Below are 219,983 nucleotides of genomic sequence, written 5' to 3'. Positions count from 1 at the left end.
TGTGTGCCTCCAACCTTGTGGTAATTTAATGTATTTGAAAAAGTTTATGAAAAAGAATAGCTTATTTATTTTAAGCTCAGTCTGTAGACATTGACAGTTGTGCCTATTTACACAGTGTCAATTGGCCACTAGGTTTTCATGTGCTTTAAATGTAGAAAGAGCCTTTTGGATTGCACATCTATAACAAGTCATCATCATGGTGTGTGTAATAAACATGTATGAAGTGATGGCCAGTTTTTGTACGGTCTGACACTCAGCACAGCTTTCCTGTTAATTGAGCATGATATTTGGAAGAGGCAGGACATTATTACACACATTATTACACACTTGAAACAACAATAGAAATGCAAGGTGCTGCCTGAGTCTGTCTTTTCCAGTGTGTAACTGTTTACAGTGTTTTAGCATCATTTAAAAGATACTACATTAGTAAATAGAAGTTTTTTTCCCCCACAGCAATATGCTTTGTAAAAGAAAATTTTTCAGAGAGAAATATTAATCCAATAAATCTAACATGTGCATAGTAGCCAAGTTTTCATCTACGTGTTTCCTTCCAATTCCTTTGCATGCAGCAAATATTCTTGTACTGTATCCGCAGTCCTTTTATTGAATTATTTCATATTCTTTTTTTTTTTTTTTTTTTTTTTTTTGCTGTGGCTGAAGGCTCTATAGCATGTCTCTATTGTTGCGCTTGCGTGTTATATTTAAATAATATTATTAAAACCTTGGGGTCACCGATGTGCAGTCTGCGGAAGGAGAAAGCCGAATTGGATTCAGCTGCTCCGCAAATGAAATTAGATTTCATTTAATAATTTATTCATGTCTGCTATGTAGGAGAGCAACCTTCAGGGAGCCCAGGTGATGATTACCAATGCGCCACTCTCATTAGCATTCAGAAATATGCATAATCCCTCTAAAGGAAAATGATGCACAAACAGCAGCAGGGATCTGCGGGAAGTGATGGCGAGAGAGAGAGAGAGAGAGAGAGAGAGAGTAGAACGAATTATCAGAGGCCACTGTGTTAGCCTTGGGAGGAGGAAGTGTGGAGGCTACATGGTAAACTTGTGTTGTTTTTGTGAAAAAGGGACATGCGTCCAGATGGAGGGGTGTCGTATAGCACCCTCTCATGCGGAATGTTATTTTACTCCCTCCTTATCTCCACATGAATAGATATGAATATGAAGAAAGATATCTCAGCTTGGGCTTTTATAAAACTAAAACAAATACAAATTCAAACATGTTTCCATTACGCTGTATACTAACAGCTTTTGATTTTTTTTTCATTGGACCAGCCACTAAACTAAGGACTCAAAGAGTAACCAAATAATTATTATTCCCTACAAATGGAGACGAGCCTCTGTAGCATCCTAATAGCATTATGCACCAGTAGGATACTGTTATTGACACTGGGTTGTGCTTTTCAGTTGTCACGAGCCTTAAGGCTTTTTTTTTGTTGTATGGAAGAGAATATAATCCAAACACTTGCATACAAATATTATTGTCGGCCTTTGATGTTTCTTTGCCCAGCACACACAGCAGCTTAGTGACAAACAGCACAGAGACGAGGGAAGGCCTGCAATATAAGAGGCTTATTCTGCATCATTCCTTCCAAGATTTAGTGCATTTGCTCTTTCAAAAGAGCTGGAATATATCAATGTTTTTTTATTTACTTTTGGGATAAAATGTTTATTTATTTTTTTTTATTTAGTACACTAAATATTTCTATCGGTTTTTTTTTTGTTTTGTTTCATTTATATTTAGCTTGTTTTTTTTTTTTACAGTAAATGATATTAATGTTTTTGTATATTTGTTTAGATAGTTTTTGTTTGGTTACATATTTATTCATGTATTTATTGCGTCTATAATTGTTTAGGTACTTTTATTGGTTTTATTGTCATAAAATAAAATATATATATATGAGCATTTTAAAAGATACAAAATAAAGTGTGTATATATATATATATATATATATATATATATATATATATATATATATATATATATATATATATATATATATATATATACATACAGTGGAACCTCGGAGCTCGCGACCTCAGCGCTCGCGACCTCGCATGCTCGCGACTTTCATTCCGACCGGCGACTCTCATTCAGATCGGCTCGTGAGCAACCGCGAGCTGCTCAAAACGCTAGTTTTAACAATTCTAATCAAGGTTTATCTCATTAAAATTGTCTAATAATTAAGTGTTATGGAGTGGAATAGTGTTATTTTACTCATTTAAATTGATTTCGTATAGTGTTCTTTGGGTTTTTACTGGGTTGGAAGGGGCGAATCAAAAGGTCGCGAAAATTCGGAACTCGCGACCGGTCATGGTCCCTAACCCTCGCGAGCTCCAAAGTTCCACTGTATATATATATATATATATATATATATATATATATATATATATATATATATATATATATATATATATATAATGTCTTGTTTTTTTTTTAAAGGTTTCCTAAGATTTGTTCCTTTGCTTCATTTCTATTCAAATAGTTTTTTTTACAGTGAGTAATATTAAAGTTTAGGTGTGTGTATTTGTTTTTTGTTTGTTTTGTTAGATATTCATACATGCATGCATAGTGTCTATATTTCTTTAAGTGGCATTAATTTGATGTTGTGCTCAAATGAAAGTAGAAAAGATACACAATGGAGTGTGCTGATAAGATTAATATTTACTGATAGGAGAAAATGTAAGTTGTTTTTTAAGCTACGACTTATATGAAAGGGAAAATAGTGATCAGGTAAATAATGGTCATACGATTTTGGAACTGGAAATACTGCTGCAAGTAAATGAGAGACTGAGATCTTTTTTTTCTGTTCGTGATCACCAATTTCAGTAAATTCAGCTCAGCTGTGCTTCTTGAACATTAATAAGGTTTGGATCAGGAGGTGTTTAATAATATTCTTAATAGCATTGGTTGCTAGGTGCACGAATGCTTCGAGGTATTGTCTAATTCAAACTGTTTTACTGTAAGTCTTCAATAGATAAATATCTGTATTGGCGTCACGTTCTGGATGTGAGCAAGAAATAACTTCTCAGAATGTTCTTTAGAATCAGTGTCCATTTTTGTACAGAACAGGCTGTAGGGTGTTCAGGATACCTGAGCCAAATTTTCTGACAATTTTGACCACACATCATTCAGGCCCAGAGAGATAAGTGTGAAATGCAGCATGAAACATGGATAGAAAAATGGGGAAGCCTGTGGTCAGTTTTTACTATTCATGCTGTTTGCTTATGTACTAGACTAAAGGCAAATCTTAATATTCTTCAATATGAAGCATTTACACTGATACGCATGAACATGAATAATTAAAAAGTTGACTCTTTTCCACACTCTGCTTATCTCCTCTGTTTCTATTTAGCTCAGTTTTGTTTGATAGTAATATCAATCTGTGTGTAGTCAGAAAGTTTGAACCAGTATGCAGTAAAAAAATTTGTCTGTGATTAAAAGTGCATTATGCCACATATGAACATGTTATTTATGTAAAACAGAGCTACATTTAATCTATAAATCTTGACTATCATTGGTAAACTTGTCATACTGTCTTAGTACAGATTTTAGGGAAATGAAATATTGACAATGTGGCTAGTGGACAAGTTTGAGTATGGGGAAAGATATTCATGGCTTTAGCAGATTCTGTTCTCACACCATCACTTGTTAGAAGAATGTCAATAATTTATTTCCTGTTTTCCAGAAGAGTGGAAAATAATGAATAGAAAACTGTTGTAAATAAAATTTTTGTTTTACTAAATAAAAAACTAAAGCCACATCTTTTTAGATCTGTAGATCAGTACAAGTTATATTTCTTTATCATTATAATAATAATAATAATAATAATTATTATTATTATTATTATTATTATTATTAGTAGTAGTAGTAGTAGTTGTTCTAGTGGTAGTGGAAGTAATGGTAGTAGTGGTAGTGGAAGTGGTGGTAGTAGTAGTAGTAGTAGTGGTAGTAGTAGTAGTAGTAGTAGTAGTAGTACTAGTGGTGGTAGTAGTAGTAGTAGTAGTAGTAGTGGTGGTAGTAGTAGTAATGGTAGTAGTAGTAGTAGTGTTAGTAGTAGTGGTAGTAGTAGTGGTAGTAGTGGTGGTAGTAGTAGTAGTAGTAGTAGTAGTAGTAGTAGTAGTGGTGGTAGTAGTAGTGGTAGTAGTAGTAGTTGTAGAAGTAGTAGTGGTGGTAGTAGTAGTAGTAGTAGTGTTAGTAGTAGTTGTAGTAGTAGTGGTAGTGGTAGTGGTGGTAGTAGTAGTAGTAGTAGTAGTAGTACTAGTGGTGGTAGTAGTAGTAGTAGTAGTAGTAGTACTAGTGGTGGTAGTAGTAGTAGTAGTAGTAGTAGTAGTAGTGGTGGTAGTAGTAGTAATGGTAGTAGTAGTGGTAGTAGTAGTAGTAGTGGTAGTAGTAGTAGTAGTGTTAGTAGTAGTTGTAGTAGTAGTGGTAGTAGTAGTAGTAGTGGTGGTAGTAGTAGTAGTGGTAGTGGTAGTAGTAGTAGTTGTAGAAGTAGTAGTGGTAGTAGTAGTAGTAGTAGTGTTAGTAGTAGTTGTAGTAGTAGTGGTAGTAGTAGTAGTAATAGTAGTTGTAGTAGTAGTAGTGGTAGTAGTAGTGGTAGTGTTAGTAGTAGTTGTAGTAGTAGTGGTAGTGGTAGTAGTTGTAGTAGTAGTAGTAGTGGTAGTAGTAGTAGTTGTAGAAGTAGTAGTCGTAGTAATAGTAGTAGTAGTAGTAGTGTTAGTAGTAGTTGTAGTAGTAGTGGTAGTGGTAGTGGTGGTAGTAGTAGTGGTAGTAGTAGTAGTGGTGGTAGTAGTAGTAATGGTAGTAGTAGTGGTAGTAGTAGTAGTTGTAGTAGTAGTAGTGGTAGTAGTAGTAGTAGTGTTAGTAGTAGTTGTAGTAGTAGTGGTAGTAGTAGTGGTGGTAGTAGTAGTAGTAGTAGTAGTAGTTGTAGAAGTAGTAGTGGTAGTAGTAGTAGTAGTAGTAGTGTTAGTAGTAGTTGTAGTAGTAGTGGTAGTAGTAGTAGTTGTAGTAGTAGTAGTGGTAGTAGTAGTAGTTGTAGTAGTAGTAGTGGTAGTAGTAGTGGTAGTGTTAGTAGTAGTTGTAGTAGTAGTGGTAGTGGTAGTAGTAGTGGTGGTAGTTGTAGTAGTAGTAGTAGTAGTAGTAGTAGTAGTGGTAGTAGTAGTAGTTGTAAAAGTAGTAGTCGTAGTAGTAGTAGTAGTAGTTGTAGTGTTAGTAGTAGTTGTAGTAGTAGTGGTAGTGGTAGTGGTGGTAGTAGTAGTGGTAGTAGTAGTTGTAGTAGTAGTGGTAGTAGTAGTAGTAGTGTTAGTAGTAGTTGTAGTAGTAGTGGTAGTGGTAGTAGTGGTAGTCCAAACTTTAATTCATTTGTGGCATACTAATGTGGTATACTATGTGGTAACCAAATTAGTGTTGAAACGATTCCTCAACTAATTCGAGTAATTTGATTACAAAAATTCATTGAAGCCAATCAATTTGACGCTGGTATTAGTGGTAGTTGTGGTGGTAGTAGTAGTGGTAGTGGTAGTGGTAGTAGTAGTAGTAGGGTTAGGGTTAGGGTTACAATGCGGTTAACATTTTTGAAGTAATTCAACATTGATTTTTATATTTTTATTTATATACAGCGCGTTCAAAAAGTTCCTTCACAGTGGCCGTATAGAGCAGGTGGTGGAGCACGTTTTTAAACCTGGCAATAAATACACAGATTTAGTGTGTGGAAAATTTCAAGCAACTTTTCCGGAGACAAGTAAAGCACATAAAATACTGTGCGAGATTTAATAAATAAATATTTATAATAAAGAATATAGAATGAATATATTTAATATTTTAATTACATAATTATAATAAATGAATAGTTTCCCATAACTTACTCTATGCGACTTACTCTATTTTGATGTAATGTGGATATTAAATACAATGAATGGGTTTAGTTTTCACTTCACTGCAGAATATCAGTATGCAGTTTTAGCAATAAAAATTTAACTTTTTCTAAAAAAGAAAAGCAAATGACTTGTTTATTTCAAGAGACTGGTCTTATTTTCTCTCTCTTATTTAGTATTGCTCTTTAATAAAGAAAAAGTCCTTCTTATTCGATTACTCGATTAATCGATGGAATAATTGTTAAAATACTTGATTACTAAAATAATCAATAGCAGCAGCCTTTTAACAAGATTTTGAAAGGTGAGAGGATGCCTGAGGAATGAAGAAGGAGTGTGCTGGTACAAGTTTTTAAGAATAAGGGAGATGTGCAGACCAGCAGTAACTACAGGAGAATTAAGTTGATCAGTCAAACCATGAAGTTATGGGAAAGAGTAGTGGAAGCCAGGCTGAGAGAAGAGGTGACCATCTGTGAGCCAACAGTATGGTTTCATGCCAAGGAAGAGCACCACAGATGAAATATATTTTGCTTTGAGAATGTTGATAAAGAAGTATAGAGAAGGTCAGAAGGAGTTGCATTGTGTGTTTGTGGATTTAGAGAAAGCGTACGACAGGGTGCCAAGAGAGGAGTTGTGGTATTGTATGAGGAAGTCAGGTGTGTCGAAGAGGTATGTGATTGTGGTGCAGGACGTGTATAAGGACAGTGTGACTGCAGTGAAGTGTGCAGTAGGAACAACAGACTGAATCAAGATGGAGGTGGGACTGCATCAAGGATCGGTTTTGGAGACAAGGTGAGGGAGGTGAGATTGAGATGGTTTGGACATGTGCATAGAAGGGACATGGGGTATATCGGTAGGAGAATGCTGAGTAGGGAGCTGCTAGGAAGGAGGAAAAGAGAAAGGGCAAGTAGGAGGTTTATGGATTTGGTGAGGAAAGACATGAAGGTTGTTGATTTGAAATAGGCAGATGTAGAGGTGTAGCTATCAATTCTCAGATGTAAGCAAAACAAATTTGATTGTATCACTAAAATGACAATAAAGTGTATTCTCTAAGGTTCTAAGTCTAAAGGACAGGGTAGTATCATGACAGATAATCCACTTTGGTGACCCCTAAAGGGAGCAGCCAAAAGGAGAAGAAGAAGCAGAAGAAGAAGCCCTAAACCAAATATAAGTACATTATTTTAAAATGAACAGAAATGTGCTCTAAACAAACAGAAATACAGATATGTTTAGGTAGATCTTTTTTCTGATTAGGAATAGGGTTGTGCATGAAGACTAGGATGCTGTGGGATCCTAAAAAAAATGTGTGAGCGGTCAGATATAAAACCAGAGAATACTGGCCCAAAGAAAGTTCACATTTATTAATTAGAATGTATTTACAGTTTGGGTTTTTTACATGCATTTTTTATATGTGTGGGTAGGCAGTTGGAGAGGTGACAGGGCTGGGAATGGAGGGAAGGGTAGAAAAAATTTAATAAACAATAGTTAAGACCCTGTCTCTTTGGTGCCATTGTGTTTTCTTCTATTATATTGTATACTACAGAATAAATCCTTGGCGATATTTCTCTAACACAATTACATTATCTACTTTTTAGTGGCCATCAGACTCCAACTCTGCCCACAGCACCAAGAAGCAAATAAATAATCCATTAACAATAGTAAGTAACCATGAATACAGCACATAATATTTACCATTAATCCCAGTTCACGGAACCAGGATGGTTTATTTGCTGTGGTTTATGTTTATAGTGTATGTGTTGATGTTGTAAAAATAATTATAAACCCAACTGAACTACTCCTGGCTTGATCATACTCCAGTATCACCAATGAAGTTGTTGTCTCAGTGCATCAGGAGGAGGAGCGATGAATAATCTAGTGTCTCTTTTGCACAACCGCACTTGCTTCAATAAAATGAGTGGAGTTAATAAGACTTAATGACAGTAAAGTACTCAGGGAATCAAAGGCTGTGATAGGCAGGAAATGATCCTCTGGGGGCTTCTGTTAAGGTTTCCAGAGGTATTTACTGAGACTTTGAACAGCAGATTAAAGGCAGATTTAACATCAAAGCTCATTTTTTCTGTGGCAGAAATTATGCATTATATAACGATTTTCCTACTTTATATTTGAGACTGGGGTCAGTCATGTGATAGCTGAAGCATTTCATGAGAGTAGTACTGAAAACCTTAAAGCCTGTATTAGCATATTTTTGCATGCAGCAGAAAGCTCTGTGTTAAGGAAAGATTATTCTTTTTGTAAAAAAGAAAAAAAATGCATGTATTATATACAGGAAGTTGAAACTGGCTAAGATGAGTGAAAGCTAAACAGTCAACAGATGTAGTGTTGGAATGCTGGCACATGTGGCAGCAGAGAGGCATCTGGTCCAAAAGGTGAGCCTTCTCGTTAAGCTTTCATGGGCTTTACAATTTGTTTTTTCTATTTAATTTTTTTTTTTTTTTTTTTTTTTTTTTTACAGAGCAGCAGCACTGAGGAAAAAAAAAAAGAAAAGAAAACAGAAATATTTTTTTCAATCAAAGCTAGGTGGTGGGGAAATCCAGTCTATCAAATTGTAAAATGATAACTTAAACTGGGAAGCATTTGTTTCTCTGAATGCAATGTAGGACTCCATGGCACCATGAAAAAAAACCATTTCCACTAAGAGGTGAATTTTGAGTAGCTAATTCATGAATATACATGCTTTTGGGAAGTGGGAAGAAACCAGAGACTGACACAGACACTGGGAGAACATGAGCAACTTGACACAGACAGGAACCCGAACTCAGGATCGAGGAAGCCAGAGACCCTGAAGCTGTGAAGTGGAACGGTGTCACAGAGAGTAGCATTAATCCTGATGAAGGTTTGCTCACTCTTGACATATTTTCAACCAGCTTCATAAGGGAGCCAGCTAGGAGTTTTTCCAAATAGGCAGCAAACTTGATAACTGTTTCTCCTTAGTTCTAAATAGAAATGAATTGTTATCTGATATAATTTAAACCCAATTAAAAAAAGAAAACTGTGTAAAATGTAAATAGAAACAGAATACAATGATTTGTAGTATCTCATACATTCACAATGGAACACTGAAGACATATAAATTGTTAAAACTGAGGAAATCTACCATTATAAGGAAAAAATAAGGTAATTTTCAATTTGATGGCTACAACAGACTTAGGACAACAAAAGTCTGGAAAAGTTATTTGGAGAAACATTTTGCAATAAAAGGTCATTAAAATTATTTATCTTAGAGAGTCTCTCAGTAGTAAAGTTAGGCATGCTTAACTAATCTGTGAAAGACAACATAAAATTGCAAAACAGTAGAATAACTTATCATTTACAGTACATATGATCAAAAGTTCAAAATAGTTTGGATAAATCTCGGTGCACAAGGGACAAGAAAAAAAATCTATATCGGATGCCTGTTGTGAACACAGTTTGCCATATCATCCACAAATGCTGGTTAAATCTTTATCATGCAAAGAATAAGGCTGCCATAAATTTGATCCAGAAATGCTGCCATCCTCTCTCATTTTATATGTTCTGTGGTCAGATTTACATTTCTTTTTGAAAACCATGGACACCACGTCCTCTGGACCTAAAAGGGGAGAGACCATCTGGCTTGGTTAAAAAAAATCCTCATCTCTGGTGGTATGGGAGTACATTAATGCCTGTGGAATAGGTAGCTTGCACATTTGCAAAGGCATAATCAAAGCTGAACTTTATATACAGGTTTAAGAGCAGCAAACGCTTCCACCCAGAAAACAAGAAAGCATGATTTAGTAATAGAAGAGTCTGGGTGCAAAACTGGAACCGGCAGCCTAGACCTTTCATGATTTAAAAACATTTGGTGCATTATGAAGCAAAAAATACAACAAAGAACACCCAGTACTGTTGAGCAGCTAGAATCCTGTAGGAGACACTAATGGGACAACCTTTTTGTACCAAAACTTCAGCAACTGGTCTCCTTAATTCCCAGATGTATACGGACAGAAGACATGATTCTACACAGTTGTAAACATGGCCCTGTACCAACTTTTTTTAGATTTGTTGCAGCTATCAATCTTAAAATTACCATGTTTTTCCTTAAAATGGTATATATTCTCTTTTTTCTTTTTGTTTGTTTGTTTGTTTGTATGTTTCACTCTGAATAGAATATGGATTTATGAGATTTGCAAATCATTGAATTCTGTTTTTATTGACATTTTGCACAGTGTCCAAGCTTTTTTTTAAAATTGGGGTTATATACGGAAATTAATTGTTACTGAAAACATACATCTGATATAACAGATTTCTGTATAAAATAACCAAACTAAGTTGGACTCTTTTCTCTGTTGCATTCAGGGAAGCGCTTCCGCTCCTTGAAAGCAAACACAGAGAGAATGAGGAAAAGCTTCTTTCCACAGGCCATTCGAAGTTCAAAATAGGAAACACCCAGGATCTAGTACTGGACCTCCCTCTCCATCATTACTCATTTCTGCACAACTTTTACTACAAAACTTTAACTCTGGACGGTCACTTCTACTCTGGACTTGCACAGCACAGTGCCACTTTATACCACACCATACTGCACATGGACACTTTAAGGACAATCACTAGATCACTTTCATTTGTTTTCGATATCTACCATATGCATCTATGTATATACATATATTTTATATACTTTATACTTTTTATTTATCTATTCCCCTTTTTTTTTTGTTTTATTTTTATACTTAATTCTATTCCTTTTTATGCTTAAATGCCGGACAGTCGTAAAAAGCATTCACTGCATGTCGTACTCTGTATGCATGTGTATGTGACAAGTAAAATTTGACTCGATTTGATTTGTATAACTTTGTACTAATTTGCAGTGACACTTTCCACTAAGGGGATAAACAATGGTACTGAAATACTTTCCAAACAGAACCACATTTTTTCCCCTGTATTTTAGAAATTGACAGTAATTATTCAACTATTCAAATATACTTTATATACAATATGTGCTTATAACATCTACTTTTCATTTGGTGTCCTGGTGATTTACCTAATTTGAAACACCATAATTACTTTTTAAACATTTACAATATGTTGTCTTCTTTCTCTATGTTAAGTACGGTTTCACTAACAATAAACATACATTTGTATAAAGTCCATGCCCATGTTGATTAGAGTATTAAAATCTTGAAGAAAAGTATTAATTTAAGGTGCATTTAGAACAGATAAAATGTGTTTTATTGTTGCAATTAATCACAAGTTAACTCATGACAATCATGCGATATCGATTGACAGCCCTATAATATATTTAAAAAGAGTTGTTGTTGGTCAACTTGGCATTGGACAGAGTATAATGTGGTTGGACCCCAGTGAGTTGCTAAATTATTCTAAATTGCAACCACAAAACCAATTTTCCACTTTCTGTATTCCAACTGGCACTACACAATATATCCTGTTTGGAAAGTCACTCTTGATCTCATTTCCTGGCTCAACACATGGTTTAATTTGCCATACACACATGTTCAGCATTTAGCAGGACTTACTGTACTACATTTTATAATGAGTCCTTGCCAACAAAAATGGGCTTGCACTTAAATTAATTCAATCAGGTTGATGTAGATGTGGATTTTAATAGCCAGTACAAAATTAATGCATACTAATATTCAATAGCATATATACTGTGTGTGACCTGTCATAACCTGTCAAAGTGAAGCTTTTGTTGAAGTGGAAGATTGTGCTATATTTTAGTTAATACATTTATTTATTTTTATTTTATTTTAATCTAACCAGAAGCTGTTATGAGGCATCTTAATGGAATGACTATTCATTAATTTGACATTTAGGCCCACTGCTTTGTGTTAAAACATTGTTCTCATGCTATATGTGTTTATGTTAATTAAGAAGCTTGGTTGAAAAGTGCTCATTTTAAGTTTAAAATGCTATGGCTGCTTTAATGAAAGTTTGGAATTTGTTTAAAAAACTTGTGCCTAGCTAAGCTGTTTAAACAGTCTTTGACTAAACACAGAATAAATGTTGTATGAACATCCAAGCTTTCCATGTTCTGAACATGTACAGTGCCAAATGTGCAAAACAATTACTGTATGAATAGGCTTACACATACATATTGGTTTTAAAATCATATTCAAAAGTGTTTTTATGTGTGGGATACCTGTGAACTAGTTTTGAAGAGGCCTTTATTGAGATATACAGCAGCATTAATTCAAGAGCCGTGAATGTGCGTTTATAAGAAATGGAGCCATTATTTATCTTTTTTCTTTTTACCTTTTCTGATAGCTTGCCACCTCACCAAAAGACAAATAATTTTTTTTCTCTAAATATTCTCTTTCTATTAAGAAAAATAAAGGAGCCTAGAGGGAATTGTCATCATCATGATCATTATTCCTAAGAGCTATTCACATATTCTACTTTATCTGCTCAGTGTATATACTCAGTATCCATTCTGAATACACTCCTTCCTCATAGATTTCCCAGGCTACATTTGCACCCGTGCTCTGTGCATGCATGGCTGTCTTAATAGCTAATGGGCCATGGCTCTAATGGGCAGATCAGTGCATCCTCTCTGCAGGAGAGAGAGACATAATGGACTGTTGATGCTGGCAATTGTGTTGCTCTAATTGGACTAGGGTGGGATGTTCCTGGCCCTAATGGGGCACCTCAGTATCGACCTCCTTCCATCACGCATTGTGAGATCCCACACTAATGCAGCGTCTCTACCTCTGTATCAAAGCAAACCTCTGGGTACTGGAAACATATACAGCATGAGGTTAGGAAAGAGTGACCTGATTGTCCTAGGTTGAACTTTTCTAATTATACTAATGTGGATTTTTATAAGTATATAGCACTATACAGTATATTTACAAAAATATGAATTATGTAAGTATTACTATTACTATCAATTGAAAGATTTGTGGTGTTCATTTACCAGTGGATTAAAAAAATATATAATTTCCATCTCTAGCACTGTTACAATGGTGTTTAACAAAATAAAAAAAAGTGATTTCAAACTTAACTCTTATAATTTAATATAATTATATAATGCATTTGTGCTCAGTTATGCTAGCGATTTAGGTCAGCTAGTTACCTACATAACTTACATACGAAAGTTATACGTACATAACACCATATACCAGTGGCATTAAAGGTGGTGTTAGCATGAAAGTTAAAACTTCAAAGCTGTTTTATTTTAGCAAAGTGTACATATGAGGAGGTGAGATAACAGGACAAAACAGACCAATATATCGAAGAAATATTTTCAACTCTGAATTTTATTAAGAACTAAACTACAGACAAGGTCCCTCGTGTCCCTTGTATGATTTTCAGAGGCTGTTCACAGTCTCTGTTCATACTGAGTCCACTAGAACCTTTGATGCAATTGATACCCATGGCAGAGCTGGTATTGCAGTTAATCTCCAATAAAGTTGTAATAGAGGTCAATAGTTCAATCCTTCTCAGCATCCTCAAGGTTCTGGATGATAGCGTTTTGCTCATGTTGTAAGTTACAGAGATTATAACATGGGTTGGGGGGGGGGGGGGTGGTATTGGAGAGTATGATCAAATGTGCTCGCCCTCATTCTAACCGTTTCCTGCTCTCTTTCTCGGTTTATGAGCAGCAGCACGTGCAATGTAGTCTTCATAAAACCCTTATAATTGTTTAATCTGAATTACAGTAGTGAGAAATGGACTCAACTTTGTGCCTGGAGCTCAGGCGACATGGCAGAAAGTAAATTAGAGCAGGAGGAATGTCCCTGAGGTACACATATGGGCGAGAGATAACAGTGTGAGGAGAGCTGCTGAGCATTCAACATTTAGCTTTCAACTCTACCATGCTAGTTAGGTCAGATTTTTTCCTTCAACTATAGCAGCAATAAAGAGATTAAAAGCATGCATAAAAGCATAGCAGCTACACTAGAAAAGACCTAAGGCAAAGCATGCATGTAGTATGTTCATATATTATTTGGCTCATTTCATTTAATCATTTTACCAGTGTGTAGTCAAGAATATGCAGATGAGCTCTGAGAAACAGGTCCCATGTGCTGACTGATGCCGTATGCTAGTAACGATCTAATGATGGCATTAGCATGATCCTAATCAGTGTTACACAACACTTCCCCATTGCCAATGCAGGCTCATCCCCCTTGGCAGTGGATATATCAATTACAGCCCCATTAAAGGGGTCGGGAGCAAGTGGTGGTGGCTGGGGTGAAGGGAATGATGGTCATTGCACTGGTCTTCTCGTATACATGCTGCAAATAAACTTAGGGAACAATTTAAGGATCAATGAAATCACTTAAACAATTAAGATATTGGGAGACAGATTGCTATTACCACAAGGGCAGATCGATAGCAAGGAGCCAGTGTAAACAAAATGCTCATGCTGGTGAACAGTGACTCAGCATGACATTAGTGTTCTAAAGAGGAAGTCCTGAATAAACCCTAGAGTGTGATGTTGCATAAAGATAACAAAAGCTTAGGGATTTGTCTTGTCAATTATTGAAAGAAATTAGCATGTTTAGCACCAACATGTTTTGCTTACTAATAAGCAGGGAAATGCTGGCAGACAAAGCGGATTTGTCTCAGCATCGTGATTAAAATTGTTGACATTTAAAAAACATCAGCATTTGATGCAGCAATATAAACTGAAAAACTTTTTTTATTGCCCTTTAATGGAAAACTCCACAACTCCTTCATGACTCTTGTCATATTATTTATTCTCATTGAAATGTGATCTACAAAATGGACTTGGGCAGAAAATGTGATTAAATATTTTCATCAATTTTTAAAAAATCTGCAAATTGTGAAACAATTTAATTGTTCTGAATTTTACTCAACTTGCAAGAATATAGAGAAATCTCTGTGAGCAAGAGACAAGGCCAAAAATGGTTAAATATTGGATGCTCATAGCCCTCAGGCAGCACTGTATTAAAAACAGGCATGATTTTGTAATGGAAATCACAGCATGGGCTCAGGATCTCCTCCAGAAATCAATGCCTATAAACACAGTTTGTCGTTCATCCATAAATACAGGTTAAATTTGTTACATTTCTAGCAAGCAAAGATGAAGCCATATGTGAACCTGATACAGAAAAGTTAGGCCTAAGCTTATTAAAATGAAATGAGGCAAAGTGGAAAACTGTTCTCAAATCAAAAATTTAAATTCTTTTTAGAAACAACGGACATAGTGTCTTCCATACTAAAGAGGAGAGGGACTACCCAACCTGTTATCAGCACTCAGTTCAAAAGACTGCATATCTAATAGGTGCATTCATACATAAAAAAAGCGAAACCACATACGACCTTCTACATTCAATCACAACAGATAAACCACATACTACATACTACATTCTTTTACAACAGAATGGCTTCATAGTAGAAGATTCCAGGTGCTAAGCTGAGCTGCAGTCCAGACCTTCCACCAATTAAAAACATTTGGTCAATCATGAAATTAAAAATGAAAAAAGACCAAGAACAGATGATCAGATAGAATCCTGTATTTAACACAAATGGAAACCATTCCTTTTCCAAAGCTCCAGCACCTGGATGCAACAGTTCCTGAAATTTACAGACTATTGTTTAAACAAGAGGAAATACTACACAGTGACATGGCCCTGTCACAACTTTGTTGAGACGTGTGTGGCCATCAAATTAAATTCATTATTTCTTTTGAATGGTGCATTTTCTAAATATTTTCCTCAACGTTTGTGGAGCAAAATATGTTTCCTTGTTCTATTGTGAATAAAACATGGTTTAAATCAAAAACTTGACTTGGGTTTGTAATACAACACTATTTGATACCAACATGTTCATCATCTTGTAGACCAGCTAAACTGGGTTTCATAAAACAATTCATAACAACTATATTGTTTCACTGCATTGCATTTTGGAACTTTGAGTCCAGAGTTTGCTGTCTTCACAACTGCTAGGGTGGATTTCTTATTAATATGGTATCGACAATGACTGGAAAATGTCGAGGGAAAAAATAAATTCTTGCTTTTTTATTTTTTCATCTGTGAGACTACTGAAATATTACTAGTGCAACATGACCCCATAGCACAATACATAACCACTAACATCTCACATTTAACACTCCAGTGGAGGTAGATAAGATGTAATCCTGAGGATACAACCCTACTGACAAAGAAACACATTTTGGGGCTATGTTTTCTGAAAAATGAAATGCTCATTTCAAGCAAAAATTTTGCACTATTCTTTAAAACCAATTTTAACATTATAAGGCACCACTAAATACTCTATTTTGCAAAGATCTTAAATCTTGTAAGATAGCATTAATTTACTTCCATGTATAGCTGTATTTCTGGATTAAATTGTACCTAACAATTGTTAATCTTAATCAGTAGGAAGCTAAATAAGCTTGCTTTTTTAAATTCAAGAGTATATATTTTTTTCTTTTAAATAGGAACATGGGTGCTTCAGCTCTTCTCTGTGCTTTGGCTCAGACTAATTAGTGGGGGGAAAAATAAAAACCCATTCAAGAGAAAAGCTGTTTTATTCTGTGGTACATTCCTGATATTATGCTGTAGAAGTCAGCATAGCATTCACAATAACACAAGCTTTGGCCATTGCTAAGACTTTTTTGTCCTCAACCTGCATGTGCACTATTTTAAATATTTTCAGTAACTGGCATTCAGGAAATTGGCTTTATTCTCGTAAAGGGCAGCTCAGGTGATTAAGGATACCTTTTTTTTTTTATTCAGATAATGTTGAGCACATACTAGAGGTGTAGACAAAGACAAGATCCAGTGTAGTGTCAGATTGAAAAGCGGTGAGGACCAGGACGAACCCTGACAAGTTATTATGTGTGTCTAAAAGCCCATTTTGTCTTCATCAGTTCTTAAACTTATAAGACTCCCTACCTTTCTCCCTTTGAAAATTGTACCATCTGTCAGGCTGCTTGCACTCATTTTTCCTGCTTTCTCTCAGCTTTTTTCTTCGTCTTCTCTTCTTTCAGCAGAGGGTGACGGAATGGCGTTGTATTGCCAAATTATCAAGGGACTCAGGAAGCGAATGTCCTTTTTTTTTTTCAGGTAGTAATAAACCAACCCCTCTCTCTCTCTCTCTCTCTCTCTCTCTCTCTCTCTCTCTCTCTCTCTCTCTCTCTCTCTCTCTCTCTCTCTCTCTCTCTCTCTCTCTGTGTGTCTCATTCTCTCTATCCTCCTCCATCTTCCTCTCGCTCATTTCTCCTCCTGTCTCCCCTTTCATCATGCTGGTGGCTCCTCATTTAAGTGGACTGGTGCCGTGCTCTCATCACGGCTGGTGCTAATTACGTGAGAGACAAAAGAACCTGATTCACACTCCCACTCAGGGCTGTCAGGCCGATGCAGGAGAGAGTTAATTTCACACTTACTGCATGGTTTAATTAAAGCAAAAAAGGAAAGTGTACACCCCTCTCATTGCGGCATGTGTTTGTGTCCCTGGGTGGATGTGGATATGTGTGTGCGTGTGCATGAGGGTCTCAGTCTCCCTGGAGAGACAGTACAGACATAGTCTGGTAGGTTTCCTACATCTAACATAAGCACAGCTTATGCTTTGAGCAACAAAAAAAAAGGTGTGATCTACACTCAAGCCCATGCTTTATTATAAACCATGCCAGATCGATTGCAAAGTAATGGCTCATTTGTTGGGTAGCGTAGTAATCTGTCTTTTACACTGACAACCATGGTGGAGAAAACAGCAGTGCATGTCGATGTGTGTACAACATAGATGGATTGCCAGTTTCCATGTTAAAATAGCCCAAAACCTGTTATGAGTCTGCCTCCTTTCATAAAGCTCAAATGGAATAGCTCCTTCTATTTTATAACTCTAACGCAGGCCATTATTAACAATAAACCGCCCACTAAAGCGGTTTATAAAACGCTGCACTATTTCACGTGCTATCGGGACGATAAACTCATTTAGCTAGCTGTAGCTTTTCACTGTATTTCACAGATCTTTTGCGTCGTATTAAGACAAACACAAGTATAAAATTTCAAATTTCAATTCAAACCGATAGCAAGCCTGTAAATGTAAGTGTGAATGCATTTAGCACTTAATAAACAGTCAATAAACAGTGCAGCTCATTAACAAACCCAAATTTAGGATTATCAATATCCTGTTCGACTTAGAATGTTGGATACGCGTCACATAACACTAACTGTAAAAGTATTAGGAGCTTCTCAGTAGATCGGTGACTCAGATGGGGACTAGGGATATGCATTAGTAAAAAAAAGGACTAAAATCAGAGCAAATTTGTTTAAAAGACAATGCACGACTAAGAAGTAATGATTTTTATTTTTAGTAAAAATATAGATACGTCAACTATCTGATAGTAGTTGCATGTGCACCAAAACACAGTGAAGTGTGGCAATACTTGAAAGTGGTGAAAATATCATTGAACTATATTAAAATATAATATCTCGCTTATTATTATGGCATTCACCACACTACTAAAAAAGTAAATGGGGGTAAAGAGGATTTTTCTTGTCACACATGCATTACACAACAGTGAAATTCTTACTTTGCATATCCCATGCATAGCTGGGGTCAGACATGATACAGCAGCCTGGGAGCAGAAAGTGTTAAGGGCCTTGCTCGGGAGCACAATAGTTTCCAAAACTGGGGGCTTGAAATCACAACCTCCTGATCAGTAAACCAGCACCTTAAGCACTTTTTGAAGACAACTTACATAGTAGAAATGTAACTCCATTCAGAGGCATTAATGCTCTTGTGAGGCTCAATAGTCTAACCTCAACCACTTGCACCGACCTAGTGCAAGTTCATGGGCAAGAAGGGGAATTTGGCTACAACAGGGCTAGCTAAACAGGGTTCAATTTGGACCATAGTTTGCTCTTTTGTGTGGAGTTTTGCATGTTCTCCTCATGTCTGTATGCCGGCTTTTGATTCTCTGACAAATATATATAATATATCCACATATATATTCAGTATGTGGATTGTCTACACTAAATAGCCGCTAGGTGCAAAAGTGTCCGATGCTCGGCAACAGGCTGCCATTGTACCCAGGTGTCTTCCTGCCTTGTTCCCGGTGTTCCCAAGATAGAAGACGAATTAATTAATATTTTCAGTACAGCACGACCCACTTAGAAACAGCAACAAAATACAAGATCATGGTTAATTAAGCCAAACCACTTTACACCTCTGTTGGAAAAGTGCTATTTTAGTTTAAGTAAGCTTGGCTTTAAACATAAATGCATTCATCAAAGACAACTCATATAATCATCATAATCGTGAATGAAGCACGGGAACGAGAACCTCGGGTGTGTTGAACCATGCAGTATCACTAGCAAGATGTAACAGAACTATGAGACTAAAAGGTCAAAATTACCACAAACTAAACCAGATCAGATTTGAGGTAATATTTTATATCCTTCATTTTATCCCAAGCATTCATACACCAAAAACTTCATGTGGCATATTTTTGAAACAGCCCTCCCTCATCTCACCAAACCAGCTGTGCTGAACAGAACCGATGCCTTCAGCACTCTCATCACCTTTTTTCCTGTTGCAATCAAAATCGTCAAGATGCCATTGTTCCCTGACGCAATTCATGATTATATTCCATGATTAGAGGAGAAAGTAAATAGCGAGAAATCAATTACAGAGTAGTGAGGCACACATTCTGTAGCTGAAACATTTTTTCCCCTTTCAGACAAAACACAGTTGTCTAGTTTGAAATAATTAAGTGCTCTCCTAATCACTCTTTAATTACATTGTCCATTTGTTCTTATTTCTTCAGTTATGGCAAATCCTAGGCACCACTACACATACATCAGACATTTTTTAATCTGCCAAGAGGTTTATTAGGTTTCCAAATGAACCCAAATGCATTAGTCCTAATTCAGAGATATGTCTTTCAGAGCACATGTTATAGATCAAGAGCAAGTAAGGGATAGGATTCAGAACAGAATTGTTTTGTCCAGGAACCAATGAAAATCCACAGAATGAGAAAAATAAACTCATCAGTTCCTTTCTTTGGATTCATAATAACACTGACCAATGGATTCTACAACAGAGGTGCTCTTAATTACTGGGTACAGGTCTTTGGCTGCAGCAAAAGTATCCAGTAAAAAACAAAGGCTTGGGAGCTTTGTTTTCTTGTCCGTTTTTTGAACCCCCCCCCATACACATACTAAAACTACTCATGCTAAAACTTGGCACCTAATTGAGTTAGGGTTAATCAGTCAAAATATCAGGACAATAATTCAGATATATTGCACTGACATGACAATGTTTGAGTTCTTCAAAACCAACCATACCAGGTACATAAAATATACAGTATATATTTAAATTATATATATATAAATATGGTACATCTATTTAAAAAAGGGTTTCAAAGTAGTACACCTTGATATGGTTTTTTCACCTGTTGCACCACAAACAGCATATCAGCTTTTGGTAGTCAGATGAATTACTGTAGCTTAAGAGGATGGTAGACAGCCTTTTTTAGAGTAAGGAGCACACAGATATGTGTCCGCATGTAATTTACCTGTTTTTATACACTGTTGTTTATTAACTGAAACCAATAGCCAGGCACGGGTATTGACTTTTACATGCTATGTGAGTTGAGAATACCATAGCTCGAAACCAAGCACTGGCCAGCAACTTGCTAATGTTTTTGTTAGCATTATATCATAGATTAAGATACATTCTTAGTAATATATGATTATGTCCAGGTTGTCCAGAATGTAGTAATTACCTTACTTGCTATCTATCTATCTATCTATCTATCTATCTATCTATCTATCTATCTATCTATCTATCTATCTATCTATCTATCTATCTATCTATCTATCTATCTATCTATCTATCTATCTATCTATCTATACTTCAATTCAATTCATTTCATTTCTTTTTATTAGGTTTTTCCTATCTTTTAACAATAGCCATTGTTTTAAAGCAGCTTTACAGAGATAAAGAGGTTATAACGTTGTTCAAAGCACAATTATGTAAATAAATAAACATTCTAAATAAAGGAATAAATTAATGTATGGCATACTTAAATACATTATGTTAGCTACCTTTATTTGTTTTTTTTAAGGCAAGTCAGGTGCGTTTCCAAAATATGTCATCCGCTACGGACTTCACTTTGGTTGCCCCGATAATATATAACATACTGACAGTTAAGTAACTAAAGGCTTATTCATCCAGAGTCATTTTATAAGATTTGGAAGTAATTCTAAATTAATTTCTTGACTCTAACTTATAAATAACTTTGGCCACAATGTCAAAGTAGTTTGGAATTTTACAGCCATGATCCCCCAGTTTATATTGGATTTGCTGGTTTAAATATATTTATTTGCATTAGATCACCTTTTTGGTAGGTGTCCAATAATTTCTAATACATTTGCCACTTGAGTAGATGGGACTCATGAGTAATCCACTAAAAGCAAAACCATCCAAACACATTGGCTTTGGGTGGATGCATGCTAGCTATAAATATGCATATAGTTACATTATCTGCCTTGGCTTGGTCTACTCCTGTCTGATAGCATCATTAATTTGTTGAATCAGTGAGGTATATACAGTGTGTGTGTGTATATATATATATATATAGCATTGAACATTACCCAAAGTACAAAGTATATATCATCACTTTTAGAGGAACACTTCATTTCAAGGAGAAAGATGATAATTTGTTTATTCACCTTCATGCCTGTTGAGCATCAGGTGAGATTTCTTTTTAATGTCCTTATCTCCTTCACACAGAATGCGCTGTAGGTAGAAGATCGCTTTTCCTAATAAACAATGTAAGTAATCAGGAGGGATAGGGATGCAGAAAGGACTCAAAACTTTATTTTGAAACAAACAGCAACTCAAAATACATAAAAAAATACAAAATGCTTAAGGTTAGATTTAACAGATAAATTTATGATACACACATAAACAGTCATGCAAATTATGTCCTTGTTAAAAATGCCGTTCTGCTGCAAAAACAACTTGCTAAATGAGCATTTTCACTGACAATGTTCTACAGTAAAGGTCTCGTCCCTAGCGTGGGCAACCAAGGTTTACTCTCTTGCTGACAGGTGCTGCTAGTGAGTGAGCATATAATTATACTAATCATCTTATCATCTACTCTGCATGTTTCCAAGAATTAACCGGACTATTGTGTGTTTTTACCTCTGTCTCCAATAGAGTAAATTTTGTATATTGCCTTCAGGAGATCTAACAATTTGTACACATTTTGTGTAGAAGGTCCTTGTTTTAATATTGGAGCATTTTGGTTTGTGTTCAAAAAATATATTAGAGCTCATATATATGCCAAAAGAAAACTTAAAATTGCAGAATCAAAGAATGAATTAAATAATTTCAGCAGATCTTTAGAATATTTAATATAGTAATCTTAGATTTTTTTTAACTTGATTTTTTTCCCCCATATAATATTGCCGCACCATCTCTTTCTGTCAAGGTTAATAGACAATGTTTTGAGATTGTTCATGTGAATAAAATCCTTCAGTATATTCAACTTGAAAAGCATAAGACAAGTATATATTTAAAATTAATCTATATTTATTAGAGATGCAGCACTTTTTATTTGGGCCAAAAGAAAATATTTAGCAAATCTTGATATTTTACATTTAATGTTAATGGTAATGATTTGGACAATTGAAAAATTCATTGATCATTTTACTCTCGAGCATTTGTCAGCGCAGTTTTGTTTAAACTGAGCAGTGGCAGATTAGTGTCTACATTTCCTTGGGTCTACAAGCAAAATTACCATGGGAGGAATGATTTGTAAAAGGATTAGATGTAACAGGTCTGCTGCTCTTTTGTCCATGATATAAAAATATTTTTTGTAGCCTGGCTGTAAATGGGACTCTTACAGAGAAAACATAAAATGGTTAAATAGCACATGCAGCACATTTAACTTTGGTAGAAGGACACTGATGTTAACAGCTAGAGAGAGGGACTGTCACATGTGGAGGATAAAAACGCAGGCTGGCGTTAGCTGATGGCTAAAGCAGAGGATGCTGGGGGCTTCAGCTGAGTGTGTTGATGCAAGCGTGGGAGGAGGAAGAGGAGCTGCAGCCCTGCCAGATATATAAAAAGCTATGGGGTCACTGTTGAGTGAATTAATTTTTAAAAGTAAGAGATGTTAGAGAGTGGGGTAGAGCTGTGCTGTGGCAGGGGCTGAAATGAAAGGAGGTGTGTGTTGATGGTAGGAGGATTGCGTACTTAAAGCAGAGCAATAGGTTCATTGTGACTTGCTGCTCCTAATGAATTGTTTCCGATTCATGCAGGTGCTGTTGGGTTTAGTAAATGCACTATGTTCATTATCATCCATCGATAGGTCACTGTTAATTTTTTTCACGCCGATCGTCTGAAGAATTTTCAGGAAATAAATAACAAAGTGATCTATTGTAATGCAGTTACTGCGGTTGCAATGATATGAGTTTGTATTCATGAATAATATCATTTTGCAAACTATAAAATCAATAGAAGCATGTGTTTTCCCCCTTTCCCCCCCTGCACCTCCATTGCCTCTTTTCTTCATGCCCATATGCGTGCAACACATAACATGCTCAAGGCCACTGGAGGGCACAGTCATTTACCAGAATGGAATCATGATTAACTTCATCAACCTACAACCCTGAGTGCTAGAGTCATGTGGAGCCAACACCATTTTGTGTGGAATTAAATTTCTCTCGCCTTTCCATGAATGTCGAGAGGTGCGTATCGATTTCAGAATCGTACCTCTCTGAATCAATAATAAAGCACGGATACCGAGACAGAGAGAAGGAGAACAAGAGAAATGAGAATCTAGTGCTGTCTTTGTGGCTGAAACTGACTTTCTGGGCTTAGATGAAGATTAGCAGACCCTGAAGGATGAATGGAGGAAAAGGGCAACAGAGGGGGTAGGTGACTGACAGAGAAACAAACGAGTGGAGGACGGTGTTGAACTGCACAACAATTTTGAGGATGGTCCTCTTCGTGACCCCTGTTGAAATGCAGAATCCGCCAATGCTAATGACAACATGCAGACAGGAAAAGGGTGAAAATGAAATAAAAAGACAGAAACAAAGAAAGAAGGAAAGATCAGAGAGGCTATATTTTAGACCTTTTCACACCCTCACAAGCCTCTAAATGCAGCAAGTCTAATTAGTGCAAGAGACCTTCTCTCCTGGAGGCAGCTTATGTGCCACCACCAAGCATCTTGCCTGCACGCGCTAGCTGATGGTGTGTGTGAGGGGATTAAAAGACTGCCAGACCTTCTGCTGCTGCTGCAAGGGAGAATATATGTGCTAAAGCTCCTAGTGAGAAAAAAAATCTCACGCCATGGTTCTGAATTAGCAATTAGCACTTCCCCCTCCCTCCCTGCCTCCCTCTGACTGTCTCTGCTAAGGCATCCACAATGAAAAAAAATCTGTTCAAGCAGGCTTTAAGCAATTAATATTCTCTTTCTTTCTTATCCTCAGCTTTAGATATGGTTAATAAACACATATCAAAAAGTTACAACAGTTGTTTTATGTAATTTTAGCCTTTATTTCATTTTTTAATTTTTTATTTTGAATACAAACAAAAGACAGTTACAGTCAATTAGGGGTGTAACAGTACACAAAATTCATTGTTCGATATGTACCTCGGTCTTTAAGTCATGATTCAGTTAAATTTTTTTTTACAGTTAGGGGGAAGAAATTCAAAACATTTTGAATTAATGCAGTTTATTATTATTAATATTTGTGATCGTCAACAATTGAACAGTTTACACATTTAAAACAATTTTTAATAGAATGCCCACTGGTTATACTGTATATTATATTAAATAATATTTTATAATATTTTGTAAAAATAGAGTAGAATAGAATGAATGATTAAATGAAATTAATAATAAAAAAAATAAATGAAATAGTTTACATTTGGTAGATCCTATTTGGGTAATACAGATGTGTATGTAAGTGTGTGTGTGTTTTACATATAATATTTAATTTATTAAACTGTTCTGCTTATTTCAGCATACTTCAACAAATGTCTTCATTCTTTCCATCCTTCATTTATTCATTCACTCCCTTGATATGTGAAATTGTCCGGAGAAATTCTTGAAGCTGGACATTAAACGCTAAAGAATCAATAGTGCTAGCATTAGCCGCTAACCAGGCTTATTCAGTTTAAACGTACAATTCTCAATGGAATATTACTTTCATAAAACAGTTTTATAACTGAGAAATACTTAGCATTAGTTACTGAGTAACTGAGTTTATTTCTTTATATCGAAATACAACTTGAGGAACCCGCACTCACTTATCAGTTCTACAGTAGCTAGCTACTGTATAGTTTTAAATTATTTGTACAGTCTTGGTAATGGTGCAGTCTTGGTAATGGTGCCTTTTCCCCTCTTCATCATCTAAAATACTTTTATATTTACATTCACACAGAACAGTCATTGATTGCCAAGCCTGCTGACGATGTTGCTAAATCTACTGTAGTAGTAGTTTAATTGGGACCAATGCTTGATATTTAGCAGTTTATGGTTTATGAACATTTGGAATGACATTTGCAGAATTAGAGTAATGGATTAAATTGCATAAGGTTGTGTAATTGTTTACAACGGTTTATGTCAGTCATAAGTGAATTAAAAATATGCAACAAATACACACAAATGAGTAAATACATTTCCTTTTTTCTTTTTTTTACATGAATCCTAGTGAATGATTGTCAGTATGTCACTACTAACAGGACAAAACATTCTTTCACTATATAATAAAGAATATTGGTACAGTATCAGATTCTAGTGTAGCTCATTACAAATGTCATACAGCATGAATGAAACATGAATGAGATATTCCCCCTTTTACTAGTAGCTACACTCAGATTATTTTGTCATCCAAACAAATGTCTGATGTGGCATTGCTGACTCATGAGTATTACTATTTTTATTTTTATAAATAGCAGCAGTAGGACTGAAAATACCCTCCTGATTCTTTCCTATTTTTTTCCCAGATTGATGCCGCTGGTGAGCTTAAATCCACTAAGATAACTCTATGATGTGCAGAGAAGCCTAAAGGAGGATAAGAAGCATTTGTGGCTCTGGACTTTTTCCCCAGTGGCTGGGCTTAACAGTGAAATGGAGCTTGAGAAATCCTCATTTCTGAAGCCACCTTTTGACCAGCAAGTCCCTTGTTGGCAATGATTATATACACCAAGTATAGCGTATAGAATGTTATGCTATTCAAACGAGTCAGGCAGCAGTAATGGTAGATTTAACACAATGCATTCCTTTGATGGCCTTTTCTAAGGCGGACCTGCTTGTTGAAAATATTTGATGTATATATCATTCTCAGACTGCTTAATAGACCTTGTTGACATGGCAGAAAAAATGGGAACAAACAATAGATTTAAAGTGCAGTCATCTAAGATTCTGTTGGGAGTTCCCAGGGGTATAATTGAGATATAAAACAGGAATGAGATTACCAAGTGCAAACCAAGTTATGTAAGATGTTATGAGCTGTGTACAAACATATAACCAGGAAAATAGTGGAGGAAACCACTATTTGGAATGATTTTTTTATTTTTGCTGAGACATCTAACAAAGACAATATTTTATTACAATGAGTGTTCCATATATAGATTGCATCTTGTTAATACAATATATCTGCTATGTGTATCCCATGTAATCTGCAAAAAGTTATCAAAATCATATCTACATGTGGATACAAGCCATAAAATATGCCTTTTTTTTTTTTTTTCGATCAGCCCTGAAGCCTGATTATTTAAGGTTCCAAACTTATGTATAAGTTTCATGAATAATATAATGTTTGTATTAAAACACAATGAGGTTCACAGTTATAAGATTCGGTTGTAAGGTTATATAATATAAGCGTTTTATAATTTTATTCCATATTAACACATTTTATGGAATGACTGAAATTTCAGAATTCTTATTTTTCACTGACAATAAAAGATACTCTTACTAGACTTTTTTTTTTTTGTCTTTTCCTGAAATGCTTTAAAAAATGCTTTTGAAATTAACTTGTGATATTACACTTGACCAGGAAATCCTCTGTTGTAAAACATATTCTTATTTTGGAAACTTAAAGTTACAAATTTTATTTTGGGCTATCTGTATATAATTGTAAATTCATAGCATATCCTAGTTTATCTCATATACTCTTATACCATCTGTATATACACTGTAAAATACTTTATTACTGTACTTAAGTAGATTTTTCTGGTATCAGTACTTTACATGACTATTTATTTTTTCAGACAACTTTTTACTTTTACTCATTAAATATTTTAGTTTGGTGACATGATCGATATTTTTTGGTTTTCAACCAATCAACCTACTTCCTGTCATTGTGCAGCTTTTTTAATCTACCACTGGTGTATCTTTTCCTGACTATCACACACCACAGACATAGACTAGTATATAAACCTGAATGAAACAGAGGGAGTCATTGATATAAACATTACTGAGAACAGAGACATTCCTGATCACCTGATCATCTTCATCTTTTTTCTGCTTCTGTTCTAAATGGTGGATGTTCAGCCTGAACACATTCATTTTGTATTAATTTATTATTTAGTTCTTTCAAAATGAACGCAAATTCATTTTAACGTCACTCGTTTTATTAACACGCAATTTATTCAGCGCGCATTTCTGTTTGACCATTTTGATTAAAAATATAAATAAATATATATATAAAAAAAGGGCGAAATTAAAAACTTCAGCGAACACACGTTTATTCACAATGTCCCTTTTTTAAATAAAATTAAAATCTTCACCAAAAAAATATTTGTAATCATTTTATTAATTAAATATTTGTTTTATTGATGCACCAAGTCTCAGCACCAAAATCCGCCATGATGCCACAATTAACCCTCTGGGGACGACAAACGCACCGGCGCGTTTTGTGGCATTTCTTCCTAATAATTGCAAAATGAACTAAGATTACTTTTCTTTTTTATTATACAGATAAGAGCAATGCATCACTCAACTCTGTAAAGGGTCTACTTTAATTTGTGTACATTTCTAATAACAACAAAACGCTGTGTTTTTGTAAAATAATGAAAACAGATGGGGGCGCTCTCTGCCGTCTCTCTCTCTCTTTGTCATCTCTCTTTACAGACACATAAATTATACAACCTGACTCTCAGTAAATACCTGCCTCACAGACATAATAAATATATGAATATAAAGCTCGAAATGTCTAGTTTCAATAAACAAATTCACATCGAAATCAATATTCTTTGATAATGTAATCTGTATGAAAGTTAGAAAAGTTTTTTCCAGTATCACCTCATTAACCCTCCGTGTGGAAACAAAGCAAAGGTTTCATTTGGTGTCCAGGTGATTTACGCAATTAAAAAAAACATTTACAAGAATATTTTGTGTTAATGCTCAATGTTGAGGATGGTTTCATTAATAGTAAACAAACATTTGCATAAAGCATCTATATTTGTCCATGCCAATGTTGATTAGAATATTAAAAACTTAAAAAGACTTAATTTAAGGTACATTTACAACAGATAAAAATGTGATTAAGTTGTGATTATTACGCTTAAATTTTTATATCAACTGACAATTCTAATATTAATATGATGTGAGGTCCAGTTACCAGTGTGACAATAAAACAGGTAGAAGTTGGGGCTAATTTTTACTTAGGTACTTCACAGAGCCCAAACTTTTTTACCTTGAGTAAAATAGTATATTTAGAACTTTAACCTTTACCAAAGTATTTGAAAACATAAGTATCTGTATTTCTACTAAAATGCAGTGAAATGATATTAATTTCTTTATATTCTATTTAGATAAAAATCTATTCTGTTTTGTTAAACTGCTATATATGTTATAAAGTTTTGTTAAAACTTCTATTCTATTCTATTCTATTCTATTCTATTCTATTCTATTCTATTCTATTCTATTCTACTGTTGGCGTCTACAAATGATCTCTTCCATGTAACACATTTAGCTATTCGCTATTTTCCCCTGAAGACATTTTACCCCATGTCATCCTCCTGATCCCTGAATTCATATTTCATTGCTGTTAAAGCATGTCTGTAGATTTTTTCAACAAAGGATACTATATTGTCTAAAAATAGATATTACATAATAATGTTTAGTTACTCACTGTTACTCCCAATGCTATTAACATGTCTCCGTTTTACCTTTAGACATGTATATGCATCACTTAATGCCCTTGTGCATTACAATTACTGTTAATGCCTTACATAACACCAAACCTCCAGGGAATTTCACTACATTACACATATACACAATGAATAGTATGTACACAATTAAATGTATGAATAATACATTTAACTGTAGCTTTTAAAACACTGTAGAAGATGAACCTTCCAAAACACATAGTCTAGGCACCTCTGGAGTCCAACAAAAAATTGTTCTTAGATATATGTACAGTATTTTCTAGGCAGTTGAGGATATTTAAGAACCAATTAAGCCTAATTTTAGTTTTAACATAATTCCAGCGATGTGACAATTTATCTGCAAAGACTCTTTAATGTTACTTACCAATGCTGTATTTTAGTTAATTTTATTTATATTCAAAGCTATAAATTGTTAATCATGTGCTGACCAAGTATACAGTAAAGAAGATTTCCTATAAAATGTGTACTATATGTTACCACTTTACATTTTCAACCTAATTATAGGATTTAATTATTATATATATTTTTTAATAATAATGTAGATTATAAAAGTGAATAGAAATATAATGCAGATGTGATTATACATTGACAAAAATAAGAAAACAAAACAGTTTTGCTGACAGTTTAAATTCACAGAATCAGTCTTCTGACAGCAAAAGACTGTTTTTTTTTATATTGCTGACATTTAAAATCAAAACTTATTTTCACTACATGAACCCAGAGTAAATAAATGAATATGGTAAGAGCATCCACGCAGTCATTATTCGGACCTTAGAATTGTTATTATTATTATTATTTCACATATTTCATATCAGGCCCAGATTATGCTGTGTGTGTATGATCTGTACTGCAGTGACTGTGTCAAAACTATAAAGCTGGGGAATGGGATAAAGCCTGATTTTGTGTGTCCTTGTGCATGGCCGTGTCCAGCTGTGGGTTCATTATAGGGCTCGTTCAGCAGACACTGCAGTCCACCGGGAGGTGAGGGCACTGAGAGACACAAGGCAGCCCTACGACAAGGCTCGCTCTAAACACAGAGACAGTGTCAGTGTTTGAATCCTGACCAAGAGGCACAGGCTGGTGTGTGTGTGTGTGTGTGTGTGTGTGTGTGTGTGTGTGTGTGTGTGTGTGTGTGTGTGTGTGTATGTATGTATGTGTGCATGCGAGATATAGCCAGAACAAATATAAATGATTCTTTCTGTAGTCATATTCATGCAAGCTGGTCATGTCATATGCGATATTAGACAAAATAAAATTAACTTTGAATATTCTTATAGCACAATAAATTATGTTTTGTCTAACAGAGATACAGATGGACACAGAATGCTTATTCATTACAATATTTTAATTGTTTTAATGACTCCAAAGCTTTATCTATAGGATTTGGCAGTGTTCCTCTACATTACTCTTCAATCTGACCCCATTTTATTTCACATTTGCAATTTCTCAGGGTTATCAGTGTTAAAGGTTAATAAGAAAAGGGTTAGGGCTAGGCTACATTTACACTCATCCTAAGAAGTTTAAGAGTGTTTTCCACCTGTACATGTCGTATTTGCACTGTGTGTCTGTTATTTTATTTATGTTTATACCAAAGCACAGTTGAATTATTGAACTTTAATGCAGCTCTGACAAAAATTGTGGCTGTAATTCCAATAATAGGTTTATATTGTTTTAACATTATCATTTCTATAGTAAAGGCTTTCTCTTAGTGACTTCTGTGGTGGACACTAACATGAGTTAAATTTAATAGATTGACTAGTAATCATCTAATCTTCGACAATGTAAAGTTTTTGGAAGAGAGACATAGATTTCAGATCAATTGTAGGAGTTGCCACTGTAAGTGTTTTGTAACAGTTTGTGCTTTATAAATTCATAGTAATGGTAAGCTGGCATGTTTGTGTCTGATTACCCTCAAGAAGAACTAAGTGTATAAATATTTAGAGCTGTGTCCATGCCAGAATCCACAGAACTCCACTCCCAGACCGCACCATGGCATACAAACATGGCAGCTATGGACTACAATCCCCAACACCTTTCCCAACTGACACATTCAACAGGCACCTTGAACAGACAAAGGACTTGTGAAGTAATGCACATTTTGCATTTCTTGATTGTTTTTTGCTGTTTGCTGGTCACCTGACTTTCTGTCTGTGGTTTTTAGTATTTATATCCCAGTTTGAATATAATCTTTAACAACAACTACTATCTGCCTTAGATTCTCACTCATGACAGCTGCTATCCCATAATATAGCAATGATATTGCTATATTATATTACATATTGCTATGTCTGGTTCCTCTCAAGAATTCTTCCTTATGCCATCTCGGGGAGTTTTCCCTTGCCACAGTCGCCACCGGTTTGCTTATCAGGGACAAACTTACTTATAAAGAACATGTTTACTTTTAATCACCACATTATCTGTGTAAAGCTGCTTTGAGACAGTGTTTATTGTTAAAAGCGATATACAAATTAAAAATAATTCGAATTAAATTGAATTGAATTGATAATATCAATGTGTTTTTTTAGTCGATTGTTCGTTAACACATTGCTCTGGTATAAAAGAAATAAAACACACAAACCCAATGTTGCTTATTTTCATATAACAGCTCACTCTGTGATTTTTATACACCATACACTGTATACTGTTTAGTCTGTGCAAGTTGTCTTTAATCATTGAACACAGAATTTATTTAGAGTCATTATGCTTAAAAGTAGTATATTAGTTATGAAATTAGCAGCCCTCATGCTGTTTGTCGTCTTTTCCCATGCTACAGTCCAACAGTAAGCCACAGCACAGAAGTTTCTCACAGCATTGTTTAGACGAGCAACCCAGGAAGTTCCACTCCTCCAGCACAACCATCCATTTCCCTGTTCTGGCTGATGAGACTCTTTAATTGGACTATACTGGGAGCTTGTAAAATGCTGTTTGTTTACTCCTCACAGCAGCAAACAAACACAAGCCGACCACCAAGTGTGGCAGTCGAAAAAAACGGCCTGATTATAGTTGTTTGGAGAAGAAGTGACTTACCCATTCACACACTGCTCTACCCATTACCTCTGTACCTCTGTCTATTCATGCATGGAAATACGTTGTTATTCAGTTTAATGCTTCTGATCTGTACAGAGAATTATACAATGAATGAGACTTTACCGTTATAACATCTAACTTATTTTGAAGCTACATGATAGATATTGACAGTGACCTTTGACAGTGTAACTTTTTGACATTGTCCTGTATGCAATGCTAAATGTTTATAGGTTGTGTTTCGCTGAAATTTTACTGTTATTCAATCATATAACTTTAAAGAATTAGGCTGTTAATTACAGATTTTGAGAGTGAAAAAATTACAAACATGTATTTTTTAATTATTTATGTAATTATTTATGTATTTTGTAATTATTTTTGTATTTTACCTCAAATATCTGCATCAGTACCTGGATTAGTAGAATGTTAGTATAGGTATATATGTAGATAGATAGATAGATAGATAGATAGATAGATAGATAGATAGATAGATAGATAGATAGATAGATAGATAGATAGATAGATAGATAGATAGATAGATAGATAGATAGATAGATAGATAGATACTCAATTCATACTTAATCAGGGTGCCAATAATGCTATTTGACTGTATAATGTTGAATAAAATATTCAGTTGGAATAATATATTCCATTAACAATATATCCAATTATATTTAAAGTTTATTTTCTCCAACACTTTCCCTAATTTCCCTAATGGTGTAACAAAGACAAATAACACGAAGCCAGTGGTGTAAAAAGGTGATGCAGGAAAAACACTTGCGATGAGTGTGTATGATGACACTGGTCTGTTATGCTCTTGTACATTTTTCACTCTTCGCTTCTGACATTTAGTTTCACATATAGCACTTGTAGGCCAAGTGGGTCTTGTAAGCTGCTGCAATTTTGCCCTCATATCCTAAAGTGACCTTCTGCAAAATAAAAAAAAATACCCAGAGAGTACATCCATCTTGTTTCCCCTAGGGCTAGTCAACTCAAGGTGAGGAGTGCTGAAGCTTTTCCACCAGCTGGGACTCACCTGGCTGAGTGTAGCGCAGAGCCTCGTTAAAATGCACCGAATCACCACTGAGCACGTCTCGTTAACCGTATCCCCACCTGGACCAGGACATGGCACAGGGCTCTGACCTCTACTTCATGGGGCTTAATGGCACCAATAAAACAGGTTTTTAAAAATTATAATTAAGAATACTTTATGTTGAGAAATTTATGATTTTAGTTTCTTCTCATAAACTCATAGGTATGAGTCGGAAAAGTTTGCATTAAAAACTGCTCTTGAATGGCTTATCTATCTATCTATCTATCTATCTATCTATCTATCTATCTATCTATCTATCTATCTATCTATCTATCTATCTATCTATCTATCTATCTATCTATCTATCTATCTATCTATCTAAAATATACTAATTAGTGCATTTTTAAATGTCTATCAATAATTATGATTTAAGTGGAGATTTCTGGAAAAAAAACCTGAAAAATAAATTCTTCATTGAGATTTTAGAGATAAGACATTCTATTACTAAGTACTGGGATAATATATGATTCAATATATGTAACACTAGATAGATAGATAGATAGATAGATAGATAGATAGATAGATAGATAGATAGATAGATAGATAGATAGATAGATAGATAGATAGATAGATAGATAGATAGATAGATAGATAGATAGATAGATAGATAGATAGATAGATTTTTAAATTTATGTTTATTGCATTGCATTTCTTTATTTGCTGTAGTATGTTGTAATCTTAACACATTTCTTAGTTATATACATAGCTGGCATGCATCATTCAGTATTGTGAAACAAATGTGTGAACATATGTAAAAACGTTTTACAATGCTTTAGGAAATCTGTGACATTAATGATGTTGATATTTTCATACAGAAAAAAACATGGATGCCTCAGAGTTCAACTTTTGTTAGCAAAAGAGCTAGTCATTCAAAACTGTAAGGTGTATATTGAGTGTTAGAGATTTAATATGCATCTTTGTTTATATTGATTGATAGAAAGCCAATATTAGATTATACAGTATAACCTATTTAAAAGCCAAGAAACACTTTATTTGCTGTTCAAACTGTGAACAGCCTTGCTGAATTAAAATGATTTGACAAATATACACTCATCGGCCACTTTATTAGGTACACCTTACTAGTACTGAGTTGGACCCCCTTTTGCCTTCAGAACTGCCTTAATCCTTCGTGGCATAGATTCAACAAGGTACTGGAAACATTCCTCAGAGATTTTGGTCCATATTGACATAATAGAATCACGGAGTTGCTGCAGATTTGCTTTATTGGATTGAGATCTGGTGACTGTGGAGGCCATTTGAGTACAGTGAACTCATTGTCATGTTGAAGAAACCAGTCTGAGCTGATTCGCGCTTTATGTCATGGCGCGTTATCCTGCTGGAATTAGCCATCAGAAGATGGGTACACTGTGGTCATAAAGGGATGGACATGGTCAGCAACAATATCCAGGTAGGCTGTGGCATTGACACGATGCTCAATTGGTACTAATGGGCCCAAAGTGTGCTAAGAAAATATCCCCCACACCATTACACCACCACCACCAGCCTGAATCGTTGATACAAGGCAGGATGGATCCATGCTTTCAAATTCTGACCGTACCATCCAAATGTCGCAGCAGAAATCAAGACTCATCAGACCAGGCAACGTTTTTTCAATCTTTCATTGTCTAATTTTGGTGAGCCTGTGCGAATTGTAGCCTCAGTTTCCTGTTCTTAGCTGTCAGGAGTGACACCCAGTGTGGTCTTCTGCTGCTGTAGCCCATCCGCCTCAAGGTTCGACGTGTTGTGTGTTCAGAGATGCTCTTCTGCATACCTCGGTTGTATCGAGTGGTTTTTTTGAGTTACTGTTGCCGTTCTATCAGCTTGAACCAGTCTGGCCATTCTCCTCTGACCTCTGACATCAACAAGGCATTTGCGCCCACTGGATATTTTCTCTTTTCGGACCATTCTCTGTAAGCCCTAGAGATGGTTGTGTGTGAAAATCCCAGTAGATCAGCACTTTCTGAAATACTCAGACCAGCCCGTCTGGCACCAACAACCATGCCACGTTTAAAGTCATTTAAATCACCTTTCTTTCCCATTTTGACACTCAGTTTGAACTGCAGCAGATCGTCTTGACCATGTCTACATGCCTAAATGCATTGAGTTGCTGCCATGTGATTGACTGATTAGAAATTTGGGTTAACCTGCAGGTACCTAATAAAGTGGCCGGTGAGTGTATATATATATATATATATATATATATATATATATATATATATATATATATATATATATATATATATATATATATATATATATATATATATATATATATAGTGTATATGTTTTTGAACAGCTGATCATAAGATTTGTATTTGTCCTTTTTTGGAATTTTGGATTTTGGAATGTCCTTGAATAGATTTGTGTTCATTCAGGCGCAAAGGCATTCGTGAAGTCAGGTACTGATGTAGAGTGAGGAGGCCTGGGGTGCACTCTGTGTTCCAATTTATCTCATAGGTGTTCATTAGGATTGAGGACAGAGCTCTATAGCTGGCCCCTTAAGATCTTTGACTCCAATCCATATAAACCCCATATCTTCATGGAGCTGGCTTTATACACAAGGGTATTGTCAGGTTGGAACAGATTTGGGTCTCCTAGTTCAAGTCAATGGAAAATTTTATGCAACTGCATTCAAAGATATTCTGTACAATTGTGTTTTTTTTAACTTTGTGGTAATAATTTGGAAAAAAGAACCAAATATGGCTGGAAAAGTCAGGTGCCCAAATATTTCTTTATATAGTGCACGGGTATGTGTTGTGTTCTTTTTTCTTCTTTCATTTTAATTACATTTTAATGCATTATAGCACTATTGCACCTTTGGCAGCCTTTTCCTCTTGCTTGTGATGTCTCAAGCTATAAGTGACGACAAGAAGAAATAGGGGCAGAAGTGTCTGTTTTATGAGGTGAAGTTAGTTACAGATGTTGGTGTGTGTACGCTATGGAATGTGGCTGCTCTGTTTAAAATTAAATGCATTGCTCTGACACCTGCAGATTGTTAGATCCATACAAAGATCCATTGATTTTGATGTATGAATTTACTTACCTGACACTCCGGATAACCTTTTGTCCACGAACGTATGACTTTTGAACAGGGATTTTATGAAATTTTCTTAGCCTTTGATTTCTTTGGAGAAACAGTAATATGTTCCACAATGTTCCTGCTTGCTGTGTTCAGAAGAAGCGGAATGTACCATTTCAGTCCCCGGGCCCATTTCTGATTTCCTGAAGGCCACCAGTCTGTAGATTTTGTCTGTCTTTCTGTTCTCACGGTGTGCTTTTTGACAGTAGGTGTGGCTGCGGTGGTTACCTTGCCTATTGTCTATGGCCTCTTCTAGCTGAATGGAGGACTCTTATGGGTTATGTGGTTGTGTGTGAATAGGCATTGATGTGGTTTAACCTGATTGACACAGTTCCATTTAAAGCCCTGAATCAGACGCTTGCCAATTGGCATGTGTCGAAAGTGTGCTTGCATCCTATTTGTCAGAGCTGTAATGTGCAGAGAGTGAAAGCTTTGTGGAGGCTCATTGCAAATGGAAACCCATTTACACACTTTCCTCAGCTTGTTCCAACAGCACCACTCGTATAATACAGACAAATCATCTTATTACAGGTTTTATGATATAAAGTGTGTACTGGACATTGTTAAAGCCACAATGTTATGATCTTTATTGTTAAAAAAAAAAAAAAAAAAAGATGGCAACAAGCCATATATTGAGTATGTTTTCTGTGATGATATTTAATTAGTTAAAAAATGTCATCCAAAAAATCCATTTTAGTTACATTTAATGTTGTGTAACCTGTTATTATTTATTAGAGCTATAAACAGCTTTTTCATCATACTCTTTTTTCCAACTTGCAAAGTGCAATGTACTTTGTGCTGGAGATGTATAGAGTTACAAAGCACTGACACTGGAGACTCCTTTCATAAATGCCAGGTTGAATAGTGCAATACTATTAAGACAGGCTGGTTTAGAAAAAATATAAATATAATATAAATTATAATATAATAATTCTTCCTTATGAGTTAAATGTTTTAGTGTACATTTAAATATCACTTCTAACGAGTTCAGGTTTTCTGTTTCCAATAACAAAATACAAGCACAGTATACCTTTTAACCTGTATGATGGGTTTTTAGGTTAGTAATCAGCTACAGTACCAACAAGAAAAAGAAACTTTTTTTTAATATATGATATACAGTGGAACCCGGTTATCTCGCCCTCGGTTAACTTGACAACCCTATTAAGTCGACGTTTTTGAAGTGGAACCGCCAAATTCTCGCTTTTTCTAAGCATTTTTTTATCGGTTATGTCAACTTTTTTATGTCGCCGAACCCTGATATCTCGAGCACAAGGGGGGAAATTTGCCATTTAACGTTGGTTATCTCGATCTGCACTGTGCAGCCGCAGAAGAACTCGCGAAAGTGGCGGAAAAATCAAGCCTTACAGATGCTACAGGTGTTGTATTGTATACTGGTGAATCTCTGCTGTTGTTGTTAAATGTTATGCGATGAACGGGAGGCGAAAGTAGAAGCGCGGCGCTGAACAGCACACGGGAGAACGCGGGATGAGCAGCAAAAGCATAGAATGAACAACGGCAGGATCGGGGGGGGGGATCCGCGATGCGCTTTGGGAAGAAAAGAGCAGCCGTTGAGAGAAGTGGGAAGACACGTACCGGGATACGCATGAGCGATAACAACGACCGCCGTGAACCAACATATACCAACAATAACGGACGGTGAGAGTGTGGAAGTTTAAATAGAAGCTGGTGATGATGATAAACGAGCACCAGATGTGCACGATTGAAGCCGGGAGCTTCAGAGAAAGCGGCCGAGAAAACACCTGACACGCTGAAGGGGCTGAAGGGGGCGTGGCAGGTGGATACATGACAGATAAACATGTACTGTATGTATTTTTATAGCATGCCTTCATCAAACAAATCGCGGCAACGCTGTTGTGTAAAAAAACCCTTCAAAAACACGTGCATGTACATTTTCATTTATTAACGCACATCATGTACATAAAGAAATTTCAAGCACGTTAATATACTGCCGCCATATTGATTTTCGTTTATCTCGATCATCGGTTACCTCAATGCTTTTTGGCAACCCCCCTAGGACATCGACATAACCGGGTTCCACTGTATTAACAAATATAATATAATATATTACAGATATGTATAACTTTGTTAATATATTAATATTTCATTATCTTCTATCTCAGTGATTAAAGAATTGTAATGTTTCTTTTACACAAATAATCCATTCATACACCAACGTTTATCAAATGTAATTCTCAAATTATCTTTCTATTAGCAACATAATCATTTCTTTCAAACATCTAGATAAATTACATGTCTGAACAGTCACCTTTTAATTTTCAACCATTAATGTTTAAATTATTGTTTTAAATAAATCAAATCATATCTTTTTTTTTTTTGCTTTATAGTTGCACTACATATCACCACTTCTAACTAGTACCATGTACCTCTTATGATTTAGACACAACAAAATCTTGTTCTTTTTGTTTGTTTTTGTGATAATTTTTTTAAGCGTGCCTTGTTATTATGTCTCATCAAACTGCATAGAGTAAATATAAAAAAACTTTGAATTTAATGACCTTAGATACTGATCTATAGCTAATGTCAGGTCCAATAAGTTGACTTCTAGTAAATAGTTTTACATTCATTTATAAATGAATGTGATTGGTTACACCATAACGCAGGATCTGCTACAGAAGCTAATCTGATTCAGTCCAGTAATACACTTTGTTGTATTTGCATTTGGACCATGCTTTGCAAGCTGATGATTCTTTAGTGTTCATAACACTACATCCATCCTAGAGTTGTTTTCAGAAATAAAACAAAGGGTTTTGGAATATTAAACCAAAACAATATAAACAATTACAGTTTTCCAGTAAATCACTGCAGTTAATCATTATTATTGGTGTTGATTTAACACCTCGATACCTTCTTGTTTGTGTGTTTACATGAATGTGTGTGTGCAAATGCCATGTTATGACCTTATGATATAAAATGCCATCAGAGTGGCTGCATTCTCCTTAGCAACTTTCATGCAGTCAAATGGAATCTTGGCAGTTATTAATTGCTCATAGAATGTTCTGGATCTTTATTTAATAAAAAATAGCATGCACTTGCTGACTCTAATTTGAACCCCAACCTTTATAACTTATTATTACTGATTCTTAATACCTTATAAATGTAGTTCAAACAAGCTTTGAGTACTTGATGATTGATGAACCGCTTTCCCCCCAAATCTAGCTGTAAGTCTCCCAAAGTGTGAGGGCTAATCTGATTGACGTTCTGCAGCCGCTATCTCAGATCCATGCAGAGGCAGGCAGGTGCTAGCAGCAGCACTTCGATCACGTGCAAGCGTGCCCACTGCGGTATGGTCGCAATGCCCCCAAAGCCAACATGCTGACACCAGCACCTTCTTCGCCCCCTGCTGAGAGAGGGCATGGCCATGCCCCCTCCTCGTCTCGGCTCAACTTGCCTCGGAAACAAGCCTGCTCTCTCCTGCATGGAGGGTGCCTTAGTCTTTCCCTCTGTGTAATTAGCTTCCATTTTTAGCTGGGTTTGTTTTGACGGAGGGCAGAGTGAATTCCCATCAGGGGAGTAGAGGTGTCTGGAGCGCAGAAGCTACAGCCAGGCGATATCGCCCCCTTCTCCTTCTGCCTTGCACATATCTGATGCTGGAATCTCCTCTTAGAATTCTTCTCTTGTCTGACATTTAGGACAGAGAAATAATGGGTGGAAATGGCTATAATATGAATTGTTGAAAGGACCTTATATAACTATAAGTAAGTAGTTCTGTAGTAATGTTCCATGGTTTATTTTCTATTGTAAAATCACGTGTGTTGTACAAATAAATGTAATTCTCATCTTATTTTATGGTCATTATTACATGTTTATATGAGTGAATACTTGGATGTGGATTTAATTTCTTTGACAGATTCCTTTGCTAGAAAATATACAAATGCCAATACCACCCTCAGCTCTATACTCTTAAGAATTTGGTACATTGAATATGTTTTACTAACATTACTAACATTTACTAACAATTACCTTTTTTTGTAAGCAAGTTTTACTTACAAAATACATTATACTACACTATACTATAATAAAGTGCATCATAATGTATTACTATGAACTAAACTACACTATACAATAATGCAATATACTCTACTGTAATATACCACACTACACTAAATCCAAATCATACTCTATACTATACTATACTATACTATACTATACTATACTATACTATACTATACTATACTATACTGAATCCAAATCATACTCTATACTATACTATACTATACTATACTATACTATACTATACTATACTATACTATACTATACTGAATCCAAATCATACTCTATACTATACTATACTATACTATACTATACTATACTATACTATACTATACTATACTATACTGAATCCAAATCATACTCTATACTATACTATACTATACTACACTATACTATACTATACTATACTATACTGAATCCAAATCATACTCTATACTATACTATACTATACTATACTATACTATACTATACTATACTATACTATACTATACTGAATCCAAATCATACTCTACACTATACTATACTATACTATACTATACTATACTATACTATACTATACTATACTATACTGAATCTAAATCATACTATATACTATACTATACTATTCTGTACTACACTATACTATACTATACTATACTATACTATACTATACTATACTTAATCCAAATCATACTCAATACTATACTATACTACTGTATACTATACTGAATCCAAATCATACTCTACACTAAACTATACTATACAATAATGCATTATACTATACTATACTATACTATACTATACTATACTATACTATACTATACTATACTATACTTAATCCAAATCATACTCTACACTAAACTTTACTATACATTAATGCATTATACTATACTATACTATACTATACTATACTATACTATACTATACTATACTATACTATACTATACTTAATCCAAATCATACTCTACACTAAACTTTACTATACATTAATGCATTATACTATACTATACTATACTATACTATACTATACTATACTATACTATACTATACTTAATCCAAATCATACTCTACACTAAACTTTACTATACATTAATGCATTATACTATACTATACTATACTATACTATACTATACTATACTATACTATACTATACTATATTATACTATACTATACTTAATCCAAATCATACTCTATACTATACTATACTATACTATACTATACTATACTATACTATACTATACTATACTTAATCCAAATCATACTCTACACTAAACTATACTACACAATAATGCATTATACTATACTATACTATACTATACTATACTATACTATACTATACTATACTTAATCCAAATCATACGCTACACTAAACTATACTATACAATAATGCATTATACTATACTATACTATACTATACTATACTATACTATACTATACTATACTATACTATACTATACTATACTTTAACTAGTTCAATTTAATAACATTTTATTTGTTTAGTGCTTTTTTACAGGTACATTGTCTCAGATAAAGTGGTAACTAGGTTATATTTGGGTTTATTGCAAATAAGGTAGTTACTTATAATTGTTTGTAGTAGTGCACTTGTAGTGTTTGTGCATTATTATATCATTACATACACATTTATTTAAATACTAATATTTAACATTTTATTACAATGCTATAATCTCATTATGAACAAATATTTTATATATTATGTTATAATTAATCTAAAATTGTTAATAAACCTAAAACAAATTATAAAGTGCAATGCATATTTTTTAAACTGTCTAGTTCATGATTTCCTTGTGTCACCACAGATGCCTCCTAGTTTGGGACATGTGGTATGTGCAGCAGAATTCGCATGATTAGCGATTATCTCATTTCTTCTTATACTGTATACTTATACAATAATTATTTGCACACACGTGTCATCATGCACATGCTCTTTCGCCAGACAAGCTCAAACACACCGCAATGTACAGTGTCTTAGAGGTGCTGTTATTCAGTGGAAAATAGCAAGCCATCTTTCTGTGTGTGTGTGTGTGTGTGTGTGTGTGTGTGTGTGTGTGTGTGTGTATGTGTGCCTCCTTGTCACTCTGCACACTGGTGTCTTCAGCGACATACATTTTCTCAGCCCTCACACTGATCCCATTCTCTGGCCAATGGGCTGGGAGGCAATGCAGACGTCATTAGCAGCTTCGCTTTGGCTCAGCACACACCACTGGAGCTGCCTGGCTAACATAACGCCACTATTAAAAAAAATAAATAAAAGAAATAAATAAAGAAAGAAAGAAAGAAAGAAAGAAAGAAAGAACGAAAGAACGAAAGAACGAAAGAAAGAAAGACCGTACATCATTTGCATAGGAGACTAAGGTTAATTATTGGGCAATAAAAACAAGCTAAATAAGCACTCACACACACACACACACACACACACACACACACACACACACACACACACACACACACACACACACACACACACACACACACATTTTCTCTCTCTCACACACACACACACACACACACACACACACACACACACACACACACACACACACACACACACACACACACACACACACACACACACACACACACACAGAGGCTGGTACCTTGCCAGTTACTGGAGCACATAACAACCATCATCATCAACATATTTAGATCTAAAATGTGTCAGTGACAACATAAGCTCCTTCTCCACCTATAGACTTGACATTTGATGCAGAATTTCAGCATATTCTCCCCACCGAACAGGCTTATAGGGAAAGATGGGGCTGTGATGCACTGTGGGTATCTCTCCATCTCTTTATTCCTCCTCCAGCCGGAGAGGGAATGTATTATTTACAGCGGTTAAAGTAGGACACAGCAGCCTTCATAGCCAGCCCATCTGGGAGCTTGTGAGTTCTCACATGTAGAGTTCTGCTTCTCTTTCATATATTAGCAGCATTTCTTATTCACTCATTACCAATGTATGGAAATGCAGTTATGAGAATGAGGAGAGATGGTAAAAAAAAAAAGGAGGCCAGAAAGACGACCATTACTCTTCTTTTCTTTTTCTTTTTGTGCTTATGTAAGGATTCCTTGTCTTCTTGTGTGTTTTATACTTCTCTCTTTTCCCTGAAAGCTTGCTTTGCTCCCTTTCTTATTCCCTTTACTACAGCTACTTTTTTGTTTATTATCTAATGTTAATTGCTCTCTCTTTCTATAAACTTCTGCCTTTTCCACTGTTCTGTCTATTTCCAGTTCTGTTCTTCCAGCCGCTCCTTTCCATGTACAGCTTCTTCCCATCTTGGCACAGTCCATTAAACTGCCACAGCCTTCCACCCTTCATCAATTCATCCTTTTTTGCCTCCACCTCCCAGCCTATGTTTCTCTCAACTCCCAGAGCCAGGCTTTATTAGTCCAGCGATACTGAGCCAAGCCTGATGGCAGACGGATGGAACACTGCTGGTCTGCTCTCTAGACTCCTAGACGGGCACATGTGTAGCTTCCTCAGCTTAATCAGGCTGATCAGCAGAGGCTTGATTCATCTTGCAGGAAGTTGGTCGATGGGTCGCACATGCAAAGTGCGCAAGGGGGTATTCTCAAATCAAATCTATTGTTAATTCTCTTAAACTAAGATCTGTCAGATAGTGGTTTCCTTATACCGTTACATCAAATTAAACTTTGTTTATGTCTATAAACGGTCCAATATCCAACTACAAATCCATTTTTCAAATAAACAAAATAATATATTGTGTCCTAAATAAACACAATTACAGCTATGATTGGAACACACGCTATTCTTTTCTTATTCCTTATTCATCTGACACCAACGTTTGCTCCGGTAGTTCGACCTAATTATTGTCTAGCAGTGCACCAATATAAAACTAATTTTTTTAACTTACTCAAAATGTATAAAATAAATATTTACATTCAGAGAGCAACTGATGCAAATGCACTAGACAGAACTCATGCTATGAACAGGGAAACATATCTGGGTTTTTTTTTTTTGTTGTTATTTTTCACAATTTTTTTATTTTTTTTAAATGAACTGTGAAACTAATTTTTAAAATTAAAATCAGAAAAATATTTAAAATCATACGGTCTTTACAATCAAGAAAACATTTAAACTAGCAGGTAGCACTGTGTTCCAGCAGTGTGTCCAGTGAATTTTTATGATCTTTCTAGGAAACAATAATCTCCAAAAGAAAATATATATATATATATATATATATATACACACACACACACACACACACACACACACACACACACACACACACACACACACACACACACATACATACTATACTAAATACTATATTATATATATATATAGTACATTATTTAATATAATATAAGTATAGTAAAGTATAATTAAATATTTTAATAATTTACATATCAATAAAAACAAAAACAAAAATGCACAAGCAAGCACAATCACATTAGATAGAAAGCATGCTTACATCCACAAGACCCATGATGAACTTGAGTGATGTAGATAAGGTCAAGAAAAAATCCTGGATTGAATAAAACAATTGGTAAATCCGAGTACAAATATTCATGCCACAGCATGATTGAATTCTTGAATCTAATTTGTCAGAAAATATGCATTTTTTTTCTATAGCAGCATGGCTCAGACTGTAGCTCTGACTTTTTTTTTTTATATGCTCAGTATAATTACATTAGTGTTTCTATAGTAACAGTTCATACCTGGGGATAGCATTACAGACAGTCTATATAACCTAAATCTAATAATAAACAAATTAAAAAAATTAAAATGTTTAAGAAGGAAAAATGTACAGTTCTTATTGCTGCTCTTATTTGAGACCCATATTTATGAATCCTGGGTGTCTGTTTTAATGTCAAACAATAGCACACTTCCCTTGCATGTATTATTTTTGTATAATAACACAGTTTGTTAATGTCTGTTTATTCTTACTAAAAGCACTAGCCGATATAGATATAGATTGCATTACATCACAAAAAAAATTACATGTAAAGGACATCACGCTGACAATATTCTATAGATGGTTTGTAGTTTGTTTACAGCAGACAATCAAATGTTCTGTATTATAAGTATATTCCTCAGAAACTACTTAAAAAATTATGTCGCAGCTTCTCATCTCTGCTTAAAAACACAATGTGTAGGAAGTAGTTATGATATGACCATGTAATGAGGTCTCACAATAGATTGCACATTTGTATGAATATATATTATAATACACCATAATCTGCATAATAATAGGCTTCCCACTTATTGAATATGGTATATAGATTATTTTTACTACTATAAACTACTAGTCCATTATTCGCCAATTATTGTCTTTACCATATGATCAGTTAAAAGAAATAATTTCCATAATAATTAGCTGTGGTGTAATTAGCCGGTGTTCGTGTGTGCGCTGGGGGAAGTGAAAAGAGAAATGAAGGAGTGTATCATTGCCAGTGTAAGATGGGTAAACTTCTGAGGCCTCTCTGAATCTGTTTTAGCTTAAGACATTGATTCACAGGACTGACAACCTTATTATGCACCGCGCCTATTATTGATATTACTCTGAGCTCGGTTGCCATGACCACCATGCAAGAGACATTTAATTTTCTCTCCTCCATCATCATTATCTATGAGACCATCTGTTGTGCAAAATGAATTCAGCCTCATTTGCATGACTGATAAGCGCATTCTTTATCTATTTAACAGAAGGTCATATGCCAGGGAGAGGTACACGAGCAGCATTAACGTGAATTTTTTTGGGTGGGATCCTGTCTCACATTCTTGTGGTTCTTGATGTACATGTTTATGTGTATATATATATATATATATATATATATATATATATATATATATATATATATATATATATATATATATATATATATATATATATATATATATACAGTCAACATTATAAATTGGAAAATGTAATCAAATTTAAATGTTTTTTTTTTTTGAATGAACAGGAGACATGCTTTAAATAGATGCAGATACAAACAAGAAATGCACTATTGTTTTGCTTGGCATCTGGTTGAGACTAGAGTACTGCGTTGTACACAGGGACTGCAATCCTGCGAAATGCTACATGAACAGTTACCCAAAGTAGAGGTTGTTACTTTCATGCAGGTGTTGCATATGAATTTTAAAATTAAAAACACATGCATTTAGAGCAATCATTAATTGACCCTTTGTACCTGTCTTGTCAGGGCCATTGTGTTTGTGTGGCCAAAAGGGCATTAGCAAAGTCAGGTATTATTGTAGGGTGAGGAGGCCTGGGGTGCTGTCAGTGTTCCAATTGATCCCTAAGGTGTTCAATAGGGTTGGGGTCAGAGCTATTTTGCAGGCCACTCAAGATCTTTCACTCCAACCCATGCAAACCATAGCTTCTTGGATCTCACTTTGAGTACAGGGTCATTGTCATACTGGAACAGGTTTTGGTCTCCTAGTTCAAGTGGAAGATAACATTTTATGCCACAACATCCAAAGGCATCCTATACATGCCTTCGACTTTGTAGTAATAGTTAGGGGAAGAACCAAATGCCCTACTACTTTTGTCCAGATAGCCTTCCTTTTCTCTGTTGACAGAAACGGAATCTGATGGTGTCATCCAAATCAACGTTCAGTATGTTTTAGGATTAAAAAAAAGCTTTTCAGATCACCATGGTTGTCTCTCATCAACAAGGCACTTTTTTAGTTTGTTGCACCCTTTAGTTGTTAACAAAAATCCCAGAGGATCAGCAGTTTTTGAAAGACCAACAACCATGTCACGGTCAAAGATCAATTTTTTTTTCCAGTTTTGACATTTGAAATGAATATTAATCAAAGCTCTGTTGGCATGAATACATGCATTGCACTGCTGCCACATGAAGAACTGCTGGGATAATTGCATGAATGAGCAGTGTACTTGTGTTTTTATTAAAGTGACTGGTGTGTGTTTACGTGTGTGAGAGATGATTGGGAAAAAAAGGTCTCTGGGCTGTAACTTCACAACATCTTTGTGTCTACCAGTCTGCTCCACCCTTTGTTGTCCGAGATCTTGAAGTTTTTCCTCTATTCTAAAAACTATTATTTTCTTCCCATTACTGCCCTCTATTACATTTGTGTCACTGTTTACAACATCCCAGGCTTTTAGCTCTCTAAGCTCACACCAAGCACATCGGTATCATCAATGTTTTGGCACAAATGCTGGCATACTGTGCACCAGAACAGTGAAAATTGGGTTAAACAAGTAGAATTGCAACATCGTGTTTTATTTTTTATTTTTTATTAAAATGTTTGGGTTGCCAGTTTCTTATCCCTGATAATTACTTACTGATGAAACTTCCCCTGTGGAAATATCTACTGTCTAAACAGATTTGGTCAACTTGTAAGGGATCTTGGACTTCTTAACATTTCCACACATTTTTGCCCTCTTTTATTTTTTACTTTAGGATTTTGAATTGAGATTAAGCCTGGAGACAAAGTCAAACTAGTTTTGCGGAAAGATAAATCTACTAAGTCTTTTGGAAAATGACTTAGTAACTCAGCAATGATTTAATATCACCCCCACCCATAAAAAAAAAAAAAAAAAAAAAAAAAAAAAAAAAAAACCACATCAAATGGTGTCCATGGCATTAATAAACCTACAAACCTCAAAAATTTTCAGTATATCGATTTATTCGGAATTGTTTGAAATATTTATTGGTGCAGTAAAATGCTATGCATGCTTTTCATTTGTTTTACATGCATTTAAAGAATATAATCTTTCCAGTTATTTGATGAAAAATGTTATTCATTCTCTGCCTACCCTCTGAAAAAATCTTCGTATACATTAGCATACGACATATAAGCTGAATATAAACTGCTTTCTTTATAAAACAATCAAATAAGAAGTGAATCAAGTATTAGCAATACACACATTAGTGACACGATATAACTAATTGTTCAGTTTGATATATTTTTTAAAGCGATAAGACCAAGATGATGGCGCATGCACAACTCGAAGCTCAGCTTCTATCCGGTTTTTGCTAATTGCTTATTATTTGCTAAGTTACTTTCAGCTCAATTCACATTTGCACCGTATTTTTTGTAATATACACGAATCAGACATTATGACCGGTGAATGGAATAACACTGATTATCTCTTCATCATTGCACCTGTTTGTGGGTGGGATTTATTGGACATTTTGTCTTCAAAGTTGATGTGTTAAAAGCAGAAAAAATGGGCAAGCGTGAGGATTTGAGCGACCAAGACAAGAGCCAAATTGTGACGTCTAGACGACTGGGTCAGAGCATCTCCAATAATGGAGCTCTTGTGGGCTGGTACCGTTCTGCAGTGGTCAGTATCTATCAGAAATGTTCCAAGGAAGGAACAGTGGTGACAGGGTCATGGGTGGCCAGGACTGATTGATGCACGTGGGGAGTGAAGGCTGAACCGTGTGGTCCGATCCAACAGACGAGCCCCTGTAACTCAAACTGCTGAAGAAGTTAATGCTGTTAATGCTCGATGGGTCCGGAAAGTTTTGGAAGCAAAAGGGGAACCAACACAGTATTAGTCAGGTGCTCATAATGTTATGCCTGTTCAATGAATATTGCACCTTTGCAGTCACATAATACATTTATTGTATATACATATGTATATTTGTATATTTATATTAGATTTATTTTTATACATTGCTACAGTATTTGCACTTCCGGTTAGACGCTGTTTGCATTTCATTGGCCATGTATTTGGTCTCTGCACAATGACAACAAAAGCAACAAATTTCAACCACCAAACCAAATATAAGAACTTCTTGCACTTTCATAGTTTAAGATTTATTTTCATTGTATTGCTTGATAACAGAAAAAAAAACAATGTGTCTGCACTTTGAAGCATTTGCGTCTATAAACCAACTAATGCAAATAGATCATATTTGAATCCAAGTTAGCATTCTGTGTGGAAAATGTCAAGATGTTCTCTATTGACTGACCTATAATTAATTTTATTAAAAACCACTGATGGGACGTTGCATCGCCCTGAATTATATCATGCCTGGACATTGTTGTCTAATTGGTCTCTCAAGGTAAACCATTTAAACAAGCTATTAGAGAAAGATCGGGACTTCACACTTGGTAAAGTTGAAGCAACCAGCACTGACAGCTCATTGTCTCCATGTCTCTGTATTTGCCCTGGAAAAAGCATAAGGCATAAACCCAAAACTAATGCACATGGACCGTAATGAGCCGTGTTGTGTGCGGAGTGAAGATTTGCTCTAGTCTTTGTTTAGGGACTCATCGGTTTTCTGTAGCATAGGGAAACGGCCTGGCAGTGAGGACTGGCTGCTTCTTAAGCCCGTTATCTCTCGACTTCACAGCAGCGCTACTTTGGCGGAGTTCAAAGCCCAGAGTGAGGGAGGACATTAATTAGCTGTGGCAGGCTGAGCGCAGCGCCGCTGTTCAGCCGAGGGTTACACACAGGTTTGAGCTGAGAAGCCACAGCACCCGAGTCTCGCTCTGTTCGTGTAGGGTGCGTTCGAGATTCCCTGATAGTAGGTTAAATACAGCAGCGCAGAAACATGCATACACACACACACACACACACACACACACACACACACACACACACACACACACACACACACACACACACAGTCACGAATGTGCTCAAATCTCTCCGCTCCAGAGACCACAGGGCCTGTGGGAGGCACTGATGCCGAGGGCAGACAGTCTGCAGCTCTGTCACACACACAAACATGAATTTGTACAGAGAGAGAGAGAAAGAGAGAGAGGGAGAGAGAAGAAGCAAAAGCAGGGAAGACCTATTTCAGTGTAGAACAGAGAGAAGGGAAATTCACTTATATACTACCTTCTTATCTCATGCTTTTCTGTTATCTTTCACGCACACACACACACACACACACACACACACACACACACACACACACACACACACACACACACACACACACACACACACAAGATAGAAGTCTCTGGACTCGGAGCTCTTCCCCAGCCTCTATTTCACCACTCTTCTTTTGTCTCCGTGTGTGTATGGGTGGAGAGCTGCAGGCTGTGGATGTGAGAGGCATGATGCTGAGGGTAAGCTCCACTCCTCCATCACATGCACAAGCTCAACTCTTCAGCAAAGCAACTGCTATGACTCACATCTCTCTCTCTCTCTCTCTCTCTCTCTCTCTCTCTCTCTCTCTCTCTCTCTCTCTCTCCTCTCTCTTTCTCTCTCTCTCTCTCTCTCTCTCTCTCTCTCACACACACACACACACACACACACACACACACACACACACACACACACATTTTCTCTCTCACACACACACACACACACACACACACACACACACACACACACACGCTCTCTCTCTCTCTCTCTCTGACACACACACACACACACACACGTTCTCTCTCTCCATCCCTCCCTCTGTCTGCCGCTCTCTTCCGTGGCATCTTTTCTGCCGTGGCGGCTTCTATCCTTGCTTTCCCTCGCTCCGCCTCATTGGTGCTGCCCCCATTCCATTTCTTCTCTTTTTTCTTCTTTCCTCCCTCCCTTGCTCCATCTCTCCCTCTGTTTCTCTCGCTCTCCTTCACTCTCTCTCCTCTGCTCAGCTCCAGGCCCATTGGTTGCCTGCCTTCAACCATTATCTCTCGCTTCCCTCTCCTGATTCTCTCTCTCTCTCTCTCTCTCTCTCTCTCTCTCTCTCTCTCTCTCTCTCTTTCTCTGTCTCTCTGTCTCTCCCTATCCTTGCTCCCTGCACGCCCATCAGCTTTCAACTCCTAAAAAAATGATTTGCATTCAGGAGGAGAAAGGAACTTTCCAGCGTGCGCTTTGAATGAAAGAGTGCAGGCGAGAACGTGCGTGAGAGAAGACGACTCTGGACGAAAACAGCGAGGAAAGACAATCAGGGGCGATCACAACAAAAAGTTTGAGCGAAGACGCCGTTTCATCACTGGTGGGTCCTTTCAGTTTCTTTTTGAGTTCTCAGTTCATTGGCATCCTTTCTCGAATGTCTTGTGTTGCATTAAAGATCTCATGCATATAATCTACTGTATATAATCCAGCATAGTTGTGGATAGATTCTACTGTTTTTCTCTTTCTTAGACAGACCATTTTGACAGCTGTTCACTGGTTGTGTTCTGCTAGTGTTCCTACACTGCTTACACTTTCCAGCTCGCTTTTCTGCTTGACGTCTGAGTCTTGTTGTACTCCGTCAACTTTCTTGCCTGTAGGGAGCTGTAGAGAGGGGTGAACTTGGCAGGAGATGCTCTCAGGTCACAGCTCTTTGTGCCATTCTCTCCAGAAGCTTCTCTGGGCTTGCTGATGTTTGTGCACTAGGTCACCATAGCAGTGTCATCTGTATGCTTCAGTGTGCCACTTATTGGTCCCTGCAGTGCAAACAGGGGCAGATTTTGATTATTCCGTTATTGCTTTGGGAGTTGGCAACATGTCTGTGCACAATGTGGAGGCTTATGGGAGGGCTGAGGGCAAATAAAACACTTTCGGAAGTAAACACTGCCTTTTCTAAAAGAGGAACGGTTGTCCACATTGACGCTGACTGGCTCGGTTTTTGACGTATAAGATGAAAAAGTTCCCCATGTTTTTAAAGATATTTAATGTGCTTTTTAAATCGTACTTGCAAGTTCTTTGGGTTTGGGTTTGTGTCTCCTTTTTTCTGAAATTGCAAAAAAATTCTAAAATAGAAAAACATAATCAAGTTAATAAAATGCTGCAAAAAAACATAGAAACAAGTGCTGAATAACTCTGTATAAGTGTCTTTATAAGTTTGGCAACTTATCAATATGTGAACTCAGATTAAGCAGAAGTCATGATTCTGTGTAAACTCTGTAAAGTTGTGCTCGAGCTTGATCTCCTAACAGCACTCTCTCATATCTGTAACTTAATCTGCAGGATGTAAAGTGAAGTGTTGTAATCTGGCCATGAGACAAAGTGCACTTTACTGAGTGCTAATGGTCCGTGCAGGGAAAGCGGTAAGCACTTGGTTGCAGTGTGAAAAGGTCCTAGGCTTGGTTCTGTTAGGAGGATGAATTGAAAAGCATAAACTTTGCAGCAGGACCACTTGGAGGCAGCGGGAAAACCGACTGGAATCAGTAATCAGCTGCGTCCTCATATGCACACCGGCCTCTTTTTTCTGGGAACTAGGAAGTTAAAGAGTCAATGTCCAATTTTGTTTGTCCTGTACTTACTGTAGCTTCTTGTTCTTGACTGAGAGGACTGAAATCTGTTGAGGTCTTTCGCTCTTGTCGTCTATTTTTTTCAAGCATGATATGTGTTCTGAAATACTTTTCTGCTAGTATTTGTATTTCTATAGACTTTGTCAGCTACTTGTCTGACTATGATTATCCTCTGAACTCTCTTATTAACAAAAAGTTATTTTCTATAAACTTGTTTTTTGTTTTTCGCACCACTGTGTATAATTATCCTAGGACTATGTGAAATATTTAAACCGGTCATTTCAACAGAGATTAATTTTTTGCATTTTGATGTTTGATTAAACACAGAAGCTCTTGGACTGCATGATAACAGTTACTGGATTGCAGTTGTATTTTTGTATATGGATACATGCTTTATGCAATGTTAAAGCAAATTTTTTAAACAATAGATGTAAAAAACTGTCTTTGCCAGTATAATGCTGTTATACCTTTTATAGGTAATTATATAGTAATTATATAAAATATAATTTTATTGGAACAAACACAAATTTATAAATCCTTTGTGTACAATTGTATGTAACTTTGAAAACACTATATGTTGTACAGAACTATATTGTATGGAACACTAATTTCTTCATTGTTGAACCAGTACCATGTATTATTATATTTTTCATATAACATATCAGGATTTTGTTATTCCTTAGAAGACCCTTATTATAGGAATTTAGATCAATGTGTAAGATTTCTTAAAGGTGGTAAATATAGAAACAGACATATTTGGTTATAAATATGGGTGTGTGTGTGTGTGGGGGGGGGGTAGTCAGATTAATGTATTTTAAAAGTTATTAAGCTTTAATATATCAAAGAAAATTTTTTTCGGGATATATGACTGACAAAGCATGGTTGTAACAAAGTGGGTGGGGCTTAAAGCCTTGATCCAAAACAGTGAAATTAGCACATTGTGTTGAATTCCTTCCCGACTCATGTTGTGAAATTACAGGATTTTACTGTGATACATGCAAAAAAAGAAAAAAAGGAAAAGAAAAGAAATGCAGGGAACTAACAGTCTGATTTCCATTCTTACCATATAAGAATAAGCTGAAGTGAAAATATTACCTCTGTGTAAGTGCTAAAACAGTAGTGTTGCAAATAACATGCATCCAGCTATGTGATATAAATAGACTCCATAACAGCAGTTTTCTGTTTCTCTGTTCATTAGGAACTTACTGTATATTGCACCTCAATCTAAGAACATACTATGAGATATTTAAGACAGATGTTTTAGTTAACAGACATTTAAAGTACATAACGTTCACACTATCGTTAAGTTTGAATTAAAGCGAGTACTGGGTTGTACATTATGCTTTTCTACAAGTTTTTTTTTTTTTTTTGCCGTCATTGTTGCTTACTTACTTAATATGTTGGAATCCTTTGGGGTTGTTTTTTAATGCTACAGTTCTGACCTAAAGTGTTATCAGTTGTGTTTGTGTAAAAATCATAGCAGCAGAAAATTGTGCAATTAGCAATGGCAGAGGATTGTTTACAGCAAATGATTGCAAATCTATTTTATTAGAGTAGTTCATTATTTAGACCTGAATAGTGGCATGGCTCATTTTTCTAAAAGAAGATTGGATTTAACATCCAAAATCTTTAAAAAGATACTATTTATTTATTTATTTTTATATATTTTATTTAATATGTTTATTTATTGGCTTATTTAATGGAGGCCATTTAGACCTTATTGTGGAAACTAAGCCATCTTAATATGGTTAAAATGTTATATGAATTTTGTTAATAATAAATAATAATAAAAAAAGTGATATGTGCTCTGTGACGCAAACAAAATCCAACCATGCTTATAGAAATTCATACAAATTAAACATTAATCACTAACGCATCTTGGTATGGGACATCCCACATGACTGGCAGCACATTTCAAGTTTTCTGTAAGAGTCAGGAGATTCAATTGGAAACTTGACCTTATCTATATGTGTAGCTAAACAGATCTGTCTGAGGCGTAAGAACGGGTTGCTTCTGGCTGAAATGACAGGCTTATCTCACGCTCTTGTTGAGCATGGGAGAGCGACTCGCACCTGCTGAGTGTGTGTCATGCTGGAGACAGTGCAATGTGATTAAATTATGTAGGGATAGCCCTCTGTCGCTGTGACCTGAGTGCTGGAAAAACCCTCCCGTCTCAGGTAGCACTCGGGGACTACAGTCATAACACACACAGACTGAGGGAGGAAACACTGCCTTACACAATAACACATTCCTATAGAGGACCCTGCTATAGTGAAGCTATTTTTTGTTTAATCCGAGTCTCATCAGGGAATGTATGTAGATTGTGGGTTACATTGTGGGTAACTTTTAAGGTGCACAGAACGGATTTGGCTTCTTCAGACAGTTTTTGATTTTGCAAAAATGCTAAATCTTCTTTGAAAAAATTCTCATATTCTTTGCAAAAATGTTTGCCTTTGCTTACCAATTTGCAATAGGTCCTTGGACTAAGGTCTGTAGAACCTAAATTAAAAAAACAGTCCAGTCTTGGATTTTTTGTGTATTGACATATTTGTCTCAGATTCATTGGCATTTGTACTTGGACTTCTGTCCATATTAGACACTGGACACTGGACACGCTAACTGTGGGTTTTGGTCTCGGCCAAGCATAAGTGGCTTTCAAGTGCCCAATTAAAATAGATGTAACCCAGTTTGATCTATTGCCCAGAATGAAGGATTATTGTTTATTCTCAGAAGAATTGCGAAATTAAAAAGGGAAATTAATATTTGTACTTGGACTTGTGTCCTTTTTATGTATTAGTTGTACTAAATGTGGTCTTGTTTTCTTACAAGTGCACAATGTAACCCAAGCCAGGAGAATTGCAATTAGATATTTGGTCTCAAACATCACTTTCATTTGGACTTAAACCTTAATAGTACTGGTCTTGAACATAAGGGTGGTCTTGCTTACAGCCATACTTGTCGCTCTGTGTTCTTTAATGCTTCCTTATCTTCTATCCACTTAAAACCAGTGTGTACTGTACAAAGTTTCGAATGGCCAGTGCGTTTTGGATATGATTACTGTCCATCTGCCCTTTTCTGCAGGCAGAGGGCACAATTAACATCAAATTAAATTTCATTTTATTTGCATGGTCATTTTAAATAGAAATCTTGGTGTAGATTTAGATTTATAATAGGCAAGCCAGTGAAAATGATAGCAAGAAAAACCCTAAGGCTCCATGAATAAGAAACCTCATGAGGAATTAGACTCAGTCTGGAGTTCACGCACTTTGTATGGTGTGACTATAAATCAATAATTTTTCTATAAGTGTATACTATCAAGTCAAACAGTACTAAGTGTGTTGGGATGTTAAGATGTTCACTTTTGGGATTGAGTAGATGCAAAACCGAGACATTTATTGGGAGCATTGCATAAATGATGGACTGCAAACGCAAACCTAACAAAGAAGAAAATGGTAGAATTTGGTAGTGTATTGATTGAGGTCTCTTGAAATCTTAAATAACAGAGTGTTTGGAGTTCCTGAGTCTAAACACAGTAGAGCACTTCAAGTCATTAAATCTGAGAAATAAGGGAGGCTCAATCCTCAAACTCAAATGATGGAGTGTCAATATTTACTGTTCTGGTGGGAGGGAGTGGGTTATCCGAGCTCAGGCGCTGATACTTATCGGTTTCCAAGCGTGAAGGCCAGATGAGTGATTGAGTCCATGCATTCCATGCACACCCTTAAAACTTCTCCTCTATTTGTTCTTCCTCAACAAAAGAGAGCTGTCGACTTGATGCCACTCTATGGAGGGAAAAACATGATGTATATCCACACGGCATGGACAATTAAAAATCAATCTGGACTTGGGCGCGGGGCTATAATAAGAAGTGCAGAGAGCGGAGAGGAGGCTGATTAATACCCGCTCTCACCTTGTGCCATAACAAGCCCCCACAGGCATTCTGCAAACACACTCTCTCTCTCTCTCTCTCTCTCTCTCTCTCTCTCTCTCTCTCTCTCTCTCTCTCACACACACACACACACACACACACACACACACACACACACACACACACACACACACACACACAAGCACACACAGGGCTCACCTGTGTTGGCTTTTACCACATTCCCCATTTCACAGTGCTGGAAAACAGAGGGATTCACATCCGATTTGTTGCCGTTTGAAAGCTAAGTCCTGAAGGGTGAATCAAGTTTTTTACTGGTTTGAGATCCACAAATATTAACATGATATGAGCATTTTAATAAGTATAACCTTCTTCCTAATCAGTGATGATGCTGATCTTCATTTAATTGTATGTTCTTGTACCCATGCAAACAATGCTTTTTGCCATGATATGCTTTTTATGCTCATTATGATTCCTTACATTGGGGTCATGTGATCTGACTTTCGTGATTTCTGCCATGATTCTTATTTTTAAGGTGCTTTTTGGAATTTATAACAGTTCATTTATTTGCACATATTGCCTTTTATATTTTTACGTAAAAAAAATTGGGAATTGTCTTTCCACATTTCTTTTTCCATGTTTATATTTTTTGTTATTTAATTTTCATTTAGAAATTGTATATTACTTATTGTAATATTGTTAACATATGATTTATTTTTATTCACATATGAATTTTACAGTTATTATTTGTATCTCTTTTTCAGTGTTTTACACACTTTTTTTTCTCACAATTGTTTTCAATATTTTTTGTTTAATAATTACATTAGAATTTTTACACTTGAGTTTTTTTACATTATGTTTTTGCACTTTTATTTATATTGTTGAGATATTCCCATTCACTCTTTTTTTTTCATTAAATAAATTTATTTTCATTTAATTTATTTTTTAAACATTTTATATATATATATATATATAAAATCCATTATCCATTAGAGAGAAAGATACATTTTAGTTAGAAAGATTGCTGATCTATTTTAGCCAGTGCTCCTGTGCCTCATTTAAAACTGTGTTTTTGTATCAAGGATTTTTCACATCCAGAGTTGTTATCACAAGCTGGGAGCACAAAACCTCGGTAAAAAGTCATGTGACTTGCAGCCCCTATTATCACCACATCATGAGCATGGCGTGCAGCCATCGGCTTCTCTCCTGCCAGCCTCACACGTACTGACATCTGTCATTAGCACTCAGCTCAGACACTGGCACCGCCATCTTCATCTACAATTGCTGAAACAGACTTGTCTATTATATTAGTACTACACTCCTTTATTTCTTTTTTTCCCCATCCATCCACACCCTCCAGAGGGTAAGAAGGTACTCGTGAAAGCCATAAAGACATCACAGGATTCTTTAGAAATCCTCATTTAAAACTCCCAGCTGGATTTTTTTAACCTCCGTGTTTTGGTGTCGATGACATTTGTGGTGCGTGTCTCGGCATTGAGGAAAAAGCTCGAGTGAAGGAGATACAAAGTGAAGCGGAGGCAAAAATAATCCTCCCCAAGCAGAGCTGAGGAAAGCAGTGCAATATTGGAAAATGATTACAAAACACACATCCATTATTCATCAGGCACATTGGTGAGGGCGCGTGTCTCTTATTTATGCCTGCTCTTTAAATCAGATTTGTCTGTTTAAATCAGTGTAAAATGTTCCGGTCACATTCCTGCAATATTGTCAGAATACTTCACTGCCTAACGGATAATTGATAATGGCAAGTGACACTGGACGGAAGCCTGGACACGAGACCACTTGATGCAGTTTGCAAAAAAATAAAACAATCATAATTCACTTTCTGAAAAAGATGGTGGATATTTTGTGCAAAATGAAATCTATACTCAAATTACATGAAGAAGAAGCGCTGCAAACCATAAACCTGAATACAATAAATGCTTAAAAAATCAAAGCAGTCAGACACGATGTTGGCTGTCTGGATTGATTTGTATGTTCAGTTACGTTGGGTCTTACAGAGATTGAGGCAAATGTTGCAGAAATTGCAGGTGGTCGATATTACAAATAGTTTTATTGTTAAAAAAAGATCTCTGTACTTTGGCGGCATCAAACTGGCTGTTATCGATAATAAATGTTACTTGTGTTCCTTCGTCCAATCAAGGTGAAGCTGTTTCATTTTGGATCTAACGCTGAAAATTTGGATGAATGAAACATTCCAAACGTTGACAACAATAAGTGGAGCACTTTTATTGTTGATTGCACATCTTTTCACTGTCAAAACTTTTTTTGTTGCTGTTGTTGTTGCAGGCGAGAATGACCGGCTAGGAACGAAAAGAATTACTTTTAGATATTGATTCATTTCTGCTCTTTTCATTTGCCTTTCAGGGAGTTTTGACAGCTGCATTTTGACATTTGTTAAAGTGACTCATTTGCCACCTGGGTGACCGCAATCACCGGGCCTCAATTCAGGGACTTTTTCGCTGTGGACTAGGAAAATGCCTACTTTATGCTTTTTTTTTTTTTTTTTTTTTTGCAAATTAGATGCTTAGATATTGTTGAAAGTTGACAACCCAGTGTGTGATGATTAAGCTTTTGAAGCATGAGAACAGTCCAAGTCAAACATTTGCCTAATTAGACAATTAATGTGCTTGCATGGAGACTGCATGGAGAATGTGTATGTGTTTTGTACAGGCATCTCAGGCTGCCCTAGATGACCTGCAGTGTCCAGACAGAAAGGTGTAAGCAGGTGCTTTGTCATAAGGCCAGCTAATGAATCAGTTTATCGCTTCCCTCCAGGGCAGTGAAGGGCTCATGTTCTGCCCTCTCTCACTGAGTCAGCTCTTCTGACTGTTGACCTGAGCACAGAAATACACAACTTAAAAAAACCCCCCCAAAAAACAGAGACGTTTGCACCTTCCGCACCGCGCTTTTACTGTGCACTCTTGACAGGCTTCACTAACACTATCTTCTGTCTGGAGTAGATGGCAGATTGCATAAAGGATATCATACGGTAACACAATTACTTGCACAGAGGAAGTAATCTTATATATACACACAGGGCATTCATACAAAGCAAATATCAAGTACCAAAATAAGCCCAAAGCAGACAGAGCGAGAGGCATGGAGACGAAATAGCGAGCCAAGGGTGCGGCGTCAGCGGTTTTTGCAGGAGGAGGGTGAGCCCGCCAGGTGCAGGCCGGAATTGCCCTACTTACAGGAGCTTCCGCTGTCCTCCATTACACTCCCATTGCACACTCCACCTCTACTCAGTCAGCCCTTTTGTTTGCCCTGTATCTCCAAAAGAAATTTGATGCAACACCCCATTTAAACAACACAGACAAAAAAAAAGTAAGAATTCACATTGCTTCTGTGCATAAAAGTAGCTCTCCACTATTTATTCAACTTTCAGCCATTTTGTGTAATTCTATCTAGTCTTCGATATGCTGCTAAGCAGTTTACATGATCTGTCCATTCTCTGTATCCTCTCTGCCCAAACCGAGCTAAAGGTGCTCTCCCGCTCTGCTCTGACCCAGTTACTTTAGCGCTGCCCAACGTTTTCTGTTCCAAAATAGCTCAGTACAGCAAAGCGTGGCGAGCTTATTTCCGTCTTGTGTAAGACACTAATCATTCCGCCGCCTGAGCCGAGTGTTGAGAAATTGCACCCTGTGTTAGGAGTTTTATGGACAAAAAATGGCAGCCGTACAAACAGGAATAGGTGGTTAATTTTGCAAGGAGAGAATTAAGTACAAAATAATTGTTGACACTAAATTTTCAGGGCAAGGAAGCCAGGCTTGGTGCAAAGAAAAAAACACAGAATCTCCCATTTGTATACTTTTGACATTATAAGTAATGTTGGCGTTTTAGAGCTCATTACTGCTTGGCATATGTTTGCAGAAATGCAAAGCCAGATGTGTTAGGTAGTGGGTGCTGTGAGTTTTGAATAATGTGGAGGTTCCTTCTGAGCAAATGGAAGCCCTAGAAGGTTTACATTTGATTAAAGCCCTTTGTCTTTGATGTTTTCTGCACCACCTATAGATATATAGATGCTTTTAATGAATATTTCATTTTGGTAATGCTTCAGTAATGCTTGAACAATATTTTACAATCCCTTGTTTGTTTGTTTTTTCCTTCACTAATGGCAGTAAAACAATCCCTTAAAGCCCTTTCTGATTTCAGGGTTTAGTTGTTTTGTACTCAGGATTGTGATGAGACATCCCCCGGCACTCTGCTCTCAGGTGTTGGTGTATATAATGGGTTGATGGGGCACTGACTAAATCTTTTTAACCTTGAAATGTGTGCTGTGTAGTCATGATCATTGCCTCCTCATGAATAACATGAAAAAGTGGTGACACAGAAATTGTGCTAACAGATATATCAGGTATAACAAGCTATAGAAAAAATGCATTTTATGTATTTAGAGCTTGAACTAAAGAATCGTCTAACCCAGTTTAATTAGCAATCATGAGGTAAAACAACATAAGACCAAATAATACATAGGGAATAAAACACAACAGGCATGCTGTTAATGAATCTAAAAATTTTTCAAAAACAGCATGACCTGAAGTCACATATGATGCTAGAGTGATTTGGCAATAACTTTCTGAGACCTGTATATTGACTTGTGTTGTCTGTAGTGGACTTTCATGCATGTCTTTATACTTTTCTGAGCTACTCTGCCAAATCCTGCTGAACCTTACAGAGGACATCCTGGGATTTCTAGTGATATGTCATAGGATAGGCCGAAATGCTTGGAACAACTGTTTACACTGCTAGCATAGAAAAAAACACAATTTACTGGAAAAAAAAAGAGTTACATTTATCACCTCTAGGTTTATTTATTTATTTATTTATTTATTTAGTTAGTTAGTTATTCTACAATTATTATAACATATATGATTGCTTAATGGAAAATCAGGATAAAAAAATTTACAGTGCACCTAGAAAGTATTCAAAATGCTTTACTTTTTCCATATTTTATGTTACAACCTTATTAAAAAAATTATTAAATTCATTATTTCCCTTATAGTTTTACAAACAATACCCCATAATGACAATGTGAAAGAAGTTTTTTTTTAAATCTTTGTAAATTTATAATAAAAATAGAAAGAAATCACATGTACATAAGCATTCACAGCCTTTGCTCAATACTTTGTTGAAGTGCCTCAAGTCTTTTTGAGTATGATGCTACAAGCTTAGCACACACATATGTTTGGGCAGTTTCTCCCATTCTTCTTTGCAGAACCTCTCAAGCTCCATCGGGTTGAATGAGGAGCGTCGGTGCACAGCCATTTTCAGATCTCTCCAGAGATGTTCAGTCAGGTTCAAGTCTGGGCTCTGGCTGGGCTACTCAAGGACATACACAGAGTCGTCCCGTAGTCACTCCTTTGTTATCTTGGCTGTGTGCTTAGGGTTGTTGTCTTGTTGAAAGATGAACCGTCGCCACAGTCTGAGGTCTAGAGCATTTTGGAGCAGAACACAAGGATGTCTCTGTAATGCTCTATTCATTTTTCTCTTGATCCAGACTAGTCTCTCAGTTCCTGCAGCTGAAAAACATCCCCACAGCATTATGCTACCACCACCATGCCTCACTGTAGGGATGGTTTTGGCCAGGCAATGAGCGGTGCCTGGTTTCCTCCAGACATGACACATGGCATACAGGCCAAAAAGTCTAATCTTTTTTTCTCGTGGTCTGAGAGTCCTTCATGTGCCTTTTGGCAAACTCCAGTTGGGCTGACATGTGTCTTTTACTTAGGAGTGGTGACAATCTGGCCACTCTACCAATTGTGGAGTGCTGCAGAGATAGTTGTTATTCTGGAAGGTTCTCCTCTCTCCACAGCGAAACGCGAAAGCTTAATGGCTAAGTTTGTGCTCTGACACTATCTGTGAGACCTTATATAGACAGGTTTGTGCTTTTCCAAATCATGTCCAATCAACCGAATTTACCACAGGTGGACTCCACTCCAGTTGGAGAAACATCTAAAAGATGAACAGTGGAATGTAATTTTTTTCATTTTTTATTTTAAATAAATTTGCAAAGATTTCACACAAACTTCTTAAACATTGTCATAATGGGGTATTGTTTGTAGGATTTTGAGGAAAATAATGAATTTAATCCATTTTGGAATAAGGCGGTAACTTAACAAAATGTGGAAAAAGTGAAGCACTGTAAATTCTTTCCCGATGCACCGTAGTTCTGAAAGCAGTGAAATTGTTTTTTATTGTGTTTTAGAATATTAGCCTTTTTATGAATGTCAATTCTAGTGGATACCAGGACCTTCCTAATGTACTTAATGACTTCATGTTATAAAGCAGGAAAGCGACTTTATGCAAGTCATAGTTGAGGTCATATCAGATTTTAAGCTGTCAGATGATGATACAGATAAGGATGAATTTGTACCTGATGTTGATGTTATAGAAGTGAAAGAAAATGCAGAAGACTCAGATGCACAGACAGATACTGACACAGTGACAGAAAGGGGTGAGCAGGAAAGACGCCTCCCTCTATATACCAAGAATAATATGTTTTGACATCCTTCCTGTATCAGAAATCTCTGCCACTGGAGACTCCTTTCGCAAATGTTAAATAACTATGTTAAATAAACGCTTCACTGTTATCAACCTTTTTTATTAACTAAACTGTTTTAACAATCTGTTTTTTATAAAGCGTATGTTTTGTATCTCTGATACATGTGCCTTTAAATGAGATGTTAAAATTAAAATGATTTCTAAAGAGGAACCTGTAATATAAACCTATGATTTGCACTGCAGCCAGAACTACTGTCAGATATTCAGTTATGGAAAAAACACCTTTTGACCAATCAGATTTGAGAAAGCAAAACAGTTAAGAGTTTACTGTTGTCAAATTCACAGCATTGAAGATTCAATCCTGTGATTTAAGAAGATATAATATTCATATGCAAACAAATTATATCACCAAACATTTTCCTGATATATATATTTCTGTATTTTACTGTCCTTTGCCACTCAGTGTAGACAATTCTTGAGACTTTTGTACCAAATGTCACCCATCTTTGGTGCATCATTACATATAGCTTGTTCATTTATCTTCAAGGACCTTTTTTTTGTCCTCAAGTCTAAATGATCAAGTATCTTGAGATACATACACAGTGCATTGTGGCCTAGATTAGAGACCCCAGTCTTGTTGTATTCAGGCATTTTGTAGACTACCCGTCCTGTACAAATGCATTTTATGGCTGACTGCTTCTGCTATGACACTGCGATGGTGGAGGCAGTGGAGGATGTTGTTCCACCCTCTGGTACTGCTGGTGTTGGCTGGCTGTAAGTGTCAATCATGTGCATGGTGCTGTGTTGCTCCGCTTTAGCCTGCATGGCTTGCGTGACTGCAGGGCCACACCTGTCACACAGAGTGTGTCTGTCAAGAGCTAATACTAAATGACACTCTCTTTCTATGTCTCTTTCTCTTTCTCTCTCTCTCTCTCTCTCTCTCTCTCTCTCTCTCTCTCTCTCTCTCTCTCTCTCTCTCTCTCGCTCTCTCTGTCTGTATGATTCAAAGTCTGGCCTCTGCAGTGACCTCTTGATTCCTCCATGGGCTCTGATTGTGAGTTAGGACAGCATGCAATACAATCATACAGCAGAATGCTTTAAAAATATACATTAAGGTTCTATCTTATGTTTCAAGAGTTTGTTATACAGTCCTATCTATATGCACAATCCAGGTAAATGTGTTTATCTTCCCCATTTCCATTCTAAAATTTTCAACAATCTGGAATGAATCATTTTAATTTGTAATAAATTAAATGTAAGGATAGCATGAAACAATGGATTTCTTCTGCTGCAGATCATATTGGCACCCATCTGCTTTGAATTAATACAGAAATAATAAATATTACAATGAGTCAGTACTGAAACAGCAACATTATTTCATTAAAAACCTGACTTGTAAAAAAAAGCAGGTTTTTTTAATGATCAGTATCAATCCTAAAAAAGTGATTTTTATTTTATTTTATTTTTTGTCTAATTTTTTTGTTGCCATTGGCCTAATACAAGTTGTTAAGTATCGGATAAGTGCCATCTTTAATTAAAAGGTTATTATTCTTGCCTTACTGTGGCAGAATATGTGAACATGTCTGTGTGTGACTCTGTGTATGCCTGCATGTGTGATTGTGTGTGAGTGTGCCGAAGCCTCAAGTCCTTACCATCTCATCCAGACTCACATGAATAAGCAGAGCTGCTCTGCATGTATAATGAAGCGTTATGTTCTCTGCTGATAATAGACAGAAACAATGTTTTTAAAGACGAGCAATGAATTCCTGATGAAGTGTGAAAAGACTGATTAAAATGACTGTGATGGCAAGCCACAATCATCTGTCGCTCATTCAGAATGGAGGAAAAGAAGGAAAGGGAGCATCCATGGATGCCGTCCATCCTCGCTGAATGGCAATGATGTGTTCTCTCCACTTGCTGTCTGTGCGATCATTATTGGATTAAACAGAGACTCCACCGCAATGCCTCATACTGTATTGTGGTGGAATACTTGTCACTGGCTTCAATAGTACTTAATTGTTTTTCTGATATAGCAGGTGCTGGGATCTTCCCATGTGTGAGCAGTGGTGTGGGATTTCATTTAGATGCTAAATAAGAGTAACAGTGTATTATAATTTATAGCTTTCTAGACAGGCAGCAATTTGGGGCAGAATTCGTCCCAATCAAAAGGTAGCAGCTTAAAGGGGCGCCTAATTATTTAAATTATTTTAAATAAATTATTTAAATTGCAATAATGTAAATATAAATGACATAAATCACAGTGTTATGTAATAGATACACACCGACTGCACAAAAGGTGCTTGAACGAACCACCACAATAAAAAAAGTAAGTCAACCTTTTTCAGAGATTGGAATGTCATAATTTTAATTTGAAATTAATTTGAAAGATATTTTGTGTTGCTTTGCTATTAGTTTTAAACTTTTAGTCTAATGCCTCAGCAATGGTGTCAGTGTTGGTTCAGGGACTCTTGATCTGTAAGTCATAGTGCACTATGAGAGCAGTTACTGTTTATTTGTACCCAATGAACAGATAAATGCTTTAAATAAGATTACATTCATGCCATGGCAGTGAAGTGAATCCAGGACTAAAGAAGTCCTTGGAATCTTTAACGGCAAAATAGTTGGTGATTTAAGGACGTGGGACAGCTACTCTGAGTCATTGCTAAAATGGTACACCATTTCAGTCTCATCTTAGACTGCACTGGTAGTGGTTTTGGTCTGTATTGATTCATGATATAAACTATTTCATAAAAGAATGTGTGTATTGCTCACATTCCATGACCAGTTTTATTCTCTCCGCAAAATCTTTATAGTTGGCCCTGCTAAGATGATGCTAAACCCATAAACAAAGACTGATGAGGACTCCCTTGTGTTGCCTTTGTCTCTGGTGGAGGGGATTTATGTGGCTGATTGGTGCCAACCTCCTGCCCCCGATGCCCTATTTACCCTAAGGGTGAGCTGGCAGAAACACAGAAACCTTGGCACCAATCTGCTCGACTCATATTCTCCAGTCGTCTGTTGGAGACTCATAATTGCAGCTTGCTATAACCATTACTGAAAGAGAAAACAAAGAGAAAGACAGATGTGCGTATATAACAATTAACTCCTTCCGTGCTAAAGTGTGACTGGCACTCTGTGGCATGATTGAAGGCAGTGCCAGTCCCTGTTTTTTGATTTTTGCTATTCTGCCTCCCAGGCATCTAACAGCTCAAAGGGCATACCCTGGGTACGCATACTAATTTGGGGCACGCAAAGTCGTACGTCTGATGAGAAGCGACGTTTTCAAAGCACGGCAACCAACCTCTACATTTGGACAAAGGCAAAAGAGAGAGAGAAACAGGCAAGCAAACAAAGAGAACACAGATTGCATCTTTAATAGCTGAAGCAGACAGTGGGTTTGACACTGAGTATGAGCGAGCTTCCACATTTTCAAAGGCAGGCTTAATGAGCAAAGAGGATCCTCTGAAGGGATTACTGAGGGATGTGGCTCTGTTTTATCTCCATGCAGGAGTGGGAGAGTAAACACCATAGCCAAGAGATTTTTTTTTTTTTTTTTTTTTTTTTTTACAGGGTCATTGTACCTTTGGAAAATTACCACTGCCAGTGATTACCGGAGGATTTATACCTAATAACTAGTGACCCCAGATGAGCATCTGCTCTTATAGTGTATGTGATCTATGTGGAAATCAAAACACAAAATTCAGAGTATGCTGTTTGCCAGAGAACCCGTTTGTGCCAGCTCAGCCAGTAGGATTCTCCATCATTATTACACGCAAATTATCCCCACACAGGCTGCTTCCTCTTTTCACACATTAAGCACGATTATACGTAATTTGATAAACCCTATGTCTCATTATAGACACGGTGTATGTTAGTTTACCTGCTCCTTTCAGTAGGGACAAAGGAACTGGAAGATCTTTTATGCTATGGCAATTAAAACACTTGATTTCAGTATATGATTTAGAAAGGCTCGTTTGTCTTCGACAACATTTGGATTTTACCATCAAATAGAATCAGAACTAGGTTGGGAAAGGGAGCTGCATTTCCATGTTGAAAATTTACAGGAGGCTTCTCAGGGAAACAAAAATGGGACAGGAAGGGTGCAAGGGAAGATGGGTTGATGGGGGATATCTATAACTGTATGATAACAAAACTGGTAATAGAAACAATAATAGGAGCCTAGGCACAAAGCAGCAGCACAACAGTACTCCATTCAGCCTGCATGAAAGCTCCTAGGGTGTGTGTGTGTGTGTGTGTGTGTGTGTGTGTGTGTGTGTGTGTGTGTGTGTGTGTGTGTGTGTGTGTGAAAGGCGAAAAAGAGGGAGAGAGAAAGAGAGAGAGAGCGAGTGTGACTGAAAGAGGGGATGATTGAGATGAGGCGTAATTGAGGCTGAAGCTGTTTTGATGGGGCATCGTGGCCCTTCCCAGGGCTGTTTACTTGGCTGGAGGCTCTGCTCCAGACACTTGGGCAAGCAAGAGTGGCAAAACTGTGAACTGCAAGTGTGCTGGAGAGGTGAGGAGTACCGACAAAATGAACATACAGAGCTCCCAAGTCAACCAGCATATATTACAGCTGCCCAAACATCACTTACCAGAAGTTGGTGTGGTCTAGAACAGTTTTGTTGTTGTTTAAAAAAAAAATCTGTACATTTTGTCAACTATGTCACAGTGCACCAGGAACACACACACAAATGTAAAATATGAAGCAGGCTCTAGATTTTTTTTTTTTTAATTCAAAGAACATAATTTTATTCAACTCCTGAACAGTTCCTTAACCTCAGCTACATCACTCAAGTCTGTAAGTGGTCTTTAGCAGAGGCAGTGTCAAGTTTTCAGTCTATAAGACCAAATAACATAAATACCTACTGCTAATTGTGAGCATCAAATATCTTTTCTGACTATAGAGAACATATTTTATTATACTGATATTCTATTGGAGCTTTGCTGAAAGACAAATGCAGACTTCATAAGATTTGAGTGATGTGTGGAGATGTAAGAAGATGTGTGGAGATATGTAAAGACATCAGAAGGTGTGGCAGGCATGGCGATGTCACGGGATGTGCAGAAATGTTTGCAGATATAAAGGGATGTGAAGAGATGTTAGGATATATGTGGAGACACATGGAGATGTTTGGAGATGTGGGGAACTCGAGAAGACATGAGACATGTGGGATATGTAATTCGAGCAGGTGGACACAACCAATAGAAAGAAGGAAAGTCTGTGTCTGTGTAGTTTTAAATGAATAGGAGTATGATGTGTGTGTGTGTGTGTGTGTGTGTGTGTGTGTGTGTGTGTGTGTGTGTGTGTGTGTGTGTGTGTGTGTGTGTGTTTGTCAAGGGAATGGTTGTCCTGTCTGCTGTTCCACCTTTAGGAAAAACAGCAGGATGCAGAAAGAGAAAGAGAGAGAGAGAGAGAGAGAGAGAGAGAGAGAGAGAGAGAGAGAGAGAGAGAGAGAGAGAGAGAGAGACAGAGAGAGAGAGAGAGGGGGGGAGGTTTTACATGCACACAGCTGTTTTTTTTATGGTTTTTTGATCAAGAGACATATGGCTATAATTGTGTAACATGATATGATGAGGAGAAATCAAATTTCAAAGCCAGAATATGCAGTCTATCGTGTAGTAGATTTGGTCAGTTTAAGGAGGTGTGTGTGTATATATATATATATATATATTCAGGAGTTTGGAGATAGACGTGTGTTTTAGCGTGTGTGGTCTTGTGTGTAGGAAGCTTTGCTGCGGGGCATGGGACTTCTTCATGCAGCCATCTGCTCACTTTCTCAAGAGTCTGCTTCCCACCTGAGCCCAGTCGCGCACACACTGACACACACACACCTATACACACACACACACACACACACACACACACACACACACACACACACACACACACACACACACACACACACACACACACACACACACACACACACACACACGTACATGCAAATGAGCTATAGACCACATGACCAAAAATCCTATGCACAACAGCAAGCAAGAGATTTAATACCAGCTAATGATGCTTTTCAACAGGCTTGCTCGTGCTCTTACTGTGAGCTACTGATGGTGCCTGGAGTTAAAAATACATGCTTATTATATTATCTTTACACACTTTATGGCTGTGCATTAAAAAAAAAAAAGAAAAAAGAAAATTAGAAATGCATTCATGCTTGCGTTTAGTTTTTATCCAGTCCACATTCTGTAGAATTATCCCCATAGACTGGAGCATTAGCCAAAGATAAGACTATCACATATGTGTCTTTGTGTCTTTGTTTGTCTCCGGTGCTTGCAGGTGGGCTTGATGCCCATCTAATTCACTTACTCGAAAAATAGGCAAGATGCCCATCTGTCTGAGATGCTCAGTCTGTTTATGAGCCCAAACCGATGCTGTTCTACCATCACACCTCTTTAGATGCCAGCCTGTGTTTAACACCTTCACAGATTTCTGCGCTCAGTGAGTTTTTTTATTGACCGCACGAGGTGCACTTAAGTCTTGTAAATGCTTTATTTTGTCTTATTTTTAAGTGGCATCTTAGCAATTGCACCAGGGGTAGATGTGCTACTGCACAAAACTGAAAAAATAAATAATATGCAATGTATGCAGCAAGAGATGGAAATTTTAATGAATGTACAATTGTTTATTTCACATTAACTGATGAATCTGTATTAGTAGTAATCTGTGAAGGCAATCATTTGACTAATTAAATCATTCTTGATACAAAAAGCAAAACAAAACAAAACAAAAATTTTTTTTTTACCAAAGCAAACTGAAACAAATGAAAACATGAAAAAGGAAAACAGAACGAAAAAACAAAATCAAACAATAAGAAAGTATAGTAAAACAAATAAAAAACAAAGTGAAACCAAACACTGCAAACCAAAAAATGCAAAATAAAGCAGACCAAAATAAATAAATAAAAAAAACATCCTCACAAAAGCAAAAATAGAACAAACTAAAACAAACATCTCATTGGACGTATGATATAGAAGACTGTGATAAATAGATGTCAGGATACCAGGTCTCTTTTACATTTTCTTTTTTTTGTGTGTTTAATGCACTAGGAATATCATTTCATATTTTTATCTTCAATTTGTAAATGATCAAACCCAATCCTGTTTGTACAATCAACCTGAAATATGCTTGACTTTCAGTTAAATGAATCATTATCAATATCATCAATAATTATCCAGCACCTGTACTGTAAATTGCAATAGTAGGATAAACAATGACGTATTATTCACAATTAATAACCACAATTAAAAACTAAATCAGGACTATAATTATTGTGTCAGAGTTTGATGTTATTGTGAACCAGGATAAAGAGACTTTTTTGTTTTGTTTTGAAATAACTGTGTAACAGGCATTTGCATGTAAGATGCACAAAGACGTTCTGATCTAAAGTCTTGGACAGGTCCATTATTAAAAGCCTCTTAGTTTGGACACTTTATAATGTACACTTCACATCAGCACTAAAATGTACCCAGTGTGAGTTCACTCATTGTAGTAATATGATTTTTGCAGTATTATTTTCTATTAATTTCTTCTGATGTTTAAAGGGAATATAACAAACAGTTTTGGCCAATCTCATGTTAATCTTGAGTACCTATAGGATAGTACTGCATCCTTCATATCTCTAAATAGTGTTTAGTTTGATCATATTTAAAAAAGAAAGCTTTACGCTTCTATGGAGTTCCTGGAGGCAGAGGTAAAGAGTTGCGAGCACGTGCAGCTTATGAATAACGATCATCTGCAAGATGTGACATCACTATAAATAAAACATAAATAGAAAATAGTCTTAAATAATATATGGCTAACAATCATATCCAGCTGTTTATATCTGATCCAGAATCACATCCCAAATCTAAAACTGTAACACTGCAGCAACAACGACTACAGCAGGACGTGTCTATATGGTAAGTAATAAACAAGGTTCTCCATTCCTCATTAACAAAACACACTTCTTTGGAGATATTCTTCTCGAGCAAGTCCTGTGCAGCCGACGATTCTGTAAGCAAATTAAGGCAAGTTGACGGTGTGCTCGTACTCTCTCTCTCTCTCTCTCTCTCTCTCTCTCTCTCTCTCTCTCTCTCTCTCTCTCTCTCTCTCTCTCTCTCTCTCTCTCTCTCTCTCTCTCTCTCTCTCTCTCTCTCTCTCTCTCTGGTTAGTGTGTTTTGGGAGAACTGCACATGCAAGGAATTCCCATACTTGGGAAAAAAAACCTTCCAAAGCTTATATGAACCTAGGAGGAATGTCATTTGCACAGAAATACTCCAAATTGTTGTTTTGAAACTTTAGCCATGTTTAGCATGAGACACCAACTCTTTAACAGTGTAAACTCAGAATGCATGAAATAAGTATTTGTTCATATGTTTAGTGTTGAAGACTCACATACATGTGTAAATACATTTGTATACATTTAGCATATAAATAGAGTTAGCTGTAAATTATAGTTCTTACTCAAACTCTTACCACAAGGTTGGAGGCAGACAATTGTTCAGGTCTTTGGATGTGGTAGCACTAAATTTTCTCTTCACTTGAACTAGGAGACCCAAACCTGTTCCAGCATGACAATGCTCCTGTGCACAAAGCTAGCTCCATGAAGATATGGTTTGCATTGGTTGGAGAGGAAGATCTTGAGTGGTCTGCAATAAAGATCTGACCTCAAACATAAAGAACACCTTTGTGGTAAATTGAAATACCCTTGAGACTATATGAGCACAAATCTCCACAAGCACACTCCAAAATGCAGTGGAACATTTTCCTAAAGGTGTGGAGGTTATTATAACAGCAAATAGGGACTAAATGTGGAACGGGATGTCGATAAAATGTTCTCCATATAGTATATATTTTCTACACAATAAGAGCCATTACAGGATATACATTGAGCCTGAAATATCATATGACTAAAATCTCCACCAAAGTGTCTCCTTGCGTAGTTCTTCTTAAATTTTTTAATAAAATGCAAACTGCTTGTACAATATATCTACACTATCATTTTCAATTTTTAATACTTGCTTTCTTTCTTAAACCAGTAAACAATTGCTTAATGTTTCTGTTTCGAGCAGATGAAACAGATAAACGTCATCTGTTTTTAAAAACCTTTCCACATGCCATACATTCACAGAGCATTAAAAAAAGCAGTCACCTCATCCAGATAGCCCTTCTTTTTCTCTTAGGTTGGACAAATGTATCTGCTCGCACCCGGTAGTCCCTAATGCTTTTACCTCTGCTATGTGAGAACAAAACAGTTTTACTCATTAATTCACACTGACCTTTCATAATGACTGCTTTTTTCCCTCTCTACTGGGTTGTCAGTGTGTCAGAGTCATTGTGGTAAAATGAGTGCGCTTTTTTTTTACATTTACATGCATAAAAAATTAGTGTCAGTTTTTAAAACATAAGATTGGGGGGGATCATCAGTAATCTATAACTTGTAGGAGATATTGTAATTAATGTCACATAAGCCATACAAAGTTGAATATCTTAACACAGTACAGTATGTTGCTTTCTTGCTTTCTTTTTAAAAACGTTTTCTTTCCAATATGCAATTAGCATAGATCAACACAATCTATTCCATTCTTCTTTGTGTTTTGTGCATGACATTGCTGACACAGTTGACAGGATATAAAATATTTGCACTGACAAGCCAAAAATACCAACATTTAAAACTTAGCGGTCTTAAGAACAATTGGAAAAGATATTAACAAGAATGAACCAAATAGATAAACTTAGAGTGGGACAGGTTTTCCCTTTGGTTCTGTTAAAATGTTTAGCTCTTTGGATAAACTTGCAGACAAACAGCTGTCAAACAGACATCATCAGACATTTTAATAAGTAAGAGTAGTACACTTCTGTTTCTAGCTTGTTTTCAAACAGTTCACTGAATCAGAATGGGGACACAGAAGTTCTTCAGGAGTGCTTTTATTTATTTCTAGTTAATTTTGCCCAGGAGTGCATTGTTCAAATTATTTACAGGGTCTGATTGATTTAATGCATTTCATTTTGGCTGAATATTTGAAGGTTTATTTAATACAGTTATTTTGACACATTTAAATCATCCTTCGACGATACTTGAAACCAGTGTACTGAATGTAAATTCCATGAAAAAAATCAAAAAGTAATGATGCATGTAGCAGAAAGTATGTTCAGTATTGTTTTTTTCCACATTTAAGGACACTTTACAGGTAGTTTTCACTCTGTAAACATAGTACTACAATACTATACATTTTAAATATTCAAGCAAATATTTATATAATCATCTGTTTGCTTACTACAAAATGTTACTATAGACAAATAAAATTTGATTTGATTTGAAATCTACTTTGTGATTAAAGTGCACTCATTTGGTGCATGGTAAATGACACTTTGCAATCAATGCCAAGCCAAGGTTTACAAGCTGTATAAACAATGTTTTGTGTCTGCTTGTTGTGTGCCTTGTGTATCTGTGCCCTGCTCAGTGGGGCCAGACAGCCTGCAGGCTTTGGTGGGCACTAGATGCCATGTCTGCACACAGGGTCATTGATATTCTGTGAGGCATCTTGCTGGAGCTGCAGAAGCAGCAGCAATCTGGCTCCCTACAGCCTGACCCAGCCAAGCACACACAGAACAATAGAGCTCATCACAGGGCCATTACCAGCAGGACGTGGTTATATACCGACAAACACACCGACACACACTGACACACACACACACACACACACACACACACATACACACACACACACACATTGACCACATGCACAGACACCTCACAGTAGCCAGCACACACTGACCCATGCTATAACAAACCATGCATTCATCCTAACACATACATGCAGATCAACATGCTGAGACATGGAGACACTGTTTATTATATTCATAGCATTGTGTATGCGTGTGTGTGTGTGTGTGTGTGTGTGTGTGTGTGTGTGTGTGTGTGTGTGTGTGTGTGTGTGTGTGTGTGTGTATGTGTGTGTGTGTGTGTGTGTGTGTGTGTGTGTGTGTGTGTGTGTGTGTGTGTGTATATATATATATATATATATATATATATATGAAATATATATATGAAATATATATATATATATATATATATATATATATATATATATATATATATATATATATATATGAAAAAGTATTGATTATATATATGAAATTATTTAAAAACATTTTGATGTGTGGTATGCTTCTTTACTGAAGAATCTGAAACTTGGCCATGAAAGTACTTCTCTCAAGCAAAGCTGAACACTTCTATTCATAACACTGACATTTGCGAACAGAGGAGACGCCAGATCTGTGTAAAAATGCAGAGCTCTGTCCTGCTTTGCGAGACTCCCAAGTGAACGTGGCTCCCAGCTGACTGCACTGTTTATAGCTTGCGGCATATGGGTTTCCAAGGATGACACGTTTCGCTTGTTATGTATGTTTATCCAGAGATTATGATTTATGGTTGCCAAGAAACAGACAAAAAATCCCCAACCTGACTACAAATGGTGAATTTTGAACAACAGCAGTGGTCTATCGAGCTAGCTTCATTGAGCGCATACAGTCAGGGAGAAGTTCTTCCATGGTGCAGGGTGTTCATGAGTCAAACAGGACAACTGAGTGATTATTCTACCTAGACACTGGTAGCATTGGAATTACCCTGATAACCTATAAGCAGGGAATATGTAAGGTATTGTAGGAACATAATTTATAAATAGTTGTTTTATTTTATTCTTCTGTATTGTGAACTCTATATATTTATATATACATGATATACATCTTTAGGAGACTAATGAAGTAACAGCATAAATTACATGATGATGTAAAATCAAAGCTCTTGATGGAGGTTTGCAAGCTCTTAATGCTCCTTTGTATTAAACTAAGGGGAAAGGTATCACCTTGTCTCCGTCCCCATGCAGTGTTGGTGACCATTTGATCATGATTTAACCAATGATCTGAGAGAATGACAAAGCTGTGTGAAACTTTCAGTATTTCTGTGATAATGAAAAAGTCTGAAAGAGAGATAGTTATGTGAGCCGGGACAGCAACTTCCCTTGCATGTTTTGTTTTTACTTATCACCTGAGTGCTTTGTTCTTTGTTTGGATTGCCCACCCTCTAAATGTGTATAAAACCACAATGCTTAGTTCTTAAAGTTGGACTTGATGACTGAAGTGCCGAAGCAGTACGCTCTGACGTGTAGGCTCGTCTGCAAGAAAGACTACTGCTGAAAGATATCCAAGTCTCACTATAAGGAAAATAGTTTACAACAGAATGCTAATAGTAGAAATTAGTCACTATAAAAACAGGCCAAGTGTTTTATTTTTCTTTTATCACAGCAACAATTTCCTAATGATTAGATTAATCAGTAATAAAAAAAAATGAAAAAATTATAGTTTAATATTAGGATTTGTATAACATTTAATGTTAGCTTCCTCTCATCACATTTATCAATAAGAGATATGTATAAAATAGATGTTCTCTTCTAAACCTCCTCTTTGTCTTCCTGCCATACTTTAAATAGTCCCTTGGTGTGGTTGGGATTTAAACTCACAACCTTCGATTCCTTAACCACTTATAGTTGTTATAGTTTATTTGGTGATAAATGCAATAAACTGTGGGAAGTGTTTATATATAATGTTTTGTTGTAGATAGTCAGCATTGCAAAGTGTTTACGCTTCAGTTCATTGTAGAGTAATACATGTTAACTGGCTGCCTTAGTCTGCTTCACCTTTGATCCCTTACCACTCTGAGCATTGTAGCTGTGATCTTTTACTGTTTGTTGGGCTGCACAACATGAAGTTAATATTAATATTAATGCTAATATTATTGGTAATAATATTCTAGATAATAATATTAGCTGGGCAGTGAAAACAGGAGCTCTTGTTGATGGGTTCCTCTGCTCTGATCCTTCAGCATTCTATGTTGTTAGCTGTACTACACAGCGGATGCTAATGAGGATAATGTGGATAATTTTAGCTAGCTAGCTAAAAGACAAGCTGGATAATCTAAATCGCATGGCTGTTTTTTTTGTTTTTTTTCATTGTATGTATTTTAGATTGTATGTATTTTTTAAGAAAGCCAGCTTCTTTCTGTTTGTTTCTAAAAGGAATTGGGTGTGAAATATTGAAATGTTTCTTTCACCTTTAGCGTAACATTGTTCCAAAATTCGACTTTTGAGGAAAAAAAACCATGAATCTTTCAGACCATAGTTTTGCACTGGTTTGTTAACTACTACTGTTTGGCACTTTTTTTAGCAAATATAAATTACATATTGTATATTGGGAAACTGATGGTACATTCCAAATTAGTTTTCTACTCGTGTATTTCTGGTGTAAATGCCTTTGTCAGTTGAAGAAGCATTACTCTCCATGGTTATGGTTTTCATATAGAATTTGGTAAGAGAACATGATGGATCTCTAGTGTGTACAGTGCTAGCCATAAATCATTCTCACTGCTCCCTTCTGTCGGACACTGCCTTTCTAGCTCATTCTCCCTTTGTCAAGCCACCTTGCCCCCCCCACTTCCTCTCTCAGCTTTACTTTGCTCTCTGCTTTATTTTTTAGAGACTCAAGCCATCACTTTCCTTGTTCTCTGAGGATCATCGATACAAAACTGATTTGAGCGCAGCTCGGTGGAATAATAAGGCTTTCAGCAGCACGGCCCGTCACTTGGCTCATAATTAAGGGCCTGACGCCTGCATTTGAAGGCAAATCAAAGAAAATGGCCTCGCTCTCCCATTGCAGTGCCTGATTGCTGCCTGGCATTTCTCACCTGAATTTCCCCGCCGTCCTTGCATTGTGCGGGTGATTACTAGAGTGTGAGGTAATTGCGCTGTGGGCAGATGGCGGTTCCACGTAAAGTCTCTCTGGCTCCCAGAAGACACACAACTGTATGTTTATTTGGAGGTTAAAGGGGTTGAAAGGGTTGAAGGGGTCTGCACCAGACTCAGATTTGGAGACCAGGTATACAGGCTTTTATTGTCCAAGTTGTAGGAGGACCTTATTGGTAAATGATAGTAATAATTGTGGCTATTGGCTATTAGATTTTGGAAAGTTTGCCCATCACACAATATAGTCTGTGTTTGTTGATTTTATTCAAGTTTGTTCTATTTTAAATATCTGTAATGTGTCGTCAGAAACAGAATGCAAGAGTGTAAAACTGGTATATGATTTACTTGGCACAAAGACAAGAATCATTAAAGCTGCAAGCAGCATATTAAGAGGGCCAAGCACCCAGACTCAGTGAGCCGCACATGCACAGGCGCACTACAACCGCCTAAGCAATCACAGTAAGACAGAGCCATAACTTTAGGCAAAGGTATTAAAAAGTGATTTGTAGTTCCATGTTTGTTTTGAGCACCGAGAGTGGTGGAATTCTCTAAACAGAGGGCAGGTAAACACAATCAAGTACTAAACAAATGACAGGGCAAGGTTGAGATCGAACCAAATTATGAACCAAATCAAACATTAGCACATGGCATACATCCGCAAGAGGAATGAGAGCAATGTACTCGAAACAGTGGTTTACTAAAATAAGATAACTGTTTTACTGCCAATTGCAGCAAAGTCAGTAGTTAATAGCAAAACATATATAAAACGTGAACAACAGTTGCTTATCTTTGTTCTAAAAGTTGTCTATCTTTGTTGCAATTTAAAACAAGAAAAATAATATAAAACTTGAAAATATCTGAGACACATAAAAATCATGCTTGGATTTAATGACTATAATGCATTGTAAGACTTCACAACCTGACACAAGGTGTGTATAGACAATCTAACCAGAAATAAACACAGAACAGGAGAAAACAATCAGGTAACGGACCAATAACAAGAAGGAGTAGGAGCCAGGATTAAAAATAAACCAAGAAATAAGTACCTGTCATCTACTGAATTGATTATAAATAGCCAGATACACAAACAGTACTGATGACAAAATAAGGGATATTAAAATATTAATATTAATTAATATTAATATTAATATTAAAATGAAGAAACAATGGCAGATTTAGTAGCAACTGAAACTGAAACACAGCCAGTAGCTATTGACTCAGAACAACATTCTCAACTGGTGCTGTAAATAATTGACCCATTGTAAATATGGTTGTTTTTTTCGAGGTTTGTTGGTTCCCTGACATTACATCAGCCTTATCCTCAGAACCCTGGTAGGGGTATCAGTGTTTTCCAGACGATGTGTTCTGCAGAACCATGGTAATGATTTGGGAGAGGTATGACCCTGCTGCAGTCAGATCAATTTCCTATCTCAGACCCCTCGAGCAATCTCGCAGCTCGAGAGGAGAGAGGGTGGATGGGTGGGTGGGTGAGGGTTGAGTTCACTGGAGGTGCTAAGAGAACTCAGCCATAAGGGGTAGGACGTAGATGTGAGTAGACCCTCTGGTCCAGTCAAAGCTTCTTCTCAGATGCTAACACTGGCTCTCAGATTACATAAATAAGTAATGACATCGCGGCCTTGTGGCAAGACAGGCCGATGATCACCTCAGCTGCGGCAGACAGTGGAGCGAAAGGGGGATTTGTGAAAGGAGATGCGGATGAGTAAGAAAGAATGATAGCTGAAGGTAACGGAAAAAGCCCTTCATCATTGTGCATGTTCTAAAAAATAATAAAACAATAAATAGGTCAGGTTTGAACCATGCTGAGACATGCTGGGATGTAGCAAAAAAAAGAGAATTAGGGCAACAAAGTGTATTATACATTGCGTATTTAGGCAAGCGATATGTTTTGGAACGTAGATGATGTCAGTAAATGTGCTGCTCAACCACAATACATCAAAAAAATTTAATTTCAAGGCTAAAATTGGAATATCATGGTTAGTTCAATACAGGCAAGATTCTGTGTGCTGTGGATGTGGCATAGTGTGCTGCATGGGTACCACAGGGAGGCATGCTGATGTTTAATGCATGACCCCATACGTGTGCTAGAGAGAACTCTCTCTCTCTCTCTCTCTCTCTCTCTCTCTCTCTCTCTCTCTCTCTCTCTCTCGCTCTCTCTCTCTCTCTCTCTCTCTCTTGTTTCCGAGTTCTCTGCCTGGCCTTGGCGCTGAAGCGAGCAGCCCACTCACTAAGCAGAATTAATGTCTGCTTCGAGAGCTGCATACTAAAGCACAGACAATCAGGCACACAGCCTATATAGGACGAGACAGCATGGTGCTTTTTCTATTGCACTCTTTCAGCAGCCCCGCAAGCCCCTCCCCGAGCAGACCACAATCAGAGTGCCTGACAGCCGGCTTCACGTTCTCACAGTCCAATTGTTTCGCCTCTGGAAGAAAGGCAAAGTGGCATTCCACGCAAGCGCTGGTGTTGTGTCTAGTTAGGTGGCTGCTGTGTTTTCGGCGAGGCTGTGCTTAGCATTTTCTCATCCCGACAACAAAGAGTGTGACAGAATGCACACGCGTGAAAGAGAGCGAGAGCAAAAGAGAGAGAGAGAGCGAAAAAGAGAGAGGGAGCGAGAGCATCAGAGGAGCGAGCAACAATGGAGCTAAAAGAGGGTGAAATCCTAGTGAGAGAATTCAGCAAGTGGTGAAATGCATCATTTATCTCTCTCATAGCGTACACACACACACACACACACACACACACACACACACACACACACACACACACACACACACACACACACACACAAAAGCAAGCATTCAGTGTAGTCTGGTGGGATTGAGAGAAAACTGATTGCTGACTATTGTTGAAAACATGCTTGCATGTGTGTGCTGTATGTGCACATGTGTGTATTTGTGGTTAAGTTTGTATCAGACTGAGGAAATTGTATTACTCTGATTATAAGCACGGTGTCACGTTTCTGAAAGGGCATTAATTTTTTTTCTCTCTCCACACTCTACTGCAGCATCATTAACACCTCATCTTCATCTCCCCCTCTCTCCACGCACTCGGCTACTTTTAATTAGCATCTGCGAATACGGGAGACTGACGCATGCCTGAACGCACTTTTCTTCTCTTTATTCAACAATTCTTGTTGAATAAAAGGTACACTTTCAACCCCGGTTAAGATTGTGCATCATCCATGCAATTTGCTCGCCTAAAACATGTAATAGATGCTAATATACACACACACATCCAAACACACACACACACACACACACACACACACACACACACACACACACACACATATATATATATATATATATATATATATATATATATATATATATATATATATATATATGATTTTTTTTTTTTTTTTTTGAGGCAAATTAGGCTAATAATGGTCAAATTGTTTTTTAGAGGCTATATACTCTCTGTTAAAAGAACAATCCTGTTTTTTTTCCCAGATGTCAGCTTTCCACTGCATGTGTTTACTACAGACAAGAATTTAAACAAGTTTCTATGAATTGAAACATCTTTACTCCAAACTCATTTCAAACTATATGCCAATTGCTAAATTCCATTGAAAAGAAAAGCTTAAAATACATTAATTTTTTTGAAAATAGATGAAAAGGCATCACAACTGAACAATAAATGTCTTCTGAAAACTAAATAAAGCTGGTTCATGATATAAGGTAGAACCTGACTCAACTGATTACACATTTTTACAAATGACAAAAGTGGTCAAGGGCATTTTGTATGTAATCTGTGATTATCCTTAACAAGTGCATGTGATTGCATGTTTAATAAAAACACACAAAGGGTTTGCTAAAGCCGTCTATACAAACTGCTTTTCGTATGAACACAAATTGGATTCAATTCAACAGTTGTTCTTAGACCTCTATTATACGTAGGCTAATCAGTTTTTCAATTGTTTTTATCAGGAAGGAGAAACATGTTGGAATTCTTGTTTGTGGTAATCACACATACCTAATAGACAACGTAAATACATTAATCTACCAATTGAAATGGAGTATACTTTTAACATGTGGTGCTGACAATAAGGATACCCAATAAGGATGTTCAAAATAAGGATATTTTAAACATTTCAAAATGTCGTACATAATTTCAGAATGTCGCAGTTTCGAAATATAAATATTGGCTCAAATAAAGTGTTTATGTGCATGTAGGCTTTGAACACAACTACAAAGAGTACTGCATCGACTTTTAAAGATTGTACAGTATAGAATATTTTCAGATATACTTTTTACACATTTTTCATTCTTTACTGATTATTTCTCATCAATCACAGCAAAAGTTTAGGCAGCACAGCACTTGCATTACAGCAAGATTATATGCTATAACAGATATTTATAGCACATTATTAGAGAATTATTAAGCATTGTTAGCATTTATCATTTAAAAAAATGATAATGAGAAATCAGGGCCAAATTAAAACACATGATAAGCATCATCATAGGGATTTATTAAAATGGGTATGGGAGGAAGTGTTACCAAAAATCGTGTAGCATTAATGTATGTTGAATGTGAAATACGTAGCATTTCCTCCCTCTCAATCATTGCTTATGAAACTTTGAAACAGAGCTGGCAAAAGGAGCAATTAGCCAAATCTATCATATTCTACAGGAAGGGAGAACAAATTTAGCTAATGATCCGTGGAAGCTTCTGTGATTTTAGCCTGCACTTTTTATGGCTGATGATGAGGGGAGTGTGTTTGTGTATACTTGTGTAAGCGTGTGTGTGTGTGTGTGTGTGTGTGTGTGTGTGTGTGTGTGTGTGTGTGTGTGTCATGGGAGAGAGAGGCAGAAATGGAAGCCCGCCATGGCATGCTTCACAGAGTAAATGCGATTTTCATGCAGATGTGAATATTTAATTGCATGTATATTTTTGTGCATTTCAGAAAATGAAACTGGAGGAGGAGTGGTGAACTCTTGATGGGGGGGGTTCTTATCTGGAGTTTAACACCACAGGCTAAGGATCAACTGAAGGTCTGGACCAAAGAGTAATCAAACCTGCATTCATATCAGGTAAGATTATTTTTTTTAGTATTTATTTATTTATTTATTTATTTGCTCCTACATCATCAGCTGGAGTTGTTTGTAAAACACAGGTATAGCACTATAATGCAAAGGACGACAATGGACAGGAAAGTCACTTACGAAATCCTCTTGTAGTTTTCCTCTGGGAATTTCAAATGGACCTCGTTATTATAATTAGTTCTGAAAAATGCAAGGTTAAGTAGCAGTGACCCCTCCCCCATCATTTGCATAGTTACCATCCCTACTACATTAATTATGAACGTTTTTGTTCATGTAAATGCTATCAAATTCATTATAATCATTATAATTATGCTAACAATTAAGCTATTTCATTCAAATCCATGTTCCAGTCCATATATATATAATATGTACAGTACAAAAGTAGTTCATTTAATCAATGATGTAATGCAATTTAAAAGGCATGAGTGACTTATGTTATGATTGCACAACAATTTTTTCTTTCTGTTTGCAATAGTGTTCTACAATCAATAAAATTAGCTTATATGACATGACAGTTGGTGCTGATTCAGAGATTCCTCTGACATTGTGATTAGATTAAACTCCTGGATTTCTATCATGACACATAATGCCTCGACATCCTTCCATTATTTCTCTATAACAGTAATCATAGTGGACCATTTGACCTAACAAATGTAGCATCTGAGAACTCAGAAAGGACATAGACACTCTTCTGTAATACATACTGTACTTTACCAGACAGTCCTTATTCACGTACTGTATACAAATTTTACCATCCATAGATTAGAAAATAGTCTGGATTTGCCAGATTGAAAACGACAAAAGGATTCAGTAGTTAAGGAAAACTGGCACTTCCTTGTCTACAGAATCCTTTTGTCGTTTTTAATAAGACGAACTCATTTTCATTTCCCAATTTGAAAATGTTCGTGGAAATAACTTCAATTTAAATTAATTGTGACATTCAAAAACGAATTGAGGCACATTTTGGGTGATTGTCTGTCACTAACCGTTTGAGTTTAGCTATGTGTATTAGTTAACCATGTAAATGCTATATTTTTCTTTTTTTCTTTTTTTTATTTAATGACTTTGCACGCATTAAGACGAGTCCACAATTGTCAGGAATAAGTAATAAAAAAGAGCCCCCAATAACCATTAGTACTACTTTTCCTGTCCAGTCCTTAATACCCTGTATTTACTCAGCCATGTGTGTTGATTAAATATCTACTAGAAGGATGTAGCTATATCTGGCACTAACATGGTGATCACATCTCACCAGATGGAGGTGGATGTAGCAGACAAGCGCCATCGCACACGCTCGAAAGGTATGTGCAGCACCTCCTTCTCTAAACAGCATCTCACCGCTGTGAAAATACATTTTGCACCATTTATGTTGGGGGAGAAACCATCTCTAATCTTTCTTATCCTTGTTTCTTTTCCTGTTCTATCTTCTAGTGCCCTTGGAACCAGCAATACAAGAGCTGTTCAGGTCAGAAATCTATGAAGGCCAAGCATATACAGTACGCAAACCTACAATCCTACATTTAGTGATAATTAAGCCTATTTTCATGGACTAATGCTGCACAGGGATAGTGAGAAGGCTGCTGCTTCGGGCTGCCGCTTTTAGCCTGGATTCAACTTTCTTTTATCAGCTAAGAGAATCTAGAAAAAAAAAACATATTCGGGGAAGATACAATTATCAATTCATGTGAGTAACCATCACGAGTGACCGCTGAAATGGTCTTGTGGCTCTAGGAAAGGCAACAGTAGTTTAAGTGTTATATCATTGCTTGTTGCAATAGCATTTCAATAATTTTATTTGTGAATGCAAGATTAATGAAGTCTTTGACGAAGGTTTACTTGGTAATTTAAGTAAAATACACTTTTACAAGACTTGGCACCCACTGAGTTTGAAACATGAAACAGCACTGGCAGAACAAGCAGGCATAAAGCAAATAAGTTTGACCTGCCCTAAATGCAAGGGAAGATCGCAAGGGTGAAGGAATAGAATATATCAGCTCCTGGAAATCTCCAGTCGTTATTTTGACCAAAATGCCTCTGTACTGCCCACTAACATACATATATACACACACACACAGTAAAACTTTCTTTCGGCTTCTCCCATTAGGGGTCGCCACAGCGGATCATCCGCATGTTTGATTTGGCACAAGTTTTTAAGCTGGATGCCCTTCCTAACGCAACCCTCCCCATTTATCCGGGGTTGGGACCGGCACTGAGAGTGGCTGGGGTTGGTTCCCTGACCGGGGATCGAACCCGGGCCGCAGCGGTGAGAGCGCCGCATCCTTACCACTAGACCACCAGGGGCCCCACACTGTACATACAGTACATACTTTATTTTTGCAATGCATTATATGCACGATTTTATGAGTTCCTATTTATGGTTGCACTGGATGCTAGTGAACAGTACAGTATCTGCAGAATGGTAATGGACTCTAGAGATCCTGTGCTTGGACTATTGTTTGTATAAATGCACATGTTTCCCTAATTTCTGTATGGGTTTGTGCAGAGTTTTCTGGTTTTCTGGCACGTGTAGAGTGTGTGCACTCCCTCTAATGGACTGGCATCCCAGTAAGCCTATCGTCATACATCAGATAAGCACCAGATCTACCAAGACTTTGACCAAAAACCAAGTGGTTACTAAAGATAAATAAATTCTCCCTTGTCACATGTCATATACCAATCCAGATGTTTGGGGGTAGTATGTGGTTCCTCTGTGATACCTAATGTGAACCTCACCATTTTTTTAACTGCTTTACATGCAAAATAACTGGGCGTCCCATCACATTTGGAGGAAAGCATTATTTACCCTATTCTGCATCCAGGAACTCACAGATGCGTATTATTGTCTAGTGCTTATGTGAGTGATTAAGAGAGATTGAGAAAGAGAGAGAGAGAGAGAGAGAGAGAGAGAGAGAGAGATAGAGAGAGAGAGAGAGAGAGAGAGAGAGAATGAAAGGGTGGACAGCCAATTTTTCTCTCCTGGCTTTAACCCATGTATGTTTATAGCATCATCAGAATTCACACTCTTGGTCTTTGGGTGACACTTTTCTGTTGCATTACCTGTGGGTAGTAACACTTTATATAAAAGACCACATATTAGTGTTTTCTTTAGAGCTTGTTCTTCTTTTAACAAACCCAAATGGTTAGTTTTACTATGAATTTCAGGCAACAGATCACCAATTATGAACTCATACACTTGTACTTGAATAAAATCTAATACAAAGTAAATAAATTACCTGCAAGTGTCTAATTTGTGCAAGGCTGTAATGAACCCTGATACATTTATGCACTAATATATTACTAATTGATTTCTATTTCTTTTCCAAAACAACAGCAGAATTTCCCCGAAATTTTTTGCTGTGCATATTGTTAAACTTCTATTTGCTGTAATGTTATCTAGAATCAGGATGCTTTAGGAGTATTGCTGTATGTCTGCTTTTGTCATTCTGCTACTTTTGATGCCTACAATTTACTATCTTGCAGAAGAAAACATAACAGCATTCCCTCTAAGACAAATCATTTCCTGGCATTGAACCAGCAAGCTTTTTTGATCAGTACAGTATCGGCAGAGACGGCATAGTGCTGTGAGGCTACGGTGCTGCTGCTTGTCCTTCACCAGTCTATTTTATCTGCAAATAAATGATGCCGTGTATTTTCCATTAAGCCATGAATTGCTAGTGTTTACCGTGATGCATCCTTCACAAACTTTCTGCAACTGGAAACTGTGATAAAACATATATGTGTAGTATGGAAACAAATTCACTGGTACCTGACTTTACTAACACCCTTGAATGAGCAAATATCTCCACAAGCACACTCCAAAATCTAGTGGAACATCTTCCCAGAAGAGAGGATGTAATTATATTGGGACTAAATATGGGATGGGATGCTAAAAAAGCACATCCCATGTGTCCGCAAACTTTTGGCAATATAGTGTATTTAAGTCCAAATTAACACCTTGTCACATTGCTGCTCTTCAGGTTGAGAGATTCTGCTGCCCAAAGATAGCAATTCATCAGCTGATCGATATGAAGGCCGACTACAGGATGAGGCATCTATAATGCCAATAATATGTGATCAGTGGTGGTGCTCTCTAGAGATGTGATAGCTAGCAGAATAAATACAGATTGACTTTGCACTGGTATCTGGACTGAGCAGATATGGAGCAGCAATTATACAAGATAGTGTGTAACTTTGTGGACTAAAGTGAATCGATTACCTTGTGTACGTAGGAAAATATATGCATATGTGTACCTGCAAAGGGATCAGAGATATTCATATTCTATACAGTTAAGTACCCATCATGCATTTCTTTTTATTCTAGCTGTGCACATCAGTGGAAAATATGCAATGCATCAATGGCAACGAGTGCAAACTTTTTTATTTTTCTCATTACATCACTGATTGATAAACTGTCTCCACACACAGAAGTTTATAGTCCTCTATCCTGCATGGCATTTTAAGCTCCATTGTTCAAAATGCACACAGCATATCTCCCTATTTCCTATAAGCCATTGGTCTGAAATGAGGCTCTCTTCTTGCCAGTGTGCTCTAATCACATCTCAAGAAGAAATTACCAGCAGTTCCTTTCTGGCATTTTTACAGGCTCAGAACCCTTTTGACTGCGAAAATATACATTTCTCCACATAAACCCTGCAGTTGGCTTTTATGATGCAAAATATTTTCCCCGGGAAGTTTCAAGGCAGTTCACTGCATAAATATTCCTGCACATTTCAGTACAATTTGCATATTAATGGTCAGGCATGCCTTTTTTAGGCGTAGGGGTGGGGGGACATCAGGTAGATTTTGCGGAACAGCCCTATATGTTCTGGATTATCTTTCCGTTAGAGCGAGAGTGTTAATTTAACAATGTTCAGTTCAACATTTAAATTCCAGATATGACCTAGAGGCAGATGGTAGCATTTTCTTTGTACACAAAATAATGGCATGTGACTAATGTGCAAGTGAGGAAAAAAAAAAAACTAGAAATGACTTCAATTAGTATGTAGAAAATAATCCAGATGAAAGACACTGCTGAGCATGCTAAGTGACCTTCTACTGACTGACAAGCATCATTGCACAAAGATTATAGTTATATGATGGAACAAATGCCACTTCCTTTAAATGCCTCATGTGTTCAGAGCACTAAAAAGCACTTAGTTAGTACTCAGAATATACACAACTGCTCAAAAATAATAATATATAATCCATTTTGCTGAACGTGCATAATATTGCAGTAAACCTAATAATCTATTGACCTTAGTAAGAAATAAAACACTTTGGAATGCGCTATTATAGGTAAATAACCGAAAATGACATTGTGTTACGGAGACACAAAACAGAGTTAGTGTTTCCTACACCAACAGTTTATTATTTTCTTATAACAGCATGCCTTGGAGTATTTTAATTCTTTTAATATGACAGCGATTTTGGTAATGATTATGATTTGTATTTGTTACAAAATAAATGCTGTGAACATTCACACATTTGTTTCTACTTTCTCTTCTTATCTTTCTTCATAAATAAATAAATATAAAAAAGTGCTGTTTCCAGGTTGCAGAGAAACTCTCCCATAGAGGAACACTTATTCCCTTCTTACATACCACTGACATTGGAGACTCCTTTAATAAATGTTAAACAAGTGTCTCCTTGGAGAACACTGTATCCAAGATGATACATTTTTCTAGATAAAATAATCAGTAGTTTTGTTCTGGCATTTGTTCCAACCCCCAATGACTGAGGAAATTCATTTCTTCACATACACCCTGACTTTACGATAGAAAATATTCTCCCAAGTAAGTTTCAAGGCATTTCACTGCACCAATATTCCTGTACATTTCAGTGAAATGTGCATACTGATGGTGTAGCGTGATTTTGGAGTAGGATTCTGCAGAGAGCTCTGTATGTTCTGCATTAGCCTCAGTTGTTTATGTTGAAAGCTCTGACAAATCGGTAACACTGGAGACTCCTTTTATAAATTGTCAATAAATGTCGCTGTGACAAAAGCTTCATTGTGTCAATGATCATACTTTTAAAAAAAGCTGCTTTTTTTAACCAGTTATTATTATGCATCCACCATATATGCCAGTGTTACTATAATCAATGTGAGAACATAGAACTGGTACATTTATATAAACAATTTGAAGTACAGCTGGAACTGCTTTCAGAGCCGCTGTTAAATAAATAAATAAACGGGCCAATCACATTTGAAAAATCCTAGAGCACCGCGGTGTAATACTACAGATACAGATTTAGACTGACAGGGCATAATTTTTGCCATCGATCAGGCATAACATTATGACCACCTGCCTATTATTGTGTTGGCCCCCCTTATGCAGCCAAAACAGTCCTGACCCTTCAAGTATTAACAGCATGAATTTCTTCAGCAATTTGCGCTACAAGAGCTCATCTGTTGGATCCAACCACATAAGCCAGACTTTGCTTCCCACGTGTATCAATGAGCCTTAACTGCCCATGACACTGTTGAAGGTTCACCATTGTTCCTTCCTTGGACCACTTTAAATAGGTACTGACCTTTGCAGACCGGGAACATCCAACAGAGCTGCAGTTTTACAATTTTCACAATTCACATCACAATTTTGACCTTGTCAAACTCAAATCCTCACGCTTGTCCATTTTTCCTGATTCCAACACATCAACTTTGAGGACAAAATGTTCACTTGCACCCTTATATATTCCACACACCAACAGGTGCCATGATGAAGAGATAATCAGTGTTATTCACTTCACCAGTTATAATGTTATAATATCAGAATGTTATGGTGGTCTAGCGGTTCGATCCCCGGTCAGGAAACCAACCCCAGCCATTAGGGTTGCACAAGCCTTAGTGCCGGTCCCAAGCCCGGATAAATGGGGAGGGTTGCGTTAGGAAGGGCATCCAGCGTTAAAACGTGCCAAATCAAACATGCGGATGGTCCCTAATGGGAGAAGCTGAAAGAAAGTTTATGCCTGATCGGTGTAAAGTTTTATGATAAATCTATCGATTTCAACAAAGAGCAACAAGCATTGCAGTTCAGTTCCAAAGTGACTTTGCACCCTGCATAACACTAAGAGTAATTGTGTAATTAACAGACAATAGTTTTCTGTTTATATTTACAAAAATAAAGTGTGAAGGTGTAAAAAATTGCATTTTTGGATTCATTCGCTCAATATTTATAACCTTATTTTGTTGCCAAACTGGTATAGTATATGCTATATAAAAATATAAGCATACACCTGATGTATTTAGATGTACCTTTACATTATTAGTAAACTAAATAATAATTGCTGACTAAAGCTTGACTTGTAGCAGTACTGCTTGCATAAGGAGAGAATTACAAATCACTGTACATTAGCCTTTTTTATTTTTTGTTAACTCAACTCAAGCCCTATAGATATCGGGTGAGAAGTTGAATTTAGTTGGCAGGGATCTCACGTAGCCCTCTGTCCTTGCTAGGCAGCGAATGAAATCGTATTGTGTTGTATTATCACCTGTCCTTGTCTCAACTGTGCCATCATTGAATTGATCTGAATCTGCCGATTGCAAATCCCACAGCCTAGCTGTTATTTTGAGTGTCAACTGTACCGTTGATGGACGGCCCGGCTCACGGGCGTATCGATTTCCATCTCAGGATAGGAACAGAGAGAAAAGTGAGAGAGAATGAGGCAGAAAAAAAAAAGAAGGGACGGGAGAAAAAGATAACGTGTGCTTCACTCTGAACCTTACCAATACTCAGGTTCCACCACCCACCGTTTGCCAGATAATTAAAGATAAATAAAGCAAACATTCAATCCATCAGCCCCCTCCCCTCCTCATCTCTCTCTCATTCATGGGCGAGCTAATTTCTTCTGTGGTCCTCATTTGCATGCTTATCAAAGTGTTTTGACTATCCGACAGAAGCTGCTGTAGGAAGGTGGCATCATTAATATGTTAATTAGTCCTTTTGACACTTTTCACTTGGCTATGTGTGTGTGATATGCTCCTCATCCATGACTTTATTCACATTCTTACTGAATGTATGTCATTAGTTTCTTTATTTTTGGCCATACAAATAGTCAAGGGATATTTACAATGACTGCAGCAAGCATAGAGCCAAGTGGCATCTTTATTCATATCAAGAGGTTTGTAGTGGGCTTATTCCCTCAGAGCACTTAAGATACATCTTACAGCAGTTTCCCTTCTCCATGGAGAGTCTCTGGCTTTTCTTGGCCTTAAGTTTTTTGGATTACTCTGCTGTCTATATTTAACCATTAATGCTTTGATAAACAACAAATAAAACCCTTGCAAGCATACATGTACTGAACATTTTTAAACCTAAATATGTGTTTTGTAAGGAATAAAACACTTTGTTTCAAGAACCTATATTTGTCAGATATATGTTACATTATAGTGAAATTCTTATTATAAAATTAGTCTATAATGGATCTGGGGTCAGAGATGATTCAGCACCCTTGGAGTGCATAGGGTAAATGGTGTTCTTGCTTAGCCTGGCAATACCAGGGCTTGAACCCCCAACCTTTCTATCACTAAACAAGAGCCTTAACGACTGAGCTCCCACCTCACATGGCAGTAATGTGGTGCTGGTGTGATCATACCTTTTGTTACTGTCTAGTCATACATATTAAATCCTAATTTTAAACAGCCGTTCAGTTCAATATTCTTTTTTTCTTTGGGTCATTTCATGGTATTTTGGAGTAATTACCTCTTTGTATTGGCATGAAATACCAGTGTAGATTTATTCATTACTAGAGAGTTAAAGCACTTTTGTATGTCGCTCTGGATAAGGGCGTCTGCTAAATGCCGCAAATGTAAAATGTAAATGTAAATACCACCAGTCACTTTTTTTACTTGTTTTAATCATGACAACCATCTTTGGCACACACAATTTGGTTATACAAATCTTTAACCAAATCTCAAATCAAGTTGACCCTGATCTCTAGAGTATATTACATGATGCATGGCTATATATAAACATTTTGCACCTTCTTGTTCGGTGGACTTAGATCTCAAGTGATAATGTAATTCTTAGGATCCTATAAGCTCTATATTTATACTGTAGTAAAAAGGTTCAAGTCTCAGTCTTAATTTCCCAAACAATAATCCCCAAATGTCAGATTGAATATATCTGGTATGGGAAAAGATACAAGCCTATAATTTTCATAGAAATAAGTCTCATTTTACAGTAAAAAAAAAAACAAAAAACAAAGAAGTAATAATTAGTTTTAACTGGTTACAGAACTAGGGTGAGTAGAAATCTTTTTTTTTTTTTTTTTTCTTTCTTTTTTTTTTTTTTTTTTTTTTTTTTTAGAAATGAACAGATGTAATATAGGCCTAACAAATAATAAAAATAAACAGCATTTTCCATTGAATATAAATAAAACCTGAACACATGGTACACATTTTTGACACTGGAGACTCCTTTCAAAAGTTCTACATAAATTTACCAATTCAGCAGTTACTATACTGTATGTTTACATAAAACGTCTGTCCAAGTCCCTCTGTATGGTTACAATTAAATAAGTTATAACATATTAAAAGAAAAGAAATTAATATAAACCTGTGATATGCCTTGCAGCCACGAATACTGTCAACAACTTCAGACCAATTAGACTCGAGCACTCAACAGCAGTGTGGAATAAAGTGGTTTAAACAAGTGTTGAGATTTTTCAACTGATGATCTTTCATGGTTAAACTGGATCCGGTAAATACATCAGACACCTCTACCCCAAAATTGTTATTTCTTTGCTAACAAATGAAAAAGTGGTGAACTTTGTGATAGTGTTCTCGTTAAGAATTATTCGCATATCTGAAGCCCTAAAACAAACCTTACGAAACATCCTCAGTAAGCATCGACATAGCTAGCTCTTTTGCTCAGCTGCAGTCCACCCACTCAGAGCTGTGCTTAATAATTACTTTCAGCCAGAGCCCAATTTACTCTAGGCTACATGACTGACAAATTTTCTCTCCTGTACCTGATGGTCAACACGCCCCTCTGAGCTGGCAGTGGAATTGCAGCAGCCTCTGGAGACAAATTACCACTCCAACAGGCCTTTGGCTCAGTACGAGAAGAACAAGTAGATGATGAATGACAAACATATCTAAAATGAGAGGAGAGGAGGAAGAGGGGGAGGTGAGGAGAGGAACAGGTAGGCCCAGGCGACATGCTGATGATCAGAAGGATTAGTTACGCCCTGCACTATCCTCAATCTCACCTCTACACCCTGATATAATCGCACTACATCGCATAGACCATGATAACATGGTACTATAACCAGAAGAGGTTTAGTAAAATATGATTTCCAGTGTAAATAGATTAGCACATGCATGGAGAAGTACAGGAAATAGGAAACACTCCTAATTTTTTAAAAAGATGTGGTTTTCTATCTTAAATTACACATGAAGCTATAAAGATGGGCTTTAAACAGAAATGACAGACATGAGATTTGTTTTTGTTTTTTTAAATGACTATTCATATATAAAGCTAATGTGCACACTATAAAAATAGTGAGACATTATACATATTTGGTTGAACCGGCAACAGGGTATCATTTGTTTATTACGTGGTTACGTTCCAAAACCGCCCATGTTAAGCGAAAAACCATGATAAATGGATGGCACCCCAAAAAGCACTGTATTAACACTACTTTGTTTTATAATTAATAATTATATTTTTATTAATAAATGTCATTGTTTCAACATAAAACTCCATAGAAACAATTCCCTATAAGTTATTTGGTCTATCGTGCGATCCAAACAAATTAGTTATGTGGTGCGATAAACCAGAGGCGTATATCAAATCTCGGTAAAGCAGAGGATTACTGTGTGTATGTATATATATATATATATATATATATATATATATATATATATATATATATACACGTATATTTCAGAATTGTTTAATTGTTTATGAATTGTCATGTTATGAATTATGAATCTAATTTTGATCGCCAGTGTATGTATAGATATATGTATATATATATATATATATATATATATATATATATATATATATATATATATATATATATATATATATATATATATATATACATATATATATATATACATATATCTATACATACACTGGCGATCAAAATTAGATTCATAATTCATAACATGACAATTCATAAACAATTAAACAATTCTGAAATATACGTGAATATATATATATACATATGCATACCCTGTTGCCGGTTCACTACTGTTTCTTCCTTCGACCACTTTTGATAGATACTAACCACTGCAGACCGGGAACATCCCACGAGAGCTGCAGTTTTGGGGAAGCTCTGACCCAGTCGTCTAGCCATCACAATTTGTTTTTTGTCAAACTCGCTTAAATCCTTACACTTGCCCAAATTTCCTGCTTCTAACACATCATCTTGTACAAAATGTTTACTTGCTGCCTAATGTATCCCACCCACTAACAGGTGCCATGATGAGGAGGTAATCAGTTTTATTGACTTCACCTTTCAGTGGTCATAATGGTCATAGTGGTCATAATATAGTGGTTCTGTTTTGCTAAATTATTAACTGTAATTTGTTACATTATTAACAAATTACACTATACTCCCGATCGGCATTTTTTAAGACTCCTGAGTAGGCTAGGCCATGTCTCCACTTACTTATTCTCAAGTTTAAACGGGGTTATTGTAAGTTGGGCACTACCTGTACAGTATATACATGTCAGCATCATGTCAGCTTTAGCCTTTTTTAAATGAACTTGCACACCTTGGATTCCACTGTATCTTTGTTTTAGACCAGGCAACACAGCACACATGCATCAATACAGTAGAACAAGACTCCCACTCATTATTCAGAGACAAACAATTCAGACACAAATAGAATTAACAACAGCACCCACAGTGCTGACAGTGAGCACACATACAGGGTGTAGGCACATTCACATCCACACCCACACCAGCACATACACACACACGCGCACACACACACACACACACACACACACACACACACACACACACACACACACACACACACGGACACATACACACACACTCCCACACACATACACACACACACCACACACAGAGCAACAGCAGCTCAGTGTGACAGCGATGTTTTGGGTGACATTTAGTTTCTGGGCTGCACAAGCTGCTCCATAAATGAGTCATGAGCAAATCTGTGAAGGCTGAATAATGCATGTGTTGGGAGGTAGAAAACAAAGCATCACTGTTATTATTTGTTAATGAGAAAGCGAAGATAATGAGAGAGCCACCATTCTGTACCTGCCTCAGTTTTTTTAAGTGTGGACAAAAGCAGGTCAGTATAGAGACCTCAAATGTGACCTCATTTTTGTTCCTCATATTATTCAAGATGTTGAGAATCTTAAACATATAGTACATATATACATATTTGATGATTGAGTTTGAGTATAAAATGGTTATTTCCTGTGCTGTTTAAAAAAGTAAAATTGTTCAAATTTGTCACACAAGTTAACAAGTTTTAATTTTAGCGCCCATTTTACTTTTTAGTTTTTTTTAAGCACATAACATATCACAGTCATGTGAAAATGAGCTGTGCATGGGTATGACTATGACCCCTTATGCTTTCTCTAAGCTGTGATCGTCTTTGCTCTTGTTCCATAGCGTTTTGTGATACAAGTCCTTTTTTTCTCGCTTTGATTCAGCCCTCCCACACACTAGCCATCACGTTCTTCCTCATCCTGAAGAGTGCTAATTAAAACTGACGAGACATAGCAGAGCCTCCACTTAATGCGTCAAACGCGAGTCGAGCCTCGACATTTATTAAACGCCATTCATTTCAGACCCCTTTTATTTTTAGGGGACCTCTTTTTTATCTACATATTTATTTAGATTTGTTTGTTTTCTCGCTTTTCTCTTGGTTCTAATCGCAGCTCTACCAGTGCCAGGCTCTTGATTGCCGTGGTTGCAGCTGGGTTTGAATAATTGCCTGTCTTGGCAGGAGCGTGTCGGGGTGCTAAAGTCGAGTGCTTTCCTCCTGATGTATACCTCATTTGGATTCCGCTGACAGCCTCAGGGCTGTATTATTCATACCTTGACAGATAGCACTCACTAAAAGCATTGGCACGCAGCCAACCTGGTGAGCGGGCAGGCAGGTGGGCGGGTGGGCAGGCGCCAGGGGTACGATAGCGGAAGACTGCACCTCTCTGGCCGCAGGGGACATGAAGGGGGTGGAAGGCTCCACAGTAAACCAAGAGCAGCTATATAGGCCATGTTAGCCTGGCACGTGGGCACGCAGCCTCACATCACCATCTGAAGCCCATCTCCAGATCCAGTGAAGCGATGCCATGTGCACGACCCGATAAGGTCACATTGATTACACCACAGGCTCCCCAAGCACCACCAAATTTTTTTTAAAAGAGCCTCCTCCCTTGTCGTCACATGCCATCAACTCCCCTCTGAGACAGCCTGCCACTGCAAACCACATTTCCATATTTAATTGTAGGCTTAATTTGATTGAATGACTGCATGGTGCAAGCAAAATTGCATAGGGAGGATCTATTAACAATAGACACTGGCAGTACGGTGAGGGTCTAATCAAATCCTATTGTTGGGCTTTTGGAACTAGGGAAAAACGCCTGATGGTAAAAATGCATTTAAATATTCTGATAGTTGTGAATTTGGCTGAAATCTTTTCAAAATAAGCACAGGTTAAAAATGACCTTTGCATTTCCAAATAAAATAAATGCTTAATGAGTGAGTTGGTTAGAGAGATAAACAATACAAACCAGTAATACAATGACACAACTCAGGAATTATGCGTTATCTCAGTGTTTCAACATTTCCTTTAATAAATTCATTACTTCTGGCAATTTTGACAGGATATGTTTGAACCACGCAGAGTTCATGTTGGGTTCTTCATTATTTTTTTCTTTTCTTTTTGTTATCTAAAATAAGGGAAATTAAAGACACAGACAGATGGAGTGTACAAAGTTTTAAGCATGACAGTCCACTGTGGGGCAAGAGAAATAACAGTGGGCTATGAGGATGGGCTCTATGACCTTTCATCCCTAGGACCTTCCATGTGTTCCAAATACAAAACACTATAGTCCAGACCAGACGACACATCTTGAGTAGAATTTTAATATTACAATATTAGAAACAAATTTCAATATTTCTTTTTGGAAAGATGCAGGATGAACCAATGTAGAACCCGTTAAATTTCGGCTCTTGTTGCCAATACAGTTCAGATATTCACTTGAATAAAAAAATGAAAAAAAAAAAAATAGATTGTATAGTATCACCTTTAATTGTAAGTGCAAATATTTGTAGGCCTTATCCTTTCCACCAACTGTGAAATTTTGTTAGCTCTAGCTTACAGTAGAAGAAATAGGAGCATCATCAGTACTTAGGCTTTCACATGCAATCATCACTGGTCATGGCTACCTCTCATTTGTTTTGCAGTTCTATTGATAAATCAAGCCTAAATATCTTTTACACAGATATATGAAATAAGTCACTTAGGCTTTGAAAAGTGATGACATGCAAATAAGAGTCTATAAGCAGTATACTGGTGATATTCACACAAATAGTCCCAGGCACATGCTTGTTTGCCATGCTCAGTTCAGTATGTATGGGATTGCACAAGGTGAGGCAGAGCGCTTGGCTCTGGCTACAGGAATTACAGCCGAACTTTTAAAATCTGTGATTTTGACAATAAAAACAAATAGTATCATAAGAAAATAGCATTTATAAAACAAATTAAAGAGAAATATCTCTTTATCGCTATCTTTGTTCAAAAATATATAATTTCACATTTCATTACATACATTTTTTTATTGGACTATAACAAGTGACTGAAAAATAGCCAGCTCTTACATGTCACTTATAGTTATGTTTAAGGTTGTAGAATGTCAAATTCCTGTCATAATTTCTTACATATTACAAAAAAAAAACAGTGCTACAGTTACAGAGTTATCTCTGACTGACACTGTCAACTCCTTCCATTATCAGTCCCCGTCCACATATAAAAGTCCACATATAAGCCTTTAAATTGTATTACAATATTACAACCAGAACTGGTGCCAGAGCTGCTGTTATACAGTAGGAAGGAAATCTGAGTAAATAGAATGGGTCAATTAACAGTGCTGTGGTATAATAATAATAATAATAATAATAATAATAATAATAATAATAATAATAATAATAATAATAACAATGCCATTAACATGATGCCATGCAGGGCTGTATGTTGCATACAGTATAGGGCATACGACATGATATGTGCATGCCTTTAGAGATCATGTACACTGTATACATATATGTACAGTATATATGCAGTGCACGTATACGTATATATACGTCATAATATGTTTCTCTGTCCACTGTGCTGTAAAGCAGTTTGAGGATGTTACTCATCTTCTTATAGATTATGTTATCTTTGTGGAGAGCAACAATTCTAATTCTCAAATCTTTAGAGAGTCTTTGCCATGATGTTTCATGTTGAACATCCAGTGGTCAGTATTAGATAATTGTTCCCAAAGCACCACATTTTGCTCTAATAAAAGATACACAAATTTATATGGTCCTGTCAATCAGACAAAAACATGATGAATAGGACATGTGGCTTTGCATGATTAAATAACACACAGCTGTAATCACTTAGGGTGTACTAATTTTTTTGTCAGTTATTTAAACAATAATGGCTGCATGTTAAGTTATTTTTAAAGGACAGTAAATCTATACTGCTATACAAGCTGCACATTGAGGACTCTAAAATATATCCAAGTTAAAATTTTATAGTATTGTCCCTTGCATAGATATTCTGGTTGCTGAAATGTGAGGGGTGTATTCACTTTCGTTAGATACTGTATATACATATTAGGGCTGTCAAAATGTATGTGTTAACGCAAATTCATTTTAATGGCACAAGTTTTTTACCTTCCTATCTTTTATAAAAAATGTAAATAAATAAATAAGCCAAAATTAAAAGAGGCGAAATTAAAACCTTCAACGCATTTATTCACAACGTCCTTTCTTTACTATATATATAATATATGAAAAAAGAATAAGCCTAACCAAAAGATTATTTTTTATCAATAAACATTTGTTTTACTGATGAGCCAAGTCTCAAATAAAGCACCAAAATCCACCATGATGCACACATCCAGCAATTATAACCATTCGTCTGAAAAGCGTGTGTAATTTATTAATTTAAAACAACATAATTACTTTTAAACATTGACAAGAATATTTTTTATAAAGCATCCATTTCTGTCTATGCCCATGTTGATTAGAGTATTAAAAACTTGAAAAGTATTAATTTAAGGTACATTTAGAAGAGATGAAAATGTGTGATTAAGTGACGAATAATCAGGAGTTAACTCATAACAATCATGCGATTTATTGCGATAAAACATTTGAATATATATATATATATATATATATATATATATAATGATGATCAGTATGGGGTAGTAAACTGTAATTTGTTAATAATGAAACAAATTGTTAGTAGTTAATTTCAAAAAGATTTTTATTTAAAAAGAGCACTTTTTAAATACTGTACTTTCTAAACTATACAATATATACAGTATGTATGTGACAGCGGGCGTGTGGACAAACATCGGTGCAGGCACATGGCCGAGCACCATTATGTGGGTGGAGGACGGAGTATACGCTGCTACGTTTGCTTAAAATGGGAAACGTAATATATTTTTTATAATTTTGCACATTTTTTAATTGCTATCAATATCAGAAGATCCAATTGTCTTTAGTCGAACCATTGTAACTCTGCAACCGTCTGCTTATATATAAAAATTATAAATTGCATATAAAAATACTGATCGTAAGGTCAGGGGTTCAAGCCTAGAGGACTGTTAGAAAGACTGTACTGCATGGTTTAATACAGTGCTTGATTAATTGATGCAATTACAATGGTGAAAAGCTGCCTCGGCTGTGTGTAGGATAAAATGTGTTGGTGGATTTGATTTGGAGACCTCTGCGTTATAGGCTGCACCCCGAGGACCTGTACATGCCACTGCTTCTGTAATTAACTAACACTTCCAATGATGGAGCCTCAGTGCACGCTAAGGCTACATGCTTCCTTTAGAATATCGGAAAAGAAAAACTTGTGTACATATGACCGATGATTTAATTATTCCATGACTTTTGTATTGTATGACTGAGTATATCATAAACCATAACCCAAAGCAGGTTTGTGTTGACTTTTGTGCATCGTTTTCAAAATACTTATATTGCGTATCACATTATAAACAATTATTGTGTAGGTGGTGACTTAAGTTGGTAAAACTGTTGTGTGCTTGCTTGTCAGACAATCTCTTTTAAAGCACCTGCTGCTGTAACATTCCTTCAGGCTACTGCTGTGAGCAAGCATCCCCCCTCATTGGTATTCACACTCACACTGGATGTGGCTGAATGGAGACTGCCTCGGAGGCTTGAGATGTGGAAGTAATGGTGTGTGTGTATGTGTGTGTGTGTGTGTGTGTGTGTGTGTGTGTGTGTGTGTGTTTGTTGTGTGTGTGTGTGTGTGTGTGTGTGTGTGTGTGTGTGTGTTGTGTGTGTGTGTATCAGGTATGGAGTAAATAGGAAATAATGTGTCATATATATCAAATTCTTGCTTGCGCTTCTTCATTCTATGTGTATATGATAAATATGTATACATAAGCAGAAAGCATTGGGAGGCTCTGTCGCTTTCTGTCTTTCCATGTTTGTGTCGAGGTATATTTAAAAATGAACACCCAAGCAGAATTGATTGATGGCTGTTCTCTAGCATAATTGAGACTCTCGTGTTTGACTTTTTTTATTGGAAAAAAGTCTGTTAGGTCTAATATCATCACAGCACACCAAATCTACACCTTCTTTTCTCTTCCCTCCTGCTGGCTCCCTGCCTGCCTGCTTGCCAAGATGGCAAATCCCACATGGATTTGAGAAGGAGATCACCATGGTGACGGCACTATTGCTGCACGTGCCTATAGATCCTGTTAGATAGGGGCACAGCAAGAAGCTCACTCGTATGGCGAGAAGTTCGAAATCGTTCAGCCCAATCTCTCTGCCTGATTTATGGCCACCAAAAAATCGTAGAAAAGAATAGCACGCGATGCTAATGACCAGATAAAGCTTGAATCCCTGCAGTGAATACACTTTAGCATTAGTGCTAATACAGCACTTCAATAAGTTGGCCACGTAGCAAAAAAACAATCTGCGAGGTCTGGACCTCAGGATTGCAACTGCACTCTTTAAAAGGCCTCCCTGTTGTCATTTAAGTGACCTATTTTCACTATTATCTTTTTTTTCCAATGTAAAATGATTCTTGCTCTTAAATCTACACACCCCTGCAGTTTTAAGTAGTTGTTGCAGAGAAATACAAAGCTCAGCATGTCACAAATCTGTCTTGAACAGGCCTACATAGAGACAAGTATGTTTACAAAAGCTTAAATATTTTAAAATATATATTTTTTTGGCCCCATTTTTCTGCACAATCACAATACCTTCAGTGTCAAGTGCGTATGGAATTTTAATTGCAGTGCATGCTGAATGGTGTGTGTGTGTGTGTGTGTGTGTGTGTCTCTCCAAGGTCATGCGGTAAGAGAATAGGAAATGCAGTGCCAAGAAACCCTCACTGAATGAGTCATCAGCTCTAAGCATCAGGGCCAACATACTTACACATACACACACACAGATATAAGAAACATGGAGGTAGTAAAGGTCCAAGAATTATATTACAACTGAGGATACTGATTGCATACATATTGTGTATTTATTTATTTATTTGCATATAATACGGTATTGAATGACACAAGTAGCTCTTATATCAGTAACATAAAACGTAAATACAAAAAAAAAAAAAAAAAAGATAAATTTTCTCTATAGTTATTACTAGTGGCTGTGGCTGTAGCCATCATGTTATCCATGGCAATCTCCTTTCACATCTGTCTGAGGCATCTCATGAGTCTTCCACTTTCCTCAAGCTTATCCAACCAGACAGCCATGGATGCGATTGGACAGATCAGGGAATGTCTCTCGTTTTCTTTCACTCCATCTCTTCTGACTGTCTGGCCGTTCACACAAAGGCCGCAGGGGAGAAGGCCAGATTTATTTAGAGGCTAGGGAGACTGAATGACTGGCATTTTAATGTGCTTTTGAGATGTTTGGTCACAAGTACTATTGATCAGGGTATGGTGGAGCCCTCCCCGGGGAGGTAGGGGAGCAAGGCTTGGCTGTCAGTCCAGGAATGAGTTCCTGAGCCAGGCTCCAATTAATGATATGACGCCCTAGGTGGAAGGGTCAGCCCATTAAGTAATCTTCCAGTCCAGGGATATTGAGCCTGCCAGTGGGCCATCTGGCTGAATGATGGACATTGGGTAATTTGGGTCTGAGCTGCATTGTGTTTTGGTTCACATGGGAAAGGTTGGATTAGGAGTGTGTTTTGTGTGTAGATTTGGGGGCAGAGAGTGGAAGTAGTTTTCCGTCCGCTGCTCTAAGCAATACTCTAACGTCAACCTTGGTCCTGTTTGGCCAAAGCAAGATTATAAAAATGAATGTTTTACTGCAAAGAAAGCAAAAAAAGCACCAAACCACTCTATTAGGTTTGTATCAGAATGCTATGATCTGTTTTTGGTTTTGGATTTCAACCAAAAGTGGGTGTGGAAGAAATGCCAGTATTGCCAGCATGATTTGGAAATTCTGGCTCTGACAGTTCCTCAGACTCAGCTAAATCACTCACTATATCACTATATCACAACTGTACAAGCTACTGCACACTATATCATAACTGTACAAGCAGGATTTCAACAATGAGATTAACCAAAGAAATCGCATTGTTGAATTACTGCTTGTACAGTTGTTATGTTTGGTGGTATTTGTATGCAATGTTTTCTCATCTATTTTTTTTAGGATTAATATAAATATCTATGAAATATAAGGATATAAACAAACTTGCATTATAAATGAAATGACCCTTATTTTTAGGTACCAACATTTTTTCCAAATAAATTTAAGTAAATGTACTGCATTCATGTTAATAATCCCCCAAGCAGTCAAGCATACTTACATGAAATTGTTGCATCTTAATGTGCTCTTGAACAACTTAAGTCTCAACGAGTGTGACTTCATTTGTTCATTCTAAATAACGTGTTCATATTCGGCTGCATCCATACACTGTCTAGTGCCAGTCAGTCTAAATACTCCTAATGCGATTGGCATACATACAGCAGCCCACTGGTTTGACCTTGACGGAGTGCCGAGTTTCACTGGTGCCAGTTTCACTCTCAAACCATCCAAATCCAAATAGCACACCTTCACTGCCTGACAATGCCTCTCCAACTGGTGAAGAGGAATAAACACATTGGGGCTGCTCTCACATGAATCAGGAGCTTTTCATAGTTGAATGGCTCCTAAGTGCACTGCATTTTTCGTCATATTCCCTGAAGTTGCAATCCTGTTCAGCTGGGGTGTTGTGCAGTTCTGAGAAATGGGTCATTACTGACTCCCTGTGGTTCAGAGAGTGAAATAGATTCATCTCCGACCGCAAGGACTCTGACTCAATACATAGATTATCAGATTAGGGCATTCTGCCAGGTGGATCTATAGAATGCATTTTAGCTTTAGGTGCAAGATTCAATTAATCACCCTATAATCTCCTGACTGCTTTGTGGGTGTTTACAGCTTATGCTTCAGCTATATATCACAGGCAGAGGCTCTGTGCAATTGTTTACATTTATATAAGCTATGATGGTTATCATTTTATCTTTGCTAGAGAACCATATAGTGTTTCAAGGTAATCCTGGAACTATCCTCTCGATAGATAAGAAATTATAGGTTCTAACTGGGGTTTATGTGCTTATATGTGTATGTGTGTCTATATGTCTAACAGGTAAAATCTAAACATCTTTTAAAATTAAATACAAAATATAGGCTCTTAGGTTTCTTTCAAATGCAATTAAATAATCTTTGGAATAAGAAACTTAAAAAAAAGTTTTTATTGTTATGCACAGAGATGTGGCAAGCAGAATCTTGCAATTCTTTCCAGACAAGATTACAAGCCACAGTTACACATGTTGGTCTTTTTCAGCAAGGATGACATTTTTGTCAATAATTCCCCAATGACACAACCATGGTGTACTGTTTCTCCTGTCTACAATATGTTTCACATTGCATTGCATTTGTAACAATCTGCAAAAACCAAATCCATCCATCCAAAAACAAAAAACAAAACAGAAGTAAAGATAAAGTTTAAGGGTAGGATTATGGCTCTTTACGGTATTTGAAATCAAATGAAGTTCCATAACCTTTTTCCCTGAAGTTGTACAGTTTTTTCCTGCCATGCTTGGCATTCTGTGGGGTGGAAAGTGGTAGCTCAGTGGTTAAGACCCTGGACTTCTGATAAGAAGATTGTGACGTTAAATCCTAGTACTACCAAGCTGCCACTGCTGAACCCTTGAACAAGGCCCTTTAACTCTCCCTTTAACTCTTTATCTCTAAACTGCTCAGCTGTATGATTGAGATAATTGTAAGTTGCTCTGAATAAGGGCATCTGCCAAATGCTGTAAATGTAAATGATTTCCAACTAATTTACTAAGGATGTAATCAAATATGAATACATTATTTGCATTGGACAGTTTTAAATGTTCTAAGTGGATGCAACTACGAGGGGGACTGTTCATCTTTCAAAGTAACACAGGGAATCTGGTTAAAACATGAGATGTGTATCACCAGTTTGAACCCGTAAAACACATCAATAACAGTAATGTGAGCAGGAAATTTTTTATTTAATGTGGTGTGAGCACGTGATCAGATACGAATCTCACAGGACAAACAAAGACCACAGTCAATAACATCAATATAATGCATTTATTGTGTTCCTTCATTTATCTTTAGTAACTGCCTGGTCATGATAATGATTGTTAAAAATAAGCTACTAGTTTGTTTATATATTAAGAAATTAAATCAACTCCGTTTATTATTATATATCATAGAAAGTTGCAAACAAAATAATCAGAAAAAACAGCATTTGTGGGTATTTGTTATAGCTTATGTTGAGGAGCCAAAAAATATAGACAATGCCGGTATTTCTATTCTTTTCGGGAGCATAGAGTAGTTCATAGAGTTCATATTTTAGGTTAGGTCATGCATTTTGGGGAGCAATCCAAATTTAGATACGAATATCTGGAGCACTAAACAGATGCAATGATACATATAGTATCATTGCATCACACCACCATAACAAACACATTTACAACTTCTGCAAATCAATGATGTTTTATGCAGTGTCTCAGCTTTAAAGTGTCTCAGTGTCTCAGCTTTATACTGCATAATGAGTAATTGGTAGTATCCCACTCCCTGTTTTCCCTTCATCACGTTAGATTTGGCTACTTCTAAAAATAGCCTGTGACAGGCTTGAATGACATGGTGTGTTGAGACCGGGGGAGAGACTGAATCGAAGCAGGCCAGCTGTTTAATTGGCTCTCTCTTATCTCTCCCCATGCAGTGTATACGGCTGCCCTGTGGCCAAGAAGAGGAGAACACAGGACAGACTACCCCTAGAGCCCATGGCCAAGAGGAAGGCCTTTCACACACACACAGAGCAGCAGCCCATGGATGACTGCTACCACACAGACATGGTGGAGGAGAAAGACGAGGAAGAAGAGCATGAAGAAGAAGCAGGGGAAGAGGAGGTGGAGGGAGAAGAGGAGGAGGACGATGGAGAAGCCGAAGGAGAGGAGGATGTTGAGGAGGAGTACACGGACAATGAGGAACATGTGGAGCAGGACGATGGAGAGGTGGAGAATGGAGAGGAGGAAGAAATGGAGCAAGAAGACGAGGATGTTGTAGAAGAAGAAGAGGCTGAGGAAGGGGAGGGGGAGGATGAGGATGATGAAGATGTGGACGAACAGGAAGAAGAGGAGGAGGAGGAGGAGGAGGATGAGGAACTGCAGAACAATCAGGATCAAGGTACAACCCCATTTTTAATGTTTCTATATTATATATGGTAAACATTGCAGATTAAGCAGTTCAACTTGGATGGATGAAATATAATTGGAAAAACTGGAGAATATATTTATAATCTATATTTGGTTAATATAATAATATATATATATATATATTAGAAATTCTGGGAGAAAAAGTCTAAATAAGCAACTAATATAAGCTATTAAGTTTTGAGAATATATTTAGTTCAGTATTCAATCACTCTGAATTTGGCTGAAACTAAAGTTATACATGCTGTGCTCCAGAAAAGGGTCCAGAGGGAGGCAGAATTGCCTGCTCGTGCTCTTTGAAGGAAGGTCACCGTAATTTGAGGTGCATTTGGATGCTTTTGCTGCAACCTTCAGTCACAGCAGCAGACTAAAAAGAGCACCTCCAGACCAATGCGTCCCACACACTCACTTACTTCCGGTAGTATGATGCCCTGTTTTGTCAGACTCAAAAGCAGCAATCACAGGTAGTGCTGTACAAATGCAGTGCAAATACAAGAAATACAATACAAAATTACTCTACATTTACCTGCAAACCAGATACTAGCATGCTGGACTAGTTTAAGTAGCTAGCTGGTAGCTTAGCTAAAGTGAATGCAGAATTGTGTAAGGAATAAAAAAATACAATATGGTTTTCTCTTTGTTTCGTTGACCACTCTAAAGGTTTTCTATAACATGTTCTGGAAACAGTTATTTTCCTACTATACCAGAGATTTGCCAGTAGTTACCAAAATTTCCAAAATCCTGTGTTTTTATTTATGTATACGCTCAAATATGGTTAATCTTATGGTTAAGCTGCTTTGAGACAATGTCTGTTGTGAAAAGCGCTATATAAATAAACTTGAAACTTGACTTGAATTAGACATTGAACCTTGTATTGTATATTATATGTATTGTATATTATATACAGTGGGTACGGAAAGTATTCAGACCCCGTTAAATTTTTCACTTTTTGTTATATTGCAGCCATTTGCTAAAATCATTTAAGTTCATTTCTTTTCCTCATGAATGTACACATAGCACCCTATACTGACAGAAAAACACAGAATTGTTGACCTTTTTGCAGATTTATTAAAAAAGAAAAACTGAAATATCACATAGTCCTAAGTATTCAGACCCTTTGCTGTGACACTCATATATTTAACTCAGGTGCTCTCCATTTGTTCTGATCATCCTTGAGATGGTTCTACACCTTCATTTGAGTCCAGAAATTTTTGATTATACTGATTGGACTTGATTAGGAAAGCCACACACCTGTTTATATAAGACCTTACAGATCACAATGCATGTCAGAGCAAATGAGAATCATAAAGGTCAAAGGAACTGCCTGAAGAGCTCAGAGACAGAATTGTGGCAAGGCACAGATCTGGCCAAGGTTCCAAAAATTTTTTTGCTGCACTTAAGGTTCCTAAGAGCACAGTGGCCTCCATAATCCTCAAATGGAAGACGTTTGGGACGACCAGAACCATTCCTAGAGCTGGCCGACCGGCCAAACTGAGCTATCGGGGGAGAAGAGCCTTGGTGAGAGAGGTAAAGAAGAACCCAAAGATCACTGTGGCTGAGCTCCAGAGATGCAGTCGGGAGATGGGAGAAAGTTGTAGAAAGTCAACCATCACTGCAGCCCTTCACCAGTGGGGCTTTATAGCAGAGTGGCCCGACGGAAGCCTCTCCTCAGTGCAGGACACATGAAAACCCGCATGGAGTTCTCCAAGATCGTGAGAAATAAGATTCTCTGGTCTGATGAGACCAAGATAGAACTTTTTGGCCTTAATTCTAAGCGGTATGTGTGGAGAAAACCAGGCACTGCTCATCACCTGTCCAGTACAGTCTCAACAATGAAGCATGGTGGTGGCAGCATCATGCTGTGGGGGTGTTTTTCAGCTGCAGGGACAGGACGACTGGTTGCAATCAAGGGAAAGATGAATGCGGCCAAGCACAGGGATATCCTGGACGAAAACCTTCTCCAGAGTGCTTTGGACCTCAGACTGGGCTGAAGGTTTACCTTCCAACAAGACAATGACCCTAAGCACACAGCTAAAATAACGATGGAGTGGCTTCACAACAACTCCGTGACTGTTTTTGAATGGCCCAGCCAGAGCAATGACTTAAACCCAATTGAGCATCTCTGGAGAGACCTAAAAATAGCTGTCCACCAATGTTTACCGTCCAACTTGACAGAACTGGAGAGGACCTGCAAGGAGGAATGGCAGAGGATCCCTGAATCCAGGTGTGAAAAACTTGTTGCAGCCTTCCCAAAAAGACTCATGGCTGTATTAGATCAAAAGGGTGCTTCTACTAAATACTGAGCAAAGGGTCTGAATACTTAGGACCATGTGATATTTTAGTTTTTCTTTTTTAATAAATCTGCAACAGTGTCAACAATTCTGTGTTTTTCTGTCAGTATTGGGTGCTATGTGTACATTAATGAGGAAAAGAAATGAACTTAAATGATTTTAGCAAATGGCTGCAAAATAAAAAAGAGTGAAAAATTTAAGGGGGTCTGAATACTTTCCGTACCCACTGTATATTGTAACATTGCTATTTAAACTTTCTGCTGGTTTCAGTGAACCTTTGCTTTTTTTTGGCCACTCATTTTGTATTTGTGCCAGGTGCTGTGAAGGTTCTTTGCATTCACAAAGACTTATGGGCTTTATGTGTCTTATCTTTTTTCTAACAAACTATATAACCTCAACTTTTATATTATTGAGACTTAGCAGCATGTGTTTTCCAATAAAACAAAATAAGTAGTCAAGCAGTTCCTTGATTTTCATGATTAAAAAGTATTTTTGAAATACATCAAAAACACAATATGGACAAAGGTTTTGGGACACCTGACTCTTTCATCCGTATGTAGTTCTTCACTACACTGTTACCACAAAGTTGGGGGCACACAATTGTACAGGACGTCTTTGGGTGTGGTATAATTTTATTTTTCCTTCCTTGAATTTGGAGACCAAACCTGTGCACAATGCCCCTGTGCACAATTTAAACTAAATGAAAATATGGTTCAGATGGAGACTTAATATCTTAAGTACCCGGCTGCAGAGCACTGAATTCAACTCTATTGAACATCTTTGGGGTGAACTGGAATGCTGACTGCACCCCAGGACTCCTCACACTACAACAGTACCTGACTTAATGAACATACTAACATTGTGACTGAATGAGTACAAATCTCCATAAGCACACTCCAAAATCTAATGAAACATCTTTCCAGAATATTGGAGGTTATCAGAACAGCAAATGTAGACTAAATATGGAATCGGATGTTAAAAAAATACATATGAATCTTATTGTCAGTGGTCCTCAAACATTTGCTGATATAGTGTATGTTTATATTAAAATACATAAAATATTAGTGATTTGGTCAATGCACATCTTCATTGTTCCTGTAATGCAAATACATACACGGTTGCCATGCTGATGGCACAGCGGGATAATAAGAGAACCGTTTCAGTAGGATTACATTTTCAATGATTCCAACACAAGGCAAGTTTTTGCTGTCATCTCTTTAAAACAAAAGAACAAGGGCTTCTCACTCACAATTGTCTTGTGATGGTCACCATCATGTTAAAGAGAAATCCCCAGTAAGCTGTACTGAGTTGGAAAACCACAGGATGACTAGACAAGCAAGATGGTGTTGTTGATGGCGTTAGAATCAAAGTTGAATTTTTGGAAGCTGATCTATTTGGTCAGAGATGAAAAGGTGGTAGAGCTGGACAGACTAAATGATTAAAGCTCTGCTGCATTGTTGTAGAGTTGAAATGAGACTGGTGTCACTGTCAGCAGGCTGTTTGTGAAAGCTGAACACTATAATGCAAGTAAACACACAGATTAGGTATATCTTTATGGCCACCAATCAGGTATCACTTTATGGCAAACTGACTAATATTGTGTTGGTTCCCTTTTGCTACATACAGTATCTTGTCTTCATCTCGTCTGTTGGATCGGACCACACAGGCCAACCTTCGCTCTCAGTGTTCCTTCCTTTGACCACTTTTGATAGATACTGACCACTGCAGACCGGGAACAACCGGGAGTTGCAGTTTTGGAGATGCTCTTACCCAGTCGTCTAGACATCACAATTTGGTCCTTTAATCTCACACAAATCCTTACACTTGCGCATTGTTCCTGATACCAACACATCAACTTTAAGGACTAAATGTTCACTTGCTGCCTAATATATCCCACCCACTAACAGGTGCCATGATGCCATGTTGACTGCTAAAGTGTTATTCACTTCAGCAGCCATAATGTTATAATGTCATAAAGTTATTCCTGGTTGGTGTATATTTAAAAAAAAAAATAAAATAAAAAATAAAAATTTTTTGCAACATTGAAGATCATGTATTTAATATAAATATAACTGTAATTTATTAGAGGGAAATTGTTCCCTCAAAGGTTTTAGATGTTTATATACAGACTTTTATATACAGAGTTTGTTGTAGTTCTCCTTTCATAAGAACAAAAGAAACATCATTGCCATGATGCTAAGTAACCATGGCAGACAAAAGTCTTCCAGGAATCTATATTTTATAGTCAGTGTGAAATTACATTAGTAGATAGTAGAACAGGATGACCTCATCCTCGTGGTCATGAAGTCTAAAGGGTCTGTATGAGTGGGTGTGTTTTGCACTTCTACACAGGCACATGATTAGATGAATAACATTTCTTTTCTTGCAGACACTCTGGGCATCACACTGGACACAAGCATTGATTCAGCCAGTCCCCAATCAGACCTGACATTGGCTTCATGCCTAACTATGAGCCGTGCATCCTACACAGTTTTGCTTTAATGCTTTATGATGTGCAGAGCGGAGTGTACTGATGAGTAAACACTGAAGATGTTTGTGTCCTGCATAATTGCTTACATCCTCCACGGGATTCGACTTTTGTCATAATATATTACTTGTACAGTATCAACTATTCTAGGCTGTTGCCATCTACAGGCAAAAGCTAAGAAAAGTGACAAAAGATTCCCATCCCTTAGTTGTAAGTGAAGTGTCATTGTTACCATTTTCAATGGCATGCACATCGTAGCATTCCTAATCCCTTCAATTCAGCTTTGCTGCCTGCTTCCTATTCAATCTGTTTCACTTCCAGTCTCCTTTGTGTACCTTGATTGCACTTCAAATTGCTTTTCCATGGCACGTTTAAATCCGACTGTTTCCACCAGGTGTCTCGGTGTCCAAACCATTTTGACGCCTAGCATTATACCTTTAAATCTCTGATTTGACAAATACTGAGCAAAGTATGCACTGAAATCAATCTGTATGTTACAATCAGTCTTTGGAGCACACTTTGATGACTGATATTGTAATGCGCACTTTTTTTACAATAACATGTAATTCGCAGTTTGCTGATTAATGTCAATTTGTGTGTGTGTGTGTGTGTGTGTGTGTGTGTGTGTGTGTGTGTGTGTGTGTGTGTGTGTGTGTGTGTGTGTGTGTGTGTGTGTGTGTGTGTGTGTGATGGTGGGTGTTGTGGTTGGGTGCTAGACATGTTTGGTGCGCTTTGACTATTTTTGATTCTGTGATGATATGTGTAAAATGATACAAAAGACTGTGGCTTTTAAAATGCACTGACATGGGAATTGTCAAAACTATTTGGGTTAAAAAACCATCCATTACTGCCCCCTAACACAGACATAAAAAGTAGATAACATTATTTACTTTAGTGTTTGATTTACATTATTTACACACTGCTACACTATAAATATGCTTCCTCATCCAAGTCTTAACTGCAAAAACAACATAGTAAATGTAACTAAGCTACTACAGAACGATGCACAGCAACATTTTATTTAATCCAGCATTTCAACCAGTGTAAGCTTAATAGAAATCCATATAAATATACCAAAGCCTTATTCAAATATAGTAACTGATTTACTTTTCAATAAATCAGTTCTTATCAAATCAATACTTCAATATTCAGCTCCACCCACAAAAGATCTCACCAAATTACAGAGATCAATATAGTTTGACATTGTCATTGATCGTAATGAAGCAAATCACCTCAAGGCTTATCAAGGGCTTTAAAGGTCACAATTTGCAGAGAAACTCACCTTTCCACCTTTTACACAACATGCTTGTGCTTATATTGTGATTAGACATAATTAGTATATAAATCTATCGCATTATGAACATTAATTTTATAAATACATAACATGGGAATATGTCATCAAACAAATATTTCAGATACTGACAATTTTCCTGTTTTAATTGTAGGAATAAAGATCCACACTATATAGGACAAATATAATTTTTATTATTTTATAGTGGTTTTAGCGGAAAGCAATACTGCTAGAAATAATATATTGTATGGTAAGCTCTTGGCTCTTGGTTTTGCCTATATTGATTGGTGACCCTTCTTTAGTACCTTCTAAGCTCTGTACTTGATTGAAATTTAGATTCTGGATTCAAATAAAAGTTTTTGTTAATCAAATTGTTTTTCAAAACAAAACATAATACATTTTACTCCCCGTATTTCACAGCTGGCAATCAGGTAAACGGAACCTACACCAAACCCAGCTCCATGGTGGAGAAGGACGATAACAACAATGACGAATATGACAACTATGATGAGTTGGTGGCTAAGTCTCTGCTCAACCTGGGCAAGATTGCAGAGGACGCCGCTTACCGAGCCATGACCGAGTCCGAGATGAACAGCAACTCCTCCCATAGTGGTGCGGAGGAAGAGGAGGAGGAGGAAGAGGAAGATGAGGAGGAAGAGGAGGAGGAAGATGAGTATGAGGAGGGTGACAGTGGCACTAGGAAAAGTGAGCTGAGCCTTGATGTAGATAGTGATGTAGTCAAAGAGACTGTAGACTCTCTGAAACTGCTGGCCCAGGGTCATGGAGCTGTGCTCTCTGACAACCTCGAAGAAAGCACGTATCAGGAAAATGGAGTGAAAAATGAGGGCTGCGGCAACATAAACGGCTTTGGCAGTTATGTGTGTAATGGTACTAGTGGCAGTTGTGCACAAAACAAGTCCACTAGCAATGGACAGCTGATTGAGGAAAGCGATGAGGAGGTATGCCTGAGCAGTCTGGAGTGTCTACGCAATCAGTGCTTTGACCTGGCGCGCAAATTGAGCGAAACAAAGCCGTCAGAGCGCCTCAACCAAGGTCAGGAGGGGCACCAAGACACGTTGCTGCACCATGACATCTATGGAGAATGCCATCAGCAACAGAACTCAGAGGAACGGCGTGTTTTGGAGCGCAACTATTCTGACATGGTCAACCTGATGAAGCTGGAGGAGCAGCTCAGTCCACGCTCAAAAGCTCTGTCCAGTTGTGCCAGGGAGTACGACGCTTACAGAGATGAAGACACCACGTCAATCACCTCAGACCGCTCGGAGGATGGCTTTGACATGACCAAGGGCAACCTGTCGCTACTCGAAAAGGCCATTGCATTGGAGTCTGAGCGGGCCAAGGCAATGAGGGACAAAATGGCCTCAGAGGCAGCCAGGAGAGACAGATTACAACTCCACGAAGAGAATCACGGTCTAAGGCTCAGCTGTGCAGAGGAGCGTAAAGCCAGGCTGCATCACGATGGCCTCAAGAAGCCCTACTATCATAAAGGTGGGTGAGCATTTTACTCAGAAGAGTAGTTGTGAGACACTGTAAAATAGCTGGTGATGATGTAAGGCTGTGTTTCTTAAGTGTTTTTGCTAGTAAGCAGCTAATCCATGTATGGTGATCTTTTTGCTTCATACATCAGAATATCAGTGTATATATCAGTGTAATACCTATACCAAATCATACAAAGCAAAATTAAACAAAAAAATGCTTCAGCTGAGAATAGAGAAGCACATTTTGTCAGGTGATTCTATAGCTCAGTGGGTTTCAGGACAGTCACATAAAAATTCCTTGCTTGCAAAGGTCTAGATGAGGAACTAGCATGACTAATGTTTAACCATTATTGATTACCTTATTGGCTTTATATAACACAATTTTGAAATACTTCCGTTTTGTTTCGTAGTGGTGCTTCATGGTATTACATTTGACTAGCGGCAAAAACTAAGAAACTAAAATGAAAAATGTATCATTAAACACGGTTATCTTATCATCAACTCTTTTTCAAGCAAGTCCTGTTGTTGGTTTGCTACTCAGATCTGAGAGTGTAAAGAAATGAAAACAAATAATAAAAACATATATATGAAAGTTTTTGAAAACTCTTCTCTCTCTGATCTATTGTCTTTAGGTCTGTAGCTAGTCTGTGGTTGGATGAGCTTCCTTCAGCTACATAATTTACATAAATAAAATGACTGGATAAGACTGTCCTGCGGAATCTGCTACAATACATTCTTCACTCGTTGTTGGGCTCTGTTACTATATTGTCTTTCAATTACTTCAATTAAGTGAAATGTCTGTTGCTAAATGTTAGCAGCAAATGTGGTGAAAAAAAAGCTAGTGCTAACAAGAATCTCTTCAAAAATGATATCATGGTCTATAATCAAATCTTATAGTGTTGGTCTCTGTAATTTTTACACTACACCTGTACCATTATTGCTCTTAAAATATTATTAGCCTGACAGTTTGCTATTTTAATTTTTTATTATTACAAATTATAATAGTACAGTATTATATAAATACATATAAGAAATGTTGAACATTAAATCCATTAGCAACAGACAAGGGTTTTTGCAGCTTGCTAGATAGAAATAGTGTACGGCTACGTCTTCTTTCCTCCCTAACAAGTGAGTTAGGTACAGAGCTGTTCATGAACTGTGACAAACACAAGGTGTTGCCTTTAATAACTTTTCAGTGCTCAGGAAAAGGTGTGTTAAAGCTGCTTTCGTGCAAGCGCTAGCACTAAACTCCACCAGAAAGAAATGAAGATACGATTATGAAAAAACAACATAATAGGCCATTGTTAAACATACAAAACATAAAAACAAATCAACACAGACTGCATACTGTTCTTTGCCCAATCCACATTTTCTTCTGTACTTCGAACATTTATTTCCAATACAGTATATCACCCGTTCCTGATTCAGATACATAAAAATGATGTTATAGATACTTCTTATATGAATTTTATATTGTTTTTTTGTGTATTTGGAAAATCCTTAACTTTGTGAAATGAATTTTGGCTGCAATGTATTGTTCTAAAAAAAAAAAAAAAAAAAAGGATTTTCTGAAATAAATTTTTTTTTCATCTTAAACACAAGTTACAGTAATTTAAATCATAAGCATCCATATCACTCTGCAGGCTCTGTTCCTAAGGTAAATGTCAGTCACAGCATGTAATAAACCCAAGCCTTATTGTCGCTCTTATTGAAGAGGTTTCGTTTTGTTTAATTCATTAATTTTTTATTAATCCAGTGAGTTTTTTTTTTTCTTTTCAATAAATTTCTTTAAAAAATTTCATTCACATTTTATAATGTTGCCCAATGCCATATCTTCTGTATGTGACAGTGTGAATGCATCACATATATTTTGTCAGTTGGTATTTATACCATTTATGAAGTGAATCCATTAAAGGTAGTTCTTTACCTACACATACATAAGACACAAAATGGCTTTCGCTTCTGCACATACTCACAAATCAATACCACACATTTTTATGGTACAATACCAATGCAAACAGCACGGCAGTATAGCACCTTATTCCTCAGTTCTCTCAACCAAATAAGGTTTCAAATTAAACATGTATATAATGTTATAGGACATTGTTGAGTACTACTAACAAAACGTCATGTAGTATTTAAACCTACAGAATGGGCAGTTTAAGTGCACTGACCTTAAATATTGTCTAGATTAGTAAATAATTCTGAATGTAAAATCATAGTTTCTGATTTGAGACACAGCTCTTGACAACAGGGAACAGGTTTTTTTAATCACTGCTCTATAAAACTTTTTTAAAAATGGACAGATCCCAAAGCAGCTTTGCAGCAGTAAACAGATTATAAATATAATTTTTTTTAAAGTTTCTCCCTAATGAGAATGCCAGAGGCGACAGTGGCGAGGAAAAACTCCCTTAGATGGACTGAATCAGAATCATGGGTTGCATGTACAAGGAATTGGGTGTGCTGTTGCTATAAAGATATGAAAAATCATAAAAAAAACCTACGAAAATAAAATAATAAAATAATAAATGGAGATGAGACATTAACTATACAGTTTGTGCAGAGTATGTAAAGAAATGCAGTGCAAATAACAATGTAAGTGAGGCAGTGCAATTATCATTTTTCCCAAACAAGTCCAAGGTGCAGGGTTGCAATATAGTAGTCTTGGTTGTTTGTGTTAATGTAACACATATTAAATGAACAGTGTGGGGTTTACACTACTGTAATGTTAGTGATTATGGAAGGATATTGGTCAGAGATTATGGTGGGTCCCTGCTATTATTGATAGGGTCGGTTTAGGAAGAAACCTTAAGGGGTACCAGATATTTAAAAATTTCAAATTCTACAGACCAATATTTTCAGCTAAATTCTAATCTCAGTTATTATTATGAGTGGTATTCTGGCATGCATGCATACCTATAATCTCTGAAAGCAGCTTGTATAGCCAAATTTGAACAGTTGCACTTTGTTGTTAATTATATTTATTTGAATTATATTGCTTTTTTTTTATCTTAGTTTATTTTCTCTATAGGGAAATATACATTCTTATTCTCATTGCTTTTTTTGGTTCTATTAAATATAACTTAATATTTTGAGTATTTTTGAATTGAGTAGCTCCAATTAAAGAAAAAAATTTTTCCATGTCTTTGAATAAATGATGTACAGTAAATTAAATCAAATCAACTGTTTTATGAGTAAAAAGTTGATTGAAACTAGATCGATGTGAAGAGGTAAAAGAGAAAATGAAAGACATCACACAGTAGGGACCTCAAACAACACAGACTTCTTTTTAATTAATTTATCATTAACCTTAATTATAAATAACAGAAATTTTTTATTTTCCATTAAAAATTTAATAGTCTAATAAAATATGCACACATTTGCAAAAAAAATAAGACATCCTATTTTTATCATGTAAATTCTATTGTATTTGTTAATTTTATTATTTTATCTTTTTTATCAAATTTTTTATTTATTTTTTTAATGCAGACAGCTTATAAAAGCATTTCACTGCATGTCATGATGTTTAAGGTTATGTATTTTCACAAATAAAAGTCCAATTTGAAATGTATTAATGTACAGGTTAAGGTTAAAGACGTTTTTTGGGTTTTAAAAGCCCACCTCACATGTACTGTATATTCAAAATCTTTGTAAAACCAGGCTCTGTAGTTTAAGTGGTAACATTCTGTCACTAACATGCTCATAGAAAGAAGTCGCTGTAACCCCGGAAATGACATTCGCGTCCAATTTGATTACCCCCATCCCTACAGTGCAGGCAGCAGTGGCTTATGTTGTTCAAATAGGCCAGCATTGTTACATCAGCGTCTGGACTTGTCAGGTATAAGAAATGGCAGGGGCTAAAAGGACAGCAAATCTCTTCCCCAGGATGCATCCTGCATTCAAGCTACCTATTTATAAACCTAGAGAACCCAGAGTATATGCACTGTAGCAGTAATGCTGAAGAGCAAGCCCACGGTCATGCAGCGGAAACAGTGTTCACTGAATTAAACCGTGTCACCTATTCTGGGCAGATTTACTTCCTGCTAGTACACGACTGACTCTGATAGTCCAGAGCTGTCAAATGGCGAATTTTATCAGAAAGATACAGCAGATGACACACATTTGAGGTTTAAGACTGAATTAAACGCTGAAAGTATTCTGTAAATCAATAATATCAGTAAAACAGGATCTCAGAGCACTCACACTAAAAGGTTGATTAACCCATGGCTAATATATGGCACTATTAGTCTGACATTTCAGAGCAGAAAATTTTTTATTTGTGTTGGTATCGTTATAGCAAATTAATAATTCTTGTTATCACCCAATTTATACGCTGACACGAGTAGTCGTTTGATCACAGCTATGTAGCTCTTGATGAAAAGGAGAGAAAAGACCATTTCAGCCTGCACCGAAGGACGTTAGGGCTGGTATACTGGGCAGACTCTATCGGAATAATGTCAGAATAATGAGGGATGCACAGCCATTACGTCACGATAACATCTCTCCTCAGCTCTGATAGCGGCAGAGGCTGCCTGACCAGGGGCCATTATGATTTATAAAAGTGTGCCAGGCTGACAGTTATGGAAGGAGTTCCTCCTTAAAAAAAATGGCACAAGGCGGAGATGGAAATTGAACAGTATCAGTATGACCGATAACGAACGACAGGACCACTGACTGCACATTAATTATCCCCAGATGCTATGGTAATGGGGGCCATTTGCTATGCAAAGCATGGCCTGTCCCAAGCTACAGTCGATATTCAGTGCTGTCTAACGTGCATCACAAACCTCTACTCTTCTGAAATAATAAAAAAAACAGCAGGCTGGGAGTCAGTTTGTGTAAAAGCTCGATATGGGCAGTGTATCAATATACTAACAATAAATTTGAATGCTGACCTCTGGTGCATGTTTGCATACTTTCCATCTGTTCTGATCACTTGAAAGACAAATTCGACTTTAAACCTTTAGAGAGACTTTTTTTCCATCGTTAATTGCCTCTGACAATATGGGTCATGTTAAAAAAAAAAATAAAAATAACAATAAACAATTGTATGTAACTGAGACACATATGTGTTTTTCGGCAAACTGTACCCGGCACGCCGCTCCACGGGAGCAGCTGTCTAAGTAGCATTTAAGTTTGTAGATACATCCGACGTATTAATTAAACGCTACACATGTGTAACCACGTTCTGAATTTTTAAACGCTTGCTTCCTTGTCGAAGCATTCTCTCTTTTTTCCTATTCTATCTTGCTCTTGCTATTCTTTCCCACTGACTGGTCTCATTTTGATGCACAACACAGTGTGATACCGTTTATTACGTTACACCATGCTGAAAAATTTGATCAGTCATCTCCCTGTGTCTTTCTCACCATTCTCTGTCTGTCTATCTGTCTTTCTTCCTCTCTCTCTTGGGCTTTCACTGTATGCTTCTGCCAGTCTTATTTACCTTCCTGTTTTAAGCAACATCTTCAGTAATTATTGATAGGACTGCCCTGCATTTAATATAAATTTTGTTGCACTAACAAGAGCAAAAGATTGTGATACCTATAAACCATTTAATAGAGATATTGAGAAATGCATGGTGTCCATTACTATTTAAGAACCCAGCTAAAAGCACATATACATTTAATAATATTTTAGGTGAGCAGAATGTGCATCATTTACAAATTAAGACAATCCATTGATCCACAAATCATTGTTACAGATTTAATTAAATAGTCTTGATATACTTTACTAAATTATCTTCCTGCTAATTACTCATCACCTGCACTTACTTTGATCTGTTTGCATTACAAAATGTGTCCATCTACACTTTCTTGAACGTTTTTTTGTTTGTGTGTGCATGCATGTGTAGATTCCTCAAGATCAGAGAAGAAAGAGAGTCGATGCCCAACGCCGGGTTGTGATGGCACAGGCCATGTGACTGGCTTGTATCCACACCATCGAAGCTTGTCTGGTTGCCCACATAAAGACAGAGTTCCTCCAGAAAGTAAGACACACACCCACCTCATACCCACTCCGCCTGCTAGTAAGGCTTGGTGCTCGGATCTTGTGCCTGCTCTGTGTCTCTGTTAGTCTGCTTAGAATAAATTTGTCTGGTTTAGAAAGACGTGCTGTGCTTTTCTGTCATTGTCTTTTGTGTGTCTTTTGTGTGTCTAAAAGCATGGGTTTTGTTTTGTACGGATTTATTGATTTTTTTTGCCATGTGTGTTTTTGCTTATGCGTGCTTATTTGGAGTCGGGTGCACTATTATTTTGTTTTTAATTCAGTACAATTAGATCTAAAACTTGGGAACAGCCTGTACAATTTTGTAAGATAAAACTTAAATACAAAGAAAACATGTTCAGGAAGATCTCTTATCCTTTTATTAAGCTGGTTTACATTTTGATTTTTTTCTTTTAATTATATCCAGTTGAATGAATGGTAGTAATTACGGCTCTGCTTTCAAACTCACATCTCTGCTGTAAGGGCAGTAAACAGGAAGGGGTGGCGATCTTTTGCTCACTCGCTGCTCTCATTCACCTTGTGCAAATCTCCCTATAAACTATCTTTTACACGATCCATTAAACCACACAGAGGATCTCACGTTATGGTAGCAAATGACCCAGAAGGCAATCAAATGAGCTGACAGCTTTAATGACAGCCCAGAAAATTAGTTAACATAAAAAGATTTGCCTATAAAAGTGTCCAGATGTCAGGAGGTGGAATTGAAGCAGTCTCTAAGTTCAAGAGATGCCAAGCGAGCTCTGGAATGACCTTAGACTTCAACCATATGCTTTATCTTCAGATGGACCTCAGAAGTGCTTTTATTGATCATGAGAAAACTCATTACGATTTGGTAACAACAAGTAAGAAATGAAACATGACAGGGCATGATGTTATAAGGAAATAATCAAAGCAGGGGTGGTGTGATGATGCCTAATAAAAAAAATAATAAACACACACACATTCCAAAGAGTTTTATTAATTAAAAATGACAAATTTATGGTTGCATTTTATTTTCTAAAACATCTGGGAAGTCATTTCAATGTGTTTTATCATTCAGCTATACAACAGTTCCCAGACCAACCTCTCTTATCTCTCTCTCTTTTAAATTTAATAAAAAAAGAAATGCATCTTGTCATGCTACAGAAAGTCCTGAAGACTCTCCATTTGTGAAAAACTTTATACTGACTGCTGCAGTGCTCTGACACTGGAGACTCCTTTTACAAATCCTGTATATACATGCCTATGAATGCCTTTTTTAAAAAAACAAAACCAAAAAAAAAAAAACTTATTTTTGGTTATTATTGTTAGATTGTGTCTGCCATACAAGTTCCTATAAATGAGCTGTTACTATAGAAACCATGACGTATTAGAACAAGTGAGTTGATATAATCCTGTGATTTGCCTTGCAGCTGGAACATTTGTCTGAGTTGCTGCTTCAGAAATTGATTTATTACCTTCTAACCAATCAGAATCAAGAATTAATCAGCATTGTAGTGTGAAGCAATATAATAATGGGAACAACAGTTAAAAAAATAAAATGAAAAAAATTGAAATGCGTAATAATTAAAACATAAATGTGTGCAAAGTGTTGAATATTTAGCTATTTTAGTGCTTAGAGTACATTTGCAAGAATGGGATTTTTTTAATGTATTTGAAATTAGACAATATATTTCACCGTGGATAGGGGTTTCAGTAACACACTAGAGAAGGCCAATGTAATTTGGCCATTATTTGCACGTGATTTCTCCTGAAACGTCTCTGCGCTTCATGAATAGCAGACGATAAAGACATGGCATTAATAATACATTGTCCATTCTTAGAGATGAATGTGTTATAATATGTCAGTGCTTCAATGCTTGTGTGAATGTGTGCGAGTGTGTATCAGACAAACACACTGCAGGCTGCGGCGTTGGCGGGACACTGTGCTCTTCGGGCAGGTTATTGAGCGCAAGTTGATAGGGGAGAGCATCTCTACAGCTGCTCCATTGCACATAATGCATTTTTTAGCAGCGACCTGTCGATAGCTCGACATGCTCACAACAGGTCACCTTTCAGTCTGCTGGATACACCACAGGGTTGGCAAAGAGCACACAACAATTTATTAAGAGCTCTTAAAAATCTGTGTATGTGTGTGGGTATGTGCTTGTGTGTCTACCAAAAACAGACTAAACCCTTATTTACAGGCTACCTGAAACCTTCATAAGACTACATCAGACTTATATAAAACTATATATCCTTCATGTCAGCTGCCGAATCAATTTTAACAATTCTAAAGACTATTTCATTAGCTTTCAGCAATCATAAAGATTGTTGTGCTTTTATTTAATGTACATTAATATCCCATTTGAGTCAATTGATTTTTTCGCCATATGTTCTATTGGTATAATGGCATAATTTTGTAAAGGTGGTAACTAAGTCATTGAGGCTCTCAATTATTGATCAGAAGGTCAGTGGTTCAAGCCCTGGTATCACCAAAAATGCCACTTTTTGGGCTCTTGAGCAAAGTCCTAAATGCTCTGTGCTTTAGGGGCACTGTAACATGGCTGACTTTGTGCTCTTACATCACTGGGATATGCGAAGAAATTTCCCTATGGGATTTATAAAGTATTCTAAATAAAAAAACATAAAAATGTCACCACATTATAACCCATTCGAAGTGTAAATTTTTTGTTTTTATTCAATTACTTTATGCTTTTTTATGTTCCTGTTTATGGAAGCTAAAATATCATATTTACATTTTTATATATTACTATATAGAGAAGAATAGAACTAGAAAAGCACATATACGTACGTTTATGGTGTCATTGCACCATGGAATTGGCGTATTATTATTATGTAGTTATAAGTAGCAAAAAAATTATAATTAACTTAAAATTCAATGAAATTAAATGAACAATTTTAAAATATTTGATAGTGCACTTAAGTTACAATGGCACTTAACAAAAACAAATGATATGATTTATGTATGACATAGATTATGTACAGTTATGGGTATAGATATAGTATAAAAAATTCTGTAAATCAAACATGACTAACAGGATCATTTCAAAATATAAAAAAAGAACCAAATCAAATTTCTTTAAAGGTCAGTGGAAGTGTATTTGAATCCACAATTAATATTTCAGTAAGTGCTATAGATATTTTGATACAAAAAAAAATCCAATGAGCGGAAATATTTGCTATAGAATTAGCTATAATATGCGTGTAACTTTGTAATTATATTGTAATGATTGTCACTGTTACACTGTAATAGCTTGTTAAACAGCAAGTCAGCATTAAACAATGGTTGTGGTTTACAAAATAATGCATTGCACATACATTTGTGTGACACCAATAGAAATAAGCATTTTTCTGAAGCTTATATCAGTTATGCACAGCTTATGTATATACTTAAGTAGCTATATGGGGAATTATGGTGGAAAAACTGAATCCTCATAGAATTAAAAAAAAAAATTGTGGTAAAATGATTTGCATAGTGTTATCTAATAAATACATGTGGAATCAGCTACAGCAAGATAAGCTTTTGAAATCCAATTTGTTATCACCTATAAGCCCCTGATTTGTCTCAAAATGGTCTAAATTACATTTATGCAACATTCCGATCCTCATGTGCACATATACTCTAAACTATGTCCACAAAACCAAGCCCAGCGTTTTAGAGTCTGTCCATCTCTAGGCAGTAGCCTTGGTCCAATTAAGCCCAGTGCAGAGTAATTAATGTGTTAGAGCTGGAGAAAAGGATGAGGGTGAGGGTTTAAGGAGGTGATGATGAAGACTTGAAGAGAAAAAGTGTGTGTGTTGAAGCTCCTGCCCCTTCCTTCTGTCCTTTTCTCTACTTCCTAAAGATCATTAATATAATTGGTGCCAGTGGGGATTTTGGATTTGATTGTGGACTGTTTATTTATTTATTTTTGGGTGGTGGTGGGTGTGAGAGTTACTGAAGATGAAGGCAAGTAAACCATGAAACGTGAATAAGACAACTTTCAGTTTATCCTGTTTTATTATTTTTAATTTTTTATTTTGTATTTTTTTTCAATTTTGGTCTTGAGGATGAATATCAGTACCTATAAGCTTTTTACGGAGCATATTTAAAGAATTTCCTAAATGATTTATAACTGAGCTTAGGATTCACGCTAATGATTCCTTGTAACTTTAATAACGTGTCATAAAGCTCTTATAATGAACAATGAATAAATCCTTGATGACTTTTTATCAAGTTGTAACACAAGTATGACAATATATTTATAACACACCATGTTGTACTGCCCAATCTTAATTACACTGCAATACTAACGTATAAGAGTTATAAAAGCATGATAAATATTTAAAGTTTCATTAATGAATGCTGCAAATGAAGAGGAAAACCAGTATTCACTTTAGTAATCTAATAATGAAATACTCATTTCCAGACTAATTGCAAACGCACATACAGACACATTATTGCAGCCTGAAAATGTTTAAATGTCAAAACTAATAAAGTCACATTACAAAATGTCTTTAGTGAGTGCTTCTAAAAGATATGAAAAAGCACACATATGTAACCTTAGAGAGACAGGAAGTTATCTCAGGTACTATATAGAGTATGTGTCATGCTTGGAAACACCCGGTGACATTTTAGATAATTATAATGTATTACAATTGTCTATGGACATAATAATAGCTTTATAATTATTCACCAGCCATTATTAATATAAGTGTAATATATTTTCACTGTTGGCACAGTCAGCACATATTGTTACTGTATAATGTATAATAAGAAATTCTAATCATGGTTATAATCATTTCTGAATGTGGCCTTGCACAGAGATTATTAACTCAACTATAAAGACTTCTTACTACATATACTATGTTTATGTTAAGATCACCTGACAGCTCGGGACAGACATTGAAGCAGTAAGTAGGATTGGAGTTTTTGTAAGTGTCACTTTATATTGGTCATCATTGGCTACAGTGACATATTGAATCAGGCCTTGTTTTATATCTATGACAGGATTATTCAAGTAACCATCAATCTAATCGTAAAGGCTAGAAGGGATGTTTCCAACGATCCACTGCTCAATCATGTATTTCTGCTGTCTGTGTAACTGCATGGCAAATGTGTGCATGCAGTTTCATGTTGTTACTTCACATTAATTTAGAGTACTAACTCTGCTGCCTCCTAACTTTCCCTGTCTTCCACTCCTTCTCTTTTCTGCTGCCAAGTTCTTGCAATGTATGAAAATGTTCTTAAGTGTCCTACACCTGGCTGCACAGGGCGCGGCCATGTCAATAGCAACAGGAACTCACATCGAAGGTAAGAACTCAGGGCGATATATAGGAATTGGTTCTTTTACATTGTCTGGTGAATTTTTTTCTTCTTTTAATTTGGTGTGATTATTATTTTGGTTATTGTTGCAATTCTAGATGATCAGTTATTGCTGTTTATTTGTTTGTCTCTTTGCTGGTTTACGTTTACTTTCCTTTTGAATACAGCTTAATGCTGTTTGGTATGAAGATTTATTCATATACTGTATGTATGAAGAACAAAAAAACTTTAATCTTGCTGGTTGGAAATCATGCAAATCTTTCATAGGGACAAGAATATTCCCCTAAATGTTACACAAATATTTCAGGACATGAAATGTAATATTTGCATTTGGATATGTATTACTTTTAATGTGTTTCTTCCTCATGTAGTGTGCAATATATATTCTTGGTGTCATATAAGGACAAATGTTTGTGGACACCTGGTTATAAGATTTGCATGTGCGCTATGAACATCTCACTCCAGTTAAATTAACCTTCACTCTCCTGGGAAGATATTTCACTTGATACTTACAACGAGGGTGTTAGTAAAATCAGGTAATGATGTAGGGTAAGGAGGCCCAGGGTGCGCTCAGCATTCCAATTCATCACAAAGGTGTTCAGTAGGGTTGAGGTCTATAGCAGGACACTCAAGACCTTCCAATATGACCCATGTAAACTATTTTCCAATGGAGCTGTCTTTGTGCACAGGGGCATTGTTTGATACTGCAACAGGGGTCTCTCAGTTCAAGTAAAAGTAAAATATGCTGCTACCACATGCAAAGAAAACCTAAACATACTGTATGTGTGCTTTCAGCTTTGTTATAAAAGTTTGAGGAAGAATCATATATTGCTTAAAAAGTATACAGTGTATATGTTTATCAAACATACAGTATAACTAAAAGTGTTTCATAGATTTTTTTTTTTTATATAGTGTAGAATCATTATTTCTCATAGTTTGCTTTTTTCCCTAATATTTACTGTTAGCTGATATTTATAAATAAATATTCATGTATTAATAATTCAGGGATATTGGAAAAGGTTCATATAAAACTGTACCATAGCATTTACAGTAAATTATTATTAAACATACATATATACAGTAGAAACAGTAAGGTATAGCAGTACATTAACAGACAATTACTACTGGTTCAAGGCATATACTATTAATGTGAAATCAATTTCAGTTCCCTACCATGGTCCATTTAGCTGATGCTTTTATCCAAAGTGGCTTACAATTGAGACAGGATAGAGCCAAGCAGGTTGAAGGTTATAGGTCATGCCCAAGGATTCAACCATGGCCGCTTGCCAGTGCTGGGATTTTAACTAGTAACCTCCTGCATCAACTCCTGATGCAAAAAATAAAATGTATAAACTCATATCAACATCATCTAGACCACGATATGTAACAAAATGTTAATGAGAAGCGAATATTTTTTATTCTTACTACCAAATGAAATCCAGGTGTACACAATATTAGTGTTTGTTTGTCTGTAAAATAATAACACAGCATGTTAATGACGCATTATCGCACATTAATTTTAACGCCACAAATGTTATTAACAGGCGATTAATGCAGCGCACATTTCTGTTTGGCAATTTTTATATTAAAAAAATAATTATAAAATATATATAAAACAGTCGACATTTATTCACATCTTATTTTTACTCAGATATTCAAAAAGTCTTAGCACCAAAATCCGCCATTATGCAATTTACCCTCTGGGGACGGCAAACGCACCAGCGCGTTTTGTGGCATCATTTTCTCATAACGCCGAAACGAACATTAATTACTGTCTTTTTGAATCGTTAAAATCTGTAAAGGGTCTACTTTTATTTGCATACACTCATAATAACAACAAAACTCTCTGCTTTTGTAAATTAAAGAAAACAAACAGGGTTTTCTCTCTGCTGCCCCTCTCTCTTTATCTCTCTTCACAGTCACAAATAAAACAACCTGAATCTGAAAATATTCTCTGATTGTGTAATCCGTATGAAAATTAGACGGGGTATAGTTTCTCTGGTATAACTTCAATAACCGTCCGGGTGAAAACATTGCAAAAGTTTTGTTTGGTGTCCTGATGATTTGCTCAATTTAAAACATCTGCATAAAGCATCCATATTTGCTAATGGCCATGTTGATTGGAGTATTAAAAACTTGGAAAGTATTTAAGTTGCATTTAGAACAGATCATTTTCTTTTTACAATTAATCACACGTTAACTCATGACAATCATACAATTAATTTTTTTAATAACAAGGCCAGATAATGCTGAAATATGGTTGTTTTTAGGCAAAATGATCTTTCTTGTATATAGCCCAAAATTTTAACCCTTAGAAAAAGATTAAGCATGTGTCTGTAGCTGTGACTGAGATGATAAATACCGGGCTCACTGCAGTCTCTCTCTGTAATGCATGTAATTCTATTCTGGGGTGCTGCTGCAGTGGAGGTGTGACGGTCAGCAGCTGGTGTGGGATGGTAGGCCTGGCACGAGCCATTAGCACGTCTGTGACACTCAAGCAGGAGCGCCAGCTGTGCATCTTACACCCAGACACACTCACACACACACACACACAGACACACACACACACTGAGGAATGCACCTGCTGTAGAAGGAAAGACCTAACACACAACTCCACACACTTTTAACTCTTACATCTGCACTCACAAGTGGGGAAATGTGTGTACTTGGGCCCCAAAGCTAATTGCCAGTGTGTCTCATATTGTTTGCACGTAGATAGACCTACACACACCTTTGCTGTCACACTGTCCCTCCTGCTTGCTGTGAGAAAACTCTCTACTGAGTTCCTTTAGCACGCTTAACGGTTTAAAGGCGATATAGCAACTCTAAATGCCTTCTCCTGGGAAATAACAAACACAGGTCTGAAAAGGAAGTCCGAACTGTGTTGAGCGAATTCATTTTTATCTTAGAAATGTGGAGTTATATGTAATACCACCAATGTTTCAATCCAGACATAAAGCAGTAGCTGTAGCTGAATAAACTGTCTTGCTGAAGCTTTGTGTAATGATGGTTTCTTTAGTATAAAGTGACATCATATGTGTTGGTTTTTCTTTTTTTTGTGTTAATGCAGTCTCTCGGGATGCCCGATAGCAGCCGCTGAGAAACTGGCCAAAGCTCATGAGAAACATCAAGCATGCAATGGAACTAAGTCCAATCAGGCATCGGACCGAGTTCTGAGGTAGACAATGCAAACTTCAGTATAACATCAAATCCTTTAGATGTAGTATATATTCATTATTATCTTTAGTGGGTCATCAGTGTTGAACGGTGGTATAGTGAGTAGCAAGACCATCTCATAGCTCCAGAGCTCTTGGTTTAGTCCTAAGATCATGTTAGTGTTTGAGTGAGGTTTCACATGTTCTTCTTTCTTAGAAAAATGTATTGGGTTCATTATTCTATGATCTGAGGGTCCCTGATTATTTAAATCATTAATTTTTTCAGCTTTTTAGTAGTTTGTACTGTTTTAAAGGAAAAACAGTTTTGAAGATATTTGCAATAACAAAACCAAACATCACCCATATGTATTATGTATGTAAATAATAGGCAACCCAATGTACATGTTCCCAGTAAATCGAATTGGAATTTAAGTTTATAATATTTAGATTTGGGCAAAACTTTGCATTATAATGACTGGATTTTGCCCGCTCAAGTGTGTAAACAATCTGAATATTTTCCTCATCAATAAATAGTATTACTCAAGCCGAGCACTCTTTATGCATGTCCCATATCCCAATGTAATCCCAATGTAGTCCTGTTCTTCAAGACTTGAGTTGTGCTTTAAGAGCAGATTAAAGACCTTAGACTTGATTTGGATGTGAGAGTGAGATTTCAGACTTGGACTTCAGAGTAAGGCGCTGGCAGAATTCTTGCATATTCTTATGCATTCCAAAAATATTAATGTTGTTAACAAAAAATAAAATAAAATATTTGTATGCATTTTTCTTTTCTGTCAAACTGTATTTGTAAATAAAAAACCCTATAATAAGTGAAAAGAAACGTTCAGCAGGAAACCTGAACCTGAAGTCTGATATCTAAAAAGACAAAATTTCTTCTCCTTTGTCCAAATTTTGTCTAAATTTGTCCAAAATTGTCCAAATCTTAACACAATTCTTACACAATTTTCCTATAAATATTATATGTGGAGGATGTAAAAATATTGTAATCAAAAAATATACCACCCGAAACAAACAGCAAATAAGATTAGAAGTTCTAAGTAGTTATTAGTAGTTATTTTATTTTTGTTGTGTGTTTTATGAATTACTTTTGGCATGACAGTAAACACTCATTGAGATTTGCACTGTTTAATATTCATTTGTTTTAATTAATTGTTTATCACAAAAACTAATTTATGTATTTCATGAGATCCTGTTGACAGTCCTCTCTTTTTTAGGCCTATGTGCTTTGTAAAGCAGCTGGAAATCCCGCAGTATGGCTATAAGAATCACGTCCCCACTACTACCCCACGCTCCAACCTGGCCAAAGAGCTGGAGAAATACTCCAAAACCAGCTTTGACTACAATGGCTATGACAACCAGAATGTGTACGGCAAACGTGCCATCGCTCCAAAAGCCCCTGGCCGTGACATATCGCCCAAGGGTTATGATGGTAGGACCTACAAAAGCACATTTTTTTAATCTTTCAGATTTTTACATTTTCTAACATACTCATGAACATTATGTTTTTTAAAGTACAGGACATGTTTTTCTTTTCAGATTCACATAATTTTAGTGTGAAATGTCCTTTGAGCGAATATCAATTTAGTGAATACCAAATGCACTGACATTACAATAGTGCTTTTTTTATGAGTGTTCCCGGCATCTTTGACAGGCTTTGACCAGAGGAATGGAAATGTATGGAAATTATATAGTAGCAGATGCATAATGAATGACTGGGTAGAGGCGAGTCAAGGTCTAGTCTCCGGGCCACAGTTAATTGCAATTCTGTGTGAATAGCAGCCAGTTCCCCGGCTGCACTTTAATGACTGCGAGAGGAGTAGGCATATATAGACGGAGAGAGAGTGAGACAGAGAGAGAGGGGGGGGATGAGAGAGAAAGAGATGGCAGCAGGGAACTCAGTTGGAGATGCCACTTTGATGCCCGGCTGGTGGCTGTGGCTCATTGTAACTTTAGTCAGATGGCAAACAGCGCAGCTTTCTCACCTGAAGCTCAAGGATACAACTCAGCACAAGCGCTCATCCCCCACCGCTTTTAGTCTATCTCACCTTACAATTCACATTCATCAGGCAATCAGAGAAATCACCTTGCAATGGAAATAAGTAGATTATTTACAGGTAAAAGATACTTTAACTAGTAACTTTTATTATTAAATTTTCTACAGACTTCACAAGAGCACATGACTAATGATAATGTTCACAGGGAGACCTGACACCTACATAAAGCTGCCATGACATAAATCTTCATAAACCTTTGTCATAAATTGCAAAAGAAATCAAATCAAGTGTTCCCTTCTTAAATAAATATAGTTATTTTACCTTGCCTTTTTTTTTTTTTACTTTTGTGGACTTTTTAAATGTACAGTAGAGCAAAGGTTTAGTGAAGGTCAGGGTCATTGCACTATAATAGAGTTATAAATCTCATAAAGTATAGGGACACGTCTGTTTTATTTCAAATTAAAGCTTTGTAAGAGCTTCTGAACTATTTATGAAATTATTTATACATGATCAGTCATGATGGGGGGAGGTGGAAGCTCAGTGGTTAAGGCTCTGGTTTACTGATCGGAAGGTTGGGGGGGGGTCAAGTCCTAGTATCGCCAAGCTGCCACTCTTGGGGCCCTTGAGCAAGATAGATAGATAGATAGATAGATAGATAGATAGATAGATAGATAGATAGATAGATAGATAGATAGATAGATAGATAGATAGATAGATAGATAGATAGATAGATAGATAGATAGATAGATAGATAGATAGATAGATAGATAGATAGATAGAACATGCTTGTTGGTAAATGCTGATCCTATTCTTTTAATGTCTAGAGGTTCAAACTAAACAGCTGTAAAACACAGTTTGTAATACAAAGAAAGTTTCCCTTTATAAAGTTGCTGCCTTTAAGTTGTCTACTGTTTATTGTATATATCAATAAGGTTCATAGTGTACATGTCCTAATGAAATGGGAGAGTGGATAGAAAAATGCAGGAGGCTAGACAACAGCAGGATTAGACGGATGGAACCGAGAGGAGAGCTGACTGCTTTTTCGAACTGGGATTTGAAGGACGTGATAGTGGCGATGTTATGGAGGCTCTGTGGGGGGTTCAATAAAATTGAATGACCTGCCCCCTTCAGAGGAGAATCGATACTTCAGAACAAGTAAACCTTTACTACACGATCCAGGAATACGTGGTGGGCAATAAAGATGAAGTACCTCCGCCAGTATTGCAAGACAAGATCATGAAGGGTTTTAAAGGTTAGAAGGATAACCTTTTAGGAATAAAAGTTTTTTTGTTGTTGTTGTATAACTAATAACCAGTGTAGGCAGTAATAAATGGAAGTGATATTGTAAGCACATTGTAAGCAGGAAAACTGTTAATTTTGGCTATATTGCAGGTCGGCAGTGGTAAACTTGGACTTAGTTTAAATCACGGACAAAAATACATAAAAACAAAATTTTGTGAATCATATTTTAGCTGCTAAATGTTAGTTACAGTCTAAAATTTCAATTAATTTTTTATTAAAGACTTTATCTAAATGTAGTCTAAGTTTCCAAATTACAAATTACATATTTTAGTTTTTAAACAACACATTCCAACACAGACTTGAAGCTTGATTTTCTCCAGTGTAATAGATAAATTAGTTTTAAGCCTCTTAAAACTATCACAAAAACACAATTGATCAAATCCTGCAAATTCTGGCTAGCTAGCTAGAATTTAATTTGCTTGATAAGTAACTTCATAAAGCAATTTTCCCTGGTGCATACATTGTATTTTTAGCACAAAATAATGTAGGTGTAATCAATAAGGTTGTTAATGCTGCGATATTCTCCAATTAGGAAAATTACATTATTTCCACCCATAAATATTCACTCTTGGCCTACACATACATGCAGAGGTGAAAAGTAACGAATTACATTTACTCGCGTTACTGTAACCGAGTAGGGTTTTTTGTGTACTTTTACTTTTTGAAGTAGATTTTAAAACCTGTCATTTTACTTTTACATAAGTATGTTTTGTTTGAAGTATTGTACTTTGCTATATTTTAAATCGTAATCGTTACTGAATAAAAAAATAAAGAAAAAATAATGCAATAATGCCTCCTTATGAAACAAACCTCTGGCCATATTTAAGTGACACTTTCACTTCACGTGCATGAAAGGCAACAGCTTTTTTATGCAATGTTAGCTGTGTTTCCCCGAGGCAACTAAACTGGCAGCTTGTAAATATTTATCATTAAACTTGTGCAGACATGTTGAGGTCAGTAACAATAACTTATATCTTTAGATAACATAATTGTTGCATACTTTTACTTGAGCAGATTACTAGACTGGTAACTTTACTTTACTGTACTTGGGTAAAATTTAATTACTCTTTCCACCTCTGTATACATGTTATTACATTGTCCCATATACTTTGCATATTCTAAAATTTATAATCAGTATTGATATTACTCCCTTTGCTTTTGCCAGCAAAATGACTACACACATTTTTATAACATAGAATAGCAGTCAAAATGAGATATTCTGGAGCCATGGACAAGGTCTGGAACTACTTCCATCATCCTATATGTCAAATAATGGATAAAGGTGGGAAAATGAAGACTAGACAAGAGATCTAATATGAGCTTTAACATGACTAATGGGTAAAAAGAAACGCTGTGGTTTGACGGGATTAACCAGCTCTTCATCTATATCAGTATTTAGGGACCAATTTAGACCCCAACCAGCTAAATTTGGTCAGAGACTAGAATTTAAGCGCAACCAATATGGGGAAAAAATAAATAACACATCAAGGTTGGAGTTATACTGAGACCCATAATGGCTTCCCATTATGTAATTTGTGATAGAGAATATATATATATATATATATATATATATATATATATATATATATATATATATATATATATATATATATATATATATATACTTTTTTTTTTCTTTTTTTTTTTGTTCTATATAAATAGGACGATCTAAAAGAACTAAAGTGACTAACATGGTTTAAAGGTATATTTAAGTGTTTTTCAACCAAAAATGTTAACAATGGGGCATGTGTAATGAGTATGGACCATAATGCTGTGATTGTAATCTATACTGAGAAAAGAACAATAATCCTTTATTATACTTATTGTGTTCAAGAGACCTCAAAAATCCGGATTCAAACGTGACTATTTTTTTACAGCATAGTATTTTTCGCTCATGTCATTGTTATGGTACATTTTCCTTTTTTTTATTTTTTATTACAGGACAATGTGATGTCTAATGATATAAAAGCTTGCTTAATGGCAATTACTCATAATCTCATAGAAAACACTGGGGTATTCTTTTATATTAAATAGTTTAAAGTTGTATATAGTATATATATCTTGTGTGTGTGTGTGTGTGTGTGTGTGTGTGTGTGTGTGTGTGTGTGTGTGTGTGTGTGTGTGTGTGTGTCGTCAGCTAAGCGGTACTGTAAGAACTCCAGCTCGGCGAGCAGCACCACCAGTAGCTATGCTCCCAGCAGTAGCAGCAGCCTGAGCTGTGGTGGAGCTGCAGGAGCAGGAGGTGGAGGAGGAGGAGGAGGAGGAAGCAGTGCCAGCAGCACCTGCAGCAAAAGCAGCTTCGACTACACGCATGACATGGAGGCCGCCCACATGGCCGCTACAGCCATCCTCAATCTGTCCACGCGATGCAGAGAGATGCCTCAGAGCCTGAGTGGCAAGCCACAGGATCTCTGCACGCAGGTACAGAGAAGATACTCACTGTGTTTGCATATACATTGTGTGTGTGTGTGTGTGTGTGTGTGTGTGTGTGTGTGTGTGTGTGTGTGTGTGTGTGTGTGTGTGAGTGTGAGTGTGTGTGTGTCCTGTCTACAGCACATTTAAACAAACTCAACAGAAATTCTCATGGAGCTTGTAGGTGCATTCAGTACTGATTCCTAGATGTTAGAGTGTGTGTTTGTGTGTGTGTGTGTGTGTGTGTGTGTGAGCAGGAGTGTTTCAATGCTATATCCATCCATTAAGGTGTTACATGCCTACAACATATTTATATATATATATATATATATATATATATATATATATATATATATATATATATATATATATATATATATATATATATATAATTTATTTATTTATTTATTTATTTAACCATTTGGTTGAATTACAGCATTCCTGATTTGGCAACTGAAGTTATTCTTTTTCTAACTTGGATTTACACATATATATATAAATAAAGAGTTTTCTTTATTTTCATGACTATGAAAATTGTAGATTCACACTGAAGGCATCAAAACTATGAATTAACACATGTGGAATTATATATGGAATTATAAACATAACAAAAAAGTGTGAAACAACTGAAAAATGTCATATTGTAGATTCTTCAAAGTAGCCACCTTTTGCTTTGATTACTGCTTTGCACACTCTTGGCATTCTCTTGATGAGCTTCAAGAGGTAGTCACCTGAAATGGTCTTCCAACAGTCTTGAAGGAGTTCCCCGAGAGATGCTTGGCACTTGTTGGCCCTTTTGCCTTCACTCTGCGGTCCAGCTCCCCCCTAAACCATCTCGATTGGGTTCAGGTCCGGTGACTGTGGAGGCCAGGTCATCTGGTGCAGCACCCCATCACTCTTCTTCTTGGTCAAATAGCCCTTGATGCCTTCAGTGTGAATCTACAATTTTCATAGTCATGAAAATAAAAAAATCTCTTTGAATGAGAAGGTGTGTCCAAACTTTTGGTCTGTACTATAAATATATATATATATATATATATATATATATATATATATATATATATATATATATATATATATATATATATATATATATATATATATATATATATATATATATATAAATCTTATTTACATTTTTTTATTGCAGTTTCTGTAGCTGGTAGATGTTGCTGCAATAGTGCACATATCTATAATTTGGTTTGAATGAACTGAAACAGTAGGGGTGCAAATACTTATTCTTTACCCAAATTGAGTTCATTTTTAAATACATTAAAATACTTTCAATATTAAAGCAATACAGTAAAACAGTTATATTAGGGAATCAGGGGGATGCAGGTTCACTGTCTTGAGTTTCTCATTTCCTTCCTGTGTCTAGTTTCTTTAAGGTCTCCAAGGTCTTGCCAGTTTCATCCCACCTCCCAAAAATGTCCTAATGAGTAAAATGGCTATGCTGGGTTTCATGAAGACCTTTAGCTCAGCAAGTGCACACCAGTGAAAAGGGGACAAAAAAACAAGAAGTTAGAAAGCTGACTGCAGTGTAACTTTAACAACCAATAATCAAAGAGGACGTAAAATGTATTCTCATAACAAACCACATCATCTGATTTTTGGCATTTAACAAAATATTGTTACTGTAATTATTATGTCAAGATTTCTCTGTTGTAGAATACTTACTATGTGTTGTGGATGGGATAAGCTTGTGTAATTGGATGTTGCTGTTGTTTATTTATTCAGTTTCTGCTCACCAACTCACCATCTCTTAAAGTGTCGTAGTGTAGCTGTCTCAGTATGAATTGAGCAAATAGATTGCATGCTGTGTCACATGACATTATAACAGGTCAGATTTTAATTTAAACTGGCACTAATGGAGAACAGGTAATTGCGTAGTGTTCTGTTAGACTCCGCCACTCACTGCTGTGTTTTTTTAATTCATGACTATAAAGGATCTGAAGGATCTCAGAAGGTTTACAGAGGTTTTTCTTTTCTGGTTTCATGCTTGATCAGATGGAAAGTGGCTCTGCTGGTAACCACAAATTTTTCCATTTTCTAGAGCTCCTGCAGTTTATTAGCCCTTAAACTGAACCATTTACGTATATATAAGCATGTACAGACAACAAGTATTGGCATACAGTATATTGTGAAATTGATTCCTTTATACTTTCTCAGTACAGGGAAATATCAGTAGTCTTCGGCCCTGGTTTTTATAATGAGTATTAATGGAAAATGTTCTGAAAACTAATGAGTAACATAATAAATGGGCTCTATACACTAAACTGCCAGTTAATTAGCTATATCAATCTAGTAACTAATAAAAGGCAAGGTCCATGGATGTATTTGGTTCCTTTTCCTCTGGGATTCACCAATAAGGCAGCCAGAATAACAGTGTTGGCCAGCGTGGGATCTTTAGTCACCAAGAAGCAGAACTGTCTGCCTTTCTGTGACCTTATTGGATATATACAATACAACATACACAAAAAGAGGTAGGCAGACACACACACACACACACACACACACACACACACACACACACACACACACACACACTCACTCACACACACACACACACACACACATACACACACACACACATACACACACACACACATACTGCCATTGACACTAATAGTGAGATGTGCAAAAATGGAAGGATGGAAAGGGTTGGAAAGGAGGGATGATTGCATATGGTGGGTGATCGGAAGTGCCGAGAGCAAGAGGGCTTCCTCTCTCTATCTCTCTTTCCCTTCCTCCTTCATCCATCTCCTGTCACTCTGCAGAGAGGAGTGGGGGAATGAGAGAAGCAGCTGGCCTGCGGCAAAACCCATCTCCTCCTGTCACAGGCTGAGAGACAGCATGGTGCTCCTCTCCGCTTCTGACGGCTGTGCCTTCACTGCGCCTTCACTTCACTTCCTCTGATTATTTCACTTCGAAAAATAACTGCCTCAAATGGGGCCGTTTGTCATGCATAAAGCTGTGGCGGAAGCCAAGAGGAAGCTGAATAGATCATGGCTGCTATAAATACATTTCATATTATTAATAGGGTGAATTGAGTCTGCCATGTACAGTGAATATAAAAATCTTCACATTCCTGTTAGATTGTTGGTTAAAAGTGTTTTGTGATGTAAAAAAAAAATTAAACGAGGATGAATCAAGTTAAATAGGTTTCCGCTTTGAATGTGATAAACATGAAAAACAAAACATTTAAGTCTAAAACAACTAGAAACATTTTAGGAATGCAAATGAAAACTCAATCTACACTCCTAATGGGGCATTTACAAGTAACTGTGCTTAGAATTAACCAGCATTCGTCCTCATGCTCATAGGTGTTTTATCATATACCTTTCATATTTTCGTGTAGTTTTGTGTTACCTTTACTTATTTATATTGTCTGATGTAGTACTTTGGTCCTGGGGAACCTTGTTTTGTTTCACTGTGTACTGTATATGGTTGAAATGACAATAGAATCCTACTTTAAACCTAAGATGTAAGACCTTGATCATCCCTAGAACATAAACAGCTGTTTCTGTACGATTTTCTTGATGTCTCCTCAGGTTTAATCCAACTACTGAAGCCATGGCAAAATCTGAGCTTCTAAAATCTGAACAGGATCTCGTTGATTCTAAAATATCAGATACCATCACAGAACATGGTGAAAATCATCATCAACAACTAAAAAACAAATATGTGCCACAGTGACATAAATAAGAACAGGACATCTCTTCTAAAGCTGACAAAACATCAAGAATAACTAAAACATGGCAAAAAGTTTTGTGGTCTGTTGAGATTATTGGGTGTAATTCTGAAAGGTATGTTTGGTACAGAAAGTACAGAAATTCCATATAATTTATAGAATGCAATATCCTCAGTGAAGCATGGTGGTGGCAGCCTCTTGCTATGGGTCTGCATTCTTTAATGCATACCTCCTATTACCAATCTAATTTGGCACAAGGCCTTTGTGAGACAGCTAAATATAAAGATACCATCCAGCACAATAACATTCCAAAGTGTAAATCCAAGTTAGAAAAAGAATAACTTCAGTTGCCAAATCAGGAATGCTGTAATTCAACCAAATGGTTAAATAAATAAATAAATAAATAAATTATATATATATATATATATATATATATATATATATATATATATATATATATATATATATATATATATATATATATATATATTTTTTTTTTTTTTTTTTTTTTTTTTTTTTTTTATTATTTATAATAATTTCTTTTTTTCTAGATACATTTTTATTAAACTTTTGCAGTTTAATCAAAAAAACGCCTTTTAACTGATCTTGGTCAGTATGTAAAAATCAATATAGATATATGCAGCATCTTTTATTTTTTGCCAGTTATCAATCAACAGGATCGACAGGATCAGCTACTACTATTTGTTTTTCCACAGCTTAGTTCAATTCTTGATCAGTCAGAAGTAGATGTAGTTGCACTGTAATTCAAATCAAAGGTTTACATAAATGTACTGTACTTATACATCAGAATTTCCTTCATAAACACTTATTCACTGGGATGTGTATGTGTATATGTGTATAATAGGGCACTCCACAAAATAAACTAAACAGATTTTTTTTTTAAATGAAATAATGAAAGAAAGCCAAGAGTTCGCTAAACCCTTGTTTTAGTGAAGTCTTCCGTTAGCAGATGTTTATTTAACATTTATGGAAGAATTCCACCTCGTCAGCACTTAAATTTCTTGACACCGGAGAGTCCTCAGGACTTTACACCTTTGGCCATTTTTTCTCAGTACCATGACAAGCTGTGTGTTTTACATTATTGATATCAAGAGAGAGGGAACAACTGTTAATATCTGTTATAATACAAGTGATAACAGAAACGTGTCTCATAGATATTCCATTTCATTTAAATCAGAATCAGAATCAGGTTTATTGGCCAAGTGTGTTGACACACACAAGGAATTTGGTTACAACTGTTTGTGACTCTCAAAAGTACAGACATAAATAAAACCTATACATGACAAAACAGACAAGACAAGACAAAAACAGAGACAGTATAGACAGTGTGGGTAATAAATAGGGATACAGATCAGTAATGTACATAAAGTGTGGGAGTGCATGGTAGTGCAAATGACAGTATTGTGTGTCAGGTATGACTTTTACAGTTTACTATAAAACTTTGTACAGTATATAGCAGCCATATTGTGTGTAACATATACAGATAATGTGATGAAAAGATAATCAATTTTACAGATAATGTAAAGCAACTACATGCAGACGAAAAGAACGATGTATCAACTTTTTTTATATAACAGCATTTGCATTTGCTTCTCTTGATGTTGCATATTTGTGTAACATACTGTTTTGGGTCTTTTGATTGTATTGTCTGTAAAAAATCATGATCTCAAGTCAACTCATAAAGAGTTTTACATACAAGCAACCTCAGAATTAGTATATATTTATGCTGAACCAAAGACCCATCTGGTGCATAGTTTGATTTACCATCTAGACAATTGGACACCTTTTTCCAGAAGAACAGCAAGAGTTAACTTCAGTTCTAAAACTATGTGACACACACTGTCCTGATATTCACTATGTAAATTTAACACAATAATGATAACAGCTGATTTATGAAAAATAAATCACAACTAGGAAAAAAGGAACAAGGAAAAAGATATACAACATTTAATACTATAGAGCATTCATTTATGGACTTATTTGTTTTCGGGACAAACATCCCGCACTGTTTCTCTGTCTATAATTGTCTGGAAGAAATATGAATTTGAAATGACCTCTTTCTTCCAGTGTCTTGTTTTCTGCTGTTCAGTTCCTATTGTGATGCAGGTCAGTGTCAGAGCTCAGGCCTCGAATTCCAACCAATGATAGCAGATGTAACTGTTTTGTAAGTCTTTGTGGAGACTTGCTGCTATTGTACACATATGCAGACAAACAACCGTTGAAAAGCTGCATGGACTCTGGGTGATTCTTTCTCTCATATATTTATCTCGCTGTCTCCTGTGCGACGTATACTGTAAATATTTAAAAATATTTGTATGGCATCTTATATGTGGTTCTTCTCTGGGAGGGAAGAATTACAGGAAAACATATGGACAAAAAGAGCCAGAGGGAAACTGCTGTAGTGTGGCGAGCGAAAGATGGAATTAGATAGAAAGAGAGAGACAAAGAGAGAGATGGAGAATATGTGCTGTGGAGTTCTCAGCAGGAACAAGACAGAAAGAGAAAGACAGAATAAGTAGCTAACTTATAGTGTATCTGTTCCACTGCTATTCGAGACATTATTCACAATGAAATTCCTATCTGCTGGTCTCAAAGTGCTGACAGGACCAAATTCGGAATTTTATCACATTATTTTATTTGGTTCATATAAGCAGCAAACCTGTGGACTGCAGCATGGCAATCCTTATAAATGTTCTTCCAGTGTTTTGCACTAAAGACACACTGCTGAGGCTGTTGAATGTATTACGTTTTTCCTACATATGTCAGATTTCAAACATCTACCATTACAGATGTCTTTCCCCGAATTCAGCTGGTCTTGCATTTGCTTTATAATACAGAGTGAGAATTTAAAAGCCAATAAAGAAATGTGTGCAATATGATCTATTTGCACACTCCAGTCTTTCAGGTTATACACGCACATGTGACCAATATATTGAAATAATTTATAAACTTTAACCCTGAACTGATTTTATTCCTGGATATGATATCAAAGTTGAAACACCCAAAAAAAAGGATTTCTGGCCATTTCTTAAATATCCCATTAGTCCATACACAATGCTTTTTTATATACAGAATATTTATCCTAACACCTGAATTTTCAGCTTCGGTTTTATTTTTACCCATCTCTGCAATGTTTTCACTATCAGTTATCCCAAGCACTTCATATTTTTATTTCGCACCAAGTATTTGCTCTGGTATGTTGTACATGCAATGGAAAAATTATAAACTGAACAATATTAATACCATATTATTCAGTATAATAACTAAGTTTAAACATATTGTATGCAAAGTTGGTATCATGCAGTTGATAATAGACTTTTAGTTCTTAAATGTTTGTAATACTGAGGGGAACAAAAATAGGGATAAAAGAGTATTCCTAATTCGGGCTCAAGCTAATGGAAGTTTGATTGACAGGTGATTGAAAATAAATAAAGATAAAGTTCTTAATGTTCACCGTATTACTGATGGCATAAACATGCACTTATACTCAAATAGAAGAATGGAGCTTTCGTATTTTATAGTTTTGCTATACAAGGACTAACTGAACAGAAATTGAGCAGTACCACCCTTTCCAGTCTCTCTTTCTTTCTCTCTCTCTCTCTCTCTCTCTCTCTCTCTCTCTCTCTCTCTCTCTCTCTCTCTCTCTCTCTCTCTCTCTCTCTCTCTCTCTCACATCACCTCTCCTCTAACACCCTTTCATCTTCTCATCTTCTTTTCCTCACCTGATTCTTTTACCTCTACTGTTTTTTCACCTCCCTCTCTTCCTCTCTCCGTCTTTCAGAAATGTAGGGTAATGCCCACTTCAGGTCAAAATTTGAATAAAGACGTAGACCTCATTGAATTACACTGTTATACAAAAATGCTGTATTTTAAAATCCTAGCCAATCATTGTGAATATAAATGATTATAATCTGCATACACATTTGCATATGCATTAAGTATAAATCATTGAGCTCTTAATTTTTATGGTAATGTTTATTTAAATCAGCATCATTGTCATTTAGTTTTGACACCAAAATTTACTTTAGATTTTGCTTTAGACATTCCAGTGCAACTATGAAGATATCATGTGATCTCTTCTTTTATACCAAAGAAACAGATTTAATATTATGAAAATGCAAAACACATCCTGAACATTCTACTAAAACTAACACTACACACTTTTTAAAGTAGCACTAAAAGCAATCGCGCTCTTAAATCTATTCATTTAATATATATTTAATAAAGCGCTGCATATAGATTTATGCCTTTTTATTTATTGCTCAAATTTCATTTCCAAATAAATCGCGGGATTTGGCAAAAAAATCGAACAAATCCCAGTGTAAAATAACTTTTCTTGCAATATCAGGTGAAATAATGTCTACGCTTTTTACAGGCATTGTGTTTTGATTGACACTTGCAGCTATTAGTGATTTTCGGTTAACAATTTCAGCATTCACCCAAGCGTCAGGACATCAAATCCTCAGGAGTTCAGGAGAGCATAATTGGCCCTGCTCTCTGGTTGGAAGGAATGACATTCCTCTTTCCACTGCTGACAGTTAATAAAAGGACAGTTAATGCTTACCTCCAAGTATGTTCAGCTGCCCTGTGACATAAAAAGATGTACTGACTTCATGTGTCTGTGTGAGGCACAAGTTAGACTTTTCTCCCCCATGCTGTAGGGTTCGACTAGTGGGAAGAAATCTCGTGAAAGAAAGAATATATAGAACAATAACATTCTAAATGAATATAAAAACAGATATGACTAGGAGGTGTGCTGTTTGCTGCAAGCTTGCCAGAAAGGTTTACAGAGTTAAGACTAAAAGTGTGTTTCGAGACTTTTTCAGTTCTGTGTGAAAATATCAGAGAGGTGCACACAAAATTTTTTAATATTAATGAACATGAGTGATGATGCTGAGGATAAGGAGCTGTCAAAGCAAGGAGAAAAAATGTAATATTTGTCTTACTATCCATTTGAAGTTCTACCCCTGTATTTCCATCCATGTATGTTTGTGTTTTAATAAAAGCTGCAGTTTTTTTTCATGGGTACCAGACAATGTCCCCACAAGGTCAGAATTGTCAGCTTTTCCTACCCTTGTGGGGACAAGATAGCAAAATATGTGAAAACACACAAAAGCACACACTCTTTGATTTTACCACAGTGCCACCTAGTGTAACTCTATGACAGGTTGGTTCCATGAAAATTCTGCTATAAAAAGGATAATCAAACAAATATACACCATGTTCTAGCAACAATAAAAAAAGTCTGCCCTTTTGCAACACATTTGTGCTCTCTTACATATTACGCTGTTCTCAAAAGGGGTAAAAATATCTTTTAGTTTTTTTACCCATTACTCTGGAAACGCTACTTCATTCCGCCTGAACCTTTCAAAGCCGATTGCTAAAAACATCGTCACATCTCCCTAATGCAGCGCAATCGACAGATTCGTTTTCACTTCCTCTCCGTCACGTTTCCGTGGAATCATTGATTGACTGGTGCAGTTCAACAGCCAATTGAGCTTTTGTTATTTGCATACAAATTGGCTGTGTGGAACGCTGCTGTGCTTTCTGAGTAAGAGACTCTTGCTTTTCAGTGCATTTTTTGCGTGTGTGGTGAAAACACCTGTGACTGCCTGCACATGTGCACAGATGCTTAAATCAGGCCGATTGCCATTAAATCAGCACAAATGATGTGTGCTGATATTTTTTTACTGTGATAGCAGAACTTGAACTGTTAAGTGCAATGTAAAAGACGAATAAAGCCATGATTTCTTGTTTTTTTAATGCTAAACAATGGCTATAACTGTAACATTCATATCCGTCCTAGACATTATATCAGAGGTGCCCAAAAGAATTACTTGTACCAGAGGACTCATGAGATATAGTACTGAATTTTGTTTCCTGTTTAATGCACAGCAGATCCGATGCTTTAGTCATGCGCGTCCAATGGAAAATGAGCAAATCACTTTTTGAGACTTCTTCGTTGTCGCGAGCCACATTAAAGACTCCTTCAAAATGACTGAAATGTTCATGAACAACCATCAGAAATAGTTCTACAAAAACACAAAATAGCCCCGACCAGTATATATTATGTATAATGTTATACTGTACAATGTGCTAAAAAAGTAACTGTAAACAAAGATTGCACTGTCCAGTTTGAACTGTAAACAAATTAATTCAAAATCATGTACAGATTTTTAAGGAACATGGCCATCAAATGCCAGTTGTCATGTTACAGTCAGCTTGGGGAGTCCAGTTCCCATTACCCGCACGGCCTCTCAATATGGCCGAAATAGACGGCAATTCACAGTCAACTCTCTCATTTCCCGTACCGCATCTGTCAGCTACTAACACACACACACTCATTATAAAAAGAGACTTCCTCTCAACATCTCATAGCAAATGATTGTTCACAGCAACTCGTTCTTTTTTCTATTCTGCTTTTGCCCTTTTGGACTCACACATCGTCTGATTTTGCTTGTTTTTCGAAAAATATTTTGACGATCGATTTTGAAATGTCTGCCCTGCAGATTAACAACATTTTTAACAACACTTGAATCTATTAAATTCAGTTCAAGTATTTTTATTAGTATAGCACTTTTAACAATGGACATTGTCTCAAAGCAGCTTTACAGAGATAAAGCGGTGATTAAAGAATGTATAAGTTCGTTCCTTTTAAGTTTGTTCCTTAAGAGTAAGCCAGGAGCGACTGTGGCAAGGAAAAGATGGCATGAAATGGTATGAAGAAAATACCTTAAGAGGAACAAGATCAAAAACAGAACCCATCTTCATCTGGGTTGCACCTAATGTCCATTTATTACAGTTAATTGCTGTTGAGGTGTGCAGTGATATGTGATTAAATGCAATTAATGGTTCTGAGCTACTGTAGTAGACTACAGTCCGAATCCATCCTCACAGCTCCCGTGTTGCTCGGTAATCTGACCCTGTGTGTTGCTATTACATGAGGCCAGTAAGTTATGCCAAGTGGCCTAGAGCTTAGTTAACTTAAGCAAGATGCTTGCAAAATTAGCGTGATACTTGATTGACAATGGTCAAGTTTCTTATGTGGTGTGCAAATTGTGGCAAACAATCATCAATATAGAGTAGAGTTCGAAATGTAATGTTCACTTTTATTTCTGAATGGATTACTTACTTACTTTAAAAAATTTTGTTAATAAAGATGTCACTGGGTAATGTACAGGATAAACAGAAGATGTAATCAAATATATTAAGATATGGATGTAGAGGGGTCTAATTTATGCTATAGTAAGATAGTAATTAAAATCTATTACTACTTTTAATTTACTGCTTGTTTTAGAAGGAATCCCACTTGATCCTTCTTACACCTGAGATTTGTCTGCAAAGCAAATTGTGTCTGTATTGTGTGAATATACACTAAAAAAGAATATCAGTTGCTTGACATTGTATTTTGTGTGAGCACAATATGTATTATTGTGCCCTATTCAGACCCTATCTGATGCAATGTATTTGTGCAAATGTGGTTGTGTGTGTGTGTGTGTGTGTGTGTGTGTGTGTGTGTGTGTGTGTGTGTGTTTATGAGACATTTAGGAAGTTCCTTTGTCACTTTTAAAGACACTTGGCAGATGGCGTAGCATGCCAGGGCCACCATGCCAGCAGCACACTCTGATAACTGCTGCGAGATTAACAGAAGTTAACCAAACACACACACACACACACACACACACACACACACACACACACACACACACACACACACACTGAATTTTTACAAAGTCAGTCTTGTTTCTAAATATTTTTCATGTAGGCATAGTAAACCAAATCAGACACGTAAAAGACTTTTCCTACATTATTACTATTTCACATTTACTCTATTTTTTTTTTCCTTTTTTTACAGTCAGATGATCTAGATCCATTCCAGGACATTTTAGAGGACACTGCGTATGCCACAGATGTCGCCATCCCGAGTCCCAAGCCAAAATTCGCCCCTTGTAAAGAGAGCAAAAAGGACCTAATAACGTAAGACCAAAGAGAAAGTGATGCCGCTGCTCACTCTTGCGCTTCACCCTCTTCTCCTCTCCAATGATTTTTTTGTCTCTTTCTTTGCTGTTGTGTTGCTCTGCTTAGTGCGATCAGCCTTCAGCACAGCAGCATGCCACATAACGCGACAGCACCCTTTCTGCCGGAGTTCTTTAGCATTACTCTGGCTTATGTGCTTTTTTCCCCTTATGCTTTATAGTAACTTTTTTACTTTCATTCTCATTCTACCTGTTCATGTTGCTGCTATTCCTTAGGATGTCTTGAGAGACAGTGAAGCTAAACTGGAAACAATGAACTATGATCAATGGCAAAACAAAATCAGACTCAAAGCAACACTAAATTTGATCTCGTTGGTAGCATTACCACTATGTAACCCCCTCATAAGCCTTACTACAGTAATCAGGAATGATGTCAGAAAATGACAGACATCATGAGGAAGATTAACTGTCATGGTAATAGCAACAAATACAATGCTTATGATGGTGTTACTGAGATAGTTTTTAGCTGCACACATATCGTTTCCCTTTTTTGTTTTGTTTGTTTGTTTTGGACATTTTGGGATTTGATTCTATCTACTTTTTTCTGGAGACAGATGCCAAACTCCAGGGTGTGATGGAAGTGGTCACGTAACCGGTAATTACGCCTCACATAGAAGGTGTGATTTTATTTTCTCATGGTGGATTCGTCCTATGAATTTATTGTTTTCAGCTTACCTCGACTGTGCTGTCTGACAGTGCCTAGCACAGTACATACCCACCTTAACGTTAACCCTTTGTGTATATAAGCTTGCTAATGAAACCTTAATGACTAAAGTTATAGAGAAGAAAGCAAAAATGCAAAGTCCACATAGTAAGCATCAGATAGTAATCAATTCAGAGGGTTAACACTGTGTAGATCCTGATTTCCCCTGCACTTGCACCATGGCTTTTCTGCATTAACAGTTTCTGTGTTTTTTTGTGTGGGTGTTTGTGTGTTTGTTTTGTATCAGCTGCTTTTCATAAGCCATATTGTTGCTAAACTTACATCAGTTTTTACAATCTTACAGTCTTTCAGGTTGTCCTTTAGCCGATAAAAGCATTCGGAGTATGATGGCGACCAATTCGCAAGAACTCAAGTAAGTTTATTTTCAGGAGATCCCTAAACTATAGAAGTGCTTTGTCATCATTTTGGTTTAATGTAAGGAAAAGAAGTGGTTAAGGTACTGGAGTGCTGATCGGAAGGTTGTGAGTTCAGATCCCAGCACCACCAGCTGCCACTCCTGGATCACTGCGCAAGGTCCTTAACCCTCAGCTGCTCAGTTGTCTGCTATAATCATAATATTTCAACTTTAGAACTCGTTATTTGAACATACTGTGGTTATATTTACTTAAGATCTCATTATTATAAGAGATTGTGATGTTACTAGTATGCTGTACTTTAGAGTAATATCACATAATTGCTCATTATGTTGTGATTTTTATATTGGTTATTATTATATTGCATGTTTGACTCGATACTTAACACCTCTCAATCTTTTACTCAGAAATCGCATTATTATTATTATTATCATTATTATTATTATTATTTTTACTATTATTATTCTTATGGTGACACTTTTTGTGAATGCCATGTATAATTACCTATAAACACTTATGTGAATTTATGAGATGTTATTTACGTACATAGGTTATATTCACATACAAAATAAATCATATAAAACAAAAGAAATGTGTTTTTTAAAGATATTAACATTTTCAGCAGCAGTTATATAGCATTTACAAATTTACAAACAGAATACATTATAGGTTTATGACCACATACTGCTGATACTAAGGAAATTCAGATCCATTTGCATAAGACTTTAGCTATAAAGTCACCCATTTTCACAAACAATATAAAAAATATATATGCCCTATAACATTCTAAGTGTACTGTATATACTAGTGCATTATAAATACAACCACAAAAGTTATTACTATTATTATTTTTTGTTCTTTGTAATGTAAGCATCATATATCATAACTTAAAGTTAACTCCAAACATTTGCATAATAACTTGAAATAAGTTGTTAAGTAAAAATTATCATATTTAGTCAAAACGAGAACAATATATTATAATAATTAAATTTCAAGCTAAAAGTATAAATAAGTTGTTAAAAATAATCTTAAAATATTGAAATAATTTTTATTTGTATTTAGAAATAATAGTTCATTATTATTATTATTATTATTATTATTATTATTATTATTATTATTATTATTATTATTATTATTAATAATAATAATTATGCAGACAAATTAAATGATGACAACATTTTTTTCCAAGTTGTGCTTCTCTACAAAACAGCTGAAATGTTTTCTTTGTCCTGGACACACTGTGGTTTATGATAAGTGTGGACACTTTTGCAAAAATGTATTGACTAAAGTTGCACAGGTTTGTATTAGGTTATAAAGCCAAGCTTATTGTTTTAAATGAATGTAGGCAGTGCATAATACTTCTGCATATTTAATAAGCATTGCTCAACATCCAGATTCAAGATCAGTGAATTAGTTATGTTTCAGTTCCAGGATTTTTTATTTTTTTTAGAAGTTCATTTTACTCTTGTTATTCACCTGAACTGATAACTAGATGCAAAGATAAGCTGCTTAAATTCTACATCTAATCACCTATTTGTAATGACGGGCAAATGTTTTCAAGCGTGTGATAATTGAAAACACCAGTCACTCAGGGTTTTGTCTACTTTCAACGTCGGGCAGTAACAGCATGTATTTCTGTCCCAGGTGCCCGACTCCGGGCTGCGATGGCTCGGGACATATCACTGGGAATTATGCCTCCCACAGAAGGTAGAGCTGATTTTCTAATGATTGTTGTCACATAGCATTGTATTCATTGATTTGTTTTATACAATCCCATTTTTCTATTATAAATTCCATTGTTTCCATTGTGCAATGCTCAAATATTTGTCTTTTTTTGCAGTTTGTCAGGATGTCCACGAGCTCGCAAGAGTGGCATAAAGATTACCCACAGCAAAGAGGACAAAGAGGACCAGGAACCAATCAGGTACAGCCTTCCCAAACGTCAAGCTTTACGTGCAAGTTGAATTTAAACAGTCTACATTCTAGTGTTTGAAGTCAATAAATTCATAGCTGCACTTGATTCTCAAACGTCCCCTTGGCTCAGAAAAAGAGGAGGTTTAGGACATCGACATAGAACGTTAAAGTGAACGGCAGCCAGTGTAATATTTTAAGAGCTTGCACTTCAGCAGAAACAATTTTGTCGAAGCCTGTCTTATTTTTGTAGGTAAGTGCAGATGGAATGCGGCTGAGACTGAAAATATGAGGAGTGATGAGACTCCAAGATGACTGTGATGAGGAGTTCTGGGGACTGGGGACAATTTTAGAAAGACCTAAGTGAATCAGATGGCTTGGCCTAATAGGATCCCATATGTCAGATGAATTAAGAGACAACTCATTTTCTAAACCAGCTCAAGGGATAAAAGTATTAGAGAATTGCTGACATTTGTGAAATAAAATATTGAAAAAAAAAACTCCAACAATTCAAGATGCAGTGTGGCTGGGAGTCGGTCCCTAAATGCGTAACTTCTCTAATTCCAGACTCCCACAGTGACTCACACTTGAGAGCGTAAGAGTCTTTATTATTGCACCACAAACCAAAAATCCATTTAGGGTGCTAGATAATTTCCTTATCTAAAGCTATTGATATCTGATAATCTAATATTTTGACATTTTCAAAGCTTATGGATTTTGAGCTAAAAGAGCTCACATAGGGTTATAGGGTTAGCTAGCTTCGAACCACTTTGTTTTGAGTCATGGTAAATACAGAACTTGGGAACTAAACATGAGGTAAAACATCCTGGTTGAGAAATTAGTCCTTTTCAGGGCATTAGTATACTCATTTACCCATTTTTGGGCAGTTAAAAGTGTTTTTTTTTGGTAGAAGTAAACCAGAGAACAAATAACAAACCCACACCAACATCAAACACTGGAGAGCATTGGTGTTGAATCTATAATGATCTCAGATGTTGAGCTAATTTATAAGTTGCTCAGGAGGACCTGGTTCCACAACTCCTGCTGACTTGTATTAGACCAAGACATTACTCATTATCTCACTCTCCGGTGTTTGTAATGTTTAATGATTTATAATCACACTCTTGGTGTCACTTAAATGAGGATGTGGTTCCCCTTTTGAGTCTGGATCTTCTCAAGGTTTCTTCCTCATACCAATTAAGGGAGTTTTTCCTTGGCACAGTCACCCCTGACTTGCTCTTAAGGGATAAATACACATATTTAAACATACAGTTAAACATGAGGTTCCAGTGACCACTGTTCCTGCCCCTCTCCCCTCCGTGGATCTTCCCACTTTATCCAGGCCTGCCTCTGGATAGTGTTCTCTTCGACTGGAGGCCACTCAGCTTGGGACGGTTTCTCATCAACGCCTTGGGTGGTTCCATGAAATTCCGGAGTAACAACAGGCGCTTTGAGGATGGATTGAACTGTAGTTAATGTCGTCTGCTACATTGAATCAGGACTACTTTTCGCTTCTGTTCATCATCACTTTACCCCACAACATCGTATATCTGCTATAAATGGACATTTGGTGCAACCCAGATGAGGATGGGTTCCCTCTTGAGTCTGGTTCCTCTCAAGGTTTCTTCCTATCGCCATCTCGGGGAGTTTTTCCTTGCCACAGTCGCCACCGGCTTGCTCATCAGGGATAAACTTACTTATAAAGAAAATATTCACTTTTAATCACCACATTATCTGTGTAAAGCTGCTTTGAGACAATGTTCATTGTTAAAAACGCTATACAAATAAAAATGAATTGAATTGAATATTTAAAAATAAGTGAACTTGGATATATAATTCTTACATTCTGTGAAGCTGCTTTGAGACTATTTGAAAACGTGCTATAGAAATAAACATTAAATTAAATTTGAAAAAGTAGCCCAGTAAAACAGTTTAAATTACAATTCTAAATAATTGGTTGTTGTTTACCTTGAAAATAATTTGGAGACCATACATTAGACATCTGGTCAGCCAGCCATAAAGCTAATTGAGTGTATCATCAAAAACATTAAAATCTCTTGGAATTGATTTCAATTGAGAATCTTTTGACTCTAAAGATAAAAAATACAAAATAAAAAATTTAACTTGTTTCTTGAAAATGAACTGTTCTGGTGTTTCCAGGTGTCCTGTGCCTGGTTGTGATGGACAGGGTCACGTGACAGGGAAATACGCGTCTCACCGCAGTGCGTCAGGTTGCCCCCTGGCTGCCAAACGGCAGAAGGACTGCTACATGAACGGCACACAGTTCACGTGGAAGGCTGGGAAGACAGACGGCATGTCCTGTCCCACTCCAGGCTGTGACGGCTCAGGTCATGTCAGTGGCAGCTTTTTAACCCATCGAAGGTGGGATTTTCTTACATTTATAAAGAACAAATATAATATGGTAATATCACACCAATTTCTAGATAAAGAATCAAAACCTAAACACTCTTACTCAATAAACCTATAACACCTTTGAGCAGGAATACAATTACATTTATTGATCAAGGATCTAATGCAAATACATTAATAAGACTGTATTTGTGGGGGGTTTCCCGTTCAGTCTTTCAGGTTGTCCACGTGCTTCATCTGCTATGAAGAAGGCCAGACTGTCGGGAGTGGAGATGCTTACAATAAAACGGCCAAGCAATGGTAAATGCAGCTGCTTCATACTAGCAAATTATGGTTCTTAATAACATTACATGTACAGTACACAGTGGAGTCAGTCACTCTTGTGCAAATCAAGGAAATGTTTTTATAAATGTATAAAAGCAATGAACTCTGTTGACAAAGCAAACATACAGAAATTACAAAACGAAATACACAGATTAAACTAAAAGGTTTGTGCAATATGTATTTGTTTGTGTGTTTTTACATTCAATTTTTATTTTTATAGGTTTGCACAATGACGAGGACATTAAACAGCTGGATGAGGAAATCAAAGATTTAAATGAATCCAATTCACAGGTGGAGGCAGACATGATCAAACTTAGAACACAGGTAAAACACACAAGAAAAGTCACAAAGGCCTCAAACTAAAGAATTTATAAGATTTTGTAAGTTTTAATTTTAGTTTGGAGTTTCAGAATTTCACATTGTACATGTATTAATGTGTGGCTGTGTGTGGAAATGCACTGGCGATTCCTGACTCAAAGCTTAAGTAGAAAAATGTTGAAGATAAAAAGGAGAATTTTGTTTTAAAATGGGTTAAATCATTTGTTTTAATTTGTCAGATTGTGGAAACCTTTGCTGAATTTAAAAGAATTTAAAAAAGGTTTTAAAAAATCCATTCTCAGGAATAAAACTGGCAGACTTTTAATAAAATAATTAATAAAATAAGTATTGTGTTTTAACCGTGTATAAAATGCTTGCTATATTGTGTATAAAATGTAGAATAAAAATCTAATAATAATTAACATTATAATTTAATTATTATAATAATAATAATAATAATAATAATAATAATAATAATAATAATAATGTAACCACATGCAACTTCTTGATGCAGTATTCTGGGAGTATTGCTAACAGCTGACCTTTAAATCTATAACCTCTAAATGTTTTTTTTTTCCCCAGATTACAACCATGGAGTCTAATCTGAAGTCGATAGAGGAAGAAAACAAGGTGATTGAACAGCAAAATGAATCTCTCCTGCATGAGCTGGCCAACCTCAGCCAGTCACTGATTAACAGTTTAGCTAATATCCAGCTCCCTCATATGGTAAGGGCCACCATCGAGAACGGATAGCGGGCAAGTTATGGAAAGCAAAGAGCATTGCGCTGCCGCTTGTTGATTTTCAGATCATAGCTCTCTGTGGCTTCGGGCAACACTTGACTCTGCATGCCATGTTCCGATGCAACTGCTGTAAAATGTACTTAACATTGCCAGTGTCATAGTGTTTAGGAGTTATAAATGAGAGTTTCAGCGATATGAAAAAGGAGACAGGAGCCAATCAGCATGAGCCGTATGATTTTATGAATAGGGTCACTGGCTGAAATTGTTTAAAAAGCATTTTAAAGAGAGAAACAAATAAATGCTTTTTAGATTGAAACACTAAAAAAAACTCTCTACAGCACAATATTTTATTTGTTCCAACATATTTTAACTTTATTTTACCTTGATTTATACTGTAATCATTACAATATTTATTTATTCTATACAATTATTTATTCTATTTAACACCTTGTGAAGGAAAGTGATGGCTCAATGCTTAAGACACTGGACTTCTGACATGAATTCCAGCAACACCAAGCTTCCAAATTTCAGCTCCACCAAGCTGCCACTGTTCTGCCCTTGAGCAAAGCCCTTAACCATCAAATATAATGCTGTAAATGTAAATGTCTTATGAGAAATATCTTTCCCACGAGCCATTCTTTAGATTATAATATATGCACAAACACAGTCAACCCATGAATTATATTAAATATACTACAATAAGACTAAAATGCCATCTCTTGCTATTTAACAACATTTCTGCCAGTGACAGGTTAAGACCTATTTGCAGCAGGTACACCTGAGATGATATATTCATTATCCTGCCTACTTCACATGCAGTGTTAAACTATTATTTGAAATGCAAATGCTGTATGCATACATCTAAGTTGACTAAGTTAACTTTCTTTTATTAGCATTCATTTTGCTTTTTTTTTTTAGACATAACGGAAAAAATGAATCGACAGCTAAGAATTACTTTGAATCCATTTCACAAACAGATATCATGGCAGTACAGTAAACATACAGGAGAATATAAAGATGTTGACACATTCTAATTAAAACGTTTTTATTGGTTAAAACATTCATGTTATTAGAATATAATCAAATGTATTAAATGCTTATTCTCTGTTTTGTAGATGATCCTATGACTAAGACTTCTTTAATACATTAAAACTGTCAACAGTATAATAAGAAAACACCAACTATAAGAATGATTATGAAATAAAAATTGGTTTGTGGCCCTTGAGCTTAATGACTGGTAGGAACTGTGATGAGGTCTGGGTTTGTCAGATGAATTCTTGCTTAAGCAGTGATATAGAGAAATGAAAAAAAAAGCCTACAGAGATGGAAGATGTGCATGCTGGATACAGTAGGCTAATAGATCTCTGCCTTCCTCTCTAGAAACTGCCGCTACACAAAGAGCCTCCGATTAGAAATAACAGCTGTTTACAGTTGCATCAGCGAGTAAGGAAATCATTTTCATAGACTATTCCTCTCCTGCTCTTTTGTTTCCTTCATTCCATACTTTCCAATCTCTCCAAAACCTTTTGCATGAATTTTGTTTTTGTTGAAAATAGTGCTTATAGTTGGATATCTAATTTAATTTACATGCATTGTTGTGGTAAATGGAACATGATCTGGTACAGTGGTTTGCACAATGCAGTGTAAAAAAAATAAATTAGCTTTTTTCTTGTCTTCTTGTGGTGTTCCAATTACTACTCCAGATGCATGGATATATTAGTTTATTAGTAACTGATGGGGAAACTTTTTGTACATATGCACATGTATGTGTTGATGTCGACATGTCGATTGAGAACTCATGAGACATCGAATGATTTGTAAATTATTTGATGACTCATGAGTCGTGTGATCAATCCTAAGTTTGTTCATGAAGTAAATTGTGAAACATACAATGATTTACAGGTCACTTTGTAGAATCATGAATTCTTTTAATGATTCATAAATTGTCATCTCATAGCTTAGTGATGATAATGATATAATCATGATAAATCATCTTTAATGTGTGTTATGACTTCTAGACTTTTTTTTGTCCATGCTTTCATCTGCTGACTGATTCATTTGAAGTTTGGAACATCAGTAGACATTTGAAAGCCTGCATAATGATCTCCCTTTCCTAATGTTTTAATGGAAAATTGACAATCCAATAGAATACTTTAATACAATTAAACAGTGGTTCTATAATGAATAGACATTCAATGCCACCCAGCTTTCCATTTAAGTTTGGTTCCTGTCAAGGTTTCTTTCTCATTCCATCTCAGGGAATTTTATCTTGCCATTGTCGACACTGGCTCACTCATAGGCATAAACTTATATTCATTAACTTATAGACACTAACATATAAATTCATATTTCATAACCTATTTATCTCTGTAAATCTGCTTTGGTATAATGTCCATTGTTATAATTGCTATACAAATTGAATTGAATTGAATTGAATTGAATTGAATTGAATTGAACTAAACTGGACTGGACTGAACTGAACTGAACTGAACTGAACTGAACGGAGTAGAGTAGAGTAGAGTAGAGTAGAGTAGAGTAGAGTAGAGTAGAGTAGAGTAGAGTACAGTTGAGTTGAGTTGAGTAGAGTAGAGTAGAGTAGAGTAGAGTACAGTTGAGTTGAGTAGAGTAGAGTAGAGTAGAGTAGAGTAGAGTAGAGTAGAGTACAGTTGAGTAGAGTAGCGTAGAGTAGAGTAGAGCAGAGTAGAGTAGAGTAGAGTACAGTTAAGTTGAGTAGAGTAGAGTAGAGTAGAGTAGAGCAGAGCAGAGTAGAGTAGAGTAGAGAAGAGTAGAGTAGAGTACAGTTGAGTAGAGTAGCGTAGAGTAGAGTAGAGTAGAGTAGAGTACAGTTAAGTTGAGTAGAGTAGAGTAGAGTAGAGTAGAGTAGAGTAGAGTAGAGTAGAGTAGAGCAGAGTAGAGTAGAGTAGAGTAGAGAAGAGTAGAGTAGAGTAGAGTACAGTTGAGTTGAGTTGAGTTGAGTTGAGTTGAGTTGAGTTGAGTTGAGTTGGAACAAACACATTATATAACAAGCAAATTATATGCCTATTACTTCTAATGTGTCGAGTGGAAAGTAATTTTAATCCAGAATTAAAAGCTTTTTGGAACCAATAAATGGCCAGTTAAAAGGGTCCCTGGCTGTAAAAAAGTTGCAAAACAATGGCAAGTGAAAAAAAAGCTAAATACACAGTAAATTAGAATGAAAGTGCTACAGGATAAAACATGCCTTAACTAAAAAGATTGAGAAAGTTTATTTTTTAAAGGATTGTATGATTGTTATTATTATATGTTAATAATATGTTATTATTATTGAAAGGACAACATTCTGTAGCTCTTAAGTCTTGCCATGATATTGTGGTGCAGCCATACTGCTTGTTTCTACTGTGTACGCATGGTTTCCATAGTTACATCATTTCTTTATGACCATATCATCCTGACCCTATAAACCTAATGAGGGTCATGACCACTATTTGTCTCTACTATCAATCATACACCCACATATTCCTCTTTTTATTACACCCTACATGTGATCACATTAAATCCAATGACAATGTGCATGTGATGTTGTAACGTGTGTTTGCATTACATCATCTTCATGCCTCTGCTATACCGTTATAATCTTTCATCCATGTGTTCACAGGATCCAATAAACGAACAGAACTTCGACGCGTATGTGACGACCCTGACAGACATGTACACGAATCAAGAGCAGTACCAGAGTCCAGAGAACAAAGCACTACTGGAGAATATAAAACAAGCAGTACAAGGAATCCAAGTCTAGCCACTCAGCAAACCTCAGAGCAAAAGTGGGAAAAAGGGGGACGATTATGAAACCAGGGGATTATAAATGGGATTGAGATTGCCTCATGGTTTGCTGCTGTAATTTAGCAGACAGTGTTAAATATTCACATATGTTCTTATAAAAAAAAAGGAAAAAAAAGAAAAGTGTTATGCTTATAATTCATGATTTTTAATTTCCCTTTATTTTTGGTCTTGCTTTGAAAAATATTTAATGGCAAAATAGTTTTTTGAAAACATTTCACATTTTGTACGTTTTCATATGAGCTCACATAGTGTGATGTAACATTTCTAGCTGCTCATGTATGCACATTTTAGTGTATATTTCTGAACAGTAAGGCAAACAATATTGAATATATGTTCTTTTTTAATGCTTGCTGATTTAAAAAGAAATGACAGATTTCCATTTGAGAAACAAAATTGCTGACCAACAGCAACAAAGGTAATGGACACACAAGGGTACACTGAGTGTATCTCTTTTTATACCGGTTTATTATACCGTAGAACAGTGTACCTATTTATTAATTTAGGTATATTGTTCTAGTAAGTAATAAACTGGGAGCTCAGTGTATACCAACGTTTTCTCCTTGATGAATGATTTTCATTTGTAAATTGTATGTGCAGCTTGTGTGTTAGCACCTGTACATTGTGGGCACTTGATGGAAGCAAACAGCGAAAGGAAATCAGCGTGATGTATGTGTGTATGTCGCAGTTCTATTGTAAGCATCATGACACGGAAACCGAACGGTGGAAGTCCCAGAACTTAGCAATGAGCATCGATCTGATTTTGTGTTGGTAAAGAGCTTTTGTCATTAAATCTGCATTAGTGTAATGGCAGCAGAAGTTCGCCCCAGCGCCAGTGTTCATTTAGCCTGCTCGGTATATCAGTAGCACGAGTCTCGCATCATATCAGCAATATACGACTTGACAACATTTATGGCGATGAGCAGCAATCTGTCGAGGGGGAAAAGCAGTTGGGCTGTATGCAATTTCCTGTTTGTAGACATTAGTGGGTAAACAAGCGAAACTTTTTACTGTATGTAAATGATTGATTTGTTTTTATATAAATCTTGTAATACAAATTTTTTCAACAGGGGTATAAGAATACTTGGACATTTCAATTAAGAGGCGAAGCAGTGTTTTGTGAAATCCATTTCCTTTATTTATGACTTTGCACGGGGACACCTTTGTTTCCATGTTCTGATGGTTTTACATAAACTAAAGCAGTACTTGGGAAATGGAAAAAAAAAAAATTTAGAAGGGTTTTGTAGAATAAATATATATAAATATAATTTATGAAAGCGGGACGAACAGGGTCATTGTCCCCACTTATGTGCCAGTAGACTATTTGCACTTGTCCTAAAGATATATAATTACTAAATACTGGTGGTGTGCAATCTCCAGGTGTCTCTTCGGCACACAATCGGAACACATTATGTCAAGGATGTTCAATTGTATCAGAAGGAGACTGCAGGGAATCTGAATAAAAATGAGGACAATATCTTTACCAGTAATAGTATGATTTTTTGGTATTTCTTTCTTCTTTGTTTGTGTGTGTGTGTGTGTGTCATCTATATTCATTACAAAATCCCCAGCTGCACTTTATGTCGACCATTGTACAAAACCATTTAACAAAACAGTGTAAAAGAAAAGAAAAAAACAGTAATGAAAATAATAAAATCCCACTGTAAAGGGGCAGGAAGATGGAGTCTGGAGTAGAATTGCAGGATGTTGCAATTTTACCATTTGTCTAATTTCGCTCACATTTTTTTTAAGTAGCAACCATGTTAATATTTTGCCTTTTGGGAAGCGAATGCGAACTTGCTCGTCTTTCATCTGATCTCCACTGTTGTACAGTACAGCTTCGTCCTCTTTCAGGGCGCCATCTTCCATAACCGCCTACGCCTTTCTTCATCACAGCATTGTGTCTGCAGCTTTTTGCCAATATAGTAATGCTTTCAATAGAATAATAGCTAGTATCAGTTTTTTGAATAAATTATTGTTATCGGTACAATGGAAAAAGGATTTAAAGCACAAACACGCTGCTCATCTACTGTTGCTACATTGATATCAAATAATTAAAATATATATATATATATATCTGTGACTATTTACCTTGGGAAAAACAAAAAAGGTGTCACATATTAGAATGCTGAACTTTCATATGAATTATTGTGAATTCATCAGAGTTTATTTATTTTCAATTCCTTTGCTTTCGAGGTTGATTTGAGTACTCATCGACGAAGACAGGATTTTGTATAAACTATTGTGCTCTCTGTGGAACTGAAGTTTGATTTATTTTTTTACAACACAGCATGAATTTGTTGACGTTTTAATTTTTGCTATAAATGTCTAAGATCAAAAGTTGCTGTGGGTTTTTTTGTTTTGTTTTGTTTTGTTTGTTTGTTTGTCTGTCTGTTTCTTTTATTTCATTTTTAAATTGTGGAATTTGTACAACTTTTGTCATGCTGGATGTTGACACATCTTACTCTAAATAAAGAAAAATTGTGTTGCCACAGTATTGTATTACCAATATCATTCAAATATCTGAGATAAGACAACAATAAAAATTTGTAGAAACACTCTAAGCATTTTGAACACTCTCGTGGAAGCCATTTTTCTCAAGCCAGACCTAGTGAGTGTTAGCTGTGTGTGAGCTCGTGGGAAAACTAATCAGTCGTTTCACTTTGTTTGTAGTGATAACTTTTTCTTCCACCAGAGGGCAGCAGAACCACAAATATTATTTCTTATAGCAAGATATTCTTTATTGTAACATTCTCAAAAGAAAAGTAATTTCCAAGTAAAATTGCATAATGATAATAATAAAAAATAATAATAATAATAAAGTAAATATATACAATTTCAATCAAACAGAACAAAATCTTTTTTTACTCACTTAATCTGCTACTTCTCATCTTTTCCAATGATCTTTGCCCAGTTAGAATACTGGCATTTCATAGTTACCCACACCTTCTCACAGTCTGGTTACTCACTCATTAACATGTGGTATAAAAATCATTAATACTGAATAATCAATGGCGGTAATGCCAGTGCACCATCTATTCACACTTTAGTGTAGTCATTTAACCCACCAGCAGGTGTTTGGGAGGCAGGAGGAAACCAGAGGACCTGGAGGATAACCACATGGACACATGGCGAGCATGTGAAAAGTACATAGAAACAGTAACCTGAACTTTCCTTTCACTTGATTTGTATTTGAAAAACGCTTTTAACAATGGACAGCCCAATGCAGCTTTACAGAGATAAATAGTTGTAAAATTAGAATTTATATGTTAGTGCATATAAATGTAGTGCCTATAAGTTTATCTCTAATAAACAAACCACTAGCAACAGTGGCAAGGAAAAACTCTCAGAGATGGTATGAGGAAGATGCCTGGAAAGGAACCAGCCTCATCCTCATCTGGGTGGCATCGAATGTCCTTGCATTATAGTTTTATCATTGATTAGGTGTTCTGTTGGGTGAAACGGTTCATACCAAATGCTGTCCTAAGCCAATGAAGCAGACTGTTTATTTTAATTCATCCTCATAATTCTTGAGTTGCTCTTCATGGATCTTTAGGCTGTTCATGTGGAACCGTCCCCAGCTGCATAGAGTGGTCTCCAATCGAAGAGAACTCCATCCAGAGGTAGGACTTCAGGATGGATCAGGTGGATCTGTACAGAAAAAAGAGGCAGGATCATTGGTCACTGGTACCTCAGGAACACTTCAAAAGATACTTCATAATTCTTGTTTTCTTTCCCTCTGTGTCGAGTTAAACAAGAATTATGAAGTCTATCTTTTTTTGTTATATAAGAGTTGAAGACAGTGAGATCAGGGTGTAAGTAGGGACTCCTCGCAAGAATTTCGGAATGGAACCGAGAATCCTGTACATATAAAGCTGCATAAATATACCTTGATGTTTAATCACAGTAACAGTCATAGTAAGCCATAAGAAGCCCCTGAACAGCAGCAGCAACAATAATAATACTATACATATACATATACATATACATATACATATACATATGCATATGCATATGCATATATATATATATATATATATACACACACATATATACACAACAGAACCAGACAATCTCTTCATCTTCCTCAGATGAACAGACAATGAAGGGCTTCTTTTCCTTGTGGATTTCTTTTTGGATAAACAAAAAAAAAAAAAAAAAAAAAATATATGAGCATATCTAAGTATAAGTATTAATATTAATATGTTTAAGAATTATTATTATTATTATTATTATTATTATTATTATTATTATTATTATAATTATTATACTTTGGAGTAAATATTCCTTCAATATTTGAGTATAATTAATGTACGGGTTATTATATTTGCTTAGGTGGGTGGGATTTAAACTAGGATTCAGCCAATCAGGAGAAGGCGCGTATGTAAGGGGCGCTATGATTGGTTTTATAGACTGTCTGTCTTGTGTGTAACACTGCCCTAGTTTCTCAATGCAGGAGAGCAGTGTGTGTATGGGACTGTGTGCCTGTGTGTGAGTGTGTGTGTGCATTTGCAGCTGAACCGCTGCAGGGTTTAGTGGGCAGGAGCAGGCTCAGGCTCAGGCCGACCGGGCCGTGTGTGTTCATGCTCCGGAGGTTTAGCAGTTCGCAATGGCGCTATGGACGGACCGAACCCTGCCTTGGTTTCTCAGCCTGCTCGGGCTGTTAGTTCTGGTACCGGTTTCGGTTCTGTCGTGTCCCAGCCGCTGTCTGTGTTTCCGAACCACAGTCAGATGTATGCACTTAAATCTGGAAACTGTTCCCAGCGTCTCTCCCCAGACTACCATCCTGTAAGTACACAATTTTCTTTAAAAATGGTGAAATATTCAAGAATGTGCAGCTTGAAAGTTTGCAGTTGTTTTTCTTTTTTTTTTATGGCGTATTACATTGTTATTAAAACATGGGAGTGAAAGAGGATGTAATAATGCAGTGTGATGGCAGCCTCCCTTTTCTGTGTTGAACTTATTAACACTAACTATCAATGTTTAATTAAAACAATCAGGGAAGCAAAACATGCAATTTATTCAACATGTTCAATTTAACAGATTACATACTGAGAAATTATGATTTATAAGTCTCCTTGTTTCGTGATAAATCTACCTTTTGCTGTCTATTATCATGGTTTTCAAAATTTTATGTAGGCAAATGCCTCTCTGTATTTAATGCTGTTCTGATGTATTTTCCAGCTATAGAAATGGATTTGTTGTAGTAAAAAGATGACAGTTTTCTACAAATTTAATGCATTATAACTCTTTGCCAAAACTGCAGACCCCTGGCTTGATCCACTAAATTGTCTATAATGTCGCTCGTCTGTCGCCCCATTGCAGGTGCTGTTTTGTCTAATGTTAGACATGATGTCTATATAGAGAAATGTTTTCCAAAATATCTTGTGAAATGTACTTTGTCTTCTTTCTACTCATATTTTATATATGTGTCATGTTTCCCAAGACAGTGATGTACTTGTTCACATACTAAGAGACTAAGCTACTCAAGTAATTTGCTGAGCCTCCAACACTGCTAAACATTCAGCTTCACCATTAAGCTTTATCATTCAACCTTAACATTCAGCCCCATGATTCCAGATTTTCATTTGCCACAAACATAGTTATATGCACAATACAATTTGAGGTTAAATGTAAACCTGATTGGCCCTGATTCAGCTTAAACATTCAGTTTTTACATTGTCTTAAGGGCTGAAACGATTCCTTAAGTAAATCTTTTGTTTTCGTTTCCCCACGGACCAATATTACTGACGCACCACCCACTAAACTCAGGAACACTCCGGACAGGTAAACACAGAAGACGCTGCAGAAAGAAAAAATTTCCTCTTGTATATTTAGTGTCGCTTGTTTAGTCTATTATTACCTCTTATTCAATTACTCAATAAAATTGATGTAATAATTGATAGAATACTCGATTTCTGAAATAATCGATAGCTACAGCCCTAGCCTCAACATTCAGCCTCAACATTCAGCCTCAACATTCAGCTTCAACATTCAGCTTCAATATTCAATCACAACATTCAGTCACAACATTCTGCTTCAACATTCAACCTTAACATTCAGCTTCAATATTTATTCACAACATTCATTCACAACATTCAGCTTCAACATTCAGCTTCAACATTCAACCTTAACATTCAGCTTCAATATTCAATCACAACATTCAGTCACAACATTCTGCTTCAACATTCAGCTTCAATATTCAATCACAACATTCTGCTTCAACATTCAGCTTCAACATTCAATCACAACATTCTGCTTCAACATTCAGTTTCAACATTCATCTTCAATATTCAATCACAACATTCTGCTTCAACATTCAGCTTCAACATTCAATCACAACATTCTGCTTCAACATTCAGCTTCAACATTCAGCTTCAATATTCAATCACAACATTCTGCTTCAACATTCAGCTTCAACATTCAATCACAACATTCTGCTTCAACATTTAGCTTCAACATTCAATCACAACATTCTGCTTCAACATTCAGCTTCAACATTCAATCACAACATTCTGCTTCAACATTCAGCTTCAACATTCAGCTTCAATATTCAATCACAACATTTTGCTTCAACAATCAGCTTCAACATTCAATCACAACATTCTGCTTCAACATTCAGCTTCAACATTCAGCTTCAATATTCAATCACAACATTCTGCTTCAACAGTCAGCTTCAACATTCAATCACAACATTCTGCTTCAACATTCAGTTTCAACATTCAGCTTCAATATTCAATCACAACATTCTGCTTCAACATTCAGCTTCAACATGCAATCACAACATTTTGCTTCAACATTCAGCTTCAACATTCAGCTTCAATATTCAATCACAACATTCAGTCACAACATTCTGCTTCAACATTCAACCTTAACATTCAGCTTCAATATTTATTCACAACATTCATTCACAACATTCAGCTTCAACATTCAGCTTCAACATTCAGCTTCAACATTCAACCTTAACATTCAGCTTCAATATTCAATCACAACATTCAGTCACAACATTCTGCTTCAACATTCAGCTTCAACATTCAATCACAACATTCTGCTTCAACATTCAGCTTCAACATTCAATCACAACATTCAGCTTCAACATTCAGCTTCAACATTCAATCACAACATTCAGCTTCAACATTCAGCTTCAACATTCAATCACAACATTCTGCTTCAACATTCAGCTTCAACATTCAATCACAACATTCAGCTTCAACATTCAGCTTCAACATTCAATCACAACATTCTGCTTCAACATTCAGCTTCAACATTCAATCACAACATTCAGCTTCAACATTCAGCTTCAATATTCAGCTTCAATATTCAATCACAACATTCTGCTTCAACATTCAGTTTCAACATTCTGCTTCAACATTCAGCTTCAACATTCAATCACAACATTCAGCTTCAACATTCTGCTTCAACATTCAGCTTCAACATTCAATCACAACATTCAGCTTCAACATTCAGCTTCAACATTCAGCTTCAACATTCAATCACAACATTCTGCTTCAACATTCAGTTTCAACATTCAGCTTCAATATTCAATCACAACATTCTGCTTCAACATTCAGCTTCAACATTCAATCACAACATTCTGCTTCAACATTCAGCTTCAACATTCAGCTTCAATATTCAATCACAACATTCTGCTTCAACATTCAATCACAACATTCAATCACAACATTCTGCTTCAACATTTAGCTTCAACATTCAATCACAACATTCTGCTTCAACATTCAGCTTCAACATTCAATCACAACATTCTGCTTCAACATTCAGCTTTAACATTCAGCTTCAATATTCAATCACAACATTTTGCTTCAACAGTCAGCTTCAACATTCAATCACAACATTCTGCTTCAACATTCTACTTCTACATTCAGCTTCAGTATTCAGTCACAACATTCAGCTTCAACATTCAACCTTAACATTCAGTTTCACCCAACCATTAAAAAACAAAGGAAAAAAACAATTAGTAACCCAACACCCTGTTGTAATGACAGCATGACCTTACAGGTCCTCGTGTTCTCCTCTGACTTCAGCTCAGCATGGTCCTTTTTTTTTATTGTTAGTTTAGTTAGATTAGAAGCCATGGTCAGTACAAAATGTGTGTTCTGTGAGTCATGCCAGAATCCAACTTTGATTTAGGATACAAAAGATTATAATTTCTTTCCATGATTTGTGTTAGACTGTGACTTCTGTTTTTGTGACATCGAGGTTTTGCTTTCAGTGGGTTGTGGGTTGGCAGTTGTTTTGGGGAATAGTGGCTTTATAAGAACTGCACTGGAATATGATAGCAAATATTACACTGACCAAAGAAAACCAACAAGAACCAGATAGTTAGCTTGCTGACCTATTAATGTCAGAGACTAAAAAGTGGGACTAAGCGCAATTAATTCACACGAACATGCCAAAATTATAAACTCTGATATAATAAGTCAAAAGTAAGTTCAGCACAACTAAGCATGTGGTTTTTAGGCACAAATGGGAGTTGCATTGGAAGGATAATTATTTTTTAGTAGCACTACATTCACATTACAAGTGTTTTTTTCTGTTTATACCTAATATACTTAATATACTTAAAATATACAGATATTTATTAAAGAAGAGACCCAAATGTTTATCTGTAGTTTATCTGAGGTTGTCGATTGTCTGTAAAACAACTTAGTACCTGTTATCACTTGCATTATAATGGCTCGCTCAATAGCTTTCCTGTTTTCTCTCTCTTTTGAAGAAATAAATGCAGCATTTCATGTAAACGAAAGACATAATAGTGATAACGTGAATTTGATGAATCCTGAAAACTGGGATGGTAATTATATTGATTATTGAGTAGAACCAGTTCCAGGGAATTAATAGTGGTAGTGGTGGGGAAGCGGTACTGTAGCTCAACAGTTATGGTTCCCTTGAGCAATGCCCTTGTACTTCTCTGCTCCATGCTGTATCATGAGTGACCCTGCACTCTGATCCCAGTTTCTTAATAAGCTGGTATATGTAAAGAAAGAATTTCACTGTGCTGTAATGTACATGTGACATGTAAATGCTTGCTTCTCTCTATCTATCTAGCTATCCTGGATTGATGGTGATTTATTACATTTCCCAATTTATGCCACTTCCGTCAACATGAACCTCCCTTTTGGCAAAAAGAAAACAACTACCGTATTTTTCGGACTATAAGCCGCTACTTTTTTCCCACGTTTTGAACCCCGCGGCTTATTTTTCCTGGGTTTTTCCCGGTTTCACAAACTTCAAGCCAAAAAACTTAACCCCATAACATTAGACCAATGAAATTTCCGAACGGAAACGAAAAAAACCACCTCACCTGTGTTTTGAGCTGCACAGCATCGGGAGAAAAAACTTCCACCGATAGAGATTTTTAAACGCACGACAATGGCAAAAGATAAACTCCCGAGAGAAATAGTTGTAAAAGGAAGGAGGAAGAAAGTGAACAATTACTTTCTTGGTAGGCCACTGTTTAGATACAAGCCGTTGTAGCGCGTTGAGTCTGGGTGAAGGGAGAGTTTGCTAACTCCAGTTGCAACAGAAATCATATAAGCACAGACAGGTTTCCAAAACTCGTGCTTTTATATTTTTCTTGGCAACAGCGTTACGGGTTAGTCAAATGAGCATCAGAAAATAATAAGGACATATTCCTCGGTCTCCACACATGCAGTAATACCGGAAAAATGCTATGCTATGCTCCTAAAAGAAGCGCAACATATTTCACATGTTACACCGTGTAACAGACACTGTCTTTCATTAAAGCCTGTGTAAAGTTCATTAGTTTCAATGTAGACACTTGCGGCTTATATATGGGTGCGCTTAATAGTCCAGAAATTACGGTAAATAAATAATGCAACTAGTTTAATGGTGTGAAAAATAAAAAACAGAATGTCAAAAACATGTATTACCAGTGATCCAAAATGTTATTGTGTTGACTTCTTTGCGTTTTGCCAGAGCTCCATGTGTGGAAGTTTATCTGTCACTGCTGAGTCAGAAAAACACTAAGGAATGGCTAGTTTTTGTATATATACGATGCATACTGATGTTGCTGGCTTACTTAATGTGTTAGCTAGCTAGTTTCTGTAACAAAAAAAAAGAAGATTCAGAAACTGCCGCTGTAACATTCAGAAGCACTATGGAATGCAATAGCATGTGTCTCACAACACACACACACACACACCCACACACACACACACAAAGTACAGTGTAATTCAGAGAGTATAAAGTGTCACTAGGTATGCCTTTTGTCTATGAGCAGGCTGCACACATACACACAAACAGGCACGCTGTATGCTGTACTGCAGATTGTAAAGCGCTTAACATATTTTCTGTCGCTTAGCACACTACGTGCATGCACACACACGTTCATGTACATATACTGGTGCATCAGCAGAGAAAGGCTTAGAGAATCCGATATGTTTTTTGAAGGGAACTTATCATTTACAATGAGATGGAAAACTACCTTTTTTTTTTTTTTTTTTTTGGAAAAGTAGGTGATATTTTGAATAGAGCAGAATCAATTAAGTGTCCTCGGTTCACTGTTGTTTATTAGTCTGGCAAGCATGTGGAATTATTGAGTCAAGCCATGAGACTTTTAACTGCACACGAAACAGTCACACTATTGTCTTGAGTAATGTTTGCTCGCCAAAGAGAAGAAAGTCAATGGAGCTGTACGCCTGATTTAGCAATACAGAGGTCAGGGTGTCGAAGTCAGTGTCGGCTCTCTGTGTGCACTAGAAACTAATGCCAGTTTAGAGGAGAATGCATCCAGTAAACAGCAAAACAGAGGGAGAACATCACCCCTGGTCCTGTGAGTCTGAATCTAGAGTGTGTAATACGTTCCCCTTGTGATAGCTGAATGTTTTAGTTTTTCGTGCCTGGATATACATCTGTGCAAACAGAGACTTCTATTCAGTGGGTGAAGCTGCAAGCGAGCCCTGAATACAGACAGCACACCATTTTTCAGACCCTGGCACTTATAAGCGCACAACGACTGAATCCAAGCGAGCTCCTGTATCCTCACTTCCTGGCTTATTACACCACTATGCATGTGATCAGTTTTACGGCTCAGTGTTCTTTCCCTCCTGCTACACTTCTCCGTTCTGGAAATCCGTGGAGTCTGAGCAGTTGTTACATTCTACATTTCACACGCCTGCATGGTTTAATGCAGTCACCTGTTGCGTGCTGTGTCTGTGCTCGTCAGGACACGAATGTGCCCGGATCTCATATCTCCACTTCACTTTCCAATTATTGTTGTGTAAATCATGTTACACACTAGTTATAGAAGCCCTCCCCTTGGGCACAGTGATTCAAACCAGGAAAGAATGTAACCTTTGGACATGATGGAAGTGCAGATACTTAGACAGGTGCTGCATCTCAGATACTGCGCACTTAAAGTATTCACTGTGGTATTCATACTTCTGTATGTGTGTCAAAAAAGCATCCATGTACTGAGACATTCTGACCTTGCCTTGGTTACACACATTGGTTACTTTCAGTTTTCATTCATAATTCCTTATGAAATATATACTGTAATTAAATTGACTGTTCCTTTAATTTATTTTTCCACATATTATTTACACCTCTATAAAAGGTGGGCACTTTACGGGATATATGTGTGTAGATGGTTAAATATAATTCTGAGTACAGATACGGACACAAAGCTTGAATATACAGAGCTAAAATATGACTCATGAATATTTCATGTTTCCTGATGTATACATATTTTCATTTAAAAAAAGATTGCTTCCAAATCCAGTTCCAATATTTTCCATTTGTTGCAAAGTTGTTTTTCAAGCACATTTATTTGCTATTTTTGGAAGGACCCTCTAGTGTCAGTGCTTTGTAACACTTAGACAATTAAAACTATACCTTTTAACAACATGGGAAGGTCTTTGAACTGCTTAGTAATTTAAAAAGAAACATAATATAGAAGCTGGTGAAAGATCGACTGTTGTAATGAAATGTAAATATAATTTGTTAATCAATCAGGAACAGAAGAAATGTATGCCAGTTACTCTGATTTAATTGTAGCTAAAGCCTAACAAAAAGCTAATTTATTTCTGTAAAATAATGTGGGCGTGATAATGATAGACAGCAGCATCCCCAAGCTTAATCAATTTATAGCACTAATGCTTAAAAATATTTTTGTGTAAGTTGCATGTTTATGTGTGCAATGGTGTTTGCAGAAAAAACTTTGATACTCTACTAGTACTTGTTTAGGAAGCCTCACTGGTCAGACCATAAATGGATGTATTACTGTTTATATATGTGTGTGTGTGTGTGTGTGTGTGTGTGTGTGTGTGTGTGTGTGTGTGTGTGTGTGTGTGTGTGTGTGTGTGTATACCTGCTGTTCAGAGAGCCCCTCAGGTGCAGGCCCTAACACAGGGTTGAACACTCCACCTCGATGAAAAGCTCAGATGGCTCCTCATTAAAACATGATGCCTTCCTTTCTAAAAACACACACACAGACACGTTAACACACACATGTATACACACACACACACACACACACACACACACACACACACACACACACACACATACAGTATTATATATATATATATGTGTGTGTGTGTGTGTGTGTGTGTGTGTGTGTGTGTGTGTGTGTGTGTGTGTGTATTGCCAGTGAGTTTTTTATTTCTTTTTTAACATGACATAACATAGCAACTTTAAAAATGTCAACTGAAATAAAATGTAGAGAAAAATCAAGAATTATTGAATTTATTGAATATAACTGAATTGATTTATCCCAAATTGGAACCGCTTTTGAAAAATACGGCCCAGCCTCATGTCTCTTACTAGAGCTGACTGATATTAAAAACATATGTATTGTATTTATTATAGGTTTAATAGCTGTATAAGGCATTTATTATGGAATAAATGGTATTGTTTCAATGTATTCCTTGTCCTGTAAATTTCACTGAAATACAAAAAATAAAAAAGTTATGTTTTCTATTTATCCTATTTATTTCTGAATACTAGGAAATCATGAATAAGAGGACCCATGGCGACTTTGACTAAAATACAGTTGGGTATAATGCAATATTTACTTTTCAGCACACGGCCCTCAAACATGTTTGATTTTTGGCCCTTTGTAGGAAAACGTTCGGGCATCTCTGGTTTAAGGTCACATCTGGTTTCAGATGAGCTACTGTGCTTGATTTCCTTTCCTCTCTTCAGCTAAACATGATTTAAGGTTGTATCAGGCGATTATGGGGATGTTTCTCTTGTTGAGCTTATTTTATTTATTTTTTATTCACTGACTCGAGGTGCTGACTCTGGCTGCAAATGGTTCTCTGTAATGACACTGAGTAATCCTCATATCCTGCTACTTTCTTAGATGGAGAAATGATTGCTTTTACTTAACAGGTTCTGGTCTGAGAGCATGATGAAGGATTTTCAGTCTGCCTCTGCTTTTTTCAGACCCGTTGCTTTATGCCAAAACGCAGGTCTTTGCCAGGACATCTAATGTTTTTTTTTTTCTTGTTGTTTTTTATATATAATGTCATTCATTTTATTGTGTAATGAAATGTGGCTGATAAATGCAACCAAATGGATGATGTCATAAGACTATAGTCATAGTGGAAATGTTTTAGTAGGGCTGACAAAGTCTTATTTCATTATATGGATCATTTCATGTATTAGAACATCATATATTATATATTATCTAAACTTGATTAAAGAGAATGAATTTATGACTGTTTGTTGACCATTAACTAAACATCAACAAATTATAATCTTTCTTTCTTTAATTCGAAAGTGATACTAAACCACACTTTTACACATAAGACCTAAAAAAATGAACATGGTAAAAATAAGAACAGTATGAATACAAAATATAACCTCACACTATCATGCTACGATATGTAGGTCTTGTCACAGCTCTGTGTTTTCACTTTTCACTTTTGAACAAGCTTTTTTTGTGATTTGCAGTTTTTTTTTGCTGATATATGATGTCGAAGGTCAAGAGCTTTGTGATAGTAAGCTTAGAGAAGTGTTTTCAAAACCTATCTTTGGGTCACATTTTTCACCTTTTGCTTTTACACATTGCTGAGGTGTTCTTTATTTCTGTGTGGACAGGTCAGTAGAACACATGCCTGGGAGACGCACATTACATAATGTTGTTTACCAGTTTTTCAATCGCAGTTGCCTGCTGAACAATCAGGTTCAGTAAAGCGGTCAACTGCGAAATTTATGCTGCATCTGACTTACCATGAATGTGCAAATTCAGCACTGGGTGTGATGAGTCAGGTATTGTTGAGAGGTCCAAAGCAAATACTTGTCTTTCTACCATAAATACTATAAAAAAGAAGTTAGTTCAATTTTGTTTATTGCTTAATTGACTTGTTCATGTTCCTGAGTAGGAATTTTAAGTGAGCATTTTCTTTCCCCAATCGATGTCATGATTATTTAATATTTGTCCAACTTGAGAAAAGTACTCTCTGTTTGCATTTTTTTTTTTTTTTTTTTTTTTAAACACTATTTGGATCTGTCTCCACTCTTCACTCTCCAAAGACCACCGCCTCTAAACTAATGACTTTGTTGGACTGCTGGTTGAAACTATCTTTACTAGCCATATTAATTAGCTTGAACGAATGCTAGACAATCTTTCAAGAAATATGAAGTGATGTGGAAACAGTGACAAAACGGCAGTACTGTACAATGTAGCATAAAAACCTGTTATATAACACTAATGCTAGCGCAACACAGTCGCCTGGCATTAAAATGCTTTGAGTGAAAGCAGATACGTTAGTCAGACTGTAATAAGATTTTACATGCTACAAGTGAACACCACACCTCACAGTTTTTTACTTTTGTGCTGAGTTTATAAACTATATAAGAGAGATTAACAAGAGAGGATAAAATATTACAATATAATGGTGTCATTTTTGTATATTATAGTGTAGTATTGTATGTAGTTACATATGTTTCTTTAATATATAATAAAATTATATTATGTTGCTTTTTGTTAATGGGACTTTCAGGCTAATATAACTGGGAATTAGGAAAGCATACAGGAGCCTTTGCTCTAAATTATAGATGAGAAATGCATGAAAAATAGTAATGCTTAATGATAATACCAGCCACTGTGCATGAAAGGAAGTGTTTAATCATTATGGCTGGTGCATGCACGTGTTTATATGGTCAATATGGTGTATGGGTTTTGACTAAGAGACTGTCGGCTGAGCTAAGAAATGCTGGAGGGTTCAGGAGAATTGGTGCGTAACAAGCGAGGGGTATTACTGAAGAGCCGTAACAGAGTAATGACTTGATTTGTGGCCACATTTATGACCCCTTAAAGCTGAGGCTTTAAATGTCAGGCCACTTCATTTAGCCAAAATTACGGTCAGGCGCCGATGGCGTTCCTTGTTTCACCACCTTTTATTTGTCCCATTCTGAATTGGGACATCTTTGTGAAACAGACAGTCCAGTCAGAGTGAATCAGAGAGAAAGAGAAGCAGCATTGTGTGCGATTTGCTGCAGTCAGGCTTTGTCAGGAGTTCATCCTCTACAGCATTGTTGAATGCCAAGCCAGAAAAATCCCTAAAGCTTTGCTTATTTGCACGGGGAGTTATTGAAAGAAATGCTCCTTTGACCTCTCTCTTCTTGGTCACCTTAGTGAAATATGTTAAATATATGCGTTTGCGATGTTTTTATAGAATTCCAAGTTCAGTCCAAATGCAGTCAGGAATCTTAGTAAAGTTTATACAATTTAAGGTTGTGTCATCCAAATTCACTTCACCAGAGACATGTTTTTGGATGCCCTGAACACCTCGAACTTATTAAATCATTATGTTTGTGAGTGATTTTTATCATTACATGTGCTGCATTAATCCCTCGAGCCATTCTCTCGCTCCACCATTTGCATGCGAATGTAACTTGTAATGCGCATTTCCCAAAACAGACTTTGCATGGAGTGGACTGGTAATGTATGCCGGGAATGTCCGTGCTCTATGTGGGAGGCAGCTTTATTCTTGTTTAGCATGACATCATTAATCTACGATTCTCAAGCTGATCCTTCGCACCACCTGTTTGTGTGAAAGCCCTAATTATCGTTTTGCTCTGCTTCACACATGGCAAACAAATGTTCCTCAGTGCCAAAATGCTCTCATCTGAAAGACACAGGCTTCATAGCAAGTGTTTTAAAAGAATTGTTTTACACTGAATTATTAGCAGTGCAACAGTATGCAAACTTCAAATGTATCTACTCTATATAAGGAACAAACAAGTTACTTTTCTAGAAAAATGAGCAATAATAGCATAGTTTTGGAGTGTTCATGTCTTGTATGATGCACAAACATATAGAATCCAGATGGAATATGTTGCCAAAACTTTGCAAAGTAACAACTAGTAGATGACAAAGTACATAAACAGGAAGCAAAGTGGATTAGAATTCAGGGGATTTGACCCCTGCTGTACATTTTCCAGCACAGGAAAGTGAGGCTGAGGCTGCACTCTTTTGTGTTTATAGAGGGACAGAGGATGAAAGAGCGAGATTATATAGCTGGTATAAATCAGTGATAATATGAACCAAAATGTTTTATAAAATACAATTCAAAATCGAATAAAAAATTTGGTATAAAACCTTGAATGGTGACAGTAGCTCAATTTATTTAACTATAGTAGAATTCTAGTATACTAGTATAATGTAGTAGATTTGCTGATACTGATATGCTTTCAAAATGAAGTGCAAACGCCAGGTTTAAAATCACTAAAGCAAAGCCTGTACAGAGGGGATTTCACTTATTTCTTGTTTAATCATTTATATGCAGTTCAATGGTGACCTTTGCTATCTGGAACGTGACCGGAACTCACGCCATCGCATTTTATTTCTTAAAACGCCTCAAAGATTTGCAGTTTATTGTGTTATCGTTCTCAAGGAGCTTTAGCAAACAAACGTCCTTATGGTGGAATTTCCCCTAAGGGATCCCGCTGGCAAGCAGCAGAGTTACAACAGGCAGAGCTGCTGCATCCTGTTTTTTAACTGTTGTCATGGATCGACTTTGGATCACATTGCAGTCTTGTTCCCCAGAAGCTTTTATTTCACTGAAGACATGGTTGAATCGTGTCATCTCTTCAGGAATCATGCTGGAGTTAACGTTATCAAGATTCCAGAGATGTTATCTTTGGGCTTCAAAAGCACTGTTGTTACTCTCAGCAGTTAATGTGTAGCGTTTAGTACAGCGCAGTTTACTGCTGCGTTAGTTTGTTGTGATATGATGATGCAAGGTAAATGGTTGGTAATTGTTTTGGATAAAAATGACAATGCAGTGAGTGAGAAAATAAGTGTAAATCGTTGATTATCAGCTGTTTTTTTTTTTTTTATGTCAGATTTCCTTTGGCATTACAATGTTTCCTATGCCACTGGTCATAAAAGTCATAAACTAGTTCAAAATGGCCCCTGTGTAAATCAGAAGTGAGCTAGTATTAAGCTAGTATTAGCAGGTAAACTGTTAATTAATATATATATATATATATATATATATATATATATATATATATATTATTTTTTTTTTTTAATAGGTACATTTATTTCACTGTCAGATAAGTTGATTTGCCTTCTTATTTCATTTCTTCATAGATACCACATTATTTTATCTTATGGTGGTTTTACGAATGACAGCCCTCTCCATTATTTCCAGCTTTGCCTCCACACAGACTGTGTCCACTAATACTGGGAAAGATACTAAAACAATTTTCAGGCCATTGTTTAAATTCTTGTCTTGCTTTTAATTTGCGGATGTCTTTTACATTTCACGCATGATGGACACCTGGTATTTGTTGGCTTGTTCACTATTGATTTCTGCCACCTCATGATTTTCCATTTAATAAACAATCAAATTATCTAGATTAAAAACAGGAAAACAAACATTTCCACCCTTTCAGGTTAAAGAAGAGAAGGGAAGGGAGTAATAATATTATAACCTGGATAAGAGTAAAGCATAAGAAACTCTTTTTATTTTTTTATTTATTGTATTGGATATAGACTTCTGGGCCAAGCTTCAGTGTGCTGCTCAGTCCCATGTTTTAGTTGAAATTTTAATGTAAATTATAAATGTAATATAATATTTGCAAAATAGTGATCGAGTTAGCTTGTTGAGTTGTTGATTCTTTATAGAGTAATTCTTTATTATTGCAAATCAAACAATTTGCAGGTAGCATGTTTGCACACTCAGCAAAGTGACTGAGTAGTGACTTTATTTTTTTGCTCTGTGTCAACCGTGTCTCTATAAAAGTACATGTTTGTCATCCTGAAAAGATCCCACTCATGTATGCTTATTAATCCACCTAGGCTTACAGTTTTTGCCGGGTCACGGTTGCACCTTGGCAGAGGCGTATGCGGGAGGCAGTGGGACCAAGTAACTTTTTTGAGATTGTTGAACCTACTTATCCGCTAGGCTACTATGAGTAAATGAATATATACTGTACATACACACACTATACCATTATCAATATAATGTGTTTCTGATTGGCAGACTTGGCACAAATCAAGCCCCAATAAATATTCAGACTGTACCAAGAAAGCACAAATATCTTGAGACACTGAGTCACAGCCTCTCTGAATCCAATCTCAACCTGTTCCACCCTGTGCTCCATTATACTGCCCCATCGTCTAAAGCCGGGTCAGCTGTAGATATTTATTCAGCTTGTGTTAATGGCTCTTCTGTTGCTTAAGTGTATGTTATCAGCTGTGGAGAATGCTTGTACTTCACAGGATTGTGTGGTATTTTTAAACACTTCCCCATAACCCCTTTCTTACACAAAGAATTGTATAAATTGTATAAATGTAGTATATGTATAAATTAAAAATATAAAATTTTCCTCAGCTAGTATTTGTGTTAATATTTTTTCACGTCTTCATACTGAATGTTCTAGCATATCGTGTGGCTAAGATTTTTGTGATTTTTATTCCGCTCACATTCATGCGAAGTCAGACTTGCCAGGTAACCACTTCTAGTCCTCTTGCCTGTGATTTATTGAAGGACACGCTAGCTTAGTCCAAGTCTCTAGTCATTTTGAAGGCTGGTTAATGGTAGATGTAAAACACAAAGCCATTCACTTCCTCTTGATATGTTTTAATTATAGGTTATATTTAGTTACATGTTGGCAGGTTGCCCTTTCTATATTGTATATTTAGAATTAGATTGCGATGATACTATGGTATATGCTACACCAGTTTCTTGTGAAAACAAACATACTGTTTTCATAATTTCTCATAGATGGGTTACTTCGTTATACTACTATTCAATCCACTAAATATTATTATATTGTTATTATAAAGCAAAAGATTTATAAATCTTGTTTAGAAAATATTTGTGTTGTGATTGAAGCCATATTCCCAATTACTTCCTGTCCTGATAAGCCGCCATAGACCACTCTGTAAACACTGCAGGGATCTCTGAACGGTACAATGATGTACTGATTACACACAATACCACATTGTCTTTAAGTCTTCTTAAGGCAACTATTTATCCAAGGCAGTTTTCTCATCATGTAAGCCATACAGCCCAAAACTCTTCAACCTCAACCATGCTGAAACAATCTGTTTTCATAGCTGGAATTTGGGAAACATCCAATGAATTTCAGCAGTGTTTTTAAGTTGTTCTTTCTTTCCAAGATGATGTCATTATAAAACAATGTTATCAGATAAAAGACTATAATTATATGTGTGTTGGGCGATGTTGAAACATATTTACAACTACATTTTGTTTCAGTAAGTGTATATTATTATATATTATGCTTGTTTTATTGTTATTTTTCCATAGTAACAGCTCATTCTTAAGAACCTGAATGACCCGTTTACCACAGAATTTTAACAAATGGATTTATACATTCATGGAAAGAAAAGCTTGACGCAGTGTTTTTTGTAAGGAGTGGTTTATTTCCTTTTTCTTAGTAAAATATATTGTATTTTAGCCAGAGGAAAATTTCAGACTGGTGAGAGAGAGCACATTTTTATAAGCTGTTTCAACACAAATTATTGTTTCATGGATGATCCATTAATGTAGTGTAATGTACTGTAACATTGTATGCAAAGTATGAAGGCAAACAGGCAAATGATGTAGACAAATGTACATCACCTGTGCGAACAAAGTAGTTCTGAGGCTATAAGGGGTAAAGATCTCCCTCCCTACGTATGTCTTTTCGTGTAGTTTTCACTGAATATTTATATGATACATACATTAGGCTTTGGGCATTAGGAAATGTATCAACAATATTTCAGTATATTCAGTTTTCCTGGCCATGGACCGTTATATTAATATTTGGTCACGTTTTAGCAGCCTCTATATTAAGGTCTAGACAAATGCGCTATTTCCTGTTTCGAACTGGTTTCATAATTAAATTTTTTTTTTTTTTTTTACTTTGCCACATTATTTTCATTCAGGCGCTCTGTAGTGTTGAGGTACTGGGAGGAGAATCTTATTTTTGTTGGAATTCTGAATCCAACAGTTAAAGTTATACTGAAGAAAATTGATGAAGCATCCATTATAGCACGTCCAAACAATCAGTGATGTTTGTCCAAGTGCTAAATAGTTTCCACACCATTCTGCAGCAGCTCTATGTCTTTACTGTGAGTATTGCCTGCAGCAATGTGGAAGGCCTGTGGAATTCAGCTCTGGCCCTGTCTGGGCATGCCACAACACACTGTGCTCAAACTGCGCCTTGCGCTCAAACAGGCTAGCCATACATGGCAGACAGAGTCTTTTACTGATCCAACTACAGCAGTCCTAAAAAAAACCTAGCTTTTTGATTTGTATTCTGTAATATTGATTGTCAAAATTTTATTTTTGCTTAAGGCAGCTTTCTATAAGAGAGCAGATACTGAGATGCAAAGCTTTTGCTAAACATAGATTAAGGTTTACTTTTCTTTAGTTCTTATTGGAGTTCCTGTCGACAATTTAAGGCTTTATCTTTCCTTTTTAAAATGCTATCCTCAGTTCTCTTTGACAGTCCAGTGATACGGTAGCTCAGGGTGTCCTGAAAAATCAAGAATTGAGCTTATGACCAAGGCTAAGTTTTATACATCGTGAGTTATAATTCACCTTTTAGCACAAAGCTATCTATGTTGTGACTACAACATGTTGTTTAGGGATTCTTTAGATAAACCTGTTTTTTAATTGATTAGAAAACAGATAGCTTTCCAAAGAACATGGACACTAGATAATGCAGACCAAAATGATTAACCTATGCGGTCATTTTATTCAGTCCTTTTTATGTTGGTTGTTGCCTTTTGCTGGCAGTAGTGAAGTTTCTGTACACAGTTCTATGTTTGAGATGTTATATTGTTTAAACAGTATCTATAACAGAGATCATTAGGACAAGGGAACTGAGTGTGTGGAAAGAAAGTGTGAGTGTCTCAGTGCTCAGTGCTCACATAGCTGAACTGCTCTCATGCATGACTGTGTCTTTGCAAATACCTGCATTTAATGTGTAATGAACGTTCTCTGCTCACACAGATCGGCTAACCTCTAACCTCCAATATTTGTAACTGTATCATGTGGTATCAGATGTTACCACATATATATTCTGCAACTTGTTCATAATAAAAAATGTTTCCTTTCTGAAGTATAATTTTAAGGATCCTACTTTCTAAAAAAATACAATAATAAAATTATATCTATTGCTAATATGTTTAATTGCTTATTAAATGTGTTATTATTTAATCAATCTTACTGCATGTTTCTTTTTTAACAGAGACCTGAGGTTTAACAAAATTAAAGACTTGCAATCAGGCTCTTTCAGACGACTGAGGAACCTCAATACACTGTAAGTACCCTGTGCCATTAGCCTGACTCACTTTGTTTTCATGCACGGACAAACTTTTATGAGCGTGTGTTTACTTTGACAGCATGCTCCGGGCCGCTTGTTCCGGCTGCAGGCCACACATGCAGGTCACCTTATAATCCTTGCAGAATTTATTTTTCCTGCTCTTGTGGGCACTGTTTAATATCACACAGCTGCTCGGAAACTATTCCTTTAATAGATATACATGTATGCAAGGCAGTATATATTTATGTACATCACTGTTGAATTCTTAAAGCTGATTGGTTAGAAGGTGTTCTGACTAATGCTTATAACGGCTTTGCTAAATGAGGCCTATCAAATTTAACTGTAAATGGAAAAAAATATAATTTGTTTAAGTTTAAATTAATAAATGCTGTGATATAAGGGAAGTAAGACACTTGGAGACAGTCCGTTATGTGGTTAAAGTAACTCAGCTATTTCTCATATCCCTCACCCCTTCATTAATTATTTTCTTATATGCGCAGGTCTTCATATTTTATTCCTTATACTTCATAGTATAAACAGACAAACAAACAATGAGTCACCAGAACAGATTTAGTGAATCTTAGTACAGTAGATTTGTATGAGGTTTTTTAAATGTTTTCTTTGTTGCAGTGAAAGGTTTTTATTTTTATTCCCATTTGCGTTTTGAGAGATTTCATGATGTATATCTTCACTGTATTACCATCTGTTTAAAATGTGTACTCTTGTTTTATTGTTGTTACCCCCCCCCCCCCCAAAAGGCTTTTAAACAACAATCTCATCAGAAGAATCCCAAAAGAAGCTTTTGAGGATCTGGAGAACTTGAAATATCTGTGAGTTGAGTCATGCATGAACATCTCACCTGATCTCAAGTGTTTGATTTTTAAATGAAGGTTATAATGCGTACCATTTATATCTCATGTAGGCATGCTACATTAACATCAATCATATTGAGTGCATCTCCTGCTTAACAGAGAGCACCCTGTGTAGATATGCTGAATCTCGACCCTTGACAACCTTTGTTTTAGAAGAAAAACAAATCACGCATTTTATGGCACTTAATTGCCTGGGCTGTGCTTTGAGGTGTCTGAGAATTGTCACCTGAAGGCACAGGAGAACGGAGACAGCTTGAATAACAGTCGTCACCACACTTCTACTTTTGTTAGTCACGGATGTATCAGGAATGTCTCAGCTGTGCTGTCTGCGTTTACTTTTACATACAGGCAGTACCGTCGCGTTTCTCCTCTTTAATGTAACATCTGCTTACTCAGTTTTACTTTTTTATTTGTCTGTAGGTTCTTAGTGATGTCGAGGTGGCTGACTGACTCATATGTTAATGTATGTTATTAAACTAAAGGGTTTAGCTCAAGGATTCAACCATGCACTATGTTGGTTTCCAGGAAATTTGACAAATTTGCAAAACATTTTAATGAGCAAATTGGGGGGGGGTCTTAGAATGCATCTTGGACGCACCCCTGCAGCCCCTATAGTACCTTGGTGAATTCATCTAGACATTATGTCACTTTAATACAATAATGTGTTTTTAAAAAATGTATGCAATTTCTTAGTGAAAACATAGTTTAAAACATTCGTTCCCGCTGCAGATTCCCACGAATTTTAAAATAATCCGCGACTTGCTGTTAGTTCGGTTCCAAATGAGAACCCACAAATTTTCCAAGCTGCGAGTTCCGAACTGCGAATTATGGGGGTTTGACTGTACATTATAATATTATATATACTATAGAATTGCAACAATCAGCTTATTCTCCTATAAAAACTTTCTTTCGGCTTCTCCCGTTAGGGGTCGCCACAGCGGATCCTCCGCACGTTTGATTTGGCACATGTTTTTACGCTGGATGCCCTTCCTAACGCAACCCTCCCCAATTTATCCGGGCTTGGGACCGGCACTAAGAGTGGCTGGGGATGGTTCCCTGCCCGGGAATCGAACCCGGGCCGCAGCGGTGAGAGCGCTGCATCCTAACCACTAGACTACCAGGGGACCTAATCATCTTATTCTCCTATAACAGTGTTTAAAGCAGTTCAGAGAAGTTGGCTAGCTATTAAGAATGGCCATATTAGCATTTCTATTCCAAATTCATTTTTATTTATAGATCTATAGATACTGGTATTTTTAAAAGTGATACATTAAAATTACAAACAGCAGAAATTCATTTCGAGTCATTGCCTTGTTAGTCCTTAAAGCAACATGGTGTGTTCTGTCATAAAGGTGATATTGTTTACAGTAAGGGGAACTGTGTGAGGAACTGTGCCTGTATTTGTAGTAGGTAATTAAACATTTTACAGCTATGTATAAATAGAAAGCATGCAGCTTTACAAGAGTTGCAGTTACTAAGTTTATTCTAGGGTCACTACTTTGTTAGAGGTTGGTCTCTGAAGACCTGTATACAAAATGTTGCAGCTTCCAAAGGAATAAATAAATATAATTGTACTGTATTATAATAAGAAAGGCTTTTAAACATAAGCTACAGTTTATTTTACGTATTATATTTTTTAGCAGACAGCATTTTCTAAAGTGAGTCAGTTTGTAAAATAAAATTATGTCTGTCACCACCATGACCACTTCAAATATCATTACAGTTAGGTCAAAAAATCCAAACCAGACATTCGAATTCATTTCCCTGTTATTACATCTGATATCATTATGCTTTTACTCAGCCTTAATTGTACAAACTGTGGCTTGGAATAGACTCTTTCAAGTTGACTCAGAGTAGCCAATTTAAAAAATGACTCAACCTTAGACAATAGCACAAATACATGACCTCAAATGTGTGGGCTTTTTTTTTTTTTTTTTTTTTTAAATGAGATTACTTTTAAATTGAGTGTTTAAGGCTTACGGATCAGACATAGTGGAATCTGATTATTGCCAAACATGAAAAGTGCTATTAGACATTAGAACAATATTCTCAGATACATATTGGACAAAAAAAAGGAACAGTTAATGTGTGTAAAATGTTTTGCAATCTGGGTTGGATCGCATAGACTCTGAATGAGGGTCTGATATGCTTACTTGGCGCTTGGCATGGAAATTAAGGCTTGCTTTTTTTTTACTATTTATGTGTATATGTATTATGGTCTTTTCTATTTGAATTTCCAACAGTGTAGTTTTGCAGTTAGTAATATGATTTTCTTTTAATGACGTTTGTATTTGATATCTGGTCACTTGAAAAGAAAAAGAGAGGAAATTACAAAATTGCATTTAGATGAAAAAGTTTATAAAACCGTTTTTTTGTGGAAATGTTTTTTATGATTCAGTTTAGGTATATTATAGCAAAAAAATAAAAAATAAATCTTCCATAAAATTAATCTTTTTGGCAGGTTACCATATTTAGCCACAGCAACATTCAAAAGGTTTCCCCCAACCTTTACATAGTGTACATGGTTTTTTATTAGCTCAAACTCTTCACATGTTCAAGTTGTTTTTACATTCCAGTAAGTATGAATAAATTGTATTTATGTCTTAATTTGTGTACTTTAATGAATGGTTACTGGAGTCATTCAGGTTCTCAGAGTATTTAGACTGCTTGACCAAACACTAAATAGCTGAGTGAGACTGAAATGTATTTTATGTAATGTAATATGTGGAAAATTATCGGTTAAGCTTCAAAAGCAATAATATTAGTTAACCAGACTCCGAACAGTTGACTGCTTCAACAACCCCCACTCTCTAGAGAAGAGACTCATAGTACTGAGTTCCTGTTTCCCACGGTGCATCTCTGCTTTTGCAACACCAACCTTTCATGTTCATGTGTGCAGTCACCCCTTCACATTCCACTCTGATTGATAAAGCAAACCATTTCAGTCTCAGACAATACATTTGCCTTCTTGTGCTGTCAGGTCACAGCCCTTTGCTAAAAATACAGCTTTTTACACACAGGGAACCTTTATGTCTAATATATACATTTTGTGAATAGTGAATTAATGATAAATAAGTAAACAACACTTTTATTTCCAAAGTGAAAATATTTTGGGTAATGACAGAATTGAATAATTAGTATCCTCACATCACGTGTGTTTTACCTAACAATACATGTTCATTTTTCTTTCCAGCTATTTGTACAAGAACGAAATCCAGTCAATAGACCAGCAAGCATTCAAGGGTCTTGTATCTCTAGAACAGCTGTAAGTGACTTTTTGATCTTTTCCCTGTATCATTTTTGTTTAACCTTCATTTTGAATGTTTCTTCTCATTAAAAATGTTTGTAATCTAAATAGAGTCACATTATATGCATAGACGTGTCCTGTCATCAGTTTGACTGGCAACTTATGTGGACCAGTAAAGTGTGGGTGTGTTGCTGACAAAATGCATGCAGCATGTGCAATGAGCTGTTTTTGTAGTTTTAACCCATGACCCCGAAATGCTGGATTTGGCACATCTGTTCCCCCTGACAAAAACATGAAGATTTCAGAGCCTCTTTTCTGACTACAAAAGACTTGTAGTATTGGTGGTTTTAGTAGTAGTAGTAGTAGTAGTAGTAGTAGTAGTAGTAGTAGTAGTAATAGTGGTAGTAGTAGTAGTAGTAATAGTGGTAGTAGTAGTAGTAGTAGTAGTAGTAGTAGTAGTAGTAGTAGTAATAGTGGTAGTAGTAGTAGTAGTAGTAGTAGTAGTAATAGTGGTAGTAGTAGTAGTAGTAGTAGTAGTAGTAGTAGTAGTAGTAGTAATAGTAGTAGTAGTAGTAGTAGTAGTAAAAGCAAGAGTAGCTATAATAGTATACAGTTGATTGTTACAGTGGTAGTATTAAAGGTAATTGTATTAGCAACAGGAATAGTATTACTAGAAACAATCAAATCAGTCCTAGAATAAGTAGCAATAGTATTAGTGGTTGTAGTGGCAGTAGAAATGCAGCAGTTGTGATAGTAGTAATAACATAAACAGAGTCATACTGATAGTAATAGTAATTGTAGTAATAGCTTGAACAATAGTAATAGTTATGGTATTTGTAATAATAGTTTTAGCAGTAGTAATGGTATTAGCATTCGCAGAAATATTTTCTTATTAATAGTAGACAGTAAAAGCAGTAATGAATAGTAATGGTAGTAATGGATCATAATATTTTATGTTATCGTTCCTTAAATATGTATTCCCTGGCTTTTGGCTTTTGCTCTTTATTCTCGCTAATATAGACCTCACCGTATCCCATCTGCCCACCAGTCAGTTCTTCTTAATCATATGACTGCTACCAGTTGGAGAGCTACCAACGATTTGCTGTATCACAGGGCAGCAGCATATAAATGGAAATTGTTATCTGCCCTCTTCCACATGTATGAGCTCAATGATGTCCACAATTGCCCTGTGCTACTGTGACTGTGGTTGAGACTGAGTTTGCATTACTCCTAATCTGGGAATATCTCGATTTTGGTCTCTTTGGCTTCCAGGCATTGATGGTGACTCCAACTTGTGCTCTCCAGACAACAGGGCGAACACAAATTTATAAACATCATGATTATTTAGTCATTCGTTATGTCTATGTTTACTGCTTTTCTGTTGTGGGCGTCATTATTTTTCCCAGCAAAACAAAAGTCTCTGTAACCTCAAATATGTGTGAGAAAGTCAGACATAATACTAACACAACCTATTTAGCAAATGCCTGTGCCATTATCATGTTTTTAGTTCACTTTGATTAGATAATGAAAAACCAGTCAACTCCTTATAAGAGGCATAAAATTAATCCGTTCTTTCGGTTTTGTCAGTTTAAACTGTTTCGATAGCATTAATAACAACAACCAACAGAAGCTGTTTGTTCATTGAACACTGAACTCAACTCTATAATAGATCTGGTAAGACATAAGACTGCTGTTTTGGGTTTAAAACCTGTGCTTCTGTATTAGTTTCAGGTTGGCTTTTAACTAGCTTTTACTATATATCTTTGTGTATGATTGGAAAATTCTAGTGTCTACATACTGTATAAGTCTGCCATGTTAATCTTCTTTATCAGTCATTATAAAACTGATAAATACACTTTGTGTACTTATACAGCCGGTAACAATAAAGTATTATGAAATTCCAGCTTACATGGCTATTTTTTAAGAAAGTAATAGATGCAAATCATTTATGTGTCTACTGAAGAAAGCATTGACTGTCTGGCACAGAAACAATCATAGTTGTGAATGAGTAAAATAGATATGAAATACGCCGAGCTTACAGATGTTGCAAAAACATTTTTGGTTTTTTTGGTCTGTATTTTTTTTTCTACTTTGGATTTTCATTCAGTTAGGCAAATACTGTAAAGATTGCTTTCTCTCATGGGCACTTTTTCATAGAGGTCTCAGTAGTCACACGTACTGAAATGTTAATAAATCTCTTCTGGGTGTGTTAGTATTAAACCCCATGCCTATCAAATTCTTATTTGTATTGAAAACTGAACAAAAGGCATTTGGAATAGTAGCAGAAGAGTTCCTGTTCTAAATAAGTGTATTTAAGGGTATTTACATTTGGTCTCTTCTTTCTTTTCTTGCAGATATCTCCATTTTAACAACATTGAAGCGTTAGAACCTGAGTCCTTCATTCACTTGCCCAAGCTGGAACGCCTGTGAGTTCCTCTAGGATATCATATCTCTGACATTCATCCTTTATGGTCCATTTATTGTACCATTTTCCTGAATGTTAATGAGTCATTGGATTGTGGATCAAAGCATTAATGTAGATGCATGAGGCTGATCTACACCCTATGTAACCTTTTATAATAGTGATCATATTGCTTCTTTTGCAATGACAATGCCCTGGGGTGACCTGAAAAACACATGATGACTTCAACATGACATTGGAGTATATTTTTGTTCTTAAATTCCTGTAAAAAAAAAATCTGGAGCAGTTTAATTTTTTAAGCTAGTCTCTATGATCATCCAGTTTCAAAACATTTTTGTGATGATAAATCGAATTAGACCTTTGGTGATATGAAGACTTTTTAACGTTTTTTTCACCTCGTACATTTTGGAGGGGGAGTACGAGCTTTCTGTGCAACTTTTGTGTATGTAAATAAAAGCCTGTCTTACTTTGTACAAAATTATGAAAAGATTTCTTTCCCTTCACATCCCCTCCTTCTTCTTGGATTTCATACCAGATGTTTGGAGTTTGGTAGCCACTCTGATTCCTTTATTCCACCTCTGTTTACGGGTGACGTGCTGGAATCCAGCCTCTTTTTCCAGTGCCTCTGAGAACAGTATAGAGGAGCCACCTGGGCTTACACAAAGAAAGAAGGAAAGAGAACTCTTAAAAATCCCAGGTGCAGGAAATGCTTATAAAGCTGCTGCACACGAAAATTAGTGCAGGGTTACATATTAGAATGGAATATTTTTCTAGGTTAGTGTGTCCATGGGACTTATGCCAGACGGGACGAGGCTGTGTCTCTCAGCTTAGCCTGTACTTAATGGAATATGGCACTGTTTCTTAATATTCAGTGAGTGGTCATCTGTTTCCAATACTGACGAATGATCGATGATGGATGCTGCCCGAAGTTTGAGAACATGTTTGGTAAAGAGCAAAGGGTTGATTACACAAACTCTGGGAAAGCAGTTGTAATATTTCCTGTATAAAATAAGAGTCTCAAAGGACTGGTCTTTCAGGGAGCATATGGCCCTCACAGCTTGAAGCATTGACCAGCTTCATACAAAGGTTTTTCAAATGGTTCTAATTAACAGTTCAGTATTTTTTTGAAAACTCAAAGTATCAGTTATGTATATATTGTAAAATATCCTGTAAATACTTTGGACAAAACATGCCCACTCTAGCGGTCGAATGCTGATGGTGCTTAATACAATGTATAATTGTCAAATAATATATGAGTATTTGGATAGGATTCTGTTTTGGACTTTTGTGTGTCTTTTATGTGGGGAATAAGAATTGAACTCAATTCTAGGTTTTCTTGTGCTGTTCTTTCTGCCTTTTACAGATTTTTGCACAACAACAGAATAACACAGCTTGCACCAGGGACATTCTCTCATCTACACTCTATGAAGAGACTGTGAGTACTCAGAAAATGCAATGCATCAAATAGGAAGGTTTGCTTGTATTCTGAGAGTTAGGATAGTGTGCAAACTGGCAGCTTGGACTGTATTCTCGGGAACACGTCACACTCCAGCTAGGCGCAAGTAATTCCTGTTAAGAAAGCTGACATTGAGAGATTAGAAGTTATTAAACAGAATGAATAGACGTGTCACCTTATAATAAGCTGTTTAAATTCCTTATTGTTAAAATACTATATTTACTATACTATAATACTATACCTATTATATGAGTCATCTTGTCTCTTTTAAAAAAGTAATTTATTTTGTAATTTTTTAAACATTTGACATTTTTACATGCAATGCTGTTGTTTTAACATTGTGCAAAATGTGATTTATACTATCAGATACTAAAATTTAATCGACAGCAGTTGAAACGTATCTGTGTATTCCTGTTCAGGCGTCTAGACTCAAACACACTGAATTGTGACTGTGAGCTTCTGTGGCTGGCAGACCTGCTGAAGCAGTATGCCGAGTCTGGCAATGCCCAAGCTGCTGCCACATGTGAATACCCTAGCCGTCTGCAGGGCCGATCTGTGGCTACGCTCACTGCAGAGGAGCTCAACTGTGGTAAGACAGTTAGGAATACCTGTTCATTCATGTATGTATCCAGTAGGCTAATCATGTAGAAGTGCAACACATAAAAATCATGCAGATACAAAGTTAATGTAATTAGAATGAGACAAAAGGTGAACCTTTAGACTGTGGCAGTGTTTTTGGTGCTGGTTTGAGTGTTTAAGTGTCTGAGAGTTTAATTTTTAACAGTCTATAGACTTTTTTTTTTAAACAAAAAGCTTTCGACTGACATGTGGGCTAACGATCCACTTTATTCATGTGCTGTGAGAGCAATTTGATTTTCAGGATGCACAGAACATTATACCTTGAACGGAATATCTTGTAATAGCACAAGATCACAGCCTTTACTACGATACTATACTATATTATATTATTTTATTTTATATTATATTAAGGGCTGTCCATTAACACAAATTAATTGTATAAAATTTATTCGATTTATGCGGCACGCATTTCTGTTTGACCATTTTCATTAAGTATATAAATAAATACATTTTAAAAAATGTAAACCTTAAACACAACACACATTTATTCACGACGTCCTTTCTTTACTCAGATATAAAACAAAAATAATACAATTATCTTTTTTAATCACTAAACAGTTTTACTGATACGCCAAGTCTCAAATCAAGCACTAAAATCTGCCATGGTGCACACATCCAGAAAAAAAGTTTGGTTTGGTGTCCTGATGAGTTACGTAATATAAAACACCATAATCACTACAAAACATTCACAAAAATATAAAACTAATAATGAACACATTTGCATAAAGCATCCATGTTTGTCCATGCCAATTTCAAGTACAGTAAAACCCTGTTGTACGAGCAACCTATAGTACGAGCAAACGGAGATACGAGCAAACTCGCTCGCAAAATTTTACCCTGTTTCACGAGCAAATTTCGAAGGCACGAGCAAACTCACGCTGCCGGTTCCCCGTTTTCGGCGGAGGGTCGCATCAGTAGCTTAGTTAATGACGTATCACTCGGCCGCTCTCTTTGTTCAGTGCAGCAAAAACTTTACTTTTTTTAGTTTTATATTTTTTTTTTACTAGAAATCTTGAGAAATTTCTCCCAATAAAATCAGTGATGGTGCTGTGAAAACGAAAGTAAATAGAGTTACCATGGAAACCGAGGAGGTTACGGGCGTGATGTGCGTCTCACACTCGCAATCAACCACTACCACATGAGTAAGTGTTAAATTATGTTTACATTACGGTAATTTGCGGTGTATTTGTTTTTTAAAACAGGCTACAAATACTTTATAAGTGCAGAAATAAGCGATCGGATGAGATCTGGGAACGGATTAAATCACTTTTACATTCATTCTTATGGGGAAAATCAGTTCGAACGTACGAGCAAATGGACCTACGAGCAATTTTCAAGAACAAATTACGCTCGTACAACGGGGTTTTACTGTATTTCAAACTTGAAAGGTATTCATTTAAGGTACATTTAGAACAGATGTGCGATTAAGTTTTTTGATTGAGAGCCCTAATTATATCATATTATAAGTTATATACCATATTATAAATTACATTACAAGTGTAATAGTAATCATTAATTTATGCAATTTAATAAAAAGGCAGTAAAATGAGAAATCCAATACATTTCTCTGTCCAGTATAATAGGGATATAATTCAACCATGTTTGATATGCATTTTACCCAATGGTAATTTTTTTATAATTTGAAAATGAAAAGCTATGGATGGAGAAGTATTCACACTCATAGGATTCATATCCGGAGTGATATTATCAACATGTTTCTTGCTAGTATGAATGCAGGTTGAAAGTGAGTTTCCAGATGTAGCACTGGTAATGTATTTAGCCTCCTACTCGTTGAATGTTCTGCCAGAGTGAGTAGTGGGTCAAATGTAACTCCCTAAGTCTCAGGCATCTGCGAAACAAATAAAGGTCAGTCCTACTGGGAAACAGTGCTGTCAGTAGTAAAGCAGGCCAGGCATCAGACTTATTCATATCACTCAGTTGTGGGCAAACGTGAACTTTTTTGCTTCCGAGAGCAAGTTTTCTCTTGTTTCATTTCAAAACAAGGTAGAAAGCCTTAGTGCTTTCTCTTATTTAACCCACAGTTCTTCAAGTACACAGCCGCTGTCTATGAACTACAAAGAAGCCACAAAATACTGTGGCTAATTTGCCACAAACTTGCCCAGGCTTGTTGGTGTTAACCATCTCTTAATACCGGCTTCAGGCTCTGCACTGGAATGTCTCCCTCCCTCTCTCTGCTCAGGAATGATACCCAGTGAGCTGGAGCAGCTGTAAAAACACATCATGGCTCAGTGTGGCACTGCCAGTCTTGTGCATGTGGTGTGGAATGGTGGCAGTTTGAGTGTGTCTGGCAAACACAGCTATAATTACGATCTCAGAAAGTGTTAATAAGGCAAGCAGTAGTGTGGAGTGCAGAGGAAACACGAGATGCCAAATATAACTGAAATGATTGCTTTATGTTTCAGCATTTTGTGTAGAATATTAGTTCATAAATGATTAAGATATGTGAAAGAAGATATATTGTACATGTTATTTTTATCTGTGTTAAAAGACTGTCTCTGTCGCAATCTCTGCCTTCGTATAAATATTCGGATAATACTTTGGACAGGGTTATAAACATATACAGCCTCTGCAATTGGTCTAATCAATATAAAATATAATAAAGGAGTTCTGCAACTCGCTCTTTCATTGTTAAATACGCTTACAGAACCACGAAACATGGCTTTGGCAGCTTATTTTGCCATTCATTTAGCAGTAATTGTGCAAAGTGTGTTGGCTGTAAAGGCACAGGGTGTATCAGCATGGGTTTGGTGTTATGCCGAGACGTTATAGTCCCCCACTTAGACGTCCAACTTTCATGACATCATCATGTACAAGTCAGCCTTCTCTGCTGCAGTTCTCTCTATAGCTCTAGTAACATTATTCTGTCCTGTTTATTTTCACCAATCCTACCCCTCCCCACCATTCCTTAAATTCACTGCTGTTTAATGTGTGTATAGAGGTTCCTCGGATCACTTCTGAGCCACAGGATGTGGACGTGACCTCAGGGAACACAGTGTACTTCACATGCAGGGCGGAGGGCAATCCCAAACCCCAGATCATCTGGCTGAGAAATAAGTAAGATCAACTTTAGATTCAAGAAAATCCCAGTGCATTATTGATTTTAAAATTTTTTTGTTTCATTCATGAGCTAATATATTGGCTTGATCCACACTGTATTCAAAATGATTAACCTCTGTATGTATCAACAGCAACGCCCTTAACATGCAAGATGACTCGCGACTAAATCTTCTGGAAGACGGCACCCTGATGATTCAGGACACGAGAGAAACTGACCAGGGCGTGTACCAGTGCATGGCCAAAAATGTCGCTGGTGAAGTCAAGACAGGAGAGGTCACTTTGCGCTACTTTGGCACCGCATGTAAGCAACACATCTTCGTATATCTCTCCCAGTAACTAAATGTGAAACTTTGTGAGAAGCTCATTTTCTTTCTTTCTCTTTTTCTTTCTTACTAACCTTCGGTTTAGATGTTGAAATCTGTTTTCTATATAACTTGGACATCACTGTAGCATTTTATTAGTTAGTATTAAGCATAACAAGTGCTAAAGCGTCATAAAGTTTAATAGGCTAATGCAAATGTGGCCCATGCAGGATTATTTTACAAAGAAAATGGTTTGGGCATGTTCAAAATACTGTAGCAGAGGCCCCAAACATATAAACAAAACTGGACGTAGTTCATTGAGTCTAGTTTTCTAAATAAGAACCATCTTGACTATCAACTTCTGTATCAGATCCTCTGTTATGGTCTATCAGGAATTTTTTTGCTAAAGGCAGCTAATAAGACTAACGGCTCATTACAGGGTAGGAGACATTACGCTAGACAAGGGTGAGATTTTACAGACTTTTGTGTATTTCCCATGTCATTTCCCGTTTTTTGGTCTGATGACGTGGCTTGTTTTGCAAAAAGCCAACAATGAAAACAGTTTAAAGACGAATTGTCAGAGAAGTATGCATCAAATTTAAAACAGCTGTGTCTCATCTGTTCAGAATCCGCTGTGCTAGTCAAAAGAGGTAATGTAAAGCACCAGGGTGTAAAAAAAAACACTTTGAATCCTCTTATTTATAGCCATAAACTATTATTATAACACTAATAATTTAAGGTTAAGCATAAACATCGGTCATTCAAACGTGCCAGATGTGGAATTAATAATTATTATTCAATCCTAAAGGTTATGGTCTGCCGAGCAGCTATTGGCTTTAGTTTAAGATTCTGAAAAAGATGCAATCAATCATGTAATGTTCAAATATCATTCATAATTCATGTGAATAGTCCTTTGTTCTTCTTACTGTTGGTTATCAGGTAATTATTCTTCCAGCACTGGGAAAACTGAATGGTGTTTTTGTCTGCTGTGGAATCCTGTGTAGCTCGGCCCAGTTTCGTGATCCAGCCTCAGAACACAGAGGTGCTGGTGGGAGAGAGTGTGACTCTGGAGTGCAGTGCTACAGGGCAGCCTCATCCTCGTGTGACATGGACAAGAGGAGACCGCAGCGCTCTACCCAATAATCCGCGCATCAGCATCACATCCTCTGGAGGGCTTTATATCCAAAACGTCAACCAGGCTGACGGAGGCCAGTACACCTGCTATGCCAGCAATGATGTGGACACCATCCATGCCACTGCCTACATCATAGTGCAGGGTAAGAGAAGGCAAGGGAAATGCTAAAAAGGGTGCCCAAACACTAAATAAATTCGTATATAAATTCATAAATAAATCAAACAAAATAAAGGGCATATTGCAGGGAAATGTTCTTTAATCAAGAAACATTTTTACTTATTATAATTTTTTAATAACAAGTAATTAGGCTTTCTTTGTTAAAGTTTCTCTGAAGTCCCATGCATCAGTGGAAACATACAGTATATGAGAACAAGATAAACGAAAACAACAAAGAGCAAAGGTTCAGTTCTGTTTATTCTCACACTTCTAAAACCAATGCTGCCTCACTCTAACTATAAATCAGTCGCACCTTGTTGTATGTCTTTCTCTTGCAGCTGTTCCTCAGTTCACAGTAACCCCACAGGACAAGTCGGTGTTAGAAGGTCATACAGTGGATTTCCCCTGTGAAGCTACAGGCTATCCTCAGCCTTTCATCACATGGACACGCAACGGTGAGATTTCTTTGATGCGCCTCTATTTCTTATACTTCTAAAAAAGGCTTCTAAATCTTCTAAAAAGGCTTTTTTGTCTAATCTTTTTTTTACATAATATATGTCTGTATAATTTAATAATACATCTAAATATTAAACTAGCCTCTGAAATATAAATTTTATTTTATAAGTTGATCAAATGTAGTTCTTTAGATTTGTACTTCAAATACACATTTATAACGTGTCATTTTGAATACAACAGGTAAAGAAATAAATGGTTTTTCAGACATTGTTACCCTAATTATAGAGTGAGAAATAATGGTCAGTTGGGTGGGCTAGCAATACGAGGATAACATTTTCATGAATATTCGATTAAACAATTAACTTAACGAACAACTCGAACTGCAGATTTTTTTATTTTTCCAATTGCTGTGTCATTATTTTGACTTGATGCCATAACTTTCAACTTAAAAAACTGAAAAAACTTCTTAGTTTCTGCCAATTTCACCTGCTCTTTTATGTATTATAAATATATAAATATCTATTGTTTGAGTTTTATGAGGGCATGAATGCAGTAAATGTATTGTGTGGTGCCTTATGAGCACCAGATAGGCTCTTGGGTTAATAAACTGGACATAGTTTTTTCCCAAGCAATTCATATGACCGTGAATGGGAGATACGAGTAACATTTATTTAGTTATTCTTTTATCTTCAGCAAAAGCTTTCTTCAGTTTAGCTTGATTGTGGATACAGAATGTATCCTACTCATCCCTTGGAGAAAATCCACTGCTGTGGGTAAAACATAAAACTCCAAAGAGACAGTGAACAATACATTTAGTGATATTCCAGTGATCATCCTTTATCACTTAATTTGGCACATTTGGCACAGTAGGGGTAGGGGTGTGGGTTGTCTTGGTCAAAGTAGGTCCTGTGTGATTGCTTTATTATAAAGGATTAAATAGAAGAAGTGTTTTGACTAGGATACTGTTTCATAGATACAACCTTTCATACCGTTATTGCCGTTATGAAGAGAGTTATCTGTTTATTACATGTGAGCATAATGGCCAGGACGTTGAAGCACAAAACAGGTTCAAACCAGAATCATTGGTACCTGTAATTTGGGTCTATGTGTTTGGGTTTACATAAAAAAAAAGTTATGGCATATAAAGGCCTTGAGGTACTTAACATCTTAATCATGTTGTAAAGTATCATACTATCATGCTAGCCTCATAGTAGAACAACAAGTTAAGTTCACACAAGGTTAAATAATATAGAAATGTTTATAATAATGCTGCTTTCAAAGTCAGATTGGCTTTGAATGTAGTATGGTTTTTACATGCTTTAGGTCTTCATGATGATGCCTTGTGAGTATGCTCCTGCTTCATGGCTGAGTGCTTGTAAGCCATAGCACTTAAAGTTAACAAACTCAGACCCAGAAAGAAAAAGTATCCTATAAAAGTGCATTGCTGAGCTCTTCAGCACAACACCTTCTACTGCCAGGGATTATCTATGGAGTCTCCTGCATAGCATCGTGCTTCCATTTATGTACCTAAGCAGCGAGTGTGACTTTTGTCCATAAGTCTACAACATGACAATAAATAACATGACATCCATTGGCCTAAGGATGGAGCATGACTTATAAGCCCCTTTTTGGAACATGGCCCCTGACTTGTGCTTGGCTGGAGGGGCTCTCTTCTGGGCTACTAGAATGATCAAAGTTCGGAGGGCTGCCTCATCACCCCCACCAGGAGCATGGCTTGGGAGTCCCTCTCTTTTATCCTCATGCTGGGGTATGTGGTGTGTGGCTGTCACGTCAGTTGCTTTGGAGATCTCAGCTGCTGTGATTGTCAGGTCAATCTCTGGGCAGGGCTCATCGCAGATGCTCTGAAGCAGAAGTCACCAGATTGATCTCAGGGCAAAGCTTTTTTTGGACCTAGGCTCTCCTCGTAAAAAGACAGGAACAGTATTGGCAGCTAATCAGGCAGGCTGAACTGCCCTTGCAAAATCATCAGTTTGGGCTTGGGCCCATCACGCCCAAAATCCTTAATGAGCAGACTGACAAAAACAGCTACAGTGCATATTGCTCAGCTGCTCTAATAGAGCTGACAAAAAGATCCTTTATTAGTCTGATATTTTTGTCTGATGCCAGTTTTTAATCTTTGTAATTGCAAATCTTCCATCTAGCATATTAAAATGCATAATTGAAAAACTGTCCAAATGATGTAATCTTATAGTTAGAGTACTCTGTTCTTGTCTTATTTATGCATTAATGTGAAATATTCTGTATCTGGTTTATGGGCAATAATTACTAATATGTGTGGATTAACATAATGCATGAAAAACAATATTACACAAAGCACACATACCAGACAAAACTAATGACACCTAGTCAAAATAATGGCGTAACAATAAAAAATAATCTTGTGGTTTAGGTTTTCCTTAATACGTACACTAATGAAAACTTTCCCTCCTGAAATCCCAGGCAGTCCTCTACAGGTTGATGGGCGCCATGTGGTCCTGTCCACTGGGACTCTACGTATTTCTCGAGTCGCCCCTCATGACCAGGGCCAGTATGAGTGCCAGGCTGTCAACCCTGTCAGTTCGGTTAGAGCAGCTGTACAACTTAACATCCAACAAAGAGGTAAGATTTCACATAATTGTTATAAACTGTAATTCAACTTAAGAAAAGTGTCTATTTGTGGTCAGTGACTATAGATGATGAACAATTTGACATTAGTATGAGTCTACAAAAGTAAAACGGGAGAGACAGCATTGTGAAATAAGTGAGAGATGAGTGACATTTAAACAAATCAGGCACTCAGAAAATTAGGGCAGTCAAATTGAACACGTTCACAGCGCTTTAACGCAAATTCGCTTTAATGGCACTCATTTTATTAGCGCACGATTAATGCAGCGTGCATTTCTGTAACCATTTTTATTTAAAAAATACATAAATAAATATTAAAGAGGCGAAAATAAAACCAACACAACACACATTTATTTACTACTTCCTTTCTTTATTCAAATATAAAAAAAAATAATAATAATAAACTCCACCGAAATTTTTTTTTAATCACTATACATTTGTTTTACTGATAAGCCAAATCTCAAATCAAGCACCAAAATAACACATCCGGCAATTAATTTTGTCCGTGTGGAAAAATAGCAAAAGTTTCATTTGGTGTCCTGATGACTTGCTTAATTTAAAACACCAGAATTACTTTAAAAACATTTCCAAGGATATTTTGTCTTCATGCTCTATGTTAAGTATGGTTTTCCTAATAAACATACATTTGCATTAATCATCCATATTTGTCCATGTCTATGTTGATTAGAGTATTAAAAAACTGGAAAAGTATTTATTTAAGGTACATTTAGAACAGATAGAAATGTGCGATTAAGTTGCGATTAATCACGATTACATATTTTAATCGATTGCCAGCCCTAGTGAAAATAAAAGACAGAAAGACTGATTTATTTATCCCAGAGAGAAATTAATGAACTAATGAAATATATGGGAGTAAATCTCTTATCAGCTGAGGACCAGAATTTTTTTTTATGACTAATCATTCAACCATTTAATATTTCTACTGTGTTACTGTAAACATTTGGAATATTGTTAAAAATGTATATAGGTTAAGTAGCGATGTTCATGTAAGTTGGTAATTTACAAAAACAAATATCAATATTAAATATGTATACTGCATCTTATAAAAATTGGTGTAATGAAGATTTACAGACAGATTTGTGATTTCTCAGTTAAAAAAAAAGAATAACAACCCATAATTTGTGTTTAATCAAGCACTACTGTTACACATATTTCTGTAGACCATATAACATGATTAATTTGCATTTTTTTTAAGGAAATCTTTTCAGTTTTGTGTAACCAATATTTGATTTTAAATTGTAGCTGTTCCTTGTGGTTTATAAATATTGCAGTTTTATAAACACTTGTTATAGAGTTATGTATTTTAAAAGCTTTTCTGAATTCAAAAACTGTCCTGTGTCCTGTCAGTAACATTTATTTAGTTATTCTTTTATCTTTAGCAAAAGCTTTCTTCAGTTTAGCTTGATAGTGGATACAGAATGTATCCTACTCATCCCTTGGAGAAAATCCACTGCTGTGGGTAAAACATAAAACTCCAAAGAGACAGTGAACAGTACATTTAGTGATATTCCAGTGATCATCCTTTATCACTTAATTTTGGGGTGTGGGGGGTCTTGGTCAAAGTAGGTCCTGTGTGATTGCTTTATTATAAAGGATTAAATAGAGGAAGTGTTTTGACTAGGATACTGTTTTATAGATACAACCTTTCATATCGTTATGAAGGGAGTTATCTGTTTATTACATAAATAAATCATATATCATGATTAATTAACATTTTTTTGAGGAAATCTTTTTAGTTTTGTGTAACCAATGTTTGATTTTAAATTGTAGCTGTTCCTTGTGGTTTATAAATATTGCAGATTTATAAACACTTGTTTATGTATGTATTTAATATATATAGTTATGTATTTTAAAAGCTTTTTGAATTCAAAAACTGTCCTGAGTCTTTTGCTGTAAGTGTGTTTTTCTCTCCTCAGTACAGATGTTGAAGATGTTAAAGTTATTGTATATGGTAAAGACTAGTAGGCTAGACTGTTCCTTTAAGTGGAATTCTGCTTGTTTACTTCTACACTTCTACTTGCCTTTATATTTCCCTTGTGGATTAAAGATAACAATGGCTTTTGATACAATTCCAAACATTGATTCGTCTGTACCAGGCCTGTTGTTCTCTTTTGCAATGTACAGTTATTTCTATGGTTCAATGGTATACAGGTTTATTTTGCTGTGATAAACAAGGGAAGTATGTATGATTGGCTGAATACATTTATAGTCTTACCAACTTGTTAGCAATGTAAGATATATAGATAAATGACTGAGTTTTAAAATACAGATTCAAGTGGGAGATGGACTATTCAAGTCTTTTTTCCCCACAGGATATCTGGTTGAGACTAGAAGTGTATCAAGACTACAATCTCAGAAAAATGCCCGCCTGGTCATGGGGATTTTAATGAAGCTATGTGATGTGTGTCTGATGGAGACTACAAGCATTAAGTCACTTTTTCATAGCGGCATTTGATAAAATCCCAGTTTCCATGCAAATATTGTATAAACAACAATTAAGTCAGCAATATATTTTGTAAAATCATAAAAACATTTTAACTCTTTGTAAGTAGCCAAAGATTCCAGGGTTTTCAATTCTAAGACTAAACAAGGAAGGATGGGAGTTGGCCTCTCGAGCTCATTTGTCATTTACAAAAGGAGGCGGCAATTAGCGCAACAATGCCCCCGTAAAATCTCAATGACAGACAAGTGGCAGGAGCTCTGTGTGAGTCTTAAACCAGCTTTTAGGTGAAATTACAGGCTTATGGAACAGCCCAGGAAAGCACATGGCTTTGTAATTCCCACATGACAAGATGTTTTTTGTGTAGTAACGGTTGTTAACACTAGCATCAAAGTGTGGCTGCATAATGCCCGCCTTCATTAACATGTGAGTCTAAGTATATCTTCCACCCCCTTGGGTTTTCCACTATGTAGGTTGGAAGTAGTAGGATAAGCCGTTAAGGAAAAAAGAAAGCCCACAGGCTTTTGTGCTTTGTTTTTGTTGTATTGCATTAGCCAAGAAAGGAAGACTTCAAAAGGGTGATGAATTGACAACTATCATTTTTTTTTTACTAATTGTTTAAGAAGCCAATGAGCTTCTGTCTTCAAAGGTCCAAAAGGATTATTTAATCTATTATCATATCACAAAAACTCATATTTAAACTCAAATACTCATATTATGCCAAAATTAAAAACACTTTATAACTCACAGCATGATAATAAGTTTATTTTTACATTTTTTAAATCTTTATTTGTTGCACATGATTTACATTGGTTGCTTTACCAACTAATCATTATCGTGTGTTATTAAATCTTTAGTAACACCTGAATTCACAAATACTCCAAGAGACATGACTGTGGAGTCTGGTAGTGATGTTCAGATTCCCTGCAGTGCTCATGGAGAGCCCACACCTGTTATTACCTGGAACAAGGTGAGCCCTGAGCCTTTCTACTGTGGCACTTGCATATTTTTTTTAACCAAACGGCTTTCCTTTCATCTGGTGCTCTTTCTCTCTATGATGTACAGGACGGCGTTCAGGTGACAGAGAGTGGGAAGTTCCACATCAACACCGATGGTTATCTGGTGGTGAATGATGTGGGTCCTGCTGATGGGGGGCTCTACGAGTGTGTGGCTCGTAACTCAATCGGACAATCGTATGCTCGCATGGTGCTAACTGTTCAAGGTATGAAACAAGCCACATGTGTCTTTATTTTTTTTATGGACTGGACACTTTCTTCCGTTTTTCTATCGATGATATTTTATTAGTTCGGTGGAACCCAGTGGCAGGCTGTGCATTTCACACCTTAGCTTGTAGTCCTACCTTAGTCAATCCACCTCTTAACACCATCAAAGAAACCATCAATATTCTAGAGAAATGCAGTATAACAGAGCGATGCATCACAGACAGGTATCTCATACAGTGAGAATGAATGTCATTTTTAAAGCAAGAAACACAATTACCACAATTCAACAAGTTTTTCCCTAAAAAGAAGCAGGGACATCTTTACAAGTGTCTGGCTTGCCTAATAGTGGTTGTTTGCAGGTGTCCAAACATTGCATTTTCATGACAAGTGGCATGATTTAAACAACCCTCCATCTTCACAGCACATTTTGTTTGGTTTATAATGTTTCTCCTTTTCTTCTTCAGTTCCACAGGTAAGCAGAGAAGGAGATCCATTTGTAACTAAGTCTATTGAGGAGGCCATCCGCAGCATAGACAGCGCCATAGACTCCACCAGGAGGCACCTCTTTGATGGGTGAGCACAGCATCATTAGCGATATGCCCCTAAATTAGGCATATGAAAGCACTTTTTGCTGTCATGAGTCATGCTTGCATAACGTTTGAGGAATTTATTTTGGCTTATGGTCAGTCTCACTGTTATGATTGGAAAGCTGCAGTTTAAACTCTGTCAGCTGTTGGATTGTACATGCTGTGCAGCAAAAGGCAATGCCAGTCAATGTGCATCATTTGTGTGTCGAACTAAATAACCGCTAAAGGTTTGTTGAAGTCATTTAGTATGCTGTTTTGGAAAATAGCTGCCAAAGTAACTGCTAAAGTAATATAAACAGCATGAACACATAAGGAACACAGGTTCCTCATTATAAATCAGTAAGTATCAAGCAGACGTATCAAGGGACAGAAAGACAGATTAGATTTGATATAGCGGACTTCGAGACTAACTAACACTCAATCATCTACAGCAAGACAAAATATGATTTATGTTATGAAAGATTATGATTTTGGTTTATAAGACAATGTTTAAATATTCAACAAAACAATGAATCTTCTAATATGTATTTCACTCTGATCAAAGAATGTTACAAAATTTGTTTAAAATCTCGGTTGGGACTAACATGAATTTTTTTTGCTAATGTAATAAATAATAATCAGTTAATGATCAATAATTTTCTATTTATAATAATTTACAATTGATTGTCACCTGAATTTATTTTAGTTGTTGCTTTTTAATTGGTGCATCAAGTCATTTGTTTACTTCAAGGATGCAGGAAATAGATTTGTATAAGCTGAAATATTCAGTACCTGTACAAATCTATACAGTGTAAGATGCACTAGCACGAAGAAGCACTCTTTGTTAAGTGAAGAGAAAAGATAGTTCATTATTATTTTAAGAAATGCAAAAAAGTCAATCCAAAAAATCTCAAGAACTTTAAATGTATACCCAAGTCCATTCCCCAAAACCATTAAACACTATGATAAAACAGGCTATCATGAAGACCCACTGAGCACGCAAAGACTAAAAGCTACCTCGGCTGCAGAGGATCATTTTATTAGACTAACCAGCCTCAGAAACCGCAGATTTCATAAAACCTTTTTGGGGGTTCAAGTGGCAGACACACACCTAACAGGCATAACTTTATGGCCACCGATCAGGCATACCTGCCTCATATTTTGTTGGTCCCCTTTTTGCTGCCAAAACAGTCCTGTCCTATCAAATATTTACAGCATTAACTTCTTCAGCAGTTTGAGCTACAGTAGCTTGTCTGTTGGCTCGGACTACACAGACCAGCCTTTGCTTCCCACGTGCATTAATGAGCCTTGGCCGCCTATGACCCTGTCACGGTACTTTTAGTACAAAATATTAACTTGCTGCCTATCATATCCCATCTACTAACAGGTGCCATGATGAAGAGATAATCAGTGTTATTTACTTCATTGTATATAATGTCATAATGTTATGCCTGATTGGTGTATTTCAACATCCGTTGTTTCGAGGGGACTGTGTGACTTAGGCCTTCAAGGTAGAATTGCAGCAAATAAACCATTACTTCTGACATTAGAACAGTGGAAAACTGTTCTTTGGTCTGATGAGAAATTTATAATTATAAATGAATAATAATAAGCACAGTGTCTGAATGTGTGGTTGAAGCTGTGAAGCATTGCAGAGGGGGTGTGATGGTGTGGAAATGCTTTGCATCTGACACTTTTGGAGATTTTGGCTAAAAAATTGAGGATACGCTTAACCAGCATGGCTACCACAGCATTTTTCAGTGACATGCAATCCAAACGGCTTTACACTTAGTGGGACCATCGTTTGTTTTCCAACATGAAAATGACCCCAAACACACCTTAAGGTTATGTAAGAGCTATATGTTCAAAAAGGAGAGTAATAGAGAGACCTGGCCTCCACTTGACCCAAGTTCAGTTGAGATGGTTTGGTAGAAAAAGCAGCCAGCAAGCGCTCAACACCTCTGGGAACTCCTTAAGATTTATGAACAATGAATGGAGAAGGAGTGTGCTGGTACCAGTTTTTAAGAATAAGGGAGATGTGCAGACCTGCAGTAACTACAGGGAAATTAAGTTGATCAGTCACATCATGAAGTTATGGGAAAGAGTAGTGGAAGCCAGGCTGAGAGAAGAGGTGACCATCTGTGAGCAACAGTATGCTTTGAGAATGTTGATAGAGAAGTATAGAGAAGGTCAGTTACAAAAAGTTACATTGTGTGTTTGTGGATTTAGAAAAAGCATACGACAGGGTGCCGAGAGAGGGGTTGTGGTATTGTATGAGGAAGTCAGATGTGTCAGAGAAGTATGTGAGGATGGTGCAGGACATGTATGAGAACAGTGTGACAGCAGTGAAGTGTGCAGTAGGAACAACAGACTGGTTCAAGGTAAAGGTTGGACTGCATCAAGGATTGGCGCTGAGCCCTTTTCTGTTCGCAGTGGTGATGGACAGGTTGACAGACGAGGTCAGACAGGAGTCTCCCTGGACTATGATGTTTGCAGATGATGTTGTGATTTGTGGTGAGAGTAGGAAGCAGGTTGAGAAGAGCCTGGAGAGGTGGAGGTATGCGCTGGAGAGAAGGGGAATGAAAGTCAGTAGGAGTAAGACAGAGTACATGTGTGTGAATGAGAGGGAGGGCAGTGAAGTGGTGCAGTTGCAGGGAGAAGAGGTGGAGAAGGTGGAGGAGTTCAGGTACCTGGGGTCAACAGTGCAAAGTAATGGAGAGTGTGTTAGAGAAGTGAAGAAAAGAGTGCAGGCAGTGTGGAGAAGAGTGTCTGGAGGGATTTGTGATAGAAGAGTATCTGCAAGAGTGAAAGGGAAAGTTTATAGGACTGTGGTGAGACCTGCAATGTTGTATGGTTTAGAGACAGTGACATTGAATGAAAGACAGGAGATGGAGCTGGAGGTAGCAGAGTTGAAGATTTTAAGGTTTTCGTTGAGAGTGACGAGGATGAACAGGATTAGAAATTTGTTTGAGAGGGACAGCGCATGTAGGACATTTAGGAGACAAGGTGAGGTAGGCGAGATTGAGTTGGTTTGGACATGGGGTATATCGGTAGGAGAATGCTGAGGATGGAGCCACCAGGAAGGAGGAAAAGAGGAAGACCAAGGAGGAGGTTTATGGATGTGGCGAGGGAAAACATGCAGGTAGTTGGGTTGAAAGAGGCAGATGTAGAGGACAGGGGGTATGGAGACGGATGATCCGCTGTGCCGACCCCTATTGGGAGCAGCCGAAAGAAGATAAAGTAGAAGAAGACACTACTCCAGTGCGATAATTTTTATATAGCAGTGTAACTGTCTTTTTTTTTTTTTTTTTTTAGTGGCTGTGCATCATTAGAATCTGCCAAGTGTACATGATTTGTATTTTTTCTTCTGATTAGCAGCTCTACATATTCCCTTAAGCTCCAATCTAATCATGTACAAGACTAGTGTTAATTGTCACAAAGTTTGGTATTCTCTAATTTCCTGGCTGAGGTTCCTGTCAGATTTCCAGCTCTACTGAATTTTTTCACATAGTATGAGAGAAAAACTGTTTTTAGTACTCACTGTGCCATTGATGCTTAAACTTATTTTTAGCAGTAAAACTTATACTTATATATAACATATATAACTTATATATAAGGTCCATTAAGGAAACGCTGCAGAGTCAGTAATGTTCATATAATCAGTCACTTGTATTTATGTATGTACTGTATGTGTGTATGTACAGTACTGTCAAAAGAATTTAACCAGGTGTGGGGAAAAAACTGTAAAGGAAGAATGCTTTTAAAAATAGAAGTGTAATAGTTTCGTTTTTATCAATTAACAAAATGGAAATTAAATGAACAGAAGAGAAATAAAATTTTCAAGGTACACTTGCACATAGTTTTTTAAGGAACTTGGCAGGGAGGTCTAAACATCTTGGAGAGCTAACCACAGACCTTTTGTGGATGTAAGTTGCCTCACGTCCTTCTGCCTCTTCCTGTAATTCCAAACAACATGATGATGTTGAGATCGCGGCTCTGTGGGGGCCAAACCATTCCTTCCTGGACTCCTTGTTGTTCGCTAAAGATAGTTCTTAAAGGCATTGACTGTATGTTTTGCGTTGTTCTGCTGCAGAATGAATCTGGGGCCAATCAGACCCCTTCCTGATGGTATTGCATGATCCATTAAGTATTTGCTCGTATTTCTCACCATTAATCCTGACCAAATCTCCAACTCCAACTCAATTTGCAGAAATGCAGCCCCAGGCTTGCAAGGAACTTCTATTATGCTTCACAGTTGCTTGCAGACATTTATTTATTATCATTTCCCTCCAGCAAGCCCTGCTACAGTCAAATATTTAAACATTTTGGCTCATCCGTCCATAGTACCTGCTGCCATTTTTGTGCATCCCTATTTCCTGTTTTTGTGCATAGTTGAGTCACTTAACTTTGTTTCCAAGTCAGAGGTTTGTCATTTTTTGGCTGCATTTCTTCCATTAAGATCATTTCTGGCCAAATTTCTCCGAACAGTAAGTGGGTGTACCCACTGGTTTCCGCTAGTTCGTTGCTGATGCCACTGCTGGACAGCTTCTGATGTTCAAGGGAAATAAGCATAATATGTATTTCATCTGCTGCATTAAGTTTCCTTGTCCAACCACTGCTACTTAGGTCCTCATCATTGCTTGTTTCTTTGTGCTTCATTTAGATAACCTGAAAAGCACATCTTAAAACCCCAGTCTGCTTTGAAATCTTTGCCTTGAATAGACCTTACTGATGCTGTATAACAACCCTATGTCTAGTTGCTGTGCTCAGCCTTGCCATGGTGTATAATATGAAACTGTCTTCCACAAGCTCACCTTAATAGCAGTTTGGTTGTTCCTCAACTAGTATCAAGCCTCCTACACAGCTGTTTCTGTTTCATAGCTGTTTCTTCTGTTTCAATCTACATATGAAATTGATGATCTAGCACCTGCCTGATATAATTAGTTAATCATACACCTGACTCAGATCCTACAAAATTCTTGACTTTTTGCAAGTGGTCAAAGTGTGCAAAAGTAAGAACTGAAAGCCAAAGGGTTGTCACAACAAGTATTGATAAATCATATCAATACTTGGTGGGACAACCCTTTGGTTATTTTTTAGATTGTTCTGTTTGCTCAATTTGCATTTTGCATATTGACAATAATAAACAATTAAAGTATATATTTTTGAAAGCATTCTTACTTTAAAGCATTTCTTCACTGCTGCCCAAAACATTTGCACAGTGTTGTATAAAATCCTGTCCCACAAAGTAGTGGCATTACAGTTTTTCTCAACTGCTTTTAGTCATTTCTCAGATCAGAATTGAAGTTTGCAGATTTCCAAGTGCATTTTTCAAAACAACACGTACAAACTGCACAACATAGTGGATAACCGAAAAATAAGCGTCACCTGCTTAAAATGCTTTGTCTATCGTGCAAAAGCGTGTTTTTTCATCAATCATTGTGTCAGGGGCAGCAGAATCCCATGTCATTTTTTCAACAATGTGAACGTGACTGGCAAAATTATTAGTCATGTTGTCAGTAGAACATCATACTCAGTTTTAGTTATTTAAATTATACTCAAGTCAGGTTTTGATGACCTTGCTATGCATGGTGGAAAGAATCTTCTTGAGTGCCTAATCCAGCCACTGCATGCATCTGCTGAGATGTCCTCACATGCTGCATCCATGGCAGCCAGCAGTGTCATCCGCGTATGTGGCTGATGATCATAAACCTTCCACCTCCAAGCCGAGAAAAACTCTTCAATTGGGTTTAGGAATGGGGAGTAGGGTGGAAGGAATTCAATCACCTATACATCACCTATAACCACTGCCTGATGTTGTCAGAGTGATGGAAACTGACATTGACACAAATTACTACATACTTTGGTAGATCATCTCGATTGAGGTCCCTCTCATCTTCATGAATGACATTTCTATAGAGATTGTCTAAGAATGTAAGGAGATGCTGTGTGTTGTACGGTCCCATAATAGGAATATGAGCTAGCACACCTTGGTCTGAAATAGCAGCACACATAGTATTCTCCACGTTGGCCTGGAACATCAACAGTAGCTCTCTGGCCGATTAGATTTCTACCACGCCTTCTGCCTTTGGCCAGGTTGAAGCCAGCCTCATCCAAGTATATGAAGTTGTGAGGTGGTTCTCTTGATTCCATTTCCATTATGCGCTATATACCAGAAAAAACACAGTATGCATAAATGACTGTATTTGTCTTAATTGTTTACAGCTACATCAAATGTAAAGATCTATGAAGTTCCACCAATATCAAATGTGTAGAAGTTACATTTACAGTATAGTGGGTATACAACATACCTGTACAAACTGGAGTCGTAGCTCTTTTACTCTGTCAGCATTTCTTTCAAAGGGTACATTGTACAGCTGCTTCATGGCGATTACATGTCTTTTCAAGACCCTGTCTATAGTTGAAATGCTCACAGATTGTATATTTTCAAAGGTACTGTTGTCTTCAACAATAGCACTTTGTATCTCCCTTAGTCTTATGGCATTGTTAGACATAACCATGTTGCAAATTGCTTTCTCCTGCTGAGGTGTGAAAAGGGGCCCTTTGCCACCCCTGCGAGGTTGTCTTGCAGTCCTACATGAGAAAATATATTGTAAATTATAGAAGTATAAGGATCACAGGATTTTGATTCATACAGTAAATAACTAAGAATACTGTTACAGTATATGTAACACACCCTAGGTTTTCCATGCATACAGTATTCTTAGTTATTCTTCATGAGTTGCACCTCTAAACTATTTCACAGAACTGGTTGATCATTGGTTAGTCTAGAGTTGCACATGTTTCTCTTTGTTAACAAAGGTGAAGACACCTGAGAGCAATTTGTCAATTCACAATTTGTAGAAATCTGTACAGACATACAATTCTAGAACATGTTCACTCATTTTGATAGTACAGACTTCCAACCTGAGAAAAAGACTAATTGGTTTGGTGGTTGTGACATTTCAGCTGAGAACCAGGACAAGTTATTTTGCACAGCAGGACAAAAGCAACAAGAATTGTCAAAAGCAGCTGACAGATGTACAGAACCATGTGCATGTTGTCCAAAAGCAATTGCAAATTGATGAAAACAACAAGACATTGCTGATATAATATGAAGAACTGACAACAGGTTCTGACGGTGGGACGAGTAGTTTTGAGAAATGTAGTTCTGTTGTGAGAAATGACTGAAAGCAGTTGAGAAAAACTGTAATATCCATATAATCAATCACATTGTGGGTGTGTATCTGTATCTATTCAAGAAACCTTTTTTTACACAGAGGCATTTTATTTTCATGACATGAAACATTGCCTGGATTATTTATTTCTTTTTTGGTAAAGAGAGCTTGCCAGGGTTCCCTTTAGATCCATAAACTGATACTTAAATTGTATGGTTTTCCGAAATCTAATTTTGTACTTAGTTATCTGCCAGACATTTTTTATACAACACAACCTACAATTGAGATACGATTTAAGCAAACAGCCAGGCAAGTAAGGTTTTTTTTCTGAGCCTTATAGTCGCTGTCTGGCAGTCCTGATATTTGAACTTATAATCTTCCCATCATTAGCTCATAAACATTTCATATGATCCATCAATATTCATCATACTGCTGCAATTTATAGTGAGATTTATTTTCTTATTCATATTATACAGCTCGCCCCGTACTCCAGGTGAGCTGCTGGCCTTATTCCGATACCCACGCGACCCATACACGGTGGAACAGGCTAGAGCTGGAGAGATCTTTGAGCAAACTCTTCTCCTTATTCAACAGCATGTCAACCAGGGCCTTATGGTGGACACTAATGGGACAGGTACTTCATCAACTCTTTTGTGACCATGTTAAAAAGAATGTTTGGATAGCAACATTTCAGAATCTTGAAATTATAAGGTTTAAATATCTGGTGGTTTTGTGATTTTTTACAAGGTCTAGACTTGTCTTATGGTTTATGCATGACTTTAGGCTGCGTTTAAAAGAAAGGAAGCTCAGGGAGCCTTTCAGATATGAGCCTTTAAGGGACACTGTAGCTCTTTGAATTGCCAAGATTAAACCATGAGAGCTTATCACAACAACCAAGTTCTCAAAGTAGCACTGTGCTTTTTTTGAGGTTAAGCATGTTTTGCTGATGAAGTTGTTTAAACATCTTTTTTCTTTTTGTATATTAAATGTGCTGCTACATGATGCAAGCTGAACAAAACCACAAAGTTAAAAATATACAGCTGATAAAAGGAATTTACAGATTTGCCTTATTGAACTGCATCTTTGCATTTAAATAGTTATGCAGGGGTAGAATAACTAATATTTGTTATTCACACCTTTAAACTTTGCTCTTTCAAATGTCCCTTCTAACCTTCTCTTAGCTTTTCGTTATAATGACCTGGTGTCTCCTCGCTTCTTGGATATGATTGCAAACCTGTCCGGCTGCACAGCTCACCGCCGCATCAACAACTGCTCCGACATTTGCTTCCATCAGAAGTATCGCACCCATGATGGCACATGCAACAACCTGCAGCACCCGATGTGGGGCGCCTCGCTCACTGCCTTCGAACGGCTGTTAAAGTCTGTCTATGACAATGGCTTCAATTTGCCTCGTGGTGCCACAGAGCGACGTCACAACAACTTTGCTCTGCCCCTGCCTCGACTCGTCTCCACCACCATGATAGGCACAGAGACGATTACTCCTGACGAGCGATACACACACATGCTTATGCAGTGGGGCCAGTTCCTAGATCATGACTTGGATTCCACTGTAGCAGCACTCAGTCAGTCACGATTTTCTGATGGCCAGCTGTGCACATCAGTCTGTACCAACGACCCACCTTGCTTTCCGGTCATGTTCCCACCCAACGATCCGCGACAACGAAGGACCAATGCCCGGTGTATGTTTTTTGTGCGCTCAAGCCCAGTTTGTGGCAGTGGTATGACCTCATTGCTCATGAATTCAGTGTACCCTCGTGAGCAGATCAACCAACTGACGTCCTACATTGACGCTTCCAATGTGTATGGCAGCTCCGAACATGAAGCAGGGTTGATACGAGACCTGGCCGGGCATCGGGGTATGCTGCGGCAGGGCATTGTCCAGCGCACAGGAAAGCCACTTCTGCCCTTCGCCAGTGGGCCACCCACAGAGTGCATGCGCGATGAGAACGAGAGCCCAATTCCTTGCTTCCTTGCTGGAGATCACCGTGCCAATGAGCAGTTGGGCCTCACAGCGATGCACACGGTGTGGTTCCGTGAGCATAATCGTATAGCCAGAGAACTACTGCGGCTCAACCCACACTGGGATGGAGATACTATTTACCATGAGGCACGCAAGATTGTGGGCGCCCAGATGCAGCACATTACCTATACTCACTGGCTGCCAAAGATACTGGGTGAAGCTGGCATGAAAATGATGGGCAGCTACCATGGCTACAACCCAAACATTAATTCAGGAATCGTTAACGCCTTTGCCACGGCTGCGTTCCGTTTTGGCCACACTCTCATCAATCCCATACTGTATAGGTTAGATGAAAACTTCCAGCCTATCCAGCAGGGACACATAGCTTTGCACAAGGCTTTCTTCTCTCCTTTCCGAATTGTAAATGAGGGAGGCATCGACCCCCTGCTGCGCGGACTGTTTGGCGTGGCAGGAAAGATGCGAGTAACAACACAGCTGCTCAACACAGAGCTCACAGAGCGCCTCTTCTCCATGGCCCATGCTGTGGCTTTGGATCTTGCCGCCATAAACATCCAAAGAGGACGTGACCATGGCATCCCACCCTATAATGACTACAGAGTGTTCTGCAATCTTTCCTCAGCGCAGACCTTTGATGACCTCAGAAACGAAATTCGCAACCCCACTGTTCGGGAGAAGCTCCAGAGGTAAATGCGTAATAAATGTAGTTATATAGCATGTTAAATATGTTTGTATTGTTTCACTAATCGTTAGTGCAGATTTATTGGGCTGTATGTAATTTTAGGCTCTATGGTATACCTCTAAACATCGATCTGTTCCCTGCTCTGATGGCCGAGGATCTTGTTCCTGGGAGCAGACTGGGGCCAACGCTCATGTGTCTACTGGCAACACAGTTTAAACGACTCAGAGATGGTGACAGGTAAACTACATGTCTTTCATATGCATAACTAAAATGTGATGATTGATGTTTAACTTCAACAATTCTTCAAAATGTACAGTGTGCATAAATAGACAAATATTATGGCAAAGGTATGTATCAGTATCTCTTTCATTTCACTACATTCAGAGGGATAAATTAAAAGACATTTTACAGTATTGCAATAGTCTAATCTATAACCTTGGCTGTATCATTTCCATCTAATGATTTATAAAAAGCAATCATTTTACTTAGATTTTTGGAACTTACTTATGCATACTGTTTAACACAGTTTTGTTAAAAGCTCAATGCTAACTGATCTGTTGGTGCCGCTTACATTTTATTTTGTTAAAAATAAATAGCACAAGATAATGGGCAACAAGTCGACTAGAAACTGGTTGACTCACTTATGGAAGCAAAGCTGTTCTGACATGAAAAAGTCTTTAGGCAGAGTATTTACCAGTTTATTGGTAAACAAGCTGAAATTATTTGTTTTATTAACTGCCCAATGAAATGTTTACAGAAGAAGCTGTTTATAGCCATTTTTTTTTTAAATTGATAATAAGACCTAGTTGTTGTTTTTTTTATCAATTTAACTATGAAGTGGTGCTTTTTAATTACTAATAAATAAATATATATATAAATACAGTGTAACTGTAAAGACATTGCAGTGGTATAACTAGTAACTACAGGAATTTGTTTCAGTATTTCAAAGAAGGGAGTACACCCCTCACATTTCAGCAACCATTTTAGAATACCTTCTCAAGAGACAATACTATTGAAATAAAACTTGAATAAATTTCGGAGTAGTCAATGTGCATCCGCGAGCAGAAGGTGGAGAAGCGTCGTGTGTCTAACATCTAGCAGCTCCGTGATGTCATTATGGAGGAGTGGAAGGGGATCCCATCAACAACCTGTGCAGCTCTTGTGAATTCCATGTCCAGGAGGATTAAGGCAGTGCTACATAACAATGGTGCTCACACAAAATATTAACACTTTGGACACAGTTTTGGCATATTTGTACTGCTATACAAGCTACACATTGAAGACTCTAAAATATATCCAAGTTTCAATTATATAGTATTGTCCCTTGAGAGGATATACTAAAATGGTTGCTGTATGAAGTGTGTACTCGCTTTTGTGAGATACTGTATAACAAAATGTGTTTCCATTTTATATCGAGCTACATCACATTGTGTTCCTTACATCATGCACACTTTCATTGTTTGTGATTTCTTTATCATGTTGTAACTATTTTATTACATTACATGTAACTACATTTTTAAAGTGACACAAATACGATTTATTTGATCTGTTTTACGTTTATCTTTTTCAGGTTTTGGTATGAGAACCCTGGTGTGTTTAGCCCTGCTCAATTGACTCAGCTAAAGCAGGCATCTCTCACCCGGGTGCTGTGTGACAATGGCGACAACATTACTCGCATTCAGTCTGATGTCTTCACCGTGGCGGAGTTCCCCCGTGGATATGGAAACTGTGAGGATGTGCCAAAGGTTGACCTGCGTATGTGGCAAGACTGTTGTGAAGGTATGTCAATGGCAAAACTATAATCTTTTTAAAAAAGAAATTCTCTTTACCCCAAAACTGTATATCAACAGCTTTTCTCACGTGAATGAAATTGTGAATGTCCAGGATGTGTCTAATTTTGTCTGTAGTTGGCTAGACTGCTTACTGTTACATTCTAATTAGAATGACTCAGATTGTTTGTTAAAAATTTCTTTGCTTTGAATAGCACTGAAACTATATTCATGTGAGAACAGAAAGGTTAATCTATCTGTCTACAATGCAGTAATGATATGTCATGAGGGTTTTTGTATGATCTAGTTCTGTCTTTTAAATCACACTTTTTAAATTAACTGTATTCTAGTATCCTCAATGTATTGTTTACATAGCTTAGCTTTGTTTTTGTTTTTTAAGTTGTGTTCATTCTATAGTCTTGACTACATTAAAGGTCGCTAATAATAAAGAAAATTATAATATTTCATTGTTATATTTGTTTTGGACCTGAAGTGGTTAAAACTAGCGAAGATATCATGGAGCATAAATATTGAGCGAAGAAAAAAAAATTTCTGGATCATAAAAGATTACCATATTGAGAAACTTCTTTTATGTTTAATTATGTATTGTCAGGGCAGTGACCACGCATAGGAATCGGGAGTAACTCAATCATAGTCTTTATTTTAAGTTTAGCACACAAACACAAGTCTGGGAGAGTTATGAACCGTAATGCGGGTATAGTCCGTAAAGTTGGTTTAATCCGTAAAGCGAGTATAATCCATACCGTGTGTGTAATCCATAAAGCGGCTAGGATCCTTAAAGCGAATATAATCCGTACCGCGAGTGTAAACCGTAAAGCGGGTAGGATCCTTAGGATCAGAACACGGAGCAGGAACTAGTGGGGAATGTTGGCGGTCAGGAATCTGGTCGATCACTGTAGTCATCAAGTAGAAACGACAGCGAGTGCGGTGGAACCTGGACCTTTTAAAGGGGAACAGTAATGATGAACAGGTGCTGCCGATTAGAGCTATGAAACACAGCGGAGCAGGTGGATCCCGTCCAGGGGCGGCTCCTGACGCCCCAAACCTACACTCGCCAGGTGGGCCAGGGCACTCCGAGGAGGGTCTCGCCACCCATCCAGGGTCGAAGGAGGAGGCCCGGAAGAGGGAAGCTTTGGGCAGGCCCGCACCACCAAAAACCCGAGGAAGGTCGGGCGCCAGTGGTGGAGCCTGTTGCGAACCACCGCTGGCTGAAACATCTGGCTGGAACTCTGAAGTGTTGTGGCACCTTTGGAGAGACATGGGACCGTCTTTGGAGCATGACGGCGCCTTCAGAGGGGTCTTGAAGCGCGACAGTGCCTTCGGAATGTATATAATTTGGAAAACAAACATTTTTAAATATACATTCACTAGTATCACTGGTGGGGAAATGGCTAATACTTTAGTTCAATATTTTGGGATTCCTTTTTTTCTCAACAAAGACTGTAAGAACAAAGATTTTGTTTTAAGAAAAGTTTTTTATTATAGTTTAAGTAAAACATTTGAATTACCGTGTTAATGTCTATTTTATACTTACTGATGTGCTGATTTTTAAGATTGCTGCCAATAATACTGGCTGGCTTTGTTTTTTTGTACTTCTAGATGTATTGATGTTTTCATTCTACTGTCAGTAAAGTGCAACTATGATTACATCTACAGACTGTCGCACCAAAGGTCAGTTCAACGTGCTGTCTTATCACTTCAGAGGCCGCAGGTCAGCAGATCACAGCTACATGGAAGAGAAGCCTTCTATAAAGTTGCAGGATGATTACAGGTCAGTCTTCTGCTTAAATTTTAACTTTCACACTGAATTCATTGTAAAGGTAATGTTATTAATCATGCATGCTATGTACCCATACTGAAACCTAGCCTGAACTAAGTATATCAAATATCGTCCTAAATGTAGTTATTATACCATAATTGTTTTTTTTGTTTTTTGTTTTTTTTTGCCGTATGGATGACAGAACCATCGTAAATACAACATTTTCCTCAAAATCAAACACTGAACCACCAGCAAATGACTTCCAGGACTTTGTGATGGACATGCAGAAGACCATCACTAGTTTACGAAAGCAGGTGAGACTGGACAAAGGTAGATTAAAACAGAAAAATAATCCACATTGGTGTCATGTTAAAAAAAGATATGGGACAATTGTACTTGTTCACCTTTATAATAGGTGTATATAAATAAAAATAAAGGCAACTGTATAATTATCAATAATATATTGACTTAATAAACTGACACCAATCAGAGATAAAATTATGAAATGATAACATAATTTCATAATTTATTTAACGGTTAAGGGAATAACACTGATTATCTTTTCATCATGGCATCTGTTGGAGGGTGGGATATATTAGGCAGAAAAAAATTTTCCTCAGAGTTGATGTGTTAGAACCATGAAAAATGGGCAAGCGTAAGGATTTGCCTGAGTTTGACAAGGACCAAATTGTGATGGCTAGACAACTGGGTCAGAGCATCTCAAATACTTCAGCTGTTGTGGGATGTTCCCGGTCTGCAGTGGTCAGTGTTTATCAAAAATGGTCCATGGAAGGAACAGTGGTGAACCGGTGACAGGGTCATGGGCGGCCAAGGTGTGGTCTGATCCAACAGTTGAGCTACTGTAGCAGAAGAAGTTAATGCTTTTAATGCTCAATGGGCCAGAACTGTTTTGGCAGCAAATAGGGGAACCAACACAATTTTAGTCAAGTGGCCATAATGTTATGCCTGATCGGTGGCCATACAGTAATGCCGGTGTACACCAATAAAACCACCTTTGCAAAAACTTTTATCTGCAAATGCTGAAGCCATGCTAAAAAGTAGAATTGTGTTATATTTCTGCACCATTATAATGTTCTGTAATATATTAATTATCTTAATAAATCTTCATATTAGGAATCCTCATGAATCCTCATCCTCGGGAACCTTCATCCCCTACAGTGTTAGTGGACAGTGAATTTATTTGACTATGACTGAGGGGTGCTGGATACATGTAACTATTGTGCAAGCATATGCCCAGATTTGGAAAAATTTCCTCAATTAACATTTCTCATTTGTAAAAGATCCTGCACCAAGCAGATGTCCGGGCATAAGACAAGTTTTGTACTGAAGACTACACAAATTCTGCATTATTTCAGAGCTGCTCTGAAGCAAAGTGCCAACTTCATTCCTGGAAATTACCATGTTTATTAGAGCGGGAAAATTACCCGCTGGACTGCAATCCAACTCTCCAGGACTGCACCCCTGCTCTAGAGAGTTGACGAGATGAGCTGGCACTGCTTGAACTAAAACAGGATCAGGATCAGATAGCCCTGCACATTTGGACATTTTACGCTGAGTTCCAGTGCAGTAATCAAATCCACATTGCAAACACATGGCTTTAATTAAGGCGTCATCATGGTGAGAGACTGAATGAATTGTATAACTCACGTCACCACCTTGAACTTTAGAAACATGATTCGTGTCATGATTCGTGTTTTAAACCTTATTACCAAGGAAATGCATAGAGATGCAAGTTAACCTTGATCCTATGTCATTTGAGTTAAAGCAAATGATTTACAGATGGCTTTGCTGCAGTCGGTTGCAACACTATGAATGAAGACCTTAGTTTTTTACAGTGTTTGAAGTGACCAGCTCTAATTAAGTTTCTAGGTGCTAAAAGGCTATGACTTATTCACTGGGGCATTTTCTGTTCTGCAGATAAAAAGACTTGAAGTCCGTTTAAGTAAGACAGACTGCACTGATGAGGAAGGAGGACACAGAGGGAACAGAGAGACCTGGAAGAAAGACTCCTGCACCACATGCGAGTGCAAAGTATGTATGCTTTGTTTGTATATTCAAGCAGTTGTGTGGATTGGAAGTTTTTTATCACTATATCAAACGTCACCAATAAAAATATTCAATATACTTAGCGGTATGTTGTTTCCATGTCTTGGCAAAAAAAAGTCAGTTAATAAAATATACAGTCGGCTAGTTAAATATCAGAATTTCCTTGTTAACAAGCCGTTTGTACTAATATACAAACCAGAATATGATGCATAGTCTGCTCATGGTGGTGTGCTCAACTACAGGAGTATTACATAATAAATGTAAAGTGCATCAAGACGTTGTAATAGGAAAGGTGAAAGTAAACAATAACGGTTGCAAATGGTGATGTTTTACAATTTTGAGGTGGATTATTTCCCTTTAACAGCATGGCAGTTCTGAAATTTTATTCAGGTCATGTCAAGTCAAGTAGGCTTTTATGTTCATCCCAACCATATACAGTTTGGTACACAGTGAAAAAAAAATGTTCTACAGGAAAGTGTACAGTAATGTATATAAACAGACCTCTGTTTATATTTGGACTGGAACAAAGCAGTTGTTTAGGTATTCCAAAATTCACCTTTGAATTTGTGTTGAGCTTCCACTAAGAACCAAATAAAGCATGTTAAACTAGTTGCATGTTAAATGCAACTAGTTTAGTACTTTCTTCCCCAAATACAGCTGCTTTAATTGCATCGTACTACCTCCTATTTGAAAACTCAGACAAAGGCTAAGTTAATGAATAAGGAGTGCATTTTTATGCATATAGAGCTAGTTCATTCAAAGTAGCTCATCAAAATGTCACTGCACGTCATCAAGCCTTTATCTGGCCTATACCCATGCCAAATTCACATCTGTGTTATTTCAGTAGCTCTGTGTGCATGGGAGTTTGGTATTGTGTGTCTCTCTGGCTAACACACTCCTTTATACCCTTTATCTTTCATGCCTAGAGAGGATTTAATGCTGTTGCTCTGCCAGCCCAGCCCTTCATCCACGTGCCAAGTGACATTCTTTGCAAATGGTGGCCAAGCGATTTTTAACCTTTTGCCCAAAATAGCTTTGATGTCTTATCATAAAAACAAGCAGTGGATTATTTTAGCTTTATTTGGCTATAGAAAGGGCCAATATAACCCTTTTTTTTTTTAATAAAAGCATGCAGTGAAGCTAGACGACTAAGATTTGCTGATTACCCCCCCCCCCCATTTTCCCCCCTATTTTTTTTTTTTTTATCTCCGATCACTTTCTATTTCTTTTTCTCCTCTGATTTTATATTTTTCCTGTTTGTATAGGAGGGCCAGGTGACGTGTTTTGTGGAGAAGTGTCCTCCAGCATCATGTCCAAAGCCTGAGACACCGAAAGGTGTTTGCTGTCCCGTGTGCCTGAAAAAAACATCAAAAAAGCAGGCCAAAGAACATCATGTATAACCTCAGGAACACAAAAGTATTAAAGAAGAGACTTAAGTGATGCGGCCTAATGCATCTACATGCCTCAGTGTGTTTCTTTTTTTTTTAACCCATATCTTCATGGCATGGCATCAGCTACCATGTTGCCACACAATCAACTTTTAAAATAGCAGATAAATCAGTGGATGAACAGATGAATGCCTAGAGGATGCTCTTTTAATCCTTTTCTCCATCAGGCCTGATTAAGAGGACCAGAGGCTTTTAAAGACCACCAACTTTGTAGGCCTGACCCTTCCTGCCATCGTGTGCACTGAAAAGAAAGGATTACATTACAAATCAAGCTTGAATGAATCTGTTATTTGTCAGGTAGTCTCTAAAGCGTTCCTCAGTTGAGAGATGGCTAATGGTGCTACTTTCCCAACATTAATTCATAATGTATTGCTTTGTACTTTTTTTATTTTTTTATTTACGTTTTTACACAGTATGCAAAATGTTGTGCACACTTAGTATGTGCCTTCCAAGGGTGTTCCTGGTTTTTTAACATTTTATAGGAAAAAAAATACTAGTGTTACTCCTGCTTTTACTAAACTTTTATGGTGCTTTCTTATCATTTAATGAGTATATAGCTTTACACATGCATTCACCTTTGTATCAACCTCTTGTATATGAAGATAATGTGAATATATTGAAAAATATATTTGTAATTGAAGAAAGTCTACTGATCGCCAAATGTTTCGTTCCAGTAGCAACTGGTTAACATATGGTGCTTTACATGTTTGCTTGATTTTTTATTTTTATTTTTTTTCCTGACACTAAACATTTCACAGGGGCAAAAGAATAGTAGGTAAGGTAAACAGGCTTTTGTACAAGAGAGTCTTACATCTGGACTTCACAATGTTAGTTTAGTTAAATACATTTGTCCGCAGACATCTTGTTCACGAGTACAAGTACTTTTCCATCCTGTTTCGAAAAAGTAGTTTACTGCCAATGAGTCCCTTTTCTGCTGAACAGATTCTTAACAGTGTTGAAGAAAGACATTGCCTCATTAGAGTGCAGCACAGATTTCGTGCTCATGACAGCATTATTTTCTACACACTTTTTATTTTCTTTACATAGCTCATGCATCGTTCCTTATGGCGGTCTAAGGTTCTGCTCTATTTCACTGTCATTCTTAGGATTTTAAGGCCTTTCTCTTTACATTTTTTATAGATGTAGTGGGTTATGTTAGAGTATGGAGACCTGATTACTTAGAACAACACTGACTGTCCCTTCCCCAGCCTCAAAGTAACCTTATATAAGATACTTGTGACTTACAATCTTTGCTTATTTCCTTTTTTTCTGTGGCTTGCCTGTGGATATTCAGAACGTTTGCCTGAATGTTTTTCTTCAGAGTTAGCAGAAGGCATGTGAACAGTGCTGATGTCATGTTCGAGAATGTGACACTTTGACCTTAGTTGTGCTCAAATTAAAGCCATATGGAATTGTACAGGCAATGTTTTTATGTGAAACAGAAGAATAATACTGTGGAAGCCATAAAAAAAACTGAGAACCCCAAAAATACTAACAGGGACATTTTAACAGTTCACACTCACAGGGTATGACTTAGTTTCTGATTGTCAAGCATGTGGTATATTTTGGAGGTTAAACTTGTAGTGTTGGGTAATTGTGTTTCTAGCGAACAGCCAAATTTAAGTATTGTTTTTTTGGTTTATGTTACTATGTATCTGTTTGCTTTCTTTTCTTTGCCTCCCCACAACATGGTTCATCTGTGCTCTCTTTGTCCCCATGCCCCAGACTAATGTCAGTTCTCATTCAACAGTTTTACCCAAGACTCTGACCTCTGCCCAATTGCAATGCAATGCACTGCATGACTGAACAAACTGAACCCAGGGTTCAGAATGATTACCTTATATTTTGTTTTGTATTTCTGCCAAAGATTGTTTGCACTGTATTGTATGCCTCTCAACAAGAATAAAATGAACACATTTGATTTATTTATTTTTTTTTGGCACTTTCAACTTCCAAGACCAATTCTATATTATATTGTATAGCCAATCAAATAAAATGGATAACCTTAAATTGAAAAGTTTTTACATCTATCCACTTTAAACATAAACTAAATTTACCATTAATGTGATTACTAAGAAATTTGATACGATATTTGTATGGGCCATTGTTTTCCTCTTCGCTGGCATTCTATTTAGCTAAAATCTTAAATGTGGACTTTAGAGGTGGAGAAACTATTTTAAAGTCTGTTTCTTTCTGCGTTAATGTGGACACCACAAAACCTTGTGTGAAATTACATGAGCACACATTTTTCAATCTCATTAGAGAAATATTTTTAAATTCCAACTTTTGTAGAATTGAACGATAAAAAGCTGCATATCATAAAAATGGTCCTATTTTACTTATTGAAGGAAACCACTTTTATAGATACGTTCAGTGTTTCATGTATACTGAGTGAAAGAAATGTGTAGTGTTCTGGAATGTTATAGGATGACCACTTGAAATGTATTGTGTAAAACATGATGTGCTGTTATGTTTCAGAAAAATGATGTCCTGATACAACATCTTTTCCTATAACCAAATAGAAGAATTGTATGCTTCTTATACCACATCGTTTTTATTTTTGCTATTTAAAGTCAGTTATCTTTATACTACATTTTTCATAACGAAGAAAAGTTTACAAGAAAAGATGCCACAAAAAACTTTTAAACACTAATTCCCTCACCAGCCTTTTTTTCTCTTTTTTTTTTTTTTTTTTTTTTTTTACATATCATGTTACAGAGAAACCAGGAAGTCGTCTAACCTGAAAACTTGTGGTGGACCTCGTGCTGTGGTGGAAAACTTGCTGTTATAAAGTGTTGATATCATTAAATAAATGTTTCTTTAAAGAGAATGTAATCATATCAACAATTATTATTATTCCTTTTATAATTTGTTTGTTGGAAAGAGTTAATGAGGGCAGGTTGTCATTATACCCTGTCAGGTCACCTTAAAAAAAAACCTTAATTTAAGCATGATGTTAGTGACAAATGTCTGAAATGTGGTGAGAAGGAAAATTGGAAGGTCACTAGCTGTCTGCAGGATTGTGTTTGCCAGGATTGCCAGAGGTTATAGATTTAAGCAGTTCTACTATTGATTCTGAATGTGTAACAGATGAATGTTAAACATCTCCTCTTTATTTTGGACTGTAAAGCTTACATTTGGAACTGAAGGTAACAATTTAGTTTTTTTTGTTGTTGTCATTGTATTTTGCTATTTACTCAATGAAGTGTGTTTCTTTGTCCTATCAGGATCCCGACCGAATTCAAGGCTGCAGTATTGTCTTACACAAGCAGGTAATGCAGGCAGTTTCCTGTTTTCTGCTGTCAAGGGATTTATAAACATATTCTTTACTGAGGTTTCCTTCTTGTAAATAGGCTACTTATAATATTTGGGACTTTTACTCTGCGGCGAAATGGAGGAAACCGTCTAGCCACATTCATTCTGTTCGTTATAGTTCGATGTTTTGACTAAACCGAAAACAGACATTTATTGAATACATAACAATCTCCAACAGCTCATTTGAACGCCACATAAAAGCGTTGTGATCAAAGACAGAAATACATACACTAGGCAGAGCAAAAAGATTTGTTGACCCTGATCCAGCTGCAGGTTGTTTTCTTTATCTCTTCATATGGATGTCCTATTCAGTAGTGCCCAGACACGTCTGAATCAAGCTCATCATTATACAATATATTTACACTGATTATGCTAAAATACTATGAGCTCAATAAAGCTGTTCTTTAATTAAAATATATTTTAACTGATTATGAACACTTATTCACTTGTTCCCTCCACACGTCTGAACACTCTGACCCCACCTCTCCTTCAATTGAATTGGTTGAATATTCAATAATTTTCTTTAATTTTCCTTTCTGCCCTAAGAACTTATTTGAGTAAGTAAATCTCCCATCTAGTGGTTTGGTAGCTCAGTGGTTATGCTGTCTGGTTACTGATCCGAAGGTCGTGTGTTTAATCTGTAGTATAGCCAGGGTCCCACCCTGAGCTGTAGTCCAATTTATGACTAGTAATGGAGTATTATTACAATATTTTTCACACAAGTAGGAGTGTCAGGAAGTCTTTACACCACAAGTTGTGGTGAATTTTGTTCCAATTAGCCCCAGTCCAGAGAGAATTACATGGTGAATTACATGGTGTAGCCATGTTGGTTCATTAAGTCCAATGACTGTTTGCTCAGGTGTGGAGTAGCTCGGTTTTTAAGGTGTTGGTTTACGGATCAGAAGGTCAGTGATTCAAACCACGATATTGCCAGGGTGCCACCCTGAGCCTGCTGCAGGGCTCCAATGTGCTGAATTGATACTGTACTCTCTATTCAACTACAAGTGTCATTTAATATATGTACGTTTAATTTCAACTATATTTTTATTGACAATGACCATTAGCAATTACATTCTGCACCACTGTTGAAGAAGCAGCCTTTGTTTAAGTTGAATTAAAATATTGCCCCTCTCTGAGACTGGGAGGAATATCTCATATTAGTAACTTTATTTTTATTTGTCCATTAAATTCTAATGGTTTGTCTACTTTGTGACATTAAATTACTTTGTCTTTTTTTTCAAAGACTTGTTTGGCCCATGTTCAATATGAGTAAAATACTCAAATACTGATCAAATCACATACTCTACATTTTACTCAATTCATACTGGAATTGGTGACTTATAACTTGTAATGGAGTAAGTTTTGCAGCAAGGTATCAATACTTTAACACAAGTAGGATTGGCAGAACGTCTTTAAAGCACAGGTTGTGGTGAAGTCTGTTCCAATTAGCCACAGTCCAGACATAATTACATGGTGTTGAATATGAAAATAAAGTCATGTTGGTTTATTAAGTCCAGTGACGGGTTGTACAGGAGGCAGAGTGGTAGCTTGGTGGTTAAGATGTGCTACTTAGCCGCAGTCCAGACAGAATTACATGGTGTTAAAGTATCGAAAGGAAGCCATGTTGGTTCATTAGGTCCAGTGACTACTTGCACAAAGGTGGAGTGGTAGCTCAGTGGTTAAGGCGGTGGTTTACTGATCAGAAAGTCATGGGTTCATGCCTTTCCATTGCCAATTTTATTTGTCCATAAAGTTATAATGGTTTGTCTAATTTCAGTTTTGTTGTTTTGCAGTAAGATATCAATACTTTTTCACAAGTAGGATTTTCAGGAAGTCTTTACAGCACAGGTTGTGGTAAAGTTGCTTCCAATTAGCCAGACAGAATTACATGGTGTTTAAGTATGAAAAGGAAGCCATGTTGGTTCATTAGGTCCAGTGACTACTTGCACAAGGGTAGAGAAGTAGCTCAGTGGTTAAGTTGTTGGTTTATATTTCAGAAAGTCATGAGTTTCAGTCCTGGCTTTGCTGTTTTTATTTGTCAATTGAATTCTAATGGTTTGTCTAATTTCAGTTTTGTAGTTTTGCAGTAAGATATCAATACTTTTCCACAAGTAGGATTTTCTGGAAATCTTTACCGCACTAGTTGTGGTAATGGTGGTTCTAATGAGCTGCAGTCCAGACAGAATTGCATGGTGTTTGTTCATTAAGTCCAGTGACTACTTGCACAAGGGTGAAGTGGTAGCTCAGTAGTTAAGACATTGGTTTGGCAAGTAAAAAGTTAGGTGTTCAATCCCTGCTGGCCCCAGTTTTATTTGTCCATTGAATTCTAATAGTTTGTCTACTTTCCTCTTTGTAGTTTTGCAGTTAGATATCAATACTTTTCCACAAGTAGGATTGTCAGGAAGTCTTTACAGCACAGGTTGTGGTTAAGTTGGTTCCAATTTAGATATGTAAATGTTATACCCACAATGTTGCAGTGCTGTACAAAAAACGGAAAATAAATTGGATCAAAGTTATATCCAACTCTGCTAGTTTCACGATTACAACAGGCAACGGAAACCGTGAGTAAAACAAAGTGTTGTTTATTCATTTTTGACAGGTAATAGACAACAGAGTAAGAAACGGGAGGGCAGGTAACAAAAGACTTAATTAAGGTGCATTTCAGATGAAGCGTAGCAAGGAGCATCGGCAACTCAGGAGATCGCAGGAGCAGTAGGTAGTCCTA

General features: G+C 36.6%; 2 protein-coding genes across 7 annotated transcripts; both read left to right on the top strand.

Moving 5' to 3' along the window:
* The first annotated feature begins 49,957 nt into the window (after positions 1 to 49,957).
* myt1lb (myelin transcription factor 1-like, b) lies at positions 49,958 to 157,096 on the top strand. 6 transcript variants are annotated; one of them, XM_083543909.1, is made up of 22 exons: positions 49,958 to 50,237; positions 50,760 to 51,103; positions 81,476 to 81,602; positions 82,870 to 82,915; positions 83,046 to 83,079; positions 104,065 to 104,528; positions 111,045 to 112,133; positions 117,978 to 118,112; positions 123,314 to 123,404; positions 126,487 to 126,594; positions 127,807 to 128,021; positions 132,026 to 132,309; positions 143,868 to 143,989; positions 145,056 to 145,124; positions 146,770 to 146,832; positions 146,966 to 147,049; positions 149,197 to 149,418; positions 149,618 to 149,706; positions 149,951 to 150,054; positions 150,631 to 150,774; positions 152,170 to 152,232; positions 154,424 to 157,096. In XM_083543909.1, the coding sequence occupies exons 4-22, from the start codon at positions 82,870 to 82,872 to the stop codon at positions 154,562 to 154,564; spliced, it is 3,567 nt and encodes a 1,188-aa protein (XP_083400035.1). In that variant the 5' UTR covers positions 49,958 to 50,237; positions 50,760 to 51,103; positions 81,476 to 81,602; the 3' UTR covers positions 154,565 to 157,096. The 6 variants fall into 6 exon arrangements, with proteins under 6 accessions (XP_083400035.1, XP_083400039.1, XP_083400037.1 ...); XM_083543913.1 differs by lacking the exon at positions 146,770 to 146,832 and having other exon boundaries at positions 50,170 to 50,237; positions 50,766 to 51,103; positions 150,631 to 150,678; XM_083543911.1 differs by lacking the exon at positions 49,958 to 50,237 and having other exon boundaries at positions 50,509 to 51,103; positions 150,631 to 150,678.
* Positions 157,097 to 159,041: 1,945 nt separating this feature from the next.
* Positions 159,042 to 215,864, top strand: pxdn (peroxidasin). Its single transcript, XM_083543905.1, has 23 exons — positions 159,042 to 159,393; positions 176,308 to 176,379; positions 177,141 to 177,212; positions 180,448 to 180,519; positions 182,856 to 182,927; positions 184,287 to 184,358; positions 184,799 to 184,968; positions 187,976 to 188,093; positions 188,228 to 188,397; positions 189,403 to 189,675; positions 190,028 to 190,144; positions 192,606 to 192,764; positions 196,089 to 196,201; positions 196,297 to 196,453; positions 196,919 to 197,027; positions 204,675 to 204,832; positions 205,380 to 206,883; positions 206,982 to 207,116; positions 208,450 to 208,658; positions 210,326 to 210,440; positions 210,631 to 210,742; positions 212,367 to 212,480; positions 213,761 to 215,864. The coding sequence occupies exons 1-23, from the start codon at positions 159,215 to 159,217 to the stop codon at positions 213,893 to 213,895; spliced, it is 4,407 nt and encodes a 1,468-aa protein (XP_083400031.1). The 5' UTR covers positions 159,042 to 159,214; the 3' UTR covers positions 213,896 to 215,864.
* The last annotated feature ends 4,119 nt before the right edge of the window (positions 215,865 to 219,983 follow it).

This window comes from Silurus aristotelis, assembly GCF_946808225.1.
Source record: "Silurus aristotelis genome assembly, chromosome: 6".
Classification (NCBI taxonomy): domain Eukaryota; kingdom Metazoa; phylum Chordata; class Actinopteri; order Siluriformes; family Siluridae; genus Silurus; species Silurus aristotelis.
Note: the sequence above shows the minus strand (reverse complement) of the source record. Positions and strands in the feature narration are given on the sequence as shown.

Bases quoted from the DNA above. Each gene is read 5' to 3' on its own strand.
- myt1lb (XM_083543909.1), top strand. From the start codon at position 82,870: ATGGAGGTGGATGTAGCAGACAAGCGCCATCGCACACGCTCGAAAG. The intron at 143,990-145,055 runs GTAAGACCAAAG...ACAATCTTACAG, and splicing joins AGCAAAAAGGACCTAATAAC to TCTTTCAGGTTGTCCTTTAG. The intron at 147,050-149,196 runs GTACAGCCTTCC...TGGTGTTTCCAG, and splicing joins GAGGACCAGGAACCAATCAG to GTGTCCTGTGCCTGGTTGTG.
- pxdn (XM_083543905.1), top strand. From the start codon at position 159,215: ATGGCGCTATGGACGGACCGAACCCTGCCTTGGTTTCTCAGCCTGCTC. The intron at 196,202-196,296 runs GTGAGCCCTGAG...TATGATGTACAG, and splicing joins CTGTTATTACCTGGAACAAG to GACGGCGTTCAGGTGACAGA. The intron at 206,884-206,981 runs GTAAATGCGTAA...ATGTAATTTTAG, and splicing joins GTTCGGGAGAAGCTCCAGAG to GCTCTATGGTATACCTCTAA.